Source organism: Oncorhynchus masou, chromosome 23, assembly GCF_036934945.1.
Source record: "Oncorhynchus masou masou isolate Uvic2021 chromosome 23, UVic_Omas_1.1, whole genome shotgun sequence".
NCBI classification, from domain to species: domain Eukaryota; kingdom Metazoa; phylum Chordata; class Actinopteri; order Salmoniformes; family Salmonidae; genus Oncorhynchus; species Oncorhynchus masou.
The window spans coordinates 37,505,917-37,794,274 of record NC_088234.1 but is presented as its reverse complement, the minus strand read 5'-3'; the positions used below and the strand labels follow the sequence as shown (position 1 = coordinate 37,794,274).

At 42.1% G+C, this 288,358-nt stretch overlaps 7 protein-coding genes, 2 long non-coding RNA genes and 1 pseudogene across 12 annotated transcripts in view; 6 read left to right on the top strand and 4 right to left on the bottom strand.

The window, feature by feature from the left end:
- The window catches only part of LOC135510780 (serum response factor-like), a 65,053-nt gene extending 58,138 nt beyond the window's left edge, over window positions 1–6,915 (top strand). Inside the window, exons 4-8 of one of the 4 annotated variants that reach the window (XM_064931990.1) lie at window positions 51–212; window positions 2,320–2,421; window positions 2,666–2,836; window positions 3,276–3,377; window positions 4,912–6,915. In XM_064931990.1, the coding sequence (XP_064788062.1) occupies window positions 51–212; window positions 2,320–2,421; window positions 2,666–2,836; window positions 3,276–3,377; window positions 4,912–4,949 (575 nt within the window). In that variant the 3' untranslated portion in view covers window positions 4,950–6,915. The remainder of the gene's footprint in view (window positions 1–50; window positions 213–2,319; window positions 2,422–2,665; window positions 2,837–3,275; window positions 3,378–4,911) is intronic. The other 3 variants (XM_064931992.1, XM_064931989.1, XM_064931991.1) reach the window with 3 other exon arrangements.
- A 712-nt stretch (window positions 6,916–7,627) lies between these two features.
- On the bottom strand, window positions 7,628–35,755 carry fhip2a (FHF complex subunit HOOK interacting protein 2). Its single transcript, XM_064931988.1, has 17 exons — window positions 35,434–35,755; window positions 34,387–34,465; window positions 34,063–34,232; window positions 33,664–33,768; window positions 33,415–33,537; window positions 32,928–33,125; window positions 32,545–32,741; window positions 28,372–28,486; window positions 28,093–28,169; window positions 27,744–27,936; window positions 18,424–18,587; window positions 17,582–17,728; window positions 17,376–17,466; window positions 16,936–17,079; window positions 16,562–16,702; window positions 15,422–15,525; window positions 7,628–11,169 (listed from the first exon to the last, which is right to left on the bottom strand). The coding sequence occupies exons 1-17, from the start codon at window positions 35,476–35,478 to the stop codon at window positions 11,058–11,060; spliced, it is 2,205 nt and encodes a 734-aa protein (XP_064788060.1). The 5' UTR covers window positions 35,479–35,755; the 3' UTR covers window positions 7,628–11,057.
- A 6,129-nt stretch (window positions 35,756–41,884) lies between these two features.
- LOC135509966 (uncharacterized) lies at window positions 41,885–43,627 on the top strand. The gene is made up of 4 exons (XR_010451031.1): window positions 41,885–42,010; window positions 42,103–42,432; window positions 42,514–42,621; window positions 42,812–43,627. It is a non-coding gene; the product is annotated as an uncharacterized LOC135509966 (long non-coding RNA).
- Window positions 43,628–74,214: 30,587 nt separating this feature from the next.
- LOC135510777 (actin-binding LIM protein 1-like) lies at window positions 74,215–235,088 on the top strand. The gene is made up of 24 exons (XM_064931987.1): window positions 74,215–74,630; window positions 168,596–168,730; window positions 186,922–187,105; window positions 188,332–188,444; window positions 194,331–194,457; window positions 194,768–194,861; window positions 202,438–202,525; window positions 202,738–202,802; window positions 206,180–206,257; window positions 207,207–207,365; window positions 207,682–207,726; window positions 207,832–207,867; window positions 208,154–208,280; window positions 210,676–210,783; window positions 214,637–214,741; window positions 217,845–217,892; window positions 223,057–223,145; window positions 223,494–223,617; window positions 229,040–229,092; window positions 229,401–229,461; window positions 229,778–229,785; window positions 230,309–230,383; window positions 233,532–233,612; window positions 233,823–235,088. The coding sequence occupies exons 1-24, from the start codon at window positions 74,375–74,377 to the stop codon at window positions 233,934–233,936; spliced, it is 2,373 nt and encodes a 790-aa protein (XP_064788059.1). The 5' UTR covers window positions 74,215–74,374; the 3' UTR covers window positions 233,937–235,088.
- Window positions 94,468–110,568, bottom strand: LOC135510778 (uncharacterized). The gene is made up of 3 exons (XR_010451156.1): window positions 110,456–110,568; window positions 96,036–96,265; window positions 94,468–95,505 (listed from the first exon to the last, which is right to left on the bottom strand). It is a non-coding gene; the product is annotated as an uncharacterized LOC135510778 (long non-coding RNA).
- A 91-nt stretch (window positions 235,089–235,179) lies between the features above and the next one.
- LOC135510775 (probable E3 ubiquitin-protein ligase TRIML1) lies at window positions 235,180–251,879 on the top strand. Its single transcript, XM_064931985.1, has 6 exons — window positions 235,180–236,251; window positions 236,340–236,435; window positions 248,853–249,089; window positions 249,224–249,243; window positions 249,426–249,568; window positions 251,026–251,879. The coding sequence occupies exons 1-6, from the start codon at window positions 236,228–236,230 to the stop codon at window positions 251,613–251,615; spliced, it is 1,110 nt and encodes a 369-aa protein (XP_064788057.1). The 5' UTR covers window positions 235,180–236,227; the 3' UTR covers window positions 251,616–251,879.
- A 462-nt stretch (window positions 251,880–252,341) lies between these two features.
- Window positions 252,342–260,490, top strand: habp2 (hyaluronan binding protein 2). Its single transcript, XM_064931984.1, has 13 exons — window positions 252,342–252,568; window positions 252,894–252,990; window positions 253,181–253,264; window positions 254,439–254,549; window positions 254,737–254,853; window positions 255,024–255,134; window positions 255,332–255,509; window positions 256,484–256,581; window positions 256,821–257,244; window positions 258,606–258,748; window positions 259,225–259,359; window positions 259,666–259,811; window positions 260,011–260,490. Exons 1-13 carry the CDS (start codon window positions 252,509–252,511, stop codon window positions 260,170–260,172), a joined length of 1,866 nt encoding a protein of 621 aa, XP_064788056.1. The 5' UTR covers window positions 252,342–252,508; the 3' UTR covers window positions 260,173–260,490.
- Window positions 260,491–260,854: 364 nt separating this feature from the next.
- LOC135510097 (erythroid membrane-associated protein-like) lies at window positions 260,855–277,061 on the bottom strand (annotated as a pseudogene).
- Window positions 277,062–280,227: 3,166 nt separating this feature from the next.
- Window positions 280,228–281,967, bottom strand: LOC135510776 (putative nuclease HARBI1). Its single transcript, XM_064931986.1, has 3 exons — window positions 281,491–281,967; window positions 281,098–281,209; window positions 280,228–281,003 (listed from the first exon to the last, which is right to left on the bottom strand). Exons 1-3 carry the CDS (start codon window positions 281,557–281,559, stop codon window positions 280,633–280,635), a joined length of 552 nt encoding a protein of 183 aa, XP_064788058.1. The 5' UTR covers window positions 281,560–281,967; the 3' UTR covers window positions 280,228–280,632.
- Window positions 281,968–285,992: 4,025 nt separating this feature from the next.
- On the top strand, window positions 285,993–287,967 carry LOC135509965 (gamma-crystallin S-1-like). Its single transcript, XM_064930784.1, has 3 exons — window positions 285,993–286,004; window positions 286,503–286,745; window positions 287,680–287,967. The coding sequence occupies exons 1-3, from the start codon at window positions 285,993–285,995 to the stop codon at window positions 287,965–287,967; spliced, it is 543 nt and encodes a 180-aa protein (XP_064786856.1).
- Window positions 287,968–288,358: the final 391 nt, after the last annotated feature.

The following is a 288,358-nucleotide window of genomic DNA, read 5'->3' as shown; positions in this document are numbered from 1 at the left end:
CACTCACTCACTCACTCACTCACTCACTCATACTTTTTTCCCTCCTGCAGCAGGCACTTCTCTCCCTCCCGGCACCCCCACCATTCCGCTCAGCCAGCTTCACCAGCACACCCTGGCCATCCCGGGACAGCGGGGCCAGAAGCTCACCGCATCACAACTGACACAGCAGGGCCAGCAGGCCGTCTTCCGATTCCCCGCTGCAGTCTCCCTAGGTCAGTCTGTCGAGAGAAAGAGACTAGTCTGTGTCTGTTGAGAGACTAGTTTGTCTGTAGGTCGACAGAGACAAGTTTTCTCCTTCTTCTATTAATGGGTAAGCGGGCATCCCGGAGCTCTGTAAGGGAAGTTCCTGCCCCCAGTTGTTTTTTGAGATTCGCAGGATGATATGGTTGGTGTCTTGTGGGCTTTATAAAACACATCGGGGGGGGGGGGGGGTTGGGTATAGGCCTTGCTACATATTTCCATAAAGAACTGGTATTCATGTTTTATTGGTGTGGATGTTGTTAGTTATGGTCTGATTGGTGCTCTGGGAAAAAAGTTGGGAGGTTTGTCTGTCTGTCTGGCTGCAGAGGGGGATGTACAGTCGTGGCCAAAAGTTTTGAGAATGACACAAATATTAATTTCCACAATGTTTGCTGCTTCAGTGTCTATAGATTTTTTTGTCTGATGTTACTATGGAATACTGAAGTATAATTACAAGCATTTCGTAAATGTCAAAGGCTTTTCTTGACAATTATATGAAGTTGATGCAAAGAGTCAATATTTGCAGTGTTGACCCTTCTTTTTCAAGACCTCTGCAATCCGCCCTGGCATGCTGTCAGTTATCTTCTGGGCCACATCCTGACTGATGGCAGCCCATTCTTGCATAATCAATGCTTGGAGTTTGTCAGAATTTGTGGGTTTTTGTTTGTCCACCCGCCTCTTGAGGATTGACCACAAGTTCTCATTGGGATTAAGGTCTGGGGAGTTTCCTGGCCATGGATCCAAAATATTGATGTTTTGTTTCGAGCCACTTGGTTATCCCTTTTGCCTTATGGCAAGGTGCTCCATCATGCTGGAAAAGGCACTGTTCGTCATCAAACTGTTCCTGGATGGATGGGAGAAGTTGCTCTCAGAAGATGTGTTGGTACCATTCTTTATTCCATTCTGTTTTCTTGGGCAAAATTGTGAGTGAGCCCACTCCCTTGGCTGAGAAGCAACCCCACACATGAATGGTCTCAGGATGCTTTTACTGTTGGCAGGACACAGGACTGATGGTAGCGCTCACCTTGTCTTCTCCGGACAAGCTTTTTTCCGGATGCCGCAAACATTCGGAAAGGGGATTCATCAGAGAAAATGACTTTACCCCAGTCCTCAGCAGTCCAATCCTTGTACATTTTGCAGAATATCAGTCTGTCCCTGATGTTTTTCCTGGAGAGAAGTATCTTCTTTGCTGCCCTTCTTGACACCAGGCCATCCTCCAAAAGTCTTCGCCTCACTGTGCGTGCAGATGCACTCACACCTGTCTGCTGCCATTCCTGAACAAGCTCTGTACTGGTGGTGCCCCGATCCCGCAGCTGAATTAACTTTAGGAGACGGTCCTGTTGCTTGCTGGACTTTCTTGGGCGCCCTGAAGCCTTCTTCACAACAATTGACCCGCTCTCCTTGAAGTTCTTGATGATCCGATAAATGGTTGATTTGGGTGCAATCTTACTGGCAGAAATATCCTTGCCTGTGAAGCCCTTTTTGTGCAAAGCAATGATGATGGCACGTGTTTCCTTGCAGGTAACAATGGTTGACAGAGGAAGAGCAATGATTCCAAGCACCACCCCCCTTTTGAGGCTTCCTGTCTGTTATTTGAACTCAATCAGCATGACAGAGTGATCTCTTGTCCTCGTCAACACTCACACCTGTGTTAACGACATGATGTCAGCTGATGTCAGCTGGTCCTTTTGTGGCAGGGCTGAAATGCAATGGAAATGTTTTATGGGGATTCAGTTCATTTGCACGGCAAAGAGGGACTTTGCAATTAATTGCCATTCATCTGATCACTCTTTATAACATTCTGGAGTATATGCAAATTGCCATCATACAAACTGAGGCAGCAGACTTTGTGAAAATTTATATTTGTGTCATTCTCAAAACTTTTGGCCACAACTGTACAAGGAATAACAGGCATGAGGCAGGCATGGACTTTAGTTGACTGTACATAGGTGTATGAAACCATGTCCAAAACTGTATGGGGCAAACTAATATTCCTACCATTTATAAGAGTTCCGACAGAAGATTAGAATAGTGTACAGGTGAGTGATCAGCTGTTTTGTGTTGCCTGTTCCCCTCCAGGGGGAGGGATGACCCAGCAGCTGCAGGCCATCCAGGTGCACCCCACCACACACAACAACGACAGCAGCTTGGAGATCTCCCAGACCTCAACTGTCTCCACTGGTAACTCTCCTCTGTCTAACACAGGGCTGTACAACCCTGGTTATGTGTGATAAGCTCTATCCAGAGTCTAACTTATCTCTCTTGAGTGAGAGGAAGGTTGTAGTCTACAATACTGTTATGAAGGGTCAACTTCAGTTGAACAGAATTGAATTTTCCCTCAGTGATACAGTGCCATCTGGTGGGCAATGTCTCTTTTAAACTTCTTACTTTGTCTTATACACTAATATTTTCCCCACTCTCCCAGCGACCATTGTCACATCGTCTGTGCCCACGTCCATGGCGGGGCACATGATGTACACCAGCCCCCACACAGTGATGTACGCGTCCAGCCCCTCGGCCATGCAGGTGTCCCACGGACAGGGCCAGGACACAGGTGAGACCACGCTTGACTACAGTAGGCTACGCTGGGACACAGGTGAGGCTACACTGGCTGTGGGTTGATGGGGGAGGTTGATTGATATATGATTCAGACCTCAGTTCAATTAGTATTTTTTTTCTTTCATTTTTTTTTATCTGGGTGTGTTGAGCTTAACCTATGAAATGCTCCAAAAAGTGCAACCTATCCTATCTGGCATTCCAGGCAGGCTTAATCAAATGCTCAAAGGATGAAAACGCATACTGTTTTAACCCAGATCTAGTATGAATATAGCTACATAGTCGGGAGGTTGACTATGACAGGCTAGTGTGTTTGACCCCGACCCAAAGTGGGGTGGTATAGCCTATACAGCATGCACATAGTCTCTGTATATAGTCAGTGGTATAATGTTAGTCTCTGTATATATTCAGTGGTAAAATGTTAGTTTAGATGAGAGGGCTGTGTTCATGTTTGTATGTGTCCGTCTCTCTCTGGCTAGGTGCTGTCCCTCAGGTATTCCTTACGGCACCCTCGGGCACCATGCAGATCCCTGTTTCTGCAGTGCAGCTACACCCAGTACGGCAAGACCTACATTTTACAAGTGAAACTCTCATATTCTCTCTGCAACCAGCATGCCACTGACATGCACTAATGCATCCGGACAGAGCACTGTTTATCACTGTGGAGGGGAGGGTTTGGCCTGCCTCCTGTACTGTTACTGTATGTGGATGATCTACTCCTATGACATTTGGGGCTCCAGAGTTGCGCAGCGGTCTAAGGCACTGCATCTCAGTGCTAGAGACGTCACAGACCCTGGTTCGATCCAGGGCTGTATCACAACAGGCTGTGATCGGGAGTCCCATAGGGCGGCGCACAATTGGCCCAGTGTCGTCGGGGTTAGGGGAGGGTTTGGCCTGGGATAGGCTGTCATTGTAAAATAAGAACTTGTTCTTAACTGACTTGCCTAGTTAAACAACCGTTAAATAAAAATGAAAATAATGTTTGGACAACACTGCACGGAACATTATTGAAAGCCATATGTTCTTTGGAATACTTTTTTTATTTGTATTGAGGAAATCAGTCAAAGTCACACAGGATTGAGATTTCAATAGATTGGCTTTTTATAGAGGTGAATGTGAGTGAATGACTAAAGTTTAGGAGCAGAATATAATCCATTGTGTTTCACAGAGCCTTAGTTGGAGTACAATAGCTACCGTACACTATAACAACACAAATGACCAAACTCATGCAAAGTGATGCTTTTAGAAAAAGCTTTCTTTTCAAAAATAGAGGATTTTAGTTAATCAATTTAATGTCAATAATTGTGTGCTTAGGCTGGGTTGGGGTCAATTCCAGTCAATTCAGGAAGTACAGAAAAATTCATTATCTTCAATGCTTTTCAATTAGGAGCAATTTGAATTTGTTTACTTCCTGAATTACCTGGAATTGAAATGGAATTGACCCCAACCATGTTAGGCAGGTGTATTGTCTGGCAATAGGCTACTCAACAGTGCAAATTAAGGCATGCAAAGTGGAACCAAAGATTTTTTATAATTAACCCAAGATAGACCACAGCCTATCGTTTCCAATGGGAGCAAATTAATCATAGTGGGCAGAACAAGCAAGGAGGTGGGCAGAGCCAAGCATGAGCTAGTGAGATCCTATTGCCTCATTCTGGCATGTATTTGCATATTTCCGTGGGGGAACGCCTACTCTGTCAAGTGCACGTGTGCAATAACTCAATTCGCCCTTGCACTCCTAAACAATTAAATTTAAAAACAACTTTGACAAAGGGTAAAGTCTACAAAACTGTTCATCACAAATTCTAGTTTTGGGAACAGAAAACTGTATTGATATCAACCGTTTCATCGATGAGAAAATTCGTAGAATGTTGGGCAAAATCCATCTTCTCCCTCTGGCGGCCACTGGGATTCCTCTCATCACCATATTTGGTGCTGAGTGGAAATGCCAACCGAATGGTTCAGATTTATACATCCGGCTCATTGTTCTATCTGTGGTGGACCCATGCTGAGCATAGAGTTATGTTCTCTCTTCTTTCCCAATGTCACTTTAATTTTCTTTGACTTTGATTGGTCTTCAGTGGCGCATGCTGATGTTTCTGTGCTGTGTTGCAGATGGTGATTGGTCAGCAGTTGAGCAGCAGCAGCGGTAACCTGACAGAGCTGCAGGTGGTCAGCCTGGACACCACCCAGAACACAAAGAACGACTGACAGACACACTGAGGCCCAGGGAAACTGGCCAGACATCTCTATTTATTGATGCCTTCCATTATTTTACAGCTCTGTGTGTTGCATTTACATTACAATTCTGTATGTATGCACACGCATGGAAGGGTATGTGTGTCGCTAAGCTTTGTATGTGAGTAGATGTTTGAAAATACGTATGTATTCATTCACTAAAGCATAGAAAGGAATTGAGATATTCACTAAATCCTCCTTTTGGAATACCTTGTCTATAGTATTGGGGGGGTGGGGGTCTGTAATTATTTGTCAAGTGCACATGATGCAGGTGCTGCAGCTCCACACGTCAGCCAAAGATACATTTTTGTGTGTGTGTGTGTGTGTGTTCGAGTAAACTTGGGATTTATAAATGGGAAAGGTATGGTGGCTTTGGGGTTAAAGACATTTGTAAATGTACATAATTATTTTTGAATTGAATCAAATTGTATTTTTTGCCTGTTTGTGTGATGGCATATAGTTGTTTTGTATATGCAAGTAATTTGCATATAGAATAAATTAATTATTTATACACTATGTACACCTGCTCTTTCATGACATACACTGACCAGGTGAATCCTATGATCCCTTATTGATGTCACTTGTTAAATCCACTCCAATCAGTGGAGATGAAGGTGAGGAGACGTGTTAAAGAAGGATTTTAAGACTTGAGACATGGATTGTGTATGCGTGCCATTGAGGGTGAATGACAAAAGATTTAAGTGCCTTTGAACGGGGTATGGTAGTAGGTGGCAGGCGCACCAGTTTGTGTTAAGAACTGCTGGGTTTTTCACGCGGAACAGTTTTGCGTGTGTTTCAATAATAGTCCACCACCCAAAGGACATCCAGCCAACTTGACCCAACTGTGGGAAGCATTGGAGTCAACAAGGGCCAACTTCCCTGTCGAACGCTTTCAACACCATGTAGAGTCCATGACCTGAAGAATTGAGGCTGTTCTGAGGGCTATTTCTTATAGTTGGCCAACTAACCTTACGCTTCAGAATACATTATCTTGTAAAATATATTCTGGTAAAAATGTATAGTTTAATTATTTACATTTAAGTCATTTGGCAGACGCTCTTATCCAGAGCGACTTACAAATTGGTGAATTCACCTTATGACATTTAAATTGAGTTAGCTGGATATGCGGATCCTGCGTTGTGAAATATTAGCCAGCTTGTGCCAAACTGACTGACAAGAGTGACATCTTTCTAGAGTGAATCACAATGACCTCTTCACACCTTGCCTGTCACAGTGCTGAAGGACTGCGTCTACCTGTGCCTGTATGGCCATGTAGGTTATTGAAAGTTATTTTCGCTAGTCTGGGCAGTTGGTAGCAGGGCACTAGCAAGCTCCTGTGTCAGTTAAGAATTGGACAGAATGCCAGGATAAAACACTGAACTCGAATGGTTTTCTGCTATTCTCATTTAGCTGAAATAAAAAGGGTATTTTCTCTAGGTGTCAGTACTGTATGAAGGGTTTGTTAGTCTCCTTATAACCATACCTAGATTCATGTATTATATATGCTTAATTATGTTAGGTGGGAGGGGTTTGCACTTTTGAGACTTTTATTGGTTCCATCACAACAGGCAGGCTCAATCAAGCACAACTTATGTATATGAACCCAGGTCTGCTTATAGCATGGTTGATCAATCAACCAATAAATCTATACAATGTCATATTGCCTCTGAACCATTTAAACATGCTATGCTATGCTGGCATTTTCTTAGGAATTTACATTTAACTGTGTTCATGAAGAATAGTGAGGTTTTAAAGGGTATTTCAAAAAGTGAGTTAAACCACTACAAGTTTTAAAGACTTATAACTTCATAGTATTTATTTGGAGAAATAATGGTATTTGACCCAGTTAGGACCCACTTTACCAAGGTGGATTGGAGATAGTGTGAGCACCATTTTCTTTCTACCAACAGGGCCTCTTTTTCATAGTTGTGGGTTTGCGTTCTCATGAAGGGAATTGAAATGTCTGTTTATTCTGCAAACCATCACGCAAGAGCCTTGGACCTTAGCTTTTACTGTACATTAAACTCATGTATTTCTCCCATCCCAGGAAATTGTTTCTCCAGTCAGTGGAATATTTTTGTGTATATATGGACTGAGCTGACAATGTATTGAGCAAGTTCATGCAATGCTCTTTTTTGTAGTTTTTATTTTTTAATTTGCAATCAAAGGCCAAGATTCAAGCCGATCATGTTTGTAGACTGCGTCTTTTAAAGGCAATGTTGCGGAGATCACATTCAAGATCAGCCGTTCAGATTTCGACCGCTCAATTGGAAATTCTTTCATGTCAAGCGCGCTATATGGAGGTTTTGGATGGAATCCCAGCCAATGTCTTGTGGGTTAGAAGTTGACACTTGTTATCTCAGATTCTTCTAAATGGATCTCAAAATAAATTAAAAAGGAGATTATGAATAAATGGAAGTGCAGTCATGGTAAAAATATAAAATGGTTATTTTGTGCAGTTTTGTTTTCGTACTTTTGAATTAAACGTAACCATATGTACAAAACTTTTGTAATAAACTAATTAAACCTTCCAATGCATTTTGTCCATTAATCCAATTTGTTAAATTTGATTCAACAATAACAACCAAACAACTTGAGGAATAAAGCTGTATTTTTATTGGGGACGGAAGATGTTAAACAAAGCCATAATGTCCTGTATGATTTCTCACACACACCGGAAAGTAGCACACATAAACCAGAAATGGCAGATGAGAATGAAAACGTGATGCCCCTGAGTGTATGAGAGAAACTGCAGAAAAGAACCCACCCTGTCGGCGATAGTTATTTTCGAGACACTGATCATAAGCATCAAGAGGCGATGATGAGGAATGAGCATGCAACTTAATATTACATTTAAATACCATTGCACTAATCACAGAATAAATCATACTGGTCAAGAAAAAGTCCAAAAAGGTAACCCATTTCACACCCAGTTTTAGGTTAACAATCAAATGCAGCAAACATGTTTTACCAAAGATATACAGTGATTGGTCTAAGCGGATACAGAACAGGAAAATAAACTAAGTTGGCATCAGATTTTTTGAATACTAGACTCTTGCACCCAGACAAGGAAATACAAGCCCCCGTATGTATGCCTTTCACAAATAGAGCATCCAATGTGTGACAAACAAACCCAAGCCAAGCAGTGAAACCATTAATGTCACAGTGTGAAGTAAGGCATCATTGTATTTCCTTGTCAGTGTCTTCAGAAGAGGAGCAAAGTGCTGACTGCTAAGAAATCATCATGATGGGAAGGGAGCCTGGTCACTGATCTGTTTGTGCAATCTTCCTAACTCCTTATGGTCATTAGTGTGACAATGGAGTTGGGCCAGAAGGCACAAACAGATCTGGTACTAGGTTAGGAGAGAGAGATGCTGCTTTCATAATTACAATAAATGATATGCATGCAAATATTACTATTGTACACGTATAGCCTATATACACAGGTACAGAAAGGTTGGAAACGTTGATCACAAAATGTGCATGATTAAGAATAAAAATAATGTTTTTCATCCATTAAAGTAGACAAGTCACTCCTGAAAGGTGCATCCTAATATTTTTTGGGAGGGAGTTCATGATACAAACAAAAAAATCAAAAACCTAAAAAAGCTTTTTAGTATTGGTATATGTACAACATATGAACAAGAATGAAGACCATGTGCAAATCTGATTTCATGCAAACGTTTGCATAATTAGGCCAGAGGGGGACACTACAATGCAGGACAACCAGGTAGACAGCTAACTTTAATCAAAATGAAATAACAGATTATCTGGTTCATTTATAAAGCTAAAAACGGTCAAATGGGTTGTTCGTGGAATCAATCAGATGTCCATATCTTCCTAGAAAGTTAACCAGAACATTCAAACAAGTTCGCTGGCTAACAAGTTGATCCTATTTTGTGACATATTCCCCCAGGTGCTGTATAGGGTAGACAACCAGAAGCCAACTTGCTATGTCAACTTAGCAGGAACAACAGCTCTAGCCACTAAGTTCAGTGTCCCGGCTAATGTGGAGTATTTCAAACTCCTGACCTCATGGAGATTCATCCAGCCTGCGTACTACAGCAAGCATTCACACACCAACACACTCATCCCCTATAAACACAACCACACACACACTGGGCACCATCCATGTACAAACCCAAAGCGTTCAGGCAAGCAACACATCCCCAGCACCGGTTATGTCATGTAGTTCCCTAATTCAGACCGATTAAAATAATTAAGTGTAAGTGTCCAACCTCCACAAAATTACTCCAACAGGTACTTGCAACGAACCCTGGTTACACGATCTTCTAATCTACACAGCACACACACAATAGTGTCCTCCATCATTATATATATATTTTTTACATTAAGGACACAGGAGTCCTTTCCTCTGCGTCATCAAAGATCATTCTGGAAAACAATACTATTGGTAAATTAAATACCTCTTATGGAAACAAACTGTGTGTATACAATTGCATTTATAAAATGGTAGCTTACGAAGGAACATATCAAATTCATGTACTGTGTTCCCATACATTTACATGTAGGTCTACATGCCACAATGTAAGCTAACCAAGACAGAATTATTTATGTAATAGGACCACTTTGAGGATCTCCCAACCCCAAAATTAAGATTACCTCCTATAAATAAACAAGTAATGAATAACACGTAGAAAATGTGTTCCATGTAAGATCGCTGAAAGATGGCCATGCCACTACACTAGTACAGATTAAAAGACAACATAAGTGTACAATGTAGCAGAGTACATTTTGAAACGTCAATAATGATTACTGTATTAAGCGATAACATTGTCACAGAGGCAAAAGAAGAAGAAATGCGGAGTCACTTTCCTCAAAAGCCGACGAAGGTCCGAAAAGAAAGCAAAGATTCTGATATATGTAACGACTGAAAATGTCCATAGAAGTCCATGTCCAAATCCAGTTTGTTTTTCAGGATCCACATTCTACAAAATGTGATGTCACATTACTCTATAATGTTATCCCATTGCTAGTGAGGTTGACGGTGCAAACAATAAGAAATATACAACCATTGACATGGTTAGGTAGGTAGCCTGAGAAATGTTTACACGAACATCTCCACAGTGGAGTTTACTAGTCAGGGACAATTCAAAACTTGACACATTTTCTGTAAATTAAGTTGCATTGAGAGTTCCTTGTCTATTAAATTGGTTAAAAAATGGGTTTCTTTCTTTAAAAATGCATATCTGACAGTTAAAAAGGCAATCTGAAAGAATATGTGAAAATAAATACAGGGACTTTCCACTTCTGCCACACCGTGACTAGTATCTTATTATCTCAGACACTACAGTGAACTTCTCCATCATTTTTTTTGTTTGTTAAATAAGAACATTTTACATTGTATGTACTTTTCTTTTTAACAAATCGGGTGAATTACCTGATTTGGTAAGCAATATGGGTGCTAATTAGAGGGGCTATCTTGTCCACAGATTTTTTTGTGATTTGACATTGATAATCTGACAGAAGAATATATTAGAGATGTGGGCTAAAGATAAAATGTTTCACTAGGAAACAAACAACCTCCTGAAAGAGTGACTGAAAAGGCATAATAATCCAACACTAAGGCATTGACGCTTACAAACAGCAGAGTATGAAAAAAACTTAAATTAATACACACATACAGAAAAAACATTTCTCTCCCTATGACACACATAGTGAAGGGGTGATCATATTTGTTTAGGTGAGGTGAGAGAGAGAGAGCACGCAGGGACTCTGCAGGCCTTGCCCAGCTCAAACCATCTTGAGAATGTCCCCTCTCCTACCGCATCCATCCACACATTCTCTTCCTCACCCTGAAAGCCTCTAGCCCCAGATTGCCAGCCTTACTGTTGTTCTGGTTAGGGCATGGGGCAAAATGCTTTATCTGTAGTCCCAAGACATTTGATGAAACATATCCTGCTTACAGTATGTCTTTGGGGCACAATCGATTTTAGGGATGGTGGAAAGTCATTTGTTGATCCTGTCTTCTCCCTGCACCCCCCCAGTCCTGGCCTGTTGGATTAGGGGGAGGTGGAGGCAGACGCGTGGAACTTGACAAAGGCAATGGCAGCCAGCTCCTTGCAGAACTCCTCCAGTACAATCACCCCCTCCAGCAGGGTCATGTGATCAATGCTACATGGGAAAGACCAGGCAGGCACAGTGTCAAATTTCAACACATCCCCTTCAATCAAATACTTTGGTCTACCTGAACTAGGACTAAAATGTGTTTATGTGGCCAATGCTACACAGAAAAGGGGAAGGGACAGGGGTTGGTTGAGGGTTGGGGAATGCTGTCAGCATGGCCACTCCTCTTTAAATGTGTCACTCGTTGTGTCAAGCCACACCCCGCCACACAACAAATGGTGCAAAAGTAATAACGTTTTGGGGAAGCATTCCATACAAACCATTTCGTACCATGATTACGGATAATCCTGGACGAATCGCGAATAAATAATAACGATTATTTGCGATTCAGTCAGGATTATCCATAATCATGGAGGCATCCACATTAAAGTAGAAGTGTTATGAAATCATATATTATAAATTTACAAGAATGACTCCAAAATGACAAATTACACGATTTACCATTAATTTCCATTGGGCAACAAAGTATCTGAAACCAGTGGAGGCTGCTAAAGGGGAGGATGGCTCAAAATAATGGCTGGAACGGAGCGAATGCCATCAAACACATGGAAAACATGTGGTTGATGTATTTGATACCCTTCCACTCATGCCATTACCACAAGCTCGTTCTCCCCAATTAAGGTGCCACCAACCTCCTGCGTCTGAAACACAACCAAAACTAACTGCAAATACATCCAACAAGTTTGTAGAGTCACACCCTTGATGTAGTCATTGCATGCTAGGAATGAGACCAAATACTAAACTTTTGACTAATTTCATTTTAAGAATCTTTAAGATTTTCAAAACATTTGGACCCGTGCCTTTGAGAGAAAATAAAGTATTACTTGTTAAAGAACATATCTTTCTCTGAGCAACTGTATTAGTATAAAATAATATAATTTAGCTCAGTATTTGAATTATTGACTTTATAAATGCTCATCTTGATCAAGGGTGTCAATAACCTCACTATATACACTGAGTATACAAAACAATGCTGCTGGGTTTTTTCATGCTCAACAGTGTGTATCAAGAATGGCCCACGGTCCCAAAGGACATCCAGCCAACTTGACATAAATGTGGGAAACATTGGAGTCAACATGGGCCAGCATCCCTGTGGAATGCTCAACACCTTTTAGTCCATGCTGACAAATTGAGGCTGTTCTGAGGGGGGGGGGGGGGAAAGGGGGCTCAACTCAATATTAGGAAGGTGTTCCTAATGTCTTGTATACTTATATATATATATTTAGAATTACTGATTATATAAATTATAGATAGATAGATATAGAAGGAAGTTAACATAAAAAGTAATTTTCAACCATTGTTTACAGAGATTATTTCACTGCGTCACAATTCCAGTGGGTCGGAAGTTTACATACACTAAGTTGATCGTGCCTTTAAACAGCTTGGCAAATTCCAGAAAATGATGTCATGGCTTTAGAAGCTTCTGATAGGCTAATTGATATAATTTGAGTCAATTGGAAGTGTACCTGTGGATGTATTTCAAGGCCTACCTTCAAACTCAGTGCCTCTTTATTTAACATCATGAAAAAATCTAAAGAAATTAGCCAAGACCTCCAAACGCCTGGAGGTAACACGTTCATCTGTACAAACAATAGTACGGAAGTATAAACACCATGGGACCAGGCAGCCGTCATACCGCTCAGGAAGGAGACGCATTCTGTCTCCTAGAGATGAACATACTTTGGTGCGAAAAGTACAAATCAATCCAAGAACAGCAAAGGACCTTGTGAAGATGCTGGGTGAAACAGGTACAAAAGTATCTATATCCACAGTAAAACGAGCAGTATATCGAAATAACCTGAAAGGCCACTCAGTAATGAGAAGCTACTGCTCCAAAACCACCATAAAAAAGCCAGACTACGGTTTGCAACTGCACATGGAGACAAAGATCGTAATTTTTGGTGAAATGTCCTCTGGTCTGATGAAACAAAAATAGAACTGTTTGGCCAAAATGACCATCGTTATGTTTGGAAGAAAAAGGGGGCGGCTTGAAAGCCGAAGAACACCATCCCAAACGTGAAGCACAGGGGTGGCAGCATCATGTTGTGGGGTGCTTTGCTGCAGGAGGGACTGGTGCACTTCACAGAATAGATGGCATCATGAAGGAGGAAAATTATGTGGATATATTGAAGCAACATCTCAAGACATCAATCGGGAACTTAAAGCTTGGTTGCAAATGGGTCTTCCAAATGGACAATGACCCAGAGCATACTTCCAAAGTTATTGCAAAACGGCTTAAGGACAACAAAGTCAAGGTATGAGAGTGGCCATCACAAAGCCCTGACCTCAATCCTATAGAAAATCTGTTGCCAGAACTAAAAAAAGTGTGTGAGCAAGGAGGCCTACAAACCTGACCAACTTATTGTGGGAAACTTGTGAAAGGCTACCCGAAACATTTCACCCAAGTTAAACAATTTAAAGGCAATGCTAACAAATACTAATTTATGTGGTGGCAGGGTAGCCTAGTGGTTAGAGCGTTGGACTCAAATCCCCGAGCTGACAAAGGTACAAATCTTTCGTTCTGCCCCTGAACAGGCAGTTAAACCCACTGTTTCCTAGGCCATCATTGAAATTAAGAATTTGTTCTTAACTGACTTACCTAGTTAAATAAAGGGAGAAAAAAAAGAAAATTGAGTATGTGAACTTCTGAACCACTGGGAATGTGATGAAAGAAATCAAATCTGAAATAAATCACTACTATTATTCTTACATTTCACATTCTTAAAATAAAGTGGTGATCCCAGCTGACCTAAGAAAGGGAATTTTTACTAGGATTAAATGTCAGGAATTGTGAAAAACTGATTTTAAATGTATTTGGCTAAGGTGTATGTAAACTTCCGACTTCAACTATGTATATACATATCTATACTACCGTTCAAAAGTTTGGGATCACTTAGAAATGTCCTTGTTTTTGAAAGAAAAGCACACTTTTTGTACATTAAAATAACATGAAATTGATCAGAAATAATGTTAATGTTGTAAATGACTATTGTAGCTGGAAACCGCTGATTTTTTTATGGAATATCTACATAGGCGTACAGAGGCCCATTATCAGCAACCAATCACTCCTGTGTTCCAACGGCACGTTATGTTAGCTAATCCAAGTTTAGAATTTTAAAAGGCTAATTGATCATTAGAAAACCATTTTGCAATTATGGTAGCACAGCTGTTGACGTTGAGACTGGTGTTTTGGGGGTAACTATTTAATGAAGCTGCCAGTTGAGGACTTGAAGTGTCTGTTTCTCAAACTTGACACTAATGTACCTGTGTCCTCCTGCTCAGTTGTGCACCGGGACCTCCCACTCCTCTTTCTATTCTGGTTAGTGCCAGTTTGTGCTGTTCTGTGAAGGGAGTAGTACACAGCGTTGTATGAGATCTTCAGTTCCTTGGCAATTTCTCGCATGGAATAGCCTTCATTTCTCAGAACAAGAATAGACTGACAAATTTCAGAAGAAAGTTCTTTGTTTCTGGTCATTTTGAGCCTGTAATCAAATCCAAATGCTGATACTCCAGATACTCTACTAGTCTAAAGAAGGCCCATTATATTGCTTCTTTAAAATCAGCACAACAGTTTTTAGCTGTACTAACATAATTGAAAAAGTGTTTTAATATTATAAATTTGGATTAGCTAACAACGTGCCATTGGAACACAGGAGTGATTGTTGCTGATAATGGGCCTCTGTACGCCTATGTAGATATTCCATAAAAATCTGCCATTTCCAGCTACAATAGTCATTTACAACATTAACAATACCCACACTCTATTTCTGATCAATTTGATGTTATTTTAATGGACAAAAAACTGTGTTTTTCTTTCAAAAACAAGGACATTTCTAAGTGACCTCAAACTTATGAATGTGTATTTATAATACATTTGCAAAATTGTCTAAAATCCTGTTTTCGCTTTGTCATTATGGGATATTGTGTGGAAATTGAAGATTCTCTTTTCTTTTTTTATCCAATTTTGAATAAAGCTGTAATGTAACAAAATGTGGAAAAAGTCAAGGGTTCTGAATACTTTCTGAAGACATTGCATGTACATACTTAGGCAGCCCGCTTAGGTGGCCCACCCAAGGGTTGAAATGGCAGAAACAATCCCTGGAGAAACCGTCAAACCTTAACACATCCACTTCAAATTAAATACATCTGGCTTGTAGCTACCTGACATATCTTTTCTACCTGAATTCAACACATCTTACTATATTTTGTGAAGTACAGAAACCTTTCACAGAGTACTTACTTCAGACCCTCTGGTTCGAGGCCAAGCAGTCTCTTTCTTACCAGCAGGAGTTTGGGTGTGAAGTCTGGGATGCGCTGAATCCTCAACATGAGGTCCCCAACCACCTGACAAGAGTGAAATGCACAGGGGCAAATCAGTGTTACAGTATAAAAAGGATCAGAGCTGGTTCAATACTGACAATAGCTGGGTTTCCATCCAATTGGCAAGAGATTTTCATGCGAATATTCTAAAATAAGCATAAAAACAATATGCACATTTTCCCACCAGAGGTGTTTCCATCAAACTGACTTGTTGCAGAAAGAAGGGGCTGTGTGACGACGTAGTACATACAAAACACCTTTTGCAGTTAAATTCCCATGTGCCAAATAAAAAACACAACTTAAATGGGTTACCATTGCATTTTCAACTCTCCTGAGTGGTTTCCTCATAACAACAAAAAATGTTTTGCGTTATCTAGTAGCCAACAGCTCACAGGTACAGTAATGGCTAGAGAGCACGTATAGCCTACATGATGAGATTATTATGATGTGATCGTTTTTATTTGTCAGGTCACCAGAATAAGACCCTCAATGTTGATTGGAAAGGAGCATCAAGCTCATCACCTTGCACTTTCACCACCCTGTGAAGTTCATCGTAACTTATTTCATTTGTAGCTTGATAAACTGCATGCTTTTCCGACTCGTAGTGGGAGGACCACACATCATGTCACTGCGTGACTCCAAGTTTACTTTGATATGATGGTCGTTATATACATATTTGCGCATAAAAGCGTTTCCACCGACATTTCTCACATTAATTAATTTTACTGACACCTTGTCTCGCATATTTAGTTTTGTCGACATTTGGAAAGTCGACCAGAAAATGTTTCCATCAGGCCTGTCATAATTCTTTATCCAACATGTACTTTACTTGCATAAAATGGTTGGAAACCTGATTGAGGAAATTGTTATGTTTACATAAACGTGACTATAACATAATTGCCCTAACTAAATTGACACTCAAGATTGACTCTACTCAACAAAGATTGTTCCTCCATAGGCCCACAACCTTAACTACATTACTACAATCACTTCAATATCAATTCATGAGAGATCAATAGAGGGTATCTGAGTATCTGCTCATGTTGATTCCTCAACATACCCTGACGATGACAGAGAAGAGGGACCTGCAACCGGGGCCCAGGTTGATGTAGGGATCCAGCAGGTACTCATGAATGTGTGGGTGGGGTAACAGAGACAGCTTGGACAGCACTGACGTCACATGCAGGTTCACATCATAAGGCTGGAGGACAGAGAAAGGACAGTCAGTGAGCTCAGGTACACCATGAAGAGTCAAGATTACCACAATATCGCTAAACTCACAAAGCAGATTTAAGTATTTAAACCAATTGATACCCTGTCTGAACATTCTGGGCCGGTGTTCCTGTCACAGATTAAACCTAGTCTTGGACTAAGAAGCACTTTTAACGGAGAATCTTCTGGAAATCTGAGATCTTTCCTTGACTTCAAACTCACCTGATCCAAAATACGTCCCATTCTGTCGAAGAGGACTTTGAGGAAGTGGCCCTCGAAGAAGGGACTGTCCAGGTCACACTTCTCCATGGCCTTGGGGGTGCCGCGCCAGTCCCATCTCTGACAGATCCCACAGTAGTCCCTGAACTAAGAAAAGATGAGGACAATGATGATGTTGAGTTATGACATTGGGTAGACAACATGCCACCCATTCAGTGTTAGTAACAAATCAGAGATCCATGGTCGTGTTCAGTGGGCTCGAATCAGAAGCAAAACAATTCAAAACCGAGTGACACAGGGAGATAATATTTGAACTTATATAAGAACAATAAGAAACACGTGCAAAACGGTTTCCAACGGTGTACCCTAATGAACACAACCCAGATCTCTATTGAGTTCAGTGAATTAGAAGCTAGAGAACATGAGAGACCTGGAGAACTCACCTGTCTGTGTGCGTCTCTTAGGTAGGTGTCATAACCCGTTCCCTCCACATGAGACGAGGATTTGGCTTCATCAGGCACCAAACACAGGAAACTGAAGCAAACATAATAAAAACATTATAGGGTTACATGATGCAGGTATCTTACTTCCTAAAAGTTTAAAATATGTAACAAGATAAGGCACATGTTTCCTAGGAAATACTGTGTACCTGTTTACAATCTTGTGGACCTCGGTCTTTCCATCAGGCTTAGCGTGGTAAGGACTGTGTGTTGGGGAGTTGCTCAACCAATCAGGGCTGGACAACCTGTTCTCTGGAGAGAAGTCGTCGACAAACAGAGGGTCCTCTTCAAGGTCTCTGAAAGACATAACAAAACATCCATTGGCAGATTCAATGTAAAATGCATTCCATTACATTTTACATCACTAAGGTAATTGGTTACAATAAGCTTAGTGATTTTACATCAAAAGGAGGAGTCTCTGACAATATGCTTGTATGCTTTCATATTGTTGGATTTCAACCTAATGTTTGGAACTCGGCGTGGGTATTGCATTTTCTCATTTAAAGAGACAGTAGTTCACACAGATATGAAATCTGTTTTAAGGTTGTGTGTTTGTCTTAATGTGAACAGATTGAAAAAAAGAATAGGCAGAATTCATTAAGGAGTGATATACCATGGAATTTGCATTAGTTGCCCCTACTAATCTCAGCCCCCAGAACAAAATCTCACATCATGCGCGCTGGCCGAGCCAGTGAATTCTTAATCTGTTACGAAGGACTAGGCCCCAACATACTGAGGAACCATTTCATATTCGGAATTCCATGATTGCTATGCTCAAGTTACTTTTTGTGGTTGTTGTAGTGCATTGCCATTTAATTCATGGTTCCAAGTTACAGACACACCATCTGTGAAGTATTGTGTATTGTGGCACCTAATGTGTGAATACACTTTTTATTCATTTTATTTCCACTACAATTCTGAATGCAGTTATATAGTTAGAACCCCAGAGCCCTTGCAGTCAGAGGACAGACTCGGCGGAGGGATCCCTTACATGAAGTCGTGGGGCTGGCCGTTCTCCACGGGCTCCCTCTCCTCCTGGGGCTTGTTCTCCAGGTAGTTCCTCTCCTCCAGGCTGCGTAACATCAGACTGTGGAGGATGTGCTGGTTGGGCTTCTGGATCAGCTGCTCAAACAGACGCAGGGTCATGATGCTGATCTGTGGGAAACATATTTGGAAGCTATGAGCACAAAGGAAGGAACTGAGTTGCAACAGTGAGTTTGTGAGACACAAATTTAACGCAGGACACGCGGTCACTTCTGGGTGTCATTTTAACAGTTTAAAACGCAAGACTCAGTTATGTCATTTGTGTCAGGGTGCCAACATTTTTTTTTGGTAAACAAACCCAGGCAAGACGTGCTCTACCTGAGAGTTCTCAAGCGGCCTCTGGGCCAGCCATCCTTTCTGATCAGTATCAGCCCGTATTAGTTACAACAACCATGTAGGCTACTACTGTATTACAAAAATGTATAAATAGGTTGAGTCAGCTATGAACGTTACTGAAGTCAAATGTAATTGGATAAGAGCATCTACCAAATGATTCAAATGTACAGTGCATTCGGAAAGTATACAGAACGCTTGACTTTTTCCCCATTTTGTTACGTTACAGCCTTTTTACCAAAATGTACTCAATTGTTTCCCCCCCTTCATCAATCTACACACAATACCGTAAAAAAGTTGATATTTTTGCAACTACACATATATATATTTTAAAAAACTTAATGATAACATTTACTTACAGTACTAGTAAAAAGATTTAGAACACCTACTCATTCAAGTTTATTTTTTACTATTTTCTACATTGTAGAATAATAAGTGAAGACATCAAAACTATGAAATAACACATATGGAATCATGTAGTAACCAAAGTGTTAAACAAATCAAAATATATTTTATTTTTGAGATTCTTCAAAGTAGCCAGCTTTGACAGCTTTGCACACTCTTGGTATTCTCTCAACCAGCTTCACCTGGAATGTTTTCCATCACTCTCCTTGTTCAAATAACCCTTACACAGCCTGGAGGTGTGTTTTGGGTCATTGTCCTGTTGAAAAACAAATGATAGTCCCACTAAGCCAAAACCAGATGGGATGGAGTATCTCTGCAGAATGCTGTGGTAGCCATGCTTGTTAAGTGTGCCTTGAATTCTAGATAAAATCATCCCCACATCTCCTGCTCCCTGCTTCACGGTGGGAACCACACATGCGGAGATCGATGAGGATTTGTATTAATTTAATCCATTTCGATATAAGCCTGTAACGCAACAAAAGGTGGAAAAAGTGAAGCGGTTTGAATACTTTCCGACTGCATTGTATTATCACTTGTGAATGATGCCCAGCAAAGGCAAGAAACTTTTTCAAATCATAGTCGCACACCTCATTTAGCCTAGCCCATAGAACTATACATTTTGATACGGTTTGTATCACAACTAAAGTGGCCAAATAACTTCTTAACTTCTTATGGCTAGGGGGAAGCAAACAGGAAGTGGGAAATCTGAGGTTTGTAGTTTTTGAACTCTTGGCCTATCGAATACACAGTGTCTATGGGGTCATTTTGCACTTCCTACGACTTCCACTAGATGTCAACAGTCTTTAGAAACTTGTTTGAGTCTTCTACTATAAAGGAGGGGCTCATAAGGGCTCTTTGAGTCAGTGGTCTGGCAGATTGCCACGAGCTGGTCACGCGCATTCACATGAGAGGTAGCTCGCGTTCCATTGCTTTTCTGAAGACAAAGGTTGGAACATTATTGAAGATTTATGATAAAAACATCCTAAAGATTGATTCTATACATCGTTTGACATGTTTCTACAGACTGTAATGTAACTTTGTCTGAACCTGGCCGCGAGTCGTGAGTTTAGATTGTGTACTGAACACGCAAACCAAAAGGAGTTATTTGGACATAAATTATGGACTTTATGGAACAACTCATGGGATTCATGGGAGTGCATTCTGATGAAGATCAAAGATAAGTGAATATTTATAAACGCTATTTCTGACTTATGTTGACTCCAAAATGGTGGATATCTTTTTGGGTTGTTTTGGTCTCTGACACAGCGGTTGCAATAAGAAGAAGTATATCTTTAAATCTGTGAATAACACTTGTATCATCTTTTATCAATGTTTATTATGAATATTTCTGTAAATATATGTGGCTCTCTGCAAATTCACGGGATGTTTTGGAGGCAAAGCCAAATGTAAACTGAGGTTTTTGGAAATAAATATGAACTTGATCAAACAAAACATACATGTATTATGTAACATGTTGTCCCGGGAGTGTCATCTGATGAAGAATATCAAAGGTTAGTGATTAATTTTCTCTATTTCTGCTTTTTGTGACTCCTCTCTTTGGTTGGAAAATCACTGTATGCTTTGTGACTAGTTGCTGACCTAACATAATGATATGTTCTGCTTTCGCCAAAAAGCTTTTTTGAAATCAGACACTGTGGTTGGATTAAGGAGACTGTTTCCTTAAAATGGTGTCTCATACTTGTATGTTTGAAACAATTGAATTATGAGATCTCTGTTGATTGAATTTGGCGCCCTGCAATTTCATTGGCTGTTGGCGAGTCCTAGAGAGGTTAAAATGAAGCCCATTAATCCACTTTACAACAGGTGTAGAGCCTGTCAGGCATACGCAGCACGAGTTTCATTTTTGGGGAAGATCATTTTCACCATAAAAATGCACCTTTATAATAAAAGCAGTACATGCATAATCTCACTTGTGGTCACTTTTGAGAATGGTGTTTTCGAGCTAATGGAAGATTTTCACTTATTTCCTACTGCCGTGTGCGCATTGTTGCATTTAGAATGTAAAGAAATGACCTAATAGTTCATCAACATTTTAAGCTACACGTTCTTATCCGTTGCATCAGGCTCATTGCTTAAAACAGTTTTTGGATGCTAGTGGTTGTATTAATTTTGGATCTATCGCATCACACACCTGGAATATTTGGAATATTGGATTTCTTGCACAGAATAGGTCAACTTTAGTACTATGGGGGATAGTCGACAGTTGACAGACTAGTGCTTTTGCTGTTAGTTAGGCCTACTCATCTTGTTGGCTGATGAAAAGTACATGTGGACAGTTCTTCCAATATGCGCCTAATAATTGGATAAGGACGCACAGTTGTGTGTCTTCACTTGTAGCCTGTGAAAAAAGACCTGATCACGTGAAGGAGAGCCATGTGAGTGAGGTGCTTCGGCACGCAGCCTGGAGAAGGAAATTATAATTATTATATTCAGCCCAAGGCCACACAATGGGGATGCAGCCGGGAAATTCAAGGCATTATCAAGTGCTTCTCAAATTGTGAATGAGAGACTGATGAAGTGTGCAAGAAACAAAGCAGAGCCCATGCCTTTCATGCACATTAGAGTTGCATCATGCAGTGTTAGAATGTATTCAAAATCAAAACATATAGTCCAACATTTGTATCATAACTAAAGTTACATAAATAACTCTGAATTAAGCATATAGGAGTACCAGTTTCTTTGTTAACTGCTCAACACAGAATAGCTGCATGTGCGCACACCCTCAAATCCTTTGGAGAATATATATATATATAAATTGTATTCTTCATAATATAATAATATAAAATAACACCATGGAATTCTAAGCAAATCTTTTCTGCTAAATGAGCTAGTGTAACCCACAGCCATACTGCATAGCCAGATCAGGGCCTAACATATGGACAACTCCGAGTATGCTATTCTGTTCTGAAATAGACTACATTTTCTTCATATCATGTTTCTTTAGACCTGCCCAAAATAAATAATGTATGTATTGTGGTGGTGTAGGCTATATTACATGGATTTATTAGACTTTTTCAAATGTTCTAAAAGGGTTGCATCAGTGGCTTGTAGGCTATACGTGGAACCCAGGAGCCGCTAAATGTGCTTATGTTAATTACCTTGAGACCGGAAGTTATTTGCGTGACAACCACAAGCTGACAAACTTTCATGACTTCCACAGCCCTAACAGAGGAAATCCCAGGAATTTATTTTCCTCACCATCAGTCGCCTCCTCCACCCTACAGCCCTCACACAGCCACAATGTTTGGGATTTGCTGAGTTAAAGGCTAAAATCAACACCATCCGACAAAACATTATATCCTCCAACCTCAACCCCACACTGGCTCCAAGCCCACCACCCATATCTAAGTGATTTTGCTCTAGTCTCACCTGCTGTTGTGTTCAAAATCACCTAAACTACCAGTGGCACCCTCGACCCTATTTCAACATCACTGTTCAAAACATGATCAGCTGCTCTCATCCAGTTTGTAACCAACCTGTTCAACAAGTCATTCCACACTGGGCATGTTCCGTCACTGTTGAAAATCGCATCACCCCTCAAGAAATTATCCCTTGACCAAGACCTCTCAAACTACAGGCCCATTTCCAAACTCCCATTTTTATGTAAAGTCCTGGAGAAGATATTGGCATCTCAGCTTCAGTCACACCTCAGTGCTATCCATCTTTATGGAGGTGCTTCAGGCCCATGCACAGTACTGAGACAGCCCTGGTGAAGGTTGTCAATGACATCCTTATGGCTGCAGATACAGGATCCCCCAACATCTTGATTCTTCTATACCTCAGTGCGGCTTTTGATACAATATATCGCACCTCAGAGAGCACACTGGCATCTGTGAGACCACCCTAAACTGGATGACTTTCTACCTCTCTAACCGCAAGCAGTACATTACCCTCGGAGAGGCAAGACCCTTGCAGTGACCCACAAGGGTCTGTGTTAGGACCTATCCTCTTCCTACATGTTCCCAGTTGGCCAGATCTTCTGACACGCAGATGACACAAAGGTGTCCATTAAAACAAAGCCTGACACAACATCTGCTCTGTTAACATTGTCCAACTGACTGGAAGAGGTAAAATCTTGGAGGCAGAACAGCTTACTACAACTCAACAGCAGCAAGACAGAAGCAATGCTGATAGGCACCCCCTAGCAGACCAACTCCTGCAGCATCTGCCCTGTCATAAATGGCCACATCATCCCCTTCTCGTCAGTCATCATTCATTTGGGTGTGAAATTCGACCCTGCCCTCTCCTTCAATGACCACATTAGTCACATTTGTAAAACGTAATTCTTTCATCTGAAGAACATCTCCCGCCTAAGACTCTCTCTCACCACATCTGAAGCAGAAAAGCTAATTTTCTCCAGAATTGATTATGGGAAGAGTACTTTGGGGCCTGCCTGCAAATTCAATTCATAAACTACAGCTCATCCAAACTCAGTGATGCAAGGATTCTGACACAAAAAAAAAAAAGTTTGCCCACAACCCCATCCTTGCTGATCTCCATTGGCGACCTATTTCTCACAGAATTGACTATAAAATTCTCTGCCTCACCTATAAAGCCGTAAATGGCATCGGACCCGTGCTGCAGATGGCTATATTGGGTGCTGGAGCACCCCCAGAACTCCTACCTCCCGCAGCTATGTGGATTGGTATGGCTCTAATTCAATGAGGTCTTTATGAGAAGAGAAATATAATGGCAAAGCATTTAGGCTATGTTATCCTGATGATACAATGTCAAAGGCCAGTTGTCATGGTAACACATCAAAATACAGTGACAGCGCACTTAACTGGGGCGGCAGGGTAGCCTAGTGGTTAGAGAGTTGGACTAGTAACCGGAAGGTTGCAAGTTCAAACCCCCGAGCTGACAAGGTACAAATCTGTCGTTCTGCCCCTGGACAGGCAGTTAGCCTAGGAACAGTGGGTTGTCATTGAAAATAAGAATTTGTTCTTAACTGACTTGCCTAGTTAAATAAAGGTAAAATTAAAATAAAAACTTATTCATGACAATTTGGACATCCTGTAATGCCCATTCGTGTGACACATGCGTTTAGACTGGGGTTAGCGCTTTGGCATTGAGTGCAGTACAGATGTAGGATCTTCAATGCTTCCTACAGTTGTGTAAAGTTGGCTGCATGTCCTTTGGGTGGTGGACCATTCTTGTTACACATGGGAAACTGCTGAGCATTAAAAACCCAGCAGCATTGCTGTTCTTGACACACAAACTGGTGCGCCTGGCACCTGCTACAATACCCAATTCAAAGGCAGTTCAATATTTTGTCTTGCCCATTCACCCTCTGAATTGCGTACATACACAATCCATGTCTCAATTTTCTTTAACCCGTCTCCTCCCCTTCATCTACACTGATAGAAGTGGATGTAACAGATAACATCAATTATTGATGTTGCTTTCACATGGTCAGTCTATGTCATGGAAAGAGCAGGTCTTCCTAATGTTCTGTTTACTCAGTGTATTTCTTAATTTTTGTTTTTCTATTTTATGCATGTATAATGATGTATGTATAATGAAAATCACTTGATTCTTTACAAATGTAATACATTATTATTATTAGACACATTTAGTGAAGGCTACAGGCCTGAAAGCCATTGAATAGAACAAAGATGTATCTGTCGCTAACAAAAACAGTCATGGGTGGTAACTACAATTCATTCAATGCAAGGCACACTGGGAAATATGCAAATAAGGTAGAATAAATTCTCAAGTTGAATTATATGTTTACTCAATCTAAAATTCAATGTTGAGTGAAAATTCACCAAACTCACAAACCTATATATTTTTTTACTGTGTAGACAGCTAGCTGGCTTTTGATTATTATTGGCACTGTCCACAGCAGAATGCTGGCACAAATTGTGAGTCTAAAACATGGTCCAGCTCCAGCAAGTGGAAAATATTTTAAAATTCTTTGCTGAAATTTATTTAAAAAAATTAAAAAAAACACCCACAATTCCTGTTTCAACCAGAATATCAAGCTAGTACTTGACGGTCATTAAAAAAAAACATTTCTTGGATAAGCTGATGATTGAAAACTACCCTATGCCTGACTAAACAGCTGGATACCCAATGTGCAGTCAACAAGAAGCCCTATTAGCCTATGCATATTGAGAACCATGCAAGGCAAGTGACTCTTTTGGTTAAAGCATTCAATTTTGCAATCGCATATAACGTTTTGGATTTGTATGCCCATGAAAACTGTAAAATATCAACATGAACATTTGATAAAATGGTGCTGCCATTATTAGTGAACCATCTCATAGACTGAGCAATACTTTTGTCCCGCTGATGGCTAATAAGGGGTCGATGGGTTTCTGTTGTATTCGTGATGGATTAGAATTCAGTTTCAGAACATTCCCACCTAGCCTAATGGTCTATCAGCTCACAATTGTCTGGACACCTTCCGACCTGTGCAAATTGAAAGAAAATTAATTTTTACAAGGTTGAAATATACACTGCTCAAAAAAATAAAGGGAACACTTAAACAACACAATGTAACTCCAAGTCAATCACACTTCTGTGAAATCAAACTGTCCACTTAGGAAGCATCCCTGATTGACAATAAATTTCACATGTTGTTGTGCAAATGGAATAGACAACAGGTTGAAATTATAGGCAATTAGCAAGACACCACTAATAAAGGAGTGGTTTTGCAGGTGGTGACCACAGAACACTTCTCAGTTCCTATGCTTCCTGGCTGATGTTTTGGTCACTTTTGAATGCTGGCAGTGCTTTCACTCTAGCGGTAGCATGAGACAGACAAGTGGCTCAGGTAGTGCAGCTCATCCAGGATGGCACATCAATGCGAGCTGTGGCAAGAAGGTTTGCTGCGTCTGTCAGCGTAGTGTCCAGAGCATGGAGGCGCTACCAGGAGACAGGCCAGTACATCAGGAGACGTGGAGGAGGCCGTAGGAGGGCAACAACCCAGCAGCAGGACCGCTACCTCTGCCTTTGTGCAAGGAGCACTGCCAGAGCCCTGCAAAATGACCTCCAGCAGGCCACAGATGTGCATGTCTGCTCAAACAGTCAGATACAGACTCCATGAGGGTGGTATGAGGGCCCGACGTCCACAGGTGGGGGTTGTGCTTACAGCCCATCACCGTGCAGGACGTTTGGCATTTGCCAGAGAACACCAAGATTGGCAAATTCGCCACTGGCGCCCTGTGCTCTTCACAGATGAAAGCAGGTTCACACTGAGCACGTGACAGACATGGCAGAGTCTGGAGACACCGTGGAGAACGTTCTGCTGCCTGCAACATCCTCCAGCATGAACGATTTGGGGGGCCGCATTTCTTTGGGGGGCCGCACAGCCCTCCATGTGCTCGCCAGAGGTAGCCTGACTACCATTAGGTACCGAGATGAGATCCTCAGACCCCTTGCGAGACCATATGCTGGTGCGGTTGGCCCTGGGTTTCTCCTAATCCAAGACAATGCTAGACCTCATGTGGCTGGAGTGTCAGCAGTTCCTGCAAGAGGAAGGCATTGATGCTATGGACTGGCCCGCCCGTTCCCCAGACCTGAATCCAATTGGGCACATCAGGGACATCACGTCTCGCTCTGTCCACCAACGCCACGTTGCACCACAGACTGTCCAGGCGTTGGCGGATGCTTTAGTCCAGGTCTGGGAGGAGATCCCTCAGGAGACCATTCGCCACCACATCAGGAGCATGCCCAGGCGTTGTAGGGAGGTCACACAGGCACGTGGAGGCCACACACACTACTGAGCCTCATTTTGACTTGTTTTAAGGACATTACATCAAAGTTGGATCAGCCTGTAGTGTGGTTTTTCCACTTTAATTTTGAGTGGGACTCCAAATCCAGACCTCCATGGATTGATAAATTTGATTTCCATTGATAATTTGTGTGATTTTGTTGTTAGCACATTCAACTATGTAAAGAAAAAAGTATTTAATAAGAATATTTAATTCATTCAGATCTAGGATGTTATTTTAGTGTTCCCTTTGTTTTTTTTAGCAATATATTTTCTTTCAATTTCTCTGTTTCTTAAATTGAATATGTGCATGTTTTACATTCATTCATTGATGTATTAGTAGGCTTATGGATTACATTTTCCAAATTATTCACCCAACCTGGTTTTATTTATTCTGTCTGAAAGGAAGGCAGAGAATGCAGAGCATAGGAAATATCACTATGATAAGGCTACTAGGTATACAACTGTTTTTTACCCAGGTTAAATAGAGTTTTCCTGCCAAAACCACCAGCCTGATGTTTCTCAGCCAATGTGGTGAGAGAGCACGCCCAGGCTGGCGGGTGCCCGGACAAAAGACTTCACTGACAGAGAGTTCCATGAAGGAGCAGCTTTCGCACTAAAATATAACAAGTTGGGGCATTGATTTGAATAGGAAACCAAACAGTCTTCTCTACTTCCGTAGCATCACCTTGGAAAAATACAGTATATTTGTCCCCATGTCAAACCCAACCACCAGAGGCAGAGTGTGTGTATCAAGGTGTAGGTAACAGTGCATGAATATGGGTGGTCACCTCATCTGACAGGTGGTCACAGTGCTCTATGAGTCTGTGTCGGAGGGGGTTTTGGGCAATGCTGGCTATGGTCTCTGGTCCTTTCTCCTCCCCTAGGAGGAAGTAGACCATGTCCTGCAGCAAGGCCTCCGAGGTCACCTGGCGGATGATCCTGTTAAGCAACGCCGTGGAGGTCAGGATGCCCACCTCCGACCTAAAAAAGGGGGACAGAAGGGACACTGTCATCCACTGACACAGCAAAATTACATTATAATCTTTCATTGTCAATGGATCTAGTCAGGGGCAGACATACATACACATTAAAAACAAAGAGAGGCACCTATGAGTGTTCCTCTGAATAGGGACTTACGTCTGCATCAGCTGGGGCTCCATGACCGCCACAAAGAACCTCTCTCTCACTGCTTTAGCCAACACTGCAGCCGCCGTCTTAGGGTACAAGACCCAAGAAATGTTTCATTACTCACTAAGTCACTTGTAAAAAGTCACATATAAAAATGTAATGTGAGTCATATATATATATATAGCTAATTGAATTATCTTGTGTTTTTGCTGAATTAAATTCTAACAAGTTGGTGTACTATTTAAAGAATCTTCCAGCCGATGGTGAGTCAGTGGTGTTGCTCATTACCTTCTGAGCCTCTTTGATGAGCTGGTCGCAGTAATCGAGCCAAGATAGGAAGGAGATGAGTGCTCGCTTCCCAGTGAATATGGCAGCATCATCCTTCATGTTATACACATCCAGTCTGCAACAGACACAATTAGATATTATACTTTTCTGATGCCGATTCTTAATTGATCAAGATGCATATTCATTCTATAGTTGTGTTAACTTGGCTAGAGATATTTGTAGTGTTTTAACAGAGGAATCGTGTAATATTTATATTCTGAATTGAGGCCAGTGTTTGGCCATAGGTTTCTCCCAGGGGAGATTTTAGTTTGATGAGGTCTAATGTAGCTTGTTAAGTGTCCAGTGCAACTAAAACAGGGTTAGCATTAATAAAATCATTACAGTCCATTACAACCAATCTTCTAGGAATGTAACAATTTACCGATACGCATCGGTCCCAGATTCAAATGTTTAAAGACCTTTTATCGGTCTGCTGACCCCAAACAGATTTAAATCAAACCGATTCAAATGTGGCATGCATTGGACAGAAAACAGATTCGTAAATGTTTAAAATCGGCGGTTCACTAAATTGTTTGCTCACATTACATTCTTTGTACCTTCTTAAAATAGCTCACATTTTGTAACAACTGATGCGCCCGCTCTTTCGGTGTTGAACTGCATGTAACTGCGTTGACAATCATTGATCTATAATTCATTTTGCATACGTGCCAAACACCACCAGGCAATATCAGTAGCCTAGTCAAACTGCACACTGCACGCTGACCAAGACGAGGTAGACGGCCTGTTCCTGATCCTGCACATCTGCGCAGCGCCTTCAGCATTCAAACGCAAAAACGGCTTACGTGATTTCAGGCTTTGCTACTTGGGTGACAACCAATGTAATTTGCTAGGTTATTGTTATCTATGTGCTGTTGAAAATGGTATTTTACCAGAATAAAAAGTAAGCTACAGGAGCCAACTCTAATCTGGCTATACCTGCTGAATGGGGCTTGCAATAGACTATTTGGATGGTCACCATCAGCAATAGTTTTGGTAGTTTAGCTTTAAACAATCAGTGTATATGGTAATTTTTACATACATTATATAGGGAAAAGTTGATCATTTCGAGGCACACTGCATGGCTGAAGCGCGAGGAGAAGATCTCCCTGTAAAAACTTCCAAACGGTCAAAACCATTCCATTTTGAGATCGGGGTGAAATCCAAAGTTGTGCTATAAACCGATTGTACAAAACATTAGGAAGACCCGCTCTTTCCATGACAGACTGACCAGGTGAAATCTATGATCCTTTATTGATGTCACCTGTTAAATCCACTTCAAATCAGTGTTGATGATGGGGAGGAGACACGTTAAAGAAGAATTATTAAGCCTCAAGGAAATTGAAACATGGACTGTGTACGTGTGTCATTCAGAGGATGACTGGGCAAGACAATGCCTTTGAACAAGGTATGGTAGTAGGTGACAGGCGCACCAGTTTGAGTGTGTCAAGAACTGCAATGCTGCTGGGTTTTTCACACTTAACCATTTCCCGTGTGTATCAAGAATGGTCCACCACCCAAAGGACATCAAGCAAACTTGACAACTTTGGGAAGCATTGAAGTCAACATGGGGCAGCATCCCTGTGGAACGCTTTCGACACCTTGTAGAGTCCATGCCCCGACAAATTGAGGATGTTCTGAGGGCAACTCAATATTAGGAAGGTGTTATTTTTGTTACACGGACATACAGAGGCCCAGATCATGAGCTCAATCAGCAGCAGATTGTAATTTATACTGAACAAAAATATAAACGCAACAATTTCAAAGATTTTACTGAGTTACAGTTCATAAGAAAATCATTTAATTGAAATAAATAAATTAGGCCTTATTGATTTCACATGCTGGGCATTTGCCTCATGCAGTGTGACATGTCTTCTTCGCATTAAGTTAATCAGGCTGTTGATTGTGGCAAGTCCCACTCCTCTGGCTGGAACTGGAACACGCTGTCGTACACGTCGACCCAGAGCATCCCAAACATGTTCAACGGGTGACATGTCTGTTGAGTATGTAGGCCAAGGAAGAACTGGGACATTTTCAGCTTTTAGGAATTGTGTACAGATCCTTGGAACATGGGACCGTGCATTATCATGCTGAAACACAAGGTGATGGCAGCGGATGAGTGGCATGACAGTGGGCCTCAACAAATGTTAGTACATCGAATCGTATCGCATCAATTCTTTCTCTAATCAAACCGAATAGTTTCAAACTAAAATGTATCGTTCCTGTATTGCATCGGAACCCATGTATACATATCAAATCATCTTGAAAGGGAAAGATGCACTTCCCTAGAATTTTCCCTTGGCAGACCATTCACTGATGCTAATTTAGAGAGGGGGTATGCTGCAGATGTGTCCCAAACGCACCCATATAGCGCAATACTTTTGACCAGAGCGTATGAGGCTCTGTTCAAAAGTAGTCTATGTGCCCTAATCTCTCTTGGACAGACACACGTAACATAGGCTGGTATCGCAGCATCCATCACCAGACTGCAACGACCAGCGAGAAAATGTTGATTTATTCATCACTGATCATTTGGACAAATCATGATTTCGCAGTTGTCCGCATCTTTCGAATTTCGGAAGTGGACATTTGGCCCATGCTTTGACTGAGAGTTCCCGTTTAGGAGGTTGAGACTTCGCTAGTCTGGTTAGTATCTTTTCTCATACATCTCCCCCCAGAAGATGGAGCATCTGAGGCAATTACACAAGTTTTTAGTTCTGGGTTTCCCGAGATAAATGGAACCTGGTCAAAAATAGTGCACCATTTGGGAATAGGGTGCCATTTTGGACACACTCACTATATGTAGCATTACAGTGCCTTCAGAAAGTATTCATATCCCTGGACTTAATCCAGAGTTTGTTGTGTTACAGCCTGAATTCAAAATAGATTAAATACATTTTCCCCCTCAACCATCTACACACAATGCCCCATAATGACAAAGCGAAAACATGTTTTTAAACATATTTGCTAATTTATTGAAAATTAAAGAGAAATATCTCATTGATAATAGTATCACACACATTATAATCACCTTTGGCAGCGATTACTGCTGTGAGTCTTTCTGAGTAAGTATAAGAGTGTTGCACACCTGGATTGTACAATATTTGCACATTCTTTTTAAAATTCTTCAAGCTCTGTCAAGTTGGTTGTTGATCATTGCTAGACAGCCATCTTGAAGTCTTACCATGGATTTTCAGGCCAATTTAAGTTAAAAATGCAATTAGGCCACACAGGAACAGTAAAATGTTGTCTTGGTAAGCAACTCCAATGTATATTTGTCCTTTTGTTTTAGGTTATTTTTCTGCTGAAAGGTGAATGTCTTCTCGTGTCTGTTGGAAAGCAGATAACCAGGTGGTACTCAGTGATGTGTTGGATTTTCCCCAAACATAACACTTTGTATTAAGAACGTTATTGCAAACAGGATGCTTGTTTTGGAATATTTGTATTCTGTACAGGCATCCTTCTTTTCACTCAGTCATTTAGGTTAGTTGATTCATGCTCAGTTCTACAACAGCCATTAAACTCTGTAACTGTTTTAAAATGTCAACATTGGCCTCATTGTGAAATCCCTGAGCGGTTTCCTTCCTCTCCGGCAACTGAGTTAGGAAGGACACCTGTATCTTTGGGGTGACTGGGTGTACCATCCAAAGCAGAATTTATAACTTTACCATGCTCAAAGAGATACTAAATGTCTGTTTTTCTTTTTATTTGTACCATCTTTGACTGAGGGACCTTACAGATAATTGCGTGTGGAACCTAAATGAGGTAGTCATTCAAAATGTATGTTAATTAAACACTTAATGCACACAGAGTGTGTCCATGCAACTTATTATGTGACTTTACTCCAGAACTTATTTAGGCTGGCCATAACAAAGGGGTGAATACTCATTGACTCAAGTATATTCAGCTTTTACATTTTTTTATGAATTTGTAAACCTTTCTAAAAAATATAATTCCACATTGACATTATGGGATATTGTGTGTAGGCCAGTGACACAAAATCTAAATTAAATCAATGTTAAATTCAGGCTGTAACACAACAAAATTTGGAAAATCCAAGGGGTGTGCATACTTTCTGAAGGTACTGTCTCTCTGACAAAGCAGAGGTAGCATAAGGAGTGGAAAGCAAAGCCTCACCCCCAGTTGACTGACTCCACTGTCTCAATATCCAGGGGATCCATGGACATGGGGAGAGCCTTGTAGAAGGCTGACAGTCTGTCAGTCAAGAGTTCACAGAGCTCAGTGTTCTCTGTCAGACACTTGGCTGCAGCCGGCTCAGGCAGACTGACCAGCAGCATGAGGCCCTCGCATGCCTTCACCACTATCCTGCCATCCTGAGAGACAGAGAGAGAGGAAAGCATGAATATAGATGCTACTCAAACAACAAACACAGTTCAAGCTGCATTAAAAACACCACTAAGCCTATTCCCACTGCAACCTCAAATCAAAACAGACTATATCAATCATCAGTGTGGTATGAGTAACCTGGTCTCAGATCTGTGGTATGAGGAGGTACTGACCGGACTCTTGGTGAGGTTGAGGAGAGACGTGACTATGTTGTAATTGTTGTTGTTGGACTGGGCAGCAGCAGACTTGGGCTCCTCAGGTGATTCAGCTGCCTGTCCCTCTGCCTGGGGCTGACCTGTGTCTGGTGAAGCCAAGTCCTCCCTAACCCCCTCTACACCAGGCCTCTTTGGGTCAGGCCTCTTCACTTTATTCTGTGAACCAGGAGATGCAAGGGGAAAAAAACTATTGAAGGATTCAAACTGTGTGAAGTCAGTTCAGCCGTCTCTCAAGTCTCCTTACTGAAACGTCCTGACTCGTTTTCATTAGGGTACACTAACAAAACATTTTGCAACATGAAAAAAATCAGCCAAATTTTGTTTTTTTGGATAAGTACAGATAGTAAGCACCTTTCTATTTGAATCCATTTCAGAGCATTTGGTGCCCAATGAAGACAACCCTGCTGCCTCTGTTATGGTAGCATCTTATGGACATCATACTTACCTCCAGGAAGAAGTTAACGAGGTAGGGGTCCTGCTTTAGTTTGGCACAGACAATGCAGAGGAACTGGATCTCCTCGTTCTCCGTGGGAGCAGCCAGGATCTCTCCACACAGACGGATGAGTTTCTGAGGAGTCAACCAGAGAGACACACTACTTCACACTGAAACAGTGTACAAATGACATCTACATAGTAAGCACATCCACGTGTTAAAACCATCCATATCTACAAAGTAAAACGTATTGGATCTCACCTGTACAGGTCTATGGACATTGATGTGGGGCAGAAGAGGCTGGTGAATGCGTCCTAGCAGCTTGGTGTAAAAACTCAGAACCTGCTGCTTCATTCCCGGAGGACACTGATGGAGACAAAACAACCCCAATAGATTAAGATTAAGAAACACCATGGTACTTTTCATACTTGATCTGGTCTTTCTAACATGATTTGGTATAGGCTAACTATCCAACAGAGTGCAGTGAGGTCTTTTACTTTTGTCTCACTACTGAGCAAAGTCTTGCTGTACTGTGCTCGCCTGGTTACACATCCACTAAAGTTGCTGAGAAGGACAATGTGAAGAAAAAAAAAATGTCAGAGCCAGTTCAGTGTGGTTTGAGTTGGCATGATAGTGTGAAAAGGGCATTGTTCCCCTTACGTCAGCCTTGCCCAGGGTGAAGAGGGTCTCTAGGATCTTGTGGTGCAGCAGGTACTCCATGCAGGGCCCAGTCTCTCCAGACTCTCTCTCTGACTCCTCCTGCGTCAGGATGTCCAGCATCTGCTCCAGATGGGACGGGATGTTGGTGTCTGTCACAGGTGCTTTGTCATCTGACACAGAAGAAATAAACAAACAAATATTGCTTTCGAATCACATTGTGGTTACAGGTAAGACATCATTGATAACATATCTCTACTCCATGTCTGTTTACAGTGATTTGAAACTCGTACTTGATGTCTATTAAGTGTTGTTTATTGGTCTTACCGGATGTCTCTATGTAGTAATGTGTGATGGCTTTCCAGTGATACACAAAGTCCTCCTGCAAGGGCAGTGAAGGCGCAAGCTGGAACAGAAACAGAAATCAAATCCCTGTTAATCACACAATTTTGTCTGATTAATTAGTTTAGCAATCGTTACTACAGGCCTACTGCCAGTCTGTGTGTAAAGCAACCAGAATCTTGTCCAGGCAAGACGCACAAACTTGTCATCTGTTTGAGCAGATCTTTTCACTCTCTGCACATTGGACATGTCGGCCTACTTCTTGTAGCCCCCAAATGTAGTGTCTTATAACAGTATATGTATATATAGTACAGTCAATCTCGTTTGCGCAACACCGACAAGTCATCTTTCAACAAGGGTGTGGAGAAATCTACCAGATATCCAACCCTTGCTAACGTTTGAAAGCAGATGAAAACGTTCAGCAGCCGACTAACTAGACTCGCATGTACATCACAACAAATAATTAGCCTTTATCGCTTGACGTGAACCCCGTATGGTAACGTCAAAAAGTCAGAGGGGTATACAAAGCAGGTTTCAGACATACAGACAAAAATAACTTATATGGAGACCTTTGGGCTAACGTAGTTAGTTAGGAAAGCTAAATTTAGATTTGTTTTCTGTGGTGTTGACTCAATTAGACCATACCCATTTCAAGCTTTTTCTTTTTTTACAGATTGCAGAGATGTAAACATTAGCTTGCTAACGTTAGCTAAGCCGGCCATAATCAGGGCAGTGTAGCTAACAGCTTTAGCTAATTATTTCAATCACATTGCTTAATATGAAGTGAAACAAGCCCAGAAACCAGAACGAAAGTTTTAGCTAGCCAACTAACGTTAGCTAGTTAGGCTTTGTTGGACAACACTGCTGTTAGCGTTAGCAGCACCTACGATCACATCTGGCAAAGCTAGCTGGCATCCGCTAACAGTTACGTGGTTAACTTCAATAGAACATCCAGTTAGGCCCAATTGTCCCCGACCTCGATTGAACCTTTCTTCCAGAGGTTTGACATCTTCCACATAAATGAAAACTCACCGCCTCTACTGCGTGCTGTAGAATCGATGTAAATTTGGAGAACATTTTGTTCTTCGACTGGACCAGTTTGTCACGAGAAGACCTAGAGAATTCCTCTATCTTCTTCCTGTTGTTAGCGCTGCGATCCAGATTGGAGTTTTCATATAATGATCCTTGAAGGAAAATAAATGCAAACAATAAAACGCACAGCGGACTCTATCTCACAACCACTGTCACAACACAAACTACTGTAACGTTCACCTCTGTTGGACACCGTGGCACTTCCCCAGCCAAGCAGTAATATAACAGATAGAACAATGAGACAGATATTTTACCGGATGTATAAATATGAAGCATCTGGGCGTTTCCACTCACTAACAAATATGGTGATGATAGGAAGCCCAGTGGACGACAATGGGAGAAGATGGAGCGAGATGGATTTATTGTTTTGAAACTTCTGTATGTGTGATGTCTACTGTTAATTTTTATTGTTTATTTCACTTTATATATTATCTACCTTACTTGCTTTGGCAATGTTAACACATGTTTCCCATGCCAATAAAGCCCTTGAATTTAATTGAATTGGATTTTGGCCGATATTCCTCTAATTTTGTCATCAATGAAACAGTTGATCTCAATAGTTTTCAAAACTATAATTTGTTACGAACAGAGTGGACTATGTGTTGAAGACTTTGCCTTTTGCTTTCTTTAGAAGGAACGCAAGGGCGAATTGAGTTATTGCACACGGCGCACTTCACATAATAGGCTTTCCCTAACGGAAATATGCAAATACATGCGAGAGCGCGCCAATAAGATCTCGCTAGCTCGTTCTTGGCTCTGCCCACCTCATTGCTTGTTTTAGCTACAACAGGCTTTTGTCTATCTTGGGTTACTAAAAAATCTTTGGCAATATCTTTCTTCTTGTTTCTTCGTCTTCCTTTTCTTATTTTGTATCATGGCGTTCATACATTTTGTTTGTGCATGCCGCCACCTACTGTGCGGTAGTGTGTGGTCACTCACGTTACATTTTGTGATACACAAACTTAAATGGAAAGGGAAAAAATGCACCACCAACTAACCCTACACATACAGTGTTTCTTCCACTTCCTATTATTATTATTATCATTATTATTTTTCTTTTTTTAATCTTTATTTTAACTAGGCAAGTCAGTTTAAGAACAAATTCTTATTTTACTAGTCCAACGCTCTAACCACTAGGCTACCCTGCCGCCCCATTATAACAATTGGATGACTTTGGATGTTCCAGTAAGCAACAATTTGTTGCCTTCGTTAGCCTACTTTATTGTGAAAAATGCATCCGTAACTCTGCCAAGCCTACCAGCAAGAAACTGACGATACAACAATGCAACAAATACATTGATCATCAGTAAGGTTTTACCCGTGGTCGCGTGAAAATCCTTCACACTTGCAATGTATTCGATACTCCACAAAGTTTTACACGGTGTCTGTTCATCAACATCTTTCTGCTTTCGTTAATAAAATAACGATAAAAAAGACTTTCAAAATGCAGATGTTTATTTCAATTACATCTCAGCTACATTTTAGTTGCACTTCCCCCGGCTCCACGACCAAGCCGGGCTGTTAAACTAATCGTTGGATAACAGATCGGCTCTCCGAACTCATTAACACGCGTTACTGTGTGTGTGTGTTTCGATTCTCTCTCTCTCTCACACGCACTTGCTGTCTTGACCTCTGAATGCTCGGCTATGAAAAGCCTAATGACATTTACTCCTGAGGTGCTGACCGGTTGCATCCTCTACAACCACTGATTATTATTTGACCCTATTGGTCATCTATGAATGTTTGAACAGCTTGAAAAATGATCTAGCCTTTATGACCATGTACTCTTATCTCCAACTAGTTCGGATTTAACTATACATTTTTTATGACTGATACCTTGAGTGAGAGGTCTAATGCTTTAATATTTAATCATTACTGCCCTCTGATTTCATATTCATTATATAAAAAGGCCCATGTGCACCATCATCAGATGAACCACGTCATGTAGGCTAAAGCTATTTAATTCATGAATACATTGGATATTCTGTGTTTTTATTTACAGAAGTGATGGATAGCTGGAGGCATTTTGTTTTTCACAAGCGTGGTCCGGGATGCTGGTTGTCGAGGCAGAGTTCCTCTGTCCAGTGTCTAGTGTTCTTTTGCCCATGTTAATATTTTCTTTTTATTGGCTAGATATGGCTTTTTCTTTGCAACTCTGCCTAGAAGGCCAGCATCCTGGAGTCGCCTCTTCACTGTTGACTTTGAGATTGGTGTTTTGCGGGTACTATTTAATGAAGCTGTCAGTTGAGGACTTGTGAGGCATGTGTTTCTCAAGCTAGACACTCTAATGTACTTGTTCTCTTGCTCAGTTGTGCACCGGGGCCTCCCACTCCTCTTTCTTTTCTGATTAGTGCCAGTTTGTGCTGTTCTGTGAAGGGAGTAGTACACAGCGGTGTACGAGATCTTCAGTTTCTTGGCAATTTCTCGCATGGAATAGCCTTCATTTCTCAGAACAAGAATAGACTGACAAGTTTCAGAAGAAAGTTATTTGTTTCTGGCCATTTTGAGCCTGTAATCAAACCCACAAATGCTGATGCTCCAGATACTCAACTAGTCTAAAGAAGGCCTGTTTTATTTCTTCTTTAATTAGCACAACAGTTTTCAGCTGTGCTAAAATAATTGCAAAATGGTTTTCTAAGGATCAATTAGCCTTTTAAAATTATAAACTTAGATTAGCTAACACAACGTGCCATTGGAACACAGGAGTGATGGTTGCTGATAACGGGCCTCTGTATGCCTATGTACATATTCCATAGAAAATCTACCGTTTGCAGCTACAATAGTCATTTACAACGTTAGCAATGTCTACACTGTATTTCTGATCAATTTGATGTTATTTTAATGTACAAAAAAAATTGTTTTTCTTTCAAAAACAAGGACATTTCTAAGTAACCCCAAACTTTTGAAGGGTGGTATATAGACATATATATATATATATATATATATACACACAGTTGGGGTCGGAAGTTTACATACACCTTAGCCAAATACATTTAAACTCAGTTTTTCACAATTCCTGACATTTAATCAGAGTAAAAATTCCCTGTCTTAGGTCAGTTAGGATCACCACTTTATTTTAAGAATGTAAAATGTCAGAATAATAGTAGAGAGAATGATTTATTTCATCACATTCCCAGTGGGTCAGAAGTTTACATACATTCTATTAGTATTTGGTAGCATTGCCTTTAAATTGTTTCACTTGGGTCAAATGTTTTGGGTAGCCTTCCACTAGCTACCCACAATAAGTTGGGTGAATTTTGACCCCTTCCTCCTGACAGAGCTGGTGTAACTGAGTCAGGTTTGTAGGCCTCCTTGCTTGAACACGCTTTTTCAGTTCTGGCCACACATTTTCGATAGGATTGAGGTCAGGGCTTTGTGATGGCCACTCTCATACCTTGACTTTGTTGTCCTTAAGCCGTTTTGCAACAACTTTGGAAGTATGCTCTGGGTCATTGTCCATTTGGAGGACCCATTTGCAACCAAGCTTTAACTTCCTGACTGATGTCTTGAGATGTTGCTTCAATATATCCACTTCATTTTCCTCCCTCATGATGCCATATATTTTGTGAAGTGCACCAGTCCCTCCTGCAGCAAAGCACCCCCACAACATGATGCGGCCACCCCCGCGCTTCACGGTTGGGATGGTGTTATTCTGCTTACAAGCCTCCCCCTTTTTTCTCCAAACATAACAATAGTTATTATGGCCAAACAGTTACATTTCTGTTTCATCAGACCAGAGGACATTTCTCCAAAAAGTACAATCTTTGTTCCCATGTGCCATTGCAAACCGTAGTCTGTCTTTTTTTATGGCGGTTTTGGAGCAGTGGCTTCTTCCTTGCTGAGCGGCTTATCAGGTTATATCGATATAGGACTCAACTACGATATAGGATAGATACTTCGTACGTGTTTCCTCCAGCATCTTTACAGGGTACTTTGCTGTTGTTCTGGGATTGATTTGCACATTTTGCACCAAAGTACATTCATCTCTAGAAGACAGACCTGAGTGCTTTAATGGCTGCGTAGTCCCATGGTGTTTATACTTGCATACTTTTGTTTGTACAGATGAACATGGTACCTTCAGGCTTTTGGAAATTGCTCCCAAGAATGAACCAGACTTGTGGAGCTCTACACATTTTTCCTGAGATCTTGGCTGATTTCTTTTGATTTTCCCATGATGTCAAACAAAGAGGCACTGAGTTTGATGGTAGGCCTTGAAATATATCCACAGGTACACCTCCAATTGACCCAAATGATGTCAATTAGCCTATCAGAAGATTCTAAAGTCATTACATACTTTTCTGGAGTTTTCCAAGCTGTTTAAAGGCACAGTCAACTTAGTGTATGTAAACCTCTGACCCATTGGCATTTTTGATAAGTGAAATAATCTGTCTGTAAACAATTGTTGGAAAAATTACTTGTGTCATGCACAAAGTAGGTGTCCTAACCGTCTTGCCAAAAGTATAGTTTGTTAACAAGAAATTTGTGGAGTGGTTGAGTAATTTGTTTTAATGACTCCAACCTACGTTTATGTAAACTTCCTACTTCAACTGTATATATGTATTGTCACGCCTGTGCTCGCTCTCCCTCTATGGCGCTCGGGGGGCAGGCTGCCCTTCATTACGCACACTTGTCACCATCATTACGCGCATCCGCAATCACTGTACTCACCTGGACTCATTCTCTTTGTTGATTGCCCCATCTATATCTATCTGTTCCTCCGTTGGTTCTCCATGTCAGCATTATTGTCGTTTACATTTTCCCTGTCCAGACGCTGTTCGTGTTCTGTTTCATGTCTGTGTTTCATTAATTGTTCACTCCCTTAATCTGCTTCTCGTCTCCAGTGTCTGTCCTTACATATATATTTATTATTATTATTATGATTTATTTTTTTCAGAATATTGACCATGTGTGTTCTCTTGTTTTGGACTGTTCTGTAGTTTTAACCCAATGATTCGTCTGACAAACAAAGAACTTTGCGTACTGCAGGCCCAAGCATGGATTAAAGCTGGCAAGACATTCAATGACGTCATCAAGAGATGACAGATAGCCTAGTGGTTAGAGTGTTGGGCCAGTAACCGAAAGGTTCCTAGATTGACTCCCCGAGCTGACAAGGTATAAATCTGTCGTTCTGCCCCTGAACAAAGCAGTTAACCCACTGTGTTCCTAGGCCGTCGTTGTAAATAGAAATTTGTACTTAACTGACTTGCCTAATTAAATTAAAAAATATGCTGGACCCTATGTCAGACAACTAAAAGATAATCAGGGAATCTTTTATCCCCCCATGGAGAATTTTGACGGTGAGTTGAAAATTACAATATAATGAATGCTTTTTATATCTAAATATGCCTGTTTATAAATATGAATATATTTGAATAACCATATATATATAAATGAGAGGATGGGTTATTGATACATGTTTTATTTATTTGTTAAACGAGAATGGACTAGGGTCTACAGGGCCAAAATGCTTAGGATAAAACCCAGGGTCTACGTAGGTGTTTATCCCAAAATGTTTTGGATAAAACATATTTATCAGGTGGTTAAATAGCCCCCCACTAGCTTTTGCCAACACTGATATCCAATCAGAGGACACTTTAATAAATGGATCACTAGTCATTTTAAACAATGACACTTTAAATTAATGACACTTTAATAATGTTTACATATCTTACATTACTCATATCTCATGTATATAGTGTATTTTATACCATCTATTGCACCATGCCTATGCCGCTCGGCCACCGTTCATCCATATATCTATATGTACATATTCTCATTCAGCCTTTTTAGATTTGTGTGTGTGTGTGTTATGTAGTTTGTGAGGAATATTAGGTGTATGAGGTAGTTTTGGGGAATTGGTAGATATTACTTGTTAGATATTACTACACAGTTGGAACTATAAGCTATAAAATTAACATCTGCTAACACTGTGTATGTGACCATTGAAACTTAATTTGTATGTGTTCTGTGAACACGCTCATAGCTCAGCTATACTCAAGAGTGAACCAATGGCACCACCTAGTGGATGTTCAGTTACATAACCAAACATTACATTACTTTTTCATTTTAGATGTTGCTTGTTGAATGTAGCTAAATGTTAGCATAATGATACCATAGATAAATATATTTGATCATATTTATCACCTGCAACCCATTCTCTCTCTCTCTCTCATAAGGATTCTTCAAGTATTTAACAGTTGTTATATATATATGGATTTTTAAGATATTTTAAAACTGTAAGACATCCAATTTTCAGGTAATTCATATTATTACTATATGTTGTTTTTATGTCAATTGTATGTATTTTAAAGTGAAAATGTATATATTTTGTATAAATATATTTAAATATTAATTCAAACGTCTATAGGATACTCAACATTTACCCAGCTGTTACCTGCAATAATTGATTTGGATCATCGACCATCAGAAGTTACTATTATAGAAGACGATGATTTTGTGGACCAACAGACCGCCGGTGTATCTTTACTCAGTCCTACGCCCTCAAAACATTTTTGGCGTAAGTCAAAAAAAAAACCGTAATAATATTTATACATTAAGCATGAAACAAAATGTGTACACTATTTTAAAAACCTAATCTTGTGTTTACAGCTGACAGCCCCCAGACAAGAATACCCGAGGAATTATAGCCTCGGGTATACCATTGAATGACTTATGGTATAATGAAAGCGACGATATTCTACCGTTCTGTACGGCCGGCTTTGACAAAACTCAAAACATCCCCAAGAATCGAAGATTTGCCATACATATACACACATCCAAGCAGCCCCAGCCATTCGTTGAATAATCCTGCGCCTACATCATATCCTGCACGGCTCCACAAAACTGTAGTGCCAATACATAGAACTGCATCACCTCTGCCCGAGAAGGTCGACTGGTTTGAAAACGATTGGATTCAAGAGCATGCTCTCTATGGATATGGTGTGAACAGTTTTTATTACAGTTTTTCATTTCTTGGAAAGAATATGTTTAAACAATTTCAAATAATGTTTTTTTTTTCAGACTCCGACGATACCTATACGAATCATGCAGAGTCTATACATCAAGAGGACATCGGGATAGGAAACGCATCTAGGATTCCTCAGAAAAACAGCCATCAAACAACTAAAGGTAATTTAACTAAAAACCAAGGCCTAATAGTGAGATACAGAAACAAGTACTTAGTTGATGTGTTATTATATTTTAAATGTACTGTTTAAAAAAAGAAGCTTTTTCTCTGTTATTAATATTATTGGTTATTTAATATAATGTATATATATTTAATTTTTAATACGCTATTTTGTATATATTCTTCTTTCAGACTTCTCCCAGGCCTATACACACATAGAAGACCCAATACACCAAGAGGAAGAGGAGGAAGAGGATGCTGATGCCATACAGAGTAAAACATCTTAACAGGTTGATACATTCAATGCTGTTAATGTCAATGATGCTAAGGTCAATGGTGGTGCTGAGGAAGGGTTGAGCTATGATGAGGATGATGTGTTGATGTATGATGCGGCTAAACAGCTTGATACAATCAATTCTGATGTAGAGCCAATACTCATTGAAGATAGCATCAATGAGGACACTGATCATGATATAGAACTTCAAGAAAAGTTCTCACAGCCTTTTACAGGGCTCTAAAAGCCAGAGAGGTCCAGCTACACACAAGTATGGTTGCTTTACTAAGACATCAGTACAATCAAAATATATCCTTCTGGCATAACACCATGCTACCAATCTGATTAAAAAATGCCCAAACAAACGATAAAAGCTGTATGTAACATGGACACTTCTAGAATACCGCCAAAACTGATCTCCTTAATTAACCAAATGAATGAGAGCCCCCCCCTTCAACAACAACCCCCACACAACACCCCCCACCTCATATAACTCATACACATGATCACCCATTATCACAGGTCCCCCACAAATTATCTCCTTAATTAGTCATATTAATGAGAGCCCCTCTCCTTCAACACCACCCCCCACACACATCCACATGGCACCTACAACCCCGACAGGCTATGAAGACAATGAACAACCACACAGTGATTTTGGAAAGTTGTGTAATAAATCAGATGGGGGACGGTCTTGATAGAAGAGTCCGTGTTTTGTACCGCAATAAATTTTAACAATACAGAGGTTCGTCAGTTTTTTATTTATTTCACACGTATGAATCAGAGCCTTGATTATGCAGTTTTTTATGTGATGATGTTGGATACTCTAGGATAACTTTTAGAAAGGGCTACAGATTTTGCCAAACCTCGTGATGTCTTACAGTTTGAAATATGTGGTGTATCTCTTGTTTTTCCTCATGGTGAAGCAGATCTTGAACAATTTATAGCCCTGCTGGAACGTCTTGTTCAATCTAATCTATCCATCATAGCTGATAGGACCTTAGAACTTGTTGTACAAATCGTCCGCCAACCCCTAGGCGGAGGTGGTCAGAGAAGGAAACTAGATAGTCTCATGCAATCAGAAATCATAAAAAATGAAGCAGACCTATCTCATAAACGTTATCAATAGTGGTAATCAGTTATGCTTTGCAATAGGCCTATCACATTTACTCAACCCTGGATGTACAGATCTAGAAGCTTTACAAAAGGTTAGTGACCTCCAAAAGGCTGTTGGTCTATCTATACATAAGCCAGTGGCTTTCTCGGACATAGTCAAATTATTTGCTGAACATCAAGATTGTGGTTTTGTACCATAGTAGAGCTAATTCTGCTCTCATGAAATTCCAGAACAACCTTTAACCTCATATTCTGTACTTGTATGTGCAAAACAACCATTTTTATGGCATTACCAACATTACCAACATTAGAGCTTTCTTATGAGCACTCATGTCTTTATAACTGTTCAGTATGTCAGGATGAAAAATGTCCGATGCAGCCCTCACACCCTACACCATGTGAGGATTGTCATCGTACATGTCGATCCTCTTACTGCTACGAAAAACACAAAATTGAAACATGGCACCCCAAAGCTTGTAAATTTGTAAGCAGTTGTGACATTAACAAGAAATGTCCAAAATGCCATTGCAATTACAACCTTCAAATAGACAACCCCCAACCTTAAAATAGACAACCCCCAATCTCACATATGTGGGATGATACACTGTGTGATCTGTAAAGGGGCTTTGAAAAGCAGAGACATGGAACTGGTTCAAGATGGGGCAGATGTGTGCCATCTTCAGCCCTTGGCTGAAGATGAACATTCAGAGAAATATGTGTTTTATGACTTTGAGTCTAATCAGGAATCAGGTGATCATTTGCCTATTTTTGTATTGACCATGACTTTCAAGGGGGGAAAGTGGACGGCAGAGGGCCCACATTGTGCACTACACTTTCTCAAACATTTCCAAAAACCCCAGTACAAAAACGTAACTTTTAAAGCTCACAATTCTAGAGCCTATGATTCCTATCTTCTTTTGAACCCCTTGATACAACAAGGCGTTGCACCCAGGGTCATAGCGCAAGGTAGTAAAATCTTGTCTTTTGTAGACCCCACCTTCAACCAGAAGATACATTGACCGTTTAAGTTTCTTACCCATGAGATTGGCTCAAATGCCAGAGGCCTTGGGCTTTGAAAAGTCTGTGGTTGGTTTCCTAATGTCTTCACATCTGAGGAGAATCTACATTATGTTGGATCTTATCCCAGCTCCGAAATGTACGGGTGTGATCAAATGTCTCACAAAGAGCGAGAGAGTTTCATGACTTGGTATGAGGCAGTACGTCATAATACCTTTGATTTCCATAAAGAGATGGAATTATACTGTGACAATGATGTGGTTATCCTGTGTGAAGGATGCCTCAGATTCAGAGAAGAGGTAATCAAAGATGCCAAAAACATCTTTATTCAACATGCTTTGAATAAAGGGGAAAAAAAGATTGGACCCTACCATGTCGATGGTTACACACAGATTGGCGGTGTTGAGACATTTTTTGAGTACAACAGTTGTTTCTTCCACAGTTGTAAATTTCAAAAAGTCTAATCCTCATGTTTGAGCTTTCCTTTCCACCTTTGACATACCTGAACCCTTGGAACCCCGTTAGGCCTTGTTTGGGGGTTGTACCAATGCGTGGACATTACGGTACCTGATGAGAAAATTGGACTTGTATATTTTACATCCCTTTATCCTCATGTAATGAGTTCCTCTTGTTACCCTATAGGGCATCCTGAAATTATTCACCGGGATTTTGACTTACCACACAACTATTTTGGTCTGATAAAAGCAACTGTTTACCCTCTTTGGGGCTTGTTTCTGCCTATATTGCCTTACAGGGGACCTCAAGGAAAACATTTATTTCCCTTTGTCGCACCTGCTGTGAAAACAACAACCAGGAAAAGCCTTGTGATCATTCAGATCAAGAAAGAGCCTTGACCGGTGTACGGTTCACCGTTGAATTCTCTAAGGCTATAGAGAAGGGGTATCGTGTGGCCAAAATCTTTGAAGTGTGGAACTTACCCAGGAAATAAGACCCTCTTTTAAAGAGTACATCAAGACCTTCTTGAGATGCAAGCAAATGGCTTCAGGGTATCCTGCATCAGTCACAGATTAAGAGAGCAAAGACAGATACATTCAGAATTATCATGACAAAGAAGGCATACATACGCCTTGTTGAAGAAAATAAAAATCAAGTTTGTTGAAGGAATACCCGCATCCCTGTCTGATGATGAATTTTTACCTCATAAAAACAATCTGCTGGTTTTGGATGATATACTTTTTGCCAGTATTGAACATCCTGAAATAGCACAACAATGTACTCATCATTGAAACCTGTCCGTGCTTTACTTGGTACAAAATGTGTTTCACCAAGATAAAAATAGCCGTATCATTAGTTTGAACGCCAATTACTTGGTTTTGTTCAAAAACCCTAGGGACAAACTACAAATAAACATTCTAGCTCAGCGGATGTACCCTGGAAGGAAATCCTATTTTATGGAAAGCTATGAGGACGCTACCAAAGCACCATTTTCTTATTTAATCATGGATTTCAAATCAAAAACTCCAGAACACCCGAGGCTCCGAACAGGATTGTTTCCGTGGGAGTGGCCGACAGTTTACATTTCCCGAAAAAGTAAAAATATGTCTCTGCGTTTAAAAAGAAACCTACCGCTCTTGAGATCCCTAGTTGGGGCTACCCCTAAAGAACGTAAGGCCATCTTTGGTCATTGTTTTTCAGATCTCATATTATCACTATGTGAGATTTCTGTCAATCTTCTCATAGGCCGCATTCCACTCACACTGACCCAATTAAAAAAAAATAAAGAGACAAAAGACTGTGATCAAACTCTTTGCCAATAAAAGGGCCAGTCTTCAAAAGAAAAGAAACCCCCCAGACTGTTGTGTGGTATTTCATCTACCTTTACTAAGTATAGCCATGCCCTTCATCACCAGCCTTATTGCTGCCAGACATGGTGTTTAAACACAGAGTGTTATGGCAAATAAAATGTACTTAGTGCCTCAACAAGAGTTGGATATATGTAAACAGCAATTACAGGGTCCTGAAATATCAGACAAACAGAGGGAAATTATTTGGATATGGCCATGAAGGATATTTTGAACAGAAAAGGATTGAATCCCTATGATAAGTCCAAAAATACACAAACCTCTTGCAAAGGTATTTGGTCTTGGTAAAACAAGGTGACAGACCAACCATTTATCGCTTTCCCTACTGGACCCTTAAAGGATGAAGAGCATAGAGAGAGCCATGCCCCTGTAATGCCTGGACCTGAGATCTTACCGGTTGAAGATCAAATGCATGTTGAAGATAATGTTATGCATGACATGTTGACACATGTTCCAACACATAACAGGAAAAATGTTAGATACATTATGAACAAAATAAAAGACTCAAAGGGGGCCGCTACTTGGAATGACAAAGGAGAGTTTATCTTTCAGGGGGACGTTGTCAGGAGTTTTCATATGATGGACTTGCTTAAAAGTACCACAGCAGCCCACAAGGTTGCTGATGACTGAAGACCTCCTGGGTGGCGTCAGTTTCTTAAAACCTTGGCAGTCCTCAACATTCAATTCTCAGGCACAGTTGAATAATCCCTTTCTTCCCCGGCACTCAATCTGTCTTCTTCAGATAGCTTCACAGTTCAAAGTGTAAAGTACTAATAGGCTTTGATTAGATTTCCAATATCCCCGTCCTTATGGAAAAGTGGTCAAGGATAATGTCCCAATTTCAATATCTAAGGAATAATCTGATTTTCCCAGACAGACTAATGTTTCACCTGAGCCCCACCAAAACGCCTATTAGGTCTTGTCCATTTGCCAACCAGTATACCAGCAACATGAGAGAATTTTTGGAATGGATCTCTCTTCATGCTCACTCCACGTGGACTCCTGTCGCACTCTTAAGAGAAAAAGACATGCGAGAAAAGGCACTTGATAGCTTCGACTGGATGCTGTGTACAGGTTGCTGGCTCGGACTCAGGTCTCACGATAAAAGTGGTGCAAGACAGGGCCGTATTGAACGCCATTTATTCAGCCGGTTAGAGGGGGTTTTGAGGTCCACACCGAGGTCCACATGTTATCCCTTCCAGGCATCTATACACCACCTGCATCTATTCACCACAATCTTGAAAAGGGACAGAGCAGAACAACAATTTAGTTCAGTTAATTTCTGATTCAGGAAATCCAGAAAAGCATTGACTGCATGACAAATTATTACTTTTACTAAATGTTTTTATACCAATTCCTACGACAAGAAGAATAAAGCATTTTGAAGAATTGTTTAACCCTTATCACACTTTCGACCTCATCACAAAATCACAGGATCAGGAAACTAGACTGCAAATCCTTAGGCAGTAATCTCGATCATCTAGCAAGCCCAATCTGGTGAGATTTGTATCAAAAGAAAACAAACAATGCAACAATACACTCCTTCATATATCACTCAATACACTTTTACATATCACTTAAGTTGTGTAAACTTCAATCCAAAAGCCTCAAAGGACTGGTAAATTCCCACATTTTGACACACAACTCACAAAGGGATTAATGTGTAAAAAACCCCCACAGCAAATCAAAGTAGAATTACTACCCTTAATAAATAAAAATTGTACCCAAGGAATATAAAAATCGACTAGAGACAGGTCTATCCTTCACGTGGTCCTATTAATCATAAACTTCTCAGTAATTATGAGTATTACAAATTACCTTCAAATCAGTATCACATATGGCCTTTAGATCATCATCCAATGTCTCCAGCTTTCCAGTGAAGGTGATCAAACCAAACTAGAAAGTCATGACAGAGTTCAGAGCTCATTCAAACCCTTCAAATAAATGTTTATTTCTCTATTAGACTAATTATATAAAAACAGTGAAACATTTCATTTATTTTGTGTCCCAGGTTCACAGTAAGTTTCTTCAGTCCATTTATTATCAAAATAATTCACGTGTTTAATTCAATTTCAAATTCCATGTGTGTGCCCCTTTAAGATACATATTCTCTAACCCGTGAAAACCCCAAATGAAATTGACCACTCACAATAATCAGACATAGCATTAAAAACACTAACAAATATTAATAATTTGGGATAAAAACAAAATACATTTGGCCGGCCTTATTTAATGTGGGAGCTCCCTCTACGGCCAAATCGGGTACCTTTACACTTGATATAAGTGCAGAATGTCGCTAATTGCTCTTCCAAGACAATAGTCTTGGAAATATCTCACAGAGATAAAATGCCTACCCCCATTCTCCTGGAAGAGAAAGTGTACATTTCCACCCAGCCATGACCCATCTTCAATGCTCTTACGGAGGGGAGGAGGTTGTTGGCCAAGATCTCGCAATACATGGCCCCATCCATCCTCCCCTCAATATGGTGCAGTCGTCCTGTCCCCTTTGCAGAAAAGCATCCCCAAAGAATGATGTTTCCACCTCCATGCTTTCCGGTTGAGATAGTGTTTTTGGGGTTTTCTCATCCTTCTTCTTCCTCCAAACACAGTGAGTGGGGTTTAGACAAAAAAGCTTTATTTTTGACCTTCTCCCATTCCTCCTCTGGATCATCCAGATGGTCATTGGCAAACTTCAGACAGGCCTGGACATGCGCTGGCTTGAGCAGGGGGACCTTGCGTGCGCTGCAGGAATTTAAACCATGATGGTGTAGTGTGTTACTAATGGTTTTCTTTGAGACTGTGGTCCCAGCTCTCTTCAGGTCATTGACCAGGTCCTGCTGTGTAGTTCTGGGCTGATCCCTCACCTTCCTCATGATCATTGATGCCCCACGAGATGAGATCTTGCATGGAGCCCCAGACCGAGGGTGATTGACCGTCATCTTGAACTTCTTCCATTTTCTAATAATTGTGCCAACAGTTGTTGCCTTCTCACCAAGCTGCTTGCCTATTGTCCTGTAGCCCATCCCAGCCTTGTGCAGGTCTACAATTTTATCCCAGATGTCCTTACACAGCTCTCTGGTCTTGGCCATTGTGAAGAGGTTGGAGTCTGTTTGATTGAGTGTGTGGACAGGTGTCTTTTAAACAGGTAATGAATTCAAACAGGTGCAGTTATATACATGTAATGAGTGGAGAACAGGAGGGCTTCTTAAAGAAAAACTAACAGGTCTGTGAGAGATGGAATTCTTACTGGTTGGTAGGTGATCAAATACTTATGTCATGCAATAAAATGCTAATTAATTACTTAAAAATCATACAATTTGACTTTCTGGATTTTTGTTTTAGATTCCGTCTCTCACAGTTGAAGTGTACCTAAGATAAAAAATTACAGACCTCTACATGCTTTGTAAGTTGGAAAACCTGCAAAATCGGCAGTGTATCAAATATTTGTTCTTCCCACTGTAGGTACGTGGTTGCAAAGGGCATGAGCATCTTAATAGCGCAATTTGCCAAGGCAAGAAACTCTGAGCGCAGCCCGATTCAGAAGTCTGGCAGTGGCTTCTGATTTGATTAAATTCTCACAGAACCACTTGTTGCAATTTCAATGAGGCTCTCTTGTTCAGATATCGGTAAGTGGACTGGAGGCGGGTCATGAAAGGGATAACGAATCCAGTTGTTTGTGTTGTCCGTTTTGAAAAAGTACCTGTGTATTTACGCACCCAGCTCACTCAGGTGCTTATATATCATTACGGACATTGTCCGTAAGCTTGAGTTCATTTGCAAAAAAAAATCATACAACGATGGAAATACCTGCGTGTTGTCCTTGTTAATGCGGACAGAAAAGAGCTCCAACTTCTTAATCATAGCCTCAATTTTGTCCCGCACATTGCATATAGTTGCAGAGAATCCCTGTAATCCTAGAATAAGACCATTCAGGCAAGAAAAATATCACCCAGATAGGCTAGTCGTGTGATAAATGTCATCATCATACAAGAGGTCAGACAAGTGAAACTTTTGGTCAGTAAAGAAAACTTTAAGCTTGTCTCTCAATTTTAAAAAACGTGTCAATACTTTGTCCCTTGATAACCAGCGCACTTCTGTATGTTGTAAAAACGTGACAGGATCGCTGCCTATATCATTGCATAATGCAGAAAATACACTAGAGTTCAGGGGCCTTGCTTTAACTTCTTGGATATAGGGGGCGCTATTTTAATTCTTGGATGAAAAATGTTCCCGTTTTAAACAAGATATTTTGTCACGAAAAGATGCTTGACTATGCATATAATATACAGCTTTGGAAAGAAAACACTCTGACGTTTCCAAAACTGCAAAGATATTGTCTGTGAGTGCCACAGAACTGATGTTACAGGCGAAGCCCATATAAAAATCCAATCAGGAAGTGCCGTATTTTTTTAAACCGCCTCATGCCAATGACTCCTTATATGGCTGTGAATGGGCCACGAATGAGCTTAGGCTTTCTGTCGCTCCCCCAAGGTGTCGACAGCAGTGTGACGTATTTGTAGGCATATCATTGGAAGATTGACCATAAGAGACTACATCTACCAGGTGGTCGCTTGGTGTCCTCCGTTGCAATTATTGCGTAATCTCCAGCTGCAGTATTTTTCTTTTCGCTTCTGATGAGAAACCAACTGTCACGACTGATATATTATTGAATAGATATGTGACAAACATCTTGAGGATTGATTCTAAACAACGTTTGCCATGTTTCTGTCGATATTATGGAGCTAATTTGGAAAAAAGTTTGGGCTGTAGTGACTGCATTTTCCGGTCTTTTTCTTAGCCAAACGTGATGAACAAAACGGAGCGGTTTCGCCAACACAAATAATCTTTTTGGAAAAAATGAACATTTGCTATCTAACTGAGAGTCTCGTCATTAAAATCATCCTAAGTTCTTCAAAGGTAAATGATTTTATTTGAATGCTTTTCTTGTTTTTGTGAAAATGTTACCTGCTGAATGCTAGGTTTAATGCTATGCTAGGCTATCAATACTCTTACACAAATGCTTGTGTATCTTTGGTTGAAAAGCATATTTTGAAAATCTGAGATGACGGTGTTGTTAACAAAAGGCTAAGCTTGTGTTTCAATATATTTATTTCATTTTATTTGCGATTTTCATGAATAGGAAACGTTGCGTTATGGTAATGCGCTTGAGGCTATGATTACGCACCTGGATACGGGATTGCTCGTCGCGAGAGGTTAACAAAGTTATCCATTTTCACTGTAGTGTCCAAAATGTACTTCAAGCTGTCAGCCATTCCCTTGGCAGCAAAAGACTCTCGGTGGATGGTGCAGTGTACCCAAGTGATGTCAGGAGCAACTGCTTGCACATGCGTTACCACTGCACTACCACTGCACTATGTCTCCCTGTCATGGCTTTTGCGCCATCAGTACAGATACCAACACATCTTGACCCCAAAGTCCATTTGATGTCACAAAGCTGTCCAATACTTTACAAATATCCTCTCATGTTGTCCTGGTTTCCAGTGGTTTGCAGAAGAGGATGTCTTCCTTAATTGACCCCCATAAAAGTAATGGAAATATACCAGGAGCTGTGCCAGGCCCGCCTCATCTATTTACTCATCGAGCAGTAACGCATATAATTCACTGGCTTGTATTTGAAGCAGTAATTGTTTCAAAACGTATCCTGCCATGTCACTGATGAGTCGTGAAACAATGGTGTTTGATGAAGACATTGTCTGTATATATTTTTTTAACGTTTCCCCCAGGATTGTCCCAGTCATATGCGAGGCAGCAGGAAGAATTAAGTCCTCCACAAAAGTATGGGGCTTGCCTGTCCTAGCCACTCGGTAGCTCACCATATAATACCTTTCTAGCCCCTTCTTATTAATGGTATCTGTTGCTTTATACAGTTGAAGTCGGAGTCTACATACACCTTAGCCAAATACATTTAAACTCAGTTTTTCACAATTCCTGTCATTAAATCAGAGTAAATATTCCCAGTCTTAGGTCAGTTGGGATCACCATTTTATTTTGAGAGTGTGAAAAGTCAGAATAATAGTAGAGAGAATTATTTATTTCAGCTTTTATTTATTTAATCACATTCGCTGTGGGTCAGAAGTTTACATACACTCAATATGTATTTGGTAGTATTGCCTTTAAATTGTTTAACTTGGGTCAAATGTTTCAGGTAGCCTTCCACAAGCTTCCCACAATAAGTTGGGTGAATTTTGGCCCATTCCTCCTGACAGAGCTGGTGTAACTGAGTCAGGTTTGTAGGCCTCCTTGCTCACACATGCTTTTTCAGTTCTGCCCACAAATGTTCTATAGGATTGAGGTCAGGGCTTTGTGATGGCCACTCCAATACCTTGACATTGTTGTCCTTAAAGCCATTTTGCCACAACTTTGAATGCATGCTTAGGGTCATTGTCCATTTGGAAGACCCATTTGCAAGTTTTAACTTCCTGACTGATGTCTTGAGATGTTGCTTTAATATATCCACATAATTTTCCCACCTCATGATGCCATCTATTTTGTGAAGTGCACCAGTCCCTCCTGCAGCAAAGCACCCCCACAACATGATGCTGCCACCCCCATGCTTCATGGTTGGGATGGTGTTTTTTGGCTTGCAAGCCTCCCCCTTTTTCCTCTAAACATAATGATGGTCATTATGGCCAAACAGTTCTATTTTTGTTTCATCTGACCAGAGGACATTTCTTCAAAAGGTACAATCTTTGTTCCCATGTGCAGTTGCAAACCGTAGTCTGGCTTTTTTATGGCGGTTTTGGAGCAGTGGCTTCTTCCTTGCTGAGCGGCCTTTCAGGTTATGTCGATATAAGACTCGTTTTACTGTGGATATAGATACTTTTGTACCGGTTTCTTCCAGCATCTTCACAGGGTACTTTGCTGTTGTTCTGGGATTGATTTTCACTTTTCGCACCAAGTACGTTCATCTCTAGGAGACAGACCTGAGCGGTTTAACGGCTGTGTTGTCCCATGGTGTTTATACTTGCGTACTATTGTTTGTACAGATGAACTTGGTACCTACAGGCGTTTGAAAATTGCTCCCACGGATGAACCAGACTTGTGGAGGTCTTCTCAGGTATTGGCTGATTTCTTTTAATTTCACCATGATGTCAAACAAAGAGGCACATAGTTTGAAGGTAGGCCTTAAAATAAATCCACAAGTACACCTCCAATTGAAGTACACCTCCAATTGACCCAAATTAAGTCAATTAGCCTATCAGAAGATTCCGAAGCCACGACATAATTTTCTGGAATTTTCCAAGCTTTTTAAAGGCACAGTCAACTTGGTGTATGTAAACTTCTGACCCACTGGAATTGTGATACTGTGAATTATAAGTGAAATAATCTGTCTGTAAACAAATGTTGTAAAAATGACTTGTGTCATGCACAAAGTAGATGTCCTAACCGACTTTCCAAAACTATAGTTTGTTAACAAGAAATGTGTGGAGTGGTTGAAAAACAAGTTTTAATGACTCCAACCTAACTGTATGTAATCTTCCGACTTCAACTGTATAAGAACGGGAGAAAGAGATTTTTAAAACCAAAGTGAATGACACAAGAAACACAAGGGCAAATGATAATTCAAATATTTAAAGAAACAGGAGATAGGAATGCATTGTTGAAAATGGTTAGAATATGAAGATATACAAAGAAAAAGACAATCATTAAATAGTAAATATAAAAATCCCAGTTAAGATCATTAACCAAAATAAGAAATAAATAAATAAATAAATAGAGAAATAAAAATCCAGAATTAGAGGTAGTACACCCTAACTTAAGAACAGAACCACATTTAAGGCTAGCAACAGGAAGCCCATTATACAGGTGATGGAAATGGAAGGAACACCAGTAAATATGTTGGGAAAAAGATTCCTGTTATCTATGGAGGAAATTGAGGAAACCTCTGAAAAATGGAAAAAGATAACTAAAAAGATGGTAACAAAATGGCCAAAGGAGGGAACATTTGATGTCTCAGTGTGTGAGGAGATGGATACAGTAATAGAACGTTATAAAACAGAAAAGTAGAAAAATAAAGAAAAAAAGAGAGAAAGGGAAGTATTGAGAATGTTTTGGGAAGAAGGAAAGGGCTGGAGAAAAAGCATGGCCAAGGAAGTAATACAATAGAAAGACAAGGTAGGAAAAAACACCTGGGTGATTGCTCCTCCACCTTACAAGGAAGGAGGGCAATATCCCCAAGTAACAGGAACGGTGGAAATAAAAGGGGAAATACAAATGAATGAGAATAGTGGAGTACCCCAGATGTTCACACCAACGGGGGAGAGAGAAAGGGAAAGGCAGGGTTTGGAAATGGATTGCTATGGAGACCTAAGGGAAATGATGTAAAGATTGGAGAATCAGGAAAGGGACTATTATCATCAGGATGAGGAATGGGAGGAAGATAGTGAACAGGAACAGGAGGAATTGAGATAATTGAGAAGCTCAATACACGAGGAAGAAAATAAAACTCTGGAAAAACAGCTGGAAAAATAGGGAGAAAGAACAGAGAAGGGTTCTATGGTGGAGGAATAAAGTGCAGAGTTACAGAAAAATCTAGAAAAAAAACAGAACCGAGGAGTGGGTCTAGGCAAACACTGAGAAAACCCAACAAATCCAAGGCACAGTGTCCAATCCTGAAAAAGGGAAAACAGGGACACTAAGTGCCATGGGGATCCCAGGATCTGGAGGGCCTGGTGTCCAGACTGCCAAACATGCATGAGGGAACAGGAAAATGGATTAGAGCATTTGAAGAACAAACCATGGGGAAAATGCTGGCAGTAGGGGAGCTAAAGGCACTGCCTGCTAGAGTGGTGGGGACAGCCTAAATGGAGAGCGTGTTGAGTGTGACGTGGGACAGGGTGTAGGAACAGTGTTGGGATGGAATGACATCTGACACCTACCGGCCCATGGTATGGAGGACTCTAAGGAGAAATACCCGGCCAAGATAGACCCAAAAGCACTGAAGGGGGAGCCACTGGTGGATAAAGAAAACCTGGAAAGATAATTACATAAACAACTGAAGAGATTGCGACAAGAAACAGAGAAACCCAGAAGGGGACCCACTAATAACCGTGCTGTTTTGAGCATCCCTGGTGGATGCAATGCCAATGCCAGTCAAGAGCAGACTAGAGGATGTAGTGGGACTGACATCAAAGTCACACAAGGAATTCTGTGACCACGTCATACATGCAGTACAGAAGTACCGAAAAGATGAACAAGACTGACAGATCAGGGAAGGGATATACAAAGGAAGCTGTCACAATTACAGCTGGATGAACTGACAAAAAAGGACAAAAAGTGATCTCAAGCCCCACTGACCACACCACCTGCCGCTGAAACAGGCACCATGGCACCGGTCACCCAGGGAGGCATACAACCACCACAACAGCAGCAGAGCCAGGGACCACCTGCCCCACCAGTGGTAAATGTGTACACACAGCACCCCAAAAATTGGAAAAATAAAAATAATAGAAACAGGCCCAAAAAAATCAAGGGCAGCAACATCAATACCCACAAGGCAGAAGTCCAAGAGGACCACCTGGGGTATGCTGGGGATGCAATCAACCAGGCCACACAAGGGGAAATTGCTCTGTGAACCTAGGATTGCCTAGGGAGACAGCCCAGGGACATTGGCAAAGAAATAGCCCAAATGAAGCACCATGGCAGCAGTCTTAGGCATAGGTCCCTCAGGGTCCAGTGAATCCCCGAGGAGGACCAAATCAAGGTTACTGGGCATGCCCAGAGAATCTTGAAGGGGAGGTTCAGCTGGTAACAATAACAGTACAGGTTGATAAAGAACCAATGCTGCAGGTTCAGATAAATAACAGAGGCACACCAATGATGGTAGATACTGGGGTAACTTACTCATGTGTAAGTCCAAATTTTGCCTCTTACCTCCCCATGTCAGGCAAATATGCCAAAACAGTAGGATTCTCAGTACCAATGCAGCTAATACAGCTCCAGTAAATCTAGCAGCGGGTTTGTGGTTCTACTCACATACCAATATTAGTATCAGAACACACTCCTGTAAATCTATGAGGTTAGAGGTGCTCTGTGTAAGATGGGTATACAAATGAAACGTACCCGGACGGGGTGCTAACAGAGCAAGTAGGCACATGTACACAAATGTTGATACATAGGGAACAAACAGACAGTGTGTACTGGATAGAGAACATAGTAAATCAGTAAAACAGGTCATGGATAAATGGGGAAAGTTAATGAAGACTCAGGTTCCACAAGCAAGAAAACCAAAGTTAGAATCCCATTGTACGTTACAATAGGACCCATATCAGGATCCTAGGTTAGAACAACTGTGGTTGATGTTGGCGTTTGGTAAACCAGCCCCAATTGAGTCACAGTGACTAATTACAGGAAAATAAGGAGCAGCAATGGAAGCACAGTTTCACGCCCTGGTCTTAGTATTTTGTGTTTTCTTTATTATTTTGGTCAGGCCAGGGTGTGACATGGGTTTATTATGTGGTGTGTTTTGTCTTGGGGTTTTTGTAGGTATTGGGATTGTGGTATAGTGGGGTTATCTAGAATAATCTATGGCTGTCTGGAGTGGTTCTCAATCAGAGGCAGGTGTTTATCGTTGTCTCTGATTGGGAACCATATTTAGGCAGCCATATTCTTTGAGTGTTTCGTGGGTGATTGTTCCTGTCTCTGTGTTTGTTTGCACCAGATAGGCTGTTTAGGTTTTCACGGCACGTTACTTGTTTTGTATTATTCATGTTTATTTTTTATTAAACATGTATCGAAATAACCACGCTGCATTTTGGTCCGCCTCTCATTCACCGGAAGAAAACCTTAACACACAGGATGCTTTAGGTTCAAATATTTTTTTTAAATGGTTCCAAATACCAGGTGCTGAACCTCACATAAAAATGTTCGTCAATAAAGGATGATGCAAAAGATCTGGGACCAATGATGAAAAACATGAAATGAAAAAGCTTACATTTCTAACAAGAGAAGTAATGCCAAGATTTCCAACAGAAATAAGCTCAGACAATGGTTCAGCGTTTATACAAAAAAACGTTAAAACAAGTAATTCAGCAGCTTAGAACTAAGCAAAGGCTGGGGTGTGTGTACCATTGGCAAATTGCAAGGATTGGTGGAAAGTGCGAACGGTACAATGAAAGCAAAAATTAACAAGATATGTGCAACCACAAGACTGAATTGGGTAGATGCACTCCCATTAGCACTAATGCATTATCGCATGGAAGCTAACAGAACAATGCATTTAACACTGCATGAAATGCTTACAGGTCAACCCATGCCTGTACCTGTACTAAGGGGACCATATGATGGACCTTCATTAGAACAGCAAGAAATGAAGTTAAGAGAATACATCATGCAATTAACCACTATACATTAGGTTATTTTTTAACAGGAAAAAAGCAGTGTTCCAGCGCCAGAAGGGAACCAACCGAGGGCTGTGGAACCAGGGACCGAGGCGAAAGGGTCCCTACAAGGTGTTCTCAGCCACACCAACAGCCGTGCAGGGAGAGGGGAGCACCATGTGGTACCATCGAAACCACTGCACCAGAGTTCCGAAGGGGACCGATGATTGACCATCGAGCCATGTGGAAGGAGCGGATACTGATACATCAAGCAGGAGCCCGGAAGGAAAGGGAGGAGAGGATGATGATACACCAGGCAGGAGCCTGGAGGAAACAGACGGAGAAGAGGACCAAAGCGCAACTCCCAGTAGCCAACAGACACTCCCTGCTGAAGATCCGGGGAGTCAAGAGATGGGGAGGAGTGACATGCCTGTTACTCCTGATGACATACCTACTCTGGCAGACACCTCTGACGGAGGCACTGTCCAAGGGCAAAAGAAACAATGACAGGAGAAGGGGGAGGAGACTTCCCTACCATCGACTTCTCGGCCCTCACCTGGTCTCCCCAATAGAAAGTGGAAACGAGAACAACTGAAAAGTGGTGGAATGGCCTCGACAGCAACAGTGGCAAACCTAGGAAAAATGGTAACAGATACACCTACAATCATACAGTACGCCAAAATAAGAAAACACTTTTTTTTCTAATTCTCTGTTGAAAAAGAATAGGGTTAGTGTTTTTTATTCCCGCCCAAGTAATGACAAGAGCAGAAATCTGAAAATCCTTCTCAATCAGGTGAAGTGAAACTATGCTCGAAATAGTGCTCTGTGGATGGACTCATCATCCAACGATGAGAGAAGCCATCTGGGATTCAAAGGGATGTGACCTAAAAGTAAACAAAGGAAAAATGATTAGCAAATGACTATGAAAAGATTTGACCAAAAGGAAGGTAAGGAACACATTGTAAGAATAATTAACGATAAAAAAGGGCCAGGAAATAGTGTAACGGTTATCCAGCTTGACCCCGCCCTAGAGACTTTAACAAGACCAAGACGAGGTACAAAATCAGTAAATTCGATAATGACAACCCAAGCACCTCCCTCTAGCACTACTACACTGACTACGACAACAGTAAAACCACAAGAAAGTGATGTGTTGCAGAAAATCTGGACATTGGGTACCGAATGGGGTAGACATAATGCAGAAACTACCTCAGAATCAAAAAACTGACCAAAAATTGAGGAAAGCAACCGAAAATGGCTGGTATAAGTGGGCTCAATATACGGCCCCAAAACATAGAATGGGGATACTGTGTAGTAAATCCCCCATGATCTATTAATAGTACCTGAATCTGCAACGTTTGAGGATTGTGTAAAATGGAAAAATTACAGATGTATTAAGGGTAAAGCTTCCCTGTGTAATATAGAATGCAGGATTTTTTAAATTTTTTTATCTTTATTTAACCAGGCAAGTCAGTTAAGAACAAATTCTTATTTTCAATGACAGCCTAGGAACAGTGGGTTAACTGCCTGTTTAGGGGCAGAATGACAGATCTGTACCTTGTCAGCTCGGAGGTTTGAACTTGCAACCTTCCGGCTACAAGTCCAATGCTCTAACCACTAGGCTACCCTGCTGCCCAAGGATAGCATTAGGCAGTACTAAAGGGAGGATTGCACTAAACAAAACCATTTTGGGAGAAAGTGAATGTGCCACGTATCACATCAGAACAGAATTAGATTTACCCCAGAATGAAATATGTACTGTGGTAAAAGGAAAATAGGAATGCTTCTTTAGTCATGAAGATGTGGAGTAGATGTAGGGAATACTGCAGTAGAATGCAAAACAATTTGGGTACTGGAAACTGCAGGAGTTCGCAAATTTTATGAAAAGGGAATGATTTTGCTATTAAGTGGACGCCACTTTACAATAGTGCATCTAAATCGGAAATATAACTAAAGTAGCACTCTATTGCCTATCAATGTTGAAAAACCAAAACAGAGGTATAGCAGACAGTTTCTAGATGTGTGGAAAGAACAAACTCAATAGTCTTACCAAAGAAATGGGCTGGACTATGTGCTCTGGTTAGAGCAATACAGTAGGTGACCATTATAAAACCTCAACAAGAGCAGGCTGTACAACTTTGAGTAAAAAGAGCCTATGAATCTGATCCAAATGTATATTTAGATGCAATAGGACAGCCTAGAGGAATTCCTAATGAATACAAAGCAAGAGATGAGGTAAAATTGGGATTTGAATCAATATTCCCTTGGATATCACCAAAAAACAACCAAGAATGGGTAAATTACATTTAGCATAACCAGCAAAGATTCATTAACTATACAGACTCTGCATTGACAGCTTTGGGAGAACAGGTACAGGCCACTATCAAAATGGCATGGCAGAACAGCCAGGTTTTGAATTGGCTCTCAGCTGAGAAAGGTAGAGTTTGTAAAATGTTCGGAGTAGAATGTTGCACCTTCATTCCCAACAACACGGCCCCAGATGGATCATTTACGGAAGCTATGACCAAACTGAAAGGATTACGACAAGAAGTAAAGGACAATGCTGGATTTGATACCCACGCTTGGGCTAGACTTAACTTTGGGAAAATGGGGAGCAATGTTTACATTTTTTTTTAAATGGTCGGTGTTCCACTGGTGGTCATGGGAATCGTTTTGTTGTGTCTTACCATTCTTAAAATCGTTCCTGATAAAGACCACAGTAAAACAAATGGCTGTGGGAAGGGGTGTTTATGACCCACCTAAGGTGGTAAATCTTGTTCCGGGGGCTCCTGGACAATATACAGACGTATATAAAAGCATGCAACGCTCATGGAGGGCCATTGGTCTGTCCTTTTGGAAATCCGGAATGTCTATACATCGAAAAACTCAGAAGTGTATGAGTTATTTTGTTAACCTTTATTTAACTAGGCAAGTCAGTTAAGAACAAATTCTTATTTACAATGAAGGCCTACCCCGGCCAAACCTGGACGACGCTGGGCCAATTGTGCACCGCCCAAATGAGACTCCCAATCACGGATGTGATATAGCCTGAATTCAAACCAGGGACTGTAGTGCCACCTCTTGCACTGAGATGCAGTGCCTTATATCGCTGCGCCACTCGGAAGCCGAGTAATAAGAGTCTATCCCATTGTTGTGATATACAATATGGTGGTGTATCTTCTTATAATATGTAATAAGTAATTGTAATATTTTAGGAAAATGTGTAAAATGCAAAAAAACAAGAACCATTTCATTTGCAGTGAAAGCCATGCCCCTAATAAGCCAAGCCCCTGAAAATAACCTAAGTATCACCTTCAAAAATATCCAGATGCTAGGTTAACCCAGCATGAGAGTAAAAAATACCCAACTAGCTGGGTAAAAATAAACCAGCATATGTTCTGTCCAATATTTACCCAGTGTTAGGTAACCATAGAACCAAATTTGTTCATTTTTAACCCATCATTATTTGCGGGGTGTACCAGTGACTAACACTGTTCCGTATATATTTTGGGCAACTGCAGCATTCAAACAAGGCTGCAATGAAAAACTAATGGGACTGTAGCAACTGTGTTGGCATCAAATCCGGGGTGAACTAAGTTTCTATTCAGTGTTGATTGACATGGGAATGGACCAATAGTATTAGAGAAAAGTTGCCGCTGTACGTTAAAGTGTGACCTGTCATGACGTAACGCACGGCACGCGTTATAGAACTCATTCTGTGACATACTGCCTCTTTCCACCAGAAGTAGCGCCTCTCTCACAAAATAAAAACAAGAATGATCAATGTTGAGTGTAAAGTGAATTACTTGTGAGCTCATCAATAGTTAATTCAATCAACTGCTAATTTTTGTATCATCACTGCGAGCCATCATGACTCTCAAAAAACGTGACAGCAGCAGTTTATTTGTGAAGATAAATTTAGTGCCGCCCTAAAAACCCTATTAAAATGTGTCACAAATAGGTTTGTAATGAGACATTATATAAACTCTTTATGGTGTTTAATTTTTATTTTAGAGGTGATAAGTTCGAGTTTCCCCACACAACATATCTCCTCCTTTCACTATCACGCAGTAGCTTTCGCTTCCCCACCTGCCATTTTTAAAAAGACCATAAAGACCTCGTCAGGGTATAAATTGTGCTTTAAAATGGCACTCATATTACAGTTGCCCTGGAAGCATTGTATTTTTTGGGCGCTAAAATAAGGTCAAGTGTACGGAACACAGCAATGTACAAAAGTTTGTTAGCTAACATTATTTGGAACCATTTGGTTCAGTGAAAAATAACCTTTAGAGTTCTATATTTGGTTCAATGAAGAAGAACGCCTAGGGTTCTGGTCTATATAGAACTTTTAGGGGTTCCATATATGAAGCAAGCAATAGAACTCTTTTTTGGTTCTATATATATTTTTTTTTTCTAAGAGTGTATTTGCAATATAATAGTCTGAAGAAAATCAAACTTCTTTATTAGCATGTTCAGGAGAAAGAAGCATTCAAATATGGAAATGAAACTCCAACAGAAATGCTTCTGTTAGTGCAGGGAGCCAGCGCAGAAACGGTATACCCATCATCTTGCAAGGTGCAATCAATAAAAAGTGAAATCTTTAAGTAGTTTTGTGTGGTTGCACCGTACCCGGCTCCTTGAGGGGGCAAACTTGCTACCCCTCAGTTTTTGTTTTTTTGTCCCTATATAAAAATAGCAAAACATTTCAAATTATTAAGTGACAGGTTGGCACCCCCAAAAATCTGAACCTCATCTGTGCTATGTCAACACAATAGACAGAGTGTGCCACGGTGTGTGTTAAGGGGCTATGGAAAGCCACTGGGGCGGTTAGAATTTTACTCCTTTGGGTGTCCATAAAAAAAGTGGGAAAAAACAATTCCTCTTTATGTTGTAGGCTAAGAGAATAACGTGATACGCCTCCCTCCGCCTGCAATGATTTACAAGGGCAAGGACAAGTCGTGCCCTGGTGAGGACGCCGTGTTGTAGGCGGAACTGTCTCCTCCCTGCTCCTCTGCTGTTCCTTTGGGAGGCGCTCTGCAGGAGTGTCTGCCCTATGATGGGGTGTGTGTGGTTTTAATCATAACTGACACTGAATTGATTATGACCAAGCTCTTTCCGGAACATGGAGAGGTCAACTGGGATGTCTGGAAACAACCCTAGTGTGTGCTCTGAACACTTTCCTCTAGCTTGGAGAGAAAATGACCGCAAAATGTTTCTGGGTGTGGCTGACTGCAGGAATGTCCATTTGTTTACAGAGCTTTAGCCAGAGAATTTAATGTTCATTTCTCTCACACCAAAGTCCAGATGTCTCCTCCAACGACTGCGTTTTAGAAAATTATTTTAGCACGTTATTGCACTTAATAGCCTGTGTGCCTGACACCTTCTTGGGGTCTTGCAGCACTCCTGATTGGGTTACAGAGACTGCAGAAATGTAGTAGGTTGCCTAGCATTTCATGCATGCTGTCCATGTAATTGTGTATTTAATAAAGATAATTGTTTGTTATATCTTTGTTGAGTTTTGGTGCGTCATATCCTTGGACACCGGACCAAACCTGTGATTTTCCCCCAAATCCTGTTTAAAATTTTCCCAAATGATGTTCTCAGTTTATTTTTCCTAGTTTTAGATTTGTTTAGTTTTTCACTCTCAAAATTACAATTGTTCTTAGATAAACAATGAAATTAGATGTTCTGAGTCCATGTCTAGAAGAAAACTGTAATTCCCCTTTCATTGCGCATCTGGCCCTTTATTTGTGCATCTAGCGAGTGTGGAATGTGCCATCTTATACAGTGGCTGGGTCTAATCCTGAATGCATTCCGGCCGGTGTCTATTCCGCAAGTTACCACCGGCTAAATATATGACGTTAAAATGAATATTTACTCTGTTCCATCTGACTGCGCAATCCACTGTCTCATTAGCCCAGCCAGGCAAATTATTAACTTGATCTCCACTATAAAAGCATCTTGACATTATCTCGCATGTCTTTTAGATTAACATTTAGTTTTCAACAGCGGAGATTTAAATAAACCTTGCTGTCTGTATCTCCGACATTTGCAAGACTGGATTTGTATATTGAAAAAATCTCCAGCTGTCCCATAGTAATGAACGTGATGATGAATGATGATGGCGCCTGAGGAGATGGCTACCGTTTTACGGTGTCCTAACCAATTGTGCTATTATGAGTTTTTTTTAGCGATATTTGTAAATTATTTTGGACATAATGTTTCTGCAACCGTATCTTATGGTAATAAAATAGTTTCTAGATATCAGGACAGCGATCACTCAACAACAACAGCAGCAAGCAGGACTCACACGATATTCGCCAAACACCCCACAGGGCAGACATCCCAATTATTCTCAAAAGGAAGCGACGCAGAGGAAGAAGAGCCGGATGCCTCGTCCGGACCCGTAGAAGACAACTAGGAAAGCTGCCTTTACCGTCAATATTACTCGCCAACGTGCAATCATTGGACAATAAACTAGACGAGGTACGATCACGAATATCCTACCAACGGAACAACAAAAACTATAATATCCTGTTTCATGGAATCATGGTTGAATGACGACATGGATATTCAGCTAGCAGAATACACGCTGCACCGGCAGGATCGAACAGCACACTCCACCCAGGGGGGACGGTCTGTGCATATTTGTAAACAACAGCTGGTGCACGAAATCTAAGGAAGTCTCTAGATTTTGCTCGCCTGAAGTAGAGTATATTGTGATAAATAGCAGGCCACACGACTTCCCTAGAGAGTTCTCAGCTATACTTTTTGTGGCTGTTTATTTACCACCACAGACAGATGCCGGCACTAAGACCGCACTCAGCCAGCTGTATAAGGAAAAAAGCAAACAGGAAATCATTCACCCGGAGGGGGCGCTCCTTGTGGCTTAAATGCAGGGAAACTTAAATCAGCTCTACCAAATCTCTATCAACATGTTAAATGTGCAACCAGAGGGGGAAAAAATCTAGATCACCTGTACTCCACACACAGAGATGCGTACAAAGCTCTCCCTCACCCTCCATTTGGTAAATCAGACCAAAACTCTATCCTCCTGATTCCTGCTTACAAGCAAAAATTAAAGCAGGAAGCACCAGTGACTCAGTCTATAACAAAATGGTCAGATGAAGCGGATGCTAAACTACAGGACTGTTTTGCTATCACAGACTGGAACTTGTTCTGGGATTCTTCCGATGACATTGAGGAATACACCACATCAGTCACTGGCTTTATCAATAAGTGCATTGAGGACGTCGTCCCCACAGTGGCTGTACGTACATACCCCAACCAGAAGCCATGGATTACAGGCAACATTCGCACTGAGCTAAAGCGTAGAGCTGCCGCTTTCAAGGGACCCGGAAGTTTACAAGAAATCCCGCTCTCCCCTGCGATGAACCATCAAACAGGCAAAGCGTAAATACAGGGCTAAGATTGAATCATACTACACCGGCTTCGACGCTCGTCGGATGTGGCAGGGCTTGCAAACATTTACAGACTAGAAAGGGAAGCACATCCGTGAGCTGCCCAGGGACACAAGCCTACCAGATGATCTAAATCACTTCTATGCTCCGGGCATGTGCTGACCAACTGGCAAGTGTGTTCACTAACATTTTAAACCTGTCCCTGACCGAGTTTGTAATAGCAACATGTTTCAAGCAGACCATCATAGTCCCTGTGCCCAAGAACACAAAGGCAACCTGCCTACATGACTACAGACATATAGCACTCACGTCCGTAGCCATGAAGTACTTTGAAAGGCTGGTAAATGGCTCACATCAACAACATTATCCCAGAAACCCTAGACCCACTCCAATTTGCATACCGCACAAACCAGGTCCAGCTCAGATTTGCCATGGCCTGGTGGTGCACTCCACACTATCCCTTTCCGTAACCAAGACAAAGATGATTGTGGACACCTAGGAAAATGGAGCATTGAGCATGTCTCCATTCTCATCGACAGGTCTGTAATGGAGCAGGTTGAAGCTTAAAACCTTGGGACATCAACAACAAACTAGAATGGTCCAACAGGATCCAAGATATTTCTGAAGAGGGCCGACCCCAATTCCCCCTGAGGGAAACTAAAAACATTTGACATGCTGAGATCCTCAAAATGGTTCTACAGCTCCACAGAGGATCCTGCGGTTGAATCACTGCCTGGTACGGCATTCCCTGGTCACCCAGGCACTTCAGAGGCCAGGCACGGCCCAGTACATCATCAAAGTTTACTGCCATCCAGGACCACACACCAGGCTGTGTCAGAGGAAGGCCTGATCAAAGACCGAGCCACCCCAGTCAAGACAGCTCTCTTACTGCATGGGAGGAGGAATGCCAAGTCTAGGACCTGGTGGTCTCAACAGTTTTTACCCCCAACCATAAGACTCCTGAACAGGTAACCAAATGGTTACTGGACTATTTGCATTGTGTGCCCCCTCCCAACCCCTCTTTTACGCTGCCGCACTTTCTGTTTATCTTATATGATAGTCTCTTTAACTGGACATTCATGTACATTAAACCTCAATTGGTGTCCACAGTGCTCCAACACATTGGCAAACGGGTTATCTGCATTGTGTCCAAACACACCAAGACATTTTACGCTACTGCTGGCTCTGTTTATCATATATGCATAGTCACTTTAACCATACCCATTTGTACAAACTACCTCAATCCTGACTAAAGGTGTCTGTACAGCTTGCATTCTTATTTTCAAATGTCTTTTTACTGTTGTTTTAATCACTCACCACGCACGGCATTTGCTCGCACGCACTCCAACACACAAGGCACACAGACACACACACACCAGTACATCACTGGGGCAAAGCACACACACACACACAGGACCTTTTCAAAGACCCCGCCACCCTATTGGTTAGAGCCTGTAAGTAACTATTTCACTCTCAGATTTACACCTGTTGTACTCGGCGCCTAGTGACAAATAAACTTTGATTTGATTTGTGTAGGGGTTGAGAGTTGGGACGAGACAGACAGGCAGGCAGTGTTTCTGAGTCAGTCGAAATAATGAATCAGCTGGCATCATTTTTATGGATATATACAAAGTAATGACAATCGAAATAGGTCAAATGAAAAGAAGTGCATCTAGTTTGCAGTCTTTGCTAGTTTTATCTTTACAACTTTAGTGTTTGAAGTGATTGTGTTAGCATTGTTGTTACATAGCTCCTCTGAATGACAGTGTCCTGATAAGAGAGCACATTTTCATTGCCAACGACATCGTGCCTCATTAGCTCATTGTTATGCATTTATCTAAATAGATATCGCTAGAAAACAGCTTTTAAACAAATGCAAATGCAGCTACTCTGTTATTCTTTTGACGTTTGAGGTGACTGTAAGTTAGCCATAGTTGGCTAGCAAGCAAGAAAGCTAGTTTTAATTCTTTACGACGCACGCACGCACGCACACACCCAGGGATAAGAATGTTGCCAGCCAGTATGGCAATGGAACATCTAGAACAAACGACTGGCTCGCGTCCATATATACAGAACTAAAAAGACTGAACGTATGGGTCGCGTCTCTGGCAGCCGAATCAACGTTTTTAATGAAAATATGTCAGATTATTTCGCTCAGTGCCTCTTTGCTTGACATCATGGGAAAATAGAAATAAAATCAGCCAAGACCTTTTTTTTTTGGTTGAATCTACACAAGTCTGGTTCATCCTTGGGAGCAATTTCCAAATGCCTGAAGGTATCTGTACAACCAATAGTGACAAGTATAAACACCATGGGACCATGCAGCCGTTATACCGCTCAGGAAGGAGATGCATTCTGTCTCCAGAGATGAATGTTTCTGAGTCGAAAAGTGCAAATCAATCCCAGAACAACAGCAAAGGACATGGTTGAAGATGCTGGTGGAAACAGGTACAAAAGTATCTATATCCACAGTAAAATGAGTCCTATATCAACTTAACCTGAAAGGCCGCTCAGCAAGGAAGAAGTCACTGCTCCAAAACCGCCATAAAAAAAATTCAGACTACGGTTTGCAACTGCACATGGGGACAAAGATCGTACTTTTTGGAGAAATGTCCTCTGCTCTAATAATACAAAAATATAACTGATTGGCCACAATGACCATCGTTATGTTTGGAGGAAAAGGGGGAGGCTTGCAAGCCAAAAACACCATCCCAACCATGAAGCATGGAGGTGGCAGGATCATGTTGTGCGGGTGCTTTGCTGCAGGAGAGACTGGTGCACTTCACAAAATAGATGCCGTCATGAGGGAGGAAAATTATGTGGATATATTGAAGCAACATCTCAAGACATCAGTCAGGAAGTTAAAGCTTGGTTGCAAATGGGTCTTCCAAATGGACCCAAGTTAAACAATTTAAAGGCAATACTATCAAATACTATGAAATAAAAAAAGCTGAAATAAATTATTCTCACTCCTATTATTCTGACATTTCACATTCTTAAAATAAAGTGGTGATCCTAACTGACCTAAGACAGGGAATTTTTACTAGGATTAAATGTCAGGAATTGTGAAAAACTGAGTTGAAATGTATTTGGCTAAGGTGTATATGTAAACTTCCGACTCCAACTGTATATACAACTTGCTTCCTTGGCACAAAGTAACATATTCTACTCAATCCACAGGCTTCTTTAATGTCGTTGCCTGTTTTTACATTGATACAACTGGCTGTGATAGCTGAGGTTCATAGCTAGGTTCTGAACTAATATGTATACCGAATGTTTGGGTCCATACACGGCAGGTAGCCTAGTGGTTAGAGGACTAGTAACCGAAAGGTTGCAAGATCAATTCCTTGAGCTGACAAGTTAAACATCTGTCGTTCTCCTTCTTATCAAGGCAGTTAATCCATTGTTCCGAGTCCGTCAATGAAAATAAGAGTTTGTTCTTAACTGACTTGCCTAGCTAAATAAAGATAAAAATAAATACACAGATTGGCTAGATACACAGTCATACCGGTATTTTTATCCTCCACGGCACAATAAGCAAGAACATAGCTAGTTACGTTATGTAATCTATCTGCATGGAAAATATCAGCAAGGTAAGCATAGAAATGTGTACATTTACAATTTGCAGCAAATGCTTGAGCTAGCTAGATTCTTTACATCCACTGTTTCACAAGACGGCAGCCTGGTTTGCTGGTGGTTTCAGGAGTCCCTAAAACATTAAACAACCAGGATTACAATTTCGTATTCATGTCACAACACCCATAAAGCTAGCCAGCTATCTGGCTTATGTTAGCTAGTCAGCTAGCTAGCTAAATCATGATTTTCATAAATTAGCTTTATGATTAAAATATATGCATAATCGTTTGTCTCTACATTAACTAACATATTCCTGTCAACTATAAATTTTTTGCATGATTCGTTATGACGTTATAATCACTTACATTTGCTTCCATCCTAGTATTTTTGTCAGCCATCTTTGCTGAAGAAAGTCTCCAGCCTTGGGTCGCATAGCGTCAAATTCGTCATGGGAACCACTCGGTATGATTGGTCAATCACCCAGCGGTCACCACCTTCGCACCGCCCAAAGGACCCCGCCCTCCCCGCTTCTCACCGCTTTCCTTCCATTGAAATTAATGGGGAGCGGTGTTTCACCGCACAGCATCCTGTGCTAGTGTATCATGCCTGTGACTTGGCGAGTTACAACTGCAGAAAGTTGTGGAAGAAAATAAAGGCCTTCTCAATTCAATATCTTTGTACAAGTAAATTTCGCAAAATAGAGACTGAGATCTAAAAATCATAGTTGTTATATACAGCTTCCACCTTCCCATCAAAAAGATTTACTTCTGTAGACAGGATCAGGGTCATTAAAACATGAAAACTCTCAAAATCTCAAGGATCACACATACAAATGGACAGACTGATTGGCTACCATCTCGGATTTGCTCAATATCAGATATGTCTATGTCCTGGGAAGTTTTCTTGTTACTTACATCCTCATGCTAATCACATTATCCTACGTTAGCTTAACTGCCCCATGGACGGGACACCGATCCCGAAGAAGAAGCAACCGGTACACCACCTCCCCTACCCTCTCCAGGACACTGCAGGGCCCAACCCAGTGGCTGTCCATATTGGGGCATTCCCTGCCAATGCAGAGTTTGAGGCATTCACTAGTTTTAGGGGCTGGATGTAATTTCAAGTGTATTACATTTGAATCAATATCCTTTTTCGTGGAAGTCATATGCTCCTACATTTTGGAGGTTTTCTAAATGAAAAAATGTTGTGGGACATTGAACCAACTAGTGCAAATCACAATAGATTAGTAGTCCATTGCCTAAACCATTCAGCCACCTCGTCCTGTGCCCAAGAGGTAGCAGTTGGCTCTCTGACCAGTGGCCCAAGATCTGCTTGTCTGAGCTTGTTAAAGGATCTGCAAATGGTCTCATATGGGATTTGAACCCCAAACCTCTCACACCCTAAGTGAGAATCATACCCCTAGACCAACAAGCCTTATATGAAATTAACTTTTTTTAGCTTTCTGTAGCAATGAACATCCCCGCTGTCAGGGCGTCGACAATTGTTTCTGCCTCCTGGTCAGGCAGAGCATTGGCCTCAGGCCATTTTGTGAAATAGACCATGGCCGTGAGCACCCAGCGGTTTCCACTGTCTCTGGTGGGGAAAGGCCCAACTGCATCCACTCCCAACCTCTCCATAGGAGCCCCCACTGGGAACTGTTGGAGCTGAGCATGAGAACGGCCGGGAAGGCCCTTTCTCGCTGTGCAGTTGTCACAGAGGTGGCAAAAGTCCTCCACATCCCTCTTGTGCTGCCCCAGTAAAAGCCCTGACGGAGGTTACGGAGGGTCCCCACCTCCCCATGAGTGATCTGGAGCACAACCTCCCACAGTGCTTTTGGGACCACCACCTGCCACCTCTCCTTTCCCATAGCTGGCTCCTTCCATGCCCATGCTCCTTCCAGTTCAAACAGTAACTGCCACAACCGTTCCCGCTGCTCAGGGTCAAGACCAGCACTGTTCCTCCCCCATATCTCCCTCACTGCAGACAGTGTCTTCTCCTCTCCCATCTGGGGTAGCTCGGCTGGGGGGGGGCGCGGCCAAGGCTCACGGAGGAATGGGTTGTGGTGGTAGCTGGGGGAATGTAATACACAGCCCTAGGTGATAGAGGGGCTGGGGAAAAGTCACACACAGATGTGGGAGAGGTGTCAGACATGAGTATTTTACTTAGGACAGCTAATTAGCCAATCAGGTGATTGTCCGGGAGGTGAGTTTCTCTTCCTTGTGTTGAGATTCAAAGTTCAAACCACTTTAAATGTGCAGCTGCAGCTTGACACTTTTCTGGTCTGGTAAGTCTTTACTCATAATTTATACAGTTTGTATGAAAGGGGCGGTTCCGTCAGGCTGACACGCTCTCTTAACACACTCGGGGGCATGACTTGTCACTTGTACAAAGTTATGTAAAACAATTCTCTTATAGTTTCTCAAATCACATCCTTACCTTAACAAAAACACTTTCAGAATCTTTCATATTACATGCACAATGCAAAGTATGGAACGTTGTACATGTAGTGGGTATACTTTCCATGTTACAGTGTTTCCTTCATAACTTTTTAATGATATGACAAAATAACAAACAAAATTACATTCGTGTTCTATAGATCGCCCCTGATCATTCCCCACATTCTAGTGTAGAAACATTGTTCCAGTAGTTGCTTTTGAACTTGTTAGTTTCAGAAGGAAAAAGGTATGTTGAGACAAAGCACATTCCTTTGGTGAATTTGAAGAGGGAGACCTAAATTGTCACCTCTTGATTTACAACAGGACAGGAGTTGTTAATCCCCACTAGTTATCGTCCCCCCTCATACACTTTGGGTGAGAGGGGGTCTGATTGAAGTTATTATTGCAAACCTGATCCGACCTATTTAGATTCTCTTGGACAGTCATGTCAATTACCCCATATATTCGAGGTTAAAGTAACCACTGATACATCTCATTTCAAATATGTCAGAGTCTGAAGGTGTAATGCTTTAGTTACAAGCATGTGCTGTATGAGCCTTGATAATCACTTATTATAAGGCATATAATATATTATGTCTCTCTATCTAGGCTAGGGCATTTTCAACCGATTCAAAATGACTGTTATCTAAAAAAACTGTTTTTTCTTTGTCATTATGGGGTATTGTGTGGAGTTTACTGAGGATTTTTAAATGTATTTAATCCATTTTAGATTAAGGCTGTAACGTAGCAAAATGTGGAAAAAGTTATTTTTTTTGAATGCACTGTATGTACAGCCCTTGCTAAAGTATTCAGACCCCTTGGATTTCTTCACAATTTATTGTGTTACAAAATGGGATTCAAATGGATTTAATTGTCATTTGTCAATAATCTACACAAAATACTTAACTAAATATAATCAATTGCATAAGTATTCAGCCCTTTTGTTAAGGCAAACCTAAATTAGTTCAGGAGTAAAAATTGTCTTAACAAAACACATAAATGACATAGACTCACTCTGTGCAAAATAATAGCGGTTGACATTATTTTTTTTATGACTAACCCTTCCTCTGTCTCCCATATATACAACATCTGTAAGGTCCCTCAGTCAAGTATTGAATTTCAAGTACAGATTTAACTACAAAGAACAGGGAACTTTTTGAAAGCCTCATAAAGAAGGGCAGTGATTGTTAGATTGGTACCAATAACAAATCAGTGAGTGGCCAAGTTACAGTTTTGACTTAAATTTGCTTGAAAATCTATGGCAAGACTTGAAAATGTCTGTCTTGCCATGATCCCCTGTCACGCCCTGGCCTTAGTATTTTGTGTTTTCTTTATTATTTTGGTCAGGCCAGGGTGTGACATGGGTATTTATGTGGCGTGTTGTGTCTAGGGGTTTTTGTAGGTTATAGGATTGTTGTTTAGTATAGTAGTCTAGAAAAGTCTATGGATGCCTGGAGTGGTTCTCAATCAGAGGCAGGTGTTTATCGTTGTCTCTGATTGGGAACCATATTTAGGCAGCCATATTCTTTGAGTGTTTCGTGGGTGATTGTTACTGTCTTTGTGCTTGTTTGCACAAGATAGGGTTGTTTTGGTTTTTCACTTTATGTTTAGTGGTTTTGTATTGTTTGTTATTATCTTTATTAAAGATGTATCGAGATAACCACGCTGCAGTTTGGTCCTCCTCTCCTTCACCTGAAGATAACCTTAACATCCCCAACATCTTGACAGAGCTTGAAGAATTTTAAAAGAATAATGGTAAATCTAGGTGTGCAAAGCTCTTACAGACTTAAGAAAACTCACAGCTGTAATTGATGTCTAAGGTGTATCTAGCATGTTTTGACTATAGGAGCTCAATACTTATGCAACAACTATATTTTTGTTATTTAATTTCTAACATAATTAGGGAGCCAAGGTTAAGTTCACTGATAACGATTGGCTGGTTGAACACTGAATAGGCTTTAAGCGATGCTAATCACATCTGCATACCACTGGAGACTGCCTAATTTGAGAGCTCTAAGCTGTATCGAACCCCAATAACAGGACATTATATCCTGTATGCAGCCAGACAGACATCAGGGATGTGGTGATCAAATAGCTCCTTCAATACAGAGTCAGCTATTCCAGAGAAACCCTGGGAGTAAATGGCTGTGAGTCTGACTCTGTCTGTATCTGTGTCTTTATGTGTGTCTCTTTTGACCCACCCCTTTGTTCAGGGACACATTATTCAATTTCTGTTAGTCACATGTCTGTGGTACTTGTTCGGTTTACGTCAGTTGTTGAATCTTGTTATGTTCATACAGATATTTGTTAAGTTTGCTGAAAATAAACGCAGTTGACAGTGAGACGAAGTTTATTTTTTGCTGAGTGTATATATATATTTATAAACTATTATTTCAGGGTTTGCTGCAGAACCCACAACACCCGACTTCCCACGGCTATAGGCCTATGGAGATGTTTCCCTGGTAGGCAATAGAATAGTCAGGGATGTCTTGTCTCCCTTCCCATCCTTAAAGCCCCAGTCCTGCACTCCTCTTCCTCAAAGCCCCACCCTTCCTCTGGCAAGGACCAGCAAGCTCTCCCTACCTGTTGCACTGCAGCAGAATCTGTCTGACTCACAGTCGGTTTTGAATGGGAACGCATCACACCACAGCAGTAACCTAATCCCCTGGCTTCTCCTTAGTCTGACAACAGGACAGGGTTTCTGCTCACACTCAGCAGCATGAAGACCCTCCGCCTCAGCACTTTTCTGTCTGCATGTGTGAGTGTGTGCGCGTGCATTTGGCCTTGTGTGTGACTCTTGGTGAGTGTGTGCCTCCGTGTGTGTGTGTCTGTGCAAAAGACTGCATTATTGAGGGGAAGGAAGAAGTGAAACAGTGCCGGGACGGGACCGTGTGTGAGTGTGTAGAAGAGATGGGAGAGAGGAGTACGGTGCAGCAGCACAAGCAGCCTCCCTATGATGGTGGGCTCTGCAACTACGCCCAGAAAATCGGCTCCTGCTTCGGACTGGACGGTAAGAGAGAGGGGGGTTTGTCCTGTACAGTGTGGAGGAGGGTTGGAAGGAACAGGCCAGTGACTGAGGATGTATGAGATTCATTTCTCTCAATGATCCAGATGTCGAGGATGACAAAGGGATACCGTATTTTGTGTCTAATCACGGTGTGTTTGTGCGAGTGTCTTGAAGTGTGTATTTATTTGTGTCGGTGTGTGCGGTGGGAGCAAGGGTGTTTACATGTAGTTAGCTGCACCCAAAGATAGACAAATGAATAGAGGAGCAGGGCTGTGCCCCACTGCAGCAGAACACACCAGCCTATCCTCTAACAGACCCAGCCTCTGTCATCAGCCCGTGTGTGTGTGTGCGTGTCCTCTGCCTTATTCTTTATCATGCTATATGCTTTTGCATTCATTTTATTGGACTCTTTACTGTACAGAACATTGGATGGATGAGGAATTGATGTAGGCTAGATTTGTGGGTGAAAAATAGACATATAAATAAAACATTGATGTCAGTAGTAGCATGGTCAGGCTCAGCCTAGAGCTATGGCAATCCTCCTGTGTCCGTGGAAATGCTGTGACAAAGGAGCAATGCATTTAATTAGAAATAGAGGCCAAGCCCTAGTTCTCCTCTCGAGTCTGTTTCTGCTCTGTCATCATCATCCTCGCTTGTATCATGATTTTCAAAAGCTTTAGAGTGGGTAGTGTAAGGTACAGTATATGCGTGCAATGTGTATTGTACAGTTTCTGTTTTTTGGACAGTATATTCCTGTAAAAGAGATGTTAGTAAAAAAAAAAAAAAGATATTGGTTTATATAAGAGTGTTGTTTGTGACCTTAATGTCTTGTTCACACTGCAGTCTGAACGGCGAAAAATGCACATAGAATCGGATATTACAAGCCACATTTCAAACCACCTTTGTAGGTGGTTTGAAATCAGATACAAATCTGATTGCTGACCATACTGACTTGTGTCTGAACAGTCAAATCTGATTTATTTGCCCTCAAGTAGTTTTTAGACTGTTATTTGGCATATCTTGTTCCTTGCTAGCTACTCTGTTGACAGTTTGACAATAACATGTGGTAGCTAACTAGCTAGTTCATTGTTTACAAACAAATTAGTGAATGTGCTAGAAAGCTTAAACAGTTACCAAGCGAGCTAGTTGACTGTGTTGGCTAGCCAAAAAGGACTTGTTTTGAAAGTTGGATCATCTTATCCTTTGAGGCTTGAAAAGGGTTTTGACACTATGATTATGAACATTCAAAGCAACTGGGAAACGTCCATGACAGGCATTGTTGTCACCTTAGCTTGCTACATGAATTATAAGTAATAGGAAGCACGAGAACCAATCAGCCTACACCACTGCTTACACACCCATCGTTACTATGACAACTAGGGTAGCCATGTCAGGAAATTACTGCTATCTGAATAAACACATCTGATTTGGTCATTTGTAAATTGCTGTTTGTACAGTCAGTATTCCAAAACGGATTTAAAAATCTAAACTGATTTGAGCATTAAAGCCTGCAGTGACGGTGTTCAGGTAGCAGTAGCGCATCAATAAATATGTTCACCTTACAGACCAAAAAGCTTATGATTTATCTCATATTTTATATTCAATCAGTGTTTGTCAACATTCCCTATGAGCATGTTTATTTCTCTGAAGGTTTTTCCCAATGCATATTGGTATGAAAACAGTTAACTTTCTCTGCCTGTTCATCCCACATATAACCTCTCACCAGGAGAATTGGTTGACTCTCTAAATTTAGCATAGGATGGAAAATCCAGTCCTTAATCAAGGAGACAGAAGGTATCGTCTTTAACTCACGAATTCTCAGGGAAATCATTTTATTATGAATCATTTTTGGGAATCTTAGCGAAACACATTTCCCCCCCAACATAAGATGGCTTCAAGATTACAAGACCAATCCAGGACTCTACATAGTCTATATCCCCTAATCCTGTGGCTCAGACTGTGTTTGTGTGTGTGTGTGTGTGTGTGGTGCTCATGGTCTTGAAGAAGTAGAGGCATCAAAGGTGTTTTATTTGGAATCAAGTTGTTGAAATCAATGCAAATGTGACTTGGATTAATGTGGTCCCGTGTGCCCAAGTTGGTAAAAGCATTGCGCTAGCATTTCCAAGGTTGTACGTTCAATTTCCTCAGGGATCACATACATAATGAAAATGTATGCACTCAGTGTTTGGATAAAAGCTTCTGCTAAATTGCAAATTTAGAGTATATTATAACTAGAGTAGTTTAGATCACAATAACGGAAAGATATGGTCCACTAATATTGGGCTTTACTGTTTATACAGTCCCGCTTTAAACAAAGTGTAACTTATGATGGCTTCATAAACCATTCATAAAGGCTTCATAAGCAAGACATAAATGGGTCACACGTAATCTCTAACCGTATGTCATGCTCTATAAAGGATTCATAAATGTAGCATAACCATGTGACATAGCTGGAAATGTCAAATGTGACATAACCCACTGTAATTTATGATATAAACCAGTGTTTATTAAAGGGTGACATAAGCACTGCTTAGTAAAGGCTTTATAAATCATAATAAATTGAGACTTTACAAAGCTAGATAAGGCGATCCATAGATTATAGATCCATAACTTTGTCAATTCAACCCCCCCCAAACAAAAAATAGGATGGCGCAACAATGGTTATGATAACATGCGAAGGTTTCCCTGATTGTTTAAACCTTTGTTTATACAACCGCTAAATACTTTGTCATGACGTTGGCCTCTTTGGGTATAGCAAGCCCATCCCCCTCTCCCTGCCTCCACCTTTCCTCCTTCAACTAGGTTGCTGTGGTCAGAGAGACGTCATAAATTCCTGAGAATCTCCTAATGGACACATAGTAGAGAGAGTAGAATTTCATGGAGCACAAAGGAATTTCTTCCACCTCATAGAACTTGAGGTATGAACAAATTTCATGTTCCGGAGAAAGTATAAAAGATTGGTGAAGAATCCAGCAACGAACTGGTCACAACTTGGGAAGCTCATGGGAGACGGTGTGGCCACATTACCATTACACTGTTTATATAATATCCTCAGATATGAGGTTTAGATCTAATTGTTGTATAAGATGAATGAGTATGATACTGTAATCCCGTTAACGGGATGATATGACAACAGCCAGTGAAAGTGCAGGGCGCCACATTCAAAACAACAGAAATCTCAAAATTAAAATTCCTCAAACATACATGTATTTTATACCGTTTTAAAGGTAATGTTGTTAATCCCACCACAGTGTCCGATTTCAAATATGCCTTACAGCGAAAGCACCACAAACGATTGTTAGGTCACCACCAAGCCACAGAAAAACACAGCCATTTTTCCAGGCAAAAGAGTCACAAAAAGCACAAATAGAGATCAAATTCATCACTAACCTTTGATCTTCATCAGATGACACTCATAGGACTTCATGTATGTTTTGTTTGATAAAGTTTACATTGGCACGTTACGTTCACTAGTTCCAAAAACATCCAGTGATTTTGTATAACCACATCGATTCAACAGAAATACTCATCATGAATGATTAAATCATAAAGTTATACACATGGAATTATAGTTATACCTCTCCTTAATGCTGTGTCAGATTTCAACAAAACTTTACGGAAAAAAACAAACCATGAAATAATCAGAGACGGCGCTCAGAAAAATAATCAAATTAGCCGCCATGTTGGAGTCAACAGAAACCAGAAATTACATGATAAATATTCCCTTACCTTTGATCATCAGAATGCACTCCCAGGAATCGCAGTTCCACAATTACTGCTCGATTTGTTTGAAAATGTCCATTATTTATGTCCAAGTTGCTACTTTTGTTAGTGTTAGGTACACCTATCCAAACGCTCGTGCAATACTTCGGACAAAAACTTTAAAAAGTTATATTACAGGTTGAAGAAACATTTCAAACTAAGTATAGAATCAATCATTAGGATGTTTTTATCATAAATCTTCAATAATTCCTTTGTGTCTAGAGGAGCAACGGAACGCAAGTTGATATCATGTGGAATGCCCATGACCAGGAAATGGCTCTCTGCCAGTAACCTGACTCATTCAGCTCTTATTCAGTCCCCCTCACAGTAGAAGCCTCATTCAAGTTTCTAAAGACGGTTGACATCTAGTGGAAGCCCTAGGAAGTGCAACTTCATTCATATCCCAATCATTCAAACAATTTTAGGAACTTCAGGGTGTTTTCTATCCAATACTAATAATATAATAATATGTATATTATCAACTGAGACTGAGGAACAGGCAGTTTACTCTGGGCACCTCTGGGCACCTTTCATCCAAGCTACTCAATACTGCTCCTGCGGACATAAGAAGTTAAACAAATGAGGTTTCTTCTGACAATTGAGATGAACGATGAGCGGATAAGAGGCATTCTGTCATTTCGATTAAGACATTAATGAGCGAGCGACGACGGACATGGTCAATATAACTATGTGTTCAGCACTTTTGAAATGTAGAGTCAGAATGCAGAACATGGCCTGCACTTACAATATTTTCCCTGGACACAAAGTCAGAACCGTAGCATAAATAAAGGGGGCATATAACAGACAATGAAAGCTCTGACAATATTAGATGATGACATATATCAAAAACAGGTTACAGGCTACATGTGCAGCACCACTGTGTCAGAAGAGTAATGTTAGGTGAAATTATGAAATTATTGAAAATAGACCAAATTATTAGGGTGAGGCACATGGGCTACTAACAGCTTACTACACAACATACACTTAGTATTACTTTCTTAGCTACAGTATACATATCTCCCTTGCATATTACATAATTTATACAGAGGCATACAAGACATTTTTGGCCTCACCTTGGCTTGTGATGTGCTCACTTAAACATGAAGGTGGAGTGCCGGTTTTGTCATCAAACTTTGTCATTAACTGTGTTCACGCTACACGTTCCCCAAGGGCACCACACCTCCCCCCGCTCAACTCAAAAGGTGGCGCACAGAATGCCAAAATATTCTTCGAAATATTTAACTTCCACACAAACACCTTGTTCATCTACCCAGCGAGTCAGATTTCTAAAATGTTTTACGGCGAAAACATAGCACAAATGTATGTCAAACCACCACAAAGACACAGACGATATGTAGCCATTTTGTCGAACAAAAGATGCAATCACAAACGCAGGATTAAAAGAAAAATAATTCTCTAACCTTTTGAAAATCTTCATCAGATGACAGTAATAGGACATGTTACACAGTACATTTATGTTTTTTCAATAATATGCCATTTATATCCATAAATCTCTGTTTACATTGACGCCATGTTCAGAAAATCCTCAAAAATGTCAGGAGAAATTATAGATAGCTCCGCCAGATAACAGCAATACACATCATAAACTTTGACTAAATATACATGTTCTACATATAGTTACAAAGATACACTGCTTCTTAATGCAACTGCTTTGTCACATTTCTTTTTAACATTACAGAATTCGTTCACTATTCAATAATCTGAGGCGGCGCTCAGACGTAAGCAATATTTTTCCGCTATTTTGGACTCAACAGAAATACAAAATTACAACATAAATATTCCCTTACCTTTGATGGTCTTCGATCAGAATGTAGTGGAAGGAGTCATACTTACCCAATACATCGTTTTGTTTCAGTTCGTGTGTAGTTATAGTAGCATATGCTACCCGTGTTAGCTGAAATGCATCCAAAATGACTTCTGGTCCCGAACAGTTGCGCATCAAAACTTCAAAATTACATATTATATGTCGACTAAACTGGTCAAACTAAGTGCAGAATCAAGCTTTAGGATGTTATAAACGTACAAAACAATTGGCGATTCAACCGGACAAAAGCAATTCTTCTCAGACAATCTGGAACGGAGGGATGACTGTGTACAATTCGCGCTCGAACGCGCATGTATTTTCTCGCGACACCCACTCTTTTGCCTGCCAAGGGTCAAAGCTCGCGGGATTTGCACAATTAAATGCTCTACTGATAGAGGACATCTCGTGGAAGACATAGAAAGTGTTTCCAGATCCATAGCTGGTTGGGAACGGTGGGGTCAAAGTTGCCCCAACTTTCTGGATGCCAAAACTAGTTTGGGAGATTGCCTGCCCTGTGAGTTCTGCTATACTTACAGACATAATTCAAACGGTTTTAGAAGCTTTAGAGTGTTTACTATCCAATAATAATAATTATATGCATATATTAGCAATTTTGGACAGATTTGTTTTCAGTTTACTATGGGCACGCAATTCATCCAAAGGGGGCAGTATTTTTCTGAGCCTTAACAGGTTTTAAAGTTGGGCATTCTCTGGATTTATGGTGGGAACCCAGCCACTCCATTGAATAGCAGGCCACTGGTTGCTTTGCACTGCTTGCAGTTAGCCACTGATCCCTTACACATGACTCATTGTTGAATTTGCAATTTCCAAGAGGACAAGAACATTAGAGTGTCTAGTTTGTGAAACAGATTCCTCACAAGTCCTCACCTGGCAGCTTCATTAAATAGGCCCACTGGGGCAGCAGTGTAGCCTAGTGGTTAGAGCACAGGACTAGTAACCAAAAGGTTGCAAGTTCAAATCCCAAAGCTGACGAGGTACAAAATCTGTCATTCTGCCCCTGAACAGGCAGTTAACCCACTGTTCCTCATTGAAAATAAGAACTTGTTCTTAACTGACTTGCCTAGTAAAATAAAATAAATAAAAACACCAGTGTCAACATGAAGAGGTGACTCCGGGATGCTGGCCTTCTAGGCAGAGTTCCTCTGTCCAGTGTCTGTGTTCTTTTGCCCTTCTTCATCTTTTATTTTTATTGGCTGGTCTGAGATATGGCTTTGTCTTTGCAACTCTGCCTAGAAGGCCAGCATCCCGGAGTCGCCACTTCACTGTTTGATGTTGAGACTGGTGTTTTGCGGGTAATCCCTGCTGCAAACCTGGTCAAGAACTACAGGAAACGTATGATCTCTGTAATTGCTAACAATCTCTGTAATAGTACCAAATATTAAGTTCTGCTTTTCTGCTGTATCAAATACCTATGTCATGCAATAAAATGCAAATGAATTACTTAAAAATCATACAATGTGATTTTCTGGATTTCTGTTTGAGATTCCGTCTCTCACAGTTGAAGTGTACCTATGATAAAAATTACAGACCTCTACATGCTTTGTAAGTAGGAAAACCTGCACAATCGGCAGTGTATGAAATACTTGTTCTCCCCACTGTATATATATTATATATATTATTATTTTTTGCTAAAAATGTGGGGCTCAAAACAGGTGAGTGGTAATTTATTTCAAATAGCTAACATTTAATATTGAATTTCAACATAATTAGAATATAATGTGTCATTTGAAATAACTTGATGGGACTGCAATTTAATTAACACATATTTAGTCAATAATGATTAGCTTGATTTAGTTGCACATTTTAGATATGGAATGTTCAGGGATATTTTATTTTCGCCCCTTGATTAAAAATGACTCATGTTGGTGGTCTTTCCATTCATAAAATGTGAACGGTAAATTGCCACAGTAGATTGCCTTGATAAATGAGGAAATACTTCTGTCATTTGTACAGAATTATTGTAAAAGAAATCCTTGGGCTGCCAAAAATGGAGGTTTAATTTACACCAATGATAATACCCCCCAGAGGTGCAAATGTCTTCAAATATGTTCACAGCAACCAGGACAAAATAATAACACTGATATAATTTTGAGGGAGCAGCAATACGATGGCAAGTGATGGTTGCAATTTAGATCAACTGGGTGATTTCAGAGCGTATTGCTGGTTTAACAATATATTACCTTGTGTTAGGTATACTGGCCATACAATTATCTGCAATAATATTTTGTACATTGTGGCTAGATTATGTATTCTAGATATAACACAAAGAGAGGCATGACCAGCTGTCAACATGCTACTTTGGAAATTATGTCATTTGAGGGCATTGTGAAAATTCCATAATCGCCCTCTGGTATCATCGGACACTAATTAATTCAGCTTTTTTAGCAGACTAAGAGTGATTTATCTACAATTGATTTTGACAATCACTCTGTACAACTGAAATAAAGTATTTCCTCATTGACAACGGCAAATCTACTGTGGCAATTTGACAACTTGTATAAATAGGAAACTACTGTGTAACCCATTCCCAAAAAATATTTCACTCTAACTGCAGTTACACTGGAAAATTACTGCAGTAAAAAAAAACAGTTATTTTGGATGCAGTATTTGCAGCATACTGCAATTATACTGCAGTCTTTTTTCAAAAGGGAGCTCAGACCGAGCGAGCTACGGTCAAGCGGGGCACCTCGTTGGACTCGACACGGCCTTGGGATTATGTTTATGCCATTGCCTGCTCTCTGTGTCTTTAAACACCACGCTTTGTCCTCCCCTTGCTGTGTGTGTGTGTGCTTTTCTTTGACATCTGTAATGGGAAAAATGACTGATTTACAGTTCATGGGGGTTGTCTAATCACCTATTCTTATGTTTTTTTGTTTCCAATTTATGTATCCATTAATTACAACTTGTCTTTAAAACGTATGGCCATTTCTTATCAAGACGGACAGTAAAATATCCCTGGACTGTCCGTATTTGAAAGGATGTAACTAAATCAAGTCAATCTTTTAAATCAAATGGAGTCTTATAAAGTTATTTCAAATAGCACATATTATATTATTTTGCCATTTAAGGTGAAACGTTTGAATAAAATATAGGCCTAGTACTTTTATATTCTAGGCCTACTGCTTCTAGTATTTTTGCGTTCGTCACCCTATACACCTGACAGGTCATTCTAATTTTGCCCCGGGCGCTGTATCCGGTCTTCAACAAGGTCCAGAGGGCCACACTGAAAATACGTTATACAACATTGGAAACAAAACAGTCATCTAATCCATAGTTTAGGAAATTTTAGATGATCCCTGACTGCCTAGCTTTTGTTTAGGGGATTATTAGCAAGCTGGACACAGTCAAGAAACTGTATGAATGTAGGTCCGTTATCATTTCTATACAGTACCGATTTGGTTTTAGTCATTTTAAAGTATATGGAGTTTGTTTAAATGTATTATAATTTTTTAAATAATGTTGTTTTTTTTTTTACTCAAACCTCCGTCTGGCTGGATTGGACCCTCTCGGCCTGTGGGCCGTATATTTGACACCCCTGACTTAGACGCAGCTGTCGAGTAGCATAATCACTTGACACGGTAACAATGAGAGATCAACTGATCTTCTGGTTTATTCTTGTGGGTCTATGGTTGCAAGCAAGTTTGTTTTAACACATAGGTCCATGTAAGCAAAGCATGATTACATACATGCTCTGATTTTTTGGGGTGGCAGGTAGCTTAGTGGTTAGAATGTTAGACTTGTAACTGAAAAGTTTCAAGATCAAATCCCCAAACTGGAAAGGTATAAAATAAATCTGTTGTTCTTCCCCTGAACAAGGCAGTTAACCCACTGTTCCTAGGCCATCATTGAAAATAAGAATTTGTTCTTAACTGACTTGCCAAAAATAAACAAATAAAATAAAATCTCCCATTTAATACCATTTTAAGAAATCCAGTGTTAAACTGCAAGTGTGCCTTAATTTCTGCCTATACGTTGCAATCGACCCAATCAGAACTCTACATTTGACATTTTATCCAGCTATTTCAGACAGGACATAACCTGGGGCTGGGATCTCCAAGTAGATTTCAGTTTTTACTTGCGCTGTACTGTGCGACTGCTCCCGTCAGTGGTCGTCAGATTTATGTTGTAGAATTAGAAGAAAAGATTGTGTTCTCCATCTAGCTAACTATAATAAATCTCCTGAAACGACACTACTGTTTAGGATCATTATTTATGGACAGTGCTAAAGTGGTGAGAGTTTTTCCAAGTCAATTTCAACAGGAGAGATTGGCCTTGTCCGAATACACTTGTGTTCTAAATAACATACTTTTTGGTTATGCGAAAATTTGCTTTTTTTAGTATGTGAAAAGTCAAACGTGGTTTGCATTAAATGTCAGAATTTCATACTCATTTAGACTTTTCAGCAATTAGAATTCCCTGCACACTATTGAGGAAGAGAGTAGTCTATTAACACTTACTGTATGTGTGTTTGACAACAGCTGATAATCAGAATAGGGCTCTATACAAATTAATGAGCGCAATTGCACATTAGATGACACCTTTTCAGTATGGAGGAGTAGTATGTTGTTATTTGCTGCTTACCGTATATGTTTTTAGAAACTGTACGTTCTAAATAGTATGTAGTACTATTAGGACACAGTATGTAGTTTTAATAAGTAGTAGGCAAGACAGATTTTGGACAAGGCCATCAGTTGAGCTAGCTAACTTTTGCTAGCTAGCTATCATTATAGCTACCCAGCTAGCCATGAACCTTCTGTTCAGAGTACACTTGGCAGAAAGGGTCTAGCTAAATGGTCAAATTTGACCAGAAATACCGTAGCCCAATTGTTTTTCATTGATAGTGTTAGTTAGCCAGAGCCAGCTCTGGTAGTTTCTTGTCACTTATTAAACATCCTAAGTATTTGATATTTTCGCGATCAAATGAATCGGTGTCCCTAAACCGGGATCGATGTTGCTCAATATAAGATAATGTGACGAGAATAACATTGTAAACAACAGCCAAATCTAGAACATAGACATGTCTTATATGGGCAGAAAGCTTAAATTGTTGTTAGTCTAACTGCAGTGTCAAATTCACAGTAGCTATTACAATAACAAAAATACCATGCTATTGTTTGAGGATAGTGCACAACAACAAAACACTTTTGTCACGTCAACTGGTTTGATACATTATTTACCTTCAGAGGTGAATGTAAGTAATCTTGCTCTGATTTGTAATCCTGAGGGTCCCAGAGCTAAAATGTAGTGTAGTATTGGTTGAAAAAAATAAATTTTTATATTCAAATGTAGAAACTGGGTTCTACAGTTTGACCCCACTGCTGTCTCTGGCTCCCATATATTTTTTAAAGTTACATACTCCACATAGTAGATATGTACAGTTGAAGTCGGATGTTTACATACACTTATGTTGGAGTCATTAAAACTTGTTTTTCAACCACTCCACAAATGTCCTACTTATGATTTGCCTCCTTTTCAAATGTCACCGTGTTTCCAAGCCACAGTAATGCACTTTAGACTAAATCTTCATCAGCGCCCGTGATATGCAACTTTTCAGGGAAGTTAGGAACCAATATACTCAGGCAGTTAGGAAAGCTAAGGCTAGCTTTTCAAACAGAAATTTGCATCCTGTAGCACAAACTCAAAAAAGTTCTGGGACACTGTAAGGTCCATGGAGAATAAAAGCACCTCCTCCCAGCTGCCCACTGCACTGAGGCTAGGGAACACTGTTACCACTGATAAATCCACTATAATTGAGAATCATTTTTCTACGGCTGTCCATGCTTTCCACCTGGCTACCCCTACCCCGGTCAATTGCCCGGCACCCCCCACAGGAACTCGCCCCTTCATCCAAATCCAGATAGCTGATGTCCTGAAAGAGCTACAAAATCTGGACCCATACAAATTAGCCAGGCTGGACAATCTGTACCCTCTCTTTCTAAAGATATCTTCTGAAATTATTGCAACCCCTATTACTAGCCTGTTCAACCTCTCTTTCGCATCGTCTGAGATTCTCAAAGATTGGAAAGCTGCCGCGATCATCGCCCTCTTCAAAGGGGGAGACACTCTTGACCCAAACTACTACAGACCTATATCTATCCTATCCTGACTCTCTAAGGTATTTGAAAGCCAAGTTAACAAACACATTAACGACCATTTCGAATCCCACCATACCTTCTCCGCTATGCAATCTGGTTTCAGAGCTGGTCATGGGTGCACCTCAGCCACACTCAAGGTCCTAAACAATATCATAACCTCCATCGATAAGAGACATTACTGTGCAGCTATATTCATCGACCTGGGCAATGCTTTCGACTCTGTCAATCACCACATTCTTATCGGCAGACTCAACAGCCTTGGTCACTCAAATGACTGCCTCGCCTGGTTCACCAACTACTTCTCAGATAGAGTTCAGTGTGTCAAATCTGGGGCCGACTCTCTTATTTGTATACATCAATGATGTCGCTCTTGCTGCTGGTGATTCTCTGATCCACCTCTATGCAGACGACTGTGTTAACTATCCTCCAGACGAGCTTCAATGCCATACAACTCTCCGTCCGTTGCCTCCAAATGCTTTTAAATCCAAGTAAAACTAAATGCATGCTCTTCAACCGATCGCTGCCCGCACCTGCCCGCCCGTCTGTTCTGACTTGGAATATGTGAACAACTACAAATATCTAGGTGTCTGGTTAGACTGTAAACTCTCGTTCCAGACTCACATCAAGCATCGCCAATCCCAAAATTAAATCTAGAATCGGCTTCCTATTTTGCAACAAAGCATCCTTCACTCATGCTGCCAAACATACCCTCGTAAAACTGACCATCCCACTGATCCTCGACTTCTACGATGTCATTTACAAAATAGCCTCCAATACTCTACTCAACAAATTGGATGCAGTCTATCACAGTATCATCTGTTTTGTCACCAAAGCCCCATATACTACCCACAATTGCGATCTGTACTCTCTCGTTGGCTGGCCTTCGCTTCATACTCGTCGCCAAACCAAATGGCTCCAGGTCATATGTAAGTCTATGCTAGGTAAAGCCCCGCATTATCTCAGCTCACTGGTCACCATAGCAGCACCCACCCGTAGCACTCAATCCAGCAGGTATATCTCACTGGTCACCCTCAAAGCCAATTCCTCCTTTGGCCGCCTTTCCTTCCAGTTCTCTGCTGCCAATGACTGGAACGAACTGAAAAAAATCACTGAAGCTGGAGACTCATATCTCCCTCACTAGCTTTAAGCACCAGCAGCTCACAGATCACTGCCCCGGTACATAGTTAATCTGTAAATAGCCCATCCAACCACCAACCACCTAATCCTGGGGCGGAAGGGCAGCCTAGTGGTTAGAGTGTTGGACTAGTAACTGAGAGGTTGCAAGTTCAAATCCAAGAGCTGACAAGGTACAAGTCTGTCATTCTGCCCCTGAACAAGGCAGTCACCCACTGTTTCTAGGTTGCCATTATGATTAAGAATTTGTTCTTAACTGACTTGCCGCTTAAAAAAATGCTGTGTTTATTTATTTTGCCAGCACTGCTTGCTTCTGAAGCTAAGCAGGGTTGGTCCTGGTCAGTCCCTGGATGGGAGACCAGATGCTGCTGGATGTGGTGTTGGAGGGCCAGTAGGAGGCACTCTTTCCTCTGGTCTAAAAAAATAAAAATATATATATATATATATATCCCAAAACCCCAGGGCAGTGACACTGCCCTGTGTAGGGTGCCGTCTTTCAGATGGGATGTTAAATGGGTGCCTGACTCTCTGAGATCATTAATGATCCCATGGCACTTATCATAAGAGTAGGGGTGTTAGCCCCGGTGTCCTGGCTAAATTCCCAATCTGGCCCTCAAACCATCACGGTCACCTAATAATCCCCAGTTTACAATTGGCTCATTCATCCCCCAACCTCTCCCCTGTAACTATTCCCCAGGTCGTTGCTGTAAATTCTGTGTTCTCAGTCAACTTACCTGGTAAAATAATGCATAAATGGCATAAATCATGGCAAAATGTGTAGAATAGCATGAAATTAGCTTTAAAACCCCCAAAAGTATCTCCACCCCATGACAAAATGGGTACAATTGCATGTTTGTTCTAAAATGTCTAAATGTTGTGTAGAACTGCAGAAAACCTGCTTTAAAACTGCAACAATTTCTCTATCCCATGGAAAAATGTGTACAATTTCAGGAAATTAACTCTAGAACCAAAAATGTTCTTTTCGCAGTCAAGAGAGGTGCCACTAGGATGACATAAAACAATCCAGGTAAGTCTGCGAAGGTACGACATGATGGAGAGGGAGTTGGATTGGCCATTGTTGATGACATGGACTAAGACAAGATTGTCTGTGTGGAAAAGGACACTCTCTTCTGGGACCATTTGTGACTCTACAGGGACGCAGCGGTGATGATGGGGTATAGTTTGAAGTGCTGAGGATGGGGCTAGGGAGTCAAGAAAGGTCAATCCTGCAGGCTACTCAGAAGAGAACCATCTCCCTCTGTAGTAGCCTCCAAAGCTGAGGGAAGGGGCAGCGCCGGTGAAGAGCTGAAGGTCTTTGGTTGAGGAGATGTGGTTGTAATAGAAGAGTGTGATACCATTCCAGTTGGTGAGGAGGAGATGCCAGAGGCGTAGTTACATTCGACAGGGGTCATTCAAGGTGATATTGTGGTGGAGGGAATTAACGGAAGATGATAGGCCAAGTAGGTTGGAGATGAAGGAGAAACCCTGGGGGATGACACGCTTGGTGTAGTTGAGGAGGGAGAGAAACAGTTGTTTATTAACAGTGGAGTTTTGGAGGTGGTTGGAGAGGATGACGTGGTGAGGTTGAGTATGTCCGGAGGTCGTGAAGCTTGGAAGGAGACTGTGCCGAGGGTGATGTCTAAATTCTAGGGAGGCGGATGGACCTTCTCTTTTCTCCAGAGAAAGGGGGATTCCGATGGAGTTTAAAGCAGATGTGACAATGTTGAAACCTTGAGCAGGAGGGGAAGATGGGTAGTCGACGGCCAGGAAGTCGTACAGAGGTGGAGGACGTATGGCACTTTGTAATTGTTGGTCAGGATCCAGCACTGCTTCCAAAAGGAAGTCAAAGAGCCTGGGGCTGCTCTTGCAGCTGAAGGCGAGGTGAACCGCAAAGTAGAACTGGGCCTTCCAGCAAACCCAAAAAATATGCCCAAATTCTGAGGCCAGAGGAGGGACCGTGAAGGCACTGATGATGTTAGCTTTGGTGAGCTGAGCCCCACATCTCGCAAGCTTGATCATAGAAATGTTGTGGATGACTGTATGGTACTCTAAAGAGAAGGCTTGGCTTGCGATGCGGCTGTTGATACTACGGATGTGGCTGTTGTGGGGGCAGAGAGGTCGATAATGATTTGTTTCTTTCTGGAGTACTTACATGACGCTAACCCTATGGGGCTGATTCTGTAGATGGGAAAGGATGGTGATGAGAAGGGGCTGATCGTTAAACATTCTTTGCTCTTCTTAGCAAGAACGGTTTCCATTGATGTGTGATCTGTGCTTGTGGGTATGAAGGTTGTGGCATGTGAAGGATGATGATGGCTGGGGGAGAAACCATGAGTGAGGCATTTGAGGAGGAAATGAAGGAAGGGGGTATTGGGGTAAGATGAAAGTTTGGCTGGATGTTAATGGGGATAGAGATGTGGTTTGTCAGTCATAATTGCTTGGATTTGAAGGGGTTGCGGGTGTCGTGGTTGCGGGGGCAGTTATGATGGGTGTAGGCCATGGCGCAGATGGAGAAGACATTGAGCAACTTGCCGGATGAGGCATTGCAGCTGAGTGCATTGAAATTATTGCACACCATGCGGCCCCCGTCGATGTTCCTGCAATATAGCTCGTTATCGATGGTACCCTAGTAGGTGCCTTCATTGAACTGTTGCACCCATCCGGTGGCCACGGTGAAGAACAGGTGGTAGGTATTGAAGGTGGAGCCACCAAACTGGGCACCCAGGTTGAGGATGATTGTGAAGTAGTCGTCCAGCTCTGACTGTCTGGAGGGAAAGGCTTTACAGAAAGAAAGCATGGGCAAACTCTAAGGAAGTGAGGATCCTTGGTTGATGAGAGCTTGGAGAGGAGGGGTGACCTTTGGCAGAGCTGGACTTGGAATGACAGGAGCCGTGGGAGGGTAGGAGCAGGCCAGCTAGATTGATGTTGTTACCATTTATGGTCTGCTGGTGAAGAGCAGGCGAGACTGGAGATGGTCTGGATAGGGAGTGGTTGCAGTTTTGGCCAGAGGCTTGGCAGTGGCGAAGGAGTAGGCTGTCGATGGAGCGGGGGTGGGGGTTCATGTCTACAGGGCCAGCCAATGTGGATAGTACGTGTGGAAGGAAAGAGGGGGATGGTTTTGCAGAGGAGTTCTTAGTCGCACAGTTTTTCATATAACTAAGATATCTGGTGCAGTGTTGCTCAAGGGAAGAAATTGCATGAAAACAAGTCTTCAATTGTTGAATGACAACAAACACCTCATTGAAGAATCCCTAATGTTGACCAGTCACCGACCAAGGGGTGTAGACTTTGGCTACCAGAATTTGTCTTGCTTAGAGGATGTTTTTTTGTGCGCCCAAAAAAACTTACTGAAGACCAAATTGAACATGTCGTCACAACATGTCGTCATAATATATGCCTGAATTGTTCCAAACTGTTTCAGATGGACGCCCTTAGAATAGAAGGAAGATTAGTAGATGGGACGATTGGTGTAGTAAGGTTTGTGGCCTCGGGGCATTGGGATGAGAACAAGAACAACAGGGAAGACATAAACTAAATGCACAAAACATTAAGAACACCTGCTCTTTCCATGACATAGACCAGGTGAATACAGGTGAAAGCTATAATCTCTTATTCATGGCACATGTTAACCTCTTGATGCTATGGGGGCGCTATTTCATTTTTGGATGAAAAACGTTCCCGTTTTAAACAAGATATTTTGTCACAAAAAGATGCTCGACTATGCATATAATTGATAGATATTTTCTGTGCGTGCGCTAGAACGTGAGCTTCAGGCAAAACCAAGATGAGACGGCATCCAGGAAATGAGCAGGATTTTTGAGGCTCTGTTTTCCATTGTCTCCTTATATGGCTGTGAATGCGAGAGGAGTAAGTCTGCCCTTTCTGTCGTTTCCCCAAGGTGTCTGCAGCATTGTGACGTATTTGTAGGCATATCATTGGAAGATTGACCATAAGAGACCACATTTACCAGGTGTCCGCCCGGTGTCCTGCGCCGAAATTGGTGCGCAAAAGTCAGCTGCAAGTATTTTTCCATGGAATTTAGAGAAGAATGCAAGCTTCCACAAACGCTATATCAATGAAGAGATATGTGAAAAAACACCTTGAGGATTGATTCCAAACAACGTTTGCCATGTTTCGGTCGATATTATGGAGTTAATTCGGAAAAAGTTTGACGTTGTAGGTGACTGAATTTTCGGTTCATTTCGGTAGCCAGATGCGATGTACAAAACGGAACGATTTCTCCTACACACAGACGCTTTCAGGAAAAACTGCGCATTTGGTATGTGACTGAGAGTCTCCTCATTGAAAACATCCGAAGCTCTTCAAAGGTAAATGATTTTATTTATTTGGTTATCTGGTTTTTGTGAAAATGTTGCGTGCTAAATGCTACTCAAAATGCTAAGCTAGCTTTGCATACTCTTACACAAATTAGTCAATTTCTATGGTTCAAAAGCATATTTTGAAAATCTGAGATGACAGTGTTGTTAAGAAAAGGCTAAGCTTGAGAGCAGACGCATTATTTTCATTTTATTTGCGATTTTCAGAAATCGTTAACGTTGCGTTATGCTAATGAGCCTGAGGCTTTAGTCACGATCCCGGATCCGGGATGGGGAGTTTCAAGAGGTTAAATCCACTTCAATCAGTGTAAATTTAGGGGAGGAGATAGGTTAACCTCTCTTGGGTAGGGGGCAGTATTTTCACGTCCGGATGAAAAGCGTGCCCAAAGTAACTGTTAGGCCTAGAAGGCCTAGAAGCTAGGATATGCATATAATTTGGATAGAAAACACTCTACATTTTCTAAAACTGTTAAAATGATGTCTGTGAGTATAACAGAACTATTATGGCAGGCAAAACCCGAGGACAAACCATCCCCCCCCAAAAGATTTTCAGCCTACCACTGTTTTCAATGGCTGTCACTTTTATTATAAGGCGAAATCCTCCCAGATTGCAGTTCATAGGGCTTCCACTAGATGTCAACAGTCTTTAGAAAGAGTTTCATGCTGGTTTTGGAAAAATGAGCCAGAAATTGTAGTTTTTCTAGGTGTTTCCAAGCGTGTGGAAGAGAGCGCGTTCTTTGGTATGTTTCTCCGGTAAAGACAATAACGATTCTCCATCTTAAATTTGATCGTTTATTTACGTATTAGGTTACCTAAAGTTTGATTATAAACGTTGTTTGACCTGTTTGGAAAAGTTTCTTAGTAACGTTTGGAATTCATTTTGTTGGCATTTTGATGGAGGGAAACTGGGTGGATTATTGACTGAAGCACGCCAGCTTAACTGAGTTTTTATGGATATAAAGAAGAACAAAACGACCATTTGTGATGGAACTGGGATCATTTGGAGTGCCAACAGAAGAAGATCATAAAAGGTAAGGTATTTATTATATTGCTATTTCTGACTTTCATGACGCACCTGCCTGGTTGAAATATGTTTTTCATGCATCTGTATGCAGGGCGCTGTCCTCAGATAATCGAATGGTGTGCTTTCGCCGTAAAGCCTTTTTGAAATCTGACACCCTGGCTGGATTAACAAGAAGTTACGCTTTATTTTGATGTATTACACTTGTGATTTTATGAAAGTTAAATATTTAGCAGCGCTAGCTGTGCCACCGGAGACTCTGGGTTCGCACCCAGGCCGCGACCGTGAGGTGCGTGGGGCGACGCACAATTGGCCTAGCGTCGTCCGGGTTAGGGAGGGCTTTGCCAGTAGGGATATCCTTGTCTCATCGGGCACCAGCGTCTCCTGTGGCGGGCCGGGCGCAGTGCACGCTAACCAAGGTCGCCAGGTGCACGGTGTTTCCTCCGACACATTGGTGTGGCTGGCTTCTGGGTTGGATGAGCGCTGTGTTAAGAAGCAGTGCGGCTTGGTTGGGTTGTGTTTCGGAGGACGCATGGCTTTCGACCTTCGTCTCTCCCGAGCCCGTACGGGAGTTGTAGCGATGAGACGAGATAGTAATTACTGACAATTGGATACCACGAAATTGGGGAGAAAAGGGGGTAAAAATTATTATTATTATTTAATTTTTTTACAATTCTGTAGTTTGAATTTGGCGCTCTGCAATTTCAACAGATGTTGGCCAGGTGGGATGCTACCATCCCACCTGCCCATAAGAAGTTTTAAATAAGTATTTTTAGGCCTTGAGACAATTGAGACATGACTTATGAATGTGTGCCATTCAGAGGGTGAATCGAAGAGACAAAATACTTAAGTGCCTTTGAACGGGGTGCGGTAGAAGGTGACAGGCGCACCAGTTTTGTGTCAAGGACTGCAACACTGCAGGGTTTTTCATGCTCAACAGTTTCCCGTTTGTATCAAGAAACCAAAGGACATCCAGCCAACGTGACACAACTGTGGGAAGCAATGGAGTCAACATGGACCAACATGCCTGTGGAACCCTTTCGACACCTTGTAGAGTCCATGCCCCGAAGAATTGAGTCTGTTTGGAGGGAAAAAGGGGGCGGGCTGTTGCAACTCGATATCTGGAAGGTGTTCTAAATGTATTCTACACACAGTGTAGACATTGCTGTGTTGGCTGCAGGGGGAGCAGCACCGGAATCGTTGGGAACCTGCATCACTGGGCCAGTAGAGGGAGCTGATGTGTTATTGTTGGAAACAGCCGGGCCAGCAGAGAGAGCAGATGCATCGACTCTGCCACTTGGCAGTCGGGTGTTTGGCGATGGTGGATGCACTAAAGGGGGCCCTCTCTGCCGAGGGAGCTGGTTTAAAATGAAAACAGCGAGGCTTTGGGATCCCACCAGCAAAAAGGGATTGCCCGCTCAAACCCTTGGAGGCAGACAGGGTCTGAAATGTACTTTTTGGCCTACCTGCCAAGGGGACTGGTAGATAAAAAAATCCACCAGCCAAGCATATTTTTTACCGGACAAAATAATAAATTGCCTTTTTGAGTCACGTATACATTCATTTCAGTACATTTCATTGTGAATAAGTTATTATGTTGAATACAAACTTAAAGAAGAGGCCAGAGCAAAATTTGAAACCAAATTATTTTAATATATTGATCAACGGTTAATCAAATCAAGTTTATTTGTAGAACTCGTTTAAAAACTGTAGTTGACTGTAGTTGACCAAAAACGCCAAACAGTGGGCACACTATTAAATAAACAAAACATATCAGATCCAATGAATATGATTACATAGAAGTCAAAACAGGGCAACAACAATGGTAAGATACAATTATGAGAAAGCAGTGCAGTGGACACTGATACAAAGGGGAAACAGGGAAAGCAGGTCTACAAATCCTGTACTTTGAGTAGAAATACCCTGATAAAATACAGGTAAAATAGAGACTTATCAGATACTGGTTAATTTTGGCTGTGGCTAGATTTAGTTTCCCAGACTGAATACAACTGAATAAGTCTTGAACTCAAAATTCTACTGAAGTATTTGCTATTAAATGTACTTAAGGATCAAATGTAAAAGTACATTTGAAGGTTTTGTAAACCTATCAGATGCTTAATCATTTTAATCAACTTAAACCTCCTCATCAGACTCCTCACTCTCTACTGCAATCACCCCATTTGCACGGTCCTGAAGCCACAGCATCACAGCTTTTATCGGATCACACTCCCTGATCTCTGGAGAGAACAGCTGGACCATAAGAAGATCTAATATTGTATCAGGCTTTAGGTTGGACCGCCAATTGGTTTTCACCTGTTTCATGGTATTAAAACCTCTTTCACATTCAGTTGTGGAGGCGGGGATGGACACGACTAGGACAACCAATGCCAGCAAATCAGGGCAGGAATGCTGATGGCTCATGTAGACACGGAACCAGGACATCTTCTGCAGGGACTGAAGCTCTTGGTACATACAGCACCTTCAGGACAGTCTACTGGTTGGGATCCTTTCAACATGGATGCCAGAGGTCTCCAGGACAGTCCACTGGTCAGGGATCCTTTCAACATGGATGCCAGAGGTCTCCAGGACAGTCCACTGGTCAGGGATCCTTTCAACATGTATGCCAGAGGTCTCCAGGACAGGAAGTGGTCCACCAGGGTTTCCAGTTCAGTGTCTCCAAAATCTAGAATAACTGTATACATTACATTACAACAAGCATCATGCAGTTTTAATTCTCAAACTATAAAAATATGATCATGAACCTAAACCCAACCTGACTGCCCTGTAATACAAAACATAAAGTAAACTACTGCTTCATCTCCTGACTCTGGCTAGCTGATGAATCTGACCAGCTTGTTGGCACACAGGACCCCTACACTTGGCGTCCTGGAACCTGTCAGTCATACTCTCGCCTAACCTGCCGAGCATTTCGTCCTGTGATGTGACGAGGGTCTTGCTGTCACCTCTGGCCAGCGAAATTCCATCTGTTGGCCATTGTGGCCTTCATCACGGGCCCTTCTCTGATGTGAAAAGGCTCATTTGACCATCCTTTCAGAATCACTTTCCTTTACAACACACTCACTCACTCACTCACTCACTCACTCACTCACTCACTCACTCACTCACTCACTCACTCACACTAATCCTAATCCTAATCCTTTCTCTTAATTCTCTTAAGGTAAGTATTTCTTATTGCAGCTTAAATAAACATACCTGGATTTGTACTTCTTAAGTACTGCCTGTGTTGAGCACAAGGAGCTGTGGGCTTCTGTTATGGTGATGGTGGACCTCTGCAGACAGACAGACTGGTCACTCAGGTGTGTTAGTGTGTCATGTAGGAAGCCACAGAAGCAGATAACAACAGCCTCCCTCGTAGTACTGTAGTATTTCCTGGCCTTGGCTTGCTGGACACCTGGGACATTTTGGGCATCAGCAGATTGAATCTGAAATACATGAAGAACAAAGACATACAAATAGACAATTAATTTCTGTCCCCAAAAAAACTATAATAGATATGACATATTTTATCAGTGCATAAAGCATTAAAACATGATGTTACCAATTGTAACCGTATTGAATTTTTCCACAATTGCTTGTGTTACAACCTGAATTTAAAATGTATTAAATTGAGATTTTTTGTTCATTGGCCATTTACATTTGTCACCCCATAATGTCAAAGTGGAATTGTTTTTAGATATTTGTATTGTTGTCACGCCCTGGTCTATATTTATTATGTTATCTTCATTTATTGGGTCAGGCCAGGGTGTGACATGGGTTTATTTGTAGTGTGTTTCGTCTTGGGGTTGTGTGGGGTGTATAGATTAGTCTATGGCTGCCTGAGGCGGTTCTCAATCAGAGTCAGGTGATTATCGTTGTCTCTGATTGGGAACCATATTTAGGTAGCCTGGGTTTCACTGTGTGTTTGTGGGTGATTGTTCCTGTCTATGTTGCACCAGTCAGGGCTGTTTCGGTTTTCGACGGTTGTTGTTTTGTATTTGTTCGTGTTCTTCGTCATTAAAGATGTATCTAACGAACCACGTTGCATTTTGGTCCGATCCTTGTTCCACCTCTTCGTCAGAGGAGGAGATGGAAGAAATCCGTTACAATTGTCTTGAGTCAATAATTATCAACCCCTTTGTTTATGGCAAGTCTAACTAAATAAGTTAAAGAGTAAAAATGTGCTTAAGTCAAAATTGGCTGCATGGACAAATAGTAATATTAGTTTTTAACATGATATTTTTAATGACTGCCTCATATCTGTACCCCATCAGGTCCATCAGTTGAGCAGCGAACTTCAAACACCGTTCCAACCACAAAGACCAGGGTAGTTTTCCAATGCCTTGCAAAGAAGGGCACCTATCAAATGAAAAGCAGACACCGAATATCCCTTTGAGCATGACAAAATTATTAATTACACTTTTGATGGTGTATCCATACACCCAGTCACTACAAAGATACAGGCGTCCTTACTAACTCTATTTTTGTTTTTTTGCACCCCCACTTTCTTACCAGAAAAGTATCATGATCCATTTGTTAACTTCAATTATTAGTCATGTTTCCATCTAGTCTGTATTAAAATAGATATATTCATTTTATATATGATATAATAGTTTACAGATTGCATTTTGCACCTCCGTTGCCACAAGATGAATGGTTTTGCTTCCCTCCCAAATGCCACTGTTTTGGTTCAGTGCAGTTAGAAAGGCCGAGTTGCAACGACGGTGTTTAAAATGAAAAGTCACCTGCAAAATAAAATGGTTTATCCATTTTATTGTGCTGTTACGTTTGCATCCTTGTTTCATATCAGGCTGTTGTTACATATTATTTGAGCTGCTTGCACCACAAGAAAATAGTGTCATTTAATTTTGCCTGTACGAACCATATTGATCACGGCATGTGACAGACTGTGATCCAACTTGACCGCAGGCCTAATATTACATGATTAAATGTGTCCAAAAGAAATCCCCCCAAGCTGTTTACAGGCATTTAATACCATTCTGCTTTTGCCATCTATTTTCCCAACATCAATCAGTTAAATCATATTGTTAAAATGTTTTCATTCAGTTAGCATTTTGTATTATTCACTCCATTTAGTATCATATATTACCTTTAGTATGGTATGCATTCATTTGTGGATGTCCATCATCCATTTCGTATGATATGTTACGAATTTACAAAATGTATAATATGTTACGGATTCCAATTTCATGTTACTAACATTAGCTAGGTGGCTAACGCTAATGGTAGATAGGCGTTAGGGTTAAGGTCAGGAGTTAGGTGAAAGGGTTAGCTAAAAGGGTTAATAATGAAGTGGTGAGTCGGGAAGCAGGTTCAACGTTTAATAAAACAAAAAAACAAGAACGAGACAAATCCATGTGGCTACAAGCTGGTAAACAAAAACAATACCAACTGGTGAGTGAACATAAGCGAGTGGGTGCCCTCTGGATAGGAACCTCTCCCGAATCGTAGATAAGGGACAGGGCATCGGCCTTGATGTTCTTCGAACCTGGTGAAGAAAAGTGCCCACCTGGCTTCTGTCTCCTCGCTGTCCGTATGTACTCTAGGTTACGATGGTTGTACTCTAGGCTCCTCTAACGCTAACTTCCCCGCCAGGAGATCCAACATCATAATTCCTCTCTGTGGAGGATACAATTTCAAAGGGTTACCCTGTCTTTGTGACAAAACTGCCCCCACGCCCACCTCCGATGCATCTACTTTAACCACAAAAGGTAGTGTGGGATCTTGGTGTTTTAGCAAGGAGGCGAAGGTGAAATGCCCCTTGAGGAGACGAAAAGCCTCGTCGGCTGCTGGAGACCACACCAGCCTACGAGGCCCACCCTTGAGAGAGGTGAGAGAGGCAGCGACGGCGCGAAGGTTCCTGATGAAATGACATTTTCACAGAACCGCTTGTTGCAATTTCGATGAGGCTCTCTTGTTCAGATATCAGTAAGTGGACTGGAGGTAGGGCATGAAAGGGATAACGAATCCAGTTGTTTGTGTCGTCCGTTTCGGGAAAGTACCTGCATAATTGCACACCCAACTCACTCAGCTGCTTCGCTATATCACATTTGTCATTGTCCGTAAGCTTGAGTTCATTTGCACACAAAAATCATACAATGATGGAAAGACCTGTGTGTTGTCCTTGTTAATGCAGACAGAGAAGAGCTCCAACTTTTTAATCAAAGCCTCAATTCTGTCCTGCACATTGAATATAGTTGCAGGGAGTCCCTGTGATCATCGATACAGATCATTCAGGCAAGAAAAAACATCACCCAGATAGGCCAGTTGTGTGAGAAACTCGTCATCATGCAAGCGGTCAGACAAGTGAAAAATAAAGAAAACTTTAATCTTGTCTCTCAATTTAAAAAAAACGTGTCAATACTTTGCTCCTTGATAACCAGTGCACTTCTGTATCTTGTAAAAGCGTTACATGGTTGCTTCCCATATCATTGCATAGTGCAGAAAATTCACAAGAGTTCAGGGGCCTTGCTTTAGCAAAGTTAACCATTTTCACTGTAGTGTCCAAAATGTACTTCAAGCTGTAAGGAATTCCTTTGGCAGGAAGAGCCTCTCGGTGGATGCTGCAGTGTACCCAAGTTGCGTTGGGAGCAACTGCTTGCATACGCGTTACCACTCCACTATGTCTCCCTGTCATGACTTTTGCACCATCAGTACAGATACCAACTCATCTTGACCACCAAATTCCATTTGATGTCACAAAGCTGTCCAACACTTAAAAAATATCCTCTCATGTTGTCCTGGTTCCCAGTGGTTTGCAGAAGAGGATGTTTTTCTTAATTGACACCCTCATAAACGTAACGGACATATACCAGGAGGTGTGCCAGATCCGCCTCATCAGTTGACTCATCCAGCTGTAACGCATATAATTCACGGGCTTGTATGTGAAGCAGTAATTGTTTCAAAACATCTCCTGCCATGTCAGTGATGCGTCGTGAAACAATGTTGTTTGATGAAGTCATTGTCTGTTTAGTTTTTTTGGCCTTTTCCACCAGGATTGTCCCAGTCATATCCGAGGCAGCAGGAAGAATTAAGTCCTCCACAATAGTATGGGGCTTGCCTGTCCTAGTCACTCAGTAGCTCACCATATAAGACTCTTCTAGCCCCTTCTTATTAATGGTATCTGTTGCTTTTATACATGTCTTACTACTCAAAAGTCGTCTTAATTGTCGCTCAAAAAATGTATTATTTTTCAAATGGGCATGTTTTGTTTCTAACTGTCTGCGCAAGAGTGAAGGTTTCATCGAGTTGTGAGATAGTACTTTTGCACATATAACACGCTGTGGCTGAGGAAAGACACTACTCCCAATATAAGTGAACCCCAAATCAATAAGGTTCTCATCATATTTGCGCCTCGTTGATGTCCCAACGTCCCTGTCTGTTGTTCAGTGTTTCCTGGGTAAGGGGACAGTAGCTCTTCGGCTGCATCAGATTCACAACTGTCAGTGTCCATGCTAGCTGGGCTAACAACAAATATAGAATTACTGATGCTAGCATTGGATGTGCTCGTGGAAGCACAGCAATTTGTGTCGTCGACAGGTGCAGGTGTAGTACTGCTTGTAGTAGCAGTACTATCAGTAGAGTTGGTATGTGTCTCTATAGATGCGGCCTTACTTTTTTAACCATTTATCCATTTTCGGGCAAACGGAATAAGGAGCAGCTACGTTTGGCTACATACGGACCGTTAGTGGAATTCCCACGAGAGATTGAAGGTAAATGTGATAAGATGTTAGTTATTCGAATAGGCTACATGTATTTGACATTGTTAAATGTCAAATGTCGAGAAAAAACCTCACCCGTTGGAAAATATAAAATGGACTGTTTGAAAATGTGAAGAATTTTTTATAAAAAAAAAATATGCATATTTTAAAATGTGAATCACATTTTTATTTGGCGTACCGCCGTCGGCATTGCGCGTACCCCAGTTTGGGATTACCTGAACTGGTTGATTGAAGTAGGAAAATACAGTGGGGCAAAAAGGTAATTAGTCAGCCACCAATTGTGCAAGTTCTCCCACTTAAAAGATGAGAGAGGCCTGTAATTTACATCATAGGTACACTTCAACTCTGACAGAAAAAAATTGGAAAAAAAATCCAGAAAATCACATTGTAGGATTTGTAATGAATTGTTTTGCAAATGATGGTGGAAAATAAGTATTTGGTCACCAACAAACAAGCAAGATTTCTGGCTCTCACAGACCTGTAACTCTTTAAGAGGCTCCTCTGTCCTCTGCTCATTACCTGTAGTAATGGCACCTGTTTGAACTTGTTATCAGTATAAAAGACACCTGTCCACAACCTCAAACAGTCACACTCCAAACTCCACTATGGCCAAGACCAAAGAGCTGTCAAAGGACACCAGAAACAAAATTGTAGACCTGCACCAGGCTGGGAAGATTGAATCTGCAATAGGTAAGCAGCTTGGTTTGAAGAAATCAACTGTGGGAGCAATTATTAGGAAATGGAAGACATACAAGACCACTGATAATCTCCCTCGATCTTGGGCTCCATGCAAGATCTCACCCCGTGTGGTCAAAATGATCACAAGAACGGTGAGCAAAAATCCCAGAACCACACGGGGGGATCTAGTGAATGACCTGCAGAGAGCTGGGACCAAAGTAACAAAACCTACCACCAGTAACACACTACGCTGCCAGGGACTCAAATCCTGCAGTGCCAGACGTGTCCCCCTGCTTAACCAGTACATGTCAAGGCCCGTCTGAAGTTTGCTAGAGAGCATTTGGATGATCCAGAAGAAGATTGGGAGAATGTCATATGGTCAGATAAAAACAAAATATAACTTTTTGGTAAAAACTCAACTCGTTGTGTTTGGAGGACAAAGAATGCTGAGTTGGGGGTGGAATGGGGGTGGAAACATCATGCTTTGGGGCTGTTTTTCCGCAAAGGGACCAGGACGAATTATCCGTGTAAAGGAAAGAATGAATGGGGCCATGTATCGTGAGATTTTGAGTGAAAACCTCCTTCCATCAGCAAGGGCATTGAAGATGAAATGTGGCTGGGTCTTTCAGCATGACAATGATCCCAAACACACCGCCCGGGCAACAAAGGAGTGGCTTCATAAGAAGCATTTCAAGGTCCTGGAGTGGCCTAGCCAGTCTCCAGATCTCAACCCCATAGAAAATCTTTGGAGGGAGTTGACAGTCCGTGTTGCCCAGCAACAGCCCCAATCATCACTGGTCTAGAGGAGATCTGCATGGAGGAATGGGCCAAAATACCAGCAACAGTGTGTGATAACCTTGTGAAGACTTACAGAAAATGTTTGACCTCTGTCATTGCCAAGAAAGGGTATATAACAATGTCTTAAACTTTTGTTATTGACCAAATACTTATTATCCACCATAATTTGCAAATAAATTCATTAAAAATCCTACAATGTGATGTTCTCTCATTTTGTCTGTCATAGTTGAAGTATACCTATGATGAAATACAGGCCTCTCATCTTTTTAAGTGGGAGAACTTGCACAATTGTTGGCTGACTAAATACTTTTTTTGCCCCACTGCATGTGTTCCAACAACGAGCTGCAGTTTTGGAATAATTGCATCCTATCTATTGTCCGCATAGGCTACTTTGCAAACTGCTAGTGCCATTCACGATATGTTAGCCTAGGGCTAGGCCAGGGTTTCCCAAACTTGGTCCTCGGAACCCCGAGGGGTGCACGTTTTGGTTTTTGCCCTAGTAATACACAGCTGATTCAAATATTCAACTTATCATCTGAATAAATTAAAGCGAAAGTCTGTATATCGAAAAGAAGAGATTTTTATTTGTAACTCTGAAAAAAGTATTTAAACTCGCCAAATTGAGCCACGTTTTAAATTATCATCATTTGAGAATAGCTGTTCCAGGTACGAGATTTACATCACTTCGCACTTCCTACTTTTTTCATTTGGAAAAATATTATAGTTTATTCTATTATATTACATTGTTTTTTACTCTAAAATAGGTATGTCTTGACTATATACATTTGACACGGGTGGTTATGTCACACAGTTATGCCACATTTATTAATCCTTTAGAGAGTATGACAAATGGTTATAGGTGATTTGTTACCCATTTATGTAGTGCTTATGAGAGCTTACTAAACAGACAATAACGATTTGTTTAATGGTATATTCTCTAAAGTGTAATAGACAAGATTGGCATTGGAAATAGGATTTAGTTCTGTTCTAATATTGTAGACGTCACAATTTCACAACCTTAATTGGACCGATGTGACTGTGAACAACAGAGTCAGCCATTGATGAGTTATGTAAAAATCTGAAACTATAACAAAAAATCTAAGTATGAGAGAAAAATCACAACAAAAGCATGACGCAATTACTAATCTTGTTGAAGTGATCTGTTCCCAGTGAATTATTACGACCAGTGGCAGTCGACCAGTCGCTTTCTCTTTTTAACGTCGCTGTCCCAGAGCACCCATCAGGTATGAGAGCCATCGAGGTTGACAATGACATACATTGTAAAGGAAAACTGTCATTAATATAGTACATTTGTGTAATTTCAAAAGTAAAATGGTGTGAAACCTTTTACTGCAGAACACTAAGTTATGGTGCATTGTGGGAAAACGTTGTGGGCGGTGAAAAGATTGCTGTATTTTGAATTGTACTGTAAAACATTATGGGTTTTGGGTTTGGAGTGATGAAAAGTAGCTAACAGCTAACTGCTCTCTCATGTCTCTTCATTGAGCATAGCAGCTCAAACGGAACCATTGCTATAGACACTCACAGACTCAGAGACACCATGAGCAGAGTGCATGCAGAGCGAGCTGCACGCAGGGTGTGAGTGACAGACAGAGAGGAGCAACTAATGGATTTACTAATGGAGGAAGTTATTTCTGATTTTGGGCAAAGCCGGGGCTTGAATTTGGCAGAAGGAATCTAGATAGGGCCTGAACGTTGTGGGCATGGGTAGGACTTAAAGGTCATGAACACTCAAAATCGTGTTTTTCATGAAATTGGATGATACTGTATTTGAATGAAACCAGATCAAAATATGATGACCACAGTATGACAAATTACTGTTGCTTGTACATTGATAAAGTGTGATCATAAAGTTTCTGGTCTATTCCCCATGTAAAACACTTCGATTTAGAAGGCGGGATTAATAAGGGGATAGGGTGACATCACCCTAACTCTCATTTTAATACACCAATGGTAACATAATATTCTCTTACCTAATTTAAATAAGTAGCACCTTGTAACCAATATCAGAAGGTGTGTTTTTGGAAGGGTGTGGTTTACAGTATACAGCTAGATAGCTACTCTGCTAGTGCCAGAATCTGACTGCCGGGTGTCAGCAAATACACTAGATGGCCAAAAGTATGTGGACCTCTGCTCATTGAACATTTCATTCCAAATTCATGGGCATTAATATGGAGTTCGTCCCCCCTTTACTGCTATAACAGCCTCCACTCTTTTCTGATGGTTTTTCACTAGATGTTGGAACATTGCTGTGGGAACTTGCATTCAGCCACAAGAGCATTACTGAGGTTGGCACTGATGTTCGGCGATTAGGCCTGGCTCGCAGTTGGCATACCAATTCATCCCAAATATGTTCAATGGGGTTGATATAAGCAAACCATTTCTGTATGGACCTCACTTTCTGCATGGGGTCATTGTCATGCTGAAACAGGAAAGGGCCTTCCCCAAACTGTTGCCACAAAGTTGGAGGCACAGAATAATCTGGAATGCCATTGTATGCGGTAGTATTAAGATTTCCCTTTACTAGAGCTAAGGAGCCTAGCCCAAACCATAAAAACGCCCCAGACCATTATTCCTCCAAACTTTACAGTTTTAACTATGCATTAGGGCAGTTAGCGTTCTCGTGGCATCTGCCCAACTCAGATTCGTACATTGGACTGTCAGATGGTGAAGCGTGATTCTTCACTCCAGAGAATGTGTTTCCACTGCTCCAGGGTCCATTGACAGCTCTAGCTGACGCTTGGCATTGCGCATGGTGATCTTAGGATTGTATGCAGCTTCTCGGCCATGGAAACCCATTTCATGAAGCTGTTCGGAACTCGGTAAAGAGTATTGCAACCAAGGACAGACTATTTTTTACGAGCTAAGGGCTTCAGCACTCGGCAGTCCCGTTCTGTGAGCTTGTGTGGCCTACCACTTCACGGTTGTGCCGTTGTTGCTGCTAGACATTTCCACTTCACAATAACAGCACTTACAGTTGACTGGGGCAGCTCTTGCAGGGCAGAAATTTGATGAACTGACTTGTTGGAAAGGTGGCATCCTATGACGGTGCCAAGTTGAAAGTCACAGCTCTTCAGTATGGCCATTCTACTGCCAATGTTTGGCTATGGAGATTGCATGGCTATGTGCTCGATTTTGATACACCTGTCAGCAACGGGTGTGGCTGAAATATCCGAATCCACTAATTTGAAGGGGTGTCCACATACTATTGAATATATAATGTATAATAAAAGGTTACACTATTCATCTTTGGCATAGATACTTATATGTCTCCCCTTTCATCTGTGTTTGGTGTTAGCTAGTTACTGACTAGCTAGGTCTTCAGCTGGCATGGAAGAAAAGGAGAGGATTTTTATTAGATTTATTTATTTATTTAACCTTCATTTAACCAGGCAAGTCAGCTAAGAACAAATTCTTATTTACAAGACCTCCCAAAAGGTCGGGACAGGGGATAGGATTTAAAAAATATATATTTTTTAGGACAAAACACACATCACACAAGAGAGACACCACAACACTACATAAAGGGAGACCTAAGACAACAACATAGCATGGCAGCAACACATAACAACACAGCATGTTAGCAACACAACATGACAACAACATGGTAGCAACACAACATGGCAGCTGCACAACATGGTAGCAGCACAACACATGGTACAAACATTATTGGGCACAGACAACAGAGCAAAGGGCAAGAAGGTAGAGACAACACTACATCACGTGAAGCAGCAACACAACTGTCAGGAAGAGGGTCCTTGATTGAGTCTTTGAATGAAGAGATGGAGATAAAACATTCCACTTTGAGTGTTTTTTGCAGCTCGTTCCAGTCGCTAGCTGCAGCGGAGCGACCCAGGGATGTGTGTGCTTTGGGGACCTTTAACAAAATGTGACTGGAAGAACGGGTGTTGTAGGTGGAGGATAAGGCTGCAGTAGGTATCTCAGATAGCGGGGGAAGGGTCATTTAAAACCGTGTATTTTTCTATTGTATTGTCACTGACCTGGTGGCGCAGCAGGACATTCAAGTGAGTTCAAATCCTTTGTGATGTATAGTCCCAATTAATTAGCACTCAGCAGTAAAAAAAAAGTATTTTCACAGTAACCAGTAGCCGGTAGTGTAACGTAAACTTACAGAAAAGTTTTAACAGCGCAGTTACCGCAAAAAAACGGTACCAAAGATTACAATAAGAATAAATGACCGTAAAAACAACTAGATTTGTTTTACAGTGTAGCAGCCAACCTGCTTGCACCAATCCAATGTTATTACAGTAAAATACTGTGAAACACAAACCCCATCTCCCGTCAATGAATTTAATCAGTTAATTTGTTAATTCACTACGAGTACCGTAGCATTTACTTTAGTACAGTATAATACAGTCCAGTTTACTGTATTGTACTGTGTTGTAGATTACAGTAGGTATAAATTACTGTCAAATTCACGGCGACCCCTTTGCAGTGTACCCAGGTCACCTAACCCCACCCTGAAGATAATCATGGAGTCTACGTCAGCCCTAAGCTGCTTAGTGAAGAGGGGGAAGAAGCTGGCTGATCTGGCTGGGTGGAAGACACAGTGTAAGCCTCTTTACCCCTACACTGTTCTGCTGTATACCTTTAGGCTATGCTATGTGGTCAGTGCTCTGTGCTGTTTGCTGTCTTGACCTCGACCCTGAAGCCTTTGATACAGGTTCCATTCTTGAAGAGTCACCTCTGCTCTGGTGGTCTGGGATGTCCACTTGAAGGAGATCTACAGGAGGAGATTCCTTTGGAAATCTGCATCACGCTCTCTCTTTGGATCTTTACATGACCCGTGATGGTGGATGTCTGACATGTTCACAGCTCTGAGATTTTAGAGGCCTGTCCCCACATTTTTGTCGAAGTCCCTCTGCACTGGAGGATTGAAGTGTCCTGGTAGAGCTGAAAGCCATCCTAGGATTCTGGCTGAGTTGTATTTAGAGTGTTGTACCCTGCTCTGTGGGAAGGCTGAGGGGGAACCGGGCAACATGCCCACCCTCAACAGCCTGGGCAAGCTGTGTAGCTCCAACCGTAGCCACACAGTGGACCGCCTCACCCGCATCAAACATAAAAACTCAGTCAAGCGCATGTCCATCATTGAGGACGGTCAAGTGGCTGAGGTGCTCTACCTCATTCCCAAAGTGTACATGCAGCAGCTGCCGTACCTCAACCCTAACGACTATTACCTGAGTGAGAGACTTATCGATCTGGCACCAGGTAGGACTATGGTATGGGGTAGGAGGTCCTGGCAGGGAAAATCTGTCTGTCTGTTGGTGTCTATCTATCTGTCTGTCTGTCCACTGGTCTGTCTGTCTTTGTGTCTGCCTGCCAGCCTGCTTGCCTGCATGTATCTATTAATCTCTTTACTCTTCATTAGTCACTTTGAACTCGCCATTGTTTTTCAGAGTTATACAACTAGCTCTACATACTTTTTGAGTACGGTTTGATATTAGCATTAAGTGCTGTGGTCCAAGTGCAGCATCAGTCAAAGCTCAGAGTGTTGTTTGTGAGTAGGCGGATAAAGCAGATTATTAAAGTGAATTGATAAGGTGTTGCACAGAGATTGAGATTACTTCATTTTAATTGTATTGAAAGTGAGTAATTATACCACTTCAGGCACTGGTGTGTGTGTGTGTGTGTGTGTGTGTGTGTGTGTGTGTGTGTGTGTGTGTGTGTGTGTGTGTGTGTGTGTGTGTGTGTGTGTGTGTACATCCATGTTTGTGGTGTGTTACGCAATCATATCTTATTTACTCCAAAAAAGTGTTATTGCAAAGTCCAAAATGTATTGCTGTCTTCTCGGAATTTATGTAATATAAAACTTATGCAGGGAAAGGGGCCACAGTCTGCCAAGTAAGGAACCAACATGGTGGTTTACATCAGGATTACAGTGTGGATGAGGACTTTCCAGACCTTATTCATCCATTGACTGCACGTCAGGCTGTGAGATATGGGCTATATCCCAAATGGAAACCTATTCCCTATATAGTGCACTACTTGAAGTTGACCAGTTGAAAATAATAGATCGTTGGTCCATCCTCCGTGGTGGACAGCGTTTTCTTATACTTAGTATGAACATCTAGCCACAGCGGGGGTTGGAAAAGTTGCAATGACATCATTATGACTTATTTTATGTCATGGTCAGGTTGTAAACTGGTTGTTTAAAGATGGATGCCCCAAATGGAAGCCTATTCTCTATATAGTTCACTGTTTTTGACCAGGGTCAATAGGTATGTAGTGCTGTTTGGATGCCATTTGGGATGTACCTTAGATTGTAAGATGTGCATGATAACTAACTCGCTCTTATCACATGACTATCATCTCTGTTTTGTAATACATTATACTATCAGAAGCTAACCCCCCATCAATGTCCAAAGATAGATAGAGATCCAATAGCTGCACTTTAATTAAGAGCAGGATTAGAATTAATCCCAATTTGTGTTGGGTTATTTTAATAAATCAGGGGTGGAAGAGGCAATTGCTTCAGACCTCACATCCCATCATCAAGAGGCCTCATGAGCTGGGCATTTAAAAAAAAAAGATTCTCAGCTCGAGGCTCCCCAACCAGTGGCGTGTCCAGAACATTTTGAATGCAGTGGCCAAGGTGGGGCACAGACCCAGTTTAGGGGGGCCATAACATTTTGAACCTTAATTGATGCAAGGTGGATTAATTCGATATAGTTATGATAGTTCAACGAATTAAATGCTCCAGTTTAGGCATGGTACATTTCCCTGTTCAAATAAATCATAAATCAATTCCAAAAGTTTTGTTTGTGTTTGCATTCAAGGTCAGGATTTACATGAGGGTATTAGCATACATCAGTAAATTCACTTAAAAGAGCCAGCCAGCGTGTGAATCATACCTTGAAACTCGTGGGTCTCTAGATTTTTAAATGGACCAAGTAAATATGTAATTTAACTGTAAAAATGTATTACTTTTTAAATGTGTCTTGATCACAACCAGTCATGAAGTTTTCATCTGATTGTCAAACAAATAACCTCAAAAAGTAGGTTAAGTAGATTACCTGTGCACGTTCGTCTACTGCAAAATATGTCCAGCATCCGAACAGTGCCTGGCCACTGTGCCCAGGTTAATGAGGCCACATTGTTGACAAAAAAGGACCAAAAAAAAGAAATGACTCTATAGAGCCCAATAATAATTCCTAATAGATCAATAATGTATTTCTATACATATATTATATAGGTTTTCTCATAATGGTAGAAACAGGTGTCATTAATCACCCACAGACTGGTTAATAATAATGGACTATTCCACCCTGACAGAGTTCCAGTGCATTGTTCCACGTGATATGATTGCAAACGTGACTTTAATTGAAATTAAGCTGCAGCAATAATAAGCTTTCAGAGCGGTGAACATTTAATTTGAACAAAAAATTACCTAAATTTCTTTAGTAATAAGACAGGTGCTGCTGACAATACTGCCATAGTCTTCTTTTTGTTGTTGTTGATACCCCTACCCAAGGTAGAACATAATACAACCATGTTTTCTCATATCCCTAATGTCTCCCATATATGAAATGGATGGGTGTGTAAACATATTTTTGTGGCTAGTGTAATCTGCTCTAAGAAAAACAAGTGGGCTCAGGCATCGGAATTAGATATTTTGGGGTTCAAGGTTCCTTGAAGGATTTTGTATCTTTAGCCCCTACTCTTGTAATTATGTCAGCTTTTCAATGTGTGGTGATCAGTATCAAATTCTACAACAGTTGGGTGCAGACATTCAGGAGATGCGGCATGCATGCCAACGAGACCCATTGACTAATTGGAATGTTATCTCAGCCTGAATGATGCTGGGGATACTCCAGTAGGGGAATGGTATGTTTGACCATCCTCTTGTCTGCCATAGATTCAGTCTTATGTTACAAAATTTGAAATGTTGTTTTTTGCATTGGATAAAAGTAGACTCACAGATAGAAAATGGTATGTCATACACTACAGTTGAGCAACAATGGGAAAGTAATTCTGCTTTGAAAGTTAATCAACTTTGAGAAAATGGTCCTTGAATGTTTTGGTACCTACTGGAGAGCTATTCTTTGTCTACACCCATTCAGAATCATTCACACCCTCTTAACCTCTAGCATCGAGCAATCCCGTATCCGGGAGCGTAATCATAGCCTCAAGCTCATTAGCATAATGCAACGTTAACTATTCATGAAAATCGCAAATGAAATGAAATTAATATATTGGCTCACAAGCTTAGCCTTTTGTTAACAACACTGTCATCTCAGATTGTCAAAATATGCTTTTCAACCATAGCTACACAAGCATTTGTATAAGAGTATTGATAGCTAGCATAGCATTAAACCTAGCATTCAGCAGGCAACATTTTCACAAAAACAAGAAAAGCATTCAAATAAAATCATTTACCTTTGAAGAACTTCGGATGTTTTCAATGAGAAGACTCTCAGTTAGATAGCAAATGTTCAGTTTTTCCCAAAATATTATTTGTGTAGGAGAAACCGCTCCGTTTTGTTCATCACGTTTGGCTAAGAAAAAAAAAAGAAAATTCAGTCATTACAACGCCAAACTTTTTTCCAAATTAACTCCATAATATCGACAGAAACATGGCAAACGTTGTTTAGAATCAATCCTCAAGGTGTTTTTCACATATCTATTTGATGATAAATCATTTGTGGTAGTTGCCTTTCTCCTCTGAACCTAATGGAAAAGTGGACGCAGCTGGAGATTGAGCAATAATTTCGACGGAGGACCCCAAGCGGACACCTGGTAAATGTGGTCTCTTATGGTCAATCTTCCAATGATATGCCTACAAATATGTCACAATGCTGCAGACACCTTGGGGAAACAACAGACAGTGTAGGCTCAATCCTGGCACATTCACAGCCATATAAGGAGACATTGGAACACAGCGAATTCAAAATCTGGGGCATTTCCTGTATGAAATTTAATCTTGGTTTTGCCTGTAGCATTAGTGCTGGGGCACTCACAGACAATATCTTCACAGTTTTAGAGAAGTCAGTGTTTTCTTTCCAAAGCTGTCAATGATATGCATAGTCGAGCATCTTTTCGTGACAAAATATCTTGTTTAAAATGGGAACGTTTTTTTATCCAAAAATTAAAAGTGCGCCCCCGATATCGAAGAAGTTAAGCTTTGTGAGGCTATGTACTAAACAACCAAAGATTTGAAGCCTAAAGGCTGGCTTATACTATGGGTGTGTTAATGAATTTAATCTGGAATGTCAGATTGTGCTCTGGGCATTGGTAAACTCAGAGCATTGTTAGATTGGCCGTTTGTAAATTCAGAGCGTTTCGCACTCTGAAGTCCCAAAGCGCACATTCAATGCTCTGGACGAAAAGTAGGGTTGATCCAAGCGTTCTGACCTAACAACAGCAGTCAAGCACCCAAACTAACTGGCTAACTTTGCTAGCTACTGCACTTCCAGTCACAAATGAGAAAACAGCTCACTCTGGAAACACGTTTTCAGAACCTTTGCTATGAGACTCGAAATTGAGCTCAGATGCATCCTGTTTCCATTTATCATCCTTGAGATGTTTCTACAACTTGATTGGAGTCCACTTATTGTAAATTACATTGATTGGGCATGATTTGGAAAGACACACTTGTCTATATAAGGTCCCACATTTGACAGTGCATGTCAGAGCAAAAACCAAGCCATAACGTTGAAGGAATTGTCCGTAGAGCTCCGAGACAGGATTGTATCGAGGAACAGATCTGGGGAAGGGTACCAAAACATTTCTGCAGCATTGAAGGTCTCCAAGAATACAGTCCTCCATCAATCTTTTAAATAGAAGAATTTTGGAACCACCAAATCAAATCAAATCTTAATGGTCACATACACATGGTTAGCAGATGTTAATGTGAGTGTAGCAAAATGCTTGTGCTTCTAGTTCTGACCATGCAGTAATATCTACCAAGTAATCTAACAATTTCACAACAACTACCTTATACACACAAATGTAAAGGAATGAATGAGAATATGTTCATATAAATATATGGATGAGCAATGGCCGTGTGGCATAGGCAAGAAGCAGTAGATGGTATAGAGTACAGTATATACATATGAGATTAGTAATGTAGGGTATGTAAACATTATATAAAGTGGCATTGTTTAAAGTGATTAGTGATACATTTATTACATCCAATTATTAATTATTAAAGCGGCAAGAGATTTGAGTCAGTATGTTGTCAGCAGCCACTCAATGTTAGTGATGGCTGTTTAACAGTCTGATGGCCTTGAGATAGAAGCTGTTTTTCAGTCTCCCGGTCCCAGCTTTGATGCACCTGTACTGACCTCGCCATCTGGATGATAGTGGGGTGAACAGGCAGTGGCTCGGGTGGTTGTTGTCCTTGATGAACTTTTTGATCTTCCTGTGACATCAGATGGTGTAGGTGTCCTGGAGGGCAGGTAGTTTGCCCCCGGTGATGCGTTGTGCAGATCTCACTACCCTCTGGAGAGCCTTACGGTTGTGGGTGGAGCAGTTGTCGTAGCAGGTAGTGATACAGCCCGACAGGATGCTCTCAATTGTTTATCTTTTAAAGGTTTGTGAGTGATTCTGGTGACAAGCCAAATTTCTTCAGCCTCCTGAGGTTGAAGAGGAGCTGTTGCGCCTTCTTCACCACGCTGTCTGTGTGGGTGGACCATTTCAGTTTGTCCGTGATGTGTACGCCAAGGAACTTAAAACTTTCCACCTTCTCCACTACTGTCCCATCAATGTGGATAGGGGGGTGCTCCCTCTGCTGTTTCCTGAAGTCCACGATCATCTCCTTTGTTTTGCAGACGTTAAGTGTGAGGTTATTTTCCTGACATCACAGTCCGAGGGCCCTCACCTCCTCCCTGTAGGCAGTCTCGTCATTGCTGGTAATCAAGCCTACCACTGTAGTGTCGTCTGCAAACTTGATGATTGAGTTGGAGGCGTGCCTGGCCAAGCAGTCCTGGGTGAACAGGGAGTACAGGAGAGGGCTGAGAACACACCCTTGTGGGGCTCCAGTGTTGAGGATCAGCGGGGTGGAGATGTTGTTTCCTACCCTCACCACTTGGGGGGGCGGCCCGTCGGAAAGTCCAGGACCCAGTTGCACAGGGCGGGGGGGTCTCGAGCTTAATGACGAGTTTGGAGGGTACTATGGTGTTAAATACTGAGCTGTAATCGACAAACAACATTCTTCCATATGTATTCCTCTTGTCCAGATGAGTTAGGGCAGTGTGCTGTGTGATCACAATTGCGTTGTCTGTGAACCTATTGGGGTGGAAAGAAAATTGGAGTGGGTCTAGTGTGTCAGGTAGGGTGGAGATGATATGATCCTTGACTTGTCTCTCACAGGAGTTGATGATGACGGAAGTGAGTGCTACAGGGCTACAGTGCTACAGGATAGTCATTTAGCTCAGTTACCTTGGCTTTCTTGGGAACAGGAACAATTGTGGCCCTCTTGAAGCATGTGGGAACAGAAAACTGGGATAGGGATTGATTGAATATGTCCATAAACACACCAGCCAGCTGGTCTGCGCATGCTCTGAGGACGCGGCTCGGGATGCCATCTGGGCCGGCAGCCTTGCAAGGGTTAACACGTTTAAATGTTTTACTCACGTTGGCTGCAGTGAAGGAGAGCCCACAGGTTTTGGTAGGGAGCCGTGTCAGTGGCACTGTATTGTCCTCAAAGCGAGCAAAGAAGTTGATTAAGTTTGTCTGGGAGCAAGACATCGGTGTCCACGACGGGGCTGGTTTTCTCTTTATAATCCATGATTGACTGTAGACCCTGCCACATACGTCTCATGTCTGAGCCGTTGAATTGCGACTCTACTTTGTCTCTATACTGATGCTTAGCTTAATTGATTGCCTTGCGGAGGGAATAGCTACACTGTTTGTATTCGGGCATGTTTCTGGTCGCCTTGCCGTGATTAAAAGCAATGGTTCGCGCTTTCAGTTTTGCATGAATGCTGCCATCAATCCACAGTTTCTGATTGTGGAAGGTTTTAATAGCCACCGTGGCTACAACATCACCGATGCATTGCTAATAAACTCGCTCACCAAATCAGCGTATACATCAATGTTGTTGTCTGAGGCTACCCGGAACATATCCCAGTCCACATGATCGAAGCAATCTTGAAGCGTTGAATCAGATTGGTCGGACCAGCGTTGAACAGACCTGAGCACGGGTGTGTCATGTTTTAGTTTCTGTCTATAGGCTGGGAACAACAAAATGGAGTCGTGGTCAGATTTGCCGAAAGGAGGGTGAGGGAGGGCTTTGTATGCATTGCGGAAGGTAAAGTAGCAATGATCCAGAATACTGCCAGCCCTGATAATATTTAGTGAGCCTTGTTTTCAGATGAGCTTTGTTAAAATCCTCAGCTACAATTAATGCAGCCTCAGGATACGTGGTTTCCAGTCTACATAGTCCAATGAAGTTCTTTCAGGGCCATCAAGGTGTTTGCTGGGGGGGGGATACACGGCTGTGATTATAATCAAAGAGAATTCTCTTGTAGATAATGTGGTCAGCATTTGATTGTAAGGAATTCTAGGTCAGGTGAACAATAGGACTTGAGTTCCTGTATGTTATTATGATCACACCACGGCTTGTTAATCACAAGGCATACACCCCCGCTCTTCTTCTTATACCAGAGAGATGTTTGGCTGTACCGACTCTGATAAGGTATCCCGAGTGAGCCATGTTTCCGTAAAACAGAGAATGTTACAATCTCTGTCTCTCTGGAAGGCAACTCTTGCTCGAATTTTGTCTACCTTGTTGTCAAGAGACTGGACATTGGCGAGTCGTATTCTCGGGAGCGGTGAGCGATGTGCCCGTCTATGGAGCCTGACCAGAAGAGCGCTCCGTCTGCCCCTTCTGCGGCACCGTTGTTTTGCGTTGCCTATAGGGATCTATCCATTGTCCTGGGTGGTGGTCCAAACAGAAAGTTGTTTCGGGAAAGTCGTGATCCTGGTCATAATGTTGGTAATTTGACGATGCTCTTATAGCCAATAGTTCTTCCCTGCTGTATGTAATAAGACTTAAGATTTCCTGGGGCAACAGTGTAAGAAATAATACATAAAAAACAAAATACTGCATAGTTTCCTAAGAACGCGAAGTGAGGTGACAGTCTCTGTCGGTGCCATGTTACGTTCCAACTCTCTTCCTAGATCTGGCCGCCCTGACAGAGCATCAGAGTTCCTATTTGGAGATGGGAGGACCTTCCAGAAGGACAATGATCTCTGCAGTCCTCCACAAGTCAGGCCTTTATGTTAGAGTGGCCAGACGGGAGCCACTCCTCGGTAAAAGGCACATTATAGCCCACTTGGAATTCACCAAAAGGCACCTATAGGACTCTCAGACCATGAAAAACATGATTCTCTGGTCTGATATAACAAAGTTTGAACTCTTTGGCCTGAATGCCAAGCGTCATGTCTGGAGGAAACCAGGTACCGCTCATCACCTGGCCATTACCATCCCTACAGTGAAGCATGGTCGTGGAAAAATAATCATGCTGTGGGGATGTTGTTCAGCGGCAGGGACTGGGAGACTAGTCAAGTTTGAGGGAAAGATGAATGGAGAGATCTTTAATGAAAACCTGCTCCAGAGCACTCAGGATCTCAGACTGGGGGTGAATGTTCACCTTTCAACAGGACAACGACCCTAAGCACACAGCCAAGACAACGCAGGTGTGGCTTCGGGACAAGTCTCTGAATGTCCTAGAGTCGCCCAGACAGAGTTCGGCTTGAAATCGGATCGAACATCTCTGAAAATACCTTAAAATAGATGTGCAGCGACACTCCCCATCCAACCTGACAGAGCTTAAGATGAATGGGAGAAACTCCCCAAATACATGTTTTCCAAGCTTGTAGCAACATACCCAAGAAGACTTGAAGCTGTAATCGCTGCCAAATGTGCTTCAACAAAGTACTGAGTAAAGGGTCTAAATACTTTTAATTTGTAATAAATTCGCAGAAAGTTCTAAAAACTTGTTTTTGCTTTGTCATTATGGGAAAAAAATATTTAATACATTTAAGAATAAGGCTGTAATGTTCTGACTTGGTGTACAGGGAGAATACTGTAAGAACGGCCCATGTTCTGAATTCCACCGCTGTATATTTGGAAAGTGCTGAACAAATAGTTATATTAACTACGTACGTCAAAAGTTTTGAGAATGACACAAATATTAATTTTCACAAAGTTTGCTGCTTCAGTGTCTTTAGATATTTTCTGTCAGATGTCACTATGGAATACTGAAGTATCATTACAAGCATTTCATAAGTGTCAAAGGCTTTTATTGACAATTACATGAAGTTGATGCAAAGAGTCAATATTTGCAGTGTTGACCCTTCTTTTTCAAGACCTCTTTAATCCGCCCTGGCATGCTGTCAGTATTCTTCTGGGCCACATCCTGACTGATGGCAGCCCATTCTTGCATAATAAATGCTTGGAGTTTGTCAGAATTTGTGGGGTTTTGTTTGTCCACCCGCCTCTTGAGGATTGACCACAAGTTCTCAATGGGATTAAGGTCTGGGGAGTTTCCTGGCAATGGACCCAAAATATCACTGTTTTGTTCCTGAGCCACATAGTTATCACTGTTGCCTTATGGCAAGGTGCTCAATCATGCTGGAAAAGGCATTGTTCGTTACCAAAACTGTTCCTGGATGGTTGGGAGAAGTTGCTCTCGGAGGATGTGTTGGTACCATTCTTTATTAATGACTGTGTTCTTAGGCAAAATTGTGAGTGAGCCCACTCCCTTGGCTGAGAAGCAACCCCACACATGAATGGTCTCAGGATGCTTTACTGTTGGCATGACACAGGACTGATGGTAGCACTCACCATGTCTTCTCCGGACAAGCTTTTGACTTTACCCCACTCCTCAGCAGTCCAATCCCAGTACCTTTTGCAGAATACCAGTCTGTCCCTGATGTTTTTCCTGGAGAGAAGTGGCATCTTTGCTGCCCTTCTTGACACCAGGCCATCCTCCAAAAGTCTTCGCCTCACTGTGAGTGCAGATGCACTCACACCTGCTTTCTACCATTCCTGAGCAATCTCTCTACTGGTGGTGCCCCGATCCTGCAGCTGAATTAACTTTAGGAGACGGTCCTGGCGCTTGCTGGACTTTCTTGGGTGCCTTGAAGCATTCTTCACAACAATTGACCCGCTCTCCTTGAAGTTCTTGATGATCCGATAATTGGTTGATTTAGGTGCAATCTTACTGGCAGAAATATCCTTGCCTGTGAAGCCCTTTTTGTGCAAAGCAATGGTGACGGCACGTGTTTCCTTGCAGGTTGCCATGGATGACAGAGGAAGAGCAATGATTCCAAGCACCACCCTCCTTTTGAAGCTTCCAGTCTGTTATTCGAACTCAATCAGCATGACAGAGTGATCTCCAGCCTGGTCCTCATCAACACTCACACTAACGAGAGAATCACTGACATGATGTCAGGTGGTCATTTTGTGGCAGGGCTGAAATGTAGTGGAAATGTTTTTGGGGGATTCAGTTCATTTGCATGGCAAAGAGGGACTTTGCAAATCATTTCAATTCATCTGATCACTCTTCATAACATTCTGGAGTATATGCAAATTGCCATCATACAATGTGAGGCAGCAGACTTTGTGAAAATGTATATTTGTGTCATTCTCAAAACTTTTGGCCACGGCTGTACATCTCAATTGTCGGTCGAGACCACTTTTGTTGAAGCAAGTCAACCATATCAGCTATGTTTCTTAAAATTGCAGTAAATTTAGGCTGAATTAACTGTTTCGCTGCCAGACAAGGCTCCGCTGATAGACAGGTGTAGCAGTAGTAAGGATTCACTCCATGGTGCTGCAAAGAACGCTCTGCTGTTGGGACAGATGCATTTAGGCCTTAACAGTTTTTGGGTCCTGTTTGTCACTGTTATTTTGCAATTAATGTATTGTTTAGTGTTGAGTTGTGCTGTGCTGTGGCTTTGCTGGCATGCCTCTTAAAAAACACAGAGATTTACATGATAATATTGCCACTGTAAGGCTATGTGTAATTTGTCAATATAGTTCAATATATATTCAAATCCTTCTGCTGCAGGATTATTTGAAAGGGTTAATATTTAAAGATCTGTCATCTGTCTTTTCCATCCAACGCACATAGAAAGCTATTGACAAGCATTTGGAAGGGGTGCAAGGAAGCTGCAATGTTAAAATGACGTAACAATTTCTGACAAAAATCTGCTTTAGAGGCAGGATCCACCTCTGTTCACCTAAGCTGCTAGCAAAATAAAATGATGAAGCATTTTTTCCCTTCAGAATACAGAGCAAATAAATATGAAATGTGTCATAACTGTAGGTTTTGTCATCCAGCAGATGACAGTTGACACTACATTTAATGTGAAAAGAACATTCAGTCAGTAGAGCTCTGGTACCCGACCTGAGCCAGACGGGCACCGATATTATACATTTGGTTAGGGCCAGGTAGGGCTTGTTTTTTCATCAACAAGTATGGGCAGGGCTCGTGTATCACTAAATTGATCGATAAAATGTTGAAGCTGAGACATTTGCTTGTGCTCTGCTGTGCAGTACAGTCATGTCTGGTGTCAGAAGTGCTTCAACCTCATCAAATATACAACAGCAGAGATTATTCCACGGAAAATAATAATGTTTTTTTGAGTTTTGTCGGAGTTTAGAGTGATGAAAAGTAGCGAACAGCTAACTGTTCTCTCATGTCTCTTCATTGAGCAGTGCAACCCAAGGGGAGCTGTTGCTATGGATACTCACAGACTCACCGATGCCATGAGCAGAGTGTATGCAAAGCGAGCTGCATGCAGGGAGCGAGTAATAGACAGAGAAAAGCAGCTAATGGATTTACTAATGGAGGAAGTTATTTCTGATTTCGGGTTTCGGGCAGGGCTGGGTCTGAAATCTGTCAGAAGCAATCAGCCTGGGTAGTGTAGGGTCTTTAAGTCGCAGGCATGGGTATGACTCATGCTTAAAATTCATCCCTGTGCAGGGCTCTATCAGTCAGACAGAGACCCTGTATATTGCAATAAAAACATTTCAGTGGAAAGGAGGAATATGGCCTAGGCCTATCTCTTCCTGCCTGCCTGCCATAAGAAGCACTGAGAAGTTCAGTGATCGTGTGATTGTTAATTGGGATTAGTGGGCCAATGGTGGATCACCTCTCCAATCCCCTCTTCTCGAGCCAAGGTATTTATAGGTCTAAAGACATTGGATTGGATTTCTAATGCTCATCTGCTGGATCTGACAATGGTGGTTGCTTTCCCCCCAAAAGTCTAATGCATTTTGGTCTGTTTTTCACTACCTTGACACATTGGCTTCTACAGTGCTCCTCCTGTATAGGAGAATCAAGTGCTTTATGGCTTTGGATTCAACACAGTCTCAGCTACAAGTAGTAGAATATCAAAACAGACTTTTGAGGCACTTATGAGTGATTATGTGTGATAAAGCAAAAAACTCATTGCTTTGTTTTGTAAGATAAAGCATTGCACACACTGAGGAAGTAGGTTTTGACCAATAGAATCTGATTTTCCATTGGTCTTGGGTACCTCTATACATTTTAGGGGGCAAAAATATTAATCAAACAAACAGCTATATACATTTTTTGGACTACTGTCCACATCTGTTTTTCAACAGAACAAAAAGCCCAATCAGACAGAATTGCCTTGTCTGTCCCTCACGTTATGACACAGGTGAAAAGGTCACCCTTGACCCCACACTCATTAGTGGGATTAGATCTCCATCTGCTGGCCTTCATGTGATGTAGCAGTTGGTCACAGCAATGTCAATGAAATGGAAAAACAGGGTCCTGTACCATCTCTTAGTCTTGTGGTGCACAGAGTAGTACTGTAGTGTCCATCCACATGGTAAAGAGGAGGTTGCCATCTCTGATCCACCTCAGTGGGGTGGTTGGTTGGTCTGGCTCATCGTATCTTCTTGACTTAAATAAAAAATATAAATTAGGATTTAGTTGTACATAGTCTCTTTTTTGCCACATTTGAAAAGCAGAAAATCCTTAAATACCAACATTCAGGGTAGTTCATTTCACAAAATAAACTACCCTTCCCCATTTAGCTCAGTGGAGGTGGAGGTGCGAAGGGGGAGAAGGTTATAGGTGCTATTGTTTTGTTGGAGTGGTAGGTGGTTGGGTGAAGTTCTGCGCTGTGAAAATGTATCATACAGTAAGCCTACTAGACTACATTTTTATGTTATGTGCTGTAGCGGGCCATGATGTAGGGGAGAGTTACGCTGATCTTAACTTTTTTTGTACATAATGTCGGCGCCATAATTTCCTATGACCGGAAACAGCTTCTGGACATCAGAACATCAATCACTAACCTCAATTTGGATTAACATTTCTTCCTCTACGAGTTGGCAGCTTTGGACGTTCACCTTACTGCGGACCAGGCCTTAATCCCAGAGAAAGAGGAAGCAGGGGCCAAAGAGAGGCAGGCAAGGCAGCATTCTGACAAGAATATGCCGGTCAGCAAATAGATCGCCATTGCTTTCTATTCTATTGGCAAACGTGCAGTCACTGTAGACTGAACAAGATGGTGTCTACAGACACTGCCACCTTGTTTCTACATCCTAGCCAACTTTGCAGTATATATATTTTTTGTGTTATTTCTTACATTATTTGCTCAGAACGTTTCATGTATTATTACCTACAACCAGAAATACCTTTTGGGAATTGGATGGACAGTAAATCTCCAGAAATTCAAGCAGAAATTTGACTTCCTTGGCCTGGATCCTTTGTTTGATCTTCCAGAGGCAGCTCTATTCATCCCAGGGGATGCACCAAAATGCAGACACAGGAGAATAGGGAGAAGGAGTGGGGCCCTAGACAGACTCAGGTGGCATGCATACAATTACTCACAAATGTTCAGTCCCCAGACAATGAAGAACACAAGCTCAGAGCGAGGATCTCCTTCCAGAGAGAAATCAGGGATTGTAACATACTCTGTTTTACGGAATCATGGCTCTCTCCGGATACATTGTCCCCGTCCATTCAGCCAGCGGGGTTCTATGTCCGTCGCGTGGACTGGAAGAAAGAACTGCACACTGCCCTATTCCACCTAGAATATCTATGTAAGAATGCTTTTCATCGACAACAGCTACGCATTCAACACCATAGTGTCCTTCAAGCTCATCGCTAAGCTCAAGGCCCTGGGTCTGACACCCTCCCTGTGTAACTGTGTCCTGGGCTTCCTGATGGGCCAACCCTAAGTGGTGAAGGTAAGCAACAAGACCTCCACCAAGGTGATCCTCAACATGGGGGCCCCACAGGTGTGCGTGCTCAGCCTCCTCCTGTACTCCCTGTTCAGCCATGACTGCGTGGCCACACACATCTTCAACTCAATCATCACGTTTTGTGACGACACAACAGCGGAGGGCCTGATTACCACAATGATGAGACAGCCTACAGGGAGGCCCTGTCGGAGTGGTGCCAGGAAAATAACCTCCCCCTCAACGTCAACAAACCAAAGGAGCAGAGAGAGCATCACCCCATTCACCTCGACAGGGCAAGAGTGGAGAGGGTCAAAAGCTTCATGGTCCTCGTGATTCACATCACTAACAACCTAAAATGGTCCCTCTACACAGATAGTGTAGTGAAGATGGTGCAACAGTGTCTCTTCAACGTCAGGAGGCTGAAGAAATTCCTCTTGGCCCCAAAGAACTTCTACAGATGCACCATTAAGAACATCCTGTAAGGCTGTATCTCCACCTGGTACGGTAATTGCACCATACGCAACCGCAGGCCTGTCCAGAGGGTAGTGCAGTCAGCCCAATGCATCCCCGGGTGCACAATGCCTGCCCTCCAGAACATCTATAGCACCCAGTGTCACAGGAAGGCCAAGAAGATCATCAAGGACCTCAGCCAGCTAAGCCACAGCCTGTTCACCCCGCTACCATCTAGAAGGAGGAGACAGTAAAGGTGCATCAAAGCTGGGACCGAGAGACTGAGAAACAACTTATACTGTATCTCCAGGCCATCAGACTGATGAATTGTCACCACTAGCTTTAGTCACTGTTAGTAGCCGGATACCACCCGGTGCTCTGCCCTGCACCTTAGAGATGGGGTGTGAATACTTTCTGAAGTAAACAGTATGTAAAGATCATAAAACGTGACCAGTGTTCAATGACTCTATGTACATAGATGGGGTAGTCATTGAAAATCATGTTACATAGAGTATTTGGTCTTGTTACAGCCTGAATTTAAATTGGATTGATAAGTTGTCACTGATCTGCACATAATGTCAAAGTGGAATTTAGTTTTGAGACGTTTTTAAACAAATTAATTAAGTGACAAGTTTAAATGTTTTGAGTCAAAAAGTAATCAACCCCTTTGTTATGGAAAGCCTAAATTGTTTAGGGGTACAAATGTGCTTAACAAATCATATAAGTTGCATGGATTCATTCTGTGTTCCATAATAGTGGTTAACCTCTCTGCGCTCTCTGCGCTAAGCGGGCAGAAATTCCACAACATACGGTGATCGCTACATAAATAGTCATATTAAACATTAATGAAAATGCAAGTGTCTCATATGTATCGAAAGCCTAGGATCTTGCTAATCCAACTGCGTTGTCAGATTCAAAAAATGATTTACTGCGAAAGAATACGATGTGATTATCTGAGCATAGAGCCCCATTAAAAACAACTATTTCAACCAGCACAGGTGCAACAAAATCACAAACTGCAATAAAATAAATTGTTTACCTTTGACGATCTTCTTCTGTTTGCAATTCCAATGCTCATTGTTACACAATGAATGATCTTTTGTTTGATAAAATCAGTTTTTATAGCCTAACACAGAACATTTTGTGAACCGCTTGTGTAGTGAATTCTGTCTCATTCCATTTTCGACGACACATTCCAGGTAAATCACCCACACAGAACGTGACTTTTCCAGTCATGTTTGGTTTCACTGCAATCAACTGGTTTGTTTGTAACACAATCAAACCTGATGGGCCATTTCGCTGGACGTATTGACTGAAAGAAACCGATTTGAAGACAACAAGTAATGACATCATTGTGCACCAATGATTTGCCCGCTGTTTTGTTGATTGACTGTCTTTTAACCCAATGACCACTGATCGTCTTGAAATCTAGCTGGGTAGATAGCCAATGAGCTGAGCTAAACGGCAATACGCCATGTTTATGTGTTGCAAGACCAACCCATGTAGTAAGCTCCAGCGTAAAGAGAGTCATGCGCTATTGAATTTTCATACCGGAAGGAGAAACACATTACGCATTGCATTGTTTGGTAAACGCGCAGATTCAGCTGTTTATATATCAATCATTATGGCGACTAAGTCAAGTCTAGATATACAGATGTACACACAACTTTAGAATAAATTGATTGGGAAGGTGAGACAGAGATTGTTGTAGGACGCTTCATTTAGCGATTGCGGAGGAATTTTTTTTGAACGGGAGAGGACATCGTTTTGGACTGGTAAGTTCTTATCATGCTAATGCCCTTGTTTGAAATTAATAATATAAAATATTATTTGTGATTTTTTAAATTTATTTTAGAAGCAATATATAAACATTTAATGTCATGAAATGTGAGATGCGTGTGTCTGCCGCCCCACCCCAACCCACATGAAATAGCCTATTTGAGGCTGTTGATGAGAGGGCAAGACCACATCAATGGACAAAGTGAAATGGAGACAGTAGATACAGCTGGTCTGTTGTAATATAATAAAGACAGTAGATCTAGATGGTCTGTCATAATATAATAGAGACAGTACATCTAGTTTTTTTTTGGGGGGGGGTGTGTTAGAATACCATTTTGGTATTTTGTATATAGTTATTTGTTTCGAAATGTATACCTTCACCAATTTGGCCACATGGGGACATTTGGGCGACTTGTGTGGGACACCTGGGTGACTTCATGATAAATGTCATGTAGCACACTCATTTTGGAAGTTATCATTCTGAAACTTTGCACGTTTATCATTCTGAAACTTTGCAAGTACTGTTGCCCTCTTATATTTTTCAATTAAATTGTCCCGTCATCCTATCTGAATGTTTGTTTTATCTTGTTCATTTTTAAGATGACGATACACAAAAAAACTTATATATTTTTTTCATTGTTTTATCGAAACCAGATCTATTGTGTGTTATTCTCCTACATTCAATTCACATTTACACAAACTGCAGAGTGTTTTCTTTCAAATGGTACCAAGAATATGCATATCCTTGGTTCCGTGCCTGAACTACAGGCTGTTATATTTGGGGAAGTCTTCAGGCAGAAATTGCATAAAGTAGGGGGGAGCTGCAAGAGGTTTTAACATGATTTTCAATGACTACCCCATTGCTGTACCCCACACAAACAATTATCTGTAAGGTCCCTCAATTGAATTTCAAGCACAGAGTTCAACCAAAAGAAGGTCACCAACTGGTAGATGTGAAAAGAAACAGACACTGGATATTAATTTGAGCATAGTGAAGCATTGAGCATAAGTTATTAATTAGGCTAAAAAATACAGGCGTTCTTCTTAAAACCTCTTTGGGCTAGAGGGTGGTATTTTGACGTCCGGATAAAAAGCATGCCCAAAGTAAACTGCCTGCTACTCAGGCCCAGAAGCTAGGATATGCATATAATATGTAGTATTGGATAGAAAACATTCTAAAGTTTCTAAAACTGTTAAAATAATGTCTGTGAAAAAAAGACAGGCCAGGCACTATACGGCAAAATCCTCACTGATTGCAGTTCCTAAGGCTTCCACCAGATGTCAACAGTCTTCAGAAAGAGTTTCAGGCTGGTTTCTTGAAAAATGAGGGAGAAGTTTTAGTTGTTTTATGTGGCTCCCATTTTGGCTATAGTGTTTCTAAGCGTGTGGAGGAAAGCGCGTTCTTGGTTATTTAGTTAAAGTCAGTAACAATTCTCCGTCTTAAATTTGATCGTTTATTTGCGTATTAGGGTACCTAAGGATTTATTATAAACATTGATTGACTTGTTTGGTTAAGTTTATTAGTAACGTTTGGGATTAATTTTGTGTGCATTTTTAAGGAGGGAAATCGTTGGATTATTGACTGAAGCGACGCCAGCTAAACTGAGTTTTTGTGGATATAAGGAAGGACTTTATATTTTTGCTTTCGCCATAAAGCCTTTTTGAAATCTCAAACCTTGGCAGGATTAACAAGAAGTGAAGCTTTATTTTGATGTATTGCACTTTGGAATTTATGAAAGTTAAATATTTATAATACTGTATTTTGAATTGGGCGCTGTGCAATTTCACCGGATGTTGGCCAGGTGGGATGCTACCGTCCCACGTACCCTAGAGAGGTTTTAACTAATTTGCCATAGAGCGGTGGTCACCAACTTTTTCTGAGTCAAGATCACTTTCTAAATTAAAATGCAAGCCAAGATCGACCGCTCAGAATTATTTTTAAAACATGACTTAATGCTGTATAAGCTATCATTTTTTTAACCAATTAAAAACAGTTTTTCAACAATGAGGTTTGTGCAGTAGGTTTTGGCCCAATACATTGCATATTGGCTATGCTTGAATTGCCTTGCCAGTTTTCTTCTTCTCAGACCATTTGGAAATTATATTTCAAAATTTGAGGTATATGATCACACTGGTAATTTATTTATTGTATTATACTGAACAAAAATATAAACGCAACATGCAACAATTTCATTGAAATTACTGAATTATAGTTGTCATGACATTTACATTTACATTACATTTAAGTCATTTAGCAGACGCTCTTATCCAGAGCGACTTACAAATTGGTGAATTCACCTTCTGACATCCAGTGGAACAGCCACTTTACAATAGTGCATCTAAATCATTAAGGGGGGGGGGGTGGTGAGAAGGATTACTTATCCTATCCTAGGTATTCCTTGAAGAGGTGGGGTTTCAGGTGTCTCCGGAAGGTGGTGATTGACTCCGCTGTCCTGGCGTCGTGAGGGAGTTTGTTCCACCATTGGGGGCCAGAGCAGCGAACAGTTTTGACTGGGCTGAGCGGGAACTGTACTTCCTCAATGGTAGGGAGGCGAGCAGGCCAGAGGTGGATGAACGCAGTGCCCTTGCTTGGGTGTAGGGCCTGATCAGAGCCTGGAGGTACTGCGGTGCCGTTCCCCTCACAGCTCCGTAGGCAAGCACCATGGTCTTGTAGCGGATGCGAGCTTCAACTGGAAGCCAGTGGAGAGAGCGGAGGAGCGGGGTGACGTGAGAGAACTTGGGAAGGTTGAACACCAGACGGGCTGCGGCGTTCTGGATGAGTTGTAGGGGTTTAATGGCACAGGCAGGGAGCCCAGCCAGCAGCGAGTTGCAGTAATCCAGACGGGAGATGACAAGTGCCTGGATTAGGACCTGCGCCGCTTCCTGTGTGAGGCAGGGTCGTACTCTGCGGATGTTGTAGAGCATGAACCTACAGGAACGGGCCACCGCCATGATGTTGGTTGAGAACGACAGGGTGTTGTCCAGGATCACGCCAAGGTTCTTAGCGCTCTGGGAGGAGGATACAATGGAGTTGTCAACCGTGATGGCGAGATCATGGAACGGGCAGTCCTTCCCCGGGAGGAAGAGCAGCTCCGTCTTGCCGAGGTTCAGCTTGAGGTGGTGATCCGTCATCCACACTGATATGTCTGCCAGACATGCAGAGATGCGATTCGCCACCTGGTCATCAGAAGGGGGAAAGGAGAAGATTAATTGTGTGTCGTCTGCATAGCAATGATAGGAGAGACCATGTGAGGTTATGACAGAGCCAAGTGACTTGGTGTATAGCGAGAATAGGAGAGGGCCTAGAACAGAGCCCTGGGGGACACCAGTGGTGAGAGCGCGTGGCGAGGAGACAGATTCTCGCCACGCCACCTGGTAGGAGCGACCTGTCAGGTAGGACGCAATCCAAGCGTGGGCCGCGCCGGAGATGCCCAACTCGGAGAGGGTGGAGAGGAGGATCTGATGGTTCACAGTATCGAAGGCAGCCGATAGGTCTAGAAGGATGAGAGCAGAGGAGAGAGAGTTAGCTTTAGCAGTGCGGAGCGCCTCCGTGATGCAGAGAAGAGCAGTCTCAGTTGAATGACTAGTCTTGAAACCTGACTGATTTGGATCAAGAAGGTCATTCTGAGAGAGATAGCGGGAGAGCTGGCCAAGGACGGCACGTTCAAGAGTTTTGGAGAGAAAAGAAAGAAGGGATACTGGTCTGTAGTTGTTGACATCGGAGGGATCGAGTGTAGGTTTCTTCAGAAGGGGTGCAACTCTCGCTCTCTTGAAGACGGAAGGGACGTAGCCAGCGGTCAGGGATGAGTTGATGAGCGAGGTGAGGTAAGGGAGAAGGTCCCCGGAAATGGTCTGGAGGAGAGAGGAGGGGATAGGGTCGAGCGGGCAGGTTGTTGGGCGGCCGGCCGTCACAAGAAGCGAGATTTCATCTGGAGAGAGAGGGGAGAAAGAGGTCAGAGCACAGGGTAGGGCAGTGTGAGCAGAACCAGCGGTGTCGTTTGACTTAGCAAACGAGGATCGGATGTCGTCGACCTTCTTTTCAAAATGGTTGACGAAGTCATCTGCAGAGAGGGAGGAGGGGGAGGGGGAGGAGGATTCAGGAGGGAGGAGAAGGTGGCAAAGAGCTTCCTAGGGTTAGAGGCAGATGCTTGGAATTTAGAGTGGTAGAAAGTGGCTTTAGCAGCAGAGACAGAGGAGGAAAATGTAGAGAGGAGGGAGTGAAAGGATGCCAGGTCCGCAGGGAGGCGAGTTTTCCTCCATTTCCGCTCGGCTGCCCGGAGCTCTGTTCTGTGAGCTCGCAATGAGTCGTCGAGCCACGGAGCGGGAGGGGAGGACCGAGCCGGCCTGGAGGATAGGGGACATAGAGAGTCAAAGGATGCAGAAAGGGAAGAGAGGAGGGTTGAGGAGGCAGAGTCAGGAGAAAGGTTGGAGAAGGTATGAGCAGAGGGAAGAGATGAAAGGATGGAAGAGGAAAGAGTAGCGGGGGAGAGAGAGCGAAGGTTGGGACGGCGCGATACCATCCGAGTAGGGGCAGTGTGGGAAGTGTTGGATGAGAGCGAGAGGGAAAAGGATACAAGGTAGTGGTCGGAGACTTGGAGGGGAGTTGCAGTGAGGTTAGTGGAAGAACAGCATCTAGTAAAGATGAGGTCGAGCGTATTGCCTGCCTTGTGAGTAGGGGGAAGGTGAGAGGGTGAGGTCAAAAGAGGAGAGGAGTGGAAAGAAGGAGGCAGAGAGGAATGAGTCAAAGGTAGACGTGGGGAGGTTAAAGTCGCCCAGGACTGTGAGAGGTGAGCCGTCCTCAGGAAAGGAGCTTATCAAGGCATCAAGCTCATTGATGAACTCTCCGAGGGAACCTGGAGGGCGATAAATGATAAGAATGTTAAGCTTGAAAGGGCTGGTAACTGTGACAGCATGGAATTCAAAGGAGGCGATAGATAGATGGGTAAGGGGAGAGAGAGAGAATGACCACTTGGGAGAGATGAGGATCCCGGTGCCACCACCCCGCTGACCAGAAGCTCTCGGGGTGTGCGAGAACACGTGGGCGGACGAAGAGAGAGCAGTAGGAGTAGCAGTGTTATCTGTGGTGATCCATGTTTCCGTCAGTGCCAGGAAGTCGAGGGACTGGAGGGAGGCATAGGCTGAGATGAACTCTGCCTTGTTGGCCGCAGATCGGCAGTTCCAGAGGCTACCGGAGACCAGGAACTCCACGTGGGTCGTGCGCGCTGGGACCATCAGATTAGGGTGGCCGCGGCCACGCGGTGTGGAGCGTTTGTATGGTCTGTGCAGAGAGGAGAGAACAGGGATAGATAGACACATAGTTAACAGGGTACAGAAGAGGCTACGCTAATGCAAAGGAGATTGGAATGACAAGTGGACTACACGTCTCGAATGATCAGAAAGTTAAGCTTACGTAGCAAGAATCTTATTGACTAAAATGATTGAAATGAAACAGTACTGCTGGAGTAGGCTAGCTGGTAGTGGCTGCGATGTTGACACTACACTAATCAAGTCGTTCCGTCGAGTGTAATAGTTTCTACAGTGCTGCTATTCGGGGGCTAGCTGGCTAGCTAGCAAGGTTGATTGCGTTCCGTTACTTTAAAAGAACGACAATAGCTGGCTGGCTAACCTAGAAAATCGCTCTAGGCTACACAATTGTCTTAGATACAAAGACGGCTATGTAGCTAGCTAGCTACGATCAAACAAAACAAACCGTTGTACTGTAATAGTTACTACAGTGCTGCTATTCGGGGGCTAGCTGGCTAGCTACGTTAGAAGAACGACAATAGTTGGCCAGCTAACCTAGAAAATCGCTCTAGACTACACAATTGTCTTAGATACAAAGACGGCTATGTAGCTGGCTAGCTACGATCAAACAAATCAAACCGTTGTACTGTAATGAAGTGAAATGAAAATGTGATACTACCTGTGGAACGACGCGGAATGTTGACCGGGTAGTTGGAGTTCAATTCGGTAGAGGTTGGCTAGCTGTTGGCTAGCTAGCTAGCAGCATTTCCTACGTTAAGGACGACAAATAGCTGGCTAGCTAACCTCGGTAAATTAAGATAATCACTCTAAGTCTACACACTCTAAACTGCACAATTATCTTGGATACGAAGACAACTATGTAGCTAGCTGACACTACGCTAATCGAGTCGTTCAGTTGAGTGTAATAGTTTCTACAGTGCTAGTGGACAGTGGATGTTAGCTAGCTGCTTAGCTAGCTGCTGGGCAGATACGTTAGGACGACGAAATACGATAATTATGCAATTGTCGTTGATACAAAGACGGCTATGTAGCTGGCTAAGAAGAAGTTGCTAAGATTAGACAAATCAAACCGTTGTACTATGACGAAATGTAATGAAAAGTTATAAAAAGTTATACTACCTGCGGACCGAAGTGTAGATGCGGCCGCTCGCTCCAACCGGATGAAGACTTGCCCTCCTGGATGAAGATCAAAGGTATTGGCTAAACAAAGGTTTCAAGACCCCCGTAAATACCTTGCAGGTACTGTCTCTCCCTGGCCAGGCACTATTGAGGGGAAAGAACCATTTTGTTACAAGGAGATTCTTCCCGCCGAAACTATAACATCCAAAAGTGGATAATGAAACAATTTCTTCCAAAAATGAAAATACTGCCCCCTAGTCACAAAAGGTTAAAGAACAATCATGTCAGATCATTTATTGTTTGGTGATATCATTAAAGACGTTAAATCAGAAACATTGTAACTTTAAGAGCTTTCACAAAGCATGTCAGAGTTGTAAAACGTATATGATTAAATACGAAACTATTTGTGATTTTAGCCTTCTAAATGAGATAATTGTTTTTCATGTAAAGCTTTACCCAGTCAGTAACCACGCCCACGTGAGCACAGACATTATGCCAAAAGGAACGCCCCTTTTTCCAGAGTGCTTATAACTCCTAATGAAATGTACATGAGACCAGAAAATGTGGAGCAATGGCTACACATTAAAATGGTTGCAATTTAAATACAGACCAAAACATGACGGGTTGCTGCCAGTGTGGAAAGGGGTCTTAGCTGTACCCTGAATAATCAACCACTAGACCAGAAAGCGTGGAGCGGTGGATACACATGGAAATGGTTAGACTCTATCAGACCAGAGAACGTGAAGACCAGCTTGACTAACAGTGTGAAGGTGAAGACCATGTGATTATTTAGTTAGTTAGTAAAGAAATAATTCAGCCAATTTGTGTATCGCTGAATCATCATGTAGACTTGGGTTCGTGCAGATTTGAAGTCAACGACGTTCAGAATGAGACTGATATAAGGTAATAATTATTAATGAATGACTAATATGATAACGATATATTCTGATATTCTTGAGTTAATTCGGGAAATGATAACTTAAACCAACTTTTCTGTGGTGGCCCAAGATTGCTAGTGAGTTAATTGTTGCGTGATTAAACATGGTTAAATGGTTAGTTGAGTTGATAAAATAATCGGCATCACATTAATGATATTCACGTCACGACATATTGAAGGCCCGTGCTTGGAATCTAAGAAAGAATGAGGCCTTCATCTTGCATTCAACCTATATGAAATTGAAAAACCAGATTACGGAATACACCCAAATTATGTTATGCACCACTGGAATTGTAGACAGGAATTGTTGGTTGTGTGTGTCACCATTTGAACAAGATACATCTGGAGGTTGTTTCTCTGACATAGTCAGCTCATATTGTAGGAGCCGGCCGGTTTAGGTATTCTGAGGAATAGAAGCGTAGGGCCAAACTTAGTTTTCTGTCTCTCGCGACTCAGGAGCGAGTAGACTCGGTCATGATTAATTTCTTGAGCCAGACATATGGGCTGGCCATTGAGAGAAATTTGAGTAGATATCTTAGCTTAAAAATGTATCTGGAGTGAATAATTATCTCTCCATCTCTTGCGTTTTGGTAGCGTGAGTAGAAAAACTATATTTTTCTGTTTCCGCGTGTTCCAGTAAAACATCGCAAAAAATAACACCAAAAGGGTTTGAACGTAAGACGTTATTAGTAAAACCTTTCTCTTGTTGAAGGGGGTCCTATGTTGTGCTTGAAAGTATACAATTAGGATTAGCTTGCACTAGATGTTAAAGCTAACAAATGCAGAGCAGCCATTTTTTTCTCCCTTTGTTTATATGGCAACACAGTGTGCCTTAGAAAATGGAAGTTCTGCCTCCTTTAGACTCCTGTTTGATTTCAGCTTTCTTCTATCAGTGACGAATCGCAAGTCAAAACAGAATTATTTCTGTGTGACATCAAAAGTATGCTCACGTTTATTGAAATGGGGTATACTGTATCATATCCTCCCAATTTCAACTTGATTGGATATCGTCGTCTCATTCAATTTAAATAAGAAGTTAAAGTTGCCAGACTTACCTTTTCAGGTGGATCTTTTGAATAATATCCAAATTGATTGTTTTCTACAAATGAGACAATTTTAACAACCCCGCTCAAGATACAAGCCCACAGGCTTTGTTTATAGACTCTGATACAAAAGTTGTGACGAAAAAGGTTTCAAGCTTCGCAAAAGCCAAATCCACTCCAAAAACCTGATATATCGATCTGCTTTCACCTTGAACAGAAATGACACATCGCGTAGTTGCGAACAACCCCTCCACTTTGTGGGGAATATGTCCACTAAACGCATCTCAAAACGGGCTAAACAATATAGCTCATCTCTCAAACATTGTTTGATGATCTCAAAAGGGCCAACTAAAAGTTGGTTAACAAGGGAACGATGCAAAAATACACCCCAAGGTTTCACTTAGAGTACCTTGCCTCTCACATTGAGACTCATGCTGAAACGAAACTTTCAGGATGTATAGCTTGTTCACCCTGTGTATGTTACCAGCCTTGAATCTGAACCCCTGGTACGCGGTGGAGACTTGACGGATCATTTATTCCAACTGATGGATTGGAAAACCAACCACGTATGTTCACAGGTCATAGTGCCACATCCACTGACCACACTGTCTTCTCCTAACACTAGCTGTAACGTAGTAATCTACGAGGGGTATCTGTCAAAAGAACGCATTGAGAAAAATACTTTTCGAAACCTCTTGGTGCAGAATCCGATCCAAGGAGATATTACGATAGCTCGACACATTCTATCAGCAAATCTGATTGACCATTATTTTCATGATTTCAAGCTAGCAGTTTCTGTCCTTAGGACACTTACGCATACACCGCGGACGTATCAGGAATAAAAGCATCGACGCGCGAGTGTACACTGCTTCCGATGATACATGTTCTGCTTTGTGGGGGACTGTCACCCCTTACAATGACACTAACGGCGTCAGTCCCGCAACTGACCTGATGACTCCCACTGGTGAATCACTTTGCGATATCACAGACAGATATCTTTGTCTCAGTTCGCAGGTACTGAAGAGGTTGCCACACGTAGAAACGGTAGTGACTGACAGGCCTGGACAGCCACTGAGCATTTGAAGCACAAACACCAGGAGATTTGGTTGAAAGGTTTTTATTTATTTATTTTATTTCACCTTTATTTAACCAGGTAGGTAAGTTGAGAACAAGTTCTCATTTACAATTGCGACCTGGCCAAGATAAAGCAAAGCACATACATACAACGACACAGAGTTACACATGGAGTTACACATGGAGCAAAACAAACATACAGTCAATAATACAGTATAAACAAGTCTATATACGATATGAGCAAATGAGGTGAGATAAGGGAGGTAAAGGCAAAAAAAGGCCATGGTGGCAAAGTAAATACAATATAGCAAGTAAAACACTGGAATGGTAGATTTGCAATGGAAGAATGTGCAAAGTAGAAATAAAAATAATGGGGTGCAAAGGAGCAAAATAAATAAATTAAATACAGTAGGGAAAGAGGTAGTTGTTTGGGCTAAAATATAGGTGGGCTATGTACAGGTGCAGTAATCTGTGAGCTGCTCTGACAGTTGGTGCTTAAAGCTAGTGAGGGAGATAAGTGTTTCCAGTTTCAGTGCTTTTTGTAGTTTGTTCCAGTCATTGGCAGCAGAGAAATGGAAGGAGAGGCGGCCAAAGAAAGAATTGGTTTTGGGGGTGACTAGAGAGATATACCTGCTGGAGCGTGTGCTACAGGTGGGAGATGCTATGGTGACCAGCGAGCTGAGATAAGGGGGGACTTTACCTAGCAGGGTCTTGTAGATGACATGGAGCCAGTGGGTTTGGCGACAAGTATGAAGCGAGGGCCAGCCAATGAGAGCGTACCGGTCGCAATGGTGGGTAGTATATGGGGCTTTGGTGACAAAACGGATTGCACTGTGATAGACTGCATCCAATTTGTTGAGTAGGGTATTGGAGGCTATTTTGTAAATGACATCGCCAAAGTCGAGGATTGGTAGGATGGTCAGTTTTACAAGGGTATGTTTGGCAGCATGAGTGAAGGATGCTTTGTTGCGAAATAGGAAGCCAATTCTAGATTTAACTTTGGATTGGAGATATTTGATATGGGTCTGGAAGGAGAGTTTACAGTCTAACCAGACACCTAAGTATTTGTAGTTGTCCACGTATTCTAAGTCAGAGCCGTCCAGAGTAGTGATGTTGGACAGGCGGGTAGGTGCGGGTAGCGATCGGTTGAAGAGCATGCATTTAGTTTTACTTGTATTTAAGAGCAATTGGAGGCCACGGAAGGAGAGTTGTATGGCATTGAAGCTTGCCTGGAGGGTTGTTAACACAGTGTCCAAAGAAGGGCCAGAAGTATACAGAATGGTGTCGTCTGCGTAGAGGTGGATCAGAGACTCACCAGCAGCAAGAGTGACCTCATTGATGTATACAAAGAAGAGAGTCGGTCCAATAATTTAACCCTGTGGCACCCCCATAGAGACTGCCAGAGGTCCGGACAGCAGACCCTCCGATTTGACACACTGAACTCTATCAGAGAAGTAGTTGGTGAACCAGGCGAGGCAATCATTTGAGAAACCAAGGCTGTCGAGTCTGCCGATGAGGATGTGGTGATTGACAGAGTCGAAAGCCTTGGCCAGATCAATGAACACGGCTGCACAGTAATGTTTCTTATCGATGGCAGTTAATATATCGTTTAGGACTTTGAGTGTGGCTGAGGTGCACCCATGACCAGCTCTGAAACCAGATTGCATAGCAGAGAAGGTATGGTGAGATTCAAAATGATTGTTAATCTGTTTGTTGACTTGGCTTTCGAAGACCTTAGAAAGGCATGGTAGGATAGATATAGGTCTGTAGCAGTTTGGGTCAAGAGTGTCCCCCCCTTTGAAGAGGGGGATGACCGCAGCTGCTTTCCAATCTTTGGGGATCTCAGACGACACGAAAGAGAGGTTGAACAGGCTAGTAATAGGGGTGGCAACAATTTCGGCAGATAATTTTAGAAAGAAAGGGTCCAGATTGTCTAGCCCGGCTGATTTGTAGGGGTCCAGATTTTGCAGCTCTTTCAGAACATCAGCTGAATGGATTTGGGAGAAGGAGAAATGGGGAAGGCTTGGGCGAGTTGCTGTGGGGGGTGCAGTGCTGTTGACCGGGGTAGGAGTAGCCAGGTGGAAAGCATGGCCAGCCGTAGAAAAATGCTTATTGAAATTCTCAATTATTTTGGATTTATCAGTGGTGACAGTGTTTCCTATCTTCAGTGCAGTGGGCAGCTGGGAGGAGGTGTTCTTATTCTCCATGGACAGTGTCACAGAACTTTTTTGAGTTAGTGTTGCAGAAAGCAAATTTCTGCTTGAAAAAGCTAGCCTTGGCTTATCTAACTGCCTGTGTATAATGGTTTCTAGCTTCCCTGAACAGCTGCATATCACGGGGGCTGTTCGATGCTAATGTAGAACGCCATAGGATGTTTTTGTGTTGGTTAAGGGCAGTCAGGTCTGGGGAGAACCAAGGGCTATATCTGTTCCTGGTTCTAAATTTCTTGAATGGGGCATGTTTATTTAACCTTGTTAGGAAGGCATTTAAAAAAATATCCAGGCATCCTCTACTGACGGGATGAGATCAATATCCTTCCAGGATACCCCGGCCAGGTCGATTAGAAAGGCCTGCTCGCTGAAGTGTTTCAGGGAGCGTTTTACAGTGATGAGTGGAGGTTGTTTGACCGCTGACCCGTTACGGATGCAGGCAATGAGGCAGTGATCGCTGAGATCTTGGTTGAAGACAGCAGAGGTGTATTTAGAGGGCAAGTTGGTTAGGATGATATCTATGAGGGTGCCCGTGTTTAAGGCTTTGGGGAGGTACCTGGTAGGTTCATTGATAATTTGTGTGAGATTGAGGGCATCAAGTTTAGATTGTAGGATGGCTGGGGTGTTAAGCATGTTCCAGTTTAGGTCGCCTAGCAGCACGAGTTCTGAAGATAGTTGGGGGGCAATCAGTTCACATATGGTGTCCAGAGCACAACTGGGGGCAGAGGGTGGTCTATAGCAGACTGCAACGGTGAAAGACTTGTTTTTAGAGAGGTGGATTTTTAAAAGTAGAAGTTCAAATTGTTTGGGTACAGACCTGGATAGTAGGACAGAACTCTGCAGGCTATCTTTGCAGTAGATTGCAACACCGCCCCCTTTGGCAGTTCTATCTTGTCTGAAAAGGTTGTAGTTTGGAATTAAAATTTCAGAATTTTTGGTAGTCTTCCTAAGCCAGGATTCAGACACAGCTAGAACATCCGGGTTGGCAGAGTGTGCTAAAGCAGTGAATAGAACAAACTTAGGGAGGAGGCTTCTAATGTTAACATGCATGAAACCAAGGCTATTACGGTTACAGAAGTCGTCAAAAGAGAGCACCTGGGGAATAGGAGTGGAGCAAGGCACTGTAGGGCCTGGATTCACCTCTACATCGCCAGAGGAACAGAGGAGGAATAGAATATGGGTGCGGCTGAAAGCAATAAGAATTGGTCGTCTAGAACGTCTGGAACAGAGAGTAAAAGGAGGTTTCTGGGGGCGATAAAATAGCATCAAGGTATAATGTACAGACAAAGGTATGGTAGGATGTGAATACAGTGCAGGTAAACCTAGGTGTTGAGTGATGAAGAGAGAGATATTGTCTCTAGAAACATCATTGAAACCAGGAGATGTCATTGCATGTGTGGGTGGTGGAACTAATAGGTTGGATAAGGTATGGTGAGCAGGACTAGAGGCTCTACAGTGAAATAAGCCAATAAACACTAACCAGAACAGCAATGGACAAGGCATATTGACATTAAGGAGAGGCATGCTTAGTCGAGTGATCAAAAGGGTCCAGAGTGGAGAGGTTGGTTGGGGGTCACGGCGATCCAGACAGCCAGCCAGGCCATCGGTAGCAAGCTAGCATAGGATGGACGTCTGTTATTAGCCACCTCTTGTGCTCCGTCAGTAGATTAGTGGGGTTCCGTGTGGTAGAGGGGACCAAACCAAATCACCCAACAACAACAAAAATAAAAACAATAGATATAGCTAGAGGCCCAGAAGAAGAAAAAAATAACAATAACAATAAAAATAAATAAATAAATTGTCCGATTATCTATTCAGATAGCAGCCGATAAGACAGCTAATGGCTAGCAGGCCGCAGATGGGCGCCCAGGCAACGTCGCGACGGAGGAACCAGACGGATAAATCCCTCGGGTAGACAACGTCGGCAGTTCAGCCGTGAATGCCCGGCGGGGCTCCGCGCAGGCAGCAAAATGGGCCCGGACAGGTGACCGCAGCCCAGGAGTGATTGATGGAACTCCTCAGCTGGCTAGCTCCGGAACAACCGATGCTCGCTCTGGAATCGACGAAAACTTCAACTAGCTTCCGATTAGCTTCTGGATTAGCTTCTGGCTAGCTCCTGGCTAGCTTCTGGCCAGTTTCCGGCCAGCTCCTGACCCAGCTTGTGATTAGCTTCTGGATTAGCTCCTGGCTAGCTCCTGGCTAGCTTCTGGCTAGTTTCTGGCTAGCTTCTGGCTAGTTTCTGGCTAGCTTCTTGGAGTTTGGAGTTTCTGGCTAGCTTCTTGGATGATTATAGATAATACTTTTTTATACTTTTTTCTAAATATAAATTGGTGAGCCAGGTTGTAGGAGTGTTTTGAGAATGAGTTTATGGAAAATGTAAATAAAAAATGGATGAAGTTGTAAATATATATATATATATATATATATATATATATATATATACACGACAAGACGAGGACAAAAGGCGTCTGAACTGCTATGCCATCTTGGTATCTATCTAGGTTACAGCCAATCTAATAACAACGCAGAGGCTGACTACTTATACATAGGGTCCGATCTTTTAGTTTGTGCCTCGGATACCAACATCAACCACTGGTGGGGTTGGGGTGGGGGGTGGGGGGAATACTAGCCCAGACCCAATATGAGCCTCGTCAAGGCCGGTGATGGGTTAGATACTAATTGCAACAACAATTGTTATGAGATTATTTTAATCACATAATCAATTCAAAGTATTTAATTGATTTGATAAAATAATCATCATCACATTAATGATATTCACGTCATGACACAGTTCATATGAGGAAATCAGACAATTTAAATAAGTTTATCAGACCCTAATCTTTGGATTTCACATGACTGGGAATACAGACATGCATCTGTTGGTCACATATACTGTACCTTAAACAAATGGACCTTAGGATCTCATCATGGTATTTTTGTGCAATTAAATTGCCATCAATAAAATGCAATTGTGTTTGTTGTCCGTAGCTTATGCCTGCCCATACCATAACCCCACCGCCACAAATGTTCAAAACATTGACATCAGTAAACCGTTCGCCCACACCATGCCATACACGTGGTCTGCGGTTGTGAGGCCTGTTGGACAAATTCTCTAAAACGACGTTGAATGCGGCTTATGGTTGAGAAATGAACATTCAATTATCTGGCAACAGCTCTGGTGGACATTCCTGCAGTCAGCATAGAAATTGAACGCTCCCTCAAAACGTGAGACATCTGTGACATTGTGTCGTGTGGCAAAATTGCACATTTTAGAGTGGCTTTTTATTTTCCCCAGCACAAGGTGCACCTGTGTAATGATAATGCTGTTTAATCAGCTTCTTGATATGCCACGTACCTTCAGACACAGGAAATGGTTCAAAATGGGAACACTTTGCCTTCCCGGCTCTAGGGCTGATGAATCAAGTGCACTTACCGTCAAGAGCGAAACAAATAAAAAATAGGAACGCAAGGCTTTATCGTTGGGTTTTTAACAGACATTTTTGGTGATCGACTAGAAATGGCTTTGAGATTTACCAGTCGATCATGATCAATCGTTTGGTGATCACAGTCGTAGAGGAAGGAATCCGCTCAGGGATTTCACCATGAGGGCAATGGTGACTTTAAAACAGTAACAGGGTTTAATGGTTGTGATATGAGAAAACGCAGGATGGATCAACAACATGGTAGTTACTCCACAATGCTATCCAAATGACAGAGTGAAAAGATGGAAGCGTGTATGGAATAATGAAAAGAAGGAATTGTGTACAGCATAAAAATATTCCTAAACATTCATCCTTTTTACAACAAGGCTCTTACAGTACTTTCGGAAAGTATTCAGACCCCTTGACTTTTTCCCAAAATGTTTACGTTAGAGCCTTATTGTAAAATAGATGGAAAAATGTATAATCCTCGGCAATCTACACACAATACCCCGTAATGACAAATCAAAAACAGATTTTTAGACAGTTTTGCTAATTAAAAAAAATGTAAAACAGAAATGCTTTATTTACTTAAGTATTCAGATTCTTGCTATGAGACACGAAATTGAACTCCGGTGCATCCAGTTTCCATTGATCATCCTTGAGATGTTTCTACAACTTGATTAGAATCAACGTGTGGGAAATTCAATTGATTGGACATGATTTGGAAGGTACACACCTGTCTAAATAAGGTCCCACAGTTGACAGTACATGTCAGAGCAAAAACCAAGCCATGAGATCGAAGGAATTGTCCGTAGAGTTCCAAGACAGGATTGTGTTGAAGCACAGATCTGGGGAAAGGTACCAAAACATTTCTGCAGCATTGAAGGTCACCAAGAACACAGTGGCCTCAATCTTTCTTAAATGGATGAAGTTTGGAACCACCAAGACTCTTCCTACAGCTGGCCTCCCAGCCAAAATGAGCAATCGGGGGAAGAAGGGCCTTGGTCAGAGAGGTGACAAAGAACCCAATGGTCCCTCTGACAGAGTTCTAGTGTTTCTCTGTGGAGATGGAGAATCTTGCAGAAGGACAACCATCTCTGTAGCACTTCACCAATCAGGCCTTTGTGGGAGAGTGGTCAGATGGAAGCCATTCCTCAGTAAATGGCACATGACAGCCCGCTTGGATTTAGCCAAAAGTCACCTAAAGAGTCTCAGACCATGAGAAACAAGATTCTCTGGTGTGATGGGTCCATGGTTTAACTATTTGGCCTAAATGCAAAGTGTCACATCTGGAGTACCTCTGGCACCATCCCTATGGTGAAGCATGGTGGTGGCAGCATCATGCTGTGGGGGTGTTTTTCAGCGGCAGGGACTGGGAGACTAGTCAGGTTTGAGGCAAAGATGAACAGAGCAAAGTACAGAGAGAATATTGATGAAAACCGTCTGCAGAGCACTCAAGACCGCAGACTGGGGCAAAGGTTCACCTCCCAACAGGACTATGACCCTAAGCACACAGCCAAGACAATGCAGATGTGGCTTCGGGACAAGTCTTTGAATGTCCTCAAGTGTCCCAGCCAGAGCCCGGACTTGAACTTCATCAAACATCTCTAGAGAGACCTGAAAATGGCTGTGCAGCGATGCTCCCCATCCAACATGACAGCACTTGAGAAGAATGGGATATACTCCCCAAATACAGGTGTGCCAAGCTTGTAGCATTATATCCAAAAAGACTCAAGGCTGTAATCGCTGTCAAAGGTGCTTCAACCATGTAAATGGTCTGAATACCTATGTAAATTTGATATTTCTTTTTAAAATTCTTAATACATTGGTACATTTGTCAAAAAACATGTTTTTTCTTTGTCATTGTGGCATATTGTGTGTAGTTTGATGAGGGGGAAAAAATTGATTGATTTTAGAATAAAGCGCTAACGTAACAAAATGTGGAAAAAGTCAAGGGGTCTGAATACATTCAGAATGCACTTTAACCATGTGTGTGATGTGTATACTTTTGTTTCAAAGTAGATTTGTTTAAGACTACCAAGAATCACTCGATGTGGTTCAGGGAAAGTGTTTTTTTGTGGCCGGTGATTTTAATGCAGGGAAACTGAAATCCGTTTTACCTCATTTTTACCAGGATGTCACCTGTGCAACTAGAGGCATCAAAACTCTAGATCACCTTCATTCCTCACATGGAAACGCATACAAGGCTCTCCCTCGCACTCTCTTCGGCAAAACAGACCATAACTCTATCCTCCCGCTTTCTGTTTACAAGCAAAAACTCAGAAAGTACCAGTGACACAGAAAGTACCAGTGACACGCTAAATATGGTAGTAGTCCGATGAAGCAGATGTTGAACTACAGGACTCTTTTGCTAGCACAGACTTGAACATGTTCTGGGATTCATCCGATAACATTGAGGAGTATACCAAATCAGTCACCGGCTTCATTAAGTGCATTGGTGACTTTGTCCCCACAGTGACCGCACGTACATACATATCCCAACTAGAAGCCATGGAGTAATGGCTGCCACTAATCCAAACGCTCATAAGAAATCGCCCTCCGACCTCAGACAAGCCATCAAACAGAGAAATCGTCAATACAGGACTAAGATTGGATGCATAATCAGAGGATGTGCTGACCAGCTATCCCTGACCTATCCCTGACCCTGTCTGAAATACAAACTTGTTTCAAGCAGACCACCATAGTTCTTGTGCCCAAGAACGGCAAGGTAACCTGCCTAAATGACTATCGCCCCTTAGCATCTATAACCATCTATAACCATGAAGTGCTTTGAAAAGCTGGTCATGGCTCGAATCAACACCTTCATCCCAGACACCCTGGTCCCACTCCAATTCCCATACTGCCCCAACAGATCCACAGATGACGCAATCTCTATTGCACTTCACACTGCCCTCACCCACCTGGATAAAAGTAATACCTATAAAATAATGCTGTTTATTGACTAAAGCTCAGCATTCATCGCTATAGTCCCCTCCAAGCTCAGGACCCTGGGACTGAATACCTCCCTCTGCAACTGGATACTGTACTTCCTGACAGCCCGCCCCCAGTTGGTTAGGGTTGGGACAAACACATCCGCCACGCTGACCATCAACACGGGGGCCCCTTGACCCACAACTGCGTGGCTGCCCATGACTCCAACAGCATCATCAAGTTTGCTGATGACACAGCGGTGGTAGGACTGATCATGCAGTCCATAGGGAGGAGGTCAGATACCAGCCAGTGTGGTTTAGGACAAAAACCTCTATGTCAATTATAGCAAGACAAAATAACTGATTGTGGATTACAGGAAATAGAGCTTGTCCCCATCCACGTCAATGGGGCTGTAGTGGAACGGGTCGAGTTCCTAATTATCCACATCACTAAATAATTAACATTATCGACACACACACACACACACAGTTGTGATAAAGGGTAAGACAATGCCTCGTCCCCCTCAGGAGGCTGAAAAGATTTGGCATGGGCCCTTAGATCCTCAAAAAGTTCTACAGCTGCACAATTGAAAGAATCTTGATTGGCTGCTTAACTGCTTGGCACAGCAAACGCAAGGCACCCGACCGCAAGGTGCTATACAGAGGGTGGTGAGTACGGCCTAGTACATCACTGGGAATTAACTACCAGCCGTCCAGGATCTGATCAGGTGGTGTCAGAGGAAAAAAAACAAAATGTTTCAAAGGTTCCAGACACCCAAGCCATAGTAACAGTACCAGTGCACCAAGTCTGGAACCAACAGGACCCTGAACAGCTTCTACCCCCAAGCCATTAGACTGCTAAACAAGAATGCTAAATATCTCATCAAATGGCTACCCGGACTACTTGCATTTACCCATTTTTTTGCACTAACTTTTTTTGCACTAACACTGACTCTATGCACACACATTGGACTCTACCCACACACTCACACATACTTACACTGACATCTCAACTCACACTACATATACCCACACACACAACATGCTCACACATGCATACTGACGCCACACACGCACTCACACCCTTTCACGCTCACCATATACACTGCTGCTACCGACTATTATCAGTCCATATGCCTAGTCACTTTACCCCTACATACTGTATATGTACATACAGTGCCTTACAAAAGTATTCATCCCCCTTGGTATTTTTTGTATTTTGTTGCATTACAAACTGTAATTTAAATGGATTTTTATTTAGATTTCATGTAATGGATATACACAAAATATTCCAAATTGTCGAAGTGAAATGGAAAAAAATAACTTGTTTCAAAAAAACATCTCTCGATGTGCAAAACTTATAGAGACATACCCCAAGCGACTTACAGCTGTAATCACAGCAAAAGGTGGCTCTACAAAGTATTAACTTAAGGGGGCTGAATAATTTTGCCCAATTTTTCAGTTTTTGATTTGTTAAAAAAGTTTGAAATATCCAATAAATGTCGTTCCACTTCATGATTGTGTCCCACTTGTTGTTGATTCTTCACAAAAAATACAGTTTTATATCTTTATGTTTGAAGCCTGAAATGTGGCAAAAGGTCGCAAAGTTCAAGGAGGCCGAATACTTTCGCAAGGCACTGTATATATATGGAAAAGTGGTGCATTCATATGTATTCACCCTCTTTGCTATGAAGCCCATAAAAAATATATTGTGCAACCAATTACCTTCAGAAGTCACATAATTAGTTAGATATACCACCATAAAGACCAAGGAGCTCGCCAAATAGTACAGATCAGGGAAAAGAAAATAGCAGAAACTTTGAACATCCCACGGTGCAACATTAAATCCATGGCACCACAACAAACCTGCCAAGACAGGGCCGACCACCAAAACTCACAGACCAGGCAAGGAGTGCATTAATCAGAGAGGCAACAAAGAGACTAAAGATAACTCTGAAGGAGCTGCAAACCTCCACAGCGGAGATTGGAGTATCTGTCCATAGGACCACTTTAAGCCGTATACTCCACAGAGCTGGCCTTTACGGAAGAGTGGCCAGAAAAGAAAAAAATAAGCGAACACTTTTGGTGTTCACCAAAAGGCAAGTGGAAGAAGCTATCCTTGTCAGATGAGACTAAAATCTATCTTTTTGACCATAAAGAAAAAGCCATGTCTGGTCGCAATCCCAACACCCCTCTTCACCCCGAGAGCCCTATCCCCATAGTGAAGCATGGGGGTGGCACCATCATGCTCTGAGGATGTTTTTCATCGACAGGTACAAGGAAACTGGTCAGAATTGAAGAAATGATGGATGGCACTAAATACAGGGAAATTCTTGAGGGAAACCTGTTTCAGTCTTCCAGAGATTTGAGACTAGGACAGAGGTTCACCTTCCAACAGGACCATGAACCTAAGCATACTGATAAAGTAACACTCGAGTGGTGTAAGGGGAAGCAATTAAATGTCTTGGAATGGCCTAATCAAAGCCTCAATCCAATTGAGAATCTGTGGTATGACTTAAAGATTGTTGTACACCAGCGGAACCCATACAACTTGAAGGAGCTGGAGCAGTTTTGCCTTGAAGAATGGGCAAAGATCCCAGTGGGGCGATGTGCCAAGCTTATAGTGACATACCCCAAGAGACTTGCAGCTGTAATTGCTGAGAAAGGTGGCTCTACAAAGTATTGACCTTGTCGGGTGAATAGTTATGCACGCTCAAGTTTTCAGTTTTTTTTGTCTTATTTCTTGTTTATCTACCAATAAAAACTATTTTGCATATTCAAAGTGGTAGGTAGGCATGTTGTGTAAATCATTTTTAAATTTAAATTTGATTTTATTTCACCTTTATTTAACCAGGTAGGCTAGTTGAGAACAAGTTCTCATTTGCAACTGCGACCTGGCCAAGATAAAGCATAGCAGTGTAAACAGACAACACAGAGTTACACATGGAGTAAACAATTAACAAGTCAATAACACAGTAGAAAAAAAGGGAGTCTATATACATTGTGTGCAAAAGGCATGAGGAGGTAGGCGAATAATTACAATTTTGCAGATTAACACTGGAGTGATAAATGATCAGATGGTCATGTACAGGTAGAGATATTGGTGTGTAAAAGAGCAGAAAAGTAAATAAATAGAAACAGTATGGGGATGAGGTAGGTAAAATTGGGTGGGCTATTTACCGATAGACTATGTACAGCTGCAGCGATTGGTTAGCTGCTCAGATAGCAGATGTTTGAAGTTGGTGAGGGAGATAAAGTCTCCAACTTCAGCGAATTTTGCAATTCGTTCCAGTCACAGGCAGCAGAGAACTGGAACGAAAGGCGGCCAAATGAGGTGTTGGCTTTAGGGATGATCAGTGAGATACACCTGCTGGAGCGCGTGCTACGGGTGGGTGTTGCCATCGTGACCAATGAACTGAGATATGGTGGAGCTTTACCTAGCATGGACTTGTAGATTACCTAGAGCCAGTGGGTCTGGCGACGAATATGTAGCGAGGGCCAGCCGACTAGAGCATACAGGTCGCAGTGGTGGGTGGTATAAGGTGCTTTAGTGACAAAACGGATGGCACTGTGATAAACTGCATCCAGTTTGCTGAGTAGAGTGTTGGAAGCAATTTTGTAGATGACATCGCCGAAGTTGAGGATCGGTAGGATAGTCAGTTTTACTAGGGTAAGTTTGGTGGCGTGAGTGAAGGAGGCTTTGTTGCGGAATAGAAAGCCGACTCTAGATTCGATTTTCGATTGGAGATGTTTGATATGAGTCTGGAAGGAGAGTTTACAGTCTAGCCAGACACCTAGATACTTATAGATGTCCACATATTCAAGGTCCAGGGTGGTGATGCTAGTCAGGCGTGCGGGTGCACCCCCATAGAGACTGCCAGAGGACCGGACAGCATGCCCTCCGATTTGACACACTGAACTCTGTCTGCAAAGTAGTTGGTGAACCAGGCAAGGCAGTCATCAGAAAAACCGAGGCAACTGAGTCTGCCGATAAGAATATGGTGATTGACAGAGTCGAAAGCCTTGGCAAGGTCGATGAAGACAGCTGCACAGTACTGTCTTTTATCGATGGCGGTTATGATATCGTTTAGTACCTTGAGCGTGGCTGAGGTGCACCCATGACCGGCTCGGAAACCAGATGGCACAGTGGAGAAGGTACGGTGGGATTCGAGATGGTCAGTGACCTGTTTGTTGACTTGGCTTTCAAAGACCTTAGATAGGCAGGGCAGGATGGATATAGGTCTGTAGCAGTTTGGGTCCAGGGTGTGTCCCCCTTTGAAGAGGGGGATGACTGCGGCAGCTTTCCAATCCTTGGGGATCCCAGACGATATGAAAGAGAGGTTGAACATTAGGGGTTGCGACAATGGCGGCGGATAGTTTCAGAAATAGAGGGTCCAGATTGTCAAGCCCAGCTGATTTGTACGGGTCCAGGTTTTGCAGCTCTTTCAGAACATCTGCTATCTGGATTTGGGTAAAGGAGAACCTGGAGAGGCTTGGGCGAGTAGCTGCGGGGGGGCGGAGCTGTTGGTCGAGGTTGGAGTAGCCAGGCGGAAGACATGGCCAGCCGTTGAGAAATGCTTGTTGAAGTTTTCGATAATCATGGATTTATCGGTGGTGACCGTGTTACCTAGCCTCAGTGCAGTGGGCAGCTGGGAGGAGGTGCTCTTGTTCTCCATGGACTTCACAGTGTCCTAGAACTTTTTGGAGTTGGAGCTACAGGATGCAAATTTCTGCCTGAAGAAGCTGGCCTTAGCTTTCCTGACTGACTGCGTGTATTGGTTCCTGACTTCCCCGAACAGTTGCATATCGGGGGACTATTCGATGCTATTGCAGTCCGCCACAGGATGTTTTTGTGCTGGTCGAGGGCAGTCAGATCTGGAGTGAACCAAGGGCTATATCTGTTCTTAGTTCTGCATTTTTTGAATGGAGCATGCTTATCTACAATGGTGAGGAAGTTACTTTTAAAGAATGACCAGGCATCCTCAACTGACGGGATGAGGTCAATGTCCTTCCAGGATACCCGGGCCAGGTCGATTAGAAAGGCCTGCTCACAGAAGTGTTTTAGGGAGCGTTTGACAGTGATGAGGGGTGGTCGTTTGACTGCGGCTCCGTAGCGGATACAGGCAATGAGGCAGTGATCGCTGAGATCCTGGTTGAAGACAGCGGAGGTGTATTTGGAGGGCCAGTTGGTCAGGATGACGTCTATGAGGGTGCCCTTGTTTACAGATTTAGGGTTGTACCTGGTGGGTTCCTTGATGATTTGTGTGAGATTGAGGGCATCTAGCTTAGATTGTAGGACTGCCGGGCTGTTAAGCATATCCCAGTTTAGGTCACCTAACAGAACAAACTCTGAAGCTAGATGGGGGCGATCAATTCACAAATGGTGTCCAGGGCACAGCTGGGAGCTGAGGGGGGTTGGTTGTAGGCGGCAACAGTGAGAGACTTATTTCTGGAGAGAGTAATTTTCAAAATTAGTAGTTCGAACTGTTTGGGTATGGACCTGGAAAGTATGACATTACTTTGCAGGCTCTCTCTGCAGTAGACTGCAACTCCTCCCCCTTTGGCAGTTCTATCTTGACGGAAAATGTTATAGTTGGGTATGGAAATCTCCGAATTTTTGGTGGCCTTCCTGAGCCAGGATTCAGACACGGCAAGGACATCAGGGTTAGCAGAGTGTGCTAAAGCAGTGAGTAAAACAAACTTGGGGAGGAGGCTTCTGATGTTGACATGCATGAAACCAAGGCTTTTTCGATCACAGAAGTCAACAAAAGAGGGTGCCTGGGGACATGCAGGGCCTGGGTTTACCTCAACATCACCCGCGGAACAGAGGAGTAGTAGTATGAGGGTGTGGCTAAAGGCCATCAAAACTGGTCGCCTAGAGCGTTGGGGACAGAGAATAAAAGGAGCAGATTTCTGGGCATGGTAGAATATATTTACATATTCAGGGCATAATGCGCAGACAGGGGTATGGTGGGGTGCGGGTACAGCGGAGGTAAGCCCAGGCACTGGGTGATGATGAGAGAGGTTGTATCTCTGGACATGCTGGTTGGAATGGGTGAGGTCACCGCATGTTTGGGAGGTGGAACAAAGGAGGTATCAGGGGTATGAAGAGTGGAACTAGGGGCTCCATTGTAAACTAAAACAATGATAACTAACCTGAACAACAGTATACACAGCATGTTGACATTTGAGAGAGACATACAGCGAGGCATACAGTAATCACAGGTGTTGAATTGGGAGAGCTAGCTAAAACAGTAGCTAAAACAGTAGGTGAGACAACAACAGCTAATCAGCTAGCACAACAACAGCAGGTAAAATGGCGTTGACTAGGCAGGGAGGGTCGGATTAACTACACACAGAGCCTGAGTGCGGCTGGGGCCGACAGATAAAACATAAACAAGCAGAATGGAGTACCGTGATTAATGGACAGTCCAGCATGCATCAGCTATGTAGCCAAGTGATCTGTGTCCAGGGGGGCAGCGGTGGGTGGAGCAGGGAAGCTGGACTGGCGAGTATTATCCAGGTTAAGGAAACTGGCTGATACAAACCCCCCAAAAATCTATTTTTAATTCCAGGTTGTAAGGCAACAAAATAGGAAAAATGCCAAGGGGGTGAATATTTTTGCAAGCCACTGTAGCTACCTCAATTACCTTGTACCCCTGCACATTGACTCGGTACTGGTACTCCCTGTATATAGCCATGTTATATTTAGTCTTTATTGTTATTCGTTATTCACTGTGTATTTATTACTTGTGTCACTATTTCTATAGTTTCAAAAAAATCTTTACCTTTAACTCTGTGTTGTTGGGAAAGGGCCCATAAGCAAGCATTTCACTGTTAGTCTACACCTGTTGTTTACAAAGCATGTGACAAATATAATTTCATCATAATAGGAAAACTATCTGGACCAGATCATCTCCTTCATCCTCACTGCTCTTCAAAGTAATGTCTAACTCTTGTTTCATGGTGAACAATTATTTTGCCTCACGGACTTGTTGACTCAACCCGTCGGCATCTCTGAGATTCATCACTCCGTGAGGCTTCGGGAATAAATCTGAGAACCACGAATCAACTTCCTGTTGGTTGTGTGACGTCCTAGGACAAGGTGAAAGCATAATCTGTGACTGGGTAACAAAATTGTGATTGGGTACAAATGCATCATCTGGACAGGACTCAGGTTAGTGTTTTTCATCATGAAGATGAAAAAGCACATTTTGGTTTTCAGGAATTTTCACAATATAGCCAATTTTGACTTTGCAGCTGGCCCAACTAGTGGAAATTGCACAATTCTGCCTCCAGGGCAAGATTCATGACACTAAACCTTAATTAACCTGCGGCTGGAAGGGGTGTATCGATCAAGTGTCTCAAAGTACGAGTGCTGATTCAGGATCAGTTTTGCCTTTTAGATTCCAATGAATAAGGTTTTATGGACATGTAAACACTGTAAAGCGGCTACTGTGAATTTGACAGTAATTTACAGGCAGCTTGGTGGCAAGTAAATTTCTGTATTTCATATTACATTACACCTATTGTAATGTAAACACGGTATCAAGGCAAGTACTGTGTAATGAAACACAGTGCCATACCATTAAATTGACTGTATTATACTGTAAAAAAAAGTAAATGCTACCGTAATCAGAATGAATACATTTATGGATGAAATTCATTGAAGGGAGGGGTCTCTATTTCACAGTAGGTAAAGGTAAAGCGTTCACACATTACAGCATATTAATTAATATTTGGTGGAACTCCTAGAGGCCTTAACAAAGGCTTCCCAGCTGGTCGTAAATACAGGGCAAAACAGCCTGAAAAGACATGGCAAACTGCTCAACCATTAAAAGTTGAAGACTTTTCGCAGCATAAAATCTGTCCCCTATTAATTTTAACGTGATGGAGCACTATAACCACATACAAGTTAAATTGGTACAGCATTCTTACTCACGAGCCAGAAACCATCCACCCACTAGTGGTCAAAAGGTTTTTGGCACTTACAGCACCATTTGAAACACAGCTATTTTTCCCCCCGCTCACAACATTTTCCCAAAATGCATCATCATTTACAATAGGCTGAAGTAAACTGTTTTAGACTATTTTGTTGTTGATAATACCCCAAATTACCATGTTATTGACAGTTTTCCATTACAGTGTAGATCAGCACTCCTATTCTGAGATGCTTGATACATACAGCCCCAGAGCTTGATATTTCTTTGTTACATTGTTTAGTGGTTATGTAAGAGGGATTTACTGTATATGTGAAAATATATATACTCACTGCTCAGAAACTCTAATCATTCTTTTCCATGCATCATGTTTATGTACAATATACTATTCATTGACTATAACCTCTTGTGTATTACTCTTCGCTGTCGGTCTCTGTCCCCCTTCAGACAAACAGCAGTCCTTTTGTGTTCCCTAGTAGTAATACAGATGTAGGATCTTAATTTCAGCCAGTTTTCTACAGCAGTAAAATAACGGGGCAACAACAGGAACTGTGCATGTTTTGTGAATTATAATTAATGGACTTTTTTGTAGGGGTTGATACATTTTTCGTTAGGGCAAATCAAGTTTGAAATTACCAAGTGGAATTGACAAACTTTAGAAGCCTTTTAAAAACTTGAATACCCTTCAAGAACATTTTCAGCAACAAAAGAGTGATCAAATTAACATCTCACATCTGAACATGGGTGTCTGGCTAGAAGTAAAGCACAACTGCATGGGGAATTGTGTGTTTTGTCAACTGGTTAGGGTGTTGGCTGTCTTTCATAGGCTGACAACGAAACAAGACTCATGTCTCCCCCAGGAGTCCTTAGTCCTATGTTGTCTATTTTGAGACTGGAATCAATAGCTGTGGTTTTACTATTGTTGTCTATGTAAAGCTTAGAACACAACAAGAGAGATAAAAAAGAGACAGGCCAAGAGATTATTTGAGAGACAGTATGGCAGCACGATAGAGGTACTGGGACTTGAAAACAGACACAGTAGAGTGTGTGTGTGTGTGTGTGTGTGTGTGTGTGTGTGTGTGTGTGTGTGTGTGTGTGTGTGTGTGTGTGTGTGTGTGTGTGTGTGTGTGTGTGTGTGTGTGTGTGTGTGTGTGTGTGTGTGTGTGTGTGTGTGTGTGTGTGTGTGTGTCTGTGTATAATTTAACATATTGGGGGATGTTTCGGGGGTCTGGAGTATGTTTGTAACACGGTAGCAGCTGCCATCTCCTAGGCACTGCAATGAGGTGAGGGCTGACAGCAGAGGGGATGACCAAGGGGAGGTGGGGAAAATGGAGTGAGAGGGGGAGGGGAGGTGGAGAGGAGAGGGAGTGAAAGAAAATAGCCTGGCAGGAGGCATACCCCATGCTGCCGTATTGGTTTCGGGAGAAGAGCTTTTCTCCCGCATCTCTCACTCTCTAGCTTGCATAGCTCGTTTTTTCACTCGAAGGATACACCATCTGCCTGGACGTATTTTATACATATCAACCCTCATTTTCTGGTCAGTTTTACCTCAATACCAATGGTCATGGTCAAGGAAAAAGGTAACTGAATCGTGTATGTGTCTGTGAGATTTGTTTTGATTGTTTTGATTGCCCGCAGTCTGATGTGCAGTGTGTGTTTTTGTGGATCTGTCCTGGTTTTAGTGTTACATTGTAGATGTATTGCTGATGTGAGCTGCAGACCAGTATTAGTGATCAGCGAACACATTTTTGTAAGGATTGTTCTTTGAGGGAGCATACTAAAGCATAACCAATTCACACAGGATAGAAGATCCCTTTTTGCTATCAAGGAGATATCTGCAGTGTATCGCTCCGCTGATAAAGACACACATGCAAACATACAGTTCCTTATGCTGAAATATTACGTTGATATTTGGAACTGACTGCGTTTTACTACATGTAAACATACGAATATGGCTTGATGGCTAGTTTCAGTGGTGAGTTTGAGGTAAGGTAATGTACATTTGTGTACAGAGGGAAAGTGGAGCACTAGCCGCCCCAGTCAGACACGCACACATACTCAGTCTGCAGCCATAACCATGGTAACCGACTAAAAGGTACACTCCATAATTGTCTGCCATGGCCTCATTCATAGTGAGTTTTTTTTACTGAAATCAGTCCATGTCCTACCATAATATGGTTCGAGTGTGAAATATGTGTGTGTGTGTCTGTGTCTAAATGTAGAGGGTGACTGAGTGTGTGTGTGTGTGTGTGTGTGTGTGTGTGTGTGTGTGTGTGTGTGTGTGTGTGTGTGTGTGTGTGTGTGTGTGTGTGTGTGTGCGTGCGTGCGTGCGTGCGTGTGTGTGTGTGTGTGTGCACGCTAGCGTGTGTGTGTCAGACAGGCAGGCAGACAGGCAGGCAGAAAGGCAGACAGACAGATCACATGATATGGCCTATCTGAAACCCACTGAGCTTTGGCGTCTAAGCTGAATGTGTGACACATGGAAAACTGAACTAAACAATGACTACACTCAGAGAGATTGTGCTTGTGGGTGGATTTCCCTATTAAGCTAATAATACTCTATGCGTACTTGGCAATTTACAGGGTCTGCGAAGTACACCCGAGGAGACAGACCTACTTACCTTGAGTTACATGTGCCCTTTACGCCATCACATCTTCAGTATTTGCTTCAGTTGTGTTTCTCATTACAGTGTGTGTGTGTGTGTGTGTGTTGGGTGTGTACTCTTTACGCCATCACATCTTCAGTATTTGCTTCAGTTGTGTTTCTCATTACAGTGTGTGTGTGTGTGTGTGTGTGTGTGTGTGTGTGTGTGTGTGTGTGTGTGTGTGTGTGTGTGTGTGTGTGTGTGTGTGTGTGTGTGTGTGTGTGTGTGTGTGCGCGCATGTCTGCATGCGTGTGAGTGTGTGTGTTGGGTGTGTACTTGTACATTCTCTGTGTCTAATCCTATGCTGACTCCAGCCCGCCTGTAAACACAGATAATCATCAAGAGCATTTCTAACTCATGCCACAGAAACAACGATACACAGAATCCCCTAATTTATCATCATCACAATCACTTTTATATTTTTGTGACTCACCCAGGTTTTGCAGAGTACTGCAGACACTGCAGTAGTGCCTCCTCTTTGAAGCGTGGCTCTCTCTCTCTCTCTCTCTCTCTCTCTCTCTCTCTCTCTCTCTCTCTCTCTCTCTCTCTCTCTCTCTCTCTCTCCTCCCTGGAAGAGTAGCAGAACATCCTCACTGTTACAGTTTTTCTCATTTGCTTAAAACACAATTTCTGAAACCTTGCTCCATTTCCTGAAAACATTAAACACAAAACCTCATCTTCAGGCACTATTTACATAACCTCTGACTCTCGCAAAATGAAACATTCGCCTCAAAACAGTTTTACCTGTGTTCAAAATCAAACACTGCTCTCAAATCATAAACAAAGTGATCAACATGATATACACTAACAAGCAGTCAGTAAACAATACACCGAAAAATAGAAAACACATTGTTCAAAACATACAATTCTCAGGGAGAAGTACATTTTTAATCTAAAAAAATATTCATATTTTTCCGCCATAGTCTTTTGATGAACGAAAACATGTTCTATCATAGTAGTTCAAAATTGATCAGAAATTACTATTCTGCTTTGCTCTTTGCAATTTAGTTTTTTGTTCTTCCTCCTCATTGTACCCTTATTTTTACAGTACTGTACTCTGCATCTCACAAACTTGTCCTTTGTCTCTGTGATACTGTAATTCTTGTTCTTTGTTGATATGAACTTGCAACCAGTCAAAATCTATTGAGCAGTCTGTACTGTTAATAAATGGAAAACACAATGTTCAGGGCCATACAATTTGTCCATTGTACAGTATACAGCCTACAATGCACTGTACTACAGTATACATTACTAAAAGGGACAAAAATCAAAGGAGTAAACGTGATCAATGTGCTTCTTCTTGTCTTTGGGCTGGGTCAGGCCAGAGCACTTCGTCGACATCACAAGCAATATTGTCCCTCCTGAGGCAACGGGGGAAGAAGCCTCTTGTGTGCCGTATCCAGCCTTGACATGATTCGTCACCTATATCACCACAGGCTAAATCCATGGCTTGCAGCAGATTTACTCTGGTGTAGGGTTGTCTATCATACACTTTCCATCTCCAAGAGGAGAAAAACTCCTCAATCGGATTCAGGAAATGCGAGTATGGAGGGAGGTGCAAGTTCATAAACTGCCCATTGATGTTAAACCATTCCCATACCTGAGCAGCTCGGTGGAAACTGACATTGTCCCACACTATCACATAGGTGGGAATGGGATTCTCATTTAGCTCTTGACCCTGCTGCTCTTGAACCTGCTGCTCAAATAAAATATATCTTAGATTGGCAATAAAACTTAGAAGGTGCTGGGTATTATATGGCCTGAGTGTAACATGGTGATGTAGAACACCATGGTTGCTGATAGCAGCACAGATTGTGACGTTGCCACCTCGTTGACCAGGGACTTCAACAATGACCTGCTGTCCAATCATGTTTCGGCCTCTCCTTCTCCTCTTTGTTAGATTGAAGCCTGCTTCAATGGGGTCTGTCCAAGGATTCCAAGTCAAATATTGTCTGTGTAGAAATACAATATACTGTATGTAGGATTTTGTATGTTGTACAGAGACAGAGCTATACTGTAGAGTACAATTAGGCTTCTGATTCACATACATTGTATGTACTGAAGAGTAAAGTCATTCACATAGTATGTGTTAGTACTGTAGACAATCTGGATTACAGTAAATGTTTCTGAATACACTTACTTGCACATACTGAGCTCGCAGTTCTTTCAACCTTGGTGAGTTGCGCTCAAAAGGTACTCTGTATACTTGTTTCATTCGCATCCTGTTACGATGGAGGACACGGTCAATTGTGGAAATGCTCACACTGTCGATTCCCTGGAAGTGTGTGTTGTCTTGTATCACTTGTTCCTGGATTTCTCTGAGTCGTATTGCATTATCTTGAAAGACCATGCCAACTACAACGGCCTCTTGCCCCCGAGTGAATATAGCTGTCCTTCCACCTGCATGTGGCAGCCTTGCAATTTACAAAAAGTAGTTGTGCAGTTACGAAACATATTCATGCAGTACGATACATACAGTGATTAACTTTACAAATGTATATTGAAACAGCTGCATATAGTGTACTACTGTAAATTTGCAATTACAAAAATACAGTAGTATCCTATACCTGTTCTCTTCTCTGAATGTCCTACTATGGTGGACACAGAAAATTGGCTCAAATTGGGTTGCACTCTAAGTCCTGCATCATTGTCAGTCCATGGACAAGAACATGGTCTATAACTGTTGCTCGAATTTCATCAGATATTTCCACTCTTTGTCTTCCTCTTCGTACTCCTCTTCCTCTTTCTTGCCCTCCTCCTCCTCTTCCTCCTCGTCGCCCACTTCGCATATGCACTCGTCCTCGTCCTCTCACATTGTTTCTTCTATCCATTCTCAGACTTTCTCCTTTCCACCTTCAACAACCTGTTTGCTCTCTGAACTGGTTTATATTGGTTGTGTCGCATCATTTGAAACAGGTTAAATCCATTTTGAGTGGTTGTGTTCAATCAATGACATGTCTTCTCTATTTGTATTTGATTGTTGCCACTTGTGTTTACCAGTGTGGATGACATGTGCATTAGAGTGCAGAATGTGTTTTGAGAATGAGAATGTGTTTAGAGTTTGGCTGAAAAGTCTACGTGAGATCTGCAAATGTTGTTTTTCCATGTGAAATAGTTTAAGGTATTGACAACAGACTACACAACTAGCTAAATGAGTCCAGGCAACAAAGAAACCTTGTTCAGCAAATGGGTTTTAGTGTTTTAGCAATTGAGAAAAACTGTAATACAACTGTAGCAAAGGATCAGCACTTATAGAGGTAAAGCGGAGTGGATACATCCCAAATGGCACCGTATTCCCTACATAGTGCACTACATTTGACCAAGGCCCATATGGTCCCATTTGGGACGCAGATCGTGAGTTAGACACAGTGAGCACCAGTGTTGCGGCCTAAAATCAATACACAGAGCTCTGAAACCTGCATCCCCCTTGAGATAGAATTAGTTTAGAGAAGGAAATAGAGGGGACATCCAGGTTGTGTATGACAAACCTTAGAAATACTCATTATATGTGACAAACATCCCTTTGCCATTTGCTCTGTGCTAAAACTGAACCCCTCATCTGATTACCATAGGAAATTTGACACATGATGCTAAACAGAGAAGATAGAGTCTAGATTTGGGCCTGATTTTGGATCCTGTAATGTATTTAAATGTACTATCTTTCAGAGGGAGGTAACAATTATTTTGATAGGGTAGGGTTTTTTGATAGGGTTTTTATTGTTTAGGAAATGATAAGAGGGGGCAAATAGTCTTAGATACACAGTAATCTTGTATAAAAATAAACACTATATATTATACACTTGACACATACACAAAAGTACATACACATGTCTCTACACACACAGTATGTACCAAGAGCTGGGTGGGTGAATTGAAAGTCCTTCTCCGTTCATACATTACAGGTAACTGTGTTAGTTAGAACATCCCATCAACAACAACCCTCTGGTCTATGACAGCCAGCCATTTAGAAACAATGATTATTCTGTGTTAGGTCCCCAGGGATTAGTTATTCAGGGCTGGGGGGCTGGTAGAGGGAGATACGTTCCCCCCAATTTGTGCCCATGTTTGAAGTGCTTTGTCTGGGACACTGGTGCAGGGGCTGGCGGTTGGTCGGGGGGTAGGGGTTGTGAATCAAATCATACATATTCATAAGAGGGAGGTTATAGGATGCCTTATTATGTCTGTGTGATAAAGAGTACCGCACTCCCTCACCAAAACACACATGCACACACACATATGCAAGCTCGCACGCACACAGGCACTCACACACACACACTGTTACCACAGTGGGATATTTAGAATTTGATATTCGTTGTAGGCCATGCCACTCCAGAACTGCTCATCCCAGGTGGTTGGTTGGATGGGAGACCCAGAGCCATACACATGTGTGTGTGGAAGGGGCATGGTTTGGTGGGGAGTTGGGGTGTGTGTGTGTGTGTGTGTGTGTGTGTGTGTGTGTGTGTGTGTGTGTGTGTTTGTGTAAATAGAGTAGTGTGTGTGATACTCATTGCATCTGGCTTGTATGTTCTGCATATATCTTCTATATCTTATCAGTGGAGTGTCCCAGACACGCCACAGGGGTCCTGTTTTTCTGCTAGGCTCCACAGGAAGCAGTCATTTCAGTCTCATACTTAAATGACTTACAGAAAACAAATAGTGGTGTGAAAATACGCTATTAGAACTTTTCCTTTGATTTTTTTGAGTAATCATATTCCCAATCCATTTTCAAAACACTACTACTGTTTTGTGCATTTTAGATAGAATAGTCTCGGACGAAAATGGGAGACCCAGAAAAGGGGTTATCTGAAGGACAGCTGAAGAACCCTTTATGGTTCTAAGTAGTCTAGAAAATAGGAAGTTAAAGCTTGAGCCTGAGAGTGAAGATGAGAGTGGAGGCTTCATCAGTTATTTCCCCTCTCCATCCATAAATTACACACACTCTATTGTTATTTACCAGCAAGGCCTGTGCATGCGTAACAGGAAAATATGTCCATGGGGGATTCAATCTGTCCTTCTCCAGTTCCCCCCAGTGCATCCTCGGCAATTTTTATTATTGCTTATGCAGAGGCTTCCTTTAAAGAGATGGGGGTTGGGGTTGTAGTAGGTGGGTTGAAAGCACCACTCGTCGAAGTGTGCTGAGCCTGATGAAGCTCTTTTGGTAACTTTACACCTACGCCCATGGATTTGGGGGCTACGCCTGTCTGTCTGTTGCCTTGTATCAGTCCTAAAGCAATGCAGACTATGGGCTGTAAGTGTGAGAGGAGGCCTGGGTGATGATTAGGGCCATGTACGGTAGGACAAACGTTGTGGAAAGTTTCACACAGAAATGTCATAAATACAGTTGACACTACTCCTTAACATATTTCTATCTGAACATTTCACAATGTTGTGCCCTGTTGAATGTATCCCCGTGTACATGGTTTTGCCTGTGATCTTCCAGTGATGAGGCAGAGGCAGTATAGATCTCTCTGTCAGCAGATATTACAGTTCCATCCTCATCCTCTATAGACTGAGACATCAATGCAGTAGTAGAGTCGAGGGTGGAATGTGACATTGTGTGTCCATAGTTACTGATTAATCACTCGGTAAGAGCATGATATAGCAAAGATATCACAGTCTCACATAGTTTTTTGACATCCTTGTACAAACTTATATTTTCTACTAGTAAACTGCATGAGATCCAGATGATTTAGGCACACAGAAACAATTACGGTTAAGACATTAATTCCGACTGGCTTAAGTTAAGAGTTAAGGTTTGTATCACATCCGGACATGATTCATACTGATTGGTTAAGTTAAGGATTAAGGTTTGTTATAAAGTTATATCAATTCAGGCATTAATTCCGATCGGGTAAATTAAGGATTAAGGTTTGGAATGGGGTAAAAACTGAAAAACACGGTTAAATTTAGCCATTAATTAAGATTGGCCTTGCTAACTCATTGTGGATGGATGGTGCAGTGGGCTAAGCAGTGACCTCCTGCTCCAGAGACTTTGGGCTTAATGCTAGATCCGGGCACTTGTTTTGAGTTTTACATTTTCTCCCACGGTGGATGGTTTTGACAGGGTCTCCCAACGTCCTGGCGACCTGTGATCGAGTGATCTCTCTGGAGATAAACAGTTCTACTTACTTACAGCTATGGTGATAGCACAGTCACCGTACTGGGCTAACCCTGTGTATTCCCTATTACTGAGGTAATATTGTCACAGTTGGTTTAATCTCGGAACCCAGAACCAAATCTTGCAAGAAACTACAGTTGGTTTGGAGTATTCATTACTCCTTAGTTCCAGTAAGTTGCTGTATAGTTATCACATTGTGAGTGCTGAGTACTGAGCCCTCACCACCACTGCTGTCTTAGTTCACTGCCACTCTGGTCTAAGACCTTTGTTATTGAAGAATGACTCACAGCTCTGTGGAAAATCACATTGAGCACACGAGGGAGACAGACTCCCTCCCTCCTTACCTTACTTCCTCTCTCTCTCTCTCTCTTGCTCTCACCCCTCTTTTTCTCTTTTTTAACTCCCTCCTTTCCTCCATCCGTCCATCTCATCCTATAAACCAGGGTTCCCCAATAGGCGGCCCGTGAGCCAAATTCCTCCCTCAGGTGATCTCATTTGCAACCCCTTTTAAACTTTCTGGGCAAAAATATAAATATATATATGAATAAACAATTTCTTGTATAAATAATTTTCATTTTGGGACATGAAATAAATATATCAAAATGAATAAACAATCCCATTCTTGTATAAATAATTTTTCTGTTTTTTGTCAAATATTATATATTTTTGGGACATGTACAAATTATTATTATTATTTATTTTATTTTATTTATTTAATTAAAAACCCCTTTTTTCCCCAATTTCTTGGTATCCAATTGGAAATTAGCTCAAAATTGTTTTAATTGAGGAAAAGTGAGTCGCTTGTGCACGATGAGTCAAGGATATCCCTACCGGCCAAACCCTCCCTAACCCGGATGACGCTGGGCCAATTGTGCGTCGCCCCACGGACCTCCCGGTCGCGGCGCGGGTGGTTGCGACAGAGCCTGTGCGCGAACCCAGAGTCTCTGGTGGCATAGCTGGCGCTGAAGTACAGCCCCCTTAACCACTGCGCCACCCGGGAGGCCGTGTACAAATTATTTATAACTATGTTCACGCCCCCCGACCATCCGATCAAGGAAAACCCGTCCCACGGCTGAATATTATTGGGGACCCTGCCCTATACCATGAGTGGGTGTGCTCTTGCAATGTCTTCCCCACCACTTTCAATTCAGATCTGGACCAACCTTGTGTACAGTATCATACAAAACGAAGGCTTACAGTGGCTTTGTGACCAGGCCTTGGGGATGGATCAGACAATGTTTTCTGAAGGTGTTCCTTCATCAAAAACTAAGGGGAAAGACCTCTCCATCATGGTGACAACTCTCCCAGAGTGCAAAGAACCTTGGTGTGACCCTATACAACACCCTGTCGTTCTCTGCAAACATCAAAGCAGTGATTCTCTCCTGCTGGTTCATGCTCTACAACAGTGGTTCCCAAACTTTTTATAGTCCCGTACCCCTTCAAACATTCAACCTCCAGCTGCGTGCCCCCTCTAGCACCAGAGTCAGCGCACTCTCAAATGTTGTTTTTCCCATCATTGTAAGCCTGCCATACAGATACTATACGAAACATTTATTAAACGTAAGAATGAGTGTGAGTTTTTGTCACAACCCGGGTCGTGGGAAGTGGCAAAGAGCTCTTATAGGACAAGGGCACAATCCAGAAATCTGGCAGTGGCTTCTGATTAAATCAAATTATCACAGAACAGCTTGTTGCAATTTCGATGAGGCTCTGTTGTTCAGATATCGGTAAGTGGACTGGAGGCAGGGCATGAAAGGGATAACGAATCCAGTTGTTAGTGTCATCAGTTCCGAGAAAGTGCCTACGTAATTGCACACCCAACTCACTCAGGTGCTTCGCTATATCACATTTGACATTGTCGGTAAGTTTGAGTTTATTTGCACACAAAAAATCATACAATGACGGAAAGATGAATTGGATAAGAGTGTCTGACTAAAATGGGAAAATGTGAAGTGAATATGTTTGCTGAATGTTTTCTGAAGGTGTTCCCTTGTCAGAAACAATTTAATGTGAAGGGTGGAGGAGCGATCTGTTTTTATAACTGATTACTATCTGTTGTGGTCGTTCCCTGGCTTATTACACAGAGCAAATGCCTGGCACTTTATCCTCAGGTATAATACTTTTTAATTGGGTATAAGCATGTATGAACCTTTACAATATCTGATAATAAGGGTTATAATATGTTATGCCTCTCTATGTATTAATATTTCAACTGACTCAAATTGCTGTTAATTACTCAGGATCATTATGAGTTGACAAAAATAAATTGGGGGGGGTGTACATACTTAGGACTGGTCTTACAATGCATTATAACGGCATCATAGTACATTAAACCTGCATGCTGTAAAGTGTGACTGAATGTTTTGGTAAAAGGTATGTTGTTCATATTAAAACAACTTTAATCTCAGCAGAATTGTGTGTGTGTGTGTGTGTGTGTGTGTGTGTGTGTGTGTGTGTGTGTGTGTGTGTGTGTGTGTGTGTGTGTGTGTGTGTGTGGACATGTTTAACTCTTCTGGTCCCCAAACAGAAATTAGACCAACTGGGGACATTTTGTTTGTCCCCACGAGGTCACAAATGCTATTTCTAGGGTGTGTGTTTCTGAGTTGATGCTCTTGAAAGTGAAATAGTCTGCAGTTTCAAAATAAGCTGCATTGCCGCAATGGAACAGTATGTGTATACAGTATAGTGGTGTGAATGTGTGTGTGTGTTGTTCTTTTCACTGTCATGGTTTCTGAGCAGTTGGTCCTTATCCACTGCTCCATGTGGGAACACAGATACAGATACAGAGCCTCTGCCTGCCCATATACCCGCATCAATAGCCATTGGAGGGCAAAGCTACAGTTTACTAATGCATAACCTACTGTATATTATATTTTATAGGGTATGTTTCTTGGATATTGATAAAAGGGGCCAAACAACAACAAAGTGCTCACCCTGCCACTGTTATCGTAAACAGCTGTGCGATTGGCCTGGAGAAATGTAACTACTCTCAAATTCAAGGACGATAGTTTTATTTAAATGTTTCTCCCCAGTTGGTAGTTACAGTCTTGTCCTATCGCTGCACCTCCTGTACGGACTTGGCAGAGGGCGAAGGTCGAGAGCCGCGCGTCCTCCGAAACACAACCCAGCCAAGCTGCGCAGCTTCTTGACACATTGCTCGCTTAACCCGGAAGCCAGCTGCACCAACGTGTCAGAGGAAACACTGTACACCTGGTGACCGATCAGCTTGCGTACGCCCTGCCCGCCACAGGAGTCGCTAGAGCGCAATGGGACAAGGACATTACGGTTGGCCAAACCCTCCCCTAACCTGGATGACGCTGGTCCAATTGTGTGTCGCCCCATGGGTCTCCCGGTCGCAGCCGGCTGTGACAGAGCCTGGACTCGAACCAGGATCTCTAGTGGCACAGCTAGCGCTGCGATACTCGGACTATAGGAAGGACTATAGTTTTAACCATGATTCGAGGCAATACAGTTTTTGTTTACAATTTCACTGTTTACAAACAATGGAGTAAATCCAGCCAAATTTAGGGTTCTGACGAGGTTCAAAAGCTGAACTAAGCTCATGAGGTATTTTTAAATGAAATCCATCAAGAACAAATGGGTATAAATTATATATTTAAAAGTCCAAACATGGAGGTGCCAATCCTAGATTACCCATTTTAAGCCTAGTCCAAGGCTTGTATTCATGAAGCGTCTCAGAGTAGGACTGCTGTTTTTGCATTTTAGATCATATAACTTTTAACACTCCTACATATACTGTAGGCACTTCATGCATGTGGGCCCAATAATGATAAGCAGTATACATGGAGAATCTCTATTAGGCACGCTTCTAAGTCTAAATCTATGACTAGGCTTAGGCCTGTGAAATGGGAAACTAGACCTATACACTGTTCAAATTAAGTGTTTTATAACATACAAAAAGTAGTGCTGCCACCAACGTTAAGGTGACGAAACAAACCCGGAAAAAGTTGAAAAACTATCATGGTGTCAGTGGTGGGAAAAGTACCCAATTGTTATACATGAATAAAAGTAAATATACTCTAATAGAAAATGACTCAAGTAAAAGTGAAAGTCACCCAAAATACTACCTGCGTAAATGTCTAAAAGTATTTTGTTTTAATATACAAAAGTATTAAAAGTAAAAGTATAACTATAAATAATTTCAATAATCTTCATATTAAGCAAACCAGACGGTCTTGTTTTTTCAATTTTCAATTTCAATTTCAAAAAACAGAAGCAGTAGAGAAGACCAAGGATGTTCTCTTGATAAGTGTGTGAATTGGACCATTTTCTTGTCCTGCTAAGCATTCAAAATGTAATGAGTACATTTGGGTGTCAGGGAAAATGTATGGAGTAAAACGTACATTATTTTCTTTGGGAATGTAGGGAAGTAAAAGTAGTCAAAAATATAAATATTAGAGTACAGATGCCCCAAAAAACTACTTAAGTAGTAGTTTAAAGTATGTTTTACTTAAGTACTTTACACCATTGCAAGTCCCTCCTCTTATTGTACATTCCCTGCTCTTAAGGTGTGATGATTAAGTCCTCATTAGTAATTCCAAAACGTCAAATGTACAGTATTATTCTCAAACAAAGAATACAAGACAATATCGTTTTGTGAAAATACAAATGATACGTTTATCCATGATATAATTAATGAGTGTAAATGTGCTTTTTCAAGACATGATTTTGAAGCTTCAAATGCTTGATCTTTTCTTTGCAAATTATGAAATGACAACATAACATTAATTACTGCAGTCGGCTAAATCAGGGTCACACAGAGTGTTTCTTGGTAGTCTTAAACAAATCTACTTTAAAACAAAAGTATACACCACTCACAGGGTTATGGGCTTAAAAAGAAGACACCTGTACCATGTCAGATATAGAGTTGACATGTATTCCATTTTGAGTTTGCATCCCATTATTACACTTTATATACATCACAGAAGACTGAAGTATAACGAAACCATTTGTCTTAGAAACACCAGATTTTAGGTGTTACATTTTTACATTTTTTAATTAATGACGAAAGTATGACAAATATGAATAACACTCCACCCATGAGGCCACGAGGTCATTTGAGTGCAAGAATAGGCTACCAGGTGTTTCACATTTTTATATTGATAAACTAAGACAGGTCAAAGATCTGTAAGTCATTCTATTTCATATTCATGGGGGAAAAAAACAGCTAACGGACTGCTAATGTTAGCAGTAGCACTTATACAAAACAAGTTCAAAACGTCAGCCCGGAGCTCAATATGATCCATCAGTTTTTCTGCAGGGAGACAGAGAAATAGCAACTAATAACAATAAATAATGATAGAATATGAATGCATAATTAAATTGTTAATACATTGCAATATGAATATACAATTATTAAACATATTAATAGCAATATGCAAAATGTATATACATGAATAAAGCTGTGCAAATATAGCAACAAGATAACAATAGGAATCTCAAAAGTGGAATACAATAACATGTGGCGTGGTCTCCAATATGAAGAAGTTTAAGTGTCTCCATTGCACATTTAGGCAAATTGTCCTTCAGGCTTAATACATTGGCGACAGCCTTCCCACCTATCTGTTCATGTCTCAGGTAGCCCGTGAAAGCTGGCATGGATATAATGCAAATAGTTTACTAGTATTTGCTATATTCTAATAATGTTCATGTGTTAACGTATCGTCACGGTCTGCGCTATGGTGAAACTAGCACTCCGAGAGATCTGAAATCATTTGATGGTGAACTTTGGCAGCCAACTAGAGAAGAAAGGCAAGCTATTACATACTTGAAAGTCAGGACAATCCTTGTCCTGCAAATAAATAAGTTTTTAAAGTATTTTTTTTTTAAATGTATCAACCAGTAGGAATTTAGAATTAAATGAGGAGTGTAGCTTTATAGTTACATGATGACATCACCTGCCTTACATACCTTATTCGGCAATCATAATGTATAAAAAACAAAAAAACAAATTCTATCATCATTTGTCACAATAAAGAAAGTTTGACAAAAGAAAAATCCAACCCAGCATATACTCTCTGATTACAACCTCATTGAATCCTGGCGAGCACATGATCCTAAAGCAAAAGAGAACACTTTCTACTCAAACAGGCATAAAACATTCTCACAATTCGATTTAATACTATTATCTACACCTCTGTTTTCTTTAAACAAGAAAATATAAATTCGACATATGAGCTTATTACTGCCAAATTCAAATCTTAGAATGTACTAAAAGAGCCACAAGATGGTGTTTCAAAGTACATTGCTACATAATTATACATTCTGTGATGTCAAATTGATCTAATTGTATACATAATTATCAATTAAAAGGCCGTTGATGACCGCAGGGTTCTATGGAATGCAACCAAAGGTTTTATCATTCTTTTTTAACTGCATTTGCATGTGGTTTGAATATAAAATAATTGGAAATGCTTAACTGCGTTAGATCGTTCTCAACAAACACTCACGACCAGGTAGCTATTCCTCTTTCCAAGGTCAAGACAGAGCTCAATTAATTGATAAGACAGAGAGCAGAATTTGCCATCCATCGAATTTGACTCAACCATTGCTTCCATGGTAATCATCCTAGTCATTTACTGGCCAACAAGCTAAGCAGTAATGATCAATTAGCTGTTATAGCAACTATTGAATCTGGAACAGGGAATTACTATCAGAACCCACATTAATCAATCAAAGATTCTCCCACTTCTATAAAGAACTGTATACCTCAGATTGTAAAACCGCACACCCAGCCAAGTCCTTTCTAAAATAATTAAGAACTCCTCTTCTCTCAATAGAGGACGACACCCTGGCTGGGAGCCTGAATTGTTAGGTATGCTGCACTGTTGGAGATAGAAATATAAGCATTTTGTTGCACCTGCGATAACATATGTAAAATATGTATTTGAGACCAATAAAATCAGATTCTCAAACTCAAAGGGGTATTGGATAGTATAAATGAAGGCATATTACCTGGATGAGACGGTATTCCTCCTGAGGTCTGTTTAAAATGTGGGGAGATGTGAATTCAGCACTAATTTTGCTTTTATTAAAAAAGATAAGGAACCCAGTGTTCTCACTATTGACCCATATCTTTGATGAACACAGATTTTAAACTGTTTTCCAAAATGTTGTCTTCCCATCCCGAGACTTACTAACCAAAATTGGTCCTACTAAAGCAGGTTATCCAAGGATACATTTTTTTAAACAAACCCATGTCGACTATTACATATACTATACAAAACCCCTTCAAATGAGTGGATTTGGCTATTTCATCTACAACTGTTGCTGACATGTATAAAATTGAGCAGACAGCCATACAATCTCTATAGACAAATATTGGCAGTAGAATGGCCTTACTGAACAGCTCAGTGACTTTCAACGTGACATCGTCATAGGATGCCACCTTTCCAACAAGTCAGTTCATCACATTTCTGCTATGCTAGAGCTGCCCCGGTCGACTGTAAGTCCTGTTATTGTGAACTGGAGGAACAACAACAGATCAGCCGCGAAGTGTTAGGCCACACAAGCTCACAGAACTGGACCGTTGAATGCTGAAGTGTGTAGCTTGTAAAAATTGTCTGTCCTCAGTTGCAACACTCACTACCGAGTTCCAAACTGCCTCCGGAAGCAACCTCAGCACCAGAACTGTTCTTTGGGAGCTTCATGACATGACATGGGTTTTTATGGCCAAGCAGCCACACACAAGTCTAAGATCACTATGCATAATGCCAAACGTTGGCGAGAGTGGTGTAAAGCTTGCCACCATTGAACTCTGGAGCAGTAGAAATGCGTTCTCTGGTGGGATGAATCAAGCTTCAACATCTGGCAGTCCGACAAACAAATCTGGGTTTGGCGGATGCCAGGAGAACGCTACCTGCCCGGATGCATAGTGCCAACTGTAAGGTTTGTTAGAGGAGGGCTGTTTTCATGGTTCGGGCAAGGCCACTTAGTTCCAGTGAAGGGAAATCTTAACGTTATAGCATACAATTACAATCTAGACGATTCTGTTCTTCCAACTTTGTGGCAATAGTTTGAGGAGGGACCTTTACTGTTTTAGCATGACAATGCCCTTGTGTACAAAGCGGTGTCCATACAAAAATGGTTTGTCGAGATTGGTGTTAAATAATTTGATTGGCCTGCACAGAGCCCTGACCTCAACCCCATCGAATACCTTTGGGTTGTAACTTTGACTGCGAGCCAGGCCTAACATCAGTGCTCGACCTCACTAATGCTATTGTGGCTGAATGGAAGCAAGTCCCCACAGCAATGTTACAACATCTAGTTGAAAGCCTTCCCGGAAGAGTGGAGGCTGTTACAGTGGCAAAGGAGGGACCAACTCTATAATAATGCACATGATTTTGGAATGAGATGTTCGACGAGCAGGTGATCATATCTCTTGTCTGTCTTGGAACATACAGTGCATTCAGAAAGTATTCAGACCCCTTTATTTTTCCCACATTTTGTTAAGTTACAGCCTTATTCTAAAATGGATTAAATATTTTTTCCCCCTCATCAATCTACACACAATACCTCATAACGACAAAGTGAAAACAGGTTTTTAGACATTTTTGCAAATGTATTCAAAATAGAAAATATAATTATTTACTGACATTCGTTTTCAGAACCTTGGCTATGAGACTCTAAATTGAGGTCAGATGCATTTTGTTTCCATTGATCATCCTTAAGATGTTTCTACAACTTGATTAGATTCCTCCTGTATTAAATTCAATTGATTGGACATGATTTAGAAAGGCACACACCTGTCTATATAAGGTCCCACAGTTGACAGTACATGTCAGAGCAAAAACCAAGCCATGAGGTCGAAGGAATTGTCCGTAAAGCTCTGAGACAGGATTGTGTCAAGTCACAGATCTGGGGAAGGATACCAAAACAATGTCTGCAGCTTTTAAGGTACCCAAGAAAACAGTGGTCTCCATCAAGGTGCTTCAACAAAGTACTGAGTAAAGGGTCTGAAAACGTATGTAAATGTAATATTTCAGAATTTTTTATTTTTTTTAAACCAGTTTTTGCTTTGTCATTATGGGGTATTGTTTGTAGATTGGTGAGGGGGAAAAAAACAAATGAATCCATTTTAGAATAAGACTGTAACGTAAACAAATTGTGGAAAAAGTCAAGGTGTCTGAATATTTTCCAAATGCGCTGTATACCTATTATTTTCTATTTAGTTTTACTTTCTTTGCTTTCAGACCAATGGGTGCCTATTGACGCGTACTTTCTTGGATTGTTTTGGAGATTTTCACCAGAGCGTTTGGTGTGCTCTTTTCTGTCTGAGTTTGTGAAAAGGCCTGAATACAGCAGGGGCGCACGCAAACATGCCTGTTTTAATACAAGACCACAGAGTTTGCTAGAGGACACACCAAACACGAATGCCCTCTAACCACCTCCATGCCCCAGAAATTAGGGGAATTCTGAACAGTACGGCAGCACAATGTTTGAAGTTCACAATTTGTCTTTAATCTATCATTTGTATTCTGATATGAGGGCCCAAGTTCTTCACATGGTATGTTTCTGTGTGGTTTAGTGGGTAAAATTCAAATTAAATGTGCCATTTTACTGCCCCAAAAGTCAGGGGTTCTATTCCCACTTCTGCCTGTTCTACTTTCACTCCTTCTCCTGTGTGGCTCAGTCGGTAGAGCATGGCGCTTGCAACGCCAAGCGTCGTGGGTCGATTCCCGCTGGGGCCACCCATATGTAAAAGTAGTGGCCCCAGCCGACTTGTAAGTCGCTTTGGACAAAAGCGTCTGCTAAATGGGATATATTATTATTATATTATTCTCCATCTCCTCCTGTTTCTAATCTCTCCCACTTTCACTCCTTCTCCATCTCCTCCTGCTTCTAATCTGTCTAAACAAAGCAGACAAAAAATATATAATTCCTATTCGGATGTGAAATAAATTGATTTAACATGGACTTTTTGACTTGAGTATATGGTAAGTCGACATGTCTGAATCAGGTCCCTCAGTGTAACAAAGGTGGTTCAGCACAACAGTTTATTCCTGAAGACTGGCTGAATGGACTAAGGCAGTGTATTCACAAACAGACCAGTGATGAAGGCCCACTCTATACATGTTAATTGCGCAATAACTTACATACCCCTAAACATTTTGATTTTAACATAATTTATAACCTCACAATAGCAACTGAAGCATATAATTAGTAAAATGTTCTACCATAGGAAAAATATTAAATTCCCAGTGTCTTATTTAAAATGTTAATTCAAGTCTGGTCTGAAAATCATCATCAATCAATATTTACATGATATACTTTTCATGGTTTCAGAACACAATTATGGTGTTTTGAGTCTTTCTATTTTAACAGTGTTGTGCATGTGATTGCAGTGGTTCATACTCATGTCTATTTGTGTTCTGTTCTGTTTTATTCTAGTGGCACATGCTCAGGACGCACACAATTCCAATGAGAAGCCTCTGATCCAGTGCTACAAGTGTGGGGAGCCATGTAAGGGTGAGGTGCTGAGGGTGCAGTCCAAGCACTTCCACCTGAAGTGCTTCACCTGTAAAGGTAAGTACAGTACCAAACCCTGAAGATCATTTGTTGATGGTGGTATGACCTATGCTCCTCATGAGGTAAAAGGGTTTAAAACAACTGTCCAGTTATTATACAGATTGTCCTATAAATATGTCCTATGATATGACAATGTGATTAAAGTAGTTTTCCTTCCAAAAATGTTAATAAAGTATATTGAGAAGGAGCTTTTCTGTGTTTGAATGGTGTGGGTCATAAAAAATATATGAATGACAAATAAACAGCTGATTGGTCAGTGACGTCATGTTATTTGAGGAAATAGCAAGCATTTCAGAAACAGTCTGTTTGAGGGGGAGTTGTTGTTTTTTCTCTCATTTATGTATTGGCAACCAATACGAGTACAGGACAACACAACAACATTATTTGGCTATAAGTTAACATAATTTGTAGTTTTCAAATTGAAATGTTGTACTGTAACGGAGGATTCAGACTAATAATCAGCAATCAAATTGTTGAACTCTCCCATGGTGGGTATAGCAGTCAAGCAGCATGCTTGACGGCTGTTTTGTTGTTAACCAATGTCAAAGCTAGCTAGCACAAGCTTCCATCTCCCGATTAGCTATTGCGTGGCATGTTGCTGAAATTTGCATAATATGAGAGTATTAGGATGGCGCCGACAGAGATGGTCGACTTGCTTCGCGTTCTTATGAAACTATGCAGTATTTCGTTTTTTTATGTATTACTTCAAACACTGTTACCCCAGGAAATCTGAAGTATTATTACATTCAGCCGGGAAGAACTATTGGACATAAGAGCAACGTCAACTTACCAACATTATGACCAGGAATACGACTTTCCCGAAGTGGACAATGGATCGGATCCCAGTAGGCGACCCAAAAGAATGGCACCGCAGAAGGGGCAGATGGAGCGGACTTCTGGTCAGGCTCCGTAGATGGGCACATCGCTCACCGCTCCCGAGAATAGTACTCACCAATATCCAGTCTCTTGACAACAAGGTAGATGAAATTCGAGCAAGGGTTGCCTTCCAGAGATAAATCACAGATTGTAACATTCTCTGTTTTACGGAAACATGGCTCACTCAGAATACCTTATCAGAGTCGGTACAGCCACCCGGTTTCTTCACGCATCGTGCTGACAGAAACAAACATCTCTCTGGTAAGTAGAAGGGCGTGGGTGTATGCCTTATGATTAACGAGTCGTGGTGTGATCATAACAACATACAGGAACTCAAGTCCTGTATTTCACCTGACCTAGAATTCCTTACAATAAAATGCCGACCGCATTATCTACCAAGAGAATTCTCCAGCCAAGTAGACACCTCGACGGCCCTGAACGAACTTCATTGGACTAAACTGGAAACCACAAATCCTGGGGCTGCATTTATTACAGCTGGGGATTTTAACAAGGCTAATCTGAAGACAGAAGGCTCTCTAAATTATATCAGCATATGTAGTGCATGACCCGGGCTGGCACATTTCTGGATCATTGCTACTCTAACTTCCGCGACGCATACAAAGCCCTCCCTGGCCCTCCTTTTGACCACAAATCTGACCATTTTGTTGTTCCCAGCCGATAGACAGAAAATAAAACAGGAAACGCCCGTGCTCAGGTCTGTTCAACGCTGGTCCGACCAATCTGATTCCCCCCTTCAAGATTGCTTCGATCATGTGGACTGGGATATGTTCCGGATAGCATCGGACAACAACATTGATGTATACGCTGATTCGGTGAGCAAGTTTATTAGCAAGTGCATCAGTGATGTTGTACTGCTGTTCCGTAGCATTGCCTTCCGTCATCATGAAGTGCTTTGAGACTAGTCAAGGATCATCTCACCTCCACCCTACCTGACACCCTAGACCCACTCCAATTTGCTTACCGCCCCAATAGGTCCACAGACGACACAATCGTAATCACACTGCACACTGCCCTAACCCATCTGGACAAGAGGAATACCTACAGTTGAAGTCGGAAGTTTACATACACCTTTGACAACTACATTTAAACTCAGTTTTTCACAATTCCTGATGCTTAATCCTGATAAAAGTGATTCCCTGTCTTAGGTCAGTTAGGATCACCACTTTATTTAAAAAATGTGAAATATCAAAAAATAGTAGAGAGAATAATTTATTTTAGCTTTTATTCCTTTCATCACATTCCCAGTGGGTCTGAAGTTTACATACACCCAATTAGTATTTGGTAGCATTGCCATTAAATTGTTTAACTTGGGTCAAACGTTTTGGGTAGCCTTCCACAAGCTTCCCACAATAAGTTGGGTGAATTTTGGCACTTTCCTCCTGACAGCTGGTGTAACTGAATTAGGTTTGTAGGCCTCCTTGCTCGCACATGCTTTTTCAAGTCTGCCCACAAATTTTCTACAGGATTGAGGTCAGGGCTTTGTGATGGCCACTCCGATACCTTGACTTTGTTGTCCTTAAGCCATTTTGCCACAACTTTGGAAGTATGCTTGGGGTCATTGTCCATTTGGAAGACTCATTTGCAACCAAGCTTTAACTTAACTGATGTCTTGAGATGTTGCTTCAATATATCCACATAATTTTCCTGCCATCTATTTTGTGAAATGCACCCTCACAATATGATACTGTGCTTCACGGTTGGGATGGTCTTATTTGGCTTGCAAACCTCCCTCTTTTTCCTCCAAACATAACGATGGTCATTATGGACAAACAGTTCTATTTTTGGTTCATCAGACCAGAGGACATTTCTCCAAAAAGTACGATCTTTGTCCCCATGTGCAGTTGCAAACCATAGTCTGGCTTTTTTATAGAGGTTTTGGAGCAGTGGCTTCTTCCTTGCTGAGCGGCCTTTCAGGTTATGTCGAAATAGTACTCGTTTTCCTGTGGATATAGATACTTTTGTACCTGTTTCCTCAAGCATCTTCACAAGGTCCTTTGCTGTTGTTCTGGGATTGATTTGCACTTTTCGCACCAAAGTATGTTCATCTCTAGGAGACAGAACACGTCTCCTTCCTGAGCGGTATGACGGCTGTGTGTTCCCATGGTGTTTATACTTGCATACTGTTGTTTGTACAGATGAACTTAGTACCTTCAGGCATTTGGAAATTGCTTCCAAGGATGAACCAGTCTTGTCGAGGTCTACAATTTTTTTCTGAGGTCTTGGGTGATTTCTTTTGATTTTCCCATAATGTCAAGCAAAGAGGCAGTGAGTTTGAAGGTAGGCCTTGAAATACATCCACAGGTACACCTCCAATTGACCAATTATGTCATTTAGCCTATAAGAAGCTTCTAAAGCCATGACGTAATTTTCTGGAATTTTAAAGGCACCGTTTAAAGGCACAGTCAACTTAGTAAACTTCTGACACACTGGAATTGTGATACAGTGAATTATAAATGAAATAATCTGTCTGCAAACAATTGTTGGAAAAATTATTTGTGTCAAGCGTGAAGTAGATGTCCTAACTGACTTGCCAAAGCTACAGTTTGTTTTTTTGTTTTTTTAATTTTACCCTTTTTTTCCCAATTTCATGGTATCCAATTGTTATAGTAGCTACTATCTTGTCTCATCGCTACAAACTTACGTATGGGCTCGGGAAAGGAAGGTTGAAGGTCATGTGTCCTCCGATACACAACCCAAACAAGCGGGCACTGCTCCTTAACACAGCGCCATCCAACCCGGAAGCCAGCCGCACCAATGTGTCGGAGGAAACACTGTGCATCTGGCAACCTTGGTTAGCACGCACTGCGCCCGGCCCGCCAAAGGGTTCGCTGGTGCGCGATTAGACAAGGATTTCCCTACTGGCCAAGCCCTTCCTAACCCGGATGACGCTAGGCCAATTGTGCATCGCCCCACGGACCTCCCGGTCGTGGCCGGTTACGACAGAGCCTGGGTGCGAACCCAGAGTCTCTGGTGGCACATCTGCCGCTGCAGTACAGTGCCCTTAACCACTGCGCCACCCAGGTGGCCCGTAAGCTACAGTTTGTTAAAAATAAATCTGTGGAGTAGTTGAAAAATGAATTTTAATGACTCCGACCTAAGTGTATGTAAACTTCATCGATTACAGCTCAGCAATTAACACCATAGTACCCTCCAAACTCGTCATTTAGCTCGAGACCCAGGGTCTTGACCCCACCCTGTGCAACTGAAAACAGCAGAGGGAGCACCCACGTATGTAAAGTGGGACATTTTTAAGTTCCATCACAGACAAACTGAAATGGTCCACCCACACAGACAGCATGGTGAAGAACGTGCAACAGCGCCTCTTCAACCTCAGGAGGCAGAAGAAATTTGGCTTGTCACCAAAAACACTCTCAAACTTTTACAGATGCACAATTGAGAGCATGTGACCAATAAAATTTGATTTGCTTTGCTTTGATTTTCAATTCTTATTGCTAGCTCTCTCATCACCAACTTAAGTTGCTGTTTCCTCATGTCTCCTCCTTCTATTGAAAATGGCTTGTCGCTGGTAACTGATTATAGCCCCAAGTGTGAGCCAAGCTAATGCACATCAAGTAAAGCCTGGTCCCAATGAATCACAGTCTCTGCTTGTTTATAAGTTACAAGTGCCTTGTCAATATTATAATAAACAGATTGAACAGCCAATTAGTTAATATTTTCCCACAGCTGCTGTACACTGAGTCCAGCAAACGAGAATAACAATTAGTCAGTTAGATAGCTAGCCAGGTCATCAAATCCTACTTGAAGGCAAGTACTGTGGCATTGAGAGTCACATAGCTATAATATAATTTCAACAGTATGAACAGGCAGTGGTTACAGTAAATCCACTCATTTGGAGTTACACTACATTACCAAAAGTATTTGGACACCTGCTCGTACATCTCATTCCAAAATCATTGGCAATAACATTGAGTTAGTCCCCCAATAGTTGGTCCCTCAACGAAAACAGACTCCACTCTTGTGTGAAGGCTTTCCACTAGATGTTGGAATCTAATCAAATCAAATGTATTTATATAGCACTTCTTACATCAGCTGATATTGTCACGTTTTTTTTCAAAATCGAACCCAGAAGCAGACCAGGACAAGGAGAGTAAGGAAGAAGGTGAGTATTTATTTACAAGTGAATGTGAATGGGTAGATATATCCAGGTGGCGTAGCGGGCAGCGGTGGTGAGTTGATGGGAGTAAATAGGTGGATCCAATGGGGTAGCGGAATCCTCCGACAACCAGGCGGGAATGGGGTAAATGATCCGGGTGAGTAACTGAAGACAGAACAAACAGAGGTAAGTTTAAGGCAAGCAATACGTAAAAAACAACAAAACAAATTCTATCCAACTTGAGGCTGATACTATGGCACAACATACTGTTCATGGCAAACGATCCGGCAGGGAATGGATGTCAGGTCCGGGCTTATGAAGAGGAGAGATGATGATCAGGACCAGGTGTGCAGATAGCTGATGGGATACAGGTGCGGGTAATCAGAACTCCCAACTGGCTACACTCCAGGACAGAACACAGGCAAAAAACAGACTCAGGAAACGGGATTCGTGACAGATATCACAAAGTGCTGTACAGAAACCCAGCCTAAAACCCCAAACAGCAAGCAATGCAGGTCTAAACAGGCAGGATATAACCTCACCCACTTTGCCAAAGCACAGCCCCCACACCACTAGAGGGATATCTTCAACCAACAACGTACCATCCTGAGACAAGGCCGAGTGTAGCCCACAAAGATCTCCGCCACGGCACAACCCAAAGGGGGGCACCAACCCAGACAGGAAACCACGTCAGTGACTCAACCCACTCAAGTGACGCACCCCTCCTAGGGATGGCATGGAAGAGCACCAGTAAGCCAATTACTCAGCCCTTGTAATAGGGTTAGAGGCAGAGAATCCCAGTGGAGAGAGGGGAACCGGCCAGGCAGAGACAGCAAGTGTGGTTCGTTGCTCCAGTACCTTTCCGTTCACCTTCACACTCCTGGACCAGACTACAATCAATCATAGGACCTACTGAAGAGATGAGTCTTCAATAAAGACTTAAAGGTTGAGACCGAGTCTGCGTCTCTCACATAGGTAGGGAGACCATTCCATAAAAATGGAGCTCTGCAGGGAAAGTCCTGCCTCCAGCTGTTTGCTTAGGAATTCTAGGGACAATTAGGAGGCATGCGTCTTGTGACTGTAGCGTACGTGTAGGTATGTACGGCAGGACCAAATCAGAAAGATAGGTAGGAGCAAGCCCAAGTAATACTTTGTAGGTTAGCAGTAAAACCTTGAAATCAGCCCTTGCCTTAACAGGAAGCCAGTGTAGGGAGGCTAGCACTTGAGTAATACGATCATTTTTTTGGGTTCTAGTCAGGATTCTAGCAGCAGTATTTAGCACTAACTAAAGTTTATTTAGTGCTTTATTCGGGTAGCCGGAAAGTAGAGCATTGCAGTAGTCTAACCTAGTAGTGACAAAAGCATGGCTACATTTTTCTGCATCATTTTTAGACAGAAAATTTCAGATTTTTGCAATGTTACGTAGATGGAAAAAAAGCTGTCCTTGAAACAGTCTTGATAAGTTCGTCAAAAGAGAGATCAGCATCATGAGTAATGCCTAGGTCCTTCACAGTTTTATTCGAGACAACTGTACAACCATCAAGATTAATTGTCAGATTCAACAGAAGATCTCTTTGTTTCTTGGGACCAAGAACAAGCATCTCTGTTTTTTCTGAGTTTAAAGTAGAATGTTTCTAGCCATCCACTTCCTTATGTCTGAAACAAAGGCTTCCAGCAAGGGCAATTTTGGGGCTTCACCATGTTTAATTGAAATGTACAGCTGTGTGTCATCCGCATAGCAGTGAAAGTTAACATTGTGTTTTCAAATGACATCGCCAAGACGTAAAATATATAGTGAAAACAATAGTGGTACTAAAACGGAACCTTGAGGAACACTGACATTTACAATTGATTTGTCAGAGGACAAACCATCCACAGAGACAAACTGATATCTTTCTGACAGATAAGATCTAAACCAGGCCAGAACTTGTTCGTGTAGACCAATTTGGGTTTCCAATCTCTCCAAAAGAATATGGTGATTGATGGTATCAAAAGCAGCACTAAGGTCTAGGAGCAGGAGGAGAGATGCAGAGCCTCGGTCTGATGCCATTAAAAGGTAATTTACCACCTTCACAAGTGCAGTCTCAGTGCTATGATGGGGTCTAAAACCAGAAGCATTTTTTATACATTGTTTGTCTTCAGCAAGGCAGTGAGTTGCTGCGCAACACCTTTTTCTAAAACTTTTGAGAGGAATGGGAGATTCGATATCGGCCGATAGTTTTTTATATTTTCTGGGTCAAGGTTTGTCTTTTTCAAGAAAGGCTTTATTACTGCCACTTTTAGTGAGTTTGGTACACATCCAGTGGATATTGAGACGTTTATTATGTTCAACATAGGAGGGCCAAGCACAGGAAGCAGGATGATCGAGCAGCAGTGAGGGCTCTTCGATACTGCACGGTACTGTCTTACCAAGCTAGTTGTAAGACTTCCAGTTTGGTGTGGCGCCATCTCCGTTCCAATTTTCTGGAAGCTTGCTTCAGAGCTCGGCTCTTTTCTGTATTCCAGGGAGCTAGTTTCTTATGACAAATGTTTTTAGTTTTTAGGGGTGCAACTGCATCTAGGGTATTGCGAAAGGTTAAATTGAGTTCCTCAGTTAGGTGGTTAACTGATTTTTGTCCTCTGATGTCCTTGGGTAGGCAGAGAGAGTGTGGAAGAGTGTGGAAGGATCCCCTGCGGGGGATATGGTCACTCGTGTATCCAGGAGGTGAGGCCTCATTTAACACAGTAAATTCATCAGGCTTAAGCCAAGTTTCAGTCATGCCATCACTTTCATCCTAACATCGTTGGTGCCGACGTGGATAACATTATCTCCATACTCTCTACACTCGCCAGTTTTAGCTTTAGCCAGCACCATCTTCAGATTAGCCTTAACGTCGGTAGCCCTGCCCCCTGGTAAACAGTGTGGGATCGCTGGATGATTCGTTTTAAGTCTAATACTGTGGGTAATGGAGTCGCCAATGACCAGGGTTTTCAATTTGTCAGAGCTAATGGTGGGAGGTTTCGGCGTTTCAGACCCCATAACGGGAGGAGTAGAGACCAGAGAAGGCTCGGCCTCTGACTCCGAGTCGCTGCTTAATGGGGAGAACCGGTTGAAAGTTTTTGTCGGCTGAATGAGCGACACCGGTTGAGCATTCCTACAGCATTTCCCTCCAGAAGTCATGAGAAAGTTGTCCGGCTGCAGGGACTGTGCGATGGGGATTTATACTACTATCTGTATTTACTAGTGGCACAGATGCTGTTTCATCCTTTCCTACACTGAAATTACACTTGCCTAACGATTGCGTCTGAAGCTGGGCTTGTAGCACAGCTATCCTCGCCGCAAGGCGATCGTTCTCTTGTATATTACGAGTACAGCGACTGCAATTGGAAGGCATCATTTTAATGTTACTACTTAGCTTCGGCTGGTGGAGGTCCTGACGAACCACGTCCAGATAAAGCGTCCGGAGTGAAAAAGTTGAATGAAAAAAAGTTGAGTGAGGGAAAAACTATAAATATAAACGGTAATTAAAAAGTCAAAAACTTAAAGTTGTCAGGTAGCAAAGTAAGGTTAGCAACAAAACGCACAGCAGCACGTAAACAAGTCTGCAAGTTGTGACCGGAAATGACACTCTTCTATAATAAAAAGAGAAATACAGAGAGAAATGCCCACCTCTCCACTTTCGTGGTAGACAAAAACTTTGCTGCGTCGTCTTGCTTCCACTAAGCCACGAGAGCATTAGTGAGGTTGGGCACTGATGTTAGGCAATTAGGCCGAGCTGGCAGTCGGCGTTCAAATTCATCCCAAAAGTGTTTGATTAGGCTAAGGTCAGGAATCTGTGCAGGCCAGTGAAATGTACATGGCTGTGTGCTCAATTTTATACATCTGTCAGGTGTGGCTGAAATAGCCGAAACTGTTATGCACTTGAGTGAGGACCCAAAAGCGGTTTAACAAAAACAGAGTTCTTTAATGAGAACACAGGAAAGACATAGATCCTCTTCAGATGTAGATAATGGCAAAAATAGACAACCCACAGAGAGGGCGACAAATGAAACATAAAGTCCCTCTGATAAATAACAAGAGAGTCCCCTTCTTAGCAGCAGAGGAGAATAGCTGGGTTAGCGGCGACAGGCTGCAGGTCGCTCTGGGTAGGCACGGGTCGTAGAGGAACAGCGGTACCTGATCTCACGTAGCATCAGATGAACTGGACACAGTGCAAATGAAAGACAGTTAGCTGAGTACAGGATGCACCTGCCAGGCAGATTCCGACAGGATAGGATAAGGATGAAGCGAACGAGACGATAGCTTGCTTCTGGCATGAGAAACTCAAACGAGAATCTGACACCGAAAGTAGCAGGAACAGAGAGAGAAATAGAGACCTAATCAGAGGGAAAAAGGGAACAAGTGGGGAAAGGGTGAACGAGGTAGTTAGAGGAGATGAGGAACAGCTGGAGAAGGAGAGAAAGAGAAGGTAACCTAATAAGACCAGCAGAGAGAGACAGAGTGAAGAGAAAGAACAGGAACAAGACATAATAAGACATGACAGAAACAATTAATTTGAAGGGGTGTCCACATATTTTGTATATATAGTGTATCTTATTTCAGATATTCTGTGTTGATATTCTAATCTCTGATGGGGTGAGTGTTTGTGATTTGGCGTTGCTCACCCCCTCCTCAAATCAAAGTACAGTTTCCTCACACACCAAGATAAATGTTGAGTGTTGTTGGTGCCGCTGTCCTTACAGGCACTGTGTGGTGGGGGTGTGTGCGTGTGTGTGTGCATGTGCATGTGCGTGTGTGTGTGTGTGTGTGTGTGTGTGTGTGTGTGTGTGTGTGGGCTGGCAGTTGTCAAAGCATACATTAGAGCTATCCTCTTAAGAAGTGTAAAAGCAACTGTCAAATTGTTGATTCGGTTGTCTTTGGCTGCATCCCAAATGGTACCATATTCCCTATACAGTGCACTACTGTTGATCAGAGCCATATGCTCCCTGGTTAAAAGGAGTGCTCTATATAGGGAATATGTTACAATTTGGGATGCCCCCTTTAACTTAATTTGCATTGTTGTTGCAACATGCCTGCTCCTACATGTACATTAGTCAGAAAAATGTATTCTGCTAAAAATGTGTGCGTGGTTTTACTGTATCCTCTGTGATATTCCCTGTGTTTTGGTATGTGGTATTTGGTATTTTATTAGGATCCCCATTAGCTGTTGCAAAAGCAGCAGCGACTCTTCCTGGGGTCCACACGAAACCTGAAACATGACATAATACAGAACATCAATAGACAAGAACAACTCAAGGACAGAAATACATACATTTTTATTAAAGGCAAATGTAACATACACATCAATGAATGCACATAAACTACTGTATCTAGGTCAGATAGGGGAGAGCCTTTGTTCAAGAGGTGTTGCTTCATCTGTCTTTTGAAACCAGGTTTGCTGTTAATTTGAGCAATATGAGATGGAAGGAAGTTCCATGCAATAAGGGCTCTATATAATACTGTACGCTTTCTTGAATTTGTTCTGGATTTGGGGACTGTGAAAAGACCCCTGGTGGCACGTCTGTTGGGGTAAGAGTGTGTGTCAGAACTCTGTGTAAGTTGACTGTGAAACTATTTGGGATTTTCAACACATGAATCTTTCTTATATAAAAAGAAGAAGCGATGCAGTCAGTCCTCAACTCTTATCCAAGAGAGACTGGCATGCATAGTATTAATATTAGGCCTCTGATTACAATGAAAAACGTGCAGCCCTGTTCTGGGCCAGCTGTATCTTAACTAGATATTTTCTTGCAGCACTGGACCACACAACTGGACAATAATCAAGATTAGACAAAACTAGAGGCTGCAGAACTTGCTTTTTGCAGTGTGGTGTCAAAAAAGCAGAGCATCTCTTTCTTTAAAGGACAGACCTCTCCCCATCTTTACAACCATTGAATCTATATGTTTTGACCATGACAGTTACAATCCAAGGTAACACCAAGTAATTTAGTCTCCTCAACTTGTTCATAAGCCACACCATTCATTACCAGATTAAGCTGTGTTCTAGAACTTAAGGAATGATTTGTACTAAATACAATGCTCTTAGTTTTAGCGATGTTCAGGACCAGTTTATTACTGGCCACCCATTCCAAACAACTATTTTTTAAGGGTTTCAGTGACTTCATTATCTGTGGTTGTTGATGCGTATATGGTTGAATCATTAACACACATGACTTGTTTAATGCCAGGTCTTTAGTCAGTTTGTTTGAAACATACTCCCACAGTCCCTATCCTCCACATACCCAAATACTGTACACATGCACATGTACACACACACACACACACACACACACACACACACACACACACACACACACACACACACACACACACACACACACACACACACACACACACAGAACACAAACCCAAGGTGGTATTTGTGTTTGTCTATAGAGGAACCCATTGCATGCTACGCTCAGAGAAAAACTCATCTTAGCACTGTCCATGCATTTCACTTTCAATTACAAATTGCTTTGTTATAGCTCGCCGCCTCTCACACAGGGAGACATACACAAGCCCTTACAACAGAGAACACTGTTACATTGCATGCAAACCAGCCTGACTTGTGTGGCCTAAACCTGCTTTAGACGAGGTGGGCTGAGAACCAATCAAATGGACTATTTCCCAAATGGCACCATATTCCCAACATATTGTATGTAGTGCACTACTTTAGACCAGAGACCTATGGGTCCTGATCAAAAGTAGTGCACTGGAGAATAGGGTGCATTTGGGACACTGCTAGACATTACCTCTGACTGATGGTTCTCGCTCAATTCGATTAGATTAAGAACTAATCTAATCTAACTAATCTCTGAGCCTTAATCCAAATAAATGTTATTCTCTCTCTCTCCCTCTGGATCAATTCATCCTTGGGAGTGAATGTGACTCGTTGCATACAGTATGTCATGGTTCCACCTGTAACCAGAGGACAGCAGAGACCATCCTCGAGACATGAACGGCACTCAAGTGTGCACTCAAGTGTGTCCAATTTGCTCAGTAAAGTGTTATGTTTATCCTTATCCACTGATTCCTCATCTGGTTTCTTCTCTGCACCTGAGTCCAACCTTACCATGTCACAGCAAGCTTCACCCAGATAAATAATGTTGTTACCCAACAAGGAGCACTGTTGGGGCAGAAGCAATAATAACTCTCCCAAATATCAGAAACCCTGCAGACTCCCTCCAACCACAGTTCAGCCTCAACCCAGGAGGAGCCAATGTCCAAGTCTTATCGCTCAACGCTACAGGCATCGCCGTAGTTCCTCAAAGAAACTTGAACCAGGAACCCAAGATCCCAGCCCCCAAGTGGTGTGCTGGCCATCTGGAAAGATGCAAGGGTTCCTCACTGAGTGTTCTCTGGTGTTCGAGCTACAGTCCTTCTCGTTCCACACCGATCGGGCCATGATCACCTACATCTTCTCTCTACTCTCGGGCAAGGCCCTGGCGTGGGCAACGGCGATGTGAGAACTGCAGTCACCATCCTGCAGTTCCATATTAGCCCTTCATTGCCGAGCAGCGATGAGTCTTTGACCACCATGACGGATGGCGTGAAGTGGCCAGTCGACTGTTCAATATCCGCCAAGGGGCCAGACCAGTTGTTGACTTCGCCATTGAGTTCTGCACCCTCGCCGCCGAGAGTGGGTGGAATACCGAGGCCCTGGTCATCGCTTTCCACCAGGGTTTGTCTACCTCAATCAATGATGAACTGGCCTCAAAGGGAACTGGGAGAGGACCTCAAGTCCCTGATAACGCTGGCAATCAGGATCGACAACCGCCTCCAAGAATGCGTGAGACAGCGCATTTTTGACACCACCCCAGTATCCCGGTTTTCTGAGCACCCCAAGCCCCCCAAACCCAGCATTCAGGTTCCCATGCAGCTGGGACGCACACGTCGGAGCCCACAGGTGCGTGAAAGGCCAATGCGCAAAGGTTGCTGCCTCTACTGCGGTCTACTGCAGATGTCCTGAGAGGCCTCCTGCAGAGTCAACAATGTCAAGATAGAGAAGTGTGAGTATCGCGTATCCCAAGTTTCCTTCCTGGGTCACATTATCTCCACCGCAGGCATCCAAATGGACCCCATAAAGGTTGAGGCGGTCACCGACTGGCCCTGTTCCACCTCACTCAAGCAAGTCCAGTGGTTCCTCAGGTTTGCCAATTTTTTTAGGGTGTTTAATACGCAACTTTGATGCTGTGGCAGTGCATCTCACAGTCCTGACACGCAAGTCCCAGACCCATTTTTTGCTGGACTCCCATTGCTGACAGGGCATTCATGGAGCTCAAGGGACGTTTCACCTCTGGACTCATTCTCATTCATCCTGATCCAACTCGTCGCTTTGTTGGAACAGGTGAACGCCTCGGACACCGGAGCAGGGTGTCTGCGGAACGAGGACTAGATGCAGTGTTAACCATGTAGCTAGCATTCCATTTCTCTCTCTCTCTCTCTCTCTCTCTCTCTCTCTCTCTCTCTCTCTCTTTCTCTCTTTCTCTCTTTCTCTGTTTTTATGACAAGGCCTAAAAGCACATCTGTCATACTAAGCTTTTCAGTGCCATGTACTAGAAACAAAAAAACGTTGTGTGTGTATTTTTATTTACAGCTTGTATCGGCACAACTGAGGGGGAGGAGAATAAAATAACCTTCAAAGTGGAGAGGTTCGGAGGATGGAGGGTAAATCCTACCTTGGCAGGAAAAAGATGATTGAGTTGACTATGGCAATCATACCTACAATGATATTTAATTCCATGCTGAAATGTGTCTGATTTGCATATTAGTAACATGATATTGAAATGTCAATATTGATTGTTGTTTAACTGTATCACTTACCTGATCCACCTTGTTATTTCATTCTGAGTGAAAAATGAAACATCACACTTGATGCAAATCTTTTTAGTCTTCATTCACTTGAAACGTTTTTTTATGAATGCTATTGAAATTGTAAAATTATTCCAATGTTTTGACTACCATTTACCTTTCAATTAAATTGAGCACATTGATAGATATTAAGTCAACTTTGAATAAGACCATAATTGAAACTGTACAGTCTTGATTTGATGTCAGTCTTCATTGGAGACCACCTGGGGTGTGCAGAAACCACCTGGGAGTCCAGAAACCGTTTAAGAACCAAACGGATGCAAACAGTCCAAAATGGGGAGGTACCTACCTGTTTCCCATGGAAACTCTTATTTGAATTTTCTGTTTGGAGTGAACTGAATTTCTGATACAGAATTTTGTTGCGTTACAGGCTAATTCTAAAATGTATTACATCGTTTATATTCCCTCAAACTACACACAATAACCAATAATGACAAAGCAAAAATAGTTTTTTAGAAATATTTGCAAATGTATTGAAAAAGAGAACCGAAATATCACATTTACATACGTAAGTATTCAGATCCTTTACACAGTACTTTATTGAAGCACCTTTGGCAGCGATAACAGCCTCAATTCTTCTTGGGTATGACCCTACAAGCTTGGCACACCTGAATTTGGGGAGTTTCTCCCATTCTGCTCTGCAGCTATGTCAGGTTGGATGGGGAGCGTCGCTGTGCAGCTATTTTCAAGTCTCCTGAGATGTTTGATCGGGTTCAAGTCCGGGCTCTGGCTGGGCCACTCAAGGACATTCAGAGAATTGTCTCAAAGTGTCGTCTTGGCTGTGTGCTTCAGGTCGTTGTCCTGTTGGAAGGTGAACCTTCGCCTCAGTCTGTGGTCCTGAGCACTGGAACAGGTTTTCATCAAAGAATTCTCTGTACTTTGCTTCTTTCATCTTTCCTTCACTCCTGACTAGTCTCCCAGTCACTGCTGCTGAAAAACATCCCCACAGCTTCACCATAGGGATGGTGCCAGATTTCCTCCAGACATGAAGCTTGGCATTCAAGTCAAAGTGTTCAATCTTGGTTTCATCATACCAGAGAATATTGTTTCTCATAGTCTGAGAGTCTATAGGTACATTTTGGCAAACTAGATCTCTGTCAGAGTGAACATCGGGTTCTTGGTCACCTCACTGACCAAGGCTCTTCTCCCCTGATTGCTCAGTTTGGCCAGGGAGGCCAGCTCTAAGTCTTGGTGTTTCCTAACTTCTTCCACTGTGTTCTTGGGGACCTTCCATGCTGCAGAAATGTTTTGGACCCTACCCCAGATATGTGCTTTGACACAACCCTGTCTCTGAGCTTTATGGACAATTCCTTCGACCTCATTGCTTGAGTTTTTGCTCTGACATGCACTGTTAACTGTAGGACCTTATATAGACAGGTGTGTGCTTTTCCAAATCATGTCCAATCAACTGAAATTACCACAGGTGGACTCCAATAAAGGTGTAAAACATCTCAAGGATGATCAATGGAAACAGGATGCACCTGAGCTCAATTTCAAGTCTCAAAGCAAAAGGTCTGAATCCTTGTAAATGTAAATACACTTTTTATTTCTCTATATAAATTTGCAATACAATTTTAAAAAACCTTGTTGTTTTGTCATTATTTATTTTTTTACTTTTTATTTCCCATTTATTTAACCAGCTAGGCTAGTTGAGAACAAGTTCTCATTTGCAACTGCGACCTGGCCAGGATAAAGCATAGCAGTGTGAACAGACAACACAGAGTTACACATGGAGTAAACAATTAGCAAGTCAATAACACAGTAGAAAAAAGGGGAGTCTATATACATTGTGTGCAAAAGCATGAGGAGGTAGGCGAATAATTACAATTTTGCAGATTAGCACTGGAGTGATAAATGATCAGATGGTCATGTACAGGTAGAGATACTGGTGTGCAAAATAGCAGAAAAGTAAATAAATAAAAACAGTGTGGGGATGAGGTAGGTGAAAATGGGTGGGCTATTTACCAATAGACTATGTACAGCTGCAGCGATCGGTTAGCTGCTCAGATAGCACATGTTTGAAGTTGGTGAGGGAGATAAAAGTCTCCAACTTCAGGGATTTTTGCAATTCGTTCCAGTCACAGGCAGCAGAGAACTGGAACGAAAGGCGGCCAAATGAGGTGTTGGCTTTAGGGATGATCAGTGAGATACACCTGCTGGAGCGCGTGCTACGGATGGGTGTTGCCATCGTGACCAGTGACCTGAGATAGGGCGGAGCTTTACCTAGCATGGACTTGTAGATGACCTGGAGCCAGTGGGTCTGGTGACGAATATGTAGCGAGGGCCAGCCGACTAGAGCATACAAGACGCAGTGGTGGGTGGTATAAGGTGCTTTAGTGACAAAACGGATGGCACTGTGATAAACTGCATCCAGTTTGCTGAGTAGAGTGTTGGAGGCAATTTTGTAGATGACATCGCCGAGGTCGAGGATTGGTAGGATAGTCAGTTTTACTAGGGTAAGTTTGGCGGCGTGAGTGAAGGGATTGGGTTATTGTGTGTAGAATGATGAGACATTGTTTATTTAATCAATTTTGGAATAGGGCTGTAAACGTAACACAATTTCTAAAGTCAAGGGGTCTGAATTATTTCTGAATGCACTGTAGTTTCACCCTCTGGTTGGTATTGTCATTAGAACAACTTAGTCCTTTTTGAACAGACTAAGAGCAATTTATCTATTTGACATCTGTACTATAGAAATAAAGTATTTCCTCATTTATCATGGCAAATCTACTGTGGCAATTTACCCAACACCTTGTGTGAATGGAAACAAATTTTGGTGCAGCCTACTGTTATTTTTTTCCCCCTATTTATGTAATGCAAAAGTGTCTAATTTGGTAATTTCTTGTAAAGGGTAAAAATACCTAGACTGACCATATTTGAAATGTGTAACTAAATCAAGTCAATCAAGTCATTTGTGCCAGATTGGCATGGGCTGGAATCAAACCTATGCCGACACGGTAGGCCTAATCGTGAATAGTGATAAGTGAGAATGTCACAGACACACACATATCATACCCCCAAGACATGCTAACCTCTCACCATTACAATAACAGGGGAGGTTAGCATTTTTGGGGGGTGTAATATTTCTCAATCATCAAGATTCATTCAGGACTGTCCATAATCATCGTAGCGTCCACATTAATGTAGAAGTGTTAATAAGAAACATATTATATTCTTATTTACAATTAAAGTGGCTCCATAATGTCCCAATACATTATATACAATGAATTTCTATTGGGCAAAAAATAATCTGAAACACCAAACAACCAAAACAAACAGCAAAAGCATCCAACAAGTTTGTAGCTTGTTGATGTAATCAAGCTTGATGTAATCATTGTGCGCAAAAGGTGCTGAAAATATGCCTTCTGGAATGGCCCAGTAAGTCCTGACCTCAACCCGATTGAGATGCTGTGGCATGACCTTAAGAGAGACGATTCACACCAGGCATCCCAATAATATTTCTGAACTGAAACAGTTTTGTAAAGAGGAATACTCCTCTTGACCATTGTGCAGGTTTGATCCGCATCTACAGAAAATGTTTGGTTGAGGTTATTGCTGCCAAAGTAGGGTCAACCAGTTATTAATAACAAGGGTTTACATTTCCCACCCCGCACTGTGAATGTTTACATGGTGTGTACAATAAAGACATGTTGTGTGTTATTAGTTTAATCAGACTGTGTTTGTCTATTGTTGTGACTTAGATGAAGATCAGATCAAATTTCCTAACAGTTCACCCTATATTGATAAAAATACCCCTAAATTAAAGCTGACAGTCTGCACTTTAACCTCGTAGCCATTGTATCCTTTTAAATCCAAAGTGTTGGAGTACAGAGCCAATACAACAACACATTTGTCACTTTCCCAATACATTTGCAGCTCGCTGTTCATTATTTACAAGTGCAAAATACAGCATTGGTAGCAATCCCATATGGGAAGACCCAAGGAGCGGCCTTCTTAATCATTTATTTATATTCCATATCTCTACAAATGAAGGTGGAAGATATTGTTCTTGTCTCTGGAAACACAATAAATAATTCACCTTACATATCCACAGAGGCATTGGCATTTGACTTTATTTTATCGTACCCTTTGTCAGAGTGACATTCAGTAGCCTAATGGACATACAAACACACATTTCTACACATCCACATGGAAAACCCACACATGGATGGATGGATGGATGGGTCGATGAATAGATAGGTTGATGGATGGATGGATGGTTGGATGGATGCATGGAAGGAGGGTAGAGAATAGCATGACTTACTGACTGTTTTTGTGTCCCTGTAGTGTGTGGCTGTGACCTGGCTCAGGGAGGCTTCTTCATGAAGAATGGAGACTACCTGTGTACCCTGGACTACCAGCGAATGCACGGGACGCGCTGCAATGGCTGTGGGGACTTTGTGGAGGGAGAGGTCGTCACTGCTCTGGGCAAGACCTACCACCCTGCCTGCTTCGTCTGCACCATCTGCAAGTAAGAACCCTCACCTGAAACCTACAGACACTTATTTTGAAGTGCATTCTCCTATTTTGGAACTGTATGTATCCCTTACATGCTGACCATACTGCTTGCGTTATGTGTGTGAGCGTTGCAGAATAAATTTACATATGTTATTCAATCATTTAATCCAAACTGCTAAAGTGCGTAAAACAGAACTTTGTAACATTTTTGACGCTTGAAGAGCTGCAAGTCCCGCCTCCCCCATCTCCTCGTTGGTTTTTAGGAGCATATTCCCACGTGGGTGATTGAAAGATGAACTGAGGTTCACACTCCAGTCCAGTTGGTGGTGGTAATGCACCTTAAAGTTGGATGCCAACCGCCAAGTCCAAAGAAGAATAAGAAAAAGCAGAAGAATGAAGGAGGAGAGATTACTAGAAAAGTAACTAGGTTTACCCATTTATCTGTGGATTAATTTTCGGAGTAGAGGACCTTGTGCATTTCAGGTAAAATAACAACCCAATGTTTATATAGCAGGACAAACTAGGTAGCAACAGCAAACTAGCTTGCTAAATGGCCATGATTGTTTTTAATGCGTTTTGAACTGTCCCCAAATTAATAAAGTTGGTTCAGAGTTTGTTGGTATCGTCTGGTATGGATGGACAAAATTGACATGCGTGCGATGGAGCACGAGGACACACGTGCGTACTCGGTCTAGTCAGCATGTTAGTTATTCAGGAGAGTACTGTTGAGAATCTATTTTTCAAAGGAGCCCTGGTCAAGAGCTAGAAGAATTACTCATTATCTATCTCATTACTCTTATTGTTCACCTTATTGTACTCTTCTTATCAACCTGACTGCATCTTCTTATCTACATCAATTTCTTTGGTCTTTGAAAAGGGTCACTCCAACAATGCTGAAACACGTTCACATCATCATACAGGGTGGTAGGTAACCTAGTGGTTAGAGCATTGGACTAGTAACCGAAAGGCTGCTAGATCGAATCCCTGAGATGAAAAGGTAAAAATCTGTCATTCTGTGCCAGAACAAGGCAGTTAACCCACTATTCCTAAGCCATCATTGAAAATTAGAATTTGTTCTTAACTGACTTGCCTAGTTAAACAAATAGAATTATACACTGTTACTCAATACATGGGATATTCTCAGCCACACATACCCTAATGTGACCTGTGCTACATTATCCATCTGTATCTGTTTGGTGTCTGACCATTAGTCCATGTATCTGTCTGTCTCTCCCACAGACGACCGTTTCCTGCTGGGGATAGGGTCACCTTCAATGGCAAAGACTGTCTGTGTCAGTACTGTGTCCAGCCCACATCCCCAGGACCCGGCAAAGACATCATCGACTCCAACTGTGAGTAGCCTGTCTCCACTATCCGTACAGTACTGTGAATAGCTTAGTTACATTGAACTAACACTCAAACAAAAATGTCCAACAAATTTATTTGAGTTCATATGTGTGTAACCCATTGTTAGTGATAAACACCAGAACTCTGTAAACTACCTTCACGACTTCCGCAGACGTAGGTCCCTCTCCTTGTTCGGGCGGTGTTCGGCGGTCGACGTCACCAACCTTCTAGCCATCATTGATCCATTTTTACTTTTTCCATTGGTTTTGTCTTCCTACACACCTGGTTCCAATCCCTTCAATTACATGTTGTGTATTTAACCCTGTTTCCCCTCATGTCCTTGTCAGAGATTGTTTGTTGTATGTAGGTGTTTATTGTTATTTCTGTTGTGCGACAGGTTTTGCACCCTCTATTTGTTATATTGTATACTTTGGTTTTCGGAAGTTTTGATGTTTATTAAACAGCTCCGATTTACCAAGTTCATTCTCCTGCGCCTGACTTCCCTGCCACCAGCACGCACCACATTACAGAATCTCCGACCTTGCTATGGAGTCAGCAGGAGAGGGTACCCCGGCCATTGAGGTGGAGAAGCGCATCCAGGAGCATGCAGTTATGCTTCACCATCCTGGCGTTGCCATGGATCGCGTTGTCCAGACGATGGACCACTGGGAGAGACAGGGAGTTCTTCTAGCGCCTCCACCAGCACAACCGGGTTCTCTCTTGAGCGCATGGGAGAGCCCTGGAGTGGGCCAACACAGTATGGAGAGAGGGAGATGCGGCGTTGGACAAGTTTTGAGGAGTTCTCCCGCAGTTTCCGAGCAGTCTTCGACCACCCGCCCGAGGGAAGAGCGGCGGGTGAGCGTCTCTACCATCTGAGGCAGGAGACGAGGAGCACCCAGGAGTTCACCCTGGAGTTTCGGACCCCGGCTGCTGGCACGGGATGGAGCGACAGGGCCCTGATCGACCATTATCGTTGCAGTCTGCGTGAGGACGTCCATCGGGAGCTGGCCTGAAGAGACACCACCGTCACGTTCGACCAGCTGGTGGACCTGTCTTTCCGGCTGGACAACCTGCTGGCTACTCATGGATGTCTCGATCAGTAACTGGTGGTTCAATCCTCCCGCACCCCCTCTCCGATACCTATGGAGCTGGGAGGGGCGGTGAGCAGGGAGACCGGAGGGGGTTCCCGCTTGTGCAGCATCTGTGGCCTCAGAGGTCACACTGCCGGTCGGTGCCGGGTTTGTTCCTCTGAGAATCGAGGCAGCAGGCAGGGCACTCTGGCATCACACCAGGTGAGCTTGTACAATTCTCTCTCAGAGCCCTCTGTTGCACATATGTTTGTGTCTATCACTTTTCCTGAGTTTTCTCCATATTCCCAGCATAAGGCGCTCGTCAGCTCATAGTTTAGGGACCCCCATTTTTCCCGTGGATGTGCTCTTCCCCGTTCACCATTAGGGTCAGGGATAATTAGGGAGGTCACCACACCGTTGGGTATGGTGATGCGGGGGGGGGTGATACGGAGAGAATTAGTCTCTTCCTCATTGACTCTCCGGCGTTTCCCGTGGTGCTGGTCCTACCCTGGTTAGCTTTTCATAACCCCACTGTTTCTTGGCCACAGAGGGCTCTCATGGGGTGGTCGCGAGAGTGCTCCGGTAGGTGTTGGTGCTACAACGGTGGAGAGTCCAGACCAGGTCTCCACCGTGCGCATTCCCCCTGAATATGCCACCTCATCGATGGGGCGATTGTGCGAAAGACCGCCTGGTAGATGCTGCACTTCCCAGGAGTCACGTGTATCCCCTCTCACCGGCGGAGATGGAGGCTATGGAAACATATGTTTCAGAATCCCTGCGTCAGGGGTACATTCGGTCCTCCACATCACCCGCCTCCTCAAGTTCCTTTTTTGTGAAGAAGAAGGATGGGGATCTGCACCCGTGCATTGACTATTGGGGTCTGAATCAGATCACGGTGAGGTATAGTTACCCGCTACCAATGCACGGGGCGTGCTTCTTCACCAAACTAGATCTCAGGAGCGCTTACAACCTGGTACGTATCTAAGAGGGAGATGAGTGGAAGACGGCTTTCAGTACCGCCACTGGGCACTATGAGTACCTCGTCATGCCGTACGGGTTGATGAATGCGCCCTCAGTCTTCCAAGCATTTGTAGACAAGATTTTCAGGGACCTGCACCGGCAGGGTGTAGTGGTGTATATTGATGACATTTTGATATTCTCCGCTACACGTGCCGAGCATGTGTCCTTGGTGCGCAAAGCGCTTGGTCGCCTGTTGGAGCATGACCTGTACATCAAGGCTGAGAAATGCCTGTTCTTTCATCAAGCCATCTCCTTCCTAGGGTATTGCATTTCCACATCAGGGGTGGAGACGGAGAGTTTTCCGGCATTTCAGCCGTGCGTAATTGGCCGACTCCCTCCATGGTAAAGGAGGTGCAGCGATTTTTACTACAATTACTACAATTACTACTGGAGATTTATCCAGGGTTTTGGTCAGGTGACTGCTCCCATTACCTCAATGCTGAAGGGGGGTACTGTACGTCTGCAGTGGTCAGTTGAGGCGGACAGGGCTTCTGTGCAACTAAGGGCTCTGTTTACCTCGGCACCCGTGCTGGCCCATCCGGATCCCTCTGGCGTTCACAGTGGAGGTGGACACGTGCGAGGCTGGGATAGGAGCGGTGCTCTCTCAACACTCAAATACGCCACCGAAGCCCCGTCCCTGTGCCTTCTTCTCGAAGAAGCTCAGCCCGGCGGAGCAAAACTATGACGTGGGGGACTGGGAGCTGTTGGCCGTAGTCAAGGCCTTGAAGGCGTGGAGACATTGGCTTGAGGGGGCTAAACACCCTTTTCTCATTTAGACTGACCACAGCAATCTGGAGTACATCCGGGCAGCGAGGAGACTGAACCCTCACCATGCAAGGTGGGCCATGTTTTTCACCCGTTTTGTTTTCACCCTTTCGTACAGACCAGGTTCCCAAAACGTTAAGTCAGACGCACTGTCCCGGAGTTATGACACAGAGGAGCGTTCCATGGATCCCACTCCCATACTCCCCACCTCTTGCTTGGTGGAACCGGTAGTGTGGGAGCTGGATGCGGAGATTGAGCGGGCATTACGTGCAGAGCCCCCTCCCCCTCGGTGTCCAGCTGGGCGTCTGTACGTTCCGTCTGCTGTCCGCAACCGGCTGATCTTTAGGGCCCACATGTCGTCCTGGGATCGGTCAGACAGTGAGCTGTCTTAGTGGGAAGTACTGGTGGCCCACTTAGGCTAAGGATGTGATAGTTTATGTTCCCTCCTGCTTCGTGTGCGCCCAGTGTAAGGCTCCTAGGCACCTGCCCAAAGGTAAGTTACAACACCTGCCCGTTCCACAATGGCCGTGGTCGCACCTGTCGGTGGATTTAATAACCGATCTTCCACCTTCCACCTCCACAGGGAAAAACCACGATCCTCGTCTCCTCCCTTTGCCCGGTCTCCCTACAGCCCTACAGACTCACGTCTTTACTCACGTCTTCCGGCACTATGGGGTACCTGAGGATATAGTGTCTGATCGGGGTCCCCAGTTCACTTTGAGGGTCTGGAGGGTGTTCATGGAACTTTTGGGGGTCTCGGTCAGCCTTACCTCGGGTTTTCACCCCGAGAGTAACAGGCAGGTGGAGAGAGTTAACCAGGATGTGGGTAGATTTCTGAGGTCTTATTGCCAGAACCGTCCGTGGAAGTTAGCAGAGATGGCCCAGAACTCGCTCCGCCACTCCTCCACTAACTTCTCTCCCTTCCAGTGTATGTTTGGGTATCAGCCGGTTCTGACTCCTTGGCCAGACCGAAGCTCCTGCGGTGGATGACTGGTTCCGGCGCGAGTAGGAGACATGGGATGCCGCCCATGTCCATCTTCAGAAAGTTGGCGCAGACCATCACCGCAGTGAGGTCCCGGTGTTCGCAACCCGGAACCTGCCCCTCTGCATGCCCTGTCGGAAGCTGGATCCGCGGTTTGTGGGGCCATTTAAAGTCCTGAGGAGAGTGAACGAGGTATGTTATAGGTTGCAGCTTCCCCCCGATTACCGCATTAACCCCTCGTTCCATGTGTCTCTCCTCAGGCCGCTGGTGGCTGGTCCACTCCAGGAAGCTGAGGTGCGGGAGGTTCCTCCACCCCCTCTCGACATCGAGGGGGCCCCGGCGTACTCTGTTCGATCCATCCTGGATTCGAGACGTCGGGCGAGGGGCCTTCAGTACCTCATGGACTGGGAGGGGTACGGTCCGGAGGAGAGATGCTGGGTTCCGGAGGAGGACGTGTTGGACCCTTCTATGCTGAAGGGATTTCCACCATCTCCGTCCGGATTGCCTTGAGCCTCGCCCTCCGGGGCGTCCCCGAGGCCAGTGTCAGCGCACTGCTGGATCCGCTGGTCAAGGGGGGGGGGGTACTGTCACGACTTCTACCGAAGTCGATTCCTCTCCTTGTTCGGGCGGTGTTTGGCGGTCGACGTCACCGGTCTTCTAGCCATCGCCGATCCATTTTCATGTCCAATTTGTTAAGTCTTGTTTTCACACTCACCCGGTTCCAATTCTCTAAATTACATGTTGTATATTTTCCCTCTGTTTTCGCCTATGTCCTCGTCGGGAATTGTTTGTTGTATGTATTGGTGCCAAGTATGTTATGGTGTGTGATGGGTTTTTACCCACTTTCTTTATTTTGTATGTTTGTTTTCGGAGTTTGTAAGCATTTATTAACCTCTAGCTTCGAGCAATCCCATATCCGGAAGCGTAATCGTAGCCTCAAGCTCATTACCAAACGCAACGTTTCCTATTCGCAAATTAAATGAAATAAATATATTGAAACACAAGCTTAGCCTTTTGATAACAACACTGTCATCTCAGATTTTCAAAATATGCTTTAACCAAAGCTACACAAGCATTTGTGTAAGAGTATTGATAGCCAAGCATAGCATTAAGCCTAGCATTCAGCAGGCAATATTTTCACAAAAACAAGAAAAGCATTCAAATAAAATCATTTACCTTTGAAGAACTTCGGATGTTTACAATGACGAGACTCTCAGTTAGATAGCAAATGTTCATTTTTTCCAAAAAGATTATTTGTGTAAGAGAAATAGCTTCGTTTTGTTCATCACGTTTGGCTAAGACAAAAACAACAAAAATGCAGTCACTACAACGCCAAACTTTTTTCTAAATTAGCTCCATAATATCGACAGAAACATGGCAAATGTTGTTTAGAATCAATCCTCAAGGTGTTTTTCACAATTCTATTCGATGAAAAATTGTTCCTGGCAGTCGGTTTCTCATCCGAGGCAAACGGAAAAATACTGCAGCTGGAGATTGCGCAATAATTGCGACTGAGGACACCAAGCAACCACCTGGTAGATGTAGTGTCTTATGGTCAATCTTCCAATGATATGCCTACAAATATGTCACAATGCTGCAGACACCTTGAGGAAAACGTGGAAAAGGTAAGCTGACTCCTAGCTCCTCCACAGCCATATAAGGAGTCATTGCCATGAGGCGGTTTCAAAAAATGCGGCACTTCCTGATTGTATTTTTATCTGTTTTTTTCCTGTAACATCAGTTCTGTGGCACTCACAGACAATATCTTTGCAGTTTTGGAAACGTCAGAGTGTTTTCTTTCCAAAGCTGTCAATTATATGCATAGTCAAGCATCTTTTCATGACAAAATATCTTGTTTAAAACGGGAACGTTTTTCATCCAAAAATTAAAATAGCGCCCCCTATATCCAAGAAGTTAAATATCTCCATTTATACCAATTTCGTTCTCTTGCCTCAGACTTCCCTGACACCAGCACGCACCCCCATTAGTGTGTGTGTGTGTGTGTGTGTGTGTGTGTGTGTGTGTGTGTGTGTGTGTGTGTGTGTGTTTTACAGGCTGTACAGGCTGTGGTAGAGACATTAAGAATGGTCAGGCTCTATTAGCTCTGGAGAGACAGTGGCACCTGGGCTGCTTCAAGTGTAAGGCATGTCAAAAAGTCCTCACTGGGGAGTACATCAGCAAGTAAGTCTAAAAGAAACAACTATTATACACATGACATGCTTGCACACATAGTGAAATACACACATATTATACTTGCAGACAAAGGAAAACACACTATTCTATTATATTCTATTTAATTTTAATCTGATCTATTCTAATGCACACAACATACACACAGTAAACTTGCAGACACAGTGAAAGACATTGTTCGATTCTATTCTGTTCTATTACACACATAGTGAAACACAGTATACTTGCAGACACAGTGAAATACACAATTCTATTCTATCCTATTCTAATGCAGTCTGTGTTAACCTCTCTCTCTGCACAGGGATGGCACACCCTATTGTGAGAAGGACTACCAGGTCCATTTTGGGGTTCAATGCGAAGCCTGCCAGCAGTTTATCACAGGCAAAGTGCTGGAGGTAAGCCAATCACCTAACTTTCATTCCTCCCCCTGTTTGTCACCAATTGGCTGATTGGTTTAACACATAGAGAGAGCCGAACTCTGTCTGACGTTCAACTTACTCTTGAAAGTTGTAATAGTAGAATGCACAAGGTGACATGACATCTTGTCATGTCAGTCATTGCATACCTTAGAGAGCTATTTATAGCTTGTCAGAAATGTCCAGATCAACTAGCCCATGTCAGCTAATGTTTTTGAGTTAGGTTTTTTTATCCCATAGATTTTGTTGTAATATTTGAGTCACAAATCAGCTTTAAAACTTCAACATTTTCTCTGAACCCCATGATAAAATGTGTAGAATTCCAGGAGATATGCTTTAAAATTGCAAAATGTTCACTCCCCCAACAAGAGGAGTGTGAACAGTTTGTGTCATGAACAGTGCTTGTGCCTATAGAAATAGGCGTGGCCGGTGCGCATAGATGGGGGCGCGGGATGTTTCCCAATGCTGGAAGGGGGGCCTGAGTGAAAAATGTGGGAACCCCTGCCATAACTCATAGTCCGATTGCATCTCTGTCTGCAGACAGGCTGGCCACTACTATGGCAGGGAGAGAGAAAGAACATATAGCTGGAAAGAGAGAACATCAGAGAAATGCAGGGTGGAATGACAGAAGCAGATAGGAGAGGGGCAAACAGAATGAGTTGTCACACAATAAGGCAGACAGATTTGCTGCTTTGTTCTACTCTGGATGCACTGACAGTAATGGAGCCATCGCTACTCTGTTTCATTCCCAATGGATTTGGCCATTGCCTGTGGCCAATGTCTATAAGTGTGTGTTCACAAAAATAATTCACCTTTAGCATAACTAATTTGTGTCAGTGACTATTTGGCGCAGTCCTGTATTCAGAAGATGTATCAATGGATTACCTAAGAGCATTTCACAGTTCTGCTAAAGATTCATCGTTTTTGTGTAGACACATATCGACACTATGGTTTTGTTTAGCGCAGTTTGTGTGTGTGCCTGGACTGGAGGGTGGTCCTGGACCAACAGGGATAGTTAAAGAGTCACCGGCAATGTATCTAATGACATTTTTTATACTGTAGCTTATTCAGATGTGCGTATGATCCAGCCAACTCTTACAGGTATTGCCAAGCCTGAAAATGAACTATGAAAATCCACATTTTCAAGGCCATAGCCCCATACCTGTGAATTGGCACTTGTCTATTAGCTTACTGGTGAGTGGGAAGGGTGGTTGGTCAGGGGCTGTTTGCTTCTCCGTTCTTCTGTTCAGTGTCCTGTTCCTAATAGCTTGTGTGACATGTTGCTGTGCATGCAAAGCACCTCATTATACAGTTTGAAAGTACTGTAGCCCCCTGTGCAATATCAGGGGAGGATACTGTTAACTTTACTTTAGCACAAAGGGAGGATAGCTCCTATATATGAAGGCATGTTGACTGACAGTGAACCCTTTGTGGTATGCCTGGATGAATGGGTAAATCAAAGGTAGATTTAATCAGTTGACTGTATATGTATATCATTTTAACCTCATCTCCAGGCTCAAATTGTTGGCGCATAGAGCCTTTCAACAGTGTGGGAATGTTTGGACCTTAGGGGGTGTGGATTTAATGAGTGACATGCTACTCAATTCAAATTCTGACCGAATCACACGGCTGCATATTAAAACCTGCCTATTTCTAAAATGTATCTTCTTAAAATCTGTTTTAAACCTAACCTTAACCTTAACCCTAACCTTAACCACACTGCTAACCTTATGCCTAACCGTAACCTTAAATTAAGACCAAAAAGCACATTTTTGTAGCCAATTTTGACTTTGAATCTGACTTTGTGGCAATGGAAGCTAGTGGAAACCGAGGATGAGCTAGCCTGTGACAGTTGTATTAGATCGTCAATCAAAAATAAATGTTCTATCACTTTAACCATATTATTTTGGGGAAGCACAAATGAAAAAAGTATATACGTGAAAACTATTTCTAAGATTAATTGTGCTGCTTGTGCTTTGAAGTCCACAATGTAGGGGAGGGTGGCGCTAGATGGTATGAGTTGTGCTAGATGGTGATGGACTGAGAGATCAGCCAATTCAAACCGGTGGCTGTTTTTGCCGCTCCTCCCATAGTCTACCATTCAAGTTCCATTCTGAGACGCTGTGAAACCAGACGGTTCGACAGAAAACGGCCATCATCATTCAAACAGTTTTAGAAACTTCAGAGTGTTTTCTATCCAATACTAATAATAATATGCATATATTATCCACTGAGACTGAGGAGCAGGCCGTTTACTCTGGGCACCTCTGGGCACCTTTCATCCAAGCTACTCAATACTGCCCCTGCAGCCATAAGACGTTTTAAGGCCCTGGGGCACAACCCCGCCCTATGCAACTGGGTCCTGGACTTTCTGACGGGCCGCCTCCCAGGTGGTGAAGGTAGGAAACAGCATGTCCACTTCGCTGATCCTCAACACTGGGGCCCCACAAGGGTGCATGCTCAGCCCCCTCCTGTACTCCCTGTTCACCCATGACTGCGTGGTCATGCACGCCTCCAACTTAATCATCAAGTTTGCAGAAGACATAACAGTAGTGGGCTTGATTACCAACAACAACAAGACAGCCTACAGGGAGGAAGTGAAGGCACTCAGAGTGTGGTGTTAGGAAAACAACCTCTCACTCAACGTCAACAAAACAAAGGAGATGATAGTAGACTTCAGGAAACAGCAAAGGCAGCACCTCCCCTATATCACATCGACGGGACAGTAGTGGAGAAGGTGGAACATTTTAAGTTCCTTGGTGTACACATCACGGACAAACTTAAATGGTCCACCCACACAGACAGTGTGGTGAAGAAGGCGCAGCAGTACCTCTTCAACCTCAGGAAGCTGGAGAAATGTGGCTTGTCACCTAAAACCCTCACAAACGTTTACAGATGCACAATTGAGAGCATCCTGTTGGTTTGTATCACCTGATGGTATGGCAACTGCACCACCATCAACCACAGGGCTCTCCAGAGGGTGGTGAGGTCTGCACAACGCACCACCTGGAGCAGGATGTCACAGGAAGGCCAAAAATATAATCAAGGTCAACAACCAAGATGGCGTAGCAGTCGGATGTGTGTTTTTGTCTCGTCCTGCCCCGTGTAGAAATTGTTTTCTTCGTATATATTTCGTATATATTTTAATCTCACTTTACATCTACGGACTGAATATACTCTCCTGCAACCCGCCTCTCCCGATGTGGTACGGATCTGCAATTTTTATACTATAGAACCGGAACCCCCTTCTGAAGCTAGCCAGCTAACTAGCAACAAGCCAGTCAATTCCTGCCAGTCTGAATAACGCGATATCAACCTATCGGACTGCTTTTTCTCTACCACATCTGCGGATTCCTACTGCAAGCTCTGAACCTTTACACCGGATCATCGCAGCGAGCTAGCTGCTCTCCAAGTGGCTACTCCTGGCTAACGTCTCTGTCCTGAAGCAAGCCCCAGTTAGCCTGGAGCTAGCCTTGAGCTAGGCCCATCTCCCAACTAGCCAAAGAGGTCCACCAGCCAATTCTTGGGCTACAATACCACTGTTGCTAATTGGCTGGTCTGCCGAGGTAACCGTCCAAGGTGGTTTCAACAGGCTCTTCCGTTGCGACGTCGCTGGATGCCCATCTGCTATCCCCAGCCCGCTAGCTGTCTCCAGCTCGCCTAGCTTAGCAGCGACTACGGAATTGGCTCCCTGACTCATCTAGTGCTACTCATTGAACCGCATGATAACTCGGCAACACATGCCTCTTCCTAATATGCCTTGTCTATTGCTGTTTTGGTTAGTGTTTATTGTCTTGTTTCACTGTGAGCCCCTAGTCCTGCCAAATATGCCCTTTTGTTCCACCCTCCACACATGCGATGACCTCACCTGGCTTAACTGGTGCCTCTAGAGACAAAACCTCTCTCATCGTCACTCGATGCCTAGGTTTACCTCCACTGTACTCACATCTTACCATACCTTGTGCCTACATACATTATGCCTTGAATCTATTCTTCCACGCCCAGAAATCTGCTCCTTTTACTCTCTGTTCCAAATGCACTAGACAACCAGTTCTTATAGCCTTTAGAGGTACCCTTATCCTACTACTCCTCTGTTCCTCTGGTGATGTAGAGGTTAACCCAGGCCCTGCAGCCCCCTGCACCATTCCCATTCCCCAGGATCTCTCATTTGTTGACTTCTGTAAAAGTAAAAGCCTTGGTTTCATGCATGTTAACATTAGAAGTTTTATTCACTGCTTTAGCACTCTCCACCAACCCTGATGTCCTAGCCATGTCAGAATCATGACATAGGAAGTCCACCAAAAATCCTGAAATTTCCATCCCTAACTATAACATCCTCCGACAACATAGAACTGCCAAAGGGGGCAGAGTTGCAATCTACTGCAGAGATAGCCTGCAGAGTTCTGTCATACTATCCAGGTCTGTGCCCAAACAATTCGAGCTTCTACTTTTAGAAATCCACCTTTCCAGAAACAAGTCTCTCACCGTTGCCGCTTGTTATAAACCCCCTTCAGCCCCCATCTGTGCCCTGGACACCATATGTGAATTGATTGCCCCCCATCTATCTTCAGAGACCGTACTGTTAGGTGACCTAAACTGGGATATGCTTAACACCCCGGCCGTCCTACAATCTAAGCTAGATGCCCTCAATCTCACACAAATTATTAAGGAACCCACGAGGTAAACCCTAAATCTGTAACCATGGGCACCCTCTTAGATATCATCCTAATCAACTTGCCCTCTAAATACACCTCTGCTGTCTTCAACCAGGATCTTAGCAATCATTTCCTCATTGCCTGCGTGCTTCCGTGGTCAAACGACCACCCATCATCACTGTCAAACACCCCTTAAAACACATCAGCAAGCAGGCCGTTCTAATAAACCTGGCCCGGGTATCATGGAAGGATATTGACCTCATTCCATCAGTAGAGGATGCCTGGTTGCTCTTTAAAAGTGCTTTCCTCGCCATCTTAAATAAGCATTCCCCATTCAAATTGTTTTAGAACTAAGAACATATATAGCCCTTGGTTCACCCCAGACTTGACTGCCCTTGACCAACACAAAAGCATCCTGTGGCGTACTGCATTAGCACCAAATAGCCCCGCGATATGCAACTTTTCAGTGAAGTCAGGAACCAATAGACTCAGTCAGTTAGGAGAGCCAAGGCTAGCTTTTTCAAACAGAAATTTGCATCCGGTAGCACTAATTACAAAAAGTTTTGGGACACTGTAAAGTCCATAGAGAATAAGAGCACCTCCTCCCAGCTGCCCACTGCACTGAGGCTAGGATACACTGTCACCACCGATAAATCTACGATAATAGATCATTTCAACAAGCATTTTTCTATGGCTGGCCATGCTTTTCTCCTGGCTACCCCTACCCCGGCCAACAGCTCAGCACCTCCTGCAGCAACTTGTCCAAGCCCACACTCTGTCAATCACCGCATTCTTATCGGCAGACTCAATAGCCTTGGTTTCTCAAATGACTGCCTCGCCTGGTTCACCAACTACTTCTCAGATAGAGTTCAGTGTGTCAAATCGGAGGGCATTTTGTCCGGACCTCTGGCAGTCTCTATGGGGGTGCCACAGGGTTCAATTCTCGGGCCGACTCTTTTCTGTGTAGATATCAATGATGACACTCTTGCTGCTGGTGATTTTCTGATCCACCTCTACGCAGACGACACCATTCTGTATACATCTGGTCCTTCTTTGGACACTGTGTTAACAAACCTCCAAACGAGCTTCAATGCCATACAACACTCCTTCTGTGGCCTCCAACTGCTTTTAAATGCAAGTAAAACTAAATGTATACTCTTCAATCGATTGCTGCCCTCACCCGCCCACCCAACTAGCATCACCACTCTGGACGGTTCTGACTTAGAATATGTGGACAACTACAAATACCTAGGTGTCTGGTTAGACTGTGACTTCTCCTTCCAGACTCATATCAAGCATCTCCAATACAAAATTAAATCTAGAATCGGCTTCCTATTTCGCAAAACAAAGCCTCCTTCACTTATGCTGCCTAACATACCCTCGTAAAACTGACTATCCTAGCGATCCTTGACTTCGGCGATGTCATTTACAAAATAGCCCTCAACACCCTACTCATACTAACTGGATGTGGTCTATCACAGTGCCATCCGTTTTGTCACCAAAGCCCCATATACTACCCACCACTGCGACCTCTATGCTCTCGTTGGCTGGCCCTCACTACATATTTTGTCGACAAACCCACTGGCTCCAGGTCATCTATAAGTCTTTGCTAGATAAAGCCCCACCTTATCTCAGCGCACTGGTCACCATAGCAACACCCATTCGTAGCACGCGCTCCAGCAAGTAAATTTCACTGGTCATCCCCAAAGCCAACACTTCCTTTGGCCGCCTTTCCTTCCAGTTCTCTGATGCCAATGACTGGAACAAATTGAAAAAAAATCACTGAAGCTGGAGTCTTATATTTCTCTCTCTAACTTTAAGCATCAGCTGTCAGAGCAGTTTAACGATCACTGCGCCTTTACACAGCCAATCTGTAAATAACACACCCAACTACCTCATCCCGATATTGTTATTTATCCTCTACGCTCTTTTGCACCCCAGTATCTCTACTTGTACATCATCATCTGCACATCTAGCACTTCAGTGTTAATGCTAAATTGTAATTATTTTGTGTCTATGGCTTGTTTATTGCCTTACCTCCCTAATCTTTTACATTTACACACACTGTACTTCGATTTTTCTGTTATGTTTTTGACTGTATGTTTGTTTATGGGTAACTCTGTTGTTGTCTGTGTCGCACTGCTTTGCTTTATCTTGGCCAGGTCGCAGTTGTAAATGAGAACTTGTTCTCAACTGGCCTACCTGGTTAAATAAAGGTGAAATACATTTAAAAAATCAAATAAAACCACCTGAGCCGCTGCCTGTTCACACCGCTACCATCCAGAAGGCGAGGTCAGTACAGGTGCATCAAAGCTGTGACCGAGAAACTGAAAAACAGCTTCTATCTCAAGGCCATCACTGTTAAACAGCCACCACGAACAAAGAGAGGCTGCTGCCTACTTACAGACTCAAATCATTGACCACTTTAATAAATAGATCACTAGTCACTTTAAATAATGCCACTTTAATAATGTTTACATATCTTACATTACTCATCTCATATCTATTGTATTTTATACCATCTATTGCAACTTGGCCAACTCGGCCATTGCTCATACATATAAGAACAAGCATTTCGCTACACTCGCATTAACATCTGCTACCATGTGTATGTGACCAATAACATTTGATTCGATTTGAGCCGTGGCATGCTACTCATTATGTAAGAAAGCATATTGTGTTAAACTCAACTGGATTCTCCTGAGGGCGGAAGGTAGCCTAGCGGTTAAGAGAGTTGGGCCAGCAAGGTCACTAGTTTGAATCCCCGGGTCGACTTGGTGAAACATCTGCTGATGTGCCCTTGAATAAGGCACTTAACTCTAATTTCTTCTGTCAGTAGCTCTGGATAATAATGTCTGCTAAAGGACTAAAATGTCAATTACATCTCTGTGTGTTTCCAGGCAGGGGACAAACACTACCACCCCAGCTGTGCACGATGCAGCAGGTGCAACCAGATGTTCACAGAAGGAGAAGAGATGTACCTGCAAGGTGAGCTGAAATTGGGCTGAAATTATACGTGGAGCATTTTACGGGTTATTACGGTATCGTTGGGTTGGTTTTGCATGGTCCCTGGCCTGCTGTACTGCCAACTCTTAGGTTTGATCATAAATGTTGGCAAGAGAGCACAAACAGATCTGGAACCAGGTTACGTTTGGTCGTCTTTGTTCTCTAATACCATCTGTCTCTGTTCTCTTCCACAGGATCAACAGTGTGGCACCCTGGCTGTAAGAACACAACCAGAACAGAGGAAAGACATAGGGAACGGGTAGGAAATACATCTGCCCATTAACTACCTCTTGTACCTTGACCTTTTTTGCACTGTGCAAGTGTCTCTTCTGTCAGCCACTCCTAATTTGCCCCCTATATCCCGTCCGCTTGGCCCTAAACCTGTTTGCAGATTTGGTGGATTTAATGGTGGAAATAATAAGGTGGAAAATCCACCACTACAGTGCTTATACCTACCCAGACACCACATATCTGAAAACATCAAAGGGTTAGAGCCAAAGAGAAGGGATAGGGAGTGATCATTCAGTGATCACACAGACACCTACGGTATGCCTCTCTCCCCCTTTAATCCTATGTCTACCGGTGTATGTAGTGTGTGAGTGTCCTTTGCTCTGTGGTGGTTGCGTGCGTGTGACCTGCAGGTTTTTGGGTCAATTCCATTTCAATTCAGTCAATTCAGAAAGTAAGCAGACATTTTCTCATTGGAAAGAGTTGATAAAAAACATACAAGTTCTCATTGGAAAGCATTGAGAAAAAATGTACTTGGAATTAAAATGCCAGTTTACTGCCAGAATTGACTGAATTGAAATGGGATTGACCCCAACCTTGGTGAACTGTGATCTGGCCAGCTGAATGGGCTCCATCTAAGTCAGGTTGGAGAGCCAATGTGTGTGTGACTTCCTGTGAATCCCCCCTCTCCCTTCCCTTCCTCCACAGCTGTTGCCTCCGTCACTATTACTCCTCCACAAAACAGAAAGGCAGGTACTGTATTCGCTATTGACTATGCGATGGCATCATCCTGTGTTCCTTTCACCACGATGTTGCATAGGTCATAGGACATGATGCGCTGTGTGCTGCACCCTGCTGGAGCCAGCCTGCAGTGTTAAAATGCTACACACATTTGCACATTACATCTCATACACCTGTATCGCCCTCACGTAGAAGGAGCATGGGCTAAAGACACAGACATATTTGAGGAGTAGACATGAACAGTGTTCAAATTATATATTGACTCTTGTGGATACCCAATGGCTCTTGCGGGCATCCAATTTGTTGTGGGGGTGCCCAGTCCACTTGTAATTCGGACCATGCAAAGAAATATCAAACAATAAATTAATGGTTGTTTTCACCCAAACTACTCTTTAAAAATACCCCATTTAAGGCCTCCCGAGTGGCGCAACGGCCTAATGCACTGCATGAGGCGGCGCACAATTGGCCAGGCATCGTCTGGGTTAAGGGAGGGTTTCACCGTCCAGGATGTCCTTGTCCCATCATGCTCTAGCGACTGCTGTGGTGGGCAGGGCGCATGCACGCCGACAAAGTCGCAAGGTGTACGGTGTTTCCTCCGACACATTGGTGCAGCTAGCTTCTGGGTTAAGCAAGCAGTGTGTCAAGAAGCAGTGGGGTCGTGTTTCGGAGGACATATGGCTCTCGACCTTCTCCTCTCCCAATTCCGTACGGGAGTTGCAGCGATGGGACAAGACTGTAAACTACCAATTGGGGAGAAAAAGGGGTAAAAAGACCCCATTTATAGTAACCATGTGGTTGTGAAAACATGATTCATGTCAATGGCTGCATTCAATCAATACATGAATTCAGGACTGTTGTTTCCATCTGAATTCTGCATTTCCCATTAGAAGGCATGTGGTATTTACAGTATTAAGGACATTTATTGACGACATTGCGAGATTATGTGTTTGTATTTTATTTAAAGATTTAATCTACTTGTCATATGAGGTGTGACAATGTGGGGCATTTAGAACGCTGGGCCAGTACCAGACAGGTCATTGGTTCAAATTCCCGAGCCAACAAGGTAAACAATCTGTCAATGTGCACTTGAGCAAGATACTTATTCCTAATTCACTACAGGAGTGCCGTACTACTATGCCTGACCCTGTAAAACAACACATTTCACTGCAAGTAGTATCTGTTGTATGTGACAAAAAAGCATCTTCTCATGGAATTTCTAAAACAAAGTTAGGTGTTGAACAAGGTGTCTTTTCCCCCCCTGTTGATGACGCAGTGATTGAGTTGACATACACTATATATACAAAAATATGTGGACACCCCTTCCAATTAGTGGATTCGGCTATTTCAGCCACACCAGTTGTTGAGAGGTGTATCAAAATCAAGCAAACAGCCCTGCCTCTCCATAGACAAACATTGGCAGTAGAATGGCCTTACTGAAGAGCTCAGTGACTGGTAGGCCAGACAAGCTTACAGAACGTGACCGGCGATTGCTGAAGCGTGTAGTGTGTAAAAATCGTCTGTCCTCGGTTGCAACACTCACTACCGAGTTCCAATCGTCCTCTGGAAGCAATGTCAGAACTGTTTTTCGGGAGCTTCATGAAATGGGTTTCCATGGCCGAGCAGCTGCACACAAGAGTAAGATCACAATGCCAAACAACAGCTGGACTGGTGTGAAGCTCGCCACCACTGGACTTTGGAGCAGTGGAAATGCATTCTCTGGAGTGATGAATCCCGCTACACCATCTGGCAGTCTGATGGAAGAACCTGGGTTTGGCGGATGCCAGGAAAACGTCACCTGCCCGAATGCATAGTGCCAACTGTAAAGTTTGATGGAGGAGGAATAGTATGGGGCTGTTTTTCATGGTTCGAGCTAGGCCCCTTAATTCCGGTGAAGGGAAACGTTACAGCATCCAATGACATATTCTGTGCTTCCAACTTTGTGGCATCAGTTTGGGGAAGGCCCTTTCCTGTTTCAGCACGACAATGCCCCCATGCACAAGCGAGGTCCATACATAAATTATTTGTCGAGATTGATGTGGAAGAACTTGACTGGTCTGCACAGAGCCCTGACCTCAACCCCATCTAACAACTTTGGGATGAATTGGAACGCTGACTGTGAGCCAGGCCTAATCGCCCAACTTCAGTGACCTACCTCACTAATGCTCTTATCACTGAATGGAAACAAGTCCCCGCCTCAATGTTCCAACATCTAGTGGAAAGCCTTCTCAGAAGAGTGGAGGCTGTTATAGCACCAAAGCAGGGACCGACTCCATCTTAATGGCCATGATTTTGGAATGAGATGTTCGACCAGCAGGTGTCCAAATACTATTGGTCATGTAGTGTATTTCACTCATCAATTGCAATGGGGGCAAACATAATGCTGTAGCAACTTGAACCCAACACCTAGCAACCTCGTCAAGAGGTTAGGATCTCTTGGTGTAACAGTAAGAGATACGAACAGGTGTCACTGGACCCGTGTTTGAGTCCTGGTTGGGGCTGTCCCTAGAATTTCCTGCAATGCCGATTGAAAAAGGATGAGATGACATGAGCCAACTGAAAGATAACTAAAAGCTAGCCCAGAGATGCCCTTGAACTTGCACCGAGAGATGTTGTCTTGACATATCCCATTTCTGTTCAATAATGTAACCAACAGTTCTCCTCTTACAGCCTTCGAGGTCGTCGTCCGAGAGTATCTGTTCCAGACCTGGTTCAAGCATACCTGGCTCACCGGGTCATACCATATATGTGAGTTCTATCTACCGTATATCTTGCCTGGCGACTCACATTCAATTTTTCCACTGCTCTGCTGCAATCTTTAGTCTGAGACTACTATCATTGAAGTAGTTTGTGGTGAGTAGGGGCACGAGGGGTGTTGTACAAAACAAAGTAATCAGCGATTGGATGGTCTCTAACCAATCAGAGTATTAAAGCAAATGATGAACGTTAAAACCGGACCTTTTACCCACGTGTTCTGGCTCTGGCCCAACCAGAGTGTGCTTCGCATTCGGTGAAGGTTCGGGGAGGTACTAAAATCCAGACTCATTGCGGAGAATAAACTAACGTCTATGGGCGTGGCATAGCGTTTGGCCGGAGCAGGGAGTCTGGGGAGCCAGGCAAACATACATCTACCTTCACACACGTACTGGGCTGGATGTGCTGCTTCTATTTTTAGAATTTAGGCCACTTCTCCCCTAACGAAGCTTAAAATAAATTGTGACTCCCTGTGTAAACTTTGTCTTACTCCTTTTTCATACCGGTACATAGATTTTCTGTTTCCCCTTACATTGTTCATGTTTCTGTACCCTTACTGCCAATCCTTACTTCATGTAAAACAGAAGGGGCCCTAGGCTTATCAGACTCCCTAATAGTTATTCTATAGACCGTTGCAAATTGATTGTAACTTTCCCAAAATTCCCAGGTATTCCACAAATCCTGGTTGGAAGATCCAGTCAAGAGGGAATAGGCAGCAAATCTGTAAATCCTCCAAATGGGATTTCTGGAAAACCTGAGAATTTGGGGAAAGTTCAAGGAATTTTGCAACCCTACTGACCACTAATACTTGCTAATGCTAACCTGTCTCGGTAGATGTGTGCTTTTAGTTGTGTATAACCTCTCTCGCTCTGTCTCTATGTATGTGTCGATCTGTCTGTCTGTCTGTCTGTCGGTCTGTCTGTCTGTCTGTCTGTGTCCCTAGGCAAAAGTAGACAATGAGATCCTTGATTACAGGGACCTAGCCGCCATTCCCAAAGTCAAAGCCATTTATGACATAGAGCACCCTGATCTGATTACCTATGAGCCTTTGTACACCATGTCCCTGGATGAGAGGGAGGAGAGGAGGGAGAGTGTGGGAGAGGTAATTAGAATGAAACCATGCATGAACGTCTGTGTGTGTTTGCATGCATGTGTGTGTGTGTGTGTGACGCATCATGTAAAAATGAATGAGCCTGCATTCTGAAGTTACAATCGGAGCTGGGTAAGTATTTGTTTGAAAGAAAACGTCTGTGATGCATAAATCATGCAATCTTAAGTCATCTTTCTTCCATCTTTCCACCCTGGAAAGTATGTCTGTTGTTGCAGGGTGGAAGGCTGACACTTTTAGTGCATTTCATGTTTAGTCTAGTGTAAATCCTTTCACATTCAGTTTGCTGAGTCACCTTCTGTGTCCACAGCTCCATACTGCGAGAAGGGAGCGTTCCTCCATGCCAGACGACAAGGTAAGGCACCCAATTATTATCATTGGTGATACATGGTTTTGGTGTGTCTGTTCTTACAGTATGGTAATGTTGGATGTTGATATTAATAAATGTTGTCTTTTTCAGTCCTCAAGACACATGTCACCTACACCGTCTGCTGAGGTGAGTGCCTGTGTCAAGACAGTCAGTGGTTTGATTTATATTAATCTTTACTTGACAGTGGCTGCGATGTAATTCCATCTGCTTCAAAAACAAAACTTGAAAGTAAAAAAGAGAACACTGTATCTCAGTACCGCATTACACCATAATACTCTTGTTTAGCGTTTAGGAGGAATAGAATAGAATAACTTAATTGTGTTGCAGAGAGACAGCTTCTGTGGCTGATAATGAAGAGAAGCTCCTTGGATTGATAGTTTGGCAGGTGAGGTCACTGTGTTGTCCCTGTTAGGGCTGCTATGACATGAGGGAACGCATCCTCCAGAGGTCCACCAGTCAGGGTTCTATCGGATCACACGTCTACAATCGCAATAGTTACACCCCGTTGTCACGCTCACCGCAGCATTTTCACAGACCAGGTGAGTGTGCGTGTGTGTGTGTGTGTGTCTGTCTGTGTAGTTGTGTGTATGTATGTGTGCGTGTGTGCGAGCATGTGTGATTTGTATTGTTACTCTTTACAGGTTGCACAGGAGAAAGAATTGAAAATAGTCTGATAAATACAGTAGGCACTGACTCTCTCCACTATTCCCTTGCGATTTTGACAAGAACACAATACCACTTGTTCACAACTCACAGGAGTAACATTCATGCCTGTCACTCTTTCTTAACCCCACCGTAATCTTAACTCCCCACTGCAGCTGCTCTGTTGATGTCCTCTTTTATCTTTACTCTTCACATCTTCACTGACCACCCTGGTAACACTACAAACTTGAATGAATATTCCTTATAAATACTTTAAATGTAAAATAATTGAATAATGAAATATTTATTTATTATTAATGACAGTGGCTTGCGAAAGTATTCACCCCTCTTGGCATTTTTTCCTATTTTCCTACCTGGAATTAAAATACATTTTATGGGCGTTGGTATCATTTGATTTACACAACATGTCTACCACTATGAAGATGCAAAATATTTTTTATTATCAAACAAACAAGAAATAACACAAAAAATGAAAACTTGAGCATGCATAACTATTCACCCCCCCCCCCCCCCCCCAAAGTCAATACTTTGTAGAGCCACATTCTGGAGCAATTACAGCTGCAAGTCTCTTGGGGTGTGTCTCTGTAAGCTTGGCACATCGAGCCACTGGGATTTTTTACCATTCTTCAAGGCAAACCTGCTCCAGCTCCTTCAAGTCGGATGGGTTCGTACCACCGATTCTCAATTGGATTGAGGTCTGGGATTTGACTAGGCCATTCCAAGACTTTTAAATGTTTCCCCTTAAACCATTCAAGTGTTGCTTTAGCAGTATGCTTAGGGTCATTGTCCTGCTGGAAGGTGAACCTCCGTCCCAGTCTCAAATCTCTGGAAGACTGAAACAGGTTTCCCTCAAGAATTTCCCTGTATTTAGCACCATCCATCATTCCTTCAATTCTGACCAGTGACCAATGCTTCACTGTGGGGATGGTGTTCTCGTGGTGATGTGTTGGGTCTGCCAGACATAGCATTTTCCTTGATGGCCAAAAAGCTCAATTTTAGTCTCATTTGACCAGAGTACCTTCTTCCATATGTTTGGGGAGCCTTTTGGCAAACACCAAACGTGTTTGCTTATTTATTTATTTATTTAAACAATGGCTTTTTTTCTGGCCACTCTTCTGTGAAGACCAGCTCTGTGGAGTGTACGGCTTAAAGTGGTCCTATGGACAGATACTCCAATCTCCGCTGTGGTGGTTTGCAGCTCCTTCAGGGTTATCTTTGGTCTTGCCTGGTCCGTGAGTTTTGGTGGGCGGCCCTCTCTTGGCACGTCTGCTGTGGTGCCATATTCTTTCAATTTTTTAATAATGTATTTAATGGTGCTCTGAGGGATGTTCAAAGTTTCTGATATTTTTTTATTCCCCATCCCTGATCTGTACTTCTCCACAACTTTGTCCCTGACCTATTTGGAGAGCTCCTTGGTCTTCATGGTGCCACTTGCTTGGTGGTGCCCCTTGCATAGTGTTGTTGCTGATTCTGGGGCCTTTCGGAACAGATGAAAATATACTGAGATCATGTGACACTTAGATTGCACACAGGTTAACTATTTTTAACTAATTATGTGACTTCTGAAGGTAATTAGCTGCACCAGATCTTATTTAGGGGCTTCATAGCAAAAGGGGTGAATACATATACACGCACCAGTTTTAAATTTTTATTTCTTTGAATTTTTTTAAACAACTTATTTTTTCATTTCACTTCACCAATTTGGACTATTTTGTGTATATCCATTAATGCAACGAAATAGGAAAAACGCCAAGGGGGATGAATACTTTTGCAACCTCTGTATATATAGTTTATAGTTTATTAATGCAATTCATATACACACCGTTTTTTCATTTGAAGGTGTATCTCGTAATACACTTTTTCCTTATTCCTTATCCCCATCTCCTTCAAATAGTTTTTCCTCCAAGTTTGTTGTTTTCTAGTTTTTACATGATTCCGATTATCTCCCCCTTCTTTTCGTTCACCCTCTCTCACCTCCCCCTCTCTCCCTTCCTAACTCTGGTGGTGGTGTCCACTGGGTCTGTTTCCTCTCTCACCTTTCTTCCACATCTTCCCTCTCTCCCTGCCTCCCTCCCTGTCTTTATCTGTGATGGTATGTCTACTGACTGTATTACTTCTTCCTCGATTCCACACCTCCCTCCTCCTTTTCCACCTCTCCTCCACGTCTCTCTCACATATCCCCTCCACATCTCCCTCCCCACCCTACCTGTGGTGGTGTCTCACCACCGGCTCTGTCCCCCCCTCCCCTCTCTCACCTCCCCTCCCCTGCAGAAACTCTGACAGGCATGCAGAAGCTCTGCTCTGACCTGTGCAGTAACAGCCATAGTGACTCCCGCCCCACCTCCCCTTTCAGACATCACTTTCTACCCCATAGCCAAGGTAAGACAGGGCCCTAGTCCCCATGGTCCCTCCACACTCCCCACTACCAAGGCAAGCTGTGTCACCTCATTCAAGTCTTAATGCCTTATACGCTATCGCTAAACTACTCATGTCCCTACCACATTCTTCAGCCCCTATACAATGCCTAGTGAAAGTCTACACACCCCTTGCACTGCCTTAAATTTGATCTGAAAGGGATTACATTCAAAGTGAAAGAAACATTATAAAACATTTTCTAAATTAATTTAAAATATATAACAAACGTATCTTCACACCCCAGCGTTAAAACTTGGCGAAAACACCTTTGGCAGCAATTACAGCTGTGAGTGATTTTGAATTTGATTCTACCAACTCTGCACAACGCTTATGGCAACATACTGTATATCCATTGTTTTTGTCAAAATTCTAATGCCAAAGACACACCAGAATGGATTTCCAAAAAGTGTTGAGTTTTCCTGAGTTTTCCTGCTTGACATTCAGACTACGTTTTTATATTTCTGTCCATCAATGATTTCCAACCACATTTACTGAGCGTTTAGCAATTTAGACAAAAACAATGGAGATATATTGCCATAAGAGTTGTGCAGAGTTGGTAGAATCTTATTAAAAATGGTTCACTGCTGACAAATGTAAAGACATATGCAATCAATAAATATTTGTGTTTTAGTTAATTTATTAATTAGTTAATAAACATTTATATATTTTTTATTTTACTTTGGGTATGTAGACTTCCTCTAGGCACTGTATACTGTTGCCATGCACATTTGATGTGAAGTGAATGTCAGAAGCTGACTAGCCTGGTCCCAAATCTGTTTGTGTCTTTTTTACCAACTGACTGTCAAACAGATCTGGGACCAGGCTAGAGACGTCTCTTCTGCTGTCATGATATAGACATGCAGCCTAGTTCACTTAGACCAGAGGTTCCCAAACTTTTTCACTCAGGCTCCCCTTCCAGCATTGAGAAACTTTGAAATGTTCCACCCAAGTCACATTACTGACAATTTGCCTGTTTAATGATACATGTCCATTATGTCTACCTGCACAGCCTCGTCTCCTAGACTAGACGTAACATTGTAAATATAAATCCTGGACATTCAAATTAGTATGAGATGTTACGTTTGGTATGGTTACATAAAACATATGGTTACTTAAGGCACAAATGAAAGTAGGGTGGATGGGTGGGAGTATAATGCGAACATCTAGCAACGCGGAGGTTGCGAATTCAACTCTCATCATGGAGAACTTCAGCATTTTAGCAAATTAGCAACTTTTCAACTTTTACTTACTACATTTTAGCTACTTTGCAACTAAGCATGTTAACTAACCCTTCCCCTAACCTTAACCCTATTAGCTAACTCTAACCCTTTAACCTAAATCAACTCCTAACCCCTAGCCGAGCTAACGTTAGCAACCTAGCCACCTACCTAGAATTCGTAACATATCATACATTTAGCAAATTCCTAACATATTGTATGTTTAGTGAATTTATAATGTATAATACAAATTGTAATTAGCAATTTATCTTATGTTACAACATCCACAAATTAACACATACCATACTAAACGTAAAATATCATACAAAATGGAGTTTCATACAGAATAATACGAAATGCTCTGAGACCAGGTTGGCCTGCATCCTATGGTTAGGTCTCATATTACCTCATGGCTACAGTATGTTACTAACATTGTTGGTTGAGATTAGTAGGATTAGGGACGGGTTACGGTTTGATGAGAAACATTTTTCAGCATCCATCTAGTTAGCATTAATCTGCCAATTGTTTTGGATAAAACGTGTCTTATGGTCTTTTGTGTTTTGATGCTGTTTGGTTACATGCTAAGATGTGTCCTCATCCTCATCTACTGTGTTATGATAGGGACAAACAGAGTGAATCTGTAGCTGTACCAAACTCAGAGTTGCATATGGTTCATACTGTATGCTCTGGTATGCTTCTTGTCTGCTGTATGCTTTAACTATGCTTTACAGTGCCTTGCGAAAGTATTCGGCCCCCTTGAACTTTGCGACCTTTTGCCACATTTCAGGCTTCAAACATAAAGATATAAAACTGTATTTTTTTGTGAAGAATCAACAACAAGTGGGACACAATCATGAAGTGGAATGACATTTATTGGATATTTCAAACTTTTTTAACAAATCAATAACTGAAAAATTGGGCGTGCAGAATTATTCAGCCCACTTAAGTTAATACTTTGTAGCGATTACAGCTTTAAGTCGCTTGGGGTATGTCTTTATCAGTTTTGCACACAGAGAGACTGAAATTTATTCCCATTCCTCCTTGCAAAACAGCTCGAGCTCAGTGAGGTTGGATGGAGAGCATTTGTGAACAGCAGTTTTCAGTTCTTTCCACAGATTCTCGATTGGATTCAGGTCTGGACTTTGACTTGGCCATTCTAACACCTGGATATGTTTATTTTTGAACCATTCCATTGTAGATTTTGCTTTATGTTTTGGATCATTGTCTTGTTGGAAGACAAATCTCCGTCCCAGTCTCAGGTCTTTTGCAGACTCCATCAGGTTTTCTTCCAGAAGGTCCTGTATTTGGCTCCATCCATCTTCCCATCAATTTTAACCATCTTCCCTGTCCCTGCTGAAGAAAAGCAGGCCCAAACCATGATGCTGCCACCACCATGTTTGACAGTGGGTATGGTGTGTTCAGGGTGATGAGCTGTGTTGCTTTTACGCCAACCATAATGTTTTGCATTGTTGCTAAAAAGTTCAATTTTGGTTTCATCTGACCAGAGCACCTTCTTCCACATGTTTGGTGTGTCTCCCAGGTGGCTTGTGGCAAACTTTAAACAACACTTTTTATGGATATCTTTAAGAAATGGCTTTCTTCTTGCCACTCTTCCATAAAGGCCAGATTTGTGCAATATACGACTGATTGTTGTCCTATGGACAGAGTCTCCCACCTCAGCTGTAGATCTCTGCAGTTCATCCAGTGTGATCATGGGCCTCTTGGCTGCATCTCTGATCAGTCTTCTCCTTATATGAGCTGAAAGTTTAGAGGGATGGCCAGGTCTTGGTAGATTTGCAGTGGTCTGATACTCCTTCCATTTCAATATTATCGCTTGCACAGTGCTCCTTGGGATGTTTAAAGCTTGGGAAATCTTTTTGTATCCAAATCCGGCTTTAAACTTCTTCACAACAGTATCTCGGACCTGCCTGGTGTGTTCCTTGTTCTTCATGATGCTCTCTGCGCTTTTAACGGACCTCTGAGAATATCACAGTGCAGGTGCATTTATACGGAGACTTGATTACACACAGGTGGATTGTATTTATCATCATTAGTCATTTAGGTCAACATTGGATAATTCAGAGATCCTCACTGAACTTCTGGAGAGAGTTTGCTGCACTGAAAGTAAAGAGGCTGAATAATTTTGCCTAATTTTTCAGTTTTTGATTTGTTAAAAAAGTTTGAAATATCCAATAAATGTCGTTCCACTTCATTATTGTGTCCCACTTGTTGATTCTTCACAAAAAAATACATTTTTATATCTTTATGTTTGAAGCCTGAAATGTGGCAAAAGGTCGCAAAGTTCAAGGGGGCCGAATACTTTCGCAAGGCACTGTAACTAACTCTGCATGATTTTCCCATCCATTGATTTGGTAATACAGGATCCTTCAATAGTTCTCAAAACTGGATCACTCTTTCAGAGTAAAGTAACATCCACTTGCATCCATTTTTATGCTTGACCCTAATCTCACAAGACCTTACAGCTATATCCAATACTCAGAGACTTGCTCGTCTGGCTCTGCAAGATTAGCTTTCTCCAAATTTATGATTTCCTTATGGTTGCCCTGCTTACATTTTGTTCTTGGTTCTTCTCATCGGAGGCACTGATCCACCCAGCGGGCGGAGCTCCCCTATACCCCAACGGCCAGAGAGCCGGCCGGTCACTCCGCCTCTCTCTCTGACCCCTAAACATTTCCACCTCCCAGGTAGGAGATACACGGAGCGCACCCTGTCACTGTTACTGCTACTGGTCACCTGAGACTTTTTATTGCTCTCACGCAACTTCTCTCTACCACTTTTTCCATTTCAATAATGCTTTTGGCTCATGTGTCACTGGAAAAGTGTTTGATACGTATACATGAAATGCAAAACACTGAGCACAAACTGATTGAATCAACGTTGTTTCAACGTAATTTGTCGACGTATTGTGGCACGGACTCTACATGGAAAATACATGTAAAAAATGTTGACATAGACAAACGTTGTATAAAATATGTTGAATTTGTACCTTTAAGATAATGCCAGATCTTCAGCGTTATATCCACTATCAGAAAAACAAACAATAAGCTGGGCATAGTCTACACATAGTCTTTGGTCTCCCATCCAAGGTTTTAACCAAGCCCAGCTATGATATTTGTCATTGACTATTACCAATGTGCTATTGTGAGAATGATTGATGATAGATCCCCACTTAAAAACTAAATAGATAGGGCCTCCCGAGTGGTGCAGTGGTCTAAGGCACCTCATTGCAGTGCTTGAGGCGTCACTACAGCGCTGGCGCACAATTGTCCGCATTGGGGGAGGATTTGGCCGGACGGGATGGGCGGCGGGTTGGGTGCCTGCAAGCTGACTTCAGTTGCAAGCTGACTTCAGTCACATTGGTGCAGCTGGCTTCCGGGTTACGTGAGCAGTGTGGCTTGGCAGGGTTGTGTTTCAGAGGATATATTGCTCTCAACCTTTGCCTCTCCCTAGTCTGTCGGGACAAGACTAATTACCAATTGGATATCATGTAAAAGCGATAAAAGTATTTTAAAAATATAGGAATAAAAAAAATATAGGAATAAACAAAATAGATTTACTATTGCTATCAAAGTCATTCCAACGGGTAGGTTTAACAGAGCTCATATATCATATATGATATCATCAAGACATCAAGACAGTGGATGGTTGACATTTTACGTGCTCCTAATCAATTGTATTTTTATGTTCGTTGTTTGTAACTGATTTTTTAACTTATTTTATACTTGTTACTTTTATGTCTTATTCTTATTCATGTTTTTTAAACTGCATTGTTGGTTAGGGGCTTGTAAGTAACATTTCAGTGTTGTATTCGGCCCATGTGACTAATACAATTTGATTTTTGAATGACACAATTTAGGCTTATATAGCATTTGCAAAGTCATCAAAAGCTATTGTTTCATTTCAACCCAGAATTCAACATACAATAGACAATACAATAAGCCTAGGGTTTTAAGCTTTGGCTGATTTTCAAATTGAATGATATTTAGTGATTGAAAACTGTTTGGTTGTCAACACAACAAAATATCAACATTTGAAGTAGATGAAGCCTCTATATTCTGATTGGATAGTTGCATCTGTGCCACTGACTTAGTCTGGCTTTCATTTCAGTTTGTCTACAAAATAATAATTGATATGTTGGATTCAACTCCATCTCAACTAAAAATCTAAGTTAAATAATAACACTCAATCAGATCAAATGATTTAAAGTGCATTTAATATTGGATTTGATTTGATTTAATCCTATCCTTTAACGTTGATGTTTGATTGAGATGGAGACGTGAATCCAACGTACCAATGATTAATTTGTAGACAAACTGGAATTAAAGCCAGACTTGTGGCCTAAATTCACCAAAGGCGACGCAAGCATGATTTTTTTTTAAAGCATTATTTTGAATTATATTAACCCAACCGAAGCCAGGTGGGCAGGTTGTCCTCCATGACGCCTCGCTAATTTAAAACCTGTCACGAGTTTTGTGATTTATTGCTGCCGCTGTAGTCACACAAAACATTTTTTGTTGTCTTTATTCACTTTTTTTTTTACTAATTTGAATTGGAAGAAGTAGCTAAATATATATATTTTTACCATATATGCTAAATTAGACCAATTCACCCACCGCTATCAGCAAAGATGATTGGAGATATGGACTATCCTGCTAGCATACAGTCACTGTTCTGCCTGTCCCATCCTTTCCACCCTCCTCGGTCTGTTTGCTCCGCCCACCCGCTTCTGGTGACTTTTTCGCTTAAGTCAGTGGCACAGATGGAACTACTCAAGCAGATGATAGATCTCCTTCAAATGTTGATATTTGGTTGCATGGACAACCCAAAACAATTCACTATCACTTTTGTGATACAGTAAATAGCCTAAAGTTAAGTTTCCTGGTTGAGTTAAGTTTCCTGGTTGCTAAACTTTCAGTTTATGTGACAAAACAGGCAACATAATGTATAAAGAAAACATTGTACCATTTAAACCGCTGTGAAATATATTTTCAATAACCCAAAATATTGTTTTTTCAGCTGTTTGAAGTTGGTGTACAAAACTGAAAGTAAAAGACAGGAAGCATAGACATAGCACACATAGAACAGATCTACCGCTTCTTAGACTTGCTTTCAATGAGAATGACAGATCTATAACTATGTGAATTTGGTTGGGTCACCTAAAAAGCGACATATTGCAGCTTCAAAAACAAATTAAAAATGTTATCTTACAAACTAATGTAAAATTCGACTTTAAAATCGGTAACACATCCATGGCCACATTTTGAGGTGATGGTAACTATACATTTCTTCTTATGTATTCACATAAAGTGTTCTAATTCAAGATAGCTATGCTATAATAATCTGTGCACAATCTCGAACAACATTGATTAATTGCACCATGTGCTTTTAATGTAATCTCTGCTGCAATCCAGTTATTTTGGTTCAGCCATTAGATGAAGTACAGCGATAACACATGAATCTGTTGTATAGATAAACAAAATATCTGACATTGTAGTCCCGTTTGAACAATGCTTTGCTTTTAAATTATTGAAAGCACGGAGATAGACATTTGTGTGACAACTAAACCAAAAATCAGACATTGTTTTTCCATTGGAATTTGGTTAATTGAAAGCATAGTGATAACACATTGGAAATTCAACTAACTTTTGTTTGTCTTTTTGAGTGGGTGAATATATCTTGTAATCCCATTGATCAACATCTCAACCAAATATTCCCCAATTATCCACGTTGAAATGACATGGTGTGCCCAGTGGTTTTGACTATGTCTTTCTCCTTCTGCCCTTTCAGATCAGGGGATCAACATTTACAGGAAACCACCCATCTACAAACAACACGGTATAATTCACTCTCTGTGACCTGGTTTCACCAGCATTTTTTTTGTTTTTTTACCTTTAACTAGGCAAGTCGGTTAAGAACAAATTCTTATTTTCAATGACGGCCTAGGAACAGTGGGGTAACTGCCTTGTTCAGGGGCAGAACGGCAGATTTGTACCTTGTCAGCTCAGGGATTACAGACTTGCAACCTTTTGTTTACGAGTCCAACGCTCTAACCACTAGGCTACCCTGCCGCCCCGGCAATAATTATACTGATTGCAAATAGAGACAGAGCTTTCCAAGAGCATGACTAGGTAATATTACTTCTCTTAGCAGGGACATATTATGAGGAGTTGGTTTACTGCAAAACAACGTGATTATAGAAAGAAAGAAAGTGTCTTGAAACGCATTCGCTATAAACAAGACCGATAAGCTTCACTATACAAAGCACCACCTAACCTTTTAGTAATGGTATAGGGTTGGTGGACTAGATGTCAATGAGCAATATCTGGGTCCTTTCAATTATGTTTTTTTTCAGTTTGGATTGAAATTGTGTAATCACCACATTGACCTCTAATTGTACACCATTTACTGTGACCACCTCCAATGTCAATGTGTCAATATTGTTTGAAGTCTCTCTCTCTGACCAAATACTTTCTGAACACTTTCTGAGAATTTATAAACCTAAGCAAAAGATCAAGGCATGCGAGCCTACAGTACCCCGTAATCTAAAGAGAAGGTTTGGGATGTCACCTTAATTCCCTTAAATATGATTTATCGCTGACATGTTTTGGAGTGTGGTCCTTCTCCTACTAATGGTTCTGTAGCCCTTTCTTTCTGTCAAATGACCTAGTGGCCTTATTGCCTTCAATAAATACTATTGAAGGCAAATAAGTTGCCATCTGGAACCGTCTTTTAAAATTACATTTGTACATTCCTAGGACTGAGAACCCCTTCAGCGGTGCAGACAATATTATACATATTGATTAGAGCGCCATCACACTACAACTATTTACATATTCTGTGAACAATTTTGAATAATAAGTGTAAGTGTAAGGTTGGGTGGGGTATTATCTTTACCATGTACACAGCAAATTTGAGATCAGAATTTTAACATCCACTGTTAAATGTAACCCTTTCTTAGTGTGTATACTGAATATGACCCACTGAAATAGGGGGGGGGGCATCTCATGCCTTTCAAGTGAGCATGAGAGATACCCACCCATGACTGTGTTTGTTAGTGACAGAGGCATGTTTGTTGAATTCATAACAGTACAGTCCCGAAGCCTTCACCAAGTAACTGCAAAGGTGAATGTGTTTGAATTGAAATGAAATGAACCATTTATAGCCATATAAAACATATTGTCATGTATTTAGTTATGGCCTAATTATCCTTGACATTTCAGTCTGAAAATCTTGGTTCTTGGCCACATCAGACCTGCAAATCACAATATTCTGGTTTATGAAATTATTATTTGTACTGCAATTCCTATCAGAATCCAGCCATTTAGAAAAACTGTTATTGAGAAGGATTTAATAGTGAGGTCATATTTTTTTTTTTTTATTTCACCTTTATTTAACCAGGTAGGCAAGTTGAGAACAAGTTCTCATTTACAATTGCGACCTGGCCAAGATAAAGCAAAGCAGTTCGACACATACAATGACACAGAGTTACACATGGAGTAAAACAAACATACAGTCAATAATACAGTATAAACAAGTCTATATACGATGTGAGCAAATGAGGTGATATAAGGGAGGTAAAGGCAAAAAAAGGCCATGGTGGCAAAGTAAGTACAATATAGCAAGTAAAACACTGGAATGGTAGATTTGCAATGGAAGAATGTGCAAAGTAGAAATGAAAATAATGGGGTGCAAAGGAGCAAAATAAATAAATTAATTAAATACAGTAGGGAAAGAGGTAGTTGTTTGGGCTAAACTATAGGTGGGCTATGTACAGTTGGTGCTTAAAGCTAGTGAGGGAGATAAGTATTTCCAGTTTCAGTGCTTTTTGTAGTTTGTTCCAGTCATTTGGCAGCAGAGAACTGGAAGGAGAGGCGGCCAAAGAAAGAATTGGTTTTGGGGGTGACTAGAGAGATATACCTGCTGGAGCGTGTGCTACAGGTGGGAGATGCTATGGTGACCAGCGAGCTGAGATAAGGGGGGACTTTACCTAGCAGGGTCTTGTAGATGACATGGAGCCAGTGGGTTTGGCGACGAGTATGAAGCGAGGGCCAGCCAACGAGAGCGTACAGGTCGCAATGGTGGGTAGTATATGGGGCTTTGGTGACAAAACGGAATGCATTGTGAGAGACTGCATCCAATTTGTTGAGTAGGGTATTGGAGGCTATTTTGTAAATGACATCGCCAAAGTCGAGGATTGGTAGGATGGTTAGTTTTACAAGGGTATGCTTGGCAGCATGAGTGAAGGATGCTTTGTTTGCGAAATAGGAAGCCAATTCAAGATTTAACTTTGGATTGGAGATATTTGATATGGGTCTGGGAGGAGAGTTTACAGTCTAACCAGACACCTAAGTATTTGTAGTTGTCCACGTATTCTAAGTCAGAGCCGTCCAGAGTAGTGATGTTGGATCGGTTGAAGAGCATGCATTTAGTTTTACTTGTATTTAAGAGCAATGGGAGGCCACGGAATGAGAGTTGTATGGCATTGAAGCTTGCCTGGAGGGTTGTTAACACAGTGTCCAAAGAAGGGCCAGAAGTATACAGAATGGTGTCGTCTGCGTAGAGGTGGATCAGAGACTCACCAGCAGCAAGAGCGACCTCATTGATGTATACAGAGAAGAGAGTCTGTCTAAGAATTGAACCCTGTGGCACCCCCATAGAGACTGCCAGAGGTCCGGACAGCAGACCCTCCGATTTGTCACACTGAACTCTATCAGAGAAGTAGTTGGTGAACCAGGCGAGGCAATCATTTGAGAAACCAAGGCTGTCGAGTCTGCCGATGAGGATGTGGTGATTGACAGAGTCGAAAGCCTTGGCCAGATCAATGAACACGGCTGCACAGTAATGTTTCTTATCGATGGCGGTTAAGATATCGTTTAGGACCTTGAGCGTGGCTGAGGTGCACCCATGACCAGCTCTGAAACCAGATTGCATAGCAGAGAAGGTATGGTGAAATTCGAAATGGTCGGTAATCTGTTTGTTGACTTGGCTTTCGAAGACCTTAGAAAGGCATGGTAGGATAGATATATGTCTGTAGCAGTTTGGGTCAAGAGTGTCCCCCCCTTTGAAGAGGGGGATGACCGCAGCTGCTTTCCAATCTTTGGGGATCTCAGACGACACGAAATAGAGGTTGAACAGGCTAGTAATAGGGGTGGCAACAATTTCGGCAGATAATTTTAGAAAGAAAGGGTTCAGATTGTCTAGCCCTGCTGATTTGTAGGGGTCCAGATTTTGCAGCTCTTTCAGAACATCAGCTGAATGGATTTGGGAGAAGGAGAAATGGGGAAGGCTTGAGCGAGTTGCTGTGGGGGGTGCAGTGCTGTTGACCGGAGTAGGAGTAGCCAGGTGGAAAGCATGGCCAGCCGTAGAAAAATGCCTATTGAAATTCTCAATTATGGTGGATTTATCAGTGGTGACAGTGTTTCCTATCTTCAGTGCAGTGGGCAGCTGGGAGGAGGTGTTCTTATTCTCCATGGACTTTACAGTGTCCCAGAACTTTTTTGAGTTAGTGTTGCAGGAAGCAAATTTCTGCTTGAAAAAGCTAGCCTTGGCTTTTCTAACTGCCTGCGTATAATGGTTTCTAGCTTCCCTGAACAGCTGCATATCACGGGGGCTGTTCGATGCTAATGAACGCCATAGGATGTTTTTGTGTTGGTTAATAAGGGCAGTCAGGTCTGGGGAGAACCAAGGGCTATATCTGTTCCTGGTTCTAAATTTCTTGAATGGGGCATATTTATTTAAGATGGTTAGGAAGGCATTTAAAACAAATATCCACTCAGACACTGATAGTCCAGTTCCTCTGGTTACCAATTTAGATTCACCCGCACCAAAAATAAAGTCTGCTGAGGACATCATCAGATCCGCTACGTTTCCTGCCGCTCATGTCCCCCCTCTGGATGACACATCACCGACCGAAAACGACCACTAGCCCCCCTGCTCTCCCTCCCTGACCATGCCTGCCTTTGGTACAGTAGGCTCCTTATGAGCATGCTTGCACTGCCCCACCTCCTTCACCTTAGAGGCTCACTACCCCTAACCAAACCCTGAACTTGTCCCTGTCCATAAACAACCACTTGTCCCTACCCTCTAGACATTTATGGAGATCTGAGAGAATTTGATAGGTTTGAGCAATATGTCAATAGCACCACCGTGAACTCTGATAGGCTAGGTGGAATTTCAGCCTTACGGCTTTTCCAAACCTCTCAGATTTTCACAAGTGTCTAGGATGTAGGGTTTGGGTTCTTTATGGATCGGCCATAATCTCACTCTTATGCACTTGAAGCTTAACATCACCACTAAGCTTTATTGCATCCCTGCTCTCAATTTGACTCTATGGAACACAGATTTTAAAATTATTTTGCTGAATTTTGTGCAATGCTGATGAACAATGTATCCTTGAAAGACTGTTGTTGTTGGCATCATGTCACTTTTTACTTGCTACAGCTTCAGTTGCACCTTCCTTCACAGCTTGCTTTACAGCTACCTATAAGATCAATCATTCGACCGTTCACAAATGACTTGGACAGAGCTAACTGAGACTGGCTTCAAACACTGTGTTGTTCTGTGTATCAAACTCATAGTAAATATCTCATCTTGTGAAGACTTGTACTGTCCGTGTTAACATTCTGTGCAGCTGAGTAGTTTCACTGTTTTTGTGTTGTCTGTGTTTATGTCTAGTGACCTCTGTCTCACATTTGTGTTCTCCCACACCCCTGTTGCTGGAAAGATAAATCCTACAGTCAATCCTTTCAAAAATCCTGTACAGTACTTTTGTGAACATGATGTCCACAGATGGGAGCATTCTATTATGCCTTCTGTTATAGTTTTTGACAGTCTTGTTTGACTGTATTTAGCACTACTTCTCGGTCAAGACGCCTGTAATTCACACACACAGTTATAAGGGTGTGTGCATGCGTGCCTGTGTGTGTGTGTGTGTGTGTGTGTGTGTGTGTGTGTGTGTGTGTGTGTTGGCTTATTCGTGGGTTGTTTATGCCACTCAAAGGTTCAGAAGGAGGAAGGAGACGGTCTAGGGAAGAGGAGGAAGAGGAGGCTATGAAGAGAAAGCAGATCCAAGAGGAGCAAATCAACAAGGTTAGAGAAGCCACATTCATACACTCACCCCCACAATCACACCCACAAACACACACACGTAGGCAGCTCTACTCTACTATTGTATGTTCATAAAAGGTTATTCCTGCAGATACAGTATACTGCTTCATAATTTGTTAGAAGCCTTTATACTGTATTATAATAAGGTTAACACTATGTTTTGTCTCTGTATGTATCAAGTTTTCAACTGACTCAAAATAGCTGGTATTTAGTCAGGATAATTATAAGATTCATTATAAGATATTATACATGCTCATGACAAGTCTTACAATGCATTATACCTGCAGGCTTTAAGTTAAGTATTTTACCATATGTTTTGTGTGTCCCCAGATCCAGTCTGGTTTGGGGAAGCTGATAATGAAAGAGGAGAATGAAAAGGAGCAGATCAGGGATGGTCATGCACGCAGCCAATCAGCTCAGCGCTATGAACCTCAGCAGAACAACTATGATGGAGGTATGTTCTGACTAACTTCACCATATAGTAACAAACACATTGTTTAGAAGAACCACATCAAATTAACTCTAAATCAGGGTCAGGTTCATTAGGTACCAAACTGAAGAAAGCTATCCAAAATGGATTGAAACACAGAGTTACTATCTGTACTTGTCCAATACAACAAACACCATTTTTTGTTGTAACGCTCGTTGTTTGAAGGATGGTCGGACAAAGATGCAGCGTGGGGTAGGGTAATCATTTTTTATTAATGATAACCGGCACAAAACAAGAAAGAGTAACAAAACGAAACGTCCAGCTTTGTGGGGCTCAAAAGCAACAATACAAAATCAAGATCCCGCAAACAACAGGTGGGAAAAGGCTGCCTAAATATGATCCCCAATCAGAGACAATGATAGACAGCTGCCTCTGATTGGGAACCATACCAGGCTAACATAGAAATAAAAAACTAGAATACTCACCCTAGTCACACCCTGACCAAGCCAAAATAGAGAATAAAAAGGCTATCTAAGGTCAGTGCACGAGGTCAGTGCATCCCTCCGCTTCTGTGGAATCGGACTGGGTACCCTTGCAGGAGGCAAGGGCCATGGATCATGGATCATCACTGGAGGCTCCGGGCCATGGATTATCACTGGAGCCACCCCCGACGGTAGATGCCCACCCGGACCCTCCCCTATTGAGTCAGGTTTTGTGGTCGGAGTCCGCACCCTTGGAGGGGGGATACTGTCACATCCTGACCATAGAGAGCTGTTTATTCTCTGTGTTGGTTGGGGCGTGACAGTGACCGAACCGTGGATCGTCGCCGGGAGCTCCGGACCGGGGATCGTCGCCGGGACCTCAGATCTGTGGATCGTCGCCGGAGACTCCGGGTCGTGGATCGTTGCCGGAGACTCCAGACCGTGGGTCATTGCCGGGGACTCCGGACCGTGGATCGTCGCCGGGGACTCCGGAAGGGGAACCGTCGCTGGAGGCTCCGGGCCATGGATCATCACATTTCGTTTTGTCTTCTGTTTTGTTTGGTGAGTTTATTAAACACGTGGAATTCTACGCACGCAGCGCCTTGGTCCAATCATTCAAACGACCGTGACACGCGATACGTTTAGGCTACTACATGATACTTAAATGTTCTCCATATACATCATGAGGTTGCTACAACCTAGCCTATGAATGAAAGTTTACAACGTAGGTGCACAGAGAACATTTTTAAAAGGCAGACCGTGACACATGGACAGACTGTGACACGTTCAATACTGCCTTGCACACACTTGCCTGCATCTAGCTGATCTAGGGTCCTCTCACCTTTTCCCTTCGCTTGTGGACTTCAATGCACAACACATCAGCTGTATGTGACCAGCCGAAAAAACTTTCCAAGCCAAACCATATCGTAACCGCTACACACAGCCTCCACCGTTGTCACCATATTAGCTAAAGTAATGTCATAGTCAACATAACTAATATAACTAATGTAATCATGCAGTAACTTTACAGTGTACAGTCAGTAAAGCAGTTTATCACATTTGTAAAACCAAAAGCATACCTTGACTTGGAAGAGTTCTAGTGTTGTGTTGGATAGTCATAGCGGGCTACCTAACATAGCACCCCTCTGTTTGAGAAGTGTGTTTGAGTAGGCTAAACTAGCTAGCTGCATTTGAAAGGGGAAAAAATACTCTCTCTCTCTTGCCTCTCCTTCTTTTTGGAAGAAATTAATTTGTTCAAAACTGTTCAACTATTGTCCTTCTATCTCTTTGAGAACTACTACAACTACATTTTATGAACTGCAGTCCTAGCTAGCTGTAGCTTATGCTTTCAGTGCGAGATGTATTCTCTGATCCTTTGATTGGGTGGACAACAGGGCAGTTCATGCTATGCTGGAGCTCTGATAGGTTGGAGGATGTCCTCTGGAAGTTGTCATAATTACTGTGTAAATCTGTGGAAGGGGGTTAGAACCATGAGCCTCCTAGGTTTTTTATTTTAGTCAATGTACCCAGAGGAGGATGGAAGCTAGTTGTCCTCTGGCTACACCATAGTGCTACCCTACAGAGTGCTGTCTACTGTAGAACTTCATTGCAAAAAAGTGTATCTTAATCAATTATTTGGTGATGTGAATATAATTTAGCTTTTAATCGAAAAAGTATGACTTTTAAAATGTTTTTTTTAATGAAATTTACTGAAGAGGATGGTCCTCCGCTTACTTTTCTGGTGAGCCTCCACTGATGTATGAGCCACTGAAATAGTGTTATAGGTCCCGAACCTTTCCCATGTAAAATAGCCTTTTGAGTGACTAAAGCATCACCCATAATGTTTTTTCCTGATAAAATTTTATAAAATGTACTTTTTCTCTCATGTCTAACTACGAGGAAGTCTGAAAGACAGACCCTACATTGGCGGGCGGTTCCTTGAAATACCTATGTCAAGCCAAATTGACCCAGTGAGCAGTGCTGCAGTGAGATGATCTCAAGCAAATTTGCTGATACACAATGCAACTCAAATGCTGACACACAAAGCAACTCAAACGACATTGAAATTGCATGAAATATCCAATCCTGTCATACATCACATCTTGGTTTCAGAAATAATTTGTTTATGCAACTGCTTGGTTATTGGAAAGCATCAATATTGACACAATGTTTACTGTATAATTTAGCTAGCTAGCCCAAATGGAATTGTCAGTACTGTTTTTCAAGATTCATAATAAAATAAAAACAGAAATACCTAATTTAATTTAAGAATGTTGCTATGAGACTCGACATTTAGCTCAGGTCTATTCTGTTTGAGATGTTGAGATGTTTCTACAACTTATTTGGAGTCCACCTGTGGTAAATTAATTGATCGGACATGATTTGGAAAGGCACACACTTGTCTATATAAGGTCCCACAGTTGACAGTGCATGTCAGAGCAAAAACCAGGCAATGAGGTCAAAGAAATTGTCCGTAGAGCTCCGAGAGAGGATTGTGTTGAGGCACATGTCTGGGGAAGGGTACCAAAACATTTCTGCAGAATTGAAGGTCCTCAAGAACACAGTGGCCACCAAGGATCTTTCTAGAGCTGGCTGCACGGCCAAACTGAGCAATCGGGGAGAAGAGCCTCGGTTAGGGAAGTGACCAAGAACCCTATGGTCACTCTGACAGAGCTCCAGAGTTCCTCTGTGGAGGAGTGGGAACCTTCCAGAAGGACAACCATCTCTGCAGCACTCCACCAATCAGGCCTTTATGGTAGAGTGAACAGACGGAATCCACTCCACAGTAATATTCACATGACAGCCTTCTTGCAGTTTGCCAAAAGGCACCTAAAGGACTTTCAGATCATGAAACCAAGATTGAACTCTTTGGCCTGAATGCCAAGCGTCACGTCTGGAGGAAACCTGGCACCATCCCTACAGGGAAGCATGGTGGTGGCAGCATCATGCTGTGGGGATGTTTTCAGGGACTGAGAGACTAGTCAGGATCAAGTGAAAGATGAACAGAGCGAATGCAACCTGCTCCAGAGCACTCAGGACCACTCAAGTCTAGGGTGAAGGTTCACCGTCCAACAAGACAACAACCCTAAGCACACACAAATACAGTGCAGGACTGGCTTCGGGATAAGTCTCTGAATGTCCTTGAGTGGCCTAGGCAGAGCCTGATCAAACATCTCTGGAGAGACCTGAAAATATGTATTTATTTATCTATTATTTTACCAGGTAAGTTGACTGAGAACACGTTCTCATTTGCAGCGACAACCTGGGGAATAGTTACAGGGGAGAGGAGGGGGATTAATGAGCCAATTGTAAACCGGGGATTATTAGGTGGCCGAGTTGGTTTGAGAGCCAGATTGGGAATTTAGCCAGGACACTAGGATTAACACCCCTACTCTTACGATAAGTGCCATGGGATCTTTAATGACCTCAGAGAGTCAGTACCAGCGTACCATCTGAAAGACAGCACCCTACATAGGGCAGTGTCCCCAATCACTGTCCTGGGGCATTGAGATATATTTTTTTAGACCAGAGGAAAGAGTGCCTCCTACTGGCCCTCCAACACCACTTCCAGTCTCCCATCCAGGAACTGACCAGGACCAACCCTGCTTAGCTTCAGAAGCAAGCCAGCAGTGGTATGCAGGGTGGTATGCTGCTGGTCAAATAGCTGTGCATCGATGCTCCCCATCCAACCTGACAGAGCTAGAGAGGATCTGCAGATTAGAATGGGAGAAACACCCCATATACAGGTGTGCCAAGCTTGTCGCGTCATCATACCCTAGAAGACTAAAGGGTGTAATCGCTGCCAAAGGTTCTTCAACAAAGTTCTGAGTAAAGAGTCTGATGTAAATGTCATATTTTTTTTTTATATATATTTGCATTTTGATTGAAGACAAGGTGATACTTATTTAAATTGTGTAAGAGAATAAGAAGTTACCATTTGTGTAGTCAAATTAGGCTTTTTGTGATATCGCAAAAAGTTCTTAGTAATCCAGCCTCCTGAATCCAACTGTTTGACACGAGGGAGGGGACAAGTAAATTTATGATCAAACTTTATCAATGTAGAAGCAACTTTGATCTGGTTTCATCCAAATTCATCAAAATTAATGGAAAACGTACTTTTCAGTGTTGACAAACTACCAAATCTAGTGTTGGTTCCCTAACACTATGGGGGTGCTGCAAAATCTCACATATATTGCAACCTTATTAGAGTAGATGTTGTTACACTTTTTTCATGTTAAGGAATAACACATGTAGTTTTACAGTATTTTGGGGCGTTTTGTTTTAACACTGTAGGGTGTAAAGTCTTATTGACATTTTTCACAGCATGCCTTGTGAATGTGAGAGATACCCACCCATGACTGTGCTTGTTAGTTACAGACACATGGTTGTTGCATTCATTAACGTCTAGTCCTGAAACCTTCACCAAATGACTGCCTAAGTGTCTAGATTAAAACTAAATCCTTTATTACCATATATAATTGCATAAATTACCTTGACATTGTGGTTTGATAAGCCAGGGTTATATCGGACCTTCAAATCAAAATATGTTGGTTTGTGAAGTCATTATGAATTCCAGCCGGAGGTAGGATGGCCAAAAATGTGAATATTTTATGACTCACAATCTGTTTTAGGAATGACTGCTATGTTGAAAGACAAGACTGCCTAAACCATTTAAACTGGAACAACCATCTCATTAACGGGTGCAATAAATCCAACCCCTTACAGATTGGGTTAGTTTAGAAAAGCATAAATGACTTATCTTTGTATAGTATAAAATCAATGAATCAATCAATGTGCATGTAGAAACATAGATATTAAAACAAACGATAAACTTTTTACCTCAACGCCGAGATTTTAACACTTGCAAATTTCCTGTGCTTGAACAATTCAAACTAAAGGGCAGCCAAATTGAGTTTAGATGTTTCAGCGAAATTATGATACTTACCATAGTTTCAACTTTTCAGATGATTCCAAAACTTCCTCGCTGCCTGGTTATGGACGGAATGGATTACACCGGGTAAGATCAAACACCTATCAGATATCACAACTTGATTAAATCCAACAAAATCAATCAAATCAATATTTGATATAATGTGGATGTTTTCCGCTATGACAGCAGCAGGTAGCCTGGAGGTTAAGAGTGGTGTGACAGTAACCAAAAGGTCACTGGTTTGAATCTCTGAGCCGACTAGGTGAAAAATCTATTGATGTGCCCTTGAGCAAGGCACTTATCCCTAATTGCTCCTGTAAAATGTTCTGTTTTGATCAAATTGTTCATAGAAATATGTGACTATTGTTATTAAAATACTGTTTCTGCCTCTACAGCCTCAGTCCACAGATTTCACTCAGTACAACAGCCATGGGGACATGTGTGGGGGAGGAAGAGGTGAGTGTTGCTCACCAAATAAAGCTCTGGTTATATTCACAACTACTTCCACAATTTAAATACTCTTAAAGCTACAATCTGGATGACAGGCCCGCACTTGTTTTGGTATACAGCTGAGAAATGGGGCTTGGGAAATATAACCCCTCCCAGATCCCAGATTGTAACTTTAACCGATTACACACATAAATAATTAATCAATATGTTTTATAATAAGGCACCCAATTATTTGGAAATAATGTAGTACTTAGTTCAGATATGAATGATAAATGGTAGAGAAAAAACATTAACTCATTTTCTGTCCCATTTTGTCCTGCAGAGTTTCAGGTATGTCTCTCATTTGCTTATCCACAACTGCCTTTCATTATACCTTTAATTTTGCATGTGTTTGCTCACTCATTATTCCTAAGATTGCAAACCTAATGTTGTCCTGAATGTCAACCCAGTCCCGCTAAATGCCTGCATCACTGTTTGCTATTCCAAACTGTAGTGATTGCATTGCAGTGATCCTGCATGCTCCTGCCTTGGAACGCAAACAACACTGCTTTAGTTACATATTCAATTGCAAACCGTAACAGTCCTCTAGACTGTGAGAGGTGGAGGGGTCACAAGCGTAGAGGCCATTGAGATGAATTGTATTTAAAGAATGCCAATCTTTGAAAGCCGAAACCCATTCGCCAAAGAGACAGACAAATGTACTGCAGTGACCATATGTTACAAGTATATTGCTCTATATAATAGTAATACGATACAGTTGCTGGGCTAGTGGTAGCTATAGTAGATAGCTATGCTAGAGACATCTCAGTTCCATACCACTATATTACATGTGTGTGTATGTTCTATCCTGTAGCACATAAGGGATGGCTGTGCCGCAGTAACAAGAATGGACAGGGGAGTATCTATGCCTAATATGTTGGAACCAAAAGCAAGTATCTTATTTCTTGATCATTTTTTATTTATTTACCTGATGATCTCTGAGCTGTATGTAGAGCTAGAGCTGTATGTGCCCTATGCGTTTTTGTATATTTCACTGACATGCCAAGTTTTTAAAATAGACTTCACTACAAAAATGAATATGTTGTATGCAACAGAAAGGAATACTGAGTCAGTGGAGAGTGAGCTCGGAGGTATAGGACTGGTGGCGTGTCTCATAATATCACCACTAACTTACCTACAGTATGCAGCTGGTAGTCAGTTCCATCATGGGTTCCTGGAACCAAATGCAGCCCCTCGACAGTACTACATCTCCCATGAGGCTGTGGCTGTGCTGAAGTCCAGACAGGAGCTAGTGAAATGAGTCACCTCTCGCTTAGCATGCCAGCTTCTCCATGTTCATTCACACATCGCTTCAATATAGACTGTATGTAGCATACAGTGGAAAATCCAACACCAAATGTATATTTGAAATGACTCTGATCACTGTATACTTTATGAAGAAGAGACAGCTTCATTGTTGGATTTTCATGATTGGTGTGGCTATTATGAGTTGGTCAGATGGAAAAATTAGAAAACAAATCACCCCTCTTCTTGCTTATCAGAGTATTTCAGTAAGATCTTGCAAAACTCTCACTCTAAATTGAAATGGATCTCATCCATGTCTGTTTGTGTACTAGACCTTAGCATAAGTTAGCTGTAAAGCCCACAGTATAGCTGCAATTCCAGGACTCGATAACTATGTCTTGAATTTTATTGAACAAAATTGTTTAAAACTTACAGTACTATTTTGTTACTTACTTACAAAATGTTAGGGTCACAGTTAGTTCTCTGAAAATGTGAAATTGTAGCCTAATCTTGTCCATTTATCTAGTCAGATATTCCAACATATTCACATTTTAACTGATATGCAGTACCGGTCAAAAGTTTTAGAACACCTACTCATTTAAGGGTTTTTCTTCATTTTTCCTATTTTCTACATTGTAGAATAATAGTGAAGACATCAACACTATGAAATGACACATGGAATCATGTAGTATCCAAAAAAGTGTTAAACAAATCAAAACATATTTTATATTTGAGATTCTTCAAATAGTCACCCTTGCATTGATGACAGGTTTGCACACTCTTGGCATTCTCTCAACCAGCTTCACCTGGAATGCTTTTCCAACGGTCTTGAAGGAGTTCCCATATATGCTGAATACTTCTTGGCTGCTTTTCCTTTACTCTGCGGTCCAACTCATCCCAAACCATCTCAATTTGGTTGAGGTCGGGGGATTGTGGAGGCCAGGTCATCTGATGCAGCACTCCATCACTCTCCTTCTTGAAGGTGTGTTGGGTCATTGCCCTGTTGAAATACAAATGATAGTCCCACTAAGCCCAAACGAGATGGGATGGCGTATCGCTGCAGAATGCTGTGGTAGCCATGCTTTTTAAGTGTGCCTTGAATTCTAAATAAATCACAGACATTGTCACCAGCAAAGCACCCCCACACCATAACACCTCCTCCTCCATGCTTTACGGTGGGAAATACACATGCAGAGATCATCTGGTCACCCACACCGCGTCTCACAAAGACATGGCAGTTGGAACCAAAAATCTTCAATTTGGACTCCAGACCAAAGGACAAATTTCCACCGGTCTAATGTCCATTGCTCGTGTTCTTTGGCCCAAGCAAGTCTCTTCTTATTATTGGTGTCCTTTAGTAGTGGGTTCTTTACAGCAATTTGACCATGAAGGACTGATTCACACAGTCTCCTCTGCATAGCTGATGTTGAGATGTGTCTATTATTTGAACTCTGTGAAGCATTTATTTGGGTTACAATTTCTGAGGCTGGTAACTCTAACGAATATATCCTTCGCAGCAGAGGGAACTCTGGGTCTTCCATTCCTGTGACGGTCCTCATGAGAGCCAGTTTCATCATAGCGCTTGATGGTTTTTGCGACTGCACTTGAAGAAACTTTCAAAGTTCTTGAAATGTTCCTGATTGACTGACCTTCATGTCTTAAAGTAATGATGGCCTGTCATTTCTCTTTGCTTATTTGAGCTGTTCCTGCCATTATATGGACTTGGTCTTTTACCAAATAGGGCTATCTTCTGTATACCACCCCTGCCTTGTCACAACACAACTGATTTGCTCAATTGCTTTAAGAAGGAAAGAAATTCAACAAATGTACTTTTAAGAAGGCACACCTGTTAATTGAAATGCATTCCAGGTGAGTACCTCATGAAGCTGGTTGAGAGAATGCCAAGAGTGTGCAAAGGTGTCATCAAGGCAAAAGGTGTCTATTTGAAGAATCTCAAATATAAAATATATTTTGATTTGTTTAACACTTTTTTGGTTACTACATAATTCATAATTTTATTTCATAGTTTTGATGTCTTCACTATTTTTATAAAATGTAGAAAATAGTAAAAGTAAAGAAAACCCTTGAATGAGTATGTGTACTAAAACTTTTGACCAGTGGTGTACTTGTTTTGTTAATAATAAGAGCACAAATGCATGTACCGACACAACGATACAGGCATCATGCACCTCCCTATCAACTGATACCCATATAGTTGAGTCAGCCCCATCTGCCCTCTTACAGCCCTCACTCACAATCTTCTGTCACAGTTGTTGTCCCTACCGAGTGCTGTCTCAGACAAGACTATCAGTGTTGAACATGCTATAACTGTAAAAATGATGCCCTATCTAATCAAACATGGATACCCGGTTTCTGTGGTACCTCTATGTCTGTCTGCAGCAATGAATGTGTGGGATCATGTACTCAATAAAATAATTACAGCATAAAATGCTTTATTTTACATTTTGGTTTTATCTCAAAAACCTAGTATCCACGTTCGATTGAATGGGGTCCTCAGTCAGTTGTGATGGCCCCTTGGTCTATCTTTCAACAGTTTCCTTTTGAAGCTTGATTCAGTATTGCCTTCCTTTACGAACTTTGCTATCCGGGATCCTTGGGACTTCCCTACCCCATTGAAGTTGACATTTTAAAAGGTTACGGTAAGGGTTGGGGTTAAGGTTAAGTAAGGGTTATAGGTAGAGGCTAAGGTAAGGGGATAGGGTAGGGACGTTCCAAGGAGCCTAGATAGCACAGACCCTTTCCATTACTGACATAAGTGTCTCCCTTTGAAGGTTGTACCATATGAAATGCTCACGATAACCAGTAGAGGGCGAGCTAAACTGCCCAGGGAGGTGGACAGAACAAGACTGGAGGTATCATTTGATTTCTGCATGTGATGATAGATACTCGATTGTCTACTTTGTGTGCATGAATGCTACACAAAAACCTAGTGAGGAAAGTACAGACTCCATAGCTCCATATAGATTCTTGAGAGTTTATCAATGACTTTATAGGAGCGTAAATGCTAACCACAACATACCCCTCCCCCTTCCTTCTTTTCTCAACCTCTCTTCTCACTCTAGCGCCACTTAGCCCCAGAAACGTTCTTTGACATCTTTGGGATGGAGATCCAGGAATTTGACAGGCTTCCACTGTGGAAACGCAACAACATGAAAAAGAAGGCCAAGCTCTTCTAGCAGTCAGAGCAGCATGCACTCATCCCATCCCATAAGATAGCAATCTACTCTACCACTGTAACATAGATGTAGGATTTGTTTTGATTTTCCCCCTTTCCCTCTTTTTTGACATGTTCAAGGAAGCAACGAAATGGACTCTTTTTACTCTATACTTCCTCTACGAACTGAATACATAATTAACGAACTGATAGATGCTACAAGGAAACAGAATTAAACCCATTTCTTGAGTGTTCAAAAATTAAAAAGAATGAGAAAGAATTATAAATTAGGTCATGTTTTTTTGTTTTTTTACTGCTGCGCTTGTTTTTTGTTTTGTTTTTCGCTTTGCTTTGAATGGAGCTGCTTTTACTTTCTTTCCCTTTTCTTTAATCTCATGGCACCAAATGGAACATGTTCTTCACATGCGAAACTGGAATGTTTGTCTGTCAGCTTCATAAGTCAATGGTCAGCTTGCCCTCATTTTGGCTGAAACATTTTAGACCCGTGTTGGCGTCAAATCAAATGGCTTACAGTCTTCATCATGGAAATATTGGGTCTTGCCATTTCTTTATGGCTCTAGTACATAATATGAGTCCAAATCTTCAAACACTGCTCAGCTTGCCTTAGCACCTAACCATGTTACTCTCACTGGCATCAGAGTCTGGAAAAGTCATCAATCAAAACAATATAATGTGGTTTCCATATAGATCCGGGTTATATTCATTAGGGCATGCAACATTTTAAAATGTTCTGTAATGGGAAACTGAAATGAGCATGGACAAGTCCAAGTAGTCCCTCCCTATTTCAGTTTGTTTTCTTCCATTTGATGCCTATTAAATATGACCCAGGTAGCCTCTTCAACAAAACACTTTATCCTATCAGGCTCCCATGAAAACGACCCAATTTAGTTTTCCGTTGGTTAAATTGGAGAAGCAATTCCTATTTCACTCACAAAAATTCAACAAACACCACCCCAAAAAATACAACATTAAATGTAAAAAAAAAATGTATTTAAAATGTTTTATAAATGAAACCCACACTGCCATTTGTTGTATTGAAATATAAGCAAAAATAAAGCTTTAAATCCCTGTGTATGATACACCAAAGGTATCACCTGTATTAGTTTATCTCCTCTCAGCTATTAAACAAATAAACACAGTGTGTGAGGTAGTATGCGGACTCTCCTGTCAAGTTTTATGGGACCAATCAGGCATAGTGTACTCGGGGGACTTCCTGGACTTAAAGAGGCAATAAAGAGGCAGACACCCATGGAGCTGTCTGTCTGTCTCTCTCTCAAACACGCACATACAGATACACACACACCCAGGCTCATAGAAGGCCTATAGTTTTGAAGTATGGTATGAATCAAAGTATGAATGGAGAAAACACAGTGTTGCTAAAGATTATCTGTGTATCAAATTGGATAGAAAATCTCTGTTAGCTTATAGCCTGCTTACAGCACCTCATACCATGAATGTAAACATATTATTTACAGTCATTTGCCAGGGATCAATTTACACAAGTATTTTCAATGTTATACATTGCGTATAGGGTTGGTTTCCCGGACACAGATTAACCCTAGTCCTGGATTAAATAGCATGGTCAATGGAGAGCTGTGACATCAGGATGGATGTCACATTGTCGTCTAGTGATTTCCATTGGCAAAGGTTGACCAATCCAAAGCTAGAATAATGGAAAAGGGTTACAACAATGACACTGGAACTTAGAAGACAGATGCCTGATGACCTGCATGGTCTGTCTGGAGTAATTTACAGGATAGCGTGTTTGAGTGAGTTGGACAGACAGCTCAAGGTGAATACTTTCCAAGGCAGAGAAAAAGGGACCCACTGACATAACCATAGAAATAGAATGACTAGAATGGATAATCCCCTCAGACCACAGCAATTTGATAGCACCCTCATGGATACACCCAATCTGGCTCAATGAATGGGCCATGTCTGTTCTAGTGATTCTATTTATACGGACACAACACTATCCACTATGCTCTGGCACCTAACCTTGTGACACTAGGGAGGCATGGGATTGTTAAAGAGGGCCAGGTGCCTGTGTCTTAAATCACTCTGCTGCTCCAGAGGTATGGTATGTATGAGACAGGCCATTCTATAAACAGAGGAAGAGAGACAGATTCAGACAGACACAAGAGATGGACGTGAATGAGAGTAGACTCTACTGATTTAAGACTAACTGACACAGGACTAAAAGTCTTTGGCTTATTACAACTTCACTTGGCAGCATCATTTGCCGAGCTCTTCGTCATTGGTATAACTGATCATCTCCCTTAGAGTAAGACCATGGAGATGAAGACCCAGGCTCAGGTGTGTGCTACTGTGCTTCAAAAGAGGGAATTTGGCGGGATCCATCTTGGCTCTTTTTTTTTGTTATTCTGAAACCTTCTCTCTCCAGGAGATGCTGTTGAAGCACCAGGAATGTCTGAAGAGGCAAAGAGAAGCAGTGAAGTTCCGAATGAAGAAATTAAGCACAAAGCAAACTGAAATCACTGTAAGTAAATTAACAGCATGGCGATTAATCTGTGTGAACAGAGGTCAGACGCATCACACTACCATGTTAGTCATATTAAACGCACACATGAGAGTTCCAGTGAAATTGTTGGGGTCTGAGGGGCTTCGGCCCTTCTAGAATTTATATTTGGTAACACTTCCTTGTAACAAGTATGTAACAAGTATTGTAATTAACTGTAATAATACATAGTTAAACTGTAATAACAACATGTAACTGGAGGTAAAACAGTCTGTAATTACAGAGGTGTAACAATGAACACTTGTTACCATGCTTGTTACAAATCTTAACGTTTCCGATAGCATCCCAATCAAATATCCCAAAGCACTATATTTCAGCCTGCACAAACCATGTGATTAGTTAGCTAATTTAAAATCAACCACTTCATTGACTGACACAACTCTGACACAATAAATGGCTCTGTAGTCTTTAGCCCCAATGAATAAAACAAGTTCACATTACTTTCAATTGTTAAGTCAATTAATGGTGTATTTGACAATCGGTAGATTATTTTAACCAAACATTTTTAGACACATGAATAAACAGTTATGGTTAAAATTGTGAGATAGTCATTCGTGCTTGACAAATTGAAAGCCTATTAAGGTTGGCGGAACAATGGTTTATAAATGCACTTAAAATGTTCATAAGACAACTTTTATTTCATCATGTAACCTTGCAAGGTTTTCACTGTTGAGGAACATTTTCACTTTTGGATGGGATACAATTGATGCAATTATTTATTTATACCAGGGATTAAGTTATTATGTAATGATCAAGGTCAAGATCTACGCATCTGAAATAACGACAAATGGTTCTAGAAGGTCATGCCGCATTCAAGACCACTTGGAACTCGGAAATCTCAGACTTCAGTGGTTTCAACGAAACTCTGAACTCTGTAAAAAAAAACAAGCTCCAACTGGGGAAAATCTGTTTGAACGGTTATCCAACTCGGAATTCAAAGTTGGAAACTGTGGCATCTTTCAAGAGCTCCGACTTTCTGACCTGAAGATCACTGATGTCATGATTTGACTTTTTTTCTGAGTTCCCAGTTCTCTTGAAAGTATTCTCAGTGCACATCGTCAATAAATCAACGTTTGCTTTGTGAAATGCTTACTTACAGGCTCTAACCAATAGTGCAAAGAAGGTATTAGGTGAACAATAGGTAAGTAAAGAAATAAAAGCAACACTAAAAAGACAGTGAAAAATAACAGTAGCGAGGCTATAAAAGTATCGAGGCTACATACACACACCTGTTAGTCAGGCTGATTGAGGTAGCATGTACATGTAGATATGGTTAAATTGTCTATGCATATATGATGGACAGAGAGTAGCAGTAGCGTAAAAGAGGGGTTGGCGGGTGGCGGGACACAGTGCAGATAATCCGGTTAGACAATATGAGGGAGCACTGGTTGGTCGGGCCAATTGAGGTAGTATGTACAGTACATGAATGTATAGTTAAAGTGACTATGCATATATAATAAACAGAGAGTAGCAGCAGCGTAAAACTGCGGTTGGAGGGTGGCACACAATGCAAATAGTCCAGGTAGCCATTTGATTACCTGCCTTTTTGTCCTAGACTTGGCAATCCGGTACCGCTTCCCATGCGGTAGTAGAGAGAACAATCTATGACTGGGGTGGCTGGGGTCTTTGACAATTTTTAGGGCCTTCCTCTGACACCGCCTGGTGTAGAGGTTCTGGATGGCAGATAGCTAAGCCCCAGTGATGTACTGGGCCGTACGCACTACCCTCTGTAGTGTCTTGCGGTCGGAGGCCGAGCCATTGCTGTACCAGGCAGTGATGTAACCAGTCAGGATGCTCTCAATGTTGCAGCTGTAGAACCTTTTGAGGAGCTCAGGACCTATGCCAAATCTTTTTAGGTTCCTGAGGGGGAATAGACTTTGACGTGCCCGCTTCACAACTGTCTTGGTGTATTTGGACCATTTTAATTTGTTGGTGATGTGGACACCAAGGAACTGGAAGCTCTCAACCTGCTACACTACAGCCCCGCCGATGAGAATGGGGGCATGCTTGGTCCTCCTTTTCCTGTAGTCCACAGTCATCTCCTTAGTCTTGGTTACGTTGAAGGATTGTTATTCTGGCACCACCCGGCCAGGTCTCTGTTGGCATAGCCAACAGCTGTGTTTGTTATGCTAGCTAGTTAACTGTAGCTAGATAATCGTAACTTCTCTAGGCTATTTAGCTAGCTAGTTACTATCTACAGAATAGACCTTCAATGCAATATGGTGAGTTCTCTAACCTTGACTAGCTAGCTACCTAAATCTGTAAATCTAGCTATGCTATGGTCGCTACTCGCCAGTTAACTAGCTAGCTAACGTTAGCTGGGCTCTATGGTCTAATCTTCCTTGAACATTGTTCTCAGGGTATCGGTACCTCAAGGGTATTACGTGAGACACAACCAGCATGTTATCGTTAGTTAGCTAGCTTGCTACTTGTGTCACACTATGAGTAACGTAAAGTCCTTTTCAATGTACTGTAAGCTAACACACTTCTGTACATCGTGCTGTAACGTACAATTTACCTTATTTTAGCGCCCCAAGAACGTAATACTTCCACGTCAACTGTAATATGAATACAATTGTAAAGCACAATTTCTCCCCTTTCCAGCAAAATCATTGACGAGACCTTCATCGTCACTGCATGATTGAAGAAGGCAATGAGCCTTCTTTTTTTTAAATGATGGATGTGGAAGTGAAACCTACTGCGTGATAGGGAAAGGGGGAGATAAGCCGCGTGGGAAATGCCCGATCTGTTCAACTTATCACCTCTAAAATGTTAATGAAACGCTATAAAGAGTTTATTTCATGTGTCATAATATAATGTGTCATTATATATATATATATATATATATATATATATATATATATATATATATATATATATATATATATATATAAAGGAGTATGGGAAAAACACACTGGATGACTTGACTAAACATGCAAGACGAACTGGCACTGAGAGACAGGAAACACAGGGATAAATACACTGTGGAAAATAAGCAACACCTGGGGGGGGGGTGTAGACAATCACCTGAACAGGTGAAACAGATCAGGGCGTGACAGTACCACCCCCACCTGGCTGACCATGGTGTCGGCGGTGGAAATCGGCAATGAAGGCCCGGGTCCAAGATGTCTTTAGCCGGGACCCAGCACCTCTCCTCCGGGCCATAACCCAGTCAACCAGGTACTGGAAACCCCTGCCCCATGATCGAACCTTCAGGAGGCGCGTCACCGTATACGCTGGATGCCCACCGATAACCCGGGGGGCCTGGAGACAGAAAACAAAGGACTGTGAGACATGGGCTTAATCCTAGACACATGGAAGGTAGAGTGAATCAGATTGTACGGGGGTAACACAAGACGGACAGCAGTGGAGCTCAGGACTTTGGAGATGGGAAAAGGACCAATGAACCGGGGAGACAGCTTGTGAGACTCTACCCGAAGGGGCAGATCCCGAGTGGAAAGCCATACCCTCTGCCCAATGAGGTAGCGGGGACCTGAGGTCCGGCGATGGATCGCTTGTCGACGATACTTGTAGTTGGTCTTGAGAATAGCAGCCCTGGATCTTTTACAGGTACGTCGACAGCGGTAGACAAATATCTGGGCCAAGGGTACGCTGACCTCCTGCTCTTGTTCCGGGAAGAGTGGAGGCTGATACCCCATGGAGCACTCGAAAGGGGAGAGTCCCGTGGCAGAACTGGGAAGGGTGTTCCGGCATACTCCACCCAGACCAGTTGACGGCTCCAGGTAGTTGGGTTTGTTGAGACCAGGCACCTTAACGTGGTCTCCAGGTCTTGGTTGGCTCGCTCCGACTGACTGTTAGTTTTGGGATGGAATCCGGATGACCGACTGGCCGACGACCCAATAAGTTTTCAGAATGGCTTCCAGAACTGAGATGAGAACCCCGATCGGAGACCATATCTACTGGAGTCCATGTATCCGGAAGACATGCTGGGCTGTCTCCTTGGCAGAAGGTAGTTTGGGGAGAGGGATGAAATGGGCGGCCTTGGAGAACCGATCGACTACCGTCAGAATGACCTTGTTGCCATCAGACAGAGGGAGCCCAGTGACAGAGAGATATATGAGACTGCACACTGCCCTAACCCATCTGGACAAGAGGATACCTATGTGAGAATGCTGTTCATCGACTACAGCTCAGCATTTAACACCATAGTACCCTCCAAACTCGTCATCAAGCTCGAGACCCTGAGTCTCGACCCCGCCCTGTGCAACTGGGTACTGGACTTCCTGACGGGCCGCCCCCAGGTGGTGAGGGTAGGTAACAACATCTCCACCCCGCTGATCCTCAACACTGGGGCCCCACAAGTGTGCGTTCTGAGCCATCTCCTGTACTCCCTGTTCACCCACGACTGCGTGGCCACGCACGCCTCCAACTCAATCATCAAGTTTGCGGACGACACAACAGTGATAGGCTTGATTACCAACAACGACGGGACGGCCTACAGGGAGGAGGTGAGGGCCCTCGGAGTGTGGTGTCAGGAAAATAACCTCAAACTCAATGTCAACAAAACTAAGGAGATGATTGTGGACTTCAGGAAACAGCAGAGGGAACACCCCCCTATCCACATCGATGCAACAGTAGTGGAGAGGGTAGTAAGTTTTAAGTTCCTCGGCGTAGACATCACAGACAAACTGAATTGGTCCACCCACACAGACAGCATCGTGAAGAAGGCGCAGCAGCGCCTCTTCAACCTCAGGAGGCTGAAGAAATTCGGCTTGTCACCAAAAGCACGCACAAACTTCTACAGATGCACAACCGAGAGCATCCTGTCGGGCTGTATCACCGCCTGGTACGGCAACTGCTCCGCCCACAACCATAAGGCTCTCCAGAGGGTAGTGAGGTCTGCACAATGCATCACCGGGGGCAAACTACCTGCCCTCCAGGACACCTACACCACCCGATGTCACAGGAAGGCCATAAAGATCATCAAGGACAACAACCACCCGAGCCACTGCCTGTTCACCCCGCTATCATCCAGAAGGCGTGGTCAGTACAGGTGCATCAAAGCTGGGACCGAGAGACTGAAAAACAGCTTCTATCTTAAGGCCATCAGACTGTTAAACAGCCACCACTAACATTGAGTGGCTGCTGCCAACACACTGACTCAACTCCAGCCACTTTAATAATGGGAATTGATGGGAATTGATGTAAAATATATCACTAGCCACTTTAAACAATGCTACTTAATATAATGTTTACATACCCTACATTATTTATCTCATATGTATACTTATATACTGTACTCTATATCATTTACTGCATCTTTATGTAATACATGTATCACTAGCCACTTTAAACTATGCCACTTTGTTTACATACTCATCTCATATGTATATACTGTACTCGATACCATCTACTGCATCTTGCCTATGCCGCTCTGTACCATCACTCATTCATATATCTTTATGTACATATTCTTTATCCCTTTACACTTGTGTGTATAAGGTAGTAGTTTTGGAATTGTTAGCTAGATTACTTGTTGGTTATTACTGCGTTGTCGGAACTAGAAGCACAAGCATTTTGCTACACTCGCATTAACATCTGCTAACCATGTGTATGTGACAAATAAAATTTGATTTGATTTGATGAGGCACCGGTAGTGACTGAAGGAGGCCTGAAGGAGCTTGCCGTGGAGTCTTGATTCTGAGCACACACTCCATGCGACAACGAAGGTGGGCCACCAGAAATGTTGTTGGAGGAAGCATAGTGTATGACGGGACCCTGGATGACAGGTCAGTCTGGAGGAATGAGCCCATTCCAGGACCCGGGAGCTGACTGGATTAGGGACAAATGGCCGTTTTGTCATTCCCCCTTCAGGTCCAGGCTGGGAGCGTTGTGCCTCATGGACCAGATTCTAAATACCCTAATCCACAGTGGCAGCAAGGCATGAGGTAAGGAGAATGGTTTCAGAGTTTGAGGGTGTGGCAGAGGAACTGTATAGGCGGGAGAGGGCATCAGGCTTCACATTCTTTGACCCTAGGCGGTAGGAGATGGTTAAATCTGGTGAACAGGAGGGCCCACCAGGCCTGCCTGGAGTTAAGGCGCTTGGTTGTACGGAGATTTTCCAGGTATTTATGGTCGGACCAGACCAGGATTGGCTGTTCTGCTCCTTCCAGCCAGGCCTCCACTCTTCCAACGCCATCTTCACCACCAGGAGTTCTCGGTTGCCAACATCGTAGTTCCTTTCACAAGGATTGAGACGATGGGACAGGAAGGCACAGGGATGAAGCGTCTGGTCCTGGGCTGATCGCTGGGACAGGATGGCCCCCACTCCAACATCCGAAGCATCCACTTCCACCACAAATTGACGCGAGTGGTCCGGATGGATGAGGACGGGTGCTGTTGTAAACCGATGCTTCAGGTCCACAAAGGCTTTGTCAACAGCTGGAGACCATTTGAACGGTACCTTTGGAGAGGTGAGTGCCGAGAGGGGGGCTGACAGGGTGCTGTAGTCCCGAATGAAACGACGGTAGAAGTTTGAAAAACCAAGAAACCGCTCGCTGGATGTTGGTTGAGGCCAATCCACCACTGCTTTCAACTTTTCTGGATCCATCTGAACATTGCCCTCAGCAATGACATATCCCAGAAAGGTGATTGTAGAGCAGTGGAACTCACACTTCTCGAACAGTTGGTTCTCCAGGAGGAGTTGAAGGACCTGTCTGACATGAAGAACATGTTCTTGTGCAGATCGGGGGAAAAAACAGGATGTCGTCAAGGTACATGAACACATGTAAGAACACATGCATGTCCCGAAGCACATTATTGACCAAAACCTGGAAAACAGCGGGGGCGTTGGTGAGTCCAAATGGCATGACCTGGTACTGACCTGGTATAATTGACCTGGTATAATTTCCACTGGCTGTGTTGAAGGCTGTCTTCCACTCATCCCCCTCAGGTATCCGAACCAGGTGGTAGGCATTTTGAATGTCCAACTTAGAAAATATGGTGTCCCCCAGGAGAGGTTCAAACGCCGAGGAGAGGTTAGGGGGTAACGATTCTTGGCAGTAACGTCATTAAGTACCCGGTAGTCAATGCATGGATGCAGGGTCTTGTCCTTCTTCTCCACAAAGAAAATCTCTGTGCCGGCAGGAGATGCAGATGGACGGACGGCCCCAGTGACCAGAGACTCCTCTATGTACTCCTCCATAGCTGTGGTCTCTGGTCCAGACAGAGAATACAATCGACCCCGAGGTGTTGTAGTGCCTGGGAGAAGATTAATGGCACAATCATAAGGATGGTGCGGGCGAAGGGAAGTAGCACGTGCCTTACTGAACACTTCCACGAGGTCATGGTATTCTGTCGGGATAGCAGAGACATCCACAGGCTTGCTAACATCAAGAGAAAGATGACTTGAGGAAGGCTGGGCTGCTTGAAGGCAGTGGGAATGGCAAAATGGGCTCCAATCTATCTTTGGATTGTTCTTCTGAAGCCAAGAAAATCCCAAAACAACCGGAACATGGAACTATTGTCTCACTGTGGTTGCCAGAAACCCGTAATTGAACGGGCACAGTACTATGGGTGACTTCCCCTATAAAGCGGCCATCCAGTGCCCTAGCATCCATGGGCACAGAGAGAGGTTGAATGGGAATTCCAAGCTTCGAAGCTATCGTGGCATCCACAAAACTTTCATCAGCCCCAGAGTCAATGAGCACTCGGAGAGACATAGATTGGTCTCCCCACAGCACAAAAGCAAAAAGGGGTGTGTGGGTGATGGGAATTAGGGAACTCCCATTCTGACTCACCATAGTACTGGTACCCACTAGAGACAAGGGTTCCCTAATAGGGCAGGTAGCATTCCATTTTAAGAAAAAATATTTTGGTTGTTTTTTCTTCCGATTTTCACCTGCCATATCAATTCTGTTATAGTCTCAGACATTATTTTAACAGTTTTAGAAATTTCGAAGTGTTTTATATCCAATGATACCATTATTATATGCATTTTGTTACTCTGTGTCATGCCCTGGTCGAAGTAGATTGGTTTTGTCTTCATTTATTTGGTCAGGTCAGGGTGTGACATGGGTTTATTGTGGTGTGTTTTGTCTTGGGGTTTTGTTAGGTATCGGGTTTGTGACTTAGTGGGGGTATCTAGCATAGTCTATGGCTGTCTGGAGTGGTTCTCAATCAGAGGCAGGTGTTTGTTGTTGTCTCTGATTAAGAGCCATATTTAGGCAGCCATATTCTTTGAGTGTTTCGTGGGTGATTGTTCCTGTCTCTGTGTTTGTTGTCACCAGATAGGCTGTTTAGGTTTTCACGTTTGTTGTTTTGTATTGTTCATGTTTATTCGTTCATTAAACATGTATGAAAATTACCACGCCGCATTTTGGTCCGCTTCTCCTTCACTAGAAGAAAACCGTAACACTCTGTTACTCTGGCTTCTGGGCCTGAGTAACAGGCCGTTTACTTTGGGCACGTCAGTCAGACAGAAATTCAGGAAACTAGACCCTATCCCAGAGAGGTTATTAAGAATGATGGAGGCCACTGTGTTCTTGGGAACCTTCTTGGGGATCAATGCTGCAGAATATTTTTTGGTTCCCTTCCCCAGATCTGTGCCTCGACACAATCCTGTCTCAGAGTTCAAATCAAAACAAATCAAATCACATTTTATTTGTCACATGCACCAAATACAACAGGTGTAGACCTTACAGTGAAACGCTTACAAGCATTTAACTGGCAATGCAGTTTTAAGAGAAAAGAAGAAGAAATATAACAAAAAATTAAGGAGCAACAATAAAATAACAGCAGTGTGGCTATATACATGGGGTTCCGGTACAGAGTCAATGTGCGGGGGCACCGGTTAATTGAAGTAATTGACGTAATGTGTACATGTAGGTAGAGGTAAAGTGACTATGCATGGAAAATAAACAGAGAGTAGCAGCTGCGTAAAAATGGAGGGTGGGGTGGGGACAATGCAAATAGTCCAGATAGCCATTTGATTAACTATTCAATAGTCTTATGACTTGGGGGTAGAAGCTGTTATGAAGCCTTTTGACCTAGACTTGGCATTCCGGTACCGCTTGCCGTGCAGTAGCAGAGAGAACAGTCTACGACTAGGGTGGCTGGAGTACATGGCAATTTTTTGGGTGTCCCTGGTATAGAGGTCCTGGATGGTAGGAAGTTTGGCCCCAGTGATGTACTGGGCCGTACGCACTACCCTCTGTATTGCCTTGAGGGGGCTGAGCAGCTGCCATACCAGGTGGTGATGTAACCAGTCAGGATACGCTCGATGGTGCAGCTGTAGAACTTTACGACTGTCTTGGTGTGTTTGGACCATGATAGTTTGTTGGTGATGTGGACACCAAGGAACTTGAAGCTCTCAACCTGCTCCAGTACAGCCCTGTCAAGGAGAATGGGGGCGTACTCTGTCTTCCTTTTTCTGTAGTCCACAATCATCTCCTTTGTCTTGGTCACTTTGAGGGAGAGGTTGTTATCCTAGCACCACACTGCCAGGTCTCTGACCACCCCCCTATAGGCTATCTCATCGTTGTCAGTGATCAGGCCTACAAATGTTGTGTTGTCGGCAAACTTAATGATGGTGTTGGAGTTGTACTTGGCCATGCAGTCATGGGTAATCAGGGAGTACGGGAGGGGACTGAGCACTCACTCCTGAGAGGCCCTGTGTTGAGGACCAAAATGGCAGATGTGTTGTTACCTACCCTTACCACCATGGTGCGGCCTGTCAGGAAGTCCAGGATCCAGTTGTAGAGGGAGGTATTTAGTCCCAGAGTCCTTAGTTTAGTGATGAGCTTTGAGGGCACTATGGTTTTGAACGCTGAGCTGTAGTCAATGAATGGCATTCTCACATAGGTGTTCCTTTTGTCTAGGTGGGAAAGGGTAGTGTGGAGTGCAATAGAGATTGCATCATCTGTGGATCTGTTGGGGCGGTATGCAAATCGGAGTGGGTCTCGGGTTTCTGCGATAATAGTGTTGATGTGAGCCATGTCCAGCTTTTCAAAGCACTTCATGGCTACAGACGTGAGTGCTATGGGTCGGTAGTCATTTAGGCAGGTTACCTTGGTGTTCTTTGGCACAGGGACTATGGTGGTCTGCTTGAAACATGTTGCTATTACAAACTCGGTCAGGGACAGGTTTAAAATGTTAGTGAAGACACTTGCCAATTGGTCAGCGCATGCTCAGAGTACACGTCCTGGTAATCCATCTGGCCCTGCGGACTTGTGAATGTTGACCTGTTTAAATGTCTTACTCACATCGGCTACGAAGGACTTGATCACACAGTCATCTGGAACAGCTGATGCTCTCATGCATGCTTCAGTGCTGCTTGCCTCAAAGCTAGCATAGACGTTATTTAGCTCGTCTGGTAGGTTTGTGTAACTGGGCAGCTCGCGGCTGTGCTTCCCTTTATAGTCCGTAGTAGTTTGCAAGCCCTGCCACATCCAACGAACATCAGAGCCGGTGTAGTACGATTCAATCTTAGTCCTGTATTCACAGTTTGCCTGTTTGATGGTTCGTCGGAGGTCATAGAGGGATTTATGTACATACGGTAACTGTGGGGATGACGTTATCGATGCACTGGTGTTCTCCTCAATGCCATCGGAAGAATCCCGGAACATATTCCAGTCTGTACTAGCAAAACAGTCCTATAGCTTAGCGGACAATTCCTTCGACCTCGTGGCTTGGTTTTTTCTCTGACATGCACTGTCAACTGTAGGACCTGTAGACAGGTGTGTGCCTTTAAAAATGATGTCCAATCAATTGAATTTAGCACAGGTGGACTCCAATCAAGTTGTAGAAACATCTCAATGATGATCAATGGGAACAGGATGCACCTGAGCTCAATTTTGAGTCTCATAGCAAAGGTTCTGAATACTTAGGTATTCAGGTATTTTTGTATTACATTTTTTATAAATTTGTAGACATTTCTAAAAACCTGCTTTATGCTTTGTCATTATAGGGTATTGTGTGTAGATTGATGAGGAAATACTATAAAAATCTAACTTTCATTAAATCACAGATACAAGATAGCAAATTAAAGCTTCACTTGTTGTGAATCCAGCCAACATGTCAGATTTCAAAAAGGCTTTTCGGGGAAAGCAAACAATGCTATTATCTCCGTAAACAAAGAGAGAAACCATATTGCAACCCTGCAGGCGCGACGCGACACAAAACGCAGAAATAAAAATATAAATCATGCCTTACCTTTGACAAGCTTCTTTTGTTGGCACTCCAATATGTCCCATAAACATCAGAAATGGTCCTTTTGTTCGACTAATTCGATATATATTATGGCGCGTTTGATCCAGAAAAACACCGGTTCCAAAAGTTACCTGTAAACTTTGCCAAAACATTTCATGCTACTTTTGTAATACAACTTTAGGTATTTTTTAACGTAAATAATTGATAAAATTGAAGACGGGATAATCTGTGTTCAATACAGGAGGAAAACAAACTGTAGTTAGCTTTCTGGTGACGCGCCTCTATCTAACAGTACACTTCAAGTGACCCTCGTTCAAGATGGCCGTACTTCTACATTACACAAAGGAATAACCTCAACCAATTTCTAAAGACAGTTGACATCCAGTGGAAGCGATAGTAACTGCAAGAAGGTCCCTTAGAAATCTGGATTCCCAATGAAATCTCATTGAAAAGAGAGTGACCTCAACAAAAACAAAAATCTGAATGGTTTGTCCTCGGGGTTTCGCCTGCTAAATAAGTTCTGTTATACTCACAGATATGATTTAAACAGTTTTAATTTCAGAGTGTTTTCTATCCAAATCTACTAATTATATGCATATCTTATCTTCTGGGGATGAGTAGCAGGTAGTTGAATTTTGGCATGCATTTCATCTGGATGTGAATATACTGCCCCCTGTCACCAAGAAGTTAATCCAGATGGTACACTTTTTGGGGGCAAGTGCTAGCAACAATATTGAGTGGACGTTTTGAAGAGTGTGCATTCACAGATAGGAAATCAGAGTTTATGTCATCTCGGGACACCCAGCGCATGTGTCCACAAGAGATTATACCCTCAGATGAAGCTGAGAAGAAACAAAACACTGGTGAAGTTAGTGAAAACTTGACCATTTTTAGCATTGTAACATGCATTCGTTGTTACACCTCCACAATTACAGAATGCAATTGATGACCTGTTGATATTACAGTGTACCTGTGAGTTATTACAATTAACTTCAATGCTTCTCACAGAGTAATTATCCATGCAATTACACTGTAAGAATCCCTTAAAAGGAAGTGTTGCTTTATATTTCTGTGGTCACATCTCATATCTATATTTCAATGGTGTCTATTTGTGCTGAAAAACTCTCAAAGCATGGTAGCATTTGAAGCTCTAAGATGGGATATGTTGCAATGACACTCACACTGATTGAGTCTGTGTCACCCAACCAGAAAAAGTCATCAGCAATGAGGGAGAGTATAAGGAAGAAGTATGAGGACATCCAGAGGGTTCTGGATGAGGACCTGGGGATGACTCTAACCCACCTGGAGATGGAGGAGAGAGCTGCAGTCACAGCCCTGGAGGACCTGATGGAGAAGAACTGCACCATCATTCAGGAGATAGAGCAGGATCTGGCCAGGCTCACAGCTGAGCTGGCCCAGAAGGACTTTCTACTGCCTTATTCACTGGTGATTTGGCTCTTCGGTTCTATTTAACATGAACTCATTCAATGGATATTGATGATGGATGTAACTATGATATGTACATATTGTGAACTGCCTATTCATTGTCACTATCTTTATTTCCTACACATCTTCTGCAGGACACTGAGATAGTTGGCAGGTATGTCATTTGATCCAGATACATTTTTTGTTTCTTATACCACATGCAGATCAGATACAAATCTTTGTAGGGAAACCTGTTATTGACAAATGTGTTTTCAATCGTCATTATTGATCATGAACTGTCACTGTTCATGTGATGGCTCCTGCAGTAAATATTGATGTCTGTCTTCTCTCACCCAGAGTGATAGATCTGCTGAGCAGGACAGATCCCAGCAAAGTGAACTTGGATGAGCCTAAAGCTGACCAGATCCTCAGCCTCACCAACAACATGCTGCTACTCATACGCTCCCAGACCCCCATCACCAAGAGACTCATCAAGAGCTGTGAGTTCCCTTAGTATTCCATGAAGTCTTTTTATTTTTAATGATTTCATTCATAAGATGTGATGTCAATTACACTTGAAGTGAAATAGGCAGGTTCTTTTTTTACACCCAGAGGTCTGTCAGAGTTATTTCGTTATAGATGTGTTACATCTATAATGTATGTGTGGGTAAGCCATTTTAACATGCAGCATGTTTTTGAACCTAAAAACGCCATCTCAACCTCACACTGCCCTCTCCCACCGGGACAAGAGGGGAAATAACTATGTTAGAATGCTGTCATACAGTTCAGTGTCCACACCATAGTTCCCTCCAAGCTCATCACCAAGCTGGGGACCCTGGAACTGAACACCTCCCTCTACAACTGGATCCTGGATTTCCTGAAGGGTCACCCTCAGGTGGTAAGGGTAGGCAACAACACCTCCTCCACGCTGACCCTGAACAGGGTGTCCCTCAGGGTTGTGTGCTTAGTCCCCTCTAGTACTCCCTGTTCACCCACAACTGATTGGCCACGCATGACTCCATCATCAATTTGTCTGATGACACAACAGTGTCTCACCGAAGGCGATGAGACAGCCTACAGGGAGGAAGTAAGAGACTTGGCAGTGTGGTGCCAGCACAACCTCTCCCTCAAAGTCAGTAAGACCAAGAAGCTGATCGTGGACTATAGGGGAAAGAGGGGATAGCACATCCCCATACACATTGACAGGGCTGGTCAAGAGCTTCAAGTTCCTTGGTGTCCACATCACTAAGGACTGAACGTGGTCCACACACACTCGCACTGTCAAGAAGAGGGCATAATAGGCTGAAAATATTTGGCATGGTCCCCCAGATCCCCAACAAATTCTACAGCTGCACCATCAGGGGTATCTTGACTGGCTGCATCACAGCTTGGTTTGTCATGTGCACTGCCAAGTGCTAAATAGGGTGGTGCGGACAGCCCAGTTCATTACTGGGGATGAGTCCACTTTGACATAATGGGGTATTGTGTGTAGGCCAGTGACACAAAATCTCAATTTAATCTATTTTCAATTCAGGCTGTAACACAACAAAATGTGGAAAAAGTCAAGGGTTCTGAATACTTTCCGGAGGCACTGTATATATCTACCTCAAACACCTTGTAACCCTGCACATTGATCTCGTACTGGTACTCCCTGTATATAACTGTAGATCCATTCTTGTGTATTTTATTCCTTGTGTTACTATTTTTCTTTGTATCAATATTTTTAAACTCTGCATCAATAGGAAGGGCTAGTAAGCATGCATTTCACTGTAAAGTCTGCACACGTTGTATTCGGTGCATGTGACAAATTAAATCTGATTTGATTTTAAAACCTAAAACTGTGATTTTTACATTTTTATCAGCACAAAGCGGTTATGGCTCGCCACACCCAGCCAGTGAGAATATTTTCTTTTAAATATTGTAATTTCTCATGGTAAAAATACACATCTGTCCCCAGATTCCACAGAGGTTTCCCTGGACCCAGAGACAGCGCACCCTAAGCTGATAATTTCCCCGCGCGGTGACAGTGCCACCTACACAGACACCTGGCAGGAACTACCAGAGCTCCCGGGCCGCTTTGACACCACCCTCAACGTGATCAGCCTGCAGGGCTACAGCTCTGGGCGTCACTACTGGGAGATAGACGTGGCTGGTAAGACGTACTGGGAGCTGGGCCTCACCTACCCCACCATCTCCCGCAAGGGCCGAGCTGAGGACTGTTGGCTGGGCCGTGGCTCTGACTCCTGGGCTTTGGAGTTCTTTGATGGGGAGTACACAGCCTGGCACAGTGGGGTGCCCCACCAGCTGCCTGTCACAAAACACTTCAGCCGTATTGGGGTGCTATGTAGTTTCCCAGGGGGCCTGGTGTCTTTCCTGGGGGCGGACAGCATGACCCCTCTGTTCTCGTTCTGCGCAGGGGCTTTCAGGGACTGTCTCCACCTGGCGTTGTGCTCAGGTCACGATCACAATGGTACAAACACCAAACCCATTGTGATCTGTAACGCACCTCCACCTCCTAGTGCTTTCCAGAATGCCCAGGAATGCTGACTCTGCTCCTTATGATGCTCCTACTGACTCTTAAAGGCTTTATCATTGGATCATCAGCATTTAGTCAGCGATGTTATTTGACAATTTCTCATGTTGCTGCTCTTTTATCTATACAAGTACTTAAATATGCATTCTGTAATCTATTAATGACTGGATTTAAGGTGCTGTTTCGAGGTAGAAGGGGAGGATCAAGATCCTTTTAAATTTATTGTGGTTCCAGTTTTAGAGAAGTCCATATCTTTCTAACCAAAGTATTAGTGGTTTTAGCTATCATAATATATATATATATATATATATATATATATATATATATATATATATATATATATATATATATATATATATATATATATATGTATATATTGCTGCTCTGTAAACCAGACAGGGCCACAGAAGGAAGATTTGCCGTAAAATAAACTGGAGAGTAGCCTACACAGCTAACATGTGATGTGAATCCAAAGTCTACACTCAAACAAAAAACAATCTCTCTTTGTAAATAGGATCTCTGAGCTCTAATGGTAATATCCAATAGTAAATCCAATAGTAAATGACTAGTCCTATGTGCTAACTATATTTTATATGTGCTAACTATATTTTCACAAACAATTTAGGTCAGTGTTGCCTGAATTGATGAATCACTTACTGTTAGAGTTGCAGATAATGTGTATGTTTGTTTCTTATATGTGTTTTAAGGTAAGCTCTCTTTAAATGAAAAAAAAAACTGTGACACCTCTGACACCCCCTTAGTCAATAGAACGGTAGTGTGCGGTGAGAGACCTAGATGCCAAAGCACTCTGTGCATACAAAGGTTAGTCTTCCCACACAAATGGTTGGGAAATGATGTGGGTGATCTGACAGAATTACTCTTCTAGCCGCACACAATCACTGCCATCATGAACTCCAAGCCTCTTTTCTTCTGCCTCTTCCTTGTATTGCTCATTCTACCTGTTCAAGTAGGTATTCTATTCATTTGATTTTCTTTTGCAGTAAATATCAGGAATAAAAGGGTGATAGTTTAGAGTTGCAAGTTTAGAGTAGATGCCTGTCGAATGTGTTTGCTCTCCCGTACAACATTTTTCCAGGTGTTTAATTGTTTATTTTGCTGTGTTTAATAAAATCTAAAAGATGTGTTGTTTACAAGTTTTGCAGTTTGGCAAATATTGTATGAGTGCTGGCATTAGGCCTACTGTTGCACTGGTAAAATGCAAATGTAGTAAATGCTACTACTGTCCATAATGTTACTTGGTTGAAAGAAGAATGATGACATCTTTTATTCAGTTACGTAAACAAGAGAAGCATGGAAAACATCCGAAACAGGAAAAACACAGCAAAAAGCCTGAAAGAAAGTACAGAAGACACGAGGATATTCTGAATGGTAAGCATATGATTTATTCATGTATTATTATTATTCATATTATTTATTCATAATGCACAATAGTATAGGCTTTCACAATATATGCTTTCACACGCATGCACACACACAGACATAAAGAGAGAGGGGAAGAGGGAGAGGGAGAGCTAGACCATGTAACACGACAATGTTTGATAGTGTATCTCCGCTCTAGATCCATTCTTTGAGATCGTAGACGAACCAGGTGAGGACGATAGTGATGATCCTGACTGGCTTTATGAACTCCAAGAACCAGATGGTGAGATGTGAAGAAGAAATTGTCTTATGACATGCACAACATTGTAAAACCTTCCCTTGTAATGAATAAATTAACAAAATGTAAATAATTGAGAGGAGATGGGGTTTGCATTTTACAGTATTTTACCGTAATTGTATGCAATTGGTAATGTGTTTACCTATTGCAGCATATCAATGAATGCCAGTTTGGAAGTCTTGTTTGGTCTTTTCTATCAATTGCACTTCTAGAGGACTAAACAACGGCTTCCAAACTAGTAGTGAATACATGGAAAAACAGACCAAAGGACATGTCAAATACTCAACTATTAAAGGTTTGAGACTTGCTGCCACTCCCATCTTTCCCCTATACACATTTAATTGTTGGGGCACTTCTACCACAAATCAGTGAAATTGGTACAGCAGTTAAGGTGGTACAAATGTAGCCTCTGACAAGTCACGCTACAGAATATGTTCATGAGCCAGAAAAACTATACCACGCAACCACTAGTGGTCAAAGGATTTTTGATACCCCAAAGATTATGTGGGGTGGAATTACAGCACCATTCAAAATACAGCAATTCTTTCCCGGCCCACAATATTTCCCCACAATGCACAATAATTTACAGTATGCTGCAGTATAATGCTTAAAAGTATTTAACTGTTGATAAATCTACAAATTTACCGTACTGTAAAAATTTAATGTTTTCATTACACTGTAATATTTGGTGTAATTAAATTTGTAAATCATTTAAATGTTGTATAAACCCTGTTTGATTGGTTCACTTCAGACCTTGATGTCTCTCAATCCTATCACTCAGAATTGTTTGAAAAGGTTGCAAGTTGCCAATCCCATAATGCTCTGCAGTTACAGTAATATACTATTGAACCAACATTTCCTTGGGATTTACAGTATAATTTACTGTTTACACGTAGAATCCCCCAGAGTGCATTGCCATTTACAGCAACTAACTGTAAATAATTAGTATGTTACTTTAGTGTTAGTTTTATTGTATAATACTGTCAAAACAACATACTGTAGATATAGTATGTCAGATGACATACAATTGTGAGGACACAAGAAGACGCAAAGGTCTATACTGACTGAGTCTGAAGTCGATGTCGAGTCTAAATCAATCACTGTTCGAAACTGCTCATGTAAAAGCTGTCCTCCTCCCCTTGTCTTGTTCATATTGCAGGCCAATGCAACCCAAACCCTTGCCTCAATGACGGTGTGTGTGAGGAGAAGGGAAAGAGAAGGTTCAAATGTGACTGCCCCAAGCCATTCAAGGGCAAGAAGTGCCAGAAAGGTAGGAAAGGGAAAAGAGGCTCCATAAATTGAAAAATCTTTATACTTTAGTCCTTGGCTTGTATAGTAGATTTTAAATCGTTTTTAGACCAAAATTATTTACGACAAAGATTATGCCACATTTCCCTTGCGGATTCAGTCAGATGTCGTGAGAAATAAACCGATGTGAATCTGAATTGTTCTTACAGGGCCCAAAAGGTGTAAGAGGGGCACATGTGGTCGTGGCGAGTGTGTGTTGACCTCTAAACCACCTTTCTACGCGTGCAAGTGCAAGCAGCCCTTCCTGCCCCCAGACTGCAAATCACGTGAGAGCCCTCCTGACCTCTTGCCTCTGAAGTGTCCTCACAAATTATTCAAATTATTATCCTCTTTCATTTTTTTTTTGGTAATGTGAGAAAATAGCAATGTATACTATGGAATTTGTTGGTCATTTTTAGCTAAGCATGATGCTTCTGTAATCGCATTCCTTTTCCAGTTGCGGTGTGTCAGCCTAACCCCTGTAAGAATGGAGGCTTGTGTGTCAAGGACGGCATGGACTTTGACTGCCTCTGCCCAGAAGGCTTCAGTGGACGTTTCTGTAATGTTGGTAAATAAATACAGTACATTCCAGCCCTTCAGTCAGCCAAAAGAGTTGGGTTCACGTCCATTTCAGGAACTAAACCAACATTTGTTTAAAAAAAATGGGAATTGGAATTTCAGTTTACTGAATTGAGAGAATTTAAATAGAATTGTCAAAACGTTCCTGATATACTGACTGGATGTAAATGTCATAATCTTGACTAGGCCCAGATGACTGTTACAAGCTCAAGGATGACGGGGAGTCTTATCGTGGCAACGTGAGTGAGACAGATTTTGGAGAGGAATGTCTCTACTGGAACTCCCATTTCATCCTGGAGAAAGGCTCTGATCCCTTCAATGACTTTGAGGATGACGATGGACTAGGCCCTCATAACTTCTGCAGGTCTGGGCACATATTCACATAGAGTCTCAGAGTATGAGTGATGATGTAGGATCAGTTTATCCTTTTATATAAGATCAGTATGGGATGCTGGCCTTCTAAGCAGAGTTGCAAAGAAAAAGACATATCTCAGATTGGCCAATAAAAATAAAAGATTAAGATAGACAAAAGAACCTAGTCACTGGACAAAGGAACTCTGCCTAGAAGGCCAGCATCCCAGAGTCGCCTCTTCACTGTTGACGCTGAAACTGATGTTTTGCGGGTACAATTTCATGAAGTTGAGGACTTGTGAGGCGTCTGTTTCTCAAACTACTTGTCCTCTTGCTCAGTTGTGCACCGGGGCCTCCCACTCCTCTTTCTATTCTGGTTAGAGCCAGTTTGCGCTGTTCTGTGTAGGGAGTAATGCACAGCATTGTACAAGATCTTCAGTTTCTTGGTAATTTCTCACATGGAATAGCCTTCATTTCTCAGAACAAGAATAGACTGACGAGTTTCAGTAGAAAGGTCTTTGATTTTGGCCATTTTGAGCCTGTAATGGAACCCACAAATGCTGATGCTCCAGATACACAACTAGTCTAAAGAAGGACAGTTTTATTGCTCCTTTAAATCAGCACAACAGTTTTCAGCTGTGTTAACATAATTGCAAAATAGTTTTCCAATGATCAATCAGCCTTTTAAAATGATAAACTTGGATTAGCTAACACAACGTGCCATTGGAATACAGGAGTGATGGTTGCTGATAATGGGCCTCTGTGCGCATATGTAGATATTCTATAAGAAATCTGCAGTTTCAACATTAACAATGTCTACACTGTATTTCTGATCAATTTGATGTTATTTTAATGGACAAAAAACAAAAACATTTCTAAGTGACCCCAAACTTTTGAACGGTAGTGTATACTTATCTCTCTCACACTCAAACATATTGCTTTATACAGCTAACTCTCTTGTTTACTGTTGTGTATTGATTGGTCCAGAAACCCAGATGGTGACACTCAGCCATGGTGCTTCATAAGAAGAGGTCGGGTGCTGCTGTGGGATCACTGTGGCGTCAGGGAGTGTGCTAAGCCCACAGGTCAGCATTAAATATCATATCTCTGACAGCTGCCTATATGGACAGGAAGTGAACATCAGGCCAAATAGTTTATCCCGCAGGGATAAGTCAATCAAATCAATCAAATGTATTCACAAAGCCCTTTTTACATCAGCCGATGTCACAAAGTGCTATGCAGAAACCCAACCTAAAACCCCAAACAGCAAGCAATGCAGATGTAGAAGCACGAGTAAAATTGTACTGAATTCTTTCAAACATAGTCACAACAGATGCTGGTCCCAAGCCTACTACTGGTCCGAAGCACACTACTACAACTACTACATCTATCAAGCCTACTACTCGTCCCAAACCCACTACTACAACTACTACTACAACACCCAAGCCTGAACCAACACCAGCCAAACCCTCAGCGGGTCCAGAGAAACCTACAGCACCAAAGCCCAGTGGAGCCCCACGACAGCCCACAGCTAGCCCCACCTCTGATAAGCAGTTCACCACCTGTGGAAAACCCCAGCCGAAGAAGGCCATCACCAGGATCTACGGAGGCTTGAAGGCCGTCCCTGGAGCCCAGCCCTGGCAGCTGTCACTGCAGGTGCGACCCAAGGGCTCCAGCCAGGCATACAGGCACATCTGTGGAGCGGTGCTCATCGATAGCTGCTGGGCTCTGACTGCCGGCCACTGCATGTGAGTATAACTATAATACAGTGCCTTCAGAAAGTATTCATACGCCTTGACTTATTCCATATTTTGTTGTGTTTCAGCCTAAATTGAAAATGGATTCAATATTTTTTTCTTCACCCATCTACACACAATGCCCCATAATGACAAAGTGAAAACATGTTTTTTGAAATGTTTGCAAATGTACTGAAAATGAAATACAGAAAACCCCAATCTACATAAGTATTCACACCCCTGAATCAATAAATGTTAGAATCACCTTTGGCAGCGATTACAGCTGTGGGTCTTAATAGGTAAGTCTCTAAGAGTTTTGCACATCTGGAGTGTACAATATACAATATAGACCACTGACATAGTGTACCCAGAGATACACTGTACTGTATATACACTATGTCAGTGGTCTATATTGTATGGTTTCATGCATTGGTCCTTATGGATGCATGTGTATATACAGTACCTTCAGAAATTATTCACACACCCCACATTTTGTTGTGTTACAGCCTGCATCCCAAGTGGCACAGTGGTCTAAGGCACTGCATCTCAGTCCAAGACGCATCACTGCAGTCCCTTACAGCCTTATTCTAAAATGGGATTAAATAGCTTTTTCCCTTATCAATCTACACACAATAGTCCATATTGACAAAGCAAAAACTGCTAACACATTTACATAAGTATTCACACCATTTACTCAGTACTTTGTTGAAGCACCTTTGGCATCGATTACAGCCTCGAGTCTTCTTGGGTATGACTCTATCAGCTTGGTGGTTCCAAACTTCTTACATTTTAGAATGATAGAGGCCACTGTGTTCTTGGGAACATTCAATGCTGCAGAAATGTTTTGGTACCCTTCCCCTGATCTGTGCCTCGACACAATCCTGTCTCTGAGATCTACGGACAATTCCTTAAATCTCATGGCTTGGTTTTTGCTCTGACATGCACTGTCAACTGTGTGACCTTATATAGGCAGGTGTACGCCTTTCCAAATCATGTCCAATCAATTGAATTTACGACAGGTGGACTCCAATAAAGTTGCAGATACATCTGAAGGATGATAAATAGAAACAGGATGCACCTGAGCTAAATTTTGAGTCTCATAGCAAATTTTCGGAATACTTATGTAAATAAGGTATTTCTGTTTTAAATGTTTAATACATTTGCAAAGAATTTCAAGAAAACTATTCACGGGGTATTGTGTGTAGGTTGTTGAGGAAATTCATTAATTTAATCCATTTTAAAATAAGGCTGAAAGGTAACAAAATGTGAAAAAAGTGAAGGGGTCTGAATACTTTCCGAATGCACTGTATATCCATCCCACTGATCACTGCAAGTAATTTTTGCAACCCTACATTGTGTTTGTGTTGGACCAGTGATCCAAAGGACCAGATGCAGGTGGTGGCTGGGAGTCTGACTCTAGAAAAGGATGTGCCCATTGGGCAGACGATCATAGTGGAGAAAGCTACAAGGCATGAGAATTACAAGGAGACATCCACAGCTGTTTACAATGACATAGGTGATATTTGCACTTGCTCTTTCTCAAAGCTCTGTTTACTGTAGTTTGCATGTCTTCCTTAAGGATGGTTTATTGTTATTAGGGGTTGGGATCAATTCCATTTCAATTCAGTCAATTGAGGAAGAAAACCAAAAAACTCCCATCTCCAATTCAAATAAGGAACAACTGGAATAAGAATTTCAGTAAACTATTTGAATATAATTGACTGCATATAAATGAAATTGATCCTATTTATACTTTGTATTTTATATGGGTCTATGCATTTCTACCTCCTCTTAAAAAAAACATGTTCCCATATTATATTTGAATGTATAATATCACGTGCAATATGATTCAATCATTGCTTACATTGTAACTGTGAAGAAATCCCAATTAAAATAGTTCTGAAATTGAAATGAAATTCCATCCCTGATTGTAATATTTTAATGACTGCAAAGTCAATGTACCATAATATAAATTTCCTTTCTGACCCAAAGCGGTGCTGAAGCTAAAAGCCACAGATGGTCGTTGTGCCAAAGAGAGCCAGTTTGTGAAGGCAGCCTGCTTGCCTGATAGCCCATTCCCTGATGGGACTGAGTGCACCATCTCTGGATGGGGCGCTACTGAGGACTGTAAGAGCAGGCTCTACTGCATTTCCTTATGTTCATGTACAATGTGAATGTACCTGTGTTGTCATCATGCCCACAGCATATTTATTTAATTATATTACTCGTATCATGTGCATGTACACTAGTCAAGTGTTATATCAAAATGTAACTGAATTCAATCAAATGGAATCTGATCATATTACATGGGTATTTTATGTGTGCTTGCAAACATCTGTTATATACTTGTTGTTCTATTTCTCTACTTTCTAGAAGTACTCAGTGTGTGAACTATTATTTTCCCTTCACTATCACTCTTCTGCTCCCCCGTAGCTGACTACGGCTCCAACCACCTCCTGGATGCCCAGGTGCTGCTGATCAGCCAGGAGAGCTGCTCAAGCAGCAAAGTCTATGGAAGCGCCATAGACAACACCATGTTTTGTGCCGGTCACCTGCAGGGTGGAGTGGACTCCTGCCAGGTCAGTGAGTTGATTGGGGTGGATTGAGACTCAATGCTGTGTTTGGGAGATGCTTTGAGACCAACTCTGACGGAGTACGGTACGATATCACATAAAGCATTGTTTTGGGGGATTGAATTAGGATTGGATTGAGATTACTTAATGTGTTTGATATTGAATGGTTTGAAAATGTTTAATGAACACTCTGTGTGACTGACAGGGTGACTCCGGAGGGCCACTGACGTGTAACAAGGAGAGCTCCCATTTCATCTACGGTATAGTGAGCTGGGGAGACCAGTGTGGGTTGAAGAACAAGCCTGGGGTCTACGCAAGGGTCTCCCACTACCTTGACTGGATCAAGTCAAAGACACAAGCAGCATAGCTGGGCTATGCCAGTCCATACAGTTGCAGGCACTAAAAAGTTAGATTACGGCACGGTATTGGCAGAACAATTCCTCAATGCATATGCAACATGGTGCTTTAGTGCCTTCTAGCGGTAGTTTATCACAAAAACCCTGCAGTAGCAAGTGCTAAAATAAGTGTCTCCCAATTGGACCGCTACTGAGTAATAATTGATTTATGTTTGAATATAGATGACATGCTGTCATTCCAGGATATAAAATTACTGATTTGACTGTAAGAGAACAAAACCATTAAAACGTCCCTCTATGGACCTTCCTGCAAAAAGGGGGATTCTGAATACTGTTTCTATTATTTTTTACAATGGTATTCTTGGATAAACTTGTAGTGATAATGAGAGAACTACGTAGTAAGTATAGGTCTATAAAAGGAAAGCACAGAACCTTTCATGGTGAATAATATGTGGTTTAATGGTCAATAGCATACTTGTTCGTTGCAAGTACAAGTGGAGTACACCAAAGTCTTAAAATAATATAAAACAGATGACCAAAGGACAGAGGGACATACAGTACACTGAGAGTCAGAACTTAGGACTGTGGGGGTGTTAAGCCTGGTCAAGCAGACTGACTGCTGCACTCACTTTTCGTTTAATTTGACACATGAAGTGAAGCAAAGTACAAGCTCTCGCAAGATGCAGGCTGGTTTCACAAGGCTAGTGGGTGTTGTGCAGCCTCAGTGCTGCTAACAGACCTATCTGAAGCATCTCTTAGACAGAACAGGGTGAGTGGCTCTCTGTTCACATCAATACAGGGGTTAAACATAGGGTAGAGGCCCCACACACTGCTGTACAGAAAACGGTGGAGCAGGATCAGTGTGTCTGCATTAGAAAACAACAGCTCCCCCTTGTGGACCTCATCTTTCGGACTCCTTCCCCCTAAAGACAGTAACGTCTCATGGGAGTCATGACATGTCAAGTACTGTCCATCTCCATGGTAGATGCAGAAAGATCCCTTGTTCACCTTGCTAAACCCAGGTTGGTCAAGTCCTGAGTCTGGTCCATTCTCCAATCTATACTGGAGATGCACCCATTGACTGCACCAATCAGCCAATAGGGTTTCTCATGGACAATGACTTCCCAGTAATGCAGGCCAGTGGAGAAGGACTCCTGTGCGAGGAGTCATAACGCTCATATTGGTCCATTCCAATGGGCTCCTTGTTCCAGCACACCTGTAGCCTGTCCCTTGACACCTCCAGCTTCGGATGGGACGTTTTGGAGTCCAATGTCAGTGTTCTACAGATAGACAATCATAGTCAATGCACCATGGATATGCAATGCATTGAAAACATATGTACTATTCATTGATGGTGATGAATGAACAGCATAAGTTATACATGTACTATGTACGACCATAAAACGTCCACAGTACATGACCACATGCCATTCATTCCTAATGCAGATATTCTTACCAATGCAAAAAAAAAGCATCAAGAGAAACAATTGCTATGTGAAGGTCGGTTTCAATGATAACGATTAAAGTTTTGTACTAACGTGACTACATCCATGGAAAGGGCTGAGTCAAAGCCTGAGACAACTCATCCACCATTCTCTCCACTGTTCTCATCCTCTCTGGGGCACAGAGCTCCCTCTCCACTTCCTGCGTGGGCAGCAGGTCCAGGTCCCTATGATGGGGACACAATGACAAAATCCATGTCTGGGTGCGTCTATTCAATCACTTGAGGTTTTTCTGTAAAAGGTATTGGATAAAAGGTTAGATTAGATATATACAGTGCATTTGGAAAGTATTCAGACCCCTTGACTTTTTCCACATTTTGTCACGTTACAGCCTTATTCTAAAATGGATTAAATAGTTTTTTCCCTCAATCTAGACACAATACTTCCATAAGGACTACACAAAAACATGTTTTAAGAAATGTTTGCCAATGTATATATATATATATATATATATATTAAAAAAACTGATATCACATTTAAATAAATATTCAGACCTTTTATTCAATTGCTTTGTTGAAGCTCCTTTGGCAGTGATTACAGCCTTGAATCTTCTTGGGTATGAAGCTACAAACTAGGCACACCTATTTTGGGAAGTTTCTCCCATTCTTCTCTGCAGATCCTCTCAAGCTCTGTCAGGTTGGATGGGGAGTGTCTCTGCACAGCTATTTTCAGGTCTCTCCAGACTTATCCCGAAGCCACTCCTGCATTGTCTTGGCTGTGTGCTTAGGGTTGTTGTCCTGTTGGAAGGTGAACCTTCACCTCCAGTCTGAGGTCCTGAGCACTCTGGAGCAGGTTTCCATCAAGGATCTCTCTGTACTTTTCTACGTTCATCTTTCCCTCGATCCTGACTAGTCTCCCAGTCCTTGCCACTGAAAAACATCCCAACAACATGTTGCTGCCACCACCATGCTTCACCTTTGGATGGTGCCAGGTTTCCTCCAGACGTGGCGCTTGGTATTCAGGCCAAATAGTTCAATCTTGGTTTCATCAGACCAGAGAATATTGTTTCTTTTTGGTCTGAGAATCCTTTAGGTGCCTTTTGGCAAACTCCAATAGGGCTGTCATGTGCGTTTTACTGAGGAGTGGCTTCCATCTGGCCACTCTACCATAAAGGCCTGATTGATGGAGAGCTGAGGAGATGGTTGTTCTTCTTCTTTGTTCTTCCCATCACCAGAGAGGAACCATGGGGCTCTGTCAGAGTTACCATCAGGTTGTTGGTCACCTCCCTGACCGAGGCACTTCTCCACGATTGCTCAGTTTGGCCGTGCAGCCAGCTCAAGGAGTCTTGGTGGTTCCAAACTTTTTCCACTTAAGAATTTAAGAACGCAGAATGGAGGCCACTGCTCTCTGTTCTTGGGAACCTTCAATGCTGCAAAGATGTTTTAGTACCATTCCCCAGATCTGTGCCTCGACACAATCCTGTTTCGGGGCTCTATGGATGATTCCTTTGACCTCATAGCTTGGTTCTTGCTCTGACAGGTACTGTCAACTGTGGGACCTTATAAAGACAGGTGTGTGACTTTCGAAATCATGTCCAATCAATTGAATTTACCACAGGTGGATTCCAATCAAGATATAGAAACATCTCAAGGATGATCAATGGAATCCGGATGCAACTGAGCTCAATTTTGTCTTTTGTCTTATAGCAAAGGGCCTGAATACGTTTGTAAATAAGTTATTTCTGTTTACTATTTTTAATAAATGTACAAAAATTATAAAAACCTGTTTTCACTTTGTCATTATGGAGTCTTGCGTGTAGATTGATGAGGATTTTCATTTATTTAATCAATTTTAGAATTAGGCTGTAACGTAACAAAATGTGGGGGAAAGGAAAGGGTCAGTGTCATATGTTCATCAATTGGTTGAGTCACATAAAAAAACATCAGTAAAAACAGTTGTTGCCACACACAGCAAAGCCCTTTGCGAAAATAAAAAAGATCAGGAAAAACATTTTATGATCAACAGCCTGCCATACAAAACATGCAGTTAGATAAACATTTTTATGTCAATCTAAGTCATAATAATCATTGAAAATTGTAACAATAATTGATAATCAATCTAAATCAATTTGCCAAATTGTCATTGTATTATGTCAATTACACTCTTTGAAAAAAGGTGCTAAGTCGAACCACAGAGGGTTCTTCAGTTTGTCCCATATGGGATACCCTTTTTATTGCTGGGTAGAACCATTTGCAGAGGGTTCTATCTACCCTTTATGGAGGGTTCTTCAAAGAACCCCCTGTATATGGTTCTGCTTCGAACCCTCTATGAATGGTTCTACCAAGAACCATTTTATCATCTAAAGGTTCTTCCTGGAACCGTATGTGAAGGGTTCTACTGAGAACCATTTTATCTTTGGAGGGTTCTGCCTAGAACCCTCTATGAACGGTTCAGCCAGCCTTATTAGCCTTTAAAATGTTATTATTTATGACAATACATTACATACATAATAAGGCCTTTATTTGAAGGCCTAATTATACCATAACACAGTGGTGTTAGAAATGTCCTGTTTTACAAGCCTCATCAGGCCTGCAAGTCACATTATTCTGGCTTTAACATATCCAACAAGTGGAATTGTTATCTCTCAAATGTAAAAGTCCCCATATTTGGGGACTCAATTAGATTTTTTTTTCATTTAATTCAGTCTGGTATGAGAAGGTAGCCCCTATCGGCAAAAGCAGGGTGTCTGCGGAAAGCTGAGTATCTTGGTTATTGATCGGTGCCTTCAAATCTTTGGTATGACTTACTACCAAAATGGGAATAAACATTTATAAGGGCAGGCCGAGATGATTACCTAATTTCAAGATGGCTGCTACCAACATTCCATTGTGCGTTGTGAAGCATAAATAAAGTAAACATGGAATACGGTGATAGACACTGAAAGCCGCCTGCCTGTGACCTACCGTTATGGATCACCAGCCCCAAGAGTCAAAATGTTTATTTTACACAATGTTTTCACCAAACAGCAAACATCAAACAAGGTAAGCTTAGATTTGGTCTGTGTTTAAGCTATAGCTACATTCAAATGAATCCTTTGGTAATAGGAACAAATCTAGCCTATTGCCAATGTTATCTGATAATGTATGACTTCAAACTTCTTAGTGATCACTTCGCGCAGGGATTGATTTGACAACACCTAGTGAAATAGCAGCGCGCCAAATTCAAAAACAGAAATACTCATAAAAATAATTCATAAATCATACAAGTGTTATACATGGGTGTAAAGATGAACTTCTTGTTAATCCAGCCACAGATTCAGATCTCAAAAAACCTTTACGGCGAATGCAAACCATGCTATTATCTGAGGACAGCACCCCATCAAACATACACATGAAAATCATAATTCAACCCGCCAGGCACAACACCAAAGTCAGAAATAACATATAATGCATGCCTTACCTTTAAAGATATTCTTCTGTTGGCACTCCAATGTCCATTAAACATCAGAAATTGTCCTTTTGTTCGATAAATTCTGTTGTTATATATCCAAAATGTCCATTTATTTGGCGCGTATGAATCAGAAAATACACCAGTTCCAACTCGCGAAACATGACTACACATGATCTACTTAGTTGCCTGTAAACCTAATCCATACATTTCAAACAACTTTCCTAATCCAACTTTAGGTATTTTTAAACGTAAATAATCGCGAAAAGTTCAGACGGAATAATCTGTGTTCAATACCGGAGGAAAACAAAGTGGAGCGAGCTTTCAGGTCATGCGCCTCAACCACAACAGTACACTTCACTCAACCCTTGTTCTGAACCGGGCTACTTCTTAATTTCTCAAAGGAAAAACATCAACCAATTTCTAAAGACTGTTGATATCTAGTGGAAGTGATAGGAACTGCAAGCAACTGCCTTAGAATTCTAGATTCCCATTGAAACCTTATTGAAAAGAGAGTGACCTCAAAAAGAACATTCCTGGATCGTTTGACCTTGGGGTTTCACCTGCCAAATAAGTTCTGTTATACTCACAGACATCATTCAAACAGTTTTAGAAACTTCAGAGTGGTTTCTATCCAAAATACTAATACTATGTATATCCTAGCTTCTGGGCCTGAGTAGCAGGCAGTTTACTTTTGGCACGCTTTTCATCCGGACGTGAAAATAGTGCCCCCTAGCCTTAAGAAGTTTTAATGGGAACATCGAATGTCCACCGAGTGACTATGTCTTTGCTCATCAAAAATATGATGTTGCCTGCTTACGCGCTGTAGTCACCCATATCCCCTGTATGTCCTCGACACCACAACAATGTTTGAGAGATGTTGGTGTTGTAGAAATTACATTTTTATAGTGAACAATAACTTTAGGCACATCCAGTGTGCAAAAACAGTGCAATTACCACATTCAGACACTTTGGGGAGGTTGAAAGGACACTTGAATGTACATACCCTGGATACCCCATACCCCATAACACCACCACAATGTTAGAGTGAGGTTGATATGGTAGAAATTGTGTTTTTATACTGAACATATAGCATTTAGGGATATGTAATAGCACTGGAACTATCTAATTTACAGACATACAGTATGTCACTTTGGAGAGTTTTAGGGCCACTTGGAAATGTCCCGTGACCACACCTGACACTACTTACTAAAACATTGCCCATTTCTAGTTGCTAGGTCTTTCAATCCCATTTTTTGGGTGATATTGTTCACGTGTTGTGGAAGCCATCTGATGTGTTTCCAGCTCTAGTCATCAATAATTAACTTATAGCTTGTCAATGAAAGACTACTTTCAAAATAAAAATCAATTTATAAAAAGTTATTGTGTGTGTGCTTGATCTTGTGTATTCTGAACTATGTACCTTTTATCTATTTTCTGATCATTTCCTCACAATCTCCCAGATGTCTTCTTTTCAAATATAACAGGTTTTTGCATATCAGAATCATGTAATTACACATGAATAGCAGTTACTTTTGGGTATGTCTATTTTCGCAGAATTCTACTTTTTGCAATTACATTTAAGAGGTGTGTAATTCATTTGCAACCTGCATTCAGAATGAATGCAAGGGTATGACAAATTAAATACTGAGACTACCTCAATCAGGTAAACTGCAACAGCCATCTCAGTAATGAGTGCAATATATCCAATTACTAACAGTGTCACGTTCTGACCTTTGTTCCTTTTTCTGTCTCTATTTTTGGTTTGGTCAGGGCGTGAGTTGGGGTGGGCATTCTATGTTTTTGTTCTATGTTTTGTATTTCTGTGATTGGCCTGGTATGGTTCCCAATCAGAGGCAGCTGTCTATCGTTGTCTCTGATTGAGAACCATACTTAGGTAGCCTGTTCCCACCTGTGTTTGTGGGTAGTTGTTTTCCGTTCAGTGTTTGCACCATACGGGACTGTTTCGGTTTTCTTTTATTCTCTTGTTCTTTTGTATTTAGTGTTCAAATATGAACACGTACCACGCTGCGCTTTGGTCTACTCCTTCTTCCTCAGCCGGACATCGTTACAAACAGATTTGACTCGTTTTAAAAAACGATATGCTGATTGTCTTTGTGTACCATAAAATGAATCAACCAAGCAAGGTACATGCAAAAACAGATAATACAGTAAAACAAACAATTCTGAAAATCTCTCTAAAATAAAGCATGCTGAGTAGTATAGAACCCTTCTTGCCTTCCAAATAATCCTTCTTGACTTCCAAAGAATCATAAAAGAACCCTTCCCCCAAAATAGTTTCTTAGGATGGTAAAGGTTCCAGGTAGAACCCTTTGCCTTACAAATAACCACTTTGGAACACTTCTTTCTAATATTCTCCACCTGTAGGAATTTCAAGTTATTTATTTATTGGATGAGAGATTTGCTGATGCCTCTGAGGAGGTCGATCTCTTGGAAACATCTCTTCATGCTCTTGGACTCCAGCCACTGTGTGATATACAGTACCAGTCAAGTTTGGACACACTCAAAGATTTTTCTTTATTTATACTATTTTCTACATTGTAGAATAATAGTGAAGACATCAAAACTATAAAATAACACGTATGGAATCATGTAGTAACCAACAAAGTGTTAAACAAATCAAAATATATTTCATATTTGAGATTCTTCAAAGTAGACACCCTTTGCCTTGATGAGAGCTTTGCACACTCTTGGCATTCTCTCAACCAGCTTCACCTGGAATGCTTTTCCAACAGTCTTGAATGAGTTCTCACATATGCTGAGCACCTATTGTCTGCTTTTCCTTTACTCTGCGGTCCAACTCATCCCAAACCATCTCAATTGGGTTGAGATCGGGTGATTGTGGAGGCCAGGTCATCTGATGCAGCACTCCCTCACTCTCCTTCTTGGTCAAATAGCCCTTACACAGCCTGGAGGTGTGTTGGGTCATTGTCCTGTTGAAAAACAAATGATAGTCCCACTAAGCGCAAACCAGATGGGATGGCGTATCGCTGCAGAATGCTGTGGTAGCCATACTGGTTAAGTGTGCCTTGAATTCTAATTAATCACAGACAGTGTCACCAGCAAAGCACACCCCACACAATCACACCTCCTCCTCCATCTCAAATTTGGACTAAAGATTTAACAAAAGGACAGATTTCCACCGGTCAAATTGTCATATCTGCTCCTGCTACGCCCTCTGGTGTTCATCCGGTGTCTTCTTGACCTGCAGTTATTTCCCCTGTACACTCTCTCTCTCTCCCTCTTCCTCTCTGCATGATTGTGTGGTTGTAGACAGGTGTGCTGGAGTCAGAGCAGATCCCTACCAGCTGCAACTCGTTCCATAATCAAGACCTCTACAAATACTCAGTCCTGCCACTTCCACTCTGCCAGATTGTAATCTCTGCTCAGTCAGTTCATGATTCTAGACATTTATGACTAATTCAAGATCCTGTTACTCTGCTGCACCTGTTTTCCTGCCTGACACCAGTTATCCTCTCATTGCAGTACCTTTCTGTTTCCTGTTCCATGTCTCACCACCCAACTACCTTGCTCTGGATTTTACTCACCACTACCTTGGATTCCCCTCAGGACCTGTTTAGGCCAGTTCTACTCAGCCAACTCCAACCTCAGTCTCCACATCTGGTTTTTCTGCAACTCATCCAAACTTCCCCAGATCTGCACTCCATATCTCCTTGTGTAACAATAAATATTTTGGTTCATTCATCCCTGTTTCCTCAACTGAGTCTGCTCTTGGGTTCCTGTGTCGCTCTGCTTAACACTAATTTCCATTGCTTGTTTCAGGCCCAAGCAAGTATTTTCCTCTTATTGGTGTCCTTTAGTAATGGTTTCCTAGCAGCAATTCAACCATAAATGTCATGTTGTTTATAATATTGGTCGGATCAAGGCGCAGCGTATGTTGACTTCCACATATTTTAATGAAAGTGAAACTAAGCAACAAAAAACAAAAACAAAAAAAAACTAACAACGAAACGTGATGACAATGCAGTGTGAACAGGCAACTATACATAGACAAGATCCCACAAAACACAAAATGGGAAAATGGCTGCCTAAATATGATCCCCAATCAGAGACAACGATAAACAGCTGCCTCTGATTGGGAACCATACCGGGCCAACATAAATCATAAATCACCTAGATAACCCACCCTAGTCATTGTCACTCCCCAATCCCCAATCACCATGGAGAATAAACAGCTCTTTATGGTCAGGCCGTGACAGTACCCCCCCCTTCGACTGCAAAACCAGACACAATTGGGGAGGGTCCGGCTGGGCATCTACCGTTTGGGGCAACTCCGATGCGGGGTGAAGTACCCACTTCGCTTGCGGACACGTTATCCTCAATGGCAGCTCCGGACCATGGATCGTCGCCGGATGCTCAAATAAACTAACAACGAAATGTGACGAAAATGCAGTGCGAACAGGCAGCTATAAATAGACAAGATCCCACAAGAAACTAAAGGGGAAATGGCCGGGTAAATATGATCCCCAATCAGAGACAACGATAAACAGCTGCCTCTGATTGGGAACCATACCAGGCCAAAATAAATCACCTAGATAATCCACCCTAGTCATTGTCATGCCCCAACCACCATAGAGAATAAACAGCTCTCTATGGTCCGTGCGTGACAATAAAGGACTGATTCACATAGTCTCCTCTGAACAGTTGATGTTGAGATGTGTCTGTTACTTGAACTTTGTGAAGCATTTATTTGGGCTGCAATTTCTGAGGCTTATGACTCCAATAAACTTATCCTCTGCAGCAGAGGTAACTCTGGGTCTTCCTTTCCTGTGGCAGTCCTCATGAGAGCCTGTTTCATCATAGCGCTTGATTTTTGCAACTGCACTTTGAAAGTTCTTGACATTTTCCGTTTTGACTGACCTTTGTCTTAAAGTAATGATGGATTGTTTCTCTTTGCTTATTTTAGTTGTTCTTGCCATAATATGGACTTGGTCTTTTATCAAATAGGGACATCTTCTGTATACCACCCCTACCTTGTCATAACACAACTGATTGGCTTAAACGCAGTAAGGAGGAAGGAAATTCCACATTAACTTTTAACAAGACACACCTCTTACTTAATTGAAATGGATTCCAGGTGACTACCTCATGAAGCTGGTTGAGAGAATGCCAAGAGTGCAAAGCTGTCGTCAAGGCAAAGGGTGGCTACTTTGAAGAATATTTTTATGCATTTTGATTTGTTTAACACTTTGTTGGTTACTACATGATTCCTTGTGTTATTTCATCATTTTGATGTATTCACAAAAATTCTACAATGTAGAAAATTATAAAAAATTTAGAAAAACCCTTGAATGAGTAGGTGTGTCCAAACTTTTGACTTGTACATCTCCTCTGTTTCCAGTATCTCCATCATCAGCCACTCATATTTCTCAATCCAAGCCCTAATCCCGCAGTACTTCTCCGAGATTCTATCCCTGTAGGCTTTAGCAGAGTGCTACAAGAGTGTGACAACAATATGAGAGACTGTGAATGTACTGTATTGTATAATATCAAGCTGTGATATTGACAATGAGAAGGGTGGTGATTATGCATTTACTTCACAGTAATTGAATATTTTTTTTAATTGATGCATTGCTTTGCCATATCTTCATCATGAAGGGGTTTGTCCACAGTATTTACCATAGTCTTTGTGTACAGTCACTCCAAGTCCTTAATTGAATATTTTGCCACTCTCCTCCTCTTCAGCAGCTGGCTCATATTGGCCTCCAACATGTTCTACAGATAGAGATACAACAGACCCATACAAGAAGGATAGGCCATAGCTACATAACAACAACAAAAACAGATGGTAAGGTTAAAGGTCATATTTTCATGGAACAAATTCTATTATTGAATGATATCTTTGCTAAGTCTGTTGGTGAGGTCTTGCTAACTCCTCTGATAATTGTCATGTTTGGCTATAGGCTACTACAGCATGAACAGATCTGGGACCAGGCTAGTCTTTAGGTCTACATCACTGGGTAGGCTTCCCGCAGCTGAACAGCCTGGTGGTTCTTTTACAGGCCGACCAGAACACAGTGGGAACACGCAGGCACCTTCTCCTCCAAACAGAACAGCTTCAGCTCCTCACGGTCAGGGATGAGCAAAAATGACAAAATATAATTACAAAAGATCAATGGATCAAAATAAAAATACATGTATTTTAAAATACTTAAATACATTTGCAGGAAGCTGCGTTGAACAGCAACAACATTCTCAGTACGACTGTGATCGTTTGTTGTTTATCTACCTTAGTTGAATGCAATGACTTTAAGTCACTCTGGACAAGTGCCTGCTGAATTACCAAAATGTAAATGTGAAAATGAACATACAAAAATAAGCTGAAAAGCACACTGGGGTATTATTATTGTCCTTGGTCTGGGGCGGAGCGTATTAGAATACTACTCAGCATGTTTTGCAATTGTTAATTTTTACATATACATTTATATTTAGTTAATTTAGCAGATACTTTTATCACACCATAGTGCCTTCACAGTTTTGATAGGTTGAAAGAGGGCCACAAAATTGTGAACCCCAAAAAATATATAGAAAAGTATTTTGAAAATACACATTTCAGCTCTTGAAAGTATGTTGTTACAAAATACATTGGAGTGTAGTTCAGCCCAGTGTAATACAAATTTTAAAATATTCAGAAGTAATTGAAATCTCTGCTCGCAGTGCTCCCAGCCCTCAGTCACCTCCACCAGGTTGTGCGCCCTCAGTGCTGCCCTCTGCTGGTGGAGAAGGGTATGTGCCTCGCACAGGTATGCATCAGAAGTAAGACACAGCCTCACTGCCACGGCCTCACTGCTATGCAGTGGTCACAGGTGAACACAGAAGCTGATGATGGTGATTGTGATGCCCCTGCTGGGTTAAAAACACATTTGGGTAAATATTGGACAGAACTCATGTTGGGTTATTTTGACCCAGCTGGGCTGGGTTGTTGAAGCTGGGCTATTGAGCAATGATTCACTGGGTCAGACCAGAAGACTTGAGGTGTGGCTTAGTAAGGGCGAGGCATTCAGTCATTTTTTTGCCACCCATGAGAGTAAATGTAATTCCAATCTCAACGCTGAGACTTTTGTATCTTAATCCCAATGTTGGGATAGTTACTACTTTGTTATAACATGTAAATAACATTATTAATTTTATATTAAAATAGGTCATGTGCAAAACTATAGAAGAAAAATCAAAAAGTGCCATGTACAAATTTAACATGATGAACATGAATTATATTTACTCTCACGGGTGGCCAAAATTAACAATCTAAAAGCCACACCCCCAATAGGCCACGCCTTTGGATTAACCAAACATGGGTTAAATGAACCATAAATTTGATTTCTATTCACTTTCATGGTGGGTTGACCCAGCAGATGGGTCTTTTTCAAAGGTACTGAACAGTCATTCTGATTACCATGTAAAATAGCCTTTTGAGTGACTAAAATATCATCCATAATACATTTTGTTGTGTTACAGCTCAAAATTCAAAAATCAAATCAAATGTATTTATATAGCCCTTTGAACATCAGCTGATATCTCAAAGTGCTGTACAGAAACCCAGCCTAAAACCCCAAACAGCAAGCAATGCAGGTGTTGAAGCACGTTGGCCTGGAAAAACTCCCTTGAAAGGCCAAAATCTAGGAAGAAACCTAGAGAGGAACCAGGCTATGAGGGGTGGCCAGTCCTCTTCTGGCTGTGCCGGGTGGAGATTATAGCAGAACATGGCCAAGATGTTCAAATGTTCATAAATGACCAGCATGGTCAAATAATAAGTCTGGGACAGGTAGCACGTCCGGTGAACAGGTCAGGATTCCATAGCCGCAGGTAGAACAGTTGAAACTGGAGCAGCAGCACGGCCAGGTGGACTGGGGACAGCAAGGAGTCATTATGCCAGGTAGTCCTGAGGCATGGTCCTAGGGCTCAGGTCCTCCAAGAGAGAGAAAGAAAGAGAGTATTAGAGAGAGCATATTTAAATTCACACAGGACACCGGATAAAACAGGAGAAGTACTCCAGATATAACAAACTGACCCTAGCCCCCCGACACAAACTACTGTAGCATAAATACTGGAGGCTGAGACAGGAGGGGCCAGGAGACACTGTGGCCCCAGCCGATGATACCCCCGGACAGGACCAAACAGGAAGGATATAACCCCACCCACTTTGCCAAAGCACAGCCCCCACACCACTAGAGGGATATCTTCAACCACCAACTTACCATCCTGAGACAAGGCCGAGTATAACCCACAAAGATCTCCGCCACAGCACAACCCAAGGGGGGGCGCCAACCCAGACAGGAAGATCACATCAGTGACTCAACCCACTCAAGTGACGCACCCCTTCAAGGGATGGCATGAAAGAGCACCAGTAAACCAGTGACTCAGCCCCTGTAATAGGGTTAGAGGCAGAGAATCCCAGTGGAAAGAGGGGAACCGGCCAGGCAGACACAGCAAGGGCGGTTAGTTGCTCCAGAGCCTTTCCGTTCACCTTCACACTCCTGGACCAGACTACACTCAATCATATCACCAACTGAAGAGATGAGTCTTCAGTAAAGACTTAAAGGTTGAGACCGAGTTTGCGTCTCTCACATGGGTAGGCAGACCATTCCATAAAAATGGAGCTCTATAGGAGAAAGCCCTGCCTCCAGCTGTTTGCTTAGAAATTCTAGGGACAATTAGGAGGCCTGCGTCTTGTGACCGTAGCGTACGTGTAGGTAGGTACGGCAGGACCAAATCAGAGAGATAGGTAGGAGCAAGCCCATGTAATGCTTTGTAGGTTAGCAGTAAAACCTTGAAATCAGCCCTTGCCTTGACAGGAAGCCAGTGTAGGGAGGCTAGCAATGGAGTAATATGATCAAATTTTTTGGTTCAAAATAGATAAAAAATAATAATCTCTCACCATAATGACGTCGTGAAAACGTTTTTAGAAATGTTTGAACATTTATTTAAATTGAAATACAGAAACATTTACATAAGTAAGTATTCACACCCATGAGTCAATACATGTTAGAATCACCTAAACAGAGATTACAGCTGTAAGTCTTTCTGGGTGTCTCTAAAAGTTTTGCACACATGGATTGTAAACTATTTGCACATTATTCTTTAAAACATTATTCAAGCTCTGTCAAGTTGATCATTGCTAGACAGCCATGTTCAAGTCTTGCCATAGATTTTCAAGTCAATACAGGCAATTCAGAAATATTCAATGTTGTCATGGTAAGCAACTCCAGTGTATATTTTGCCATGTGTTTTGGGTTATTGTCCTGCTGGAAGGTGAATTTGACTACCAGTGTCTGTTGGAAGCAGATTGAACCAGGTTTTCCTTTAGGAATGCTTTGTATTCAGGACATAAATTTAATTTCTTTGCCACATTTTTGGTAGTTTTACTTTAGTGCCTTATTGCAAACAGGATGCATGTTTAGGAATATTTGTTATCTGTACAGACTTCTTTCTTTTCACTCTGTCATTTAGCTTTGTATTGTGGAGTCACCACAATGTTGTTGATCCATCCTCAGTTTTCTCCAATCACAGAAATTAAATGATGTAACTGTTTTAAAGTCACCCTTTGTTACGGCTTTCTAGGTGGGAAGGAGAGTCGGACCAAAATGCGGCGTGTAGATTGCGATTCATGTTTAATAAACAAACGTAAAACACGAATCAATTACAAACACTACAAAACAAAGAACGTATCGAAAACCGAAACAGCCTATACTGGTGTAAATAAACACAGAACAAGGACATCAGGACACTAAGGACAATCACCCACGAAACACTCAAAGAATATGGCTGCCTAAATATGGTTCCCAATCAGAGACAACGATAAACACCTGCCTCTGATTGAGAACCACTTCAGACAGCCATTAACTAGAACACCCCACTAAGCTACAATCCCAATAGAAACACACCACGTACAAAAACCCATGCCACACCCTGGCCTGACCAAATAAATGAAGACAAACACAACATACTTCGACCAGGGCGTGACACCATTGGCCTCATGGTGAAATCCCTGAGCGGATTCCTTCCTCTCCTGCAGCACAATATGACACTCACCTGGACTCCATCACCTCCTTGATTACCCTCGCTATACATGTCACTCCCCTTGGTTCCTTCCCCAGGCATCAATATCTCTTTTTCATGTCTGTGTGTCATTCGTGTTTGGATTATGGTGCGTTTTTCATTAAAACACTCACTCCCTGAACTTGCTTCCCAACTCTCAGCACACAACGTTACATTTGTAGTGACTGGGTGTATTGATACACCATCCGAAAGTGTCATTAATAACTTCACCATGCTCAAAGAGATATTTAATGTCTGCTTTTTTTACCCATCTACCAATAGTTGCCCTTCTTTGCGAGGCATTGAAAAACCTCCCTGGTCTTTGTGGCTGATTCTGTGTTTGAAATTCACTGCTCGACTGAGGGACCATACAGATAATTGTATGTGTGGGGTACAGGAATGAGGTAGTCATAAAATAATAATGTTAAACACTGTGACATGTTAAGCACATTTTAATTCCTGAACTTATTTAGGCTTGCGATAACAAAGGGGTTGAATACTTATTGACTCAAGATATTTCAGCTTTTCATTTTTAATTAATTTGTAAAAATGTCTAGAAACATATGGGGTATTGTGTGCAGGACAGTGACATACAATCTCAATTTAATCCATTTTAGATTAAGCCTGTAACACAACAAAATGTGGAAAAAGTCAAGGGTTGTGAAGGCTTTATATTTAAATTAGGTCAGAGAATATCATGTTTCCATTGGTGTACTAAAAGGAGCGTTAGAGTGATGTCACCCTATCCTCTTAATATTTCCACCTCCTGAATCCAAATGATTGACATGCGATAGGGGACCAGTATCTTTATGATTCAACTTTATCAATGTAGAAACAACAGCCATTTTTCATACTTTGGTCGTCATACTTTGAGCTGGTTTCATCCAAATACTGTATCATCAAATTTCATGAAAAACGATTTTGACTATTTCTGAACTTTTCAAGAGGTGTGGCTTCCATATAGGTATTTGTTTGACCACCCGTGAGACTAAATTACATTACTGTTCATAATGTTATGTTTGTACCCTGCAAATTTAAATGACCCTTCTAAATTTTTGCACATTATATTTTTTTATATATAATTAGTAATAAAATATTATAACAAAGTGTTAACTATCCCAACATTGGGATACCGGTGGATCATAATATTTATTTAACCAGGAAGGGCTCATTGAGATTTAAAATCTCATTTTCAAGAGCATCCTGGCCAAGATAGGCAGCACCAAGTCATTACAAAAATTACAGACAACAACATGAAAAACTACAAGTAATCTAGTAAAAACCATAGAATTCATAAGAGTATAACAAATTCAAAAACAGCAAATTAAAAACATTGACAGGTCAGGGAATCATAAAACCCCTTTTAGCAAATTCTGTTCGGACATTTGGAACAGTTAGCAGGATAAAGTCCAGCGAACGAAGAGAGTACCCAGCACATTTCTGAGCAATTGAAATGCCAAAATGAAAAGGAAGTAAACCCAAAATGGCTTTGTAAATAAAGTATACCAGTGACTGAGCCTACGAGTGACTAGAGAAGGCCAGCCAACCCTGTTATGCAAAGTGCAGTGGTGCGTAAGTGTTTTGCAGTTTAAAATTAATCTCAAAGTGCCATGGTAAAGGGTGTCAATTGATCTCAAACACTGAGCGGAAGCATTCATATATAAAATATCCCCATAGTCTAGTAAAGGCATACATGTAGCTGATACTAGCCACCTGGCTTCAAAAGAAAAACAGGCCTTATTACTAAATAAAGTAGCCACCCTCTCAACGAGCTTTATGAGTAATTCTTTTCCAATGAAGAATGCTTTTTACACACATTTAACACATTTTCTGGGTAGGCACAAAACTACCTTCATACTTCCATTAACTTTTTAAAACCGATACCGAGTCCTGAGACACTTGATGGGGTCGTAGAGCAAAATGGAGAACACCATCGTGTTCGTGAGAATAATAATTGTTTGTAGGTCAAACCTTTCAGACGCGAGATTTTTGGGATGTCTCATGATCTGACAAACACTCCTCTAGCTCTGCCACCTTTCAATGAGGAAGTGCACCATTTATTTTTATTTACTTATTTTGATTTAACCTTTATTTAACTAGGAAAGCTAAGAACAAAATCTTATTTACAGTGATGGCCTACCAAAAGGCAAATGGCCTCCTGCTGGGATGGGGGCTGGGATTAAAAATAAAGAATAAAATAAAATATAGGACAAACACACATCACAATACCATATAAAGCATGACTAAGACAACAACATAGCATGTTAGCAACACACCACGACAACAGCATGGTAGCAGCACAACATGGCTACAGCACAACATGGTAGCAGCACAAAACATGGTACAAACATTATTTGGCATAGACAACAGCACAAATGGTAAGAAGATAGACAACAATACATCATGTGAAGCAGCCACAACTGTCAGTAAGAGTGTCCTTGATTGAGTTTTTGAATGAAGAGATGGAGATAAAAAATGGTCCAGTTTGAGTGTTTTTGTAGCTCGTTCCAGTCACTAGCTGCAGCGAACTGAAAAGAGGAGCGACCCAGGGATGTGTGTGCTTTTTTGAAAGCCCATGCTCTAACAATGGAACGTATAGGGAAATAATTAAATCTAGCTCCCAGTATGCAATTCCTATGACTTCCCCTGGGAGTCAGCACTCAAAGTTCAAGGTTACAGGCTTGTTTCTTCCAAAACGAGTAAGAATAATGAGTTTTACTACAGGGACACAGTCTTGGAAATTTGTGTTTGCATGCACCATGAAAACGCGCATTTGCTAATATTGGTTTCCTATTGAAAGTACTTCTTTCCGTATTAAATATTATAGTTTGATTACATTTTAGGGTATCTAAGGATTAAATACAAATGTATTTTGATTTGTTGAAACAAAGTTTAGGGGTTGATTTTTGGATTCCTATCTTGGCTAGTTGAACGAGTGGATTAGTCAAATCGATGGCATCAACTAAACTGACTTTTTGGGATATAAAGAAGGATTTTATCTAACAAAACGACACTATTTGTTATATCTGGGACCCTTTGGATGACAAATCAGAGGAAGATTTTCAAAAAGTAAGTGAATATTTAATCGCTATTTGTGAATTTATGAATCCTGTGCCGGTGGAAAAATATTTTGATATGGGGCGCCGTCCTCAAACAATCACATGACATGCTTTTGCTGTAAAGCCTATTGTAAACTGGACAGTGCAGTTAGATGAACAAGAATTTAAGCTTTCAACCGATATAAGACACTTGTATGTACCTGTTTAATGTTTAATATCAATTTTTATGAATATTTATTCAACGGAAGTTGTCTCGCTAGCGGGACGCCAAGCAAGAAGAAGTTCTTACAGAATGTGATTTAGGCAGAATGAGTGTTGTATATGGATGATGAGGGTTGTAGTGGGTTTCTCAGATAAAGGGGCGTGAGGTCTAAGAGGGTTTTATAAATAAGCATCAACTCGTGGGTCTTGTGATGGGTATACGGAGATGACCAGTTAATAACAGAGTAATATAGAGTGCAGTGATGTGTCCTGTATGGAGCATTGGTGACAAATCTGATGGCCGAATGGTAAAGATCATCTAGCCACTCGAGAGCACCCTTATCTGTAATTTGCATCCCCGTAATCTAGCATGGGTAGGATGGTCATCTGAATCAGGGTTATTTTGGCAGCTGAGGTAAAAGAGTAGTGATTGCAATAGAGGAAACCAAGTCTATATTCGACCTTAGCCTGCAGCTTTGATATGTGCTGAAAGAAGGACAGTGTACTGTCTAGCCATACTCCCAAGTACTTGCATGCTGTGACTACCTCAAGCTCTAAACCCTCAGAGGAAGTAATCACACCGGTGGGGAGAGCGGCATTATTTTTACCAAACCACATTACCTTTGTTTTGGAGGTGTTCAGAGAACGGTTAAGGGCAGAGAAAGCTTGTTTAAAGCTTGCATCTTTGTTGTAGAGCATTTAACACAAAATCTGGGGAGAGGCCAGCTGGGCATCATCTGCATATAAATGGATGAGAGAGCTTCCTACTGCTTGAGCTATGAATAGCTTCTGCCCCCAAGCCATAAGACTACTAAACAAGACTGCTAAATTGCTCATCAAATGGCTACCTGCATTGACCCTTTTTTTCCAATAACTATCTTGCACTAACTCTATGCACACACACACACTGGACTCTACTCACACACACACACACACACACACACACACACACACACACACACACACACACACACACACACACACACAGGCGTACACTGACACCCCAACACACACATGCACACACACTCACTACATACAGTACACTACATTATCTTCATCTTTAACTCTGCATTGTTTGAAAAAGCCCCTTAGTAAGCATTTCACTGTCAGTCTACACCTGGGGCCTGTTGCACAAAACTAGGATAAGGGATTAAGCCAGGATATCTTGGTGATCCTGGCTCAATTGATCCGTAATCCGGTTGCACTAAAGATGGATAGGGGGCAGGAGGATATGTTATGGTATAAATTACCATGGAGATTTATTCTGTGGAGCTAGCCTGCTCCAGACCAGGCTAAATTCCAGGATCTATTTAATCTCATCCCTAATGTCAGTCAGCAGTCACCACAAATGGAAACCAATAGTTATTTCACTGCTCACTATACATTGTTATCACATATAACTAGACCCACTGTTATTATTTAAACGTTTGTGATCATTAATTTCAATGATTTTGGATAAAAAATGATTTTAGATGATGTTGCTATCATTAGATAATTTACAGTTTCCCATAGACTATAAGGCTATATATAAAATGATTGAATATTAGGGCCACAGAGGGGAAAAAAACACGTCATAATATTGTAACCAGTTGTTTTAAAGGAGGACAGTTGTTAAAATGACAGATGTGGGGCATTTCGTGAAATTGTACTTCAGTATGGTTTCATAAACAAAGACATGCTGATGTGCCAGAATATTAAGTATCACATTGTCATAAGTATCAAAACTGTAAAAACAATATGTAGCTTTTCTGCAGAAAGAACCAGCCTCATAAATGTATGACTTTATCCTTTTTCTTCAGTGTGGCCCTAGTACTCTGTCATATAAACAAATACACATTCCATATGAATATAAAAACACAATGTGTAACATTATGTTCCTTTATTGAATAAGGACAAAACAAAGCAGGTAAACCATCAGCTCCTTTCGAAACTGAAGTCACAGTGACTCTACAAGATGGAAAGCACAGAATCCAAGCATATTATACAAAATGATACATACACATTCAAAGGTCTGTATATAACACACCCTGCATGTCTGCACACTAAAATAAATGCAGGACAAATCCATACACATCAACTGAACAGACAAATGAATGGATGCAGTAGCCTCCCTGCAGCCTTGTATTACACACAGTATACCGCACAAACATCATAAGAGGCCAAATTCGTCAAAAAACGAACCCAAAAAAACCCAAATTCCTCTGCCACCGCAGGACATATTTAACCAAAATTGAAAGCACACATACTAACTAAAATAATTCAACACATATTGGTCCCTCAGCAGCCGACCACTGTCGTCATCAGGGAAGATTGCCGGATTGTCCCAGTCCATGGCTGGTGGCACTCTGGGGGCCCTCTCCTTCCTCAGGCAGGCCACATTGTGGAGGACAGCACAAGCCACAGTAATATCACATGCCCTAACAGGGCTGACCCTTAATTTGTGAAGGCAGTGAAAGCGTGCCTTCAGGAGGCCAAAGGTCATTTCAACTCTGGCCCTGGTCCTGGCATGGGCATGGTTGTAGGCCTGCTGTGCTTCCTGGGGGTCTGTGAAAGGTGTCAGGAGAAAAGGCTGGCAGCCATACCCCCTGTCTCCCAGCAACACACCAGAGAATTCACCTGTCAACACAAAATCTCATCATTACTACCTCATAAACACAGTGATATTCTTGACACAGCCATGATGGTTATAAATAGGGGTTGTGTGGCTTACCTTGTGATAGGCACTGATAGATTTCAGAGGCCCGAAAGATTCTGGAGTCATGGACTGAGCCAGGCCATTTTGCCACAACATTGCTGATCACACAGTCAGCATTGCAGACCATCTGAAATCATAAGATGAGGAATATTACACCAATCAATGCACATCACTGGCAATGCAGAGTGTTCGTCAATGGACAATATCAAAAAGTTATGTTCACCTGAACATTAATGCTGTGAAAGGATTTCCTATTCACAAAATCGGCCTCATGGGCACCTGAGGGGGCTTTTATCCTTATGTGTGTGCAGTCCACTGCACCAATGACATTGGGGAAACCTGTCACACAAAGTAATGAGTATCCTACTATGTGTTAACAGTTGTCCTGTAATTTGTAGATCCTCTTACCTGCAATCCTATAGAACTCCTCTTTGATGTCACAGAGTCTTCTGTGGCCAGGGAAGGAGATGAAGACATCTGCTAATGCTTTGATAGCCAGACACACACTCCTTATTGTGCGGCAAATTGTGGCCTTGTTCAGCTGTTCTGCATCCCCCACTGAGTACAGGAAGGCTCCACTAGCAAAAAAGCGCAAGGCCACACAAACCATTTGCTCCACACTCAGTGCATGGCTCCGTGCAGTGCGGTGCTTAATCCTGGGACCCAGTAGTCTGCATAGATACCTGATGCCATCTGCAGAAAACCTGTATCTTTCATATAGATGGTCATCAGGGAAGGCCAGTGGGTCCAACCGGTCCCTGAAGACCCTTTCTCGCCTGAAGGCTCTCCTCAGCACAAGTGCTTCTTCATCCACAACATCTCGCACGAATGGGCATGCCATTGTCAGAGCAGAAAGGAACACACAATTTTGGGCCTTCATATAGGCTAGTGGCCACACCTGGTGCTGGGGGTGGGCAAAAGAGGGCGATGCCTTATAACGATGACTTGGTTGTACTGATTGCTGGGAAAATAAAAAAAACCTTAGAAAGATGCCACCGTCCTGTGTGCTCACAATAAGAGCTCATATGTCATGGCTCACTTGACTTTACGAGAATATACCTAATTTTTATTTTGAGCTGTGTCATCTTCTTGGAGCTGGGGGAGGAAAGTTAAAAATAATGATGAATACATTTGTGTTACAGTTAGATTTTCCATACAGTGTACATTGAAGGCATACTTTCTGATAGCTTGTGAGCCTGAACACCTCTCAATGTTTTTTTTTTCAAGGTCCAGTTTCCTAATTTTTGTCCTCATTGTTTTTATTTCAGGACTCCAGTGCAAGATTTTCCATCATTTTTTCTTCTTGTACTGAATGTCTGGATATGTCTGCCAGTTCTATTTGGCGCCAATATGAATGTGGTTGGAGGTGGTGAATGCCATACAACTTTCTGATAGCTTGTGAGCTCTGTGAACACAACAATTTAATGGAGTCACACTGCAAAAAATTACTTGGTATTTTTGTCTTGTTTTCAGTAAAAATATTTTTGTCTTGTTTTCAAAAAATTTATCATAGCTTTATACAGTGTGATGGAGTTACTTTACACAATTTCACTCATATCTGCAGTGCATTTCAATTAAAAATTTAACCGTTTCATAATTACAGTACAACTGCATTTTTGGAGATGTGAATTAAATATTTGAATTGTAATTGTGATGTTTCAGCGGAGCGGTGAGTGTGTAATTGTGCACTACTTACGCATTCAGGCGGTCTGCAATACTTTGCCACGCTTTTTCTCTTTGCTTTATCACTGTGGCGGTGTTGCCTTCTTAATTATATCTTTTACCTCCTTGTATGCCTCCATGAGGATTTGTGCTTCCGACGGGGAAAAGTACGCGGCTCTAGTTGCCATGGTAAATCAGTTAATCTGTGATCTGTGGCGGGGTCTATTTGAGTGAGCCGTGAGCGCGCACCTATCCAGGATTGGTTTCACCTGGCTTAATGAATCCGTGTCTGCTCATCCTGGCTTGGTCTTTGTGCAACCAATTAAGCCTGGACGCACATGTTTTGGCTTCATTGAGCTCAGCTGAGTCATTTATCCCGGATGTCTTAATTCTACTTTTGTGCAACAGGCCCCTGTTGTTTCCGAAGCACGTTTCAAATATATTTTGATTTGATTTAAAGTAAGAATTTTGCAATGAGATCCCCAGAAGTTTGATAGAATTCAGAGGTTAGCCTATCACTACCAGGGGATTTGTTATTTTTTAACTGTGTGATACCATATTATTTGATCTCCTCTCTATTGAATTCCTCATCAACATAATTTCCATCCGGAATGGAATTAGATAATTGATTTGAGTTATTCAGGCCAGAGTCAAATGAGTACAAAATATAATAAAAGTTTGCAGTGAAATTGATTTATTATCTTCAGTGACCATGACATCATTATTCAGTCTCCTGAACATATTCAGTTCACCTCTTTTCTTTTTCAAATGAAATAAATATTTGCTGTTGTGTTCACCCTACTCTAAACAATCTTCTAGATCTTATAAAGCCACTTCTAGCTTTATCCGAATACATTTTGTCCAATTGTTCTTGCTAAGAGATTGGGTCGAGCCTTATCATCAACATCATAGTTATCTTTTTCTGTGATATCAGTTGTTTATTTAGCTAATTTCACTCACCGAGCTCTTCTAACATATGTCCTTTACTGTCTGCTTTAGAAACATAAACTTCACCTTCAAAATTGTGGGATAGAATGGCAAACCCCGCTGAATGATTAGTGCTGTTCACTAACCATGTCAACACGCCATTGACTTTCCCAAAAAGTATTGTCTTCTAAGCATGAATGTGTCTCAAAAATAAGATCTGCGTCACAGTGTTTACAAAATAGAAGAAAAGCGTTCCTCTTCACCAAATTACACAACCATCTATTGCTGATGACTAACATAAGGGCATGTACTGTACCTGATTGACCTATCTGGTGTATATGATTATGATGGACATAATGCTTCTTGACAGTGTCATAAAGTGTATTTTCTACAAGTTATATAACATATGAGGATAAAAAAACACGACTGTAAACAATTCATTACTGCAACAATAAAGGATTTAAGAAACAAACTTTCAAATGAAAGGAATCTTCTTGGCAGGGGAAACTCATTTGAATAAATGTGGGTTTTGACACTATTATGTAGGTGTCATAACCAGACATAAAATAACACAATATATATTATGACAGGTTATGACAAGTTATGTCATCTGTTATGACATAGTATGACATGGTTATGACCGTATAATAAAGTGTTATGAAGTGTTATGAAGTGTTATGAAGTGTGTCAAGTAAGTGTTATTGAAGTTTCTTATCCTTCAGAAAGTAATTTCCTTTTGCATTGCTCCAGACCACATCTCTCGCTGTGCGGAATGCAAACAGGATTGTCATCGTGTGTGACCATTCAGTGTTTTCTTCCCAAGGCAATGGGCAACATCCACAGCATTCTCCATGTAATTCTTTCCATGCTCAGGTGCCACATTCAGACAGATATCTATCACCTTTCGTTTGACATTTTCGTTGGTCTTCTCTGAAACCCAGTTAAGACACAGAGCCCACCTCCGTCGGGAATATTTCAGAGTCCGCCAGACGCACCACCATAGAAGCGATGGTTTTCTCCAGTACTTTTAACTTTTGAGTCTCGCTGAATGCAAAATTCACAGACGCCTTGAGCTCTTTGATGTATGATGCATTCTCCTTCACCATCTTCTCCAGGTTGTCAGCTCTCTCGTTTGTTTTAGCCGTAACTGCTTGGATGATGTTCGACTGCAGATCATTTCGCTTCATCTTGTGGATAGGGCTGTATTAGGAGCTATTCACTGGGGTATCTGAGTCATTCGAAACCCCTTCCCCAGTAAGCATTTCATCCTCAGAAGAATCAGGGCCAAGGGATAGCTGTCTTGCTCTTGATTAATCATGTTCAGTAGCTAGGTTAACCATTTCTTGACTACATCCTTGTGGCTAGCATTGGCTTTTTTACCTTTTCCTCTTGAGTCCCCAACCACCGGAAATTCTGGTTTTCAGGGGAAATAGAAAGAGAGCGTGTGACGTGACTTCCGCTTTTGGACTTTAACAAGAGTCGTCACTAGTTACGACAGCCACAAAGTCATAATTACGGCTAAACCCCGCCCATTTCTACCATTTAGTTTCAGGTGTTTCCTTTATGCCTGCTACTTTAGGTTATGGGGGAGCACCATAGAAGAAGACCAAAATATGACAACAAAGATGGAAAAGGCCTATGGCTCCCCCTGTCTCCTAAAGTGGGAATGCACCACATCTGTACTCTATTTTACGCATGCTAAGACTACAATAAACAATATGGTGAAACTATTGTTCTCTGTCTCTACTTTTTTTAGATGTTCTAAGTCAAGAGAGTAACGAAGTTCAAGTTAAATTCTTCCATTTGCCACACAGAGGAAGAAGGTACAGTGGTTTGTTGGATATGTACAGTAACATAGAAACATGTAAATACACTACAGTATATATGAGAATATTCCAAGATGGAACCTGAAAACTGCTGAGTAGAACAAAGATTATTAAAGCCGTCATTCAGAATGATGTCAATATGGCTGTTAGAGTAGGACAGGTAGGGGGCAGATGTTTGTGAGAGTGAGTGAAGTCCAGTTTTGCAACTAACCTTTTTGAAACCTGTTCCGAGTCATGTTTTTCTCAGGACCAAACCAGTGTGCAACTCTATTGACTGGGCCTAGAAAAGAGTCCGACTGGATTTGTATGACAATGGAATTCAATCTAAAGGGAGCATGAGGTTGACATGTGCTTAGTGTCATGGGGGCAGATATATAGAACAGTTTGTGCTGACATGATAACTCACCTGATTTTACTAACAATGCTCTGTCCTTTTTTCGGACACATAAAAGGCTCTGGGATGAGGACAGGCCTGTCCTGTTGACCTACACAGTCATGATGGGTAAGGTAAGCAGAACATATCATTGTCCTAAAAAAAAACATTACAGACTGTCAAGTCTATTGCAAATCAAGTTCAGGTTTAGTCATAAGGGTTCTATGTGAAATCCTAATTGTTGTACGATCCCAGGAAAATTGTTGCCTGCTTCCAGATATGATTGTGCTGTATACCCAACTCCTGTAGCAGTTGTTTGGCATGACATTGACAATGACCATGACAATAGGTGTTAGTGTGTCAGAACATACAGATCTGGGACCAGGCTAGGAAAATAGTACTTGAGGGGTTCTCCTATCCTTTGTGCAATTCTCAAAAATACTTGCAATGTCAATTTCATGTGTACATCCAAATAAAGAGTTGTTTTCACCCAGAAAGTAGGTTCTAAGCTAGTTTGATTAAAATGTAGAGATGTTTTGTGCTTGTATTCCCATTACTTTAGAGGCTTTCATTAAAATCTATAGATGTGCTTCTGCCTGTATTCCCATTAACTTTAGAGGCTCTCTGTTCAGATCATCTTCTACGAGGGCAGGAATTTTGAGGGACGCCACTATGAGTGCAGTGGTGACTGCGCTGACATGCACTCCCACTTCTCCCGGTGTAACTCCATCCGGGTGGACAGTGGGTGCTGGGTGGCCTATGAGAAGTCTAACTATTCTGGGTACCAGTATATGCTGACAAGGGGGAAGTACCCTGACCACCACCGCTGGTCCGGCTTCAACGACTGCATCCGCTCCTGTCGCATCATCCCTGCTGTGAGAACAACTTCATCTTGACTGACATGACACAACATAGCACAAACAAATGCTCTTGAATCTGTTATACCTTCATAAACTGTTATGACAGCTGACACAAGTTAGACATGACTGCATATGCAATTGACTTGACACAAACTTGTATTTGTGGGATGTATTGACATGTTGAATGCACCGAGGTGTCTGTTTTGAACTACTGGCACACAGCTCGGACACCCATGCATACCCCACAAGACATGCCACCAGAGGTCTCTTCACAGTCCCCAAGTCCAGAACAGACTATGGGAGGCGCACAGTACTACATAGAGCCATGACTACATGACTACATCAAGTAACTCATGCCGGCAGTAAAATTAGATTTAAAAAAGAGATCAAAATACTGTGAAGCAACACAAACATAGACACATGCATACAAAACACACAATAACATATGTATTATACACACATGTATACATGGATTCTGTGTTATACATATGCGGTTAGTGGAGTGAAGGCCTGAGGGTGCACAATTAATATATTGTGAAATCTGTTATGAATGTATTGTAATGTTTTCCAAAGTGCCTTAATTTTGCTGGACCCCAGGAAGAGTAGCTGCTGCCTTGGCATGGGGATGGGGATCCATAATAAATACAAATACAAACTATTATTTAGGAATGTTTGTATGAGGTATGCCTTGCCAATTGAAATTGACCAAAACAACGATTTTGTTTGAATCAATACAGGCTTAAATGTAACTGTCAGATTGTTGTGAGATTCAGATTCAAGATTACTATACATTTACATCAGCTGTCATGATTGAGTAGAACACCTTACATAATTTTTATGACAATATTGTGTGTACCTAGGGTGCCTTCATACTGTTCAGACCTAAAAGTCTAATATAGAAAACCATTATTTCAGTTCTTTAAAGTTTATCAATTTTCTCTTTGCGCAGTATAATGGAAACTACAGGATGAAGATCTTTGAGAGATCAGACTTTGGGGGCAAGATGATGGAGCTGAGCGATGACTGTCCCAACCTGCAGGACCGCTTCCACCTGAGAGACATCTCATCCTGCAATGTCATGGAGGGCTACTGGATCCTTCATGAGCACCCCAACTACAGGGGTCGTCAGTACTTCCTACGCCCTGGCGAGTACAACAAGCACAGCGACTGGGGCAGCATGAGCTCCACCAGTGGCTCAGTGCGTCGCGTCATAGAGCTGAAGCAAACCAACCAATAAAGCAGAGTCTCTAGATCTCTCTCCAGCCAGGCTAGATCTCTCTAAAAGCCTGTAGAATTCTGTACAGGGGTTGACAAAATGAGTCAATCTCAACATACGGTTGGTGTCAGGGAATAAGAAGATTGTCCTTTAATAATTAGTATCACTGGATAATAATATGACTGGGCTGAATTAAGAAAGCAGTGTCTTGGAATCCTGGTGTAGATGTACAAAGAGCATTTAGAAGGTTTTATGCAGACAGAAGTGCATTTATGCACACCCTCCGCTCACATTGAATAATAAACCAGTGGATGGTAGGATGGAACAGTATATTTAATTGTGTCCCTAATGCAGCGGCAAAGACAGTTGCAACTTCTTACAACTGAGAAGCCTGCTTAAATTGTTGTGGTGT

Bases quoted from the DNA above. Each gene is read 5' to 3' on its own strand.
- LOC135509965 (XM_064930784.1), top strand. The intron at 286,746-287,679 runs GTGAGAACAACT...CTCTTTGCGCAG, and splicing joins CCTGTCGCATCATCCCTGCT to TATAATGGAAACTACAGGAT.
- LOC135510775 (XM_064931985.1), top strand. From the start codon at position 236,228: ATGGAGATGAAGACCCAGGCTCAG. The intron at 236,252-236,339 runs GTGTGTGCTACT...TTCTCTCTCCAG, and splicing joins AGATGAAGACCCAGGCTCAG to GAGATGCTGTTGAAGCACCA. The intron at 249,090-249,223 runs GTGATTTGGCTC...CATCTTCTGCAG, and splicing joins TTCTACTGCCTTATTCACTG to GACACTGAGATAGTTGGCAG.
- fhip2a (XM_064931988.1), bottom strand. From the start codon at position 35,478: ATGTTCTCCAAATTTACATCGATTCTACAGCACGCAGTAGAGGCG. The intron at 34,466-35,433 runs GTGAGTTTTCAT...TTTCTGTTCCAG, and splicing joins TACAGCACGCAGTAGAGGCG to CTTGCGCCTTCACTGCCCTT. The intron at 28,487-32,544 runs GTGAGGCTTTGC...TGTCTGTTGCAG, and splicing joins GTGGAGTCAGTCAACTGGGG to ACTGGATGTGTATAACATGA.
- LOC135510776 (XM_064931986.1), bottom strand. From the start codon at position 281,559: ATGTCTTCATCTCCTTCCCTGGCCACAGAAGACTCTGTGACATCAAAG. The intron at 281,210-281,490 runs GTAAGAGGATCT...TTATGATTTCAG, and splicing joins GGAGTTCTATAGGATTGCAG to ATGGTCTGCAATGCTGACTG. The intron at 281,004-281,097 runs GTAAGCCACACA...TTGTGTTGACAG, and splicing joins CTATCAGTGCCTATCACAAG to GTGAATTCTCTGGTGTGTTG.
- habp2 (XM_064931984.1), top strand. From the start codon at position 252,509: ATGAACTCCAAGCCTCTTTTCTTCTGCCTCTTCCTTGTATTGCTCATT. The intron at 253,265-254,438 runs GTGAGATGTGAA...TTCATATTGCAG, and splicing joins TGAACTCCAAGAACCAGATG to GCCAATGCAACCCAAACCCT. The intron at 255,510-256,483 runs GTCTGGGCACAT...TGATTGGTCCAG, and splicing joins GGCCCTCATAACTTCTGCAG to AAACCCAGATGGTGACACTC.
- LOC135510777 (XM_064931987.1), top strand. From the start codon at position 74,375: ATGTGTGAGTGTGTGCGCGTGCATTTGGCCTTGTGTGTGACTCTTGGT. The intron at 206,258-207,206 runs GTGAGTTCTATC...CTGTGTCCCTAG, and splicing joins CACCGGGTCATACCATATAT to GCAAAAGTAGACAATGAGAT. The intron at 217,893-223,056 runs GTATAATTCACT...TGCCACTCAAAG, and splicing joins ACCCATCTACAAACAACACG to GTTCAGAAGGAGGAAGGAGA.